We start from the raw sequence: 263,246 nt of genomic DNA on the forward strand, positions 1-263,246 counted from the left end.
GTTCAAAGAACACATGCTTTACCTAGTGTAGATGTTCTTATTCTGGCAGTGGTAATTCACTGGTCGCAGTGTCTTTAGAGGAAGCAGGGAATCACCTTCAACAGCAGCTCATATATCCTCAAGCATCTCTACAGGTTGGCACTCATTTAACGCATTTCTACGCCTTAAGCCCGTTGGCGGCTTCCTTAGATAGTCTCCCCCATAGGCCCGTATTCAATTAGCCGCGAAAAGCAGAGATCCGTGAAAAAGTATCGCCGATTGCGACTTTTCGCCTGTCGGAAACGCATCGCCGTATTCAATTGCGTTTTTGCGTGTTGCATAAAAAAAATGCAATGTAATCGGTGAAAAAGATTCGCCTCTGAATAGGTGGAGAGAAGTGCAACATTTTTGTTTGGGGGTGCAAAGGTGGGGAAACCACTCAGAACCCTTGGGACAGCCCCCCCAATGGACAACTGCATCAATTAATTCCTAAAAAAAAAAAAACCCAAAAAAAGTACTTTGAATTTGGGGGTGAAAAAGTGCAAAGTGGGGGGACAAGTTCGCAAACTAGTGAAATAAGGTTATGGGGATGCTCTAAGAAGGGGTCAAGTGTTTTGGGGACTGCAGGTTCACTTTATTTAAAAGGTCACTTTAGAGAAATTAAAATATGCTTGCACCCATTTTCAGGTACCCCAAATTTGACAGGACTACTTAATTTTACCTAAAAATACTGCTTTATGCCATTCTTCACCACTTGTGCAAATACTCTAATTAGTGGCAATTGTGCGAACTTACACAATGTTAGTAGCAGGGTAGCAGCTATTTATTTCAAATACATCATGATGCAGAAGCACACCAGCCTGTCATCCCAGCTTGCCTTAAATGTCCATCACAGGCACAGATAGTTCTCCAAGAGTATGACCTAGGGGAGCAGAGGTAGAGACCAAGCAAGGACCAGCCATAGTTACTCATCCTATAAAAGGTTTAGGAAACTGTACAGTGTTACTTTTAACAATTCAATTCAATAACCTATATAACTGTGTTTATTTCTGCACATATATAACTAAAAAACAAAATGACCGTGTCAGAAACTCACTATGATAATATGGATCCAATACGTTCGCTCTGGTTTGAGTCTAAGGTGTCACAGGTACCCTGGAAAGTTGGTATAGACTTCGCTGCCACGCAAGTTGTATATTGCATTCTGATATTTCTGATTACTCCAATTCCCCATTCCCCCTCTCTGACCATCACCTTCTTTCTTTTAACCTATCCTTCTCTCCTTCCCCTCCTTTACCTCCTAAGGCTACCATTACTAAGCGTAACATTGAGGCTATTGACACTGTTGCTTTTTCCTCCCTGCTGGACTCTCTTCTTTCACCTATCCTTTCTCTCTCCTGTCCTGAACAAGCCACTTCCCTATACAATGCCTCCCTTACTTCTGCTCTTGACTCTGTTGTTCCGGCAATAACTACTCACCCTCGTATATCCACACCACAACCCTGGCATTCCAAATGCACCAGATTCTTTTACATCTCATTAACACTTATTGATTTATCTTTACACACCTATCCTTTAACACTTCACTATCACCTTTTTTCCCCTTTTTGTGTGATGCCCTGGGGGTGGTCCTTGGCTGGAATTTTTTGGGGTGCCTTCCTCTCGGACGTGAACCCCTTAATTTTAGGGACACTGGTATAGAGGAGCCTTGACGACGGCCCAGCGCTTATTCATATATTTGCAAATGTATGTAAACCAATACCTCTGAATTTCTATTATCATGTAGGATTCAAGTATTTTTGATTTATCTGCAGTGTGCTGGAGGGCAATTTTCTTTTTTCTGTGTTCAGTGTAAACCCCGCCCTTTACAAGCACCTGTAGTATATTAAGCTGATTGAGCAACTACCATATTTTTTGCTTTCAAATGCACCAGATACTTGCAAAAGTGTTCAAGAATTGCCGACCGACAGTGGAGAAAATCACGCTCAGAAGCTGGTTCATCCACTATACAATTTTCTGTCAGATATCTGTTCAATCGGGCTGGTTGGAATGAAAACCTGGTAATGTATGGGAGCAAATGACAATCGTTCATTTGTCACAAACACTGGAAAATAGCCAAAAATGGTTGTTCACACAAATTGGTTAAAATGCACAAATGTAACCAGTTTGAACTATTTTTTTTGTCCTTTTTTCAGTGTTTAAAACCATATGATCGACTGTCATTTGCTCCCATACATTACCAGGTTTTCATTCCAACCAGCCAGATTGGAGAGAGATCTGACAGAAAATTGTATAGTGGATGCCCAGTTTAAGGCTGACTTCCTCCATTTCAAATTTATTCTCTCATCATACAGTGCTGCCCTGTGGCTCTCCAAACAAACACATATTTGAAGAACCTCATCTCCTCCCAGTCCTCAAACCTCCGTCGTCTCTTTGCAACTTTCAGCTCCCTCCTCTGTTCTTCTCCTCCTCGCCACCTACTTTACATCTAAAATTGACTCCAATACGTGAGGACATCATATCCCATCTGACCCTCAGCACTCCTGCCCCTCCTTTTCCTGACCACCCCTCCGCTTCTGTCTCACCAACTCTGACATCCTTCTCCCCAGTTTCTGGAGAGAAAGTCATGGCCCTCATCCGGTCCTCCCCTCCATCCACCTCCCATCTTGATCCTATCCCTTCCCGTCTCCTCTGTAAACTGTCTCCTTCTTCCTGTTCCCATCTTGCTCACCTCCTTAATCTCTCCCTATCATCTGGCACTGTCCCTTCTGGATGCAAACATGCCCTTGTCTCCCCCATTCTTAAACAACCCACCCTTGATCCTAACATACTCTCCAATTACCGACCCATCTCTCTTCTCCCTTTTGCTTCCAAACTCCTTGAGTGTATTGTTTACAACTGCCTTACCACCTTTCTTTCCTCCCACTCCCTCCTTGACTAATTTCAATCTGGCTTCCATTCTCTCCACTCCACTGAAACTGCCCTCATAAAAGTCAGCAATTACCTCCTTGCTACCAAATCCAAGGGCCACTACTCTCTTCCCATTCTCCTTGACCTCTCTGCTGCATTTGACACTGTAGACCACGCTCTCCTCCTGCAAATCCTTCACTTTCTTGGTTTACATGGCACTGCCCTCTCCTGGCTGTCCTCCTACCTCTCTGATCGTTCCTTCTCGGTCTCCTCTCTTGACTCCTCTTCCCCCCTCATATCCACTAACAGTAGGAGTTCCCCAAGGTTCTGTTCTTGGACCTCTCCTTTTCTCCCTTGTCGAAGTTAGATGATTGGATGAGATCAGTATGACAATTAATATCTATCGATACTATCGTCCTTTGTCTGATAGCAATGTGACTGGCATGCTACTGCATGCCAGGGTGAATTCCACACACACACATACACAGACGCACCTATGAGAATTCAACACACAGACGCACAAATGCGAACAGATACATTATAAAATGGTTCCCACACATAGATAATAACTAGAGTTATTAAAGGTATTATGTTTTAATAAATATGATGTAAGATGTATGTAAAAGAGATCTAAGGTTCAGAATACAATAGACATGTCATGTTTGGTATCATACTTAATCACTCTTTATTTGCAGACATCCATTTCTATCGGCAAAGAAGTTGCATCATGCGTCCGCTAGTTATGGATGATAGGGAGTTATTGAGTAGAATGCTATTTCTTGTATGCAGTGTTGTAGCCAGTTTTAACCAGTTCTTCGGCGGGAAGATACATAATGTGACCGTTGGAAGACTGATCCATACCTCTGATGACTCTGTATGAACTGACCAATGACCAGATTGACCAGAAGCAAGAACCAATGAAAACCTGCCAACTTGTCTCCTTTGTTATCTCTGTAACGTGTACCGTATATATAGGCTTGTGCACTGGCTGCAGTATATAGACATCTTCTTTGCGACCACAGACTTCAGGACTGAATGACTGTATACTGGGACCAGTGCACGTGCGTATGTATCGGCTGTACTTATTGTATAATTATTGCTTTTTACTCTAATTGTTAAACTTCTACTGTGTTACACTTTTTCCATAAAAATAACTTTTTGTGCTTTGAAAAAACACGACTAGATTGGAAAGCAATCATTTTTCATTAGCGACTATATGGCATTCATATATACGTCCTCTTTAGGTGAACTCATAAACTCCTTTGACCTCCAATATCATCTCTATGCTGATGATACTCAAATTTACCTTTCCACCCCTGAGCTCTCCCGCTTCTTCTTTACCCCTATCTCCAACTGTCTCTCTGCTGTCTCTTCATGGATGTCCCAGCGCTTTCTTAAACTTAACATGTCTAAGACTGAGCTGATCATCTTCCCACCCTCTTCCACTACCTCACAATTTCATTATCTATTGATGGCACAACTATCTCCTCTAGCCCCAAAGTGCGCTGTCTTGGAGTTATCCTAGACTCCTCCCTCTCCTTTAAAACACACATTCAACACCTCTTGCAATCCTGCCGTTTCCACCTAAAAAACATCTCCAGGATTAGACCCTTCCTCACCCAGGATGCCACTAAAACCCTCATCCACTCGCTGGTCATCTTCAGTTTGGGCTACTGTAACCTTCTCCTAGCTGGCCTCCCAGTCTCTAACCTCTCTCCACTACAATCGGTTCTCAATGCTGCTGCTCAGCTCATCTTCCTCTCCAGACGTTCTACATCTGCTTCCCCTCTCCTTCAAGCCCTACATTGGCTCCCCTTCCCCTTCAGATGCCAATTCAAGGTTCTTGCAATCACCTACAAAGCCCTCACCAAATCCTCTCCCACATCCATTTCTGACCTTCTCTCCCTTCACACTCCCACCTGCCCACTTCGCTCAACAAATGCATGCCGCTTCTCTTGCCAACTGATTACTTCCTCCCACTCCCGCATCCAAGATTTTGGCCGTGCTGCTCCCTACCTTTGGAATGCTCTCCCTCTCCATATCAGACTCTCCACTTCTCTACAAATCTTCAAACGGGCTCTCAAGACCCACTACTTCATCAAGGACTTCAGCTCTCATAACCGACTTCATGCTCTTTCCACCCTATCTTCCCCTTCTGTGTCACGCCTGTCTATCTGCCTCTCCCCTTTAGAATGTAAGCTTTCACGGCAGGGACCACTTCCCTCATGTGCTTCTCTTTACAATTTCTTCTACTCCTTACTCCCCATAAGGGCACCTAACACTTGACTGCCAACTCCCGGCTGCTTATTGTGAGTACTTGAATCACTATTGCAGCAATGTATATAAATCGTGTCCTTGTCCTGCACTGTAATGTACTGTAAGTTACTTGTTTCTTGTTCACTTATTAGTTTTATGTACTATGTAAGGAACTGCGGAATACTTACGCGCCCTATAAATAAAGGATAATAATAATAATAATAATAGTGCATAGTGTGTAGTTAGCTTTAGAGGGAGGAGCCAAGATGAACTCATAATTAAAAGCTGATTGTCATTGTCATTAGTATGTATTTTTTAACAAGGGGTGGCTAGGCGGAGTGTAGCAGCTGGCTGTTTGGGTGTCAGGTATACTGTAGCAGGAATTTTGTGGTTGGTGGGTTTTGCTTTCATATTGTTATCTATATTGTGTTTATTCTTGCTTCACTGTAAAAGTATTGATTCAGTTTATCTTAGGTTCACAGTAATATTGTATTGGTATCAGGGTCTGGTGTTTGCGCTTGGATGGTCCTTAATTTACTTGTAGAGGAATTTACCTGGTCATTTTATGTTATTCAATGTGCCTCGCTATTATTTTATAGTTATTAGTGAACTATGTTGAAGATCAAGACCCTTAATAATAGGATACATGGTCCTCATCTTACATACTATTTAGTCCTGTTGTTGTGGTCTTACTATTCTACTGTTAGCCATCCCTTGGGTATTCCCTTCACTCAGTCTTGCCATAGAGCAGAGGTTCCCAAATGCGGCCCTCAAGGCTCTCCAACAGTTCAGGTTTTTAAAGATATCCATGGCTGAGCACAGGTGGTTAAATAAAATTGAATGAGGTACTAAGTCACTGTGGTCAACCATAAACTGTTGGGGAGCCTTGAGGACCGCGTTTGGGAACCTCTGCCAGAGGGTTACATACAAGAACCAGGATAGCATGCCACTACACTCCTAAGTCCCGATACACAGTTTGAATTACAGGCTTCCTCCACATTGGTGGAGTATATCTATGGTCTGAGATGGGCTCCGAGCCACATCTGTGACATCCCCAGAAAATTAGATAGTCCATGGAGACTACAATAGACTATATTTAGGTCATTCCATTTTGTACCCTAAATAAGAAGCAGGTATATGTACAGTAGGTGGCAGTCTCTTTAGCATACCTCCCAACTTTTCAGCTATATTAGGTCAGACATTGGAAGAGCGTGGCCATGTTGTGATGGCAAAAGAGGTAATGTCTATGGTTTCTGAAGAACCAGCCCATGCCTTACCTCCCTCCCCTCAAAACACTCAAACAGGTAAATGATTTTCTTTGATGGAACAGCGGGACAGAGAACTCAAATGCCCTGCCTTAATCAGAACAGTTTGGAGGTATGTTTGTAGTATACATATACAGTCAGGTCCATAAATATTGGGACATTGACAGAATTTTCAGATTTTAGCCTCTATTCACCACCACAATGGTTTTGAAATGAAACAAACAAGATGTGCTTTAACTGCAGACTTTCAGATTTAATTTGAGGGTAATTATATCCAAATCGGGTGAACGGTGTAGGAATTACAACAGTTTCAATATGTTCCTCTAACTTTTTAAGGGGCCAAAAGTAATGGGACTATCAACTCAAAAGCTATTTCATGGACAGGTGTGGGCTATTCCCTCGTTATTTCATTATCAATTAAGCAGGTAAAAGGTCTGGAGTTGATTCTAGGTGTGACATTTGCATTTGGAATCAGTTGCTGTCAACTCTCAATATGAGATCCAAAGAGCTGTCACTATCAGTGAAGCAAGCCATCATTAGGCTGAAAAATCAAAACAAACCCATCAGAGAGATAGCAAAAACATTAGGTGTGGCCAAATCAACTGTTTGGAACATTCTTAAAAAGAAAGAACGCACAGGAGAGCTCAGCAACACCAAAAGACCCGGAAGACCACCGGAAAACAACTGTGGTGGATGACAGAAGAATTATTTCCCTGGTGAAGAAAAACCCCTTCACAACAGTTGGCCAAATCAAGAACACTCTCCAGGAGGTAGATGTATATGTGTCAAAGTCAACAATCAAGAGAATACTTCACAAGAGTGAATATAGAGGGTTCACCACAAGATGTAAACCATTGGTGAGCCACAAAAACAGGAAGACCAGATTAGAGTTTGCCAAACAACATCTAAAAAAGCCATTACAGTTCTGGAACAACATCCTATTGACAGATGAGACAAAGATCAACTTGTACCAGAGTGATGGGAAGAGAAGAGTATGGAGAAGGAAAGGAACTGCTCATGATCCAAAACATACCACCTCATCAGTGAAGCATGGTGGTGGTAGTGTCATGGCGTGGGCATGTATGGCTGCCAATGGAACTGGTTCCCTTGTATTTATTGATGATGTGACTGCTGACAAAAGCAGCAGAATGAATTCTGAAGTGTTTCGGGCAATATTATATGCTCATATTCAGTCAAATGCTTCAGAACTCATTGGACAGCGCTTCACAGTGCAGATGGACAATGACCTGAAGCATACTGCAAAAGCAACCAAAGAGTTTTTTAAGGCTAAAAAGTGGAATGTTATGCAATGGCCAAGTCAATCCCCTGACCTGAATCTGATTGAGCATGCATTTCACTTGATGAAGACAAAACTGAAGGGAAAATGCCCCAAGAACAAGCAGGAACTGAAGATATTTGTAGTAGAGGCCTGGCAGAGCATCACCAGGGATGAAACCCAACGTCTGGTAATGTCTATGCATTAAAGACTTCAGGCTGTAATTGCCTGCAAAGGATTTGCAACAAAGTATTAAAAAGTGAAAGTTAGATTTAGGATTGTTTAGTTTGTCCCATTACTTTTGGCCCCTTAAAAAGTGGGAGGCACATATAGAAATCGTTGTAATTCCTACACCGTTCACCTGATTTGGATGTAATTACCCTCAAATTAAATCTGAAAGTCTGCAGTTAAATCACATCTTGTTTGTTTCATTTCAAAGCCATTGTGGTGGTGAATAGAGGCCAAAATATGAAAGTTCTGTCAATGTCCCAATATTTATGGACCTGACTGTAACTTTAGTAAAATGTCTGGGATGTCAGATGTGCCTATCACATTGGAGCACAGTGACTGGACTGATCCAGCAACCATGAAGTGCAGGGCAGACATTGCATTGGAGCCTGCTAATAGGCTCCAATTCATCCTTGACCTATGTACTGTATGTTCTTCAGTTCAGCCTGAAACACAGAAGGTAATGCAGAGAGACAACCTCTCTGCACAAACTATAAGCCTATGTGAAGCCTCTGCAACAGACATTGCTACTGTTGATAAAAGAACTGTTATAGCCACGTTTTGTCACTTGATATTGGGCCTGATTTGGAGTAGTACAATGGTTTGTGTACTACTCCGATGTTAAATCATCACATGCCCGGGATCTGCACTGCGCTGGTCTTCTACTGCAAGATCTCTTGCAGTTCCCCATTTGGGGGTGGGGAGTGGGCTTGTCACCCCCATTTTCTGGAACTGCAGAGGCCAGGGTCTGTGCATTTTGATGCAGACTCCCCGGCCTCAGCTACGGAACTGCGAGGGGCTCTCTTACTCAGATGGCCGATGGTCTCACAGAAGATTTGATGCTGTGTCTTAGGATGCAGCCCTTGGATCTTCGATGGAGTCAGGGGGTGTTTATTTACACCTACGCCTCCTGCTGTACGGTACGGTTGCATAGCGGCTTCCCTGGTATGAAATGCAACTCTGAATCAGGCCCATTGTCATTATACTTAAACTGCATGTGATTTGAGCAGTTTTGCCAATCAGAACCATGTCTATAATATTTGTGAATTGCACCATATTTTTACCTTTTAATCATATTTTTAGTCTTGAGGTTTGAACATTGTCTATTTTCAATCACCCGGTCTGATGAGCAGTCAGGACCATAGAGAGCAATGATGGCCTTGGTGACAGGGAGGTATGGTCAAATCGTGGGGCTTGACCAAACCTGCCGAGAAAAAAAACATGGATGCAGACAACTATCAGCGCCGTGGTGGCCAGCATTCTGCCATCTGCACAGCTGTCCTTGGCCTTTGCCGGGCCCTTTAAATAAGCCTGGGTCAATAGTACCAGCTCTTCCTCCTTTTGGCAGTTTTGCCTTTGATAAATTCCAGATTGCATCACCAGGCCCTCCCCCACACTTTGTTTAGGAGCCTGGCTATATAAATATACTCGCAGTACAGCACAAACAAAGGACTGATTTACAGGTGCTGTTACATAAATACATAATTCTTACATTATTACATAAATGCAATTATTTCTATATCAGCTATATATTTAGGTTCACATTTCTTGTCCTGTATGCTAAAATTGGATTTAATTACACAATAAATGAGTCAAATACTTTTTGGATGAGCATGTGCCGCTGCCATAATTGTTTTACTTTATATTTGATGTGTTTGCAGGAAGAAGATACAAATGTCAGAAAATACAATCTTATGGAAATTGTCTCTTATGGTAGGAGCCCTGGCAGGAATTTTTTAAAAGGCAAAGCCAAACCTAACCTAACTCTCCCCCCCGCGGCTGTCCGCGCCCCGGCTTACCTTCGTTCGGTAAGCCGGGTGTCGGGCTCCCGGCGTAGGTCTAATGATAGGCGTCGGGATTTCGACGCCTGTCATTAGACACTTGTTGGGATTAGACAGTCGGGAAGCCGCCAGTCGCGATTTCGTCCGTCGGTTTCCCCTATACTCCACCTGCTCATTCACTGTCCACATCCATTCCCTCAACGATTCCTGTCTGTTTAGTCTCTGGAACATCACCAGGATTAAACCAGTCCTCTACCTTGATACAAGGAAAACATTCTGGCCTTGATTATTGCAACCTTCTTTTCTCTGGTTCCACCCCCATACCCGCCACCTATTCCCATGATACACATTTCTTGCACCAGTTCTTTCCAAGTTATACTTGACACTGACTTTTGCTAATATACACAGTGACTGGCAGTTCAGATTATTTTGTTTGACTCTCAGGGGACCATCCTATATCGTATGTGATAAAAGGTTCATGATTAGGCAAAAATCTCAAAATATAAAATATTTATTAATAAAAATACTATTCACTGGATGCTATTCAATGATTAACAAGAACACAGCATAGCGTATAGAACAGTCACATATAAATGGAAAGACATACTTATCAAATGGGTTGATGAGTGATCTCTATTTCATTTACCTTCTTTAGGAGGGGTAAAAGTTTCCAAAGCATCGTAGCCTACTATTATGGCAATATTCCAGTCTTACTGTATTGGATGCTGAAAGCTCAGTGGATGCCGTAGCTTCTCTCCCTAAAAAGCATAACCAACCCTGCACCTTTGAGCCCGTTCTAGTACTGGAAAAATGGTATAAGGTCACCTCGTATTTCCAGTAACCAGCTTCGGGCTCAACCAGCTGGGGGGTAATGCCCAAGCAGGGGGACACGCATCACAGGAGCCCCTACCAAAACATTATTCAGCTCCAAACTGGTCACCCCAGCACTGGAATTCCTCAGGAAGTGGAGACCCCCTAATATAGGGGACCCCCTCCCGAGGCTACCCCAGTGCTTCCCCGAGAATGACAGTTCCCATGTGGTTTAGCGCCTTCGTGCTGATTGGTTACGAGTAAGACCTCTCTAAGCCAATCAGCGGGTGGTTTCTATGGCAGACAGTCTGTCACGCCTGACGGTTGATTTGGGCTGGAACTGCAACCATAATGTTGTTTAGGAGGGAACTCTGGCATGCAACCTGTGTACCATAATGCTGGGAAGACACGCTGTGAGCAAGTGGCTGCAGAGAGCTATGTCCATGCTCAGTAACAGGACACTGAGCGGATGTGGCAGGAGGAGCACAGACCAACCTTGGCACCAGCCGGGAGCAATGTGCAGCGTGAGTGTATCTCTGTGCTATCCTGGACAGGCACCGGAGCGATAAGAAAGTGGTTTTAATAGTCTGGAGCGTGACACAGTCAAACTTGATTGTTAGCCAATCCATGATTTGAGGTGCAAAATACTCTAATACAATTAGTAGTTCAACTTGTATGGAAAATAAACTCCTGGGAGCAGGTTCACTAAGCGGATCAAGCCAATAATTACATAAGGTATGTCCGGCTTTAGTATCCTGATGCGTCTCTGTCCAGTCCTTCCACTGCAGGTCTCTGCTGGGTTGCACAAAGGTATTGCCACTTTAATTTTGTGGGGAAGATATGTTCATATTCTGGATATGTTAAGTTTAGTTAAGTTTAGGGTGTGAGGAGGGGGGGTTGGAATACTTACCTTCAGGTGTTGATATCCTAACCCTGTTGGGATTCTGACCACCGGTATACTGTACCCAACCCATAGAGGACCTAGGACTGAGCCTTATGGTACTCCATCTGATAAAGGGAGAGGAGGTGGATCCAGAGATGAGAACACTGAAATAGTGGTAATTAGGATGAGAATCAGGATAGGACAGTCAGAATGTAGCATTTAGAGAAGAGCGAGGCCAACAGTGTCAAATGCAACAGTGTGATGCAGGAGAATTAGAAGTGAATAATTGCCTTAGTCATGGCTGTCTCTATCGAGTGTTGGGAAATTATATGGATTATACAAGGTTAATTTGTGGCAACTGACATGGAGTGTTTGTAATAAAGATATATAGCGAGTTTTAGTAGATGTTGCTATTTGTGTCATTGAATGCTTTTGAGTAAAAATGTTACCAGTAAGAACCTGATGTAATATGTCCCATAGCAATGTAACATTGACAGAAAACAATACCCATTCACCAATTTAGCTGCTATACTATTATAAACACTAATTTCATCCACAGAAAAAGTTCACAGAACTATATAACTCCAAAATTTAGTTGGACGTTCCTGCTCCTCATGGCATTCCCTATATCCCATGGTTGGCAGTGTTCCCCAGAAGGATAAAAGAGAAATGTATGGAAACAAGACATGCCATTAAGGGCTTTGACTAAAAAGATTGACTATATTAATATAGATTTATAAAAGTCTCAACTACCTATTCCCCAAGCCCCTCCCTACCACCACATCCCCATAACCAAAAATCTGACATAGTTCTAGCTCAACAGTGAATGGAGTCAAATGAAAAATTTATACCAGTTAGTAAAAAAATAAAAAAATATTTAATTTATTACATTTCCTATGAGTCAAAAAAATATTTCCAATATAGACAAGTCAAATTCATTGATTTATTTTAAGGTTTTCGGCATCTGCGATTAGTTCTGGCAGATCGGTTGGAAGACGAAGAAGATCTTCCACCTCTTCTTGTAGAGCTTCAGCCTTCTCATTCAGCAACATCTATAAGAAGAAAACATCATATTATTAGATGTACAATAATCCCTCACCCGAGTAATATAGCAGAAGAAACAGGTAGTCCATAAAACATGCTTAATGTTATTTATAGACATTTCTTTTAAATAATTTGTTTCCTATGCTGTTACTCATATTAATGCTGCCATAAATCAGAGATGACACTCATAGCTCAGTACTAGGCACACTAGGCATACAGTTGCCCATAGCTCTGTATGTGGACAGATCAAGACATTATTTACATAATTTTTTTTGCATACTACACAAGCGTATATATGGTGCATACGCAACTTTGTGCATGCATAGGTGATTCTGCATTAGAAATGGCCATTTCTGGGTGACAACTGGGCATATGTACAGAGGAGAACCGTCACCTGGGCGACTTACTCCCCATTCTTGCATGTGCAGTGTGTATGCCGTATTTCTTGCACTCAGCACAGGGTAGGTGTAAATGGCGATGATAGAGAGTACTGCTGCTTTTGCAGACTGACCGGCTTGGGCAGTGCCTATACAAAGATGCATGCGGCACAGAACAATGAAGTGGAATTGCATTTACATACTGATCATGCAGATGTGTATGCATTACGTACGACTCAGGCGCATTGTTTGTTCAGGCTTGTGGTTTGTTTTTTTCAAAAACACAGGAAGCAAATTATAAATGTAATTATCAAAATCGAAGCATGTTTAAAACTGGATTTTAAAACGGTCAGAATATTGTTAGTGTATAGTCAGGGGTGGGACTCATATATTCCGACCATTTAAGCAAAAGCCATTTCAAACGTGTAAATAACTTGGCGATTCTCACCTTGGCCGAGCAAACAATCTGGTTTGCCTGTCGTTTTGACAAATTTTCAATGGTCTTCACCATAACCTGTGGATCAGCATTAGCCAGGTGGGCAAGAGTAGTATAACCTGCACTGAAAAGTTGCCTGGCACGGGCCTATAGAAGAAATAATGAAGCATTATTAAAATGTAATCTCTTAACAGATTCAATTATGGTACATTTTTCTCTATAGTACAATAAAAAATGTTACAAAAAGATCACACCATTTTTCTGTTGATTTGTGAGTAAAGGGGCCTATCCATTAGCAAATAAAATGAACGATTGAACGATATATCGTTCATTATATCTGCTAATGGATAGGCCCTGAACGATGACAGATGCGCACTCCCACGGCCGATAAATCGCATCTATCATCTCTCCAGCATGTTGGTCAATTATCGCACATAGCTGTACGATATTAGTAATATCGTGCCGTTTATATGCGGTAAACAACGAAAGATATTAGCAGGAGCTACAGAGAAAAAAATCCACTCCCTGAATGATGTCATGCAATATCGTTCATCGTTTGTCAAAATCTGTCATGTACATGACAGATATCGTTCAGCACAGCCACCGGAATTTTCAAGGGATATCTTTTGTCTTTCATCGCTCAGAAATACATCTGCTAATAGATAGGCAGATATTACATGTTAAGGGGCCTATCTGTAAATCTGAAGCTTCACCCAAAAAGCACATTAATGGAGCATACACATGGTCAGATTTGTCAGATGAACGATTTTACCAAAGTTTTGAACGTTTGAACGATTTTTGACTGCATTAAAATGAATGGAATCGTCCAAGTCTGACTGCAAACCCATCAGATGTCAGATATCGTTATCTGACACACGGGAACGCGCATCGTTCATGGTCCATCGTTCAGGCATGTCAGATATGTCAGATTTTCCTTCAGATATGAACGACTGAACGATTTTTGACTGCATTAAAATGAATGGAAACGTCCAAGTCTGACTGCAAACCCATCAGATGTCAGATATCGTTATCTGACAAACGGGAACGCGCATCGTTCATCGTTCAGACATGTCAGATTTGTCAGATTTTCCTTCAGATATGAACGACTGAACGATTTTTAAATCGTTATCGTTCAGATCTGAAGGAAAAATCTGACCGTGTGTATGCGCCATAATAGTCTTGGAATGTAACAATATTGTTTTTTTTTTTATAAAATGATGACATTGACAGTGCAGAAGAATCAGAAAAAAAATGCTATTTATTAAGCGCTATTACAATTATCGCAGGTATATATTCGTTTGATAGTTACCTGACTTTTTATAATTAGTTTATCTTTAGTGATTCTGCAAATTTAGTTGGAAACAATAACATTGAAATCATAAGTCACTATAAATAATGAATCTATTTTTTATGGATTTCTAACCATTGAGCAAAAAAAGAACTTTCATATGCAAATATACAATATTAATGACTGTGTCCAGGTTGCCACTGCAATATTTTGGGAAATTAATGTCATAATTTGATAAAACACAAAATCAGAACAGTTAGGGAAATCCCAGAAGAAAGTAACAAATTTATATTACAACTTCTTTGTTCTTTTGCTAACAAAACAGATATATTTTCCTTAAACGCTTTTATATAAGATATACATTTATGAATATTCAGCTCATATGATGTTGCCATACAAGTACTGTTCTATATATTACTGAAAAACAGAACATAGAGGCTCATGCAGAGTAGTATTTCCGATGCAGAGCTAATCTTGCATGAATTAGCACTGTACATGTCTGCACAAACATGTATGCATCTCGATCATTTCTACACTTATGACTGAAGAGACAGAACAGGGCTGTAATTGTTGCGTTGTCACACAGGTAAGGTTCAGAAAGGACATGTTTACACCAAAGCTGACCTTCACATAAGCGAAAATACAACCGCTTGGGGGAGTATCATTTGCACTCCGTTTAGTGCAGGTCCAAGTGCATGTTGATATTGATGACCAGTAGCAAACTAGGCGCATATACTACACACATAAGATGTGTACAACTCTGCATACTGGCGTATAACCATGCATGCCTCTTTTGAGCAACCTACCCCTGATTTACTTACAATTCTACATCAGGCCCATGGTCTGTCAGATTGAAAAAAAATCTCTCTCTTTGTGCCCCTCATATAATATAGAGTAGATGTTACAATAAATAGTGAATCCCTTTATCCTGACCAGTATTCAGATGCACATCATGCTGAATGCACCATCTAACACTGGCACCCAAAAATAGTAGCTTACAGAAATAAAACAAGAGATATGGTAAGAACTTACCTTTGTTACCTCTGTTTCTACGAAGTCCATAGGGTCCACAGGGTTGACTTTGGGGTATAGCTGGATCTGGATCCACGGGCACCATGCAGTTAAAGCTTTTCTGCTCCCAGGATGCACTTGGGTCCGTCCTCCTCTATACCCCGCCTCCGAGCCAGAGCACCTCAGTTGGTAAGCAGCTAAGGCCAGAGGAGACTACACAGAGAGAAGGAAGACTGGAACACACAAGAAAACCATACTCACAGAAATGGGAGACGGAAAACCAGGGACCAGTCACACAGCCCATATGAAGCCAGGTGCGTCAGGGCGGGCGCCCTGTGGACCCTATGGACTTCGTAGAAACAGAGATAACAAAGGTAAGTTCTTACCATATCTCTTGTTTTCTACTTCAGGGTCCACAGGGTTGACCTTGGGGATGTCCAAAAGCAGTTCAACTAAGGGCGGGGACGCTCCTGTGCTGTAAGGAGTACCCGGCGCCCGAAGGATGCATCCTGAAAGGTGAAGGTGTCAAACGCATAGAACCTCAAAAACGTCTGAATTGAAGACCAAGTGGCCGCCTTACACAGCTGAACAGCAGAGGCGCCACGTCTAGCAGCCCAAGAGGGACCCATAGAACGAGTGGAATGAGCCTTAACAGAGGCTGGCACAGGTAAACTCTCCTGTGCATAAGCCTCACAAATAATGGAACAAAGCCAACGGGCTAACGTTTGTTTGTTGGCAGGCCAACCCCTCTTGTGAAAACCAAAGAGGACAAACAATGAATCAGACTTCCTAACCGAAGCAGTCCGGTCCACATAGATTCTAAGCGACCCAACTACATCTAAGGAAGCCTCACCAGCTGAAAGATCAGGTGACTGAAAAGCTGGCAAAACAAGTTCCTGATTAATGTGGAACTTTGAGACCACTTTAGGCAAAAACTCAGGACGAGTGCGGAGCACCGCTCTGTCCTGGTGAAAAATCAGAAAAGGAGGGCGACAGGAAAGCGCCCCCAATTCTGACACCCTCCTGGCAGAAGCAATCGCCAGGAGAAAAACGGTCTTAAACGTCAGCCACTTGAGTTCCACTGACTCAAGAGGCTCAAAAGGAGGACCCTGCAAGACCCGTAGCACCACCGCCAAGTCCCAAGGAGCCACGAAGGGAGGCTGGATCCTGAGAACACCTTGGAAAAAGGTGTGAACATCTGGCAGTGTAGCAATCCGTCGTTGAAACCACACGGACAAAGCAGACACATGAACCTTCAGAGAGGCAAGGCGTAAGCCGAGGTCCAAACCTGATTGAAGAAATTCCAAGATTCTAGAAACTCGGTACACCTGAGGATCATAGTTTCTGGACTCACACCACTGAAAGTAAGTGCGCCACACCCTTTGGTAAATCCGTGCAGAAGCAGGCTTGCGTGCCCTGAGCATGGTACCAATATCTGAACTGGACAAACCCTGAGACCTCAAGACGGCTGTCTCAAGAGCCACGCCGTCAAAGACAGCCGGACTATCCGGCTAAAAGGCAGGGCCTTTAGCCAGATCCGGGTAAAGGCAGGACCCTTGAGACAACAGGTCCCGACGCTGAGGAAGAAGGCACGGAGCGTCGATGGAGAGGCTCCTCAGATCGGAGTACCAAGGACGTCTGGGCCACGCCGGAGCCACCAGCACGAGCGTGCCGCCATCCTGCTTGAATTTCCGCAGAACCCGAGGAAGTAGGTATAGCGGAGGAAACAGATATACGCCAGGTGAAAGGTCCATTTCACCGACAGCGCGTCCACCAGACATGCGCCTGCGTCTCTTGTTCTTGACCTGTAAATGGCAACTTGTGATTGTGACGGGAGGCCATCAAGTCCAGCTCCGGCAGCACCCGTCTGTCCACGAGTAGCTGAAACACCTCTGGGTGAAGCAACCATTCCCCGGGATACACGTCGTGACGGCTGAGGAAGTCCACCTCCCAATTGAGGACTCTGGGGATGAAGACCGCCGAGATCGCTGGAATGTGGCACTCCACCCAAGCAAGGATGCGAGACACCTCCGACATTGCTGCCCGACTGCGAGTTCCTCCTTGGTGGTTGATATATGCCACCGTGGTGGCATTGTCGGACTGCACCTGAACCGCCCTTCCGTGAAGAGCGGGGCCGGATGACTGCAGGGCCCTGTATACTGCCCGCAGTTCCAGGATGTTTATGGGGAGAAGTGCTTCTTCCGCAGACCAACGACCCTGAAGCGACAATGAGCCGGTCACTGCCCCCCAACCCCGGAGACTGGCATCCGTCGTGAGCAGGACTCAGTCCGGGATCCAAAAGGGGCGCCCCAGATGAGCTGTCTGAAGCCACCAAGCCAAAGACTGCTGAACCTCCGGGGACAACACCAGCATCTGAGAGCGGATCCGGTGAAGTAACCCGTTCCATTCCGATAGAATCAGCCCCTGCAGGGGCCAGGAATGGAACTGGGCAAATTCCACCATGTCGAATGTCGACACCATGGACCCCAGAACTCTCATAGCCGAATGAAACAACAGGCGGCAACTGCTCAGGCAACTGTGTATCCGCAGCTGTAGGGAGGAGACCTTCTCCGGAGTCAGGAAGATCCTTTGCTGCCGAGAATCCAGCATGGCTCCCAAATGAACCATCTGCTGTGATGGAATCAGGGAGGACTTTCTCCAATTTATCAACCACCCGTGCGATTGCAGGCAAGCGATGGTCAGGTGGAGATGTTGAAGCAGTACCTCCGGCTAGCTCGCCAGCAACAGGAGGTCGTCCAGATACGGCAGCAGCCGTACATTCTGGTTCCGAAGATGTGCGGCCATGACTGCCATAATCTTTGTGAATACCTTCGGTGCCGTGGAGAGGCCAAAGGGTAGCACCCGGAACTGATAATGATGTTGAAGGACAGCGAACCTCAGATACCGCTGGTGCGAAGGTGCTATCGGAACATGGAGGTAGGTGTACTGGATATCCAGGGACACATTGTAATTCCAAGGTTCCATCGCCAGAATGATGGAACGTAACGTTTCCATCCTGAATTTGGGAACTCTGAGGAATTTGTTCAGACACTTCAAACTGAGGATAGGGCGATGAGAACCATTGGGTTTCTGCAACAGAAACAGAGAAGAATAGTACCCCGTCCCTCGTTGTGATTGAGGAACGGGAACAATGACCCCTGTGTTCAGCAAGGACTCTATAGCTTCCTGAATCTGTAAAGCCTTGGTCTTGTCCTGAGAAGGACTCTTGCAGAAAAACTGGTGGGGCGGTCTGTTCCGAAAAGACAGGGTGTACCCCTGGGAGACCACTTCTCGAACCCAGGCATCTGTGGTGGTATTGTGCCAGCACTTCGCAAATAGAAGAAGTCGGCCTCCCACTGGGGTCCCCCAGAGGGAGGCCCATCCCATCAGGCAGAAGGTTTATCTTCCTACTTGGAAGAAGAGCGCCTGGCACTCCAAGCCTGCTTCTTGGGCTTAGAAGCGGCCTTGGTCGCCGACTGTCTCGGGAAGGACTGACCTTTGGCCTTACCCTGACCCCGAAAGGACCGAAAGGCAGAGCTCCGTACCCTGGTAGGTACAGAAGCCGAAGGGAGGAAGGCTGATTTAGACTTAGCCAGAGTATCTACTATATTGTCCAAGTCTGGACCAAAAAGCAACTGTCCATTAAAAGGTAAGGCCTCCAGGCCCTTTTTGGAGTCAGTGTCAGCCCTCCAAGACCGTAGCCACAAGGACCGACGTGCCGACACCGCTGCAGCCGACACCCTAGAGGTCAGCAGGCTTGCTTCCAACGAGGCTTCCCAAATGTAGGAATCTGCATCCCTCATTTGCAATGTAGGAAGCCGCATCCCTCATCTGTCCTATCAACGCTCTCTGGATCTCCGGAGCATCATCCGGAAAGGTATCCTCCAAAGCATTGGCCCAGCTCTCGATGGCCTTAGCCACCCAAGAGATGGCCATGGACGGATGGGCCACAGCACCAGAGAGAGAGTAGATAGACTTTAAACAAGTTTCCACTTTCCTGTCCGTGGGATCCTTCAGGGAGGAGATGGACGGTAAAGGCAACATAGCGCTTTTAATTAAGTGGGTGACATGGGAATCCACCGCAGGCGGAGTTTCCCATTTCCTGCAATGAGCCTCAGGAAAAGGATAGTTGGAAGCCAACCGTTTCTGCGGTTGGAATCTTTTGCTAGGCAACTGCCAGGCCCCCGCCATATGATCCGTCAACTGGTCGGACAGGGGAAAAACAGTCGAAGCTACCTTGGCTTTTTTAAAATTAGGGTACTTCGACCTAGGAGCCGGCACATTCTCCTCTATATGAAGGATGGCCCGCACCGCCCTAACCAATGCCGGCACATTAATGGAAGACTTAGCCTCCACCTCCTGGTCCCCGGCATCTGAGTTAGAGTCCTCACGGATCTCTCCGTCATCCGAAGACACGTCCGTGTCCGTGAACTGAGCTGCCAGTGAAGCCGGGTCGCTTGGACGCCTTTGGGGGCAAATCACTGTGCTAGGCTCTGAACAGACTAGAATGCGCTGATATAAACAAAAAAGTGAGTATCATATGTCATCAAAATACTTCCCTTAATAATATGGTCTGGATCATTCACATGTCTCTGAATCCTCCTTCCTCCCTTATAAGTCCAGTGCCATAAAAGACATAATCAAAGGGATAGGGACCATAGTGTAATATGTTTTAAACACGACAATTTTAATAAGAACATACAACAATGGTTCGTAACAGAATCCAAACATCAAACAGAAAAAATATTCTTCTTTAAAAAATATATGAACTCCAGTTCATCTATATCATAAAAATGCAGGTTTATAAGGTGGGTAATTACCGGGTTTCCCCTTGCATACAGGCAAATAAAGTCTCAATCTGGTGGCCTCCGGAAGCTCCAATTCGATTACATTATGGTCGGGGGGAATCCCTGGAACATCCACCCTTCAAACCTTTCAGTCTGCACCACAGGCCAACGCGTTTCAAGAGTCACTGCTCTCTTCCTCAAGGCAAATGTGGTTCAGACTGTGAAATGTCGGCTTTATATACCCATCTTTTCAGTTACTTCCGGGTCAAGTTCACCTATATTTTGCATATCCGGGTGTTCTCCCGTTTCATCACTTCCGGTTACCGCGGCCATCTTACTTGAGGCATCAAGCGTCCTGGACAAAGCGCCATATTTGGCAGGTCCTTTAGACATAGAAACTTTCCAGGTTCTTTTAACCTCCATTCTAAATAAAAAAAGATGTCCACATTGTCTCTGCCATCTTTATTAAGGGCACCCATACTAATCCTTAGGTGCCTTATTATTTTCCTAGAAAAAACGGCAACCGTTCTGGATCTAGATGCCTTAATATCTATAGAAAACGGAGTGAACCTAAAACAATAAAAGATAAATCTTATAGAAATGGATAATATAACCCCAAATATATACACACAATAAATAAAACATAGGATCAATATAAAATAGATGTATGATATAATTCTAAAATTAATCAATAAATGCCATAAAAAAATAAATCCATAAAAACCATCAAAAATAAATAAATTAATAAATAGTAAAATTTGAGATGGGATCATAAAAAACACTTTCATTCAAAATCAGAGTTTAGACCATTGGGGATTAGTGTCTTTAGTTTAAAAATCCAATTCATCTCTCTCTTGGCTAAACGGTTTTCTAAATTTCTATTCTTCCATGTATTCTTTACATTTTTATGGCCATGAAGCTAGTAATTTCTTTAGTAGAACAATTATGCATTTCTTTGAAATGTTTTCAGAGAGCATGAGTTAATAGGCCCTTTCTTATATTTCGCAGATGTTCGCTTACCCTAGTTTTAAGGGCTCGACTGGTTCTATCTACATAAATGAGTTTACAACTACATTCTATGAGGTAAATAACACTAGTAGTGTGACATGTCATAAACTGATTTAATTGAAATTTTTTGCCATTCCTTTCGAATTCCTCATATTTCGTTTGCCCAGTCACAATCTATCTGCTTGCGACACAACTGCCACATCTGAAGAAGCCTTTATTTCTTATTGGGTGGGTAGATGTTTCTGGTAAGGCACTTTTTGTTGGAAGACTTTTTAAATTAGGGACGTTCAGGTATCATTTTTTTCAAGACCGGATCTTTTAGAAGGAGATGCCAATGTTTTTTTTATGATGGTTTCTATCTGTCTGTGTTGTGCCGAATATCCTGTGATAAACGCAAATTGAAACCTATCATCTTTACGTTTGTCTTTAATAGTGTTATCAAGTAAATCCTCTCTGTTTTTATCCAAAGTTTCTTTTTTATGCTGAACCAATAAATTGGTGTCATAACCTTTTTCTATAAACCTTTGTTCCATGGCTTCAATTTGCAGCTCACATTCCTCCTTTTTACTACAGTTACATCTCAACCTTAGATATTGACTTTTTGGGATGCTTCTTAACCAGTTTCTATGATGTTGACTGGTACTCGCAATGAAATTGTTTGCGTCTGTAGGTTTACTGTAACTTCTTGTGTGTAGTTCATTGTTATCCACATAGATGGTTAAATCTAAAAAATGTATTTCCTTTCTGCTGGATTAAAACGTTAAAAAAATATAAAAATCATTATTATTAAGATCATTATAAAAAAGAGCCAGATTTTCCTCATTACCGCTCCATAAAAAGAGGATATCGTCTATATAACGGTACCACCATTGGAGGTTCACCCTAGGTTCTTTCATGATTACCTCCTCTTCCCAGTATGCCATAAATAAGTTGGCGTAACTGGGAGCAAATTTTGTACCTAATTTATTAGTTTCTGGCTCTTCTTCTGCATTATTTTCCTCATTTTTCTCTGCAAAAAATTTTTTAATCGGCAGTTTTCTCACAAATCTTTCTACATCTAAATAGGTCTCAAATTGATAAATTTTATTGCTGGGGGCAAACTTCAACCCTTTTAGAAGGAGATCTTCCTCTAACTTTTTTAAAAGTCTCTTACTTAAATTGAAGATCTTACTTTGATTATTCGCCATTATATTTCTTTTGATCTCCTTTTGATGTTGTTGTTCCTTTCTTATCTTAATGTACAATGGGTGGAAGAAATGACTCTTGTTACAGCGGATGTATCCTCTTTATACACTAGCATACCACATGATAAAGGTCTAGTGGTGATAAAATGGCATGTGGAGAAGACTAACCTCACCCAAGATAAGAAAGATTTTATAATGAGGCATTCATTTTACCCTTTGTAATAATTATTTTTATTTTAATGGAGATTATATCCAATTGAATGGCACCGCCATGGGTACAAAATTCGCTCCCAGTTACGCCAACTTATTTATGGCGTACTGGGAAGAGGAGGTAATCATGAAAGAACCTAGGGTGAACCTCCAATGGTGGTACCGTTATATAGACGATATCCTCTTTTTATGGAGCGGTAGTGAGGAAAATCTGGCTCTTTTTTATAATGATCTTAATAATAATGATTTTAATATTTTTTTAACGTTTCAATCCAGTAGAAAGAAAATAAATTTTTTAGATTTAACCATCTATGTGGATAACAATGAACTACACACAAGAAGTTACAATAAACCTACAGACGCAAACAATTTCATTGCGAGTACCAGTCAACATCATAGAAACTGGTTAAGAAGCATCCCGAAAAGTCAATATCTAAGGTTGAGACGTAACTGTAGTAAAAAGGAGGAATGTGAGCTGCAAATTGAAGCCATGGAACAAAGGTTTATAGAAAAAGGTTATGACACCAATTTATTGGATCAGCATAAAAAAGAAACTTTGGATAAAAACAGAGGATTTACATGATAACACTATTAAAGACAAACGTAAAGATGATAGGTTTCAATTTGCGTTTATCACAGGATATTCGGCAACACAGACAGATAGATACCATCATAAAAAAAACATTGGCATCTCCTTCTAAAAGATCCGGTCTTGAAAAAAATGATACCTGAACGTCCCTAATTTAAAAAGTCTTCCAACAAAAAGTGCCTTACCAGAAACATCTACCCACCCAATAAGAAATAAAGGCTTCTTCAGATGTGGCAGTTGTGTCGCAAGCAGATAGATTGTGACTGGGCAAACGAAATATGAGGAATTCGAAAGGAATGGCAAAAAATTTCAATTAAATCAGTTTATGACATGTCACACTACTAGTGTTATTTACCTCATAGAATGTAGTTGTAAACTCATTTATGTAGATAGAACCAGTCGAGCCCTTAAAACTAGGGTAAGCGAACATCTGCGAAATATAAGAAAGGGCCTATTAACTCATGCTCTCTGAAAACATTTCAAAGAAATGCATAATTGTTCTACTAAAGAAATTACTAGCTTCATGGCCATAGAAAATGTAAAGAATACATGGAAGAATAGAAATTTAGAAAACCGTTTAGCCAAGAGAGAGATGAATTGGATTTTTAAACTAAAGACACTAATCCCCAATGGTCTAAACTCTGATTTTGAATGAAAGTGTTTTTTATGATCCCATCTCAAATTTTACTATTTATTAATTTATTTATCTTTGATGGTTTTTATGGATTTATTTTTTTATGGCATTTATTGATTCATTTTAGAATTATATCATACATCTATTTTATATTGATCCTATGTTTTATTTATTGTGTGTATATATTTGGGGTTATATTATCCATTTCTATAAGGTTTATCTTTTATTGTTTTAGGTTCACTCTGTTTTCTATAGATATTAAGGCATCTAGATCCAGAACGGTTGCCGTTTTTTCTAGGAAAATAATAAGGCACCTAAGGATTAGTATGGGTGCCCTTAATAAAGATGGCAGAGACAATGTGGACATCTTTTTTTATTTAGAATGGAGGTTAAAAGAACCTGGAAAGTTTCTATGTCTAAAGGACCTTCCAAATATGGCGCTTTGTCCAGGACGCTTGATGCCTCAAGTAAGATGGCCGCGGTAACCGGAAATGATGAAACGGGAGAACACCCGGATATGCAAAATAGAGGTGAACTTGACCCGGAAGTAACTGAAAAGATGGGTATATAAAGCCGACATTTCACAGTCTGAACCACATTTGCCTTGAGGAAGAGAGCAGTGACTCTTGAAACGCGTTGGCCTGTGGTGCAGACTGAAAGGTTTGAAGGGTGGATGTTCCAGGGATTCCCCCCGACCATAAAGTTATCGAATTGGAGCTTCCGGAGGCCACCAGATTGAGACTTTATTTGCCTGTATGCAAGGGGAAACCCGGTAATTACCCACCTTATAAACCTGCACTTTTATGATATAGATGAACTGGAGTTCATATATTTTTTAAAGAAGAATATTTTTTCTGTTTGATGTTTGGATTCTGTTACGAACCATTGTTGTATGTTGTTATTAAAATTGTCGTGTTTAAAACATATTACACTATGGTCCCTATCCCTTTGATTATGTATTTTATGGCACTGGACTTATAAGGGAAGGAGGAGGATTCAGAGACATGTGAATGAACCAGACCATATTATTAAGGGAAGTATTTTGATGACATATGATACTCACTTTTTTGTTTATATCAGCGCATTCTAGTCTGCAATATTTTTGTGGTTTATGTTCTAGTTGTTTGAGTTATAATAGGGTCTAACTTTTTTTGCGGATAGGAGTGCAGCATAAGATATACACATAGGCGCCTGGTAACACACTCATTTTTATTCACGTAGGCTCTGAACAGAGCTGGAGAGGACATCCACCCAGGGAGGGGGTACCATCTGAGAATACCCCTGAAAGGGTACCATTGACTGCTGCGTCACCGTGGGAGACTGCACGTATACAGGCAATCCCGCATAAGGACCCACAGTCTGAGACCCGGGAGGAGACTGCACCAGATGCGTAACCCCCGGGGAACGGTAGACTGGGGCAACGCCCTAGAAGGGACTGCAAGCCGGTCCGCGATCGACGCCAGCACTTGTGTAAACATCGCCCAAGGAGGATCCTGCACCACCGGGGGTTTAGAGGGACCAGGTACCAGCTGGCACCGCCCACACAGACCGTCCTGAGACAAATCCACCCCATCCGCCCCTGCCGAACAGCACCGGCAGGAAAACAACACAGGAGCCACGGAGCATACGAGGTAAGGCGTATAACACCTCCGCACACCCCAGTATACAACACAAACAGCCCACCAAATGGTACTGAGTAGCACACCACTGTATGTGATGGACCTCACAAATACGTAGATCTATATAAGTGAGGTACACAGAAAGAACACCCCTCCCCCACGCACCTGTGGGCCGTAGAAGAAGGAAAGGGATAGGTACAAGCTGACAGTAAGTAGAAATAAGCACAGACAGCAGCACTAGCAAAAGTCACATACCATGCAGGAAGTTATACTCACTGCACCTTCAGCTACAATCAACCTCCCAGATTCAGTGTCTGGGAGGGCTATAGCGCTGCGAACACTGTCCTTTCCAGGGTAGAGGTACGCAGGGGGACCAGTCCACTGGATACCGCCTGGGAGCTCTGCGTTGCTGCCCTGAGAATATGGCCGTCGGAGAGCTCTGAGGAGGAGTGGCCGAGAGATAACAGCCCAGCGACGCCAGCACGCATGAGAGAAGGCGTGCTGGGCTGAGGGGAGGAGCCGCTCAAGCAGGGAAGGCTGCCTCCCCTGGCTAGTAAGTGAACCCCCAGGAATGCCGGTTCCCTTCCGGTCCTTACACCTTGGTGGTCCAGCGGTCACGCGGGGTGTTCTTGATGCAGGGGGAGCCCGCCGCCGCCGCTACTAGCGCCGCCGGTCTGTCCCCAGAGACTGGCGGCTGAAGACTGCCTTTGCTTCCCCTGCGCGCAGCGTGAAGCGCTGCACGCGGCTTACCTGGCCCCGTGCGTCCGGCAGCAGTCAGTGGGAGGTCCTGGAGCCACGCTAGTACTGACTCCAGGGTCCCACTGCGATCCCCAGATCAGTACTGGCGTCGCAGCCCCAGCGGGGCTGTTGGAGCGGCAGCGTGGACGTCCAGATGGACAGTCTGATGCTGCCGTTCTGAAGATAGTAAAAAATAAATAAACTAGATCTTCTTTCTTTTTTGAAAAAAATAAAGCTTAGGGGCTGCTTATGCAGCCCCACTGCGCCAGGGTGACCCGACTCCGGTCGGGCACCAACTAAAACTGAGGTGCTGTGGCTCGGGGGCGGGGTATAGAGGAGGACGGACCCAAGTGCATCCTGGGAGCAGCAAAGCTTTAACTGCGTGGTGCCCGTGGTTCCAGATCCAGCTATACCCCAAGGTCAACCCTGTGGACCCCCTATGGAACCTGAAGTAGAAACAGTAATGATTGTAATCAAGCACAATTGTAGTTATTACCGCTAGCAGGGAGCCACTAAGATCAAACAGGAAAGTACAAATGGTTCATTAATAGCTGCTGTTATCAAGTTCCCACATTTTTTATGAAATTTAGATTCATGTAATGTCAGCATATCAATATCAACTTTACTAAACAACCCAATGAAATGTATTTATTTTTTGTACTAACCTCCAAAACACCAGTCACTTCCATTAGTGGTATTAGCTCGGATTTCACACAGTAGCTGAGTTTTTTGGTGACGTCCAGAAGCAGAGCTTTATATGCCCAGAATTCATCTAACTCCTTTTATTAAGCACAAAACAAAGAATATTTATGAATATTAACTATAGAAAAAGATAGAGAGTAATGTCATCTGAAACGGGCTCAGTTCACTCATTCTTCTTTGTGGTAATACATTATACTCAAAAACAAATATGGCGGAAGATTCTTGGTGCGACTTAGTCGCTCCGCCATGAGTAACCATTATGCTCCCACCTTGCTCACCTCTTCAATTTATCTCTCTTCACCAGCATCTTTTCCTCGTCATTCAAACATGCTCTTGTCACACCTATTCTTAAATAACCCAACCTCGACCCATCCTCACCCATCATACTACCACCCCATTTCTCTTCTCCCTTTCGCCTACAAACTACTTGAGCAGCTTGTCTACAGCTGCCTCACCAGCTATCTCTCTGACAACTCCATCCTTGATCATCTCCAATCTGGCTTTCGCCCACATCACTCCACTGAAACTGCCCTGGCCAAAGTCACCAAAGACCTGCTTGCAGCCAAATCGTAGATCATCCTCTCCTCCTCTTCACCCTTCAGACCTTTGGCATCTCTAACACCGTCCACACCTGGTTCACCTCTTACCTCACCAAATGCTCCTTTTCTGTGTCTGCCTCTGGCTCCACCTCCCCCCTTCCCGTTGGTGTCCCGCAGGGTTCTGTCCTGGGCCCCCTGCTCTTCTCCCTGTACACCTCTACACTAGGAGAACTCATCAGCTCCTTCGGCCTCCAATACCACCTCTATGCCGATGACACACAACTATACCTCTCCTCTCCTGAACTCTCCCCTACTGTCCTCTCTCAGGTATCCAGCTGCCTCTCTGCCATCTCTTCCTTGATGTCCGAGCACTCTTTGAAGCTCAACATGGACAAAACCGTACTCATAATTTTTCCCAATAGAGTCTCCACTCCAACCAATCTCGCTATCACTGTTGACAACACCATCATCTCCCCTGTCCCCCAACTTTGCTGCTGGGGTGTCACCCTTGACTCCACCCTCTCCTTCACCCCCCACATTCAATCTCTGGCTCAATCCTGTCAGTTTCAGCTATGCAACATCGCACGCATAAGACCTTTCTTCACCCAGAATGCTACCAAACTGATTATTCATTCACTAATCATTTCTCGACTCAACTACTACAACCTTCTACTCACTGACCTCCCACGTTGCAATCTTGCTCCCCTCCAATCTGTTCTCAATGCTGCAGCTAGACTTATCTACCTCTCCCGCCGTTCCACTTCCTCTGCCAAATCCTGCACTGGCTCCCATTCCCCTACAGAATCCTCTTCAAACTCCTAACCTTCACATACAAGGCCCTTTCTAACTCCACTGCTCCCTACATCTCCGACCTCATCTCTTTACATACTCCCTCTCGCCCACTCCAGTGTGCCAATGACTGTTACCTCTCCTCCACCCTATTTACTTCATCTCATGCTCGTATCCAAGATTTTGCCCGTGCAGCCCCCCTTCACTGGAATGAGCTCCATCGCTCAATCAGGCTCTCCCCGACTTGCAGAGCTTCAAACGTGCACTGAAAACCCACCTGTTCATCAAAGCATACCCTTCCACCACATAACTGTGTCACCAGGTCGCTCTCCCTCCTACCTACCTCCACCAGGTCCCCTTCTACACACTCATGCCATCTGTCTGTTTCCCCTCTCCCCTAGATTGTAAGCTCCTTGGAGCAGGGTCCTCCTCCCTACTGTCTCACAGCCCTCTTCTCAAGCACTTCAATGACAGCCTTCACCTTCCCAGCTGTATTGTGTATGGAGAATTGGTGTTGCTATTTGTTACTTGTGCTCTGTTTATACTTTGGGTACTGTATTGTAAAGTAAGTTTCTGTGCACCCTGTACTGTATGTACGGCGCTGTAGACCACTTGTGGCGCCCTATAAATAAAATGTAATAATACTTTTTCCTAAATGTTGCGTCTCATTCGCATCACAGCTGCATACAGAGTCACTTACAGTGTTCCAGACACACTGAATAGTACTTTTTGTTGGTATGTAGTCATTATGGCAACATTTAGAATGTCGACATTCACAATGTCGACATTACAGGTTTAGAGTTAAGACCCGTACACACCAAAAGATATCCTCACTGAGCGATATCATTTAGTGTTTTCCCGGCAGTGTTGTGCTCAATGTCGTTAACGACAGGGCACACACTAAACTATATCATTAACAATATCGTTCAGTGCCGGCACCCTCCCTCATCCCCGAACCTGCACAACCTGACGATATTGTCAGGTTGGACTGCAGGTTCGGGTGATGAACAAAGTCATCAATGACTAGCGGGAGCGCGCATGCTGGTAGTTGACGGCATACACACTGGCCAATATAATGAACAATATCATTATAATTCATTATGTCGGCCAGTGTGTACGGGGCTTTAGGCTGCAGTTAGAGTTTAAATTTGTTAGGGTTAGTTTGCAGTTAGAGTTATGGCTCTAACAGTAGAAAACGTTATGTCGACAGTGCATGTTCACTTAAAATGTCAACATTTTGTACCACACCCCTTTTTGTCACAAAAGATTTGGTATAAAGTCACACATTTAGCATAACAAAATGTGGCACAAGGTATGGCATGGTCCTTCGTATCAGAATTCTATTTTTTTCACCCATATCGAACATAGAAGTAATGAAATGCCACCGGCAGTAGGCAGTGTACCCTTGCATTGTAATTTTGTCGCATTAGTGATATGAATAAGATACATATATTGGGAAAAGTCTCTGGCGGTATGCTTGGTGTGGCTAAGTTCCAAAAACCGTGGCACAAATTAAGCAAAGGTGTATGTAGACACATCTGTATTAATCTAAGGAAACACATAATTACTAAAGCATTTAGCACTTCATATATTATAGTTAGAAATGTTACCTCACAGAAATGCAGTACGCAGGAGGAGAAAGAGGCAGACGAGTTGAGCAGATTTTGAACAAAACCTCGAGGCATGTTGAATTTTGCAGACACACACCAGATATCTAGCTCTTTCATCAAGGCATACAGGACGAAGGACAGATAAAGTCGATTCACCACTCTGTCATCTGCACTCTATAATAGAAAATATTGAATAACATGTAGTAAAATTATACCTTTATAATGTTAAAAATGTATATTATGATGTGTCTTGCAAGACAACTTACAATCTATATTCCTTACTATATGGACACAAACACTTTATGGTTAATTTTGTCAGAAACCAATTAATATACTGGGGAGAACATTAAAATGTTACACAGGTATGGATTGGTCATAATCAAGCTCGTGACCCCAGTAACCTTGATGTAGCAATGCTAACCACTGCCAAATTCATCTTCTGGATCCATATTAGGGATCTGGCATGATTCTAGGCACTATATAGGAAGAAGGTGGTTTTGTCTTTTAGGCGGTGCACAAAATGTATCTTTATTTACATAAAAAAACTTAATGTTTATTAGATATACCTTAAAAATATCCTTTTCTTCAGGACATGGCCAGCGAAATGGAGGTTAAAAAATTAGAAAGTAGTGATAAAGAGTATATACTGAAAACTGTGTATTAAAATAAAGGAAATCCCTGCTGTGTGTCTGTTATTTATCATATAATGTGTTTAAATATTTAGATTGAGTCATAAGGACAATAAGAGGGTAAGAAGTACATTACACTCAATTATAACTGATAATATAGAACCTAATGGATGCGTTATATTCAATTGTAGTTTGTAACGTGGAACCTAGTATATAAGGCTACAGCATGTATCAATAACTTGACTTATCCAGTCGTCATCAGATGTATTTAGATATTTATTTTGAGCTCTGAGTCATAAAGACAATAAGATAGTAAGAGTTATGTTACACCCAGATATAGCCAGTAATATAGAGCCTAATGAATGCGTTATACTCAATCATAGTTTGTAACGTAGGACCTTAGTATATGAAACTATATATGAATATCCTGACTGCATCCAGTCAGTATGTTAATCACATGTTGTTCACTTGTTATCTCCTTGGTAAATCAATATAATATAATATAATATGAGTTATATTGGGTATTGATATATATCAATTATATTGTTACCATTTACATTGATGTAGACTAAGCTCCAGTATATTTACTAGTCTCCCTCTCCTGACCACGTGTTATTGTTGCATATATTAACTCATATTTTCTGGTTCTTCCCAAATTCTTTTTTTCATATTATAACCTATAACCTTTATTGTTATATTCACAATCTTAAATCAGCCTTTATTTGTTGTTTCTAATTAGTGTGCAGGGATCTCCCAATGCAGCTTGTATTTATTTCCTCTTGTGGCTGCTGTCAGAGCATTCAGGAGAGATACACTGTTACAATGTTGCATTTCAAACTGTGTGGTTCAAGGGCTTATTTGCAATTTAATGTCCCTGCAACAGATAGGACAATTCCCACAAAGATCTCTCACTATAGTTTATATTAACTTCCTCTTATGGCTAATATCAGAACATTCATGAGAGATACACTGTAGCAATATTGCTACATTCTAATAGTTTCAGGCTGACTCAACAACTCAATGGCATATTGATGTCCCTGTAACTAGGACAGTTCTCACATAGCTATTATATATTCTCATCTCTTAATAAAGTTACAGCATCACAGGTCATATTTTAATTACAGACACGCATGCCGATGCATGTTTCGCTGATAAGCTTTCTCAAGGCAAGCCGAATGCCTCTACATTCCCAGATTATAGTGATACAGGAGGGCCAATGAAATCCTGTTTCCTGGTCACATGATAAGTGCAACCAATCCAGTGCCATCTCTCATTTTCATTGAGAATGCCATGTCACGTAATCGTCATATCCAATTAGTATCTTTGTCTTGTTTCTCAGCGAATGCTCCGTATACTATTCAGTGACTTAAGTGGGTGTGTTCGCGTCTGCCAATCAGATCTTGATCTATCCTAATGTTGTTATTATTGTTAGCAGGTGAAGATCTAGTCTTTTTTAAAAACAAATTCACTAATGGATATTAGGATCTAGCAAAGCATAAATAGAACTGAGCTACATAAACATATCTAACTGTATTATTTATACTAAATCTGGCATTGAACATGTGACCTGATCCTGTTATTAAACATGTATAAAGCTATTAATAGGGTTTGTCCAACCCTCTTTCATTCAATATAGTGCCCCTATTGCTCCTAAAAGTTCTTTAGGGCAGCCACCTTATTGTATGCTGTGGGTACAAAGAAGGAAGCAGAACTGAACAGTTCCAGGTGGGAGGGGGAGTAATGATTGTGGCACCTGATTGGACAGGTGCCGCAGCCAATCCTTTTGCCACATTATAAACCCCCTCTCCATACCACAGAATGCAAGACTTCAATACTGGTAATACACTGCTCCTTCTCTCTATCACAAGCTGCCGTAATTAGGCAATAGTTGGGTTCCAGTGGGGAACCTAACCAAACTCTAATTGGTGGTTTTCCAAAAGGAGTAACCCTCTCTGACGGGACATTGCTTTACTCTAGAATCATGAAGGAGGAGGGAAGCAGTGTATAGAAGCAGAAATATTTATATGTTACTGATTGCTTCCATACTCATTGGCAAGAGAAATATTATATGTTCACTGATGTATGAACACACAGGAAGGAGCATTAGTGAGAGTTTGGAGAATGACTGATATATCTAGTTTCTGTCATACCTTAGCAGCCATTATGTCACTGACTGCAGACTGTGCAAAGACAGTCTAAGTTTAAAACACTGCATTCAGAAGAAGTAAAGCCAATAAAAGACCATGTATTACAGAACTGAATGTTGTATATTAAATAATTGCTGTGTAAACCAAATTTGTCCGGATGATTTCTATGAACCAAAAATATATAAAATGTTACTGTTAGAAACTTTACCTTTTTTACTGTTTGACCTGACACTTTGCGTGCAAGAAAACTTTCAGGCACTCCTACACTTCCAGCCACTTTCTGATCCACGGGTTCAAGCTGATTAAACTGGAAATATATGTGAACAATATTTTAGTAAGCCATGTTACCAGAAGGTAAATAAGTGCATGCAATTCTTCAAGGCAACAGAGCAAACATTCTACTTTACTGAAGAACATTTTCACAAGAGCCCATAGAAGGCCCATGTACAAATGTTTGGGCCCTAACTGAACTGAAAATATGGCACATGCATAGAAGAGATCTACAGTACCTACATCCTGCACATACATCATACTTACAGTGATTTCTACAGAAATATGGTGCCTGTGCTAAATTTCCAAAGAGATCATTGGAAACATGATGCGGAAGGGTGGGCAACACAGGTCCCCCCCCATGTGCACACCCTGCACATAATTATAGATACTCCACTGACATTTGGCTTAACAATCAGTACTTAATGGAAAGTAGAAGCAGTGGAAAAAAAAAACAATAAAACAAAAATAGCATCCATAAAAATATGGATTCAAATATCTATATACAGTGAAAAACAAACAACATAGAAAAATACAGATCTGTTATGTAAACATTTCCAAAAAGAAAAACAAAAATAGAAATACATTGGAAATGTGCTGGGCGTTCCTTGGCAGTGGCAATTCAGACACCCAAAGATGGTCTGTCTTATGGGAGTGTCGCAGGTATGTCACTGAACTGGTTACGAACTCAGACACTTAATCACTCACATTTGAGGCTAATGCACCTACCATAGGGCAATTCAATAGTGCGACTGATGGTTGCATTGAAAGACATACCAAACAGTATGTCAGCGTCAACACATGATCAAAGCAGCCGCCTCAGTCCTTGCACATTCAGGCGCACGGCTGTACACCAGGGAAGGACTGATGCTAGAGTATAAAGTAGCAGGAGCGACAACGCAAAAGACGCCTAAGCTTTCGCAGCAGCATGCGACACTGAATCAGCACAATGCTGTGGGTAACTGCTGAACAATGTAATAATTGGGAATGCTAGGCACATCGTGGACAAATACAAAGATAACCCTTAAAAGTAACTTCAAATATTTTTGGTGGCACATGCCAAGTTTTTTTTTTTTTTTTTTTAAATCTGGTTGTCTGTGCAAGTCTTGTGAACACTTATATTTTGTAAAATATGCCCACCGAAATGTGCTAGGATATATTTACTGTGTATCACTCATCATGGTGTATAATATTTGGTATTATGCTTGACTTGACTTGTTTATGTTGTGCAGTTTTCTTTGCAATGTTTTTGCTTCTATAAATAAAAATAATATATAAAAAAAGATCTAGTTGTCTGAAAAACCCTAAGTTCCAAACATTATAGATAATGGATCCCAAACCTATATTCATTAAAAAAACAAAAACCCGAAACATAAATATACCACACTAATTGAGACAGGCATGGAGGGACTCCATTAAGATAGTATGTGGGCCCCTCAACATTATTCCAAATTTTCCTCATTTTGGGGTAATAACTGCATTTCAGAGTTACTCTCACTCCCAAACAGACTGCAGCGAGAACACTCTGGCATCACGGCCTTTGGTCTTGTTTTTAAAGGTTGAAAGATAGTAGTACATGTGGATCTTCCAACTGAATCCAGGATGCCCAGTGGGGCATTTTTACAATGTGCACAACTTAGCCAAGCATTGAAAGCTCTGTGATTCAAGATGTCCCTTCAAATATTTGTCTCTTATGGTACCTAAATTGGATGACCAAAGAACAGTCTGTAACTTACGGTTGGTTAACAGTAGCACTGCAAATAGGAGGATGACCTGGGGCCCTTGAAGTAATGATGTATGGGAAGAAGTTGATGGAACTAAGAATTAGCCACTAGTGCAAGTCAGGGGACACTTTTTTTTCATGAGGTAAAACTTGAATAATATTGATGGGACATGTGAACGATGTCATGTAGAACTATAAAAAACATGTATGAATTATGGGCCTTATTCAGCAAGGATTGCTATTGTGAACAAAGCTGCGAAAACACACGCAGTCTCACTGCAAAAATATGCTAATGATTGCCGTTGCAGCCGAATATAAGGACACCTACTTCACCTTACACACATACGTAATAATTAGCAAGTCTGTGAAACCATCGGTAACAGAGTACAATCGGAGCCTCACGCACACTTGCACAAGGTCTGACCTTACTCAGGAATTGCTAAACTCATCGCACGCAGTGAAAGCCCAAGCTGCGTATGACATCACAGTGGCTAATTTATGCACGCTCCTGTAATGGCGTTCAAATGCACTGGCACGCCTGCATTTCACCTGCCCCATGCGCAGAAAGCAACAATCGGCTGTCTGCGTGCATAATCGCAATAGCGATCCTTGCTGAATCAGGCCCTATATCTGCTATTGTGTCCACATTAAAACATACTAAAAGCCTTCAGCTAAACCACTTAGCTTCCAGTTGAAGTTGTTAATAAATAAGATAGGGTCATTTCAAATACTCTCATACGAGATGACACTTCAAACAAGAAAACTTGTGGTTCATGGACACAAAGGGACCCATACATACAGTACCTTGCAAAAGTATTCACCCCCTTGGCTTTTTACCTTTTTTGTTACATTACAACCTATAATTTATTTATTTGTTTAAACTGAATTTTATGTGATGGATCTGCACAAAATAGTCTAATTTGGTGAAGTGAAATGAGAAAAATATATATAAAAAAGAATCTTTATAAATAAAATTCTGAAAATGGGCATGTGCATATGTAATCACCTCCCTTTGCTATGAAGCCTCTCAAAAGTTCTGGTGCAACCAATTATCTTCAGAAGTCACATAATTAGTGAAATTAAGTCCACCTGTGTGAAATCTAAGTGTCACATGATCTGTCAGTATAAACACACCTTTTCTGAAAGGTCCCAGAGGCTGCAACACCACTAAGCAAGAGGCATCACACCATGAAGACCAAGAAGCTCTCCAAACAAATCAGGGACAAAGTTGTTGAGAAGTACAATTCTGGGTTGGGTTATAAAATAATATATAAATCTTTGATGATCCCCCGGAGCACCATCAAATCCATCATCATCATCAAATGGAAAGAATATGGTACCACAACAAACCTGCCAAGAGTGGGCCGCCCACAAAAACTCACAGACCGGGCAAGGAGGACATTAATCAGAGAGGCAATACAGAGACCAAATGTAACCCTGAAGGAGCTGCAGAGTTCCACAGCAGAGACTGGTGTATCTGTGCATGTGACCACAATAAGCCGTACACTCCATAGAGCTGGGCTTTATGGAAGAGTGGCCAGAAAAAAAACGATTATTTGCCAAAAGGCATGTGGGCGACTCCCCAAATGTATGGAGGAAGGTGCTCTGGTCAGATGAGACTAAAATTTTACTTTTCGCCCACCAAGGAAAATGCTATGTCTGGCGCAAACCCAACACATCTCATCACCCCAAGAACACCATCCCCACAGTGAAACATGGTGGTGGCAGCATCATGCTGTGGGGATGTATTTCAGCAGCAGGGACTGGGAAACGGATTTGAGTCGAGGGAAAGATTGATGGTGCTAAATATAGGGATATTCTTGAGAAAAACCTGTTTCAGTCTGCCTGTGATTTGAGACTGGGACGGAGGTTCACCTTCCAGCAGGACAATGACCCGAAGCATCCTGCTAAAGCAACACCCGAGTGGTTTAAGGGGAAACATTTAAATGTGTTGGAATGGCCTAGTCAAAGCCTAGATCTCAATCCAATTGAGAATCGGTGGTCAGACTTGAAGGTTACTGTTCACAAGTGGAAACTATCCAACATGAAGGAGCTGGAGCAGTTTTGCCTTGAGGAATGGGCAAAAATCCCAGGGGCAAGATGTGGCAAGCTCATAGAGACTTATCCAAAGCGACTTGCAGCTGTAATTGCCGCAAAAGATGGCTCGACAAAGTACTGACTTTAGGGGGGGTGAATAGTTACGCACGCTGAAGTTTTCTGTTATGTTGTACTAAATGTTGTTTGATTCACAATATAAAAAAAACCACAACTTCACAGTTGTAGGCATGTTCTGTGAATGAAATGATGCACACCTTCAAACAATCCATGGCAAGGCACTGTAGTTGGGCGTAAATGCTTTTCTTTTGTGTAATAGCTGTTGTGTTTTTGTACTTTTGTATGGATGCATTTTGAGCTTCCATTTAAACGGGTGAAACGGAAAATGGAGGAGTGAAATCATTGGGAAAGTACTGTAAGGATATGTTCAGGCAAAGTCTTCCCAAGCAGATCACAGCAAAGACACATCAGCTCCTGACATGAGGTGTATCACTTGTTAGTGCTAAATTCCTAGCGCAAAATATGCACAGATGATGATGGTGACGATGGGCAGCCACTTCTGATTCGCTAATACTTTTACTTTTCTTAGTGTGGCTCCATATTTATTAGATATGTGAAATTCAACAGCACAGAAGATTCTCATTTGATCTGTCAAAGGATTTTAAAATGTGACTATACCTTATTAATAGCACTGTCCAATTTTGCATTCCACTTAAATTGTCCCTTGAAGTTGTCTGTTTCACCTAAGCGGGTCTATGCATTATTCTTCTATCTCCTGCATCCTGATATTTACAGTATGTCGGTATAAACAAACAAGTTGTGTAATTCTTCCTTGGGCCCATTCTGCATTTTATTCCCTTTGTTTTTGATTTTTTCTTTTCTGTACCTCCTTATTACTTGTATGCGAAATTTTCAATAAAAACTAATGTTTAAAAAATAAATAACACTGTCCAGATGTAGACAGACTATACTGTGTGTGAATTGTGTACTGTCATTTTAGCATTTCCTACCAACACTATTAAGCCAAAACTGGGTGCATCTTGCAATATGTCCAGATCTGCGAACTATGTAAGGTGACCCTTTATTGGGGTGCGTCCCAGTGTACATGGGCCCAAAAGCCCTCATAGGGTTAAAATAATTTTATGTACCGATATAATTATTGTCATCATTTTCTTTCTATTCGGTTTTATTTTTATATGTAACTGACAATTAAACCTTGCCGATTGTTCCCTCCATCTCATTACCTCAACCAGATATTATTCTGCCCTGATCTCTTCATCCTGTACATGCTTCTGGTCACAGATTTTTCTTTTATGACACATTTAAAAAGTTTAGAAAAGTAAATATTTAAACAGAAAAAAAAAATAACCAAGCAATAATTTCTGATATATAGTAAGATAAATACTAATGTTTTATTATAAGCAATAACGCATCCTCTCCTGTTAAAAAGGATATCAGGAGTCATCTCAGCATTCGAGGTACTGTATAAAAAAAGCTATCCGTCTGCTCAAACTTCTTTGTGACTTCTTTCATCCATAGATGTCACAGTAGGAGGTGCATTATCATGTATAAGTTTTACCTGTCTGAAGTAAATCATCCAGTCTGGGCTGATCTGAGCTACCATATCATATGGGGTCACCAGGTACAGAAGATGAAAGTGGTTCTGAAGGACTAGGCCTTCCAGGCCTTTTCTTAGATCACTGTACAACATATCACAGTAAGATAAATCAATGGATCCTAAAAGAGATTATACACATTAATGTCTAATAAAATACAGAGTAAACAATTACACAAATGTCCATAATTTGGGTTAGGATCACACTGCTCACCTTTATAGGTTGCCTGGCCTAGTCTTGTGACCTCAAATATATCTTGCTCTGTTTCAGGGCACTGTTTGACGCATATTAGACTTTTGTTTGCTAAATACTCCAATGATTCCTTTGTTATGTCCCACAGTGACTTTTCTTTACACAAATGTTTTTGTTGAACACTGAATAAAGTATAACATGCAACATTGTAAATTTCTCTAGCTGTTTTTGCCATCTGAAAAAAAAAACAACAAAAAAAAAACTTATTTGATATGACTTCTCATGAATACAATGTAAATACTGCAATTACAAAAGTATATAATTACACTGCTCAACAAGAATGAAAATGCCCTGGAGCGCATGGAGTAGCACGTAGGTTGAAGTGCTCTCCAGGTCTCAACTATCCGGACTAAATATCCTGCTTTCCCCCGGGGACCCAAACATTTACCGGCTGGCGGTGGAAGGTGAGGGGATACTCCTGAGCGACAACTGAGCCGCGGCGCCGCGTTATTGGTGCTGCCGGGACGCCTGTGTCTTGGGGCCTGCTATCGGGACCAGCCATGTGACACACCTGCGGCGTCTCCGTCAGGCTGCCCTCTCTGCAGTACATCCGGACGGTAAGTCGTCCTGCCTGCTGCCTGGGTGAAGCATCTGGATTCTGCCGGGAGCAGCGGGGCAGACGGGCGGCGCGGAAGCAGAGTCTGTGGCGCCTCCATACTCCGGGGTTGCTAGCCTAACCACGTGACTAGCTGGCGCCATCTTCCTTTGAGTCAGGGGACTGGGCTATGCGCTCTGAACGCTCTGCAGGGAGACTAGTGACAGGTGAGCTATCCGGAGTAGCTCATTCTTATATTCCCATCTCCTGTGTGAGCTGTTGATGCTCCTTGGAGTCCTGCAGTGCCCTACAATCAGGCTGTGTGACAATAAGCCTTGATCCTATTAACTTAAGCCGGTATTTGTTGCTACAGGGGAGACTTCTCACCATAGACCTGCATGTGTTTTATATAAATCATCTCCAACACCCTGTGCCCTTTCTGTGCATAAGTGCATACTTGTGAGGACTGTACTATCTGCATATATAAATATGGTGAAGCATCAGCATCAATCAGCTGTGGCTGCAAAATTAGTACAATACGCCAGAGGCTCTGGTTCTCAACCTAAAACTGATGATCATGGGAGTGAGTCTCCTCCTGTTTCCCCCGCTGAATCTGCAGCCTCAACTTCAGATACCCCTTCTGACCTTGCAATGCAGCATGTTGTCGATGCAGTTACGGCATTTGAAACCAGACTCTCTGATAAAATTGGTAAAGTCCAATCTATCGTTAATACATCATGATCTGCAATGTGTCAGAGAACGTGTGGGCGAGCTTGAAACCCGTACGTCCACTTTAGAAGATCAAATCCCACCCCTAGGTGTCAGAGTTGGATCCCTAGATGCACAGATGTCAGCGGTCCAGAAAAAGCTGTCAGACATGGAGGGTTGGTTGAGAAGAAATAATGTGAGATTTGTGGAACTGCCGGAAAAGGAAGAGGGGGCCCCACCCCGCACGCTTATTGCAAAGCTCCTTCACTACAGAGATCGGGATGTTATCCTTCGTTTGGCCTGTACGAATGGCCCCCTGCAGTGGAATGGGTGTCGGATTTCCGTGTTTCCAGACTTTGCCAGAGAGATTTAGAAGAGGGCACAGTTCTCAACTATAAAAAGGCACCTGAGAGATCTCAACATACCATATGCCATGATTTATCCATCCAAATTGAGGGTGGTGGCTGACGGAGAAACAAAATTCTTTGCAACCCCGCGAGACGCAGTCCTGTGGCTGGACCGGCATAGGCCGGCGAGACTCCCGATAGCCCAAGATTGAACCTTGCATATCTCCTTTCTGTTGGTGTGACTTTTTGAATCGTTACAACTATCGAAAATCCGTATGTATACGAATATTTGAAATGTGACCAATCTTGTTTGTATTTCGAATACACATAATATGTTAATTAAAATTTTTTGTATGCCATGGTACAAAGAACATTTCTAGTGGAAAGTTTAATTTTTTCTGTTTTTCTTTTTGATGTTCTGGGTACACACTTATAGACCTGGAGACCTCATTTGTGTTATGCCTTAGGGCCATTATATTTTTTGCCCTATTTATATTGTGTATGTAGTGGGGTAGTGGTATAAATGCACTGCCTTAGTTGATTAGAAGATGTAGAGAATAAGAGAGGGGGAGGGTTTTGTGTAGTTTAGGGATGAGGTATGCCGTAGTTCAGGCTGGTATACAGGGTGTGGATGGGTAAGGAGTGTAAATTGTTGGGAGGTTTTTGTGCTGTTTTGGTTTTGTATCCTTCAGAATTGGCAAAGTTTGTACTATTTGAGGGCTGGACGATTGGCCTCTCTAATATATAAGCATTATAATACTTTAAGATGGCATCACTAAATGTTAACTTCTTATTTTGGAATGTTAGAGGGTTAAATGACAAAATCAAGCGCTTGCTGGTCATTAGACAGATTAAACAATATGCAGCGGATGTTATTTGTCTACTGGAGACACACCTAGTTGGAGGATGTCTGATGTCATTAAAGAAACCCTGGGTGGGCTGGGCGTATCATTCAACGCACAAATCAATGTCCAGGGGGGTCTCGATACTAGTACGTAAATCAGTTCCCTTTGTCTTAGATCAGATACAAACCGATGTGGGGGGTAGATATATTTTTCTAAAATGCAGAATACACTCTTTGTCATTATTGCTCCTGGCAATATATGCCACTCCCCCGTATTCACACGAAATTCTTAAAAAGGCGGTTGAGTTTATAGCTTTGTTCCCAGGATTACCAATAGTATGTGCCGGTGATTTCAACAACGTAATGAACTTGTCATTAGATAGACATGCTGACACAGGTCAAGCTGGTAGTGACCGGGGTACTGGGTTTGCAAACATGGTGAGTAAGATGGGCTTACTAGATGCATGGAGACTCAGGCACCCGCACGAAAGGCAATACTCATTTCTTCTCTACTCACAAATCATTCTCCAGAATTGACTTGGCCCTGGTAACACCAAACGTTATGCTCCGTATACAGAAGAACCACTATCAAACTAGGGGCATCTCAGACCACTCCCCTATTTCACTGACCATTGATTTAGAGAGCCATAGAGGACAATCTTTCTGGAAACTAAATCAGTTTTGGCTAACACAAATGGGTGCTGGTCTTGAACTGGAAGCTGCATGGTCAGAATTTTTTGATTTAAATAGTGAACCGTTTTTTCGACCCAGTTTGTGGAATACTTTTAGGGCGTTCCTTAGAGGTACGTTGATACAGAGAGTAGCCAGCCTTAAATCGTTTTATAAAAAACAGGAGCTTGAATTGGAGACAATGGGCCAAATGTAATAGGGTGAGAGTTTAGAAAAGTGAGAGTTTCTGACACTTTTTAAACTTTGCAAATGTAATAGAGTCCAAAAACAAAGTAACAGAGCGAACTTGCATGTTTTTTTTAGACTTAAAACACTCTCACGATTTAAAATCTCATTCAGATGTTTTCCCATTTTGAAGATAAAGCTCAACCAATGTGAGAGTTTACTGCTAAACTCTCACATTTTCTAAACGCTCACCCTATTACATTTGGCCCAATGTGTAAAACGCTGGAGCTGACATACCTTTCTGATAAATCTGAAACGAACAGACAGGATTGGGTAGATGCGCAAAAGGCATGGACAAAATGCTTGGAGGATAAGGCAAACTTTAAACTGCTTTTCTCTTCTCACCACCAATATGCCTCAGGGGATAGACCCGGATCATATTTGGCCAATTTACCTAGAAGCGAGAGATCATCTATAAATGTAGCCCAAATTATTGACCATGATGGAGTGGTATATAATAAGGTACCTGATTTTGCAAATACTATTGTCAATTGTATAGTTCTCGTTTGAATGATATTCGTAAATACTTGGCAGATGTCTCTCTCAATTAGTCCAGAAGGCCGTGATCTTTTAGATTCCCCCATAACTATAGAGGAGATTGAGTTGGCCATCAACTCCTTCCCCACCGGAAAGCTCCAGGGGTGGATGGGATCCCTCTCGAGTTGTATAAGAAACACAAAGCCTTTTATTTACCTTGCCTGCTCAAACATTTTAATCAAATATATGAATAAAACAAGCTCCCAGACTCCATGTCAGAAGCTCTTATAATTGTTCTGCCCAAGTCTGGTAAGGACGCCTCACGTACCGATTCGTACAGGCCCATATCATTACTACCCACTGATGTAAAGATAATAGCAAAAATTCTAACTACCAGAATTAACCAAGTTATACTACAACTGGTTCACCCAGATCAAACGGGCTTTATGCTTGGCAAATCAACTGCCATTAAGCTCAGACGCCTGTTTACCCATTGCCAAATGCCCCAAGATGATGACTCAACTTCTGTCATAATGTCTCTTGATGCCGCTAAGGCATTTGACTCAGTGGAGTGGGAATACTTATGGGAAACGCTGGAGAGATTTGGAATTGGTCCGGGATATATAAGATGGGTTAAATTGTTGTACTCAGCTCCAGTGGCAAGAGTCGCGGTAAATGGATTTGTCTCCTACCAGTTTCCACTATTCCGGGGTACTAGACAAGGCTGTCCCCTGTCTCCTATTTTGTTCGCCCTTGCCATTGAACCCTTGGTGTGCAAGATCAGAGTCTGCCCTCATACATTAGGACTTACCGTGGGAACTAAAACAGATAAAATTGCGTTATACGCAGATGATATTTTATTGTTCATTTCAAAATATACAGTTTCCATGCCGCATGTTTTAAGAACTATAGATACATTCGGTAGATACTCTGGTTTGCGTGTAAACTGGGACAAGTCCTACGTACTTCCATTTGTAGATCCTGGTCCAGCCGATCCACTGTTGCATTTTTCGTTATAATGGGTAGATTCTTTTAAATACCTTGGGATCTAGATTTCAAAAGATCCCTCGTGGAATCTGGCCCTTAATATCAACCACAACTTAAGTTTATTAAAACTCGAATCTCTGTTTGGGGCAAACTACCACTCACTATGACAGGCCGGGTTAACATATTAAAAATGGTCCTGTAACCCAAATTACTGTATGTTCTACACCACTCCCCAATATATATTCCACAGCAAATATTTAAACAGATTGATGGCCTGCTTTCCTCTTTGGTCTAGTGGGAGAGTTCGAATCAAAACTGACACATTGACCAGACGTAGAGAGTCAGGTGGTCTGGAATTGCCCTCATTCAAATTATACTATTATGCCACGCAACTGGCACATTTATGGGAGTGGTTCCAAGTATTACAGGCAGATTCAATGATTAAATATATTATGGCGGGGAGTGGCACGGGTTTGTCTCCAGTTCAACTGCTCCTTAGTGATAGTTTGATAATTGTCAAAAATACTCTAAAATATGGTCTAGCTGGCTTCAATCGTCATATGCTCGCCGTGCCAATTAAAGGTCTGTCGGTGATTAGTGATTGCTTACTGAGTCCTAATGATAATTGGCAAATTTTTTATATAATAATTTTTCCTATGTATTACGTTTAACTGTGATTCCAATGGCATATGTACTTGAGATTTGATTGATTGGAAGTTTAAACTATAAAACATGAGACCATGTCCATGTCCTCTTTGAAAAAAGGATATATACATTTATTGTGGATTAACAAATGTCAATATACTGTTTTTACAACAATTCAGCAATGTTATTTCAATTTTGTTTGTAATTGTTTCTAAAAAAAATCAATAAAAAATTTATTGAATTAAAAAAGAAAAAAATGGCTTTAGACAGGCAATTTAACTACTGTAAACTTTATAAAAATTATATTTTATCGAGTTTCAGTAAAGGAGACACTAAATACAAAATGTTTGGTGATAATGATGCCACGTGCCTCATGTTACAGGTAGCAACCATTCGTATAATGCACAAAGTATGTTGACATTACGATAGTGGAAGTTAAACAACCTTAAGAAAATTAATAATGGTAACTTTACACTTGTTTAAAGATTAATTTTAACACAAATTAGCTTGGGAGTTACAAGGCTCTCACCAACATTATTACTAGGCCTATCCAGCACATTCTACAGCTAATTAATAACATTCTGAAATGTCAATGATAAGGGTAATCACTTCAATTATTCTAAAAAGGTTTGAAAAATTGCATCACTAAAGCACATTACAAGTACATGATAATATGATCAGAGATCTAGATAACACTACATATACCTTCAGCCCAACTAGTGATAGCAGCATACTTCGGAAACCTTTTCCGCAGTCATACATCAAGTTGCTGTAACAATTCTCTAGTGGTTTACTAACCAATTCCTGAACCTATAATATAAAAAAGAAAATAAAAATGTAAGCTATAAATGACCAATAGTAGAAAATGTGGAGCCACTTAACAACATAAACTTGTACAGCTTTGCTAGTGAAAAAAATGTGCAAAATATCCTGAATTACTATTGCTTTTGTGTTAAAATATATAAAGTTTTGAAGACGCAAATCATTTTCTATGCAATAAAAATTAGTGAGCAAGCTCTCTGATACAGATCACAGGGGAGATTCTATTAGTGGGAATAGGGAACGGCACACCTCCCATTTGCAATACATGGAAGGCAGGATTGATTAAGAAATAAAGAAAAATAAGGATTGATTAAGAAAGGACTGAACAGAAGTACACAACCCCTTATACACCAATATTATTTTGTTACGCAGTTACATAATTGCATATATTCATGTCCGATATAACAGATCTATAAAGTGCAGACATGTTAGACAGCATTCTACATTTAGAAATAAAATTAGGAAAATACTTTGGCCATAAAAGAGAATACATAGTTAAAATGAGAGGTTGCCATACTCAGCAGGACAGAAGGACTCGCGGAGGCCCCTATTGAATGCAAGTTTTAGAAATTCATCCCCTTCTAGAATAATTTGATTGGCGAGAGTTGTGACCGGCAGGGGCAGGAAGGTTCGACAAGGTGTAAGCACGGCGGATAGTGAAACAGAGCCATCGGGCCAAGGTTTGGTTAGTAGCTGGCCAGCCCCTCTTGTGAATACTATACAGAATGAACAGAGAATCCAACTTGTGAATATCTCTGGCCCTGTTCACGTAAAGCTGGAGAGCTCGCACAACGTCCAAGGAGGCTTCCAGCTGAGGAGAATCTGAAACCTGAAAAGAGGGAACCACAATTTCCTGGTTGATGTGGAAGAGCAAGTCCTGCTTGGGAAGATAATCCCAGTGAGTCCGCAGCACCACCATATCCGAATGGAAAACCAGGAATGGGGAGCGACACGATACAGCGCTCAAGTCCCTCCGGGCCTAAGCGATGACAAGAAGAAAAACAGTTTTGCACATAAGCCAACGCAACTCAACTGTCTGTAACAGCTCAAAGGGTGACACAAATGGTGGTTGAACACTGAGAGCTCCCTGAAAGAAGGTCCGCACATCAGGAAACAGCGCTATCTGCCGCTGGAAAAGAACTGACAAGGCGGAAACTTGGACCTTTAAGGAAGAGAGTCAGAAGCCCAAATCCAGGCCTGTCTGTAAAAAGGCAAGCACAAAGGCAAGGCGAAAATACCTGGTGTTAAGACCCATAGTGTCACACCAAGCAAAATTTGGACGCCAAACTCATTGATAGACTCTTGCTGAGGAAGGCTTCCTAGCATTCAGCATGGTTCGATTTACCCTTCTGGGAAACCCCTTCGCTCTTAAGACCGATGTCTCAAGAGCCACCTGTCAAAGCAAGATGCACCAGATCCGGATGGAAGCACAGACCCTGTGATAGAAGATCCGGCTGCAGAGGAAGACGCAGAGGTGCGTCTACAGAGAGACCCAGCAGATCTGTGTACAACACTCGCCGTGGCCAATCCGTTGCCACCAGAATCCTGTTGCCTCCCTCCAGCTTAAACTTCCGGAGAACTCGAAGAATCAACAAGACCGGAGGGAAAATGTAAATCAGAGGGAAGTTCCAAGGAACCACCAGGGCATCTACCAGAAGATTGTCGGGATCCCTGCTGCGTGAGCGGTATCTTGGTTACTGATGATTGTGAAGAGACGCCATCATGTCTATGTCCGGTAGGCCCTAACGGCGGACCAACATTTGGAAGATGTCCAAATGCAGCACCCACTCGTCTGCATGAACCTCCTGGAGGCTTAAGAAGTCCACTTCCCAATTCTGGACACCGGGTATGAAGACTGTGGACAGCGCCGGAAGATGACGCTCCGCCCAACAGAGAATGCGGCTGACTTCATTCATGGCCCCGTGACTACGAGTGTCGCCCTGGTGGTTTATGTAAGCGACTGCGGTTGCATTGTCTGACTAAACCTTTACCAGAAGTCCCTGCCTGGCAAAGAGCCCTGAATATGGCTCGAAGCTCCAGGACATTTTATCGGCAGCTGGCTTTCCTGAAACGTCCAATGACACCGGAAGGTCTGATGACACGTTACCGCCCCCCACCCCCCGAATGCTTGTGTCGGTGGTAAGATCAAGTCCGGGATCCAAAAGGCGCAGCCTTTGTCCAGGTGTGAGCGCTGGAGTCACCACAGTAGGGACAGACAAACCTCTCTGGGAAGAACTAGCGTCTGCGCCCTGAGGTTCGTAAGAGACTTGTTCCACCATCTCAGAATGACCAACTGAAGAGGCCGGGACTGGAACTGACAGTACTTCACCATGTTGAAGGTAAAGACCAGGGAGCCTAGGATCTGCATACAAGAGTGTATAGACACTCGACGGTGGTTTAGAAAGGTGCGGATTCTGGATTGCAGGCCCAAGATCTTGTCCGCTGGGAGGAAGACTCATTGAGTTTTGGAGTCCAACAATGCTCCCAAGTGAAGCATCTCCTGAGCCAGAGTTAAGGTGGATTTCTGCCAGTTGACAATCCACCCGTGTGACTGGAGAAGTTCCACAGTCAGATGGAAGTAATCCCTGAGAACAGTCGGAGACTGGGCCAGGAGGAGTAGGTCGTCCAAGTAAGGAAAGATTCAAACGCCCCTGTGGCGAAGATGTGCCGCCATGACCTTTGTGAACACACGAGGGCCATGGATAGACCAAAAGGCAACACCTGAAACTGATAACTGTTTCTTAAAGCAAACCTAAGGAAGCGTTGGTAACTGGCTCGGATAGGGATATGTAAATATGCATCCTGGATATCCATTAACTCCATAAAGCTCCATCACCAGAATGATTGAGCGGAATCTGGGTATCCAGAGGAACCTGTTCAAATGCTTCAAATTGAGAATGGGTCGAAAGGGCCGTTCGGTTTTTGTACCAGAAAAAGACTGACGTAAAAACCAGAGAGAGCAGTGATACATAACCATTTGCAATGCGTCCCAAATACGGCGCCGGAAAAATATATAACCGGAATAATATATACCTGAACACACCCACCTCAGGACATAGCTCAACCTCATTAATAACAACATCAGATTCCATTCCAGGCAATATAGAGTTACCCTATATGAGACATATTAATAAGATTACCCTTGCGAGTTGAACCCAGTACCATAAAAACCTTAAAACCTACCCCATATATCCGTACAGAACATGATATACCTAAAGCCAATAAAAAACAACCCATAAGAAACCAACCCCCAAAAATGGGTAAGGAGAAAAATTAGGGACCAGCCCACGGTCCCCATATAAGCCTTGTCAAGACTGAGCACTAAAGAAGTGTGGGGTTGAAGAAATGTAAACATTTTTTGTAAAAGTTCCACAGGTATTTTGTCAACTCATGGGGCTTTTTTTAACAGGGAAGGTAGAGACTGCAGCATGAATCTCCTCAGGTGTGATAATGGAGTATTGCATGGAAGCAATGCCCAGAAGTTTTACTTACATTATGTATTACTAGGTTATAAAAGCATTTATCCAGGAAATTAAGAAAGGTTTTCAAGTCCACATTGAATCAGAAAAATGTTTTTTTTTTTTTTTATTTCTTTTGTGTAGTATAGTATTATCAGAAATATGCCAGAATTCTATAGCCATAACTGTGGTGGTCCAATGCCTTTTAAAGTATTTTATACTTTACAATAGCTGGGACATCAGCGTTATATCATATTATTACATTTATTAGATTTAACATTTATTAGATTTAACAAATAAAAGATACACTAAATAAGAATTAAAAAGTCCAGCATTAAATATTTAATTTGCACTTTACTATCATTGCCTATATGCAAATTACCATTTGTTTGTCTTTTTCCTGTACAATAAGGATACTCTCCCCTGAAGTGTCGATACCAGCTCGCCCAGCCCTGCCAATCATCTGTTTATACTGGGCCCTCTTGAGAAAATCTCTTGCAACATATGGCGCACGTAAAATAACTCTGCAAAAGAGTGTAGAGTTCTAAAATGAATATATAAACAAACAAACAATCTAGATTATCTATTTGCATATAATCTGTATATAGATGTATAGGCACACTTTCTCACTTATTCAAAGTGGCAGCGCTCTCCTTTTGGGTCCATTCAACCCGATTATATAGTGCTGTTCACCTACATGGAAAATATATGATAAGCCTTGCTATCCATGAACACCAGCAACAGGAAGTATGCTTACTGTTAAAGGTTTGTTTCATTTCCGGGGTTCTAATTTTGAGCAGTAGTATACCATCAGTTTATTTTTAAGACTTTGCCATTGTGTGGATGGGGAAGATGTATAGAGCAAAATAATCTAGAAGCTTTTAAATCCCTGCATTTATACAGTAGATTAGTCAATGATTCAGCAGAGCTGGGTCTATCGGTCATAACTACTAAAAAATAGGATTTTTGGTCAACTTACCATTGAATCCTTTTCTCTTAAGCAGGCTCGGGAACACTGGACCATGGGATTGTAGGTTGGGGCTGGAGCTGGCATCTAATGAAATGAAACATTAAATTCTAAGATCCTTCTCCCTGCAAACCCACAATTCCAGTACTTCTTTAAAAGAGTCTGGAGAGGAGTAGCAAGAACCCCGTGAAACTGTTTAGAACAACCAAACAAACCAGTAGGGAATAAAAGACGGTCAAGATCCAAAACCTCGCACAACTGAGCGTGAGGGAGGAATCGCAGTGGTCCCCAGCCTGCTTAAAAGAAAAGGATTCAACCGTAAGTTGACCAAAAATCCTATTTTCTCTTGCAGTAAGGCTGGGGAACACTGAACCATGGGACGTTCAAAAGCCACCCCCAGGGGAGGGAATACTCAGGCTGCCTGACCGGAGAACTGTACGCCCATAGTGGGTGCCGCCGGAGGCAAAAATCTGAGATGTAAAAATTAGTAAAAGTGCGGACAATGGACCAGATAGCTGCACGACAGACCCGTGCAGCTGAAGACCAGCGTTGCGCTGCCCACAAAATCGCCACCGTTCTAGCAGAAGGCACTAATACAGGGTCTGGTGGTGGTCACCCCTCACCAGAATAGGCCAGAGTAATGGCTGGGCGTATCCAAAGTAGCCGGCCAACCATGTTTCCGCACGACGTAAAGAACCCGCAGAGAACTATGCAACATACCAAAACCGATGTGTCCAAGGAAATCTGCAGTGCTTAGCCCAAATAGTAGAGCCAGATCACCCCAGTCCCGGGAAGTCGCCGAAGGAGGAAGAACCGGAAGGACAATATCCTGTGTAATTACAAGGCAACGTCACTAATGGAGTCTGGGTGAGAGCCGATAAGACTAGATTAAGATTCCACGGCTCCACCTACAGATGAGACGGTGGCTAAATATGCAGCACACCTTGGAAAAAAGGTTTGGACCCTTGGAAGAAGAGCCAAATGCTGCTGGAAAGAAAATGAAAGGGCCAAAGCCTGTTAAGTCCCAACCAAAGTCGTCAACCGGCCTCCAAACCCTCCAGAAGGAATGTGAGAGGCGCAAACACGTAACGGGTACACCACCAGAGTTAGAGTTTCCAAACCCGGAGGTAAGTGCGAGATGGACCTGGAGTCCGGGCTCGCAGCCTAGTACAGACCACAAGAAAGAAAAACCTGCAGCTTTCTCATTCTCAGAAGTCCCTTCGCGAAAACCAACCAGGGAAAGTGTCCTTGTAGAAACGAGCAAAGTTGCAGCAGGTCTGGACGAACTGGAAGATGCAACCCCAGACCTACCGACTTTGGGAGAACGTCTGCGTACCAGGACTAGCATAGCCAGCCTGGAGCCACTAGTATTACCTCTCACGGGAAGCCTCAATGCCCCTGGAGACCTGAGGGAACAGTGTGGACGGCGGACACCGATGATCTGGATGAATAAAAAAATCCCCAGAACAGTCAAGGCAGCTGCTTGCGGAAGCCAGCGGATACCCAGATCACATACTAAACTGTGGAGACTCGCAAACATGCCGAGAGGCCAGGAGATCCCCAAGCGGAAGGCCTCACACCCGACTGGTAAGAATACCCTTGGAGGGAGAGCCCACCCTCCTGGGAGAAACCTGAGGATGTCCACTGTCAAATTTCTCCTTACTGGTATGACCACCGCTGAGAAGGAACAAAGGTCTTCACCCCGGAAAGACCTCGGCATTATCGCCACTCTCTTGTGCCTGCCAGAAGACGTACAGATGGCATCACCGGGTCGTTTGTCCGAACGACTGTGACTAGCCAGCCAGTGAGGATGGACAGGGCCCCCAATAGAGCCAGAATGATGGCATGTAGCTCGAGTCCATCGAACCAACATGGACGGTGACCCAAGGCCCCGAAGCCGAAAAGCAAATTCACACCACCTTCGCCCAGGAGACTCAAGCCCGTGGTCACAATGAGCCAGTCTGGAAGGACCAAGAATGGAACCTGGAGGAGATTAACGGAAACCCTCCAATAATGGAGAGTGATGGGTGCTGACGGGCAGAATGGGAACCGAGACAAGAGGCATGTCAAGCAACTTGGAGAAGTATCCACTGGGACTCCCGAAAGGAGAACCTGGACCACTGTGTGGTACCCCAAGTGAAGAACAACATGCCCAACAACCGAATGTTCCACAAGATCGACAGACGAGGCACCGACCGAGCCTTTGACCAAGGTCGGTAGGGTCCGTTCCCTGTCTGCTGCAAGAAAAACACAGCTGGAGAGAGGCGTCAGAGGCCACCCCCAGAACTGAAGACACAGACAAGGAGACCACGGAGACGGTGCCAAGTCGGGATACAGCACTGATCCGAACGTACATGAAACAAGTGACCTAGGAAGGTCCGTAACTGTGAAGCCAAGGTATCCTTCACAAACAGAACCTCTGAAGAGGGCCGAATTGTGATACGTTCTGTGCGCAGCAGCTCCGACCGTATTGTATTGCAAATATATGGGACTGGGTCTCCACCGAACAGTAGGGCCCGAAATAAACAGGGGGACAGAGTCAAATACCCACTGACGGAACCAGAACACATGCGTTCCAGACGTCTAGCGTGGCTTTGTTGGCCGCCACAGTGGATACCTGATCAGAGGGGATTCTTGCAAAGTGAACTACCCACCCCCTGGTGCCCAAGGCACGAGGAGACCAGAAAGTCGTTTGGCATTCGAAATAGGAAGGAGAAAGAAGCCCCGTTTCTGTATCTGCGGCAAAACCATGCTGGCTGAGGAGTGGAATGATAGCACGGCCCAATGTCACCGCGTTCACCGCTTCTCAAGGACTTACCACCTCGAGGAAAACTGGGACCCCGCCATTAGGACAGCCACTGACAGAAAAGAGCTTCTCAGCCCCGTGGGGATTATACAGTTGTGGCCCAATGAGAACGTCCTTACCAAACAGAAGATAGTGTAAGGAACACTCTTATAATGAATGCATATTCGAAGCACAGAGCCAAATGGCCCTTAAGCCAAACCGGCCTTAGCTGACCCATCATTGATCTTAGCTGACCTGGAAGCTACCTGTGCCCAGTCTTGCCTGGCCTCCCACACAGAGCCTGCCGCTAATGACCCGCCAGTCCAGCATGGAATCCCAGGGCAAAACACTGTGAAGCCCCTAGAATCATTTAATCAGCAAAAGTGACCATAGCACATGCCACCCATGTCACGGCTCGCCAGGTCTGGATAACGACCATAGAACAAAATAGACCGGAGACAACCCTGAAAGGTCTAGCCAACGAATCCCTACCAAATGCTGAGCCCTGCACAGGAACGGCGTGTGGCGATTTAAACGGCTACCACCGGAACTACCGTGGGAGGTGCTTTCACTTGGGCACACAATTTGCTGGAAGCTAATTTGCGAGAAACGGAGAGCTCTGACTCTGGCATCTCCTAACTCTCCCTGAGGAGACTGGACAAGTTCGCTAAAGGGAAAGTAGCGATTTTCCGTCACCCCTGCTTGTACAGACCCACAGTCACTGCTGGAGAATCCCTATGTAAACCTCCTAGAGAGTGGCAGCAGTGAATCAAAAAGGATAGGAGGTCCTCATCCTTTGGGACAGTGCTAACCTTGCAAGGTCCTGGGCATGCGAACCGTCTAATGTGGCCCTTGAAGGAGGAAGACAACTCCAAGACCACCCTCTACCTGCGCATCTCACAGCAGAGGATTCCTGAAAAAGCACGCCAGGAACCTGACGGTAATCAAAATGGCGCACGCTGCAAAGGACGGTGCCAGAGCGGGAGATACCTTGGCTGGGAATTTAACCCTATAGAGGGAAAGAAGCCTGCGTCAGAGCTGAGGGAATAACAAAGCTTGAACTTGGTCTCCCTGTGAAGAGTCACCAGCTTTGCTAGTGCGTACACCTACCTGCTGAGAGTGCCCCCCCCCCCCCCCCCCCCGTTGGATGCAGCATCCCAGATGCTTGCGGATCACCGGGTCCTATACACACACAAGTCCCCGAGTGCAATGCCCCTACCCTGTGCATGGGAGAAATTTCGCCCAGATTACAACAAAATCCCTGCATAAAAACTCCACACAGTTAGGGCTGTAGTGGGAACTGAACCCACGACCACAGTGTGGTGAGGAAACAGTGCTAATGATTACACAGTCTGTCGTCACCCCCGTGCCTAAATGTGTTTGGCGTAGTCAGTCGTAGTCCCCACTGACATGTCAGTAGAGCAGGAGGAAATCCATCATAGGATTAACAAAACCTGTGACTGTCACATGCAGAACATGAGCACTATCTAGTTAAGCCACATGATCTGCTTTAGGAGGCAGAACCAAAGTCCCGACCCTTGCAAATAATAACCCAGACCACACAGCAGAGGTAATAAATGCAATAGAATAGGAAATATACTTAGCCTTCCTAAGAGGCCAACTGCTGTAGAGGAGAGGAACTGTGAAGGAGGACTGCAACAGCCGATGATTCCAGCCTGCAGGATCCAAAGAATTCAGGAGCTCAGCAGCCAGCTCCCTGAACAGATCGTAGCAGCAGCCAGGACTATACCACTGCTGCTGTAATATGCAGGGGAGGCCAGCAGCTACAGGCTCCGCCCCTCTATTCCGTCACTGTACTCCCTCTCTCTCCCTCAAGTGCTACTCCCATTTCTGGGGAAAGCATTTGGTAGCTCCGGCTGAGCTGCCTGTAAGGCGCGCGCTTCCATAATGGGGCCGCCCTCATCAAAACCTGGCAAGATGGCGCCGCCTTCTGGGACAGCACTGCCACCCAGCACTCTCTAAGAGGGTGCAAGCGCACACTGTCCCCGGGTCCAGGTGGTCTCTCAGAGAGACCGGACTGCTCTGTGGGGGGCCACAGCTCCCGCAGCAGCCCGCACTCACGCTATGCACTGCTACTTGCAGCGCACAGCTCCTAACTAGAAATAAAAGAAAATATTTACAAAAGAAGAGTAAAAATGACTGCACTACAGAAGGGCTGCTCAGCTGCCCATAAAATTGGTGCCCAACTCCTCGGGCACTTAACGAAGACTGGAATTGTGGGATTACAGGGGGGAGGATGTTAGGATTTAAAGCTACATTTCATTAAGAGCTAGCTCCAGCCCCAATCTACAATCCCATGGTCCAGTGTTCCCCAGCCTTACTGCAAGAAAAAGAAGAGACACCAAGGCCGTAACTATGGGTGTGAGAGCGGTGACGCTACCCAGAGCGCAGGGACATGAATGCAGCACCGTTGTTGTCCCATGGCATCTGTATTTGGCTTGCAATGTGTCTAAAATGGCACCCTGCAGCAAGCAGCGCTGCTGCAGAGCTGCCCAGTACCCTGCAGCTGGTACATCCACCCAGATCATCCTAAGTCGCTTTTGGCAGTGCTCTATCTCTTGGTGCAAACATCCCTGCCCACTTAGCTTGATGTCATATGTTCGAGGGAGGGGCTGGCACAGGGCGTAACATCACACCGACATTAGTTCAGACTGACAGGCAGAGGATTCAAACTGTTAATGGGTGCAGCTGATTTTAGAGAGCAAATGATAACTGTCAGGAATTGTAAAATATAGAACAAATTAAAAATGTTATATTATTGCTACATTTATGATAGGTCTGACGTTTCTTTAAAAAGATCTTTCCGTTTTATCTCAGCAAAGGCAAGCTTGTGTGCTTTTTGGTAATATGTAACACTGTACTGTATAACTCACCTTCTGGCAGGCAGATTGACCCCGGCTGCTAAAGTAGAGGTGCAAGTAAGGAGACAGAGGACTCCAGCAGAATAGGCTTCTTCTACCAGTTTCCTTTCATCACTGGTCAGTCCACTGTGATGGTAAGCAATGCCAAAGGGAACCGTGCGCTTCAAAACGGAGCATAATGTTCCATTTCCTGTGTTCTTCAGGTCTTCAATTAAAATCTTCTTTTCTGCTTCTCTGTGACTCAAGTATGTTCTTAAACACATAAAAGTAATGTAAAAAAGTATACATTTTAATAGCATGAAATAGTGCACTAACATTTTTTTTATTATTTTCTTTTTTATTGAAGCAAAAAACACCGTACATCAAAATAATAATAAAATAAATAAAAAAGGTCCAGTACAAGTTTGAGAAAACAATATACATTGTGTCTTAACATATACAAATATTCCAGGACATTTTCATATGTCTGCATCTTGTCCAACATTTAATCCAATACAAATTAAAATTTAGACACCCGATAATAGACAATGAATAAATCATAACTTACTGAGTAAATGAAAAGAAAAGGAAGAATGTCTGGCACTCACCCACCAGGCAACGAGATAGGAGGATCACCCAGGAGGATTCTAGTTTCATACCACTGGGTCAGACGCATACTATTAGGGGTATTCAATATGGAGCGAAAACGCAGTTTCTGCAAGGTTTTCGCTCGGATGATGTAATTTTTGCCGGTTTTACTTTTACACCGTATTCAATTTGAAAACTTTTCGCCAGTGTGAAAAGTATATTGCATTTGACCCTGCGAAAAAGTATCACCAAGGAATGGGGTGGCGAAAAAAAGTGCAGAATTGGGGCTTTGGGGTGCAACATTTCAGAAACCACCCTGCAACCTTCAGACAGTCCCCCAAAGATAAACTGTGTCAAAATTTTTTTGAAAAATACCTCAGAGGACCCCAAAAACAGCACTTTCATTTTGGGGGCGAAAAAAAAAATTGGGGGGTACAAAGTAAAAAACTAGCAAACTACAGTCTAGTTTTCGTTTCATATTGAATACCCCTCTATGTCTACTAACATTTTTAAAGGTTTTCATCACAAGTAAAATATTTAAAGTTTTATTTAAGCAAAAAAAACAACAATATTTTGTTAAAACCCATGTATAAGCAGATGTTTATCTTTAAAGTTGCACTGCAACCTAGGAAAATATCCCTGCTCCCTGCACAACTGCTCTTCCTGGGGCAGGATGTATAGAGCAGGCAAATTCATTTGCTAACCAACATTAAAAAGTAGCTAGAAGTGCATATACTGTAAGCAAAAAAAAATCAATCACAGCTCACAATAAAGCGAGATGATATTTTCCTTGGCTTTTGAACTGCTTTAATATACTGTATAATGTGTGCAGCATCAAATGTGAATTTCTAATTTTTTTCATAAATATTATAGAGTCAATTATTTTAAAATCATTAAATATAACAATCCCGTACTTGTTGAGATATTTACAAATCATTTCAGCAACATTTTCACAGTTCTTTTTTGTAGGGCAGAAGACCAGACAGGAGTGATTTGGTATGACCTCGGTCACCAAGGCAATGATGTGGTCTGGATCTATTCTAAGCATGTTACTTGAATACTAAAATGAAAATGAATAAACACAGCAAGATCAGTGAAAACCATAAAACGCTTAAAATCTAATACAACAGTTTAAGTAATCTACATTTAAAGATTTTTTTTAATAGAATATAGAACATCTGCATTTTTGGCAATCACAGGGCCTGGTTTAGAAAGAAAAGCAGAAAAATAAAGGCTGAGGGATCCGGTCTAAAGATCTACAGTAAAAAGGTAGACAATGTCTAGATCAGTGTTGGCTAACCTTGACACTCCAGCTGTTGTGGAACTATATATCCCAGCATGGCCTGCCACAGTTTTAGCATGCCCTAATAGCAAAACTGTAGCAGTGCATGCTGGGTTATGTAGTTCCATAACAGCTGGAGTGTCAAGGTTAGCCAACACTGGTCTAGATAGACACCAGATGTCAGACAGTCAATAGGTCGACAGGGACAAAAGGTCGGCACACAAAAGGTCGACAGGTACAAATGGTCGACATGGTCAAAAGGTCAGCAAGAAAATGGTTGACACTAAAATGGTCGACACGTGGGTTTTTTTGGTTTTAGAGTTAGGTTTAGGGTTAGGTACTTAGCCCAACAGTTAGGGTTGGGCACCAGGAGGGAAGGTTAGGCACTTACCGGAGGGTTAGGGTTAGGCACTAGAAGGGATGGTTAGGGTCAGGCACCTACCCAGACGGTTAGGGTTAGGGATCCGGCCTAAAGATCTATAGTAAAAAGGAAGACAATGTCTAGATAGACACCAGATGTTAGACAGTCATTAGGTCGACAGGGACAAAAAGTCGACATGTAAGAAGGTCGATGGGTGCAAATGGTCAAGAGGGTCAAAAGGTCGACATGAAAATGATCGAGAAAATAAATGGTCAACATGATTTTTTTTGTTTTCTTTTCGGGTTAGAGTTAGGGTTAGGCACTAGAAGGGTTGGTTAGGATCAGGCACCCACCCCAACAGTTAGGGTTAGGCACCAGGAGTGACAGTTAGGCACCAAGGGAAGGGTTAGGGTGAAGATTAGGGTAAAAAAAAAAAAAAAGTGTCGACCATTTGTACCTGTCGACCATTTACTGTCCAACATTAATCATACACCTAACTATAATCCTACAAAACCCTGACTGTGTGCGAGTGTACCTTCAAGAATTGATGCTGTGTATATATATATATATATAAAAATTACAGGGGCTCTGCACTCCCCATAATAACTAACAATAATAATAATAAACATAATAAACAGTGGGGTTTTGGTTCATGAATTGATCAATGCATACCATGTTGCATTGAGTAGGGACTTGCAGGAAAGTGGGGTCCCGTGACGATGGGCTGCAAGCTTAAATGCATTGATCAATTCATGAACTAAAACCCCACTGTTTATTATTATTATTATTGTTAGTTATTATGGTGAGTGCAGAGCCCCTGTGATTTCTATTTAAACAATGTGGTCACATACCATGTTGCACCCCAAAACTAGGAATGGTGAGTGCCGTGGATTAGTGCTTTTTGTTTATTATGATTAATTTTTATAATTAATCATTTTTGTGATCACATTTTCTCATCCACCCATTTTAACTAGTTATCTAACTTGTGTCAGCTGTTTTCCTAGGTGCTTTGCAACAGGTGTGCTTGGTAACTGTCTCACATTTAAAAGCAAAGTTGCTGTGAGCTTTAAACCTTGATAGCATACCCTTAGTTTAACACTAATGTGATGGCTATGTCCATGATATAATTCTGAGCAATAGAGTAGGGACTTGCAGTAAAGTGGGGTCCCGTGATGATGGGCTGCAAGCTTAAATGCATTGATCAATTCATGAACCAAAACGCCACTGTTTATTATGTTTATTATTATTATTGTTAGTTATTATGGTGAGTGCAGAGCCCCTGTGATTTCTATTTAAACAATGTGGTCACATACCATGTTGCACCCCAAAACTAGGAATGGTGAGTGCCATGGATTAGTGCTTTATATATATATATATAATATATATATATAATATATATATATCAAATAGTCTACAGGCTTGAAGTGAGCCCTTCAGAACCAAGCCGTCCAGACAGTTGATTTGGGTGTAGACATGGACCTTGACTCAGAAGGTCTTGCTGAAAAGGAAAGTGCCAAGGAATCTCGCCCCCCAAATTCTGTAAAGTAAGGCATACCACGGTCAAGGTCAGTCTGAAACTATGACTATGACTAGGAGATCACCCCATTGAGAATACGGTGAGGTACCCTGGCCACAATGGATAGAGGCAATAAGAGAGTTACATCAACTGGAAGGACCGCGGTGCCATAATTGCGGCCATGTATAAGGAAAGTCTCATATTCGACCTGGTAAACATTTATTCTATGTAGGGCATCCCTCTCGATCATCAAGGCATGAATCATTTGAAAACTGCCTGGCATGGATCCCATACCTCTGAGATGAATGGTGTGGCAAATGCGGAAGTCCACCTCCCAGATGTACATCGGGAAAGTAAATTGCCAAGATGACAGAAACCCAAGGTTCCACCCAAACATGGGTGTGAGACATGTCCATCACTTTCTGACGTCTCCTTGTTCTGACCTGCTTGTCTATGTAAGTCACAGTAGTGGCATAGCCCGACTGATTGAGAGGGAAGATTCAGTGTCGAACCATTGTCTGAGACCTATAGAATCAGTGCCTCATGCTGCCAGACAGGCAACTGTTGAGACCAGTACCCAATTTCAAACCGATAAAAACCCACTGGATCGGTTCGGATTACGGAGTCACCACAAAGGGGACTGGCACATATTCTAAATACTGGGATCCACTCTGACTGCCTGAACCCTGTAAACAGGAGCTGAAGCTGGTGACAAAAAGGCAAATCAAACAAGCAAAATAAAGCTAACTAAAGAGCTGGAAAATAGTGCCTCACTCCACAGGAAAAAAAATCAAAAACTGAGGTAGGAGGGGTTATATAGGGGCAGGAGGGCAGAGCTAGCTTTAACCTTTCTAGTGCCTACTCCTGAGCCAGCCCACCTAACCCAGCGTAAATTCTTGAGTGTCCCCCAGATTGGATGTATGAGGAAATATAATACCTGTGAGCCAGCTGTCTATGCCTTAAGGCAACCGTTGGCCCTCCAGCTGCTGTTGAACTACACATCCCAGCATGCCCTGCCACCGTTTTGATATAACAGCATGCTAAACCTGTGGCAGGGCATCCTGGGATCTGCAGTTCCACAGCAGCTGGAGGGCCAAAGGTTGAAGACCCATGCTTAAAGAAGCACAACTTACTTAAAGAAACAAATGAACTAAAAATATAAACAAAAACAAATTAATTAAATTAACTTGTACAAACAAAAAAAATTTGGTCTGGTCAGTATCCAAAAATAACTACAAGCCGACGAAGGCAGTGATGATTTGAAATTACATGAACTGTTGCCAGTTTGATAGACAGTCACCTGATTGCCAAATTTGTTAATATAACATTCAAATATATATTATAGGTAATAATTTTTGAAGAGACCCTGTAAAATTTAAATCATATGTTTACTACTACTTAATCTGTTAATGTACATTGAGTTAAACGTGTTGAAATAATACATTATAAAATGTTCTATTAAAGAAGTATAGGTACAATATTACCTCCCATTAGTATGGTGAGGACAAGATTTTTATGCAGTACCGATACAAAACCAAGAGCCCTGGGGATCCCACCACCAAAACGACTACTGTTCCTAAGCAGTGTACTTTAATGTCATTCCCATACAGTGAAAATGTACATAAGATGACAACCTCAGCACAAATGTAGAGTTCATTGGCTTTAATTTATTGGACCCACATGGTTCTGCTACTTTGAAGATACATATACAGTATACACACACACACACGGGGCAATATAACATTTACTTTTTAGCAAAAACATTTTCTCTGTTATATTCCTGTTTACTGCACTTAGCTGGGTAGCATGCACTATACCTGCCATATGGACCTTATATACGCCTAGGGGTAAAGTGAGAGATTTTAGAAGTGGAGATGTTGCCCACAGCAACCAATCAGTTTCTAGATATTATATTCTAGAAGGTGCTAGTTAAATGTTAAATAGAAGCAGTTGCTATGGGCAACATCTCTTCTAAAAACTCTCACTTTAGTAAATATATCCCCTAGTGTTTTATAATCTTTACACACACTGCAACAAAAATGTACCTTATAATTGAGAGGTCGGGATAATGTGAAGTTGTTTTCTGCTTTATTGTCAACTTCATATATACTGTCTCGAAGTTTTACAAACTCTTTCAGTTCCACCTGGAATATAACAAAATCTTGCATTTTATTGATTATTAAACATATATTGCAATTGATTCATATATTGTAGATGAAAGAGGCAGAGATGAAAACAATGAACACACAAACAGGAAATAATACATGATGAATGTCTAATTTGATAAGTGTGGGGAAAAGATGGCGGCAGCATACACAGGTCTATACAGGTCATCGTCTGGCTGCATTTACAAGCGTGATTAATAATGATACTGTCAGTTTTGAAATCGAAACCACAAAATACTGTAGTGGTTGTTTTAGGTACAAACATTTTTTGAAGGATAATTTTCCGGTGTGGTATACATTACTTTCTATATGTCATGCCATTGTTCTTTAAGTTATTATGATGCTTTAAATTAATATTTAGATATTGCCTAAAGAGCAAATATAAAAGAGTAATAATATGCTATTCATATCAATCATTTTCCCATTGCTTATAGGATTTCTCTCTGTTTGAATGTCTCACATAAGTAGCTCCTCTGCATTGTAAAGCTGCTCACACTTGTACTGACTGTGGCCTGCAGGGCCGGCGCTACCATTAGGCTAGTTTCACATTTGCTGGTTTTGGTTGGGACGGCAAAAAGCCAGCAGGTGTGAAACTAGACTTAGGCAGCTGCCTGGAGTGCTGGCCCCTGGAGGGCGCCGCTGAGTCCACCGAACAAAGAAAAAATGAAGTATGCTGGTGGTGGCTTTGGGTGTAATCAGCAGCAGCGGCTGCTATACAGACCAACCCTACACATAACCTCACTCACTGGTCTCTACTGCGGTCACCAGTGCTGTCTGGGCAGGGTCGCGTCTGAGGGAGAAAAGTGAAGGGAGGCAGTCCCCGATTCTCAGAGCCTACAGTAGATTTCTGTCCCAGCCGTTCCTGAGAGACAGAGCCTGGCACCGGCACATCCCCTGCATCCCATCTGCCACTGACAGATCCCCGATCCCCAGCCTCCATTAACCACTGCCATTCCACATCGTCATTTTTTGTGTAGTGCATCACTATTGCACCATTACCCCCCAGACTTTACTGATCAGCCCCAATCTGCTGCACATATCTGACCATTTCCTTACTGTCCTATCTGCCTGCCTGCTGCAGTGGTCCCCGGTGTCAGCAGCCCACCCTGTCCTCTATCGGGCCATCTTTGCTACTGGTACGCAACCAGACTCCCCCCACTCACTCGACGATTGTCCCACCCCCCATTACTCTCCAGCACCTCATCTTATCTCCATTGAAGACCCCGGACATCCCCACATCCAGGTGAGATTGTGTCCCTCTATCACAAATGCCACATGCATGGTGAGTGTGACAGCTCTAAGGACCTGGAAAGTGTGTATTGGGGTGGGGGGCTGTAGTAGGCTAAAGTCCTGCCTAGAAAGCCGGGGAACCTTGCACCAGCCCTGGTGGCCTGTTAATACGGACAGAAGCTAAATAAAGTGCTGTAATCCCCAGATAGCTTTTACCAGCATGTCCGGTAAAATACGATAGATTCTAATTGGATTATCACCACCAATGTGGTCATCTTTGTGTGGCCAGCAGAAATCAACTTTGCATGTGCACAGAAACAAGATGGGATAAAGGTGCTAAGTTAACAATATGATTATAATTATTATAAATTACACATTCCTAAAAAAAGGTTCTTTACAAAACAATGATTTAATAAATTCCAAGCAATACAGAGAAACCTCAACATAAACACCTACAGGTCTGAAGTTATCCGTGTAATAATCCGCTTTAAGGAATTGCTGCAGCTCAGCAACATTATTTAATGTTGCACTCATTCCGATGATATGTGTGGTTTCTGCAAATAAGAGAGGAGACAATAAAGCTGTTCTCGCAATAATCTTGCAGCTGTCTTATAGTTTGCATTCAACTACCTAATCAAGAAAAAAACAAACCTTTGATTCAGAGCCACACGCAATGGCAATTTTCACTGCGTTGAGGGATTTATTTTTTTTACTACTGTGCATGCGCAATAATCCCTAAAAATTCCTACGGCGCATGTTTACATAGTTTAAACTATGCACCCTTGCTCGATCAGGCTCTCCCCGACCTTGCAGAGCTTCAAACGTGCACTGAAAGCCCACTTGTTCATCAAAGCATACCCTTCCACCACATAACAGTGTCACCAGGTCGCTCTCCCTCCTGCCTCAGCCATCTCTAACTTGCCTACTTCCTGCACTCAGGTCCCCTTCTACACACTCATGCCTCATGTCATCTGTCTGTTTCCCCTCTCCCCTAGATTGTAAGCTCCTTGGAGCAGGATCCTCCTCCCTACTGTCTCACAGTCCTCTTCTCAAGCACGTCAATGACAGCCTTCACCTTCCCAGCTGTATTGTGTATGGAGGATTGTGTTGCTAATTGTTACTTGTGCTCCGTTTATAATTTTGCTACTATATTGTTAAGTAATGTTCTGTGTACCCTGTACTGTATGTACCGCGCTGCGGACCACTTGTGGTGCCCTATAAATAAAATGTAATAATAATAGTGTACTGACAAAGGCTGTAACGATTATAACGATGAAGAATGATTAAGGTGCACGGTATCAGAGATGGCTTGGATAGTTGCTAGGCATTCCTGGGAGGTGGCTAAATAAGAGATGGTCTGTCTTATAGGCATGTTATGGAGTGTCGCAGGCGTGTAGCTGAACTGGTTCAGACGGTCAATCATTCACTTTGGAGGCCATACTAAATCAATGCGGGTGTCTAAAGACACACCAGACAGTATTACAGTGTGTATAGATGCTGCACATATGTGCACCAGGGAAGGATTTTGTAGCTGCATTTGCATAAAGTAGCAGATGGGTGACAGCCAACAGACGCAGCCATGTCCGCGTCCACATCTGAATCAGGACCTTTATCTCAACAGCATCAATTTCTACACCTAGCTATATGCTTGCGGACAGGTCTGAAAAATGAACAATGCAGACAGTTTTCAGGTTGTGAACGATCGCCATTCAGTCCCAAACACTGAACTATAATCATTCAAACCAGTCACTGAGTCACCTACAGGTGCAGTGTTTGGCCATAGTTAGAGACAAATTTTAACATAAATTAATATTACTGGACTAAATACAGGTATAAGGGCAAATAGGATTCACCCTACAAGGGTTCAAATAGCGGACATGCACCTAAAAGTCCCTTACGTATAGTAGCTGTTACTAGAACCCGGGAGAGGGTGGGGCTTGATGACATCACTATGTAGGGCTGCAATGACTTAATTAAGCCCCACCCCTTCCATTTAAACATTGCAGCATACTTACATTACATTTTATTAATCTCCTCTCTGGGACAAGTCTAGGGAGGAGGTGCAGGTGGCAGCTGATTGGGGCGGAATCAGACTGGCCACATTTACCCTGCCCCCTCATGGTAAAATGCTGTGAATCACGTATTTGAAAAGGAGGCTTGGCAGAAAATACACAATTATCATAGAATCACGTCATATTGGCCCTGCGCCCTCCCCCACGGTCCACAATTCCCGGAACACACAATTTTCCGAAGAGTACCCCTGGTTCGCAGAAGAGTAGGCGGTACTCCCACATCCCAATCACTTCCTAGTAAAGTGGGCAGGATGGGGCAATAAATGCTGGTAATTGTGGTCCATCAGGAGGGGTGAGGCCAATATGAATCTATTCTATGATAATTGCATCATTTTGGCCCCAACCCCTCTTCTCAGATGACGTGACTAGTCCGGCCCCGCCCCTACAAGTGCCACCTGCATCTCCACTCAGAGCTTTACCTGGAGAGGAGTTTATAAAAGCAGGTAGGTATGTAACAATATCAACCTTCACTGGCTGATGGGGGGACTCAGCATGCACAATTTCTCCATCCTGGCAACTAGACTCAGTAGAACCCTTGTTTGAAGGAGAGGAGTTAAATTTTTCACATAATATGCCCCAGCTTCTGTATTTAACACCCAATGCTACCAAGGGTGTTACAAAATTCAGAAATAGGGAGTTCTATTACCCAGATCTCCCATATCCTGGTATTAATAAACATACAAGTCCCCTCATTTGATGCAGTAAACTAGGTTTCAAAATGGTATGCCTTGTTGGGTAACCATATTATTCCTGCACCTTTTATGCGTTTCAACTCGGAAAAATAAAAAAAAGCATATAATTTTCAAGTGTAGATGCAGAATCCGGCTTTTTGTCGTTTTGGAAAGGATGATTAATGCCGAAGCAAGAACCACAAAGTATTTGTTTGGTGGTAGTTAAAAAATAAATAAAATACAGTATACACATTTGCTATTAGTTCACTTTCTCACAAATTTTAATAAAAAAAAACAAACTAAGTTTTTGTCCACTTTGGGTAGATGGTCTTTTGTGTGAGGAGAAATTCATAATCTTCTGATAATATATTTCATGTTATGTAAAAAAAAATCTATTTATGTTAAAGTATGGAGTATATAAGCTTTACAAAGAACATGACTTACCACTTGTATAGAGAATTTTAGCCAGAGTAATTTCTAAAATGGCTCCTCGACTCCCCTCATTAAGCATGTGCAACTATTGTAGTGAAAAAAGGAAATTCTTACATTTAGAATGGCTAAGAAATATCAATCACTCTTATAGATGGTCCTAATAGTCTGTCAGCAGGAAGGGAAAATATAATAGAGATTATAACAGTTTTGTCAAAGTAATGATCTCTGGCTGACTGACTGGACATGACATTGGCAGAGTTTATACACAATTCTGTTCAGTGAACATCAACAAAAAAATCCAAGGGAATATTGTTTTCAGGGAAAGGCCCCCTTTCATGAAATGAAGCAGGGACTTAATCAAGGTAGTGGTTTTGGGCTTTGGCCCATCATTATTTATCAGCCCCATAGGGGCTGCGAGCAAAATTTTAGCGAATTTGTATTGAAAGCAGGCCGCAAGGAGTGCGAAATGCAGTTACGTTGCCAACCCTCAATAAATTTAGTAAATATAGCATTACAATGTATGTACAGCGAATAGTAAACGTCTCATAAAATGCATCATAACAATGAATTGTAGGTCTGTAAACTACTTATTTATTATGGGATACGTTTAATATGCCGGCGGACAGAATCCCGAGCGTCAATATACCGATGCCGGAATCCTGATACCCGGCATAATGCCGATGCCAATATCCTGAAGACACCAGGATACCAACGTCGGCATCCCGAAGGTAAGAATATGGGTAAGTATTACACTTAGCCCGGGGATGAGGTTTAGTGACCCCCAGGGGAAGATTACGGTTAGGCAACCCCCGGGGAGGGTTCGGCTGCTGGGAGGAGGGAGTTTACGATTAGGCACCAGCGGGGGGAGGTTAGGGTTAGGCATCACCTCGCAGAGGGTTAGGTTTAGGGTGCGGGAAGGGGGTTTAGGCACCACCGGGGGGAGGCTAGGGTTAGGCACCACCAGGGGAGATTAGGGTTAAGCACCACCAAGGGAGGGTTAGGGTACTTACCGCCCCTGTCTGGATTCTGGACCTTTGGGCTTCCAGCGTTGGGATTTGAACCGGTCGCAATTCAGCCCGTTGGCTATTCATACCCAACTCTTTATTATAACTACAATTTCAGATGCCTCTTATCATGAATATACTCATTCTTTCATTTGACCTAGCACATCAAAGTTATGGGACTACAAAAGGTGCAAAATTCTGCTCCTGGGAGATTTGAAGATTTAATGTCGTGGGACAAAATATTTAAATGAGCTTTAAGGGGCGAGATTTCACATTTAATTATTTAATTGTATAGCCACAAAACCTCTATTGTCTGCAAAACAAAACTATTTTTACACATGCTGTTGGTGGACATTGGATGTTTATCTAAAAACTTTCAGACAGATACTACTGTATTTGGATTAACAAGATTTTGTTCATACAGAAAAATACATTATTTTGTACTGGATTGCCAATATAAAAAAAACATGTACAAATGAAATTGCAATATAGTCAGACCAGATGTTAAAAAAAAAATTTAAGACTTGCACCAACCAACAGCACTTTAGAAAGAAAAATAAAAAAAATGTACTTAGGGAAGTGGCACTAAAATTAAATAAAGCACTACTTTAAAATAAAATATTTACTTTTCAACCATGCCTATTCCCACCTGGAACATTGAAAAGTTTGTGGCTTACACCAATGTAATTGGAAGAAATTCCCTTAGTTTGCAGCCACGGAGAAAAATAGGGGCTTCACAACAACCACACCAAATTTCTATAGCAATAAGTTATTTCTCCAGCGTTAACTAAGGTATTTTATAACCACAATATAATTTTAGAATGTATTTGCTGGGATATCCTCCTTACTCCATAATGAGCTATTTGTAAATAAGGGAATGTCCATTCCATGTACCAGGTATCATATAGCAAGTGGTTCTATTAAAAATACATGCAATACCGCAGTGTCCAGGAGATACATTAACTCTTAGAATGGACACACAATTAATACAATTTTACTTCACAAATCACAAAATAAGAGAATACAATTCTATAGTATACAATCATAAAATGGAGTACAGATTATATATATACACACACACACATATATATATATATATATATATATATATACACACACACACACACACACACACACACATACATGACATTAGGAACAGGCATAAAAATAAAGCATAAAATAAAAAAGTCTTACTAATTTTGTAGTTGCTAAACTGGGAAATGCGTTGTAATTACTAAATTAGTAAGACTTTTTATTTTATGCTCTATTTTTGTACCTGTTCCTAATGTTTTTATATATACTACTTTTTATGATTGTATGTTATGCCATTCTACTTTTATTCTGTGATTTGTAAAGTAAAATAAAGTTCTTACTATTTTAGTATTTGCAACGCATTTCCCAGTTTAGCACAGAGGCTCAATGGTCAGCATTGCTGCCTTACAGCACTGTGGTCCTAGGTACAATTCCCACCATGGCACTGTCTGTGTGGACCTTGTATGTTCTCCCATGCTTGCTTGTGTTTCCTCCAGGAACTCCAGTTTCCTCCCACAACCCCAAAAACATACAGACTGTCTGAGAAAGCAGAACTGTTTGCGAAACGCATTGCAACTACAAAATTAGTAAGACTTTTTTATTTTATGACTGTTCCTAATGTTTTTATACAGTGCATCCGGAAAGTATTCACAACGCTTCACTTTTTCACCATTTTGTTATGTTACAGCCTTATTCCAAAATGGAATAAATTCATTTTTCTCCTCAAAATTCTACACACAATACCCCATAATAACAACGTGTAAAATTTTTTTTTGAGATTTTTGAATATTTAATAAAAAAAAAAACGACTAAAGAAATCACATGTACATGAGTATTCACAGCCTTTGACATGAAGCTCAAAATTGAGCTCAGGTGCATCCTGTTTCCACTGATCATCCTTGAGATGTTCCTACAGCTTATTTGGAGTCTACCTGTGGTAAATTCAGTTGTATAAACATGATTTTGAAAGGTATAGACCTGTCTATATAAGGTCCAACACTTGACAGTGCATGCCAGAGCACAAACCAAGCATGAAGTCCAAGGAATTTTCTGTAGACCTCCGAGACAGGATTGTCTCAAGGCACAAATCTGGGGAAGGGTACAGAAAAATATCTGCTTCTTTGAAGGTCCCAATGAGCACAGTGGCCTCCATCATCCGTAAATGGAAGAAGTTTGGAACCACCAGGACTCTTCCTAGAATTGGCCGGCCGTCTGAACTGAGCGATCGGGGGAGAAGGGCCCTAGTCAGGGAGGTGACCAAGAACTCGATGGTCACTCTGTCAGAGCTACAGCATTCTTCTGTGGAGAGAGGAGAACATTCTAGAAGGACAACCATCTCTGCAGCAATCCATTAATCAGGCCTGTATATTACAGTGGCCAGACAGAAGCTACTCCTTAGTAAAAAGCACATGGCAGCCCACCTGGAGTTTGCCAAAATGCACCTGAAGGACTCTCTGGTCTGATGAGACAAAGATTGAACTCTTTGGCGTGAATGCCAGCAGGTGTTATGTTTGGAGGAAACCAGGCAGAATCACCAGGCAAACACCATCCGTACAGTGAAGCATGGTGGTGGCAGCATCATGCTGTGGGTATTGTTTTTCAGCGGCAGGAACTGGGAGACTAGTCAGGATAGAGGGAAAAATGAATGCAGCAATGTACAAAGACATCCTGGATGAAAACCTGCTCCACAGCGCTCTTGAGTGGCCCAGCCAGAGCCCAGACTTGAATCCAATTGAACATCTCTGGAGAGATCTGAAAATGGCTGTGCACCGACGCTTCCCATCCAACCTGATGGAGCTTGAGAGGTGCTGCAAAGAGGAATGGGCAAAACTGCCCAAAGATAGGTGTGCCAAGCTTGTGGCATCATATTCAAAAAGACTTGAGGCTGTAATTGCTGCCAAAGGTGCAACAACAAAGTACTGAGCAAAGGCTGTGAATACTTATGTACGTGTGATTTCTTAGTTTTTTGTTTTTTATTCAATTTGCAAAAATCGCAATATAACTTTTTGCACGTTGTCATTATGGGGTATTGTGTGTAGAATTTTGAGGACAAAAATGAATTTATTCCATTTTGGAATAAGGCTGTAACATAACAAAATGTGGAAAAAGTGAAGCGTTGTGAATACTTTCCGGATGCACTGTATGTACATCTATACTACTTTTCATGATTGTATATTATGACATTTTATTCTTTTATATTGTCATTTGTGATGTAAAATTGGATTCATAGTGTGGCCATGCTAAGAGTTAATATATCTCCAGGACACTGCGGTATTATATGCATTTCTAATAAAACCACTTGGTATGATGATACATACATGGAATTGACATTCCCGTATTTACAAATAGCTCATTATCGAGTAAGGAGGATTACCCTGCAAAGACATTATAAAATTATATTGTGGTTTTAAAATACCTTAGTTAGCGTCGGAGAAATAACTTATTGCTATATTCCCAACTGAGCTATTATAACTGTAGACGGGTCATGCAGAGGATTTTATGAGTGTCCTTCAAAAACCCTTACATTTACTAGCCAAATAATTATAAATAATATGTTGCCTATATTCTGCAGTTAGTAAATTGACCTTGTAGTATTATTGTACAAAGAATGTGTTATCCATATCAGTTTGGCTGAGCAGTTAAATGAATATTACCTCATCAACAACAACAAGGCCTAGTTCACTAATTCGTCCAGTTTCAATCAATGCGTTGATAAGACTGTGACCTTTTTCAATGGTTGCAATGTATAGAGATTTTTTTGTTCTCCTTTTGATTGGAGGAAACCTGCCTTTGCTGCCAGCATACTCCTCTATCAAAAATTCCAACTCTACTCCAAAACTGGACAAGCCACGTACCTGGAAAATAAATATGATCAAATAAATACTTAATGACATTTTGTGGTACATTTATATGGGCAACTGTGTGCGCATAGCTGTCCCAGTCTGGCATATAATATTTGTCTGCGCCAATATACAGTGCAAAGCTTACTTTTTGATGTTCAATATATAATGTATACCACCCATTTTGATATCCAATATACAATGCATAGCTCTATGATGACTAACCACCAGCTGATGAATACTACACAGAGTTCCTTCTGTGCTTTATTACTCTCCACCAATATATGCTCTCCAATGCCAATATGTCACAGCTAACATACAAAATGACTTCCGATTAAGGGGCAGATGTACTAAGCTCTGGAAAGTGATAAATTAGAGAGTGATAAACTACCAGCCACTCAGCTCCTAACTGTCTTTCCAGAGCTTAGTACATCTGCCCCCATCTGTTCTCCAGCAGCCAACAGAAGACCATAACGGTTAAGTAAACTGTAAGTGGAGGTTGAAGTCAGTGGACAAAACAAAGCTCATCACAATCCTGTTTTAATTCTTTTGACATGATCGCAGTAAATAAACATTAAAAAAATAAAAATAAACTAGATATGTGTTTGAACACAAAATAAAAAAAAGCAGTGTGTTAACCTATTGGATGATCTGACATAACTTGCCTGCTGCATAGAACCCACCTTTTCCTGTACGATGGCTACATAAGGTAAGATCATTAGCACATCCTTCTTTCTGCACAGAAGTTCTTGAAGCATTACAATTTCTGCAACAAGAGTTTTGCCACCGCTGGTGGGTAGTGAATAAATTAAGTTCTTCCTCTGTTTGAGGGATTCCAAGGTTAAGCATGTATGTTGCCAATCTAAAAAATATAAATACATTTTCAGCATGCCTCACATTGTATAGTCTTAAACTAATAATATATAAACTCTCACTGAACAGCCCTGAATGTAGTTGTAAAAGACCTTTAGATATAAAAATACAAATTGTCCAATATAGAAATGTGTCTTCTAACACTATCAAATATAAAAATGCTCCATTAATAGGACAGAGCTTTATGAGAAACATTTTATTTATATTCATTAGGGGATAAGTACAAGTCATTATCTTCTGATATTTGCCAATTAATTACAGTCCTTCAAATGGAGCTCTGGAGGGCCTCGGAGAAAATAAATCTGAAAATCTAATGTTACAAATATTAAAAGTGATTCAGACTGTAGCTTTAAAAATCTGCTTTCACCTAGTTCAACAGTTCTAGCTGCCTGTATAACCACCAAGACATCTAGCGTTCTGTGACTAGTTCTGCACCATGCTTCCTGACAAGAAGGCGTGCCTGAGGATGCTGCTATGGTGGGTAAATTAGTATTTTCTGTCCAAAATATATCTGATGTCTTTTTAACATTTAGATATATATTTTTTATTTAAGCTAATCATAATCTTACTTGAGAGCAATAAAAAGAATTGTTGTTTTCATTTTTGTAAAAAAATGCATTTGTTGAGGACAGTACTATGAACAAAATAAGATTATATTAAATAAACATACATTTATTTAAACACAATAATGAAAAAATATATAAAACATGCAACAAAAAATAGAATAATAATCAGGTTTGTGTTCAAATTGCCGGCTGTTTGATTGATGCTGATTTTAACACTAACTTTTCGGCATCTATTTTTCTAGTGCATGGTATTTAAATTTTGTTATTTTTCTACTTATCATTCAAACCACTCTCTTTTCAAGAATGGATTACAGGTTGAGTCTCCCATATCCAAAATGCTTGGGACCAGGGGTATTTTTGGATAACGGAATATTCCGTATTTTGGAATAATTGCATATCATAATGAAATATCTTAGGAATGGGACCCCAATATACACACAGAATGCATTTGTGTGTTATATACACCTTATACACACAGCCTGCAGGTAATTTTATACAATATTTTCAATAATTTTGTGGCTCAAACAAAGTTTGTGTACAGACATGAAATAAATTTATGTTTCATTTACACCTTATACACACAGCCTGAAGGTCATTTTATACCATCTTTTTAATAATTTGTGCCTTAGACAAAGTTTGTGTACATTGAACCATGAAAAATCAAAGGTTTTATTATCTCAGCCATGCCAAAATTCTTCCGTATTTCGGAATATTCCGTATTTCGGAATATTTGGATATGGGAGACTCAACCTGTACTATAGTTACTAGAAAGCTGAAGATGGAGAAATTAATAAAACAAACGATTCCTTAACATGCTACATCACTATTGCTCAATTTACTGCCAGAGAAAATAACATTGATTTGACTATATATATATATATATATATATATATATATATATATATATATATATATATATACACATATACACATACTAGGGATGTGCAGGCTCGGATAGGTTCGAGTTTGCACGTGGAGTTCGGATTTTTCCCTCCAAAAAAACGGAACTCAGAAAGAGGCAAAACGTCACCTTACATGGACGAACATCATCATTACTGGACTTTTGTCCAGGAATGATGATGTTCGTCCATGTAAGATGACGTTTTGCCTCTTTCTGAGTTCCGTTTTTTTGGAGGGAAAAATCCGAACTCCACGTGCAAACTCGAACCTATCCGAGCCTGCACATCCCTAATACATATATAAGCGGCACTCCGGAGACTTCCAGACAGGTGAAAAAACGAAAGTGTTAATTCAACTTTTCGGGGTGCGGCGACCCCTTCCTCAAGAACACACATGAGGAAGGGGTCGCCGTACCCCGAAACGTCGAATAAACACTTTCGTTTTTTCACCTATCTGGAAGTCTCCAGAGTGCTGCTTGTGTTCTTTGGTATATTAACAAGGAGTGATCTCCAAGAAAAGGGCAGCTGGAGCAAGGTCTGCAGAATGCCGGGCTTTTTTCTATTATATATTTTTTGGCACAAAGGGGGGAGACTTGGGGTTAGGCACTAATGGGGAGGGTTAGGGTGCGGATGAGGAGGATTAGGCTACAAAAATGGAGGGTTGGGTTGGGGGAGGGGAAGGGGGAGGGCAAGCATACTTGCCCAACTCCTGTCGGGATACCAACCATCGGGATGCCGCTGACGATATTCTGACAGGAGGCATCCCGACAGCCGGCATTACATACCCATTCACATTGAAAACTGAAGCAGAAAAATTTATGAAAGTTGATTTTATAGAAAGAATAATAATCCAGGCGCCAGCAGGGTTGTATAAGCAATCTATCCTCTGCTGATAATCAAAGCTGCACACCACACTTTTGCCAAACCTCAACCAACAAAACATGTAAAACAAAAGTTTTATAAATATTGGTTATTTATTAACAAATATACTTGTCTTGTATTAATAAAATATTGAAACATAATCCACTGCTGTGAGTGATTAGCGCCACCTATTTTTTTTTTTGTTACATGTAAAATTGATTTTACAGCATAAAACAATACATAAACTGTGCCCTTATTAGCACTATAATAAAATTGTGTTCTTGTGTTTGAAATAACATATGTAAAAAATAGAAAACTATAATTACCATATAGCTTTTTAATTCCTCTATACTGTACAATAAGATCACCAACTTTGCTGGGTAAACCATAAAAAGGACCCAAGTCAATTTCAGAAGACATTTGCACTGTCTTTTTGGCAACATCAAGCTCCTCCAAAAGAATACTCTCTTTTATTTGCTTAGACCTAGAAACTTGGGGTGTATGAACTTTAGCATTCCCAGCCATTGTGTTTTTGAGACTGTCTCGTAAGCTTTTCCTTTTGACTTCCTTGTGATTTGAATAAAGGACTTTTGATGTGTCTGCACCAACTATTTGGTCAGTGTGACACAAGTCCTGTGTTCCATCAATATACAAGTCACCTTTGTAAGTGGACTTATTTTTTGTCTTTGTTGCAGTATCTTCACAAAAAAACAGTTGTGAGCACGGAAGATCATCCAAAAAATCCTTTGTTAGATCTTTTGATTCACTTTTCTTTAATTTGTGTTGAAGTTCTTGTTTTCCAATATTGGATTTAGGTATTATAATTTGTGTCACAACATGATTAGCTGTTTCTAGTTTTTGTTCTAGAGTAATACTAGACAAACTATTAGCGGTCTCCCGCTTACACTCTTCCTCCAAGTCATCCATCTGTGCTAGCAAAGATGGGTCCTCAGCAAAGCTGTCATATTCTCCAAACAGGTCATCGTCACTGCAGTAATCCTAAAACGCAAAAAAATAACAGTTGTAAACAGATTTTTAAGATCGAGACAGCTTTTCTTTTTGACTTAGAAAACTTTTTAACACATTAGGATTACAGATCTGGATAGGAAATAGTTGATGAACAGAGCACTAATAAATCTATATACAGTATATTACATTCCCGCAAACAGTTTATCCTCTCACACATTCAATGGCACATGTAACACATGGACACATGCTTCATTTTGAAAGTGTTCCACAATTGTAACTGGACTAGCCCTCCAGTGTTCCCCATAATGTGTAAGATAGTAAATACAGGCTGATGTCATCAGTAGTTGGAGGGACAACCTCCATAGCAAGTTTAGGAAATTAGTATTCATCTGATGCAAGATTCTACAGGACTGCCACAGCATAACAAGCTTTACATGGTGAAAATCTAGCATCAAATACAAGAAAAGAAATTATAAAAAGCCAAAACAGTATATATTTGATAAGTTCTCTTATGTGTACTGAAGCATACAAACTAGAGATGTGCGCAGACCCCCATGTTTTGAGTTTGGTTCTACATCATTGTCGTGTTTTGGTTAAACAACTCTCAAGTGTTTTGGTTTTCTTTAAAAAAAAATAATACAAATAGCTAAAATCATATAACTTTGATCTTTTTTTGTTCCTATAGTTCTATTAATATCAATAACATTAATTTACGACCAATTTGGGCACCTGAAATCACAAGGGAGGAACTTAAGTGACATCAAAAACACGTAAAATAAGATTTTTAGATCCGAGATCTGACTTGCGGGAAGTCCCAAGCCGGGACTTGTTTCTTCTCAAAATCCCCAAAGTGACCTGAGCTGAGACTCAGTTCGACTCGAAGCCCCAAAGTTCGGGTGTGTTCGGTTTTCAGCAAAACCAAACCACTCATCTCTAATTCAAATGCACAAAAAAAATACTTGTACGTTGTCTCTACTGTGAATTTTTTGATTATTTAAAATTGTTTGCAATGCACTGTTCAGATTTTTTGGGGCAAATTCATAGTAATCTGTGAAATGTAGAGGCCCAAATTGCTTAACATTCAGGATATTGTCCAATAGGTTAAGTTGAAGTTCCCACAGAAAATAGCTGTTTTGGAAATGCCTACCTCTTTACTTGAAAACATGGTATCTTCCGCTTTAGGACAATGATCCATTACGTAGGGGTTAGAAGTCATCTTCATGTCCTCTCTACTACTCAGCTTCTTCTTATTTGGAGTAAGGAGACTGTGACCTGAAGAGAGACTCCTTTTCCGGACTGGTGCCAGTCTCTTAACCTTAGGTCCACTATCTTCCATCATCATAATGTGAATGGGTTCATGCAAACTAGTTGCTGACAGCAATCCCCAAACATGAGATCCATTTATAAAATTAGTATTAACAACCTTTGCGCTTTGCTATTAGTTTATAGTCATATATTCTTTAGAGATTTGTGTATGACAAAATGTGATTAATATCCATCTGCTGTTTGGAAATAGCAGGAAATTCATATGTAATATCATAGAAAGAAGTATCCATTACAAATCAGTGCTAGTTTCTTCTTATTGATCCGAAGTACATGCAAAGAGATGACAGAGGAATAGAGCGTTGTAATATATAATGATCCTTATGATGAAACTTATCTGTATTTTATTTATGAATCGCAGGAATCATCTAAAACTGGAGAGGAAAAAAAAGAGAAGACAATTTTACACTATTAGCACTTTATAATGCTGCGTAACTAGTAACAATAACAGAAATACTAAAATACTCACGCCGTGAATTTATTTGTAACAATACTGCAGTATCTGGTGAGCAAAACTATAAAGCAAATAAATCTTGTCATCCAAGGTGCTAAATAAATGTTTCTGCTAGTGATATATTGATATTAGCTAGTGCTTTATAAGTCTCATCCGTGTACTGTTCCTTTTCTTTGGCTGCATATTCTTATATTTGTTATTGTAATCATATTTACAATTATAACTTCCAAAACGTACAAGATTCACATGGAATAACACAACACTGTTTGAAAAACAGGCTCCACAAAGTACAAACACAACAACAGAGCTGCCCATTGCCACTCGTCTGCTTACAGAAATGCCCCGCTAGTCACTGCCCTGTGTGAACTGCCACCAGCTTAAAAAAGGGTAATATTTTTCTTACACAGATTCACTATCAGCTTCTATCCCCATGGTGGTCGGTAGATGCAGTCGTCACTTACATGGGCGCCCAGCTAGGCCTCTGGCAACACTTCTATTCGTACGTTACACAGTACTGTCATATATTATTATACAATGACTTATGCCAGAGGGAAATTACAATCGCACTTTCATACCGTTCTGCGCATGCCCGATAGCAGCAGAGTGACAGACGGCGCGCCGTGATGATGCCAGTGATTGCCGGGCAGACATATTTTTTCATGGCAACTTTTTTTTTTTTTTTTTAAATACAATAATACTTATTAAAGTTATAAACATAAAAACATGTTTCATTTTATAACACGTGTGCGTATGTGTACTAATCTGTTATTGTCTGCACTCTTTTCAGGTCTCCGTTGGTGCGTCTCTTCCGGAGTGCGGAACTGTAGTGGAGGGTGCAGTGTTGTGAGCCGGGCGGATGTAGTGACAGGACACACGGCTGCCTGCTGCTGTCTCCCTATCACCCTGCAGGTCACACAGCAGGACTGTGCTACAGGATGCTGCTTGTTAGGTTACTGCGGGGGGCTGTGATTAGGCGGCATCTCCCCTCCACTCTCTGCTGCTCCCCTGCCACGCACAGCAGCACAGGTGAGATCCCCACACCGTCTTCATAGGCTGCTTGCTGCATGTGTTTGCTCTGTACTACACTCTCTGCTGTGAGCATGACAGCCATGATCAGTGATGCTGTAATCCATACGTTTGTTTTATAGGACAATATTGATGGGTGGCCCCGTGGCCCTGTTTGGCAGTGACAGTTTCCAAATATGCTGCCTCTTGGGTTTTGCTTATTATAAATTGTCCCTTCTACTGTAGGGTCTGAGCACATTTTTTATTTTGAATGTTTACAGATTTTAAGTGGGTAGAGAGAGAACAACTTATGGCCAGTCATATAATGGGAATGGCCGCAGCAGCACATATTAATTCAGTAGATGAGAGTGGAGATGTAGTGGGAGCCTGCGGCTACATTTGCGATTGAGTAGTGCTAGTGAGGTAGGGTAGTGTCAAAGAATGCCAAAGCAACTGCCTCCCAACTCCTACAAGCCCTAAAATTGCTCCCATTCCCCTTCAGAATCTAAATCAAGCTTCTCACTTAAAAGCCCTCACCCAATCCTCTCCCATTTACAGCTGTGACCCTTTCTCCGTTCACACTCCCGCCCACCCACTTCACTACACAAATACATGCCGCCTTTCCTGCCAACTGATTACTTCCTTCCGCTTCCAACATTTTGACCATGCTGCTCCTTACCTCTGGAACTCTCTCCCTATCAGAATCTCCACCTCTCTACAAAACTTCAAACGGGTTCTCAAAACCCACTTCTTCATCAAAGTCATCCATCTCTCATCCTAACCCTATGTCCCATACTCAATATGGGACATAGGGTTCTTCCCTTTAGAATGCAAGTTCTCACAGGGACCTCTTTCACAATGTGTTTTCCTTCTCTTATACTATAATCTACTGCATATTCCCTACAACGTCACCTGACTATTGATTTTTGCCACCCTGCTGCCTATTTCAGTGTTATTAACGCTGATGCAGCAATGTTTATAAACCATGTACTTGTTCTGCATTGTACTGTAATTTAAGCCACTTTTGTTGTTCTGCTCATTTGATTATGTACTTTGTTAGGCGTTGCGGAACCCTTGTGGTGCCATATAAATAAACAATGATAATAACAACTAGTGGAACATGATGTCCTGAGTAGAGACCCTTTATATTGCCTCTCTACCCTCTGTCTGAACTGTACACCGTGAGATCACATTGTTCACTCCTTCTGTCCTCACGTGACATGCTTACAATAGTATGCAGTCATAATATGTTTATAATGACGACATGGACAAAATGTAGACATTAGCGTTCCGATTAGGCATGCCTGAAAACTGGATTGTTGAAATTGTGGCCATATCGAAGTGCTGAATGCTGACATGTTCTCGACTTTATTAATGTAGACATGGTCACTGTTGACCTAATATATATCGAACCCCTTACAGTCTGTGTATCAAACTAATTGTATCTGTGGTTGGCAGCCAGACACTGAATTTTGTGTCTGCCTGTAAACTGTGCAAAGCCCCTATGAAAAAATGTGGGCTAAAATAATTTTAAGGTGCATGGCTATGTCCTGTCATACATATTGGATTAGACACTAGGGGGTAATTTTACTAAGGTGAGAGTTTTTAGAAGTGAGTTTTAAAAGTGATGTTGCCCATAGCAACCAATCAGATTCTACTTAACTTTAACTAGCACCTTCTAGAAGATAATAGCTAGAATCTGATTGGTTGCTATGGGCAACATCACTTTTAAAACTCACTTCTAAAAACTCACTTTAGTAAATTTACCCGTAGATGTGTATGGCCACACGATATGAACCGTGGGTACCTTGCAGCTCCACACCCCTGGTGCTGTGAAATGTTTGATTTTACTTGGAAGGAAAATTTTAATTTCACATTTGTTTACAGGCAGTAAACTTGGATTAAGAACATATTTTAAATGCATAATTTTTAATGTCACTGGGTATGTAGCCTACGAAGGCTTTCAGTTGAATGGAAGCACGTCACCTACAATTTGCTAAATCTGAGCTAGCAATATCTCACATTACACTGAAAATCAGACAGTCTCTGTAGACAAGTATATTAACTTCCTCTTTACCTAGATTTATTTACAAAGTGGTTCTGAAAGTTTAAAGTCTGCTGCTTCTGTCCAGCCCGCAGAGAAGCAGCAGCCGCTTCATAATAAAGCACTGTCTCTGTTGAATTCCAAACAGAAGTTTGTCAGCTTGAAAAACTTCAAAAAACAAAAAATAAATAAAAAGTTTTTAGCGCGTTTAAAAGGAAACTTGAAAAAGCACCAAAAAAAACCCCATTTTTCACACCTAAAATATACAAATGACAAAAAAATGTATTTAATTAAAATAGCTGTTGTATCCAGGACATAGATTATACAGTATTTTTCCTTTTATATACGATTACTGTACTAATTTTTCACAAATGACCATTGAACTTTTTTTTGAGGTGTAACACGTAATTTTCTGTTCCAATCCAAATTTACGTCCTACATGGTGACTGCCACAAAAATATCTAATATTGATAATGGCATTTACTATTGATGTGCAATGTTAAATTGCAATGCTGCTTCATCTCATCCAAGAAATATACATATGAACACTAGGGGGCACTTGTAAAACTAAAGAGAAAGTAGACACACAAGTGATTTGAGCAGATTGATAATGGGTGGGAGCTTGTACGTTTTTATGCTTCGTGCTTTTCTGACTACTGTCATTGAGGAGTGGATTTGTGAGAAGCTATTTAGAGAATCATTCATAAAAGTAAGTAGTGCATGCAATTTAAAGAATGCATGTTGTACGGCCTTTGTATTATTTGTAATCTTAATGGTTTACTTACATTTTACTCATTTTTGCACTGTAAAGCACAACATAATATCCTGATGCTATGTTATTATTATTACCAGTTATTTAAACAGCGCACACATATTCCACAGCACTTTTACATCACATCAGTCCCTGCTCCAGTGGAGCTTACAATCTATATTCCCTATTACATGCTCACGCACATACAAACAAGCGTTAGGTTAATTAGCTCACAACTAAACTTAACAGTATAGTTTTGAGTGTGGAAGGACACTGGAGTACCCAGAAGAAACCCACACAAGCATGGGGAGAATATACATACTCCCCACAGTTAAGTCCATATAGGGAATTGAACTCAGGACCTTAATTCTGTGAGGCAGTAATGCTAACCATTACACCGTCTGTGCTATTAATAAAAAGAAATAGCTATGCAACATGTTTTTGAAATGTCCCAGTGTTGGCATGACATTTTTACCTTTTGGGTTTTTTGGTATGTCATTACTACATATTGTTCAACAATACTATAGCGTTCCCACTAAGCTATTTCAGTGGCACGCCGCACCCTGCCCAATTTTATAACTTTAAAATGCGCCCTGCCCACGGCGCACCACCACTCGTTGTGCTGCTGTGCCTGTCCCCACTGCAGGCCGCAGTGTACCCGTGGGGGGGGTCAAAGTTGGGAGGGGGAGCAGTGAGCAAAGGGTGGTATATTCATAGAGCAGGGAGAGCTTGGGGTCAGCCCAGCATCTGCGCGAGTACTGGGCACACCTCCTATAATGATGGAAAAGTGTGTGTGTGTGTGTGGGGGGGGGAGCGATGCCGTGAGGTCATAATCTCCCTTCCTTGAGAGGCCAGACCCCCTTTTTCGGAAGTGCGCCATTGGTGGACGCATGTGTCCCTGTCGCACTGCTCGATCAAGAAGCTAGAAGGAACACTAATACTACATCTAGATAATACGAGGTATGTCTATTAAATAACAAGACTGATTGATTAACTCATCTTTATTTATTGGTATTACAAATGTAATGTTTGTCCCCTTCAATATACTCCCCATTTGCACTAATACATCACTGTAGTCTTGTTTTCCACTGGTGAAAGGCATGGAGCAAATCAATTTCTGTTAGTTGTTTCAACATATCTGCCATTTTCTTCTTTACAGCATCAACTGATTCAAAATGTGTCCCTTTAAGCACCGATTTAACTTGTGGGGAAAAGATATAAGTCCAAAGGTGCTAAATCGGGCGAATATGGAGGATGTTGAAGTGTAGTAATGTGATTGTAGGTCAAAAACTGCGTCACAGAAAGTGCTCTGTGACAGGCGCATTGTCCTGGTGAAGAATGAAACCATGTTTCCACATTTGCGGCCGTTTCTTTCTGACTCTCTCTCAGCTTTTTCAAAACTTCTTTATAATAAATGAATGCTGGGTAACTGTTGTGCTTTCTGGAACCCATTCTTGCAAAATTACACCCTTGATATCGAAAAAATTTTACTAAAAATGTCAAATTCACACGTTGTTCCACTTTTAAATTTAGCATTTTTTCGGCACTCTACAAAAAAACGCAAATTAAATGGCGACTCACAATCAACTGAACGTCGTAGAGTGTTGCTGCTTGTCATGCAGGTTCAGACAAGTTCAGGGTTACTACGTATGCAATTAGAACCGGTTCTGACTGCTTTGTTTACTAGGTGGAATCACAGTCTCGTTATTTTATAGATATACCTCGTATACTGTATAATTGATAAAGGATTTTACTTTTATAAAACAAAAAGTTACAAGAATGTACCTTATATGTATATACTGTATGTTTTATTTACTTTTTTTTCTTTTAGTAAACACGCACAGCAACCAAGTAGCACAAGGTGTAGATGAAAATATGGTAAGAATTAATATCAAACTTCCTATGTTTTAGGAATTCATATTTGAATATGTGGAACAAACCAAAATGATAGTGGTTTTGGATTAGCCCTGGTATAAATGAAGAGCTTACGGCCTGATTCAGTGATTCAGACCCGCTCGCTGTGATGCGAACGCTTGCTGCTGGCCGATAGTCGCTTTCTGCGCATGCATACGCATCGCAGTGCGCGAACCAGTGCGAGAGATCGGGATGCGTTCGATCGCTGCGCATAGACTGCCCAGCAGAGTGAGTGACAGGTGAAGCAGTTTGTGGGTAGTTACAGGGGCTGGCCATCAACAACGGGGGAGTGGAGGTGCGAACGCAGGTGTGCCCTAGTGATTCAACGCCGTTTCAGAGGCGTGCACAATTAAAAGGCAGCGTCATAGTACACGTCAATTGGTGGGATTGCACTCTGAAGTGATCGCAGTGCTTGCGGCAGGGTATAGTCAACCTCAAGCGCTGCGATCGCATCCGATGGTGCTATATGTAAAAATGTTCTCCAGCACTTCCAGGAGATGACGTGCGCTAGTGGGCGTCTTAAGAATGGCTGGTGGGCGTCTGTATACACTAAGTGATTGCTCGCCAAAACACAGTGGGCGTGCTAATGCCTTCCAGTGCAATCGACTTCCTTGCTGGGCGTGCGCTGGATTTGCATACGCAGAGAGCGAGCGAACGCATCTAGCGAGCGCGTCTGAATGAGCTCCTTAGTTCCTTCCTCAGAATATTGTTCCGACATTCTAATAAAGTTTATCCTCTATATGTGAATCCATTATCTCCAGCTGTAAACTACATTTTTTCTGAACATATGTAGATTTGCTTACTTATACTTAATGCACATAAGGGCTTATGATGAGTTGGGAGCAAGGCAAAAAAAAAAAAGCTAGTAACTTTATATCTGGAACTAACAATGAACAAATACATTTGTTTGTATTGCATGCAGGATAAATACTGTCTGCTTTTGCATGTAGTACACAAACACTGGACAGCTTTATTTTTACACTGCAATACAGATTTGAGTTTGGAAGCGCCCCTCTCACTCACATCTACCTGCACATTTTAACTCTGTCCCACCTGCAGTGCAACATGGTTTTACCAGGGTACAAAGCTACTGTTTGCTTTGCTCCCAACTCAGATATTAGTCACTTAGTATTTGAATTTTTGTAAATGAGGGATGCATTGGTTGCACAGTATTTCTTATACCCTGGGTTTTCGCCGATGCATGCTCATCGACCAGGGACTCTATCTGTGAACAGAAACAACCCGGATCACCGACCCTGCTCACTGAGACCCCTTTCAGACTGGTAGCCTTTCGATGACGTCGCCGCCATCGTTGCTGTGCCAGTGCTTGTAGATGAGATCATCTCCAAGCACTGGCTCTCCCTATGCAGTGAACGAGGCCAGGGTTACCCGTTCACACTGAACTGCGAGCCGGGTTGAACTCGTGTTCAACCCTGCTCGTTACCAGAGTTGAAATGCTGGGTAACTCGGGTTATTTCAATTGGGCCCTTTCATACTGCACAGTTACCTGGGCTGCTGCACGTTCATGTGCAATACCTGGGTTATTTGCTGGCAGGGGGTATAACAGGCTTATTCCCGGGTTCCCTCTAGTGTGAACGGCATAACCTAGGTCGCGATGACCCGGTGAGGATGGCTGGCACAGTGGCACTTGGAGATGTCATAATCTCCAAGCATCCACTGCTTACTGGAAGACTCGGGTCTGGTGTGAATGTCGACGACTCGGGAATAAACCAGGTCCAACCTCCATGTGTGAAAGGGGGTAAGCACTAAAACCCTGGCTTCAACCCGTGCTCAGTGTCCTGGGTCCGAGCTGGGTTAAACCGGGGTTTGTGTGTGAAAGGGGTACTAGTTAACACACATGCTTAGCTTACATACTATTAAACTATAAGCTGTTTAGATGATTGTGTCTCTTTCAAAACTGTAGCCACAGAAAATAGAAAATCCTTTTCAAGAACCTCCCAAAAAGTGCATCTTGTGTGGCATACCAGTAGAGTATAAGAACACACAGGTATGTATTTACAGGTTTGAATAGTGTCTTCAATATGCTATGTTTTTAACAACTTTTTCTAACAGATACTAAAATGTATTGCTATTAAGAGCAACGCCAAACATTTAGGGCTTCTGAAATGTGTAAGTATATTAACAACTAGCTGAAGTACCTGGCGTTGTTTAAATCTTCACGTTAATAAGTTTTATTATGTAATGTCATCCAAATCCATCCAGTGGAAGGCCCAGAACAGGCTCCCTGGGTCAATGTTCTGCCCAACGTACACCAGTGAGAGGTCCGACTGGAGCCCTAACCCCCCTAAAACCTGTCCAGGATCCAACTGGACCACCTTGCCTTGGTTTCATCCCAATCGGTGCAGGGGTGTCCAAATGTATAACCAGACAAACAAACAGACCAATGAATTTTATATTTATAAGGAGTTTCGGTGACACCAGTTATCCTAAAAAATTCTTAGCTCATTATCACTGGGGTCATTATTCAGAGATGTAAACATGATTTGCAGGTTTTTTTTATCCGCATGTTGAAGTTTATGTTCATGCTCGAATTTTCACAATGTGCATCCTTTTTTCATCCATATGCACGAGCTGAGACTGCATACGACTGGAGGGGGCCAAGTTATGGCTGCTCTGACCTTGTTGATGGCTGTGTGTAATTTTTTACACATGGTGAAGACACACCCAAAACCCCCTAAACGTGCTGCAACAGTGACTTTTCACTGCAGTATGCACTTGTTTTACACAAAGAGTGCTTCATGCTCGGTTGGGAAGCAATATACAAATAATTGTAACTGATGTCAATGGAAAAACAGAAGTTTCCTATTTATGCCTGCTTTTTTCATGATCCAAGCCACTCGGGTACTGAAATATACGGTCATTAACTGTAATGTTTGCATGGTTTACTGCAATTTTTAGCAATTCCAAAACGCACAGTGAAGTCACGTCTCCAGACACACCCGACCCAGGTATGTCAAGGGAAGGAAGCCACAGCTACAGACTTGCAAATGCGTCTAACTCTGAAAAAGTTGCAAAGATACAATTAAACAAAATCAGAAAATGGGTCTGCAAAAAGATTTGCAACTCTGCATAAGACCCTGTATGCGAATGAGCATTTCAGCAGTGTTCTTCCTGGGGACTTTTTCACAGGCGCACCGCCAGGATTTTTCCCACACCGCTCAGCTAACATTAGGCACCAAGGGCCGACCTGACTTATACAACACTCAGACTGTACGTTGGTGCCAGCAGTAAAATAAATGCTCACTGCACAGAGCTACCCCTGCAGGAAGAAGGATCCCGGCAAAGGCCCCCTTCCATGAGTCCACACTACCTCGACACACCCCGCACTGCAGACAGTCTCTCCCTCTCCTACCCAGGGCCCGCCAAATAGTAAGTGAGATGCCGGTTGGGAGAGTGTGGGGTGCATGATGTGCTGCTTGCTTATCTACTGCGAGTTCTCACTCACTGTGTCGGCTCCCACCCTCCCACTGCCTATAAAAAGTTTCATTGGAGAACACTTTTAAGAGTTGGAGGTAATGCAACTGCGCACCATCATTCACCCCAATACTCCCACACCTCTCTCCAATAGTGGGATGAGACACAGCATGCTTCAACGTTTTCCTCAATTGTTGGAGGACAAATGTTTTCCTCAATAGATTAACAGGACAAATGTGTTCAACTGAGCACCGTTATCCCCAGGGTCGCATAGCCATTTCTTTCTTCTAATTGTGTAATGTGTTGTAATCATTTTTTATGCAAAAGAGGGAAATACAGTATTTTGTTATACTGTACCAGTAACAAACTCCAGAAAAATGTAAATTTAAAATTGTGCCTCTACATTTGGTATCAAATAAAGCTGCATACCTCATTTTTATTAAGCCTTGTTGAAGTGCTGTAATACCTAGGTGATCTAATAAATGGCTTGGTCTTGACCAGTATTTCCCAACTCCAGTCCTCAGAGACCTCTTACAGTGCATGTTTTACAGATCTCTGCAGTATCACGAGTGAAATACTTAGCGCCACCTGAGGATCTTTTCAAATATGTCTGTCGATAAAGGAAAAACCTGTGCGCCAACTAGAAGAGATGGAAAACATGCACTGTTAGGTTACTAAGAACTGGAATTTAGAAACTCTGGTCTTGACCAATATACTGCCCTATCTAGTAACCACAGTATCACTAGAAATACAATATATGTGAGTGTACTGTGTTTGGATTGCTATAAACATTGTGTTTTGGTTTCCAACAGCTGCTGTCTCAGTTTGTTTCACCTCACACCGGTCGTATATACGGAAGACATATAACAGGTACTGTCAGTGTAAATGATCCAAGCTGTGTTGTAGTGACATTATTCCAATTACATAAGAAAAGCAGCAAGATAGTCATCTCAAGTGTCATTTCAAAGACAAGAGAACATAGAACACATTTGCTAAGGAAAAAAAAAAATCCCTGCTCCTTATATAGGGTTTTATAACCTCTGTTAGGCAAACGGCTTCCTCATGGGGAGAGAGGAAAAATAACAACAATTTATATGTTGACCCGGATATTTTCTTATGCGCGGTAAATACATCCATGTTCCCATGTAAGGGGAAGAAAAAAAACATGTACCTAGCGTAAAGGTGCATACACACAGACAGATATATCGTTAGATATGAACGATAAGGATATCGTTTAACGATATATCGTTCATTTTTATTCAGTGAACGACCAGCGTTGCGCGTTCCCGCATGAACGATAACGATATCTATGATCGTCCGTACATGCAGGCCAATCTGGACGATATCGTCAACTTTGCATGTTCAGAGATGTGGCAGGAGGACTCACTGAAAGATATCTTTCATATCGTTGGTGGTACAGATCGTTCCGTGTGTAAGCACCTTAAAATGTACACTTGTCCAAATATTTTCTTATTCACAGCTTATCATCGTCTATTTACAACTATATAGTCTGAACTAGAAACAATTCTTCCAATATTATTATTTTGCTTCTTGCAGGGTTATGTGGGCTGAAACAAAGAGCAATCACAAAGGCCATTAAAAGAGCCCATATTATGGGTAAGATTCTCTAGCTTGCCAAACTATATAAATATACAAATTAGTATAAAAAAATTAAATGTTATTTTCTTTTATAGGATTTATGCCCGTCACATACAAGGACCCTACATTTCTCAAAGATCCAAAGATTTGTGATGTCTGAAATAAACATTTGTTATCTTGTTAATAAAATACTGTTTTTCCATAAATCTCCTCCTATGCATTGCAATATGTGTTGACTGTGCAACTTAACCTTTTTATTCTCCTGATGCTAATAGAGATAATTAAAATGTGAGTTAAGTTCCCTGACAGATGGCGAGGCCTAATTGTACATCCGATCAGTTAACATATAGTAGCCAGAGCTGAAAACAAAGAAACATGGAATAGCATGGTACATATCAATAAATGAAGAATGCACAATCTTAATAAAGGTATCTACCAAATTGAGTGGACAGTAGGATGTTCCAAGATGGCAACCAAAGCCACTGCCCAGTTCTTGTCCACTCTCTAACATATGCTGCTCAGATGTAAATGAAAGAGTCCTTTACCGTGATCCTAGGAAACCTAGGTACAGGGCAAATGAACACTTTTGCTGTAAGACCTGTCAATAATTCTCTATGAAAAACTTAATTGCTGGAATATCCAGGAATCCATTGGAACAACAGTACAAAAATAGACAACTTGCTTTTAAACCCATGCCACTTTTATTAATACTTGAAATGGTAAATATAATTAGATAACCAAAAATTAAAATGTAATCCAAACCATAATAGTATCTTTACCTATTCTTCTCCTACTGATCCATGTACACTGCAGACTACTTAGATTCTTTTGGCGGTATCCAATTAACCCCGAACATTGTTCGGGCGCTAATGGATCCCCCACGGCTATCCAAGTAGCCCCGACTTTTCAGGGATTTTTATCCCTGAAAATTTTTTTGCGCCAGTGCAATGGCGAAAACACACAGGTCCGTGAACTTATCACAGATCATTTATGTTTTCGGGTGAATTATCCTATTTGTTTGTATGGACAAATAGGTTACGGTGGAAAAAATAAGAAATGTGCTAAAACTGGGGATTATTGTTAAAAAAGTTTTTCGCCCTCGAAAAAATATCTGGGCTTATTGGTTACCGTCCTTTGCAGGGGTGTAACTATAGAGGGTGCAAGGGGTGCGCTTGCTATGGAGCAGGCGTCCCCCTGGATTCTCTGTAGCACGGACGGCCAAGTTGCTAGTGCAACTGGGAACGCTGGTCTCTGAAGCGATCAGAGACTAAAGACACCTCTGATCGCTTCAGAGGCCTGCGTTCCTAGTGATGCAGTGCGCGGGTGACACACCTGCGATAAGGAGCCTGTGCCTGCTGCTGGATCTAGTCATATCCTGTCAGTGTCTACTCGGGGTAGTTAACGACATGGACTGGAGCATGAAGAGAGGTAAGTACTGCACAGGTGAGGGGGGCCACAGCATAAGGGACAGTACTAGGGGCATCACTGAGGGCACAACATAAAGGGCTTTAATACAGGGGGCATTGCATAATGGGCACAACTACCTCTGTTTACGCCCCTGGTCCTTTGTAGGATAAAGAAAAAATACTATTCGTACAAAACATGTTCCCACTTATTGGAAGAAAATTATTTGAATGACAAGATTATTTAAATTGTTTTATTCCAATAAAATAAATACAAATCTGACAGATAAAACAGAATACCAGTTAAAAGAAATAGGTCAAACTTTGTTCTTTTGGACCTAATGTCGCTTCATATACTCCCACTCACTCAGTCAGTCAGTCAAACAATATTTCAAACTAGGGCAGGAGAAACTTATAAAATGTGTTCAGACTGATTATTAAAATGTTGGCGATTGTGAACCTGTGTAGTCCATTTGGAAACGCTCAGAATCCTCCTCAGTTTCTGTGCCACTATTGAACAATATTCTATCACTGCTGTTGCTCTCCTGTGTGGCAGCTCTGGTCTTCATAAGCAGCAAATTGGATTTCTTTTTTAGTGGAGGTCTCTTTCGCTTTCCAGCTTTCCTAGTGCCAGCTTCGGGGAGGTCACATTGTTGAATCATTAAAGTAAGTTTATTTACCTCGCTGAGGGTATGGATGGTATCACAGTTGCGTGGTACCGGCTCGCCAGTTATAGAAAGCCGACATGATTGTAGATTAGCGGAATTAGGGAAGAAATTGCATAAAGCCTCACACAAGAAAACATTTTCTTCTGGGTTTGCAGGTTTCTTCTCACCTTAAAACATTACAATATAGTTAATGGTTTCAGGTTATTGAGCTACACATCTTATTTGTTCATACTACTTTAGATCAAAATCTGATATGACAGTTCTAGTCAGATTACCGACAGCAATGAATGCTAAAAACCCATCATTGTACCAAACTCAACTTTTGAGCTCAATCTGATCCAGATAATATTCATAAAATCCAACCAATCTGCTACTAGTTATTTATCAAGTACATTCTACACAATGACAGTTAGAAGCGGATTAGTTCTTATGGATAACTTCTCCACCTGTCCTCTTTAACCACTTAACTGATGATTTTTCCAGCAAAACCGGTCAGAAATTACCGGGTTCGCAGGAAAGTCCGGGGAGTCACAGGAGATACATTCTGCACTTGTGTAGAACACATTTCCTCTTCAAAAACACAGCAGGGCAGTGCGGTCGCACCTTGTCAGCTGAAGGACAGGTTGCAGCGTTCGCATCCTATGTGACCACATCAGTTAAGTGGTTAAAAGATTTGGTGCATCTCACCCTGTGCCTCAAATCTTTACTATGTAAATGTAGCAATGGTTCACAGATGCCACATAGTGTTTGTTAGTACAAGAATAGGTTGAAAATGATGGTTGGTGGATGAAAATTGGAATTTTGGACTTGCATTAAATCATTGGGGGGACACTGGAGAAATAACCATGGGCTAGGGAGGGTGGGTAAATATGTAAAGCTCAGGTTCCTACTCCAGTGCTGCGTAAGAGTCTCAGTTTTGTCTAATACAGGACAGACTAAGAATACAGAAGGAGAGGGAAGAGGAAAACCAATCATAACTGGGAAGAAAAAAATTGAACATGCGGCCCTGATTCTGAATTGCAGATACACCAGTTTATGTAGCGTAAAATGTATTTGTTTTGGCACTGCACAGGCTCAGTAATGATCAGAAGAATGCCTGATGTGACTATTCAGAATCGGATGCATCTCACTACTACAACTATCAATATGGGACAGGATAATGAAAGGATCATTCTGATGGATCACGAGTACAGTAAGGGTGTATTTGAACAACTATGGATACACAGGTGTATGGGTACAGAGTTTGATACCTGCACCCATACACCAGTGTGCTGCTGTGTAACTACTAATGACGAAGCTCCCTACTAGTTGGCTGCTTTTGATTGGCCACTTGCAGATTCATCACTCATGCAGCTAATGAGACTATAAGTTATGTTCCTAATAAGTGACTATCTTCCTCCACCACACCTGAGGTCACCTAACTCATCCCTGCTGGTTATTTAAATTCAATTATGTGGCTGCTTCTTTGTAGACACAGGACCCAATTCGGAGCTATATGCAAACCCGATGATTTACGTACAACTCCAATGTTTTATGATCTGCGCATGCACAGATCTGTGTCTGTGACGAAGGGCGCAGTGCTTCCTAAAACGCACCATGATTGACAAGCTACGTACATTTGGGACCATCTACAGACAAGGCAGCGGATCACGGAAGCCAGCAGGAGGCGTCTATTTACATAAGATGCCTCCTGCGGCTTTTGCATATACTGTAGAAACAAAGCTATGTACAAAGACACAGCGTCTGTGCTGCAGCATATAACTATGAATCAGACCCTTAGATAATGGGAGATTTTTGTACATCTTTAGAGGGGTAGTCAAGTAGGTATGAGAATAGCAAAAAGCCTGCACCTGTTTGGTTTTCCCCATTCAATTAGGTGAAGAGTTTTTCATTTTTTGATCGCTGGGAGGTTCGATTTTTTTCGCGCACCTCCAGAGCATGACCGATTTTTTGGAAAATCCACATTTTTAGGAAAAATGGTCAGGAAATGTTCTGAGACCCTGGCAGCACCTGAACCCCCCCCCCCCCCCCCCCCCCTAAGCACACACACACACTTGTAATATCTGGACATTAATATCTCTATGAACTTTGTAACCATGTATAACTCTGAAATCAGGCAAACTACATTTTTCTTAGTTATCTTATTGTGAAACAATAAAAAAAAGGAACCCTACCATCTGTACAAAGCTTTCGCTTCTCAGCTATTTGCATCTTGAGTTGGGTAACTTGCTGTAGAAGTTGTTCCACAGAATTTTCACTTTCCACCACACGACTGCAAGTGTCCTGCACATAGAAAAAGGGAATGAAAAATATAAATGGTTTCCTCATGTTGCCAACGTTACTACAGGTTGAGTCTCCCATATCCAAAATGCTTGGGACCAGGGGCATTTTGGATAACGGAATATTCCGTATTTTGGAATATTTGCATATTATAATGAAATATCTTGGGAATGGGACCCCAATATACACACAGAATGCATTTATGTGTTATATACAGCTCAAGCAAAGTTTGTGTACAGAAATTAAACTCATTTTTGTTTCATATACACCTTATACACACAGCCTGAAGGTTATTTTATACAATATTTTTAATAATTTGTGCCTTAGACAAAGTTTGTGTACATTAAACCATCAAAAATTAAAGGTTTCATTATCTCAGTCATGCCAAAATTATTCCGTATTTCGGAATATTTGGATATGGGAGACTCAACCTGTACGAGTATTTCTCTACACACCATAAATATTCAGGTTCGTAAAATAGTTGTACTGCAAATACATATCATTGAAGAAACTGCCAACACAATCGACATGGGGGGCAAGTATTGTACATTTGACTTTATAGATACTAAGGGGTAAACTCACTAAAGGTCGACTTTAATCGATTAACAATATATCAACATCGATGTGTTTCAGGGGCTAAATCACACATTTAATAACAGATTACTTTTTATATCGATTTTTAAGTGTTCGTAAATGTGTGATTTAGCCCCTGAAACAATCGATTTATTTTTAATCGATTAAAATTGACCTTTAGTAAACTAACTCCTAAACATATGAACCGATACATTAGAGGATGCATGCATACTAGTCAGACAACATACATTTTTTAAGTTGTAAGTCTCAAGTTACTTCAGTTGAGAAATTTGCTGATAACACATAAATGTGCCTGGAAGATTGGTCACTTTGGTGTAGGCTTTACAGTGCTGTGTGTATTAGAACGATTTGTGTGTGTATTTAGGGGAATTGGCATGAAATACCGCCGGCCATGGTTCGATTCCCGTCAGCGGTAGCCCGACAGGAGCAGAGTGCGACGCAGCGGAAGCCCGACAGCGCTGGAAATCCAGATCGTGGATAGGTAAGTATTTACTAACCTAACCCTCCTTAGGGCTGCCTAACCCTAACTTCCCCCCCAAGTGCCTAACCTTAATCCCCCCTCTAAGTGCCTAACCCTAACCACCCCCTTCCCCGCTGCCTAAACCTAAGTCCCCCGGGAGGGTGCCTAACCCTAAGTCCCCCCCGGGGGTGCCTAACCCTCCCTCCCCCTAGCCTAACCCTCCCGGGGGGGGTGCCTAACCCTAAGTCCCCCCCGGGAGCCCTAAACCTAACCCCCCTCCCCCCGCGGCTGTCCGCTAGCGGCGCCCGGTATCCCTACGATCGGGATGCCGGGCGCCGGTCTCCCGGCGTCGGGGAAATGCGGGCGTCTACATCTAGACGCCCGGCATTTCACCCTTGCCGGGAAATGACAGTCGGGAAGCCAGCTGCCGGTATTTAGGCAGTCGGCTTCCCGATTGCCTCCCGTATTTAGGTATACTACAGTACTTCACACAAAGCCAGTGTGTTTTAAAAGCACCACAAAAATGTCAGTATAGGTTACACACTTTATAATAGCCTTGTACAATTCTTCTCATGTGCATAGTGAGTACATTTTTAGTGTTCCATCATTTCACATCAGTTTTTCAGGCAACTTTTGGTAGCAGTTGGAATAAAAATCATCTTACTAAATTAGGGGAAAAGGAGGCAGACAAGTTAAAAGTGTTTCCAAGTATTAAGCCATGGATGACAAACTCATTATCATGTAAATGAGGACAACTTATGGCGATTATTGTGCTGACCTGGTTGGCAGCACACTATGTAATTCCTGTTTAAAATAAAGGCTTTCCTTATTCATAGGGCTATTATTTGAACACACATATAATTTCTTGTTTTCATGGAATACTTGTGGATGAGCACATTACTCTATAGATGTAATCAGCATCCTGACAGTAAGGATGCCGACTGTTACAATACTGACAGCGGCATCCTGATTGTCAGAATACCAACAGATTGCGGAGGTAAGTATTAGGGTTAGGGGGAGACTTAGGGTTAGGCTGCAGGAGGGGTAGGTTAAGGGTTATAATACTTACAAAAAACTGTTGGGTTTCCGACTGTTGGGATGCTTCCGTCAGTATTCTGACCGTTGGCATCCTCACCGTTTCGACCATGTACCCAACCCCTTCCAGTCTGATAGCGTTTTACACATACAGTGCATCCGGAAAGTATTCACAGCACTTCACTTTTTCCACATTTTGTTGTTACAGCCTTCTTCCAAAATGGAATAAATTCATTTTTGTCCTCAAAATGCTACACACAATACACCATATTGACAACGTGTAAAAAGTTTGAGATTTTTGCAAATTTAATAAAAAATAAAAAAATTAAATCACATGTACATAAGTATTCACAGCCTTGGCTCAATACTTTGTTGATGCACCTTTGGCAGCAATTACAGCCTCAAATCTTTTTGAATATGATGCCACAAGCTTGGCACACCTATCTTTGGGCAGTTTCGCCCATTCCTCTTTGCAGCACCTGTCTGGGCTCTGGCTGGGCCACTCAAGGACATTCACAGAGTTGTCCTGAAGCCACTCCTTTGATATCTTGGCTGTGTGCTTGGGGTCGTTGTCCTTCTGAAAGATGATCCGTCGCCCCAGTCTGAGGTCAAGAGCGCTCTGGAGCAGGTTTTCATCCAGGATGTCTCTGTACATTGCTGCATTCATCTTTCCCTCTATCCTGACTAGTCTCCCAGTTCCTGCCGCTGAAACACATCCCCACAGCATGTTGCCGCCACTACCATGCTTCACTGTAGGGATGGTATTGGCCTGGTGATGAGCGGTGACTGGTTTTCTCCAAACATTACGCCTGGCATTCACGCCAAAGAGTTCAATCTTTGTCTCATCAGACCAGAGAATTTTGTTTCTCATGGTCAGAGTCCTTCAGGTGCATTTTGACAAACTCCAGGCAGGCTGCCATGTGCTTTTTACTAAGGAGTGGCTTCTGTCTGGCCACTCTACCATACAAGCCTGATTGGTGGATTGCTGCAGAGATGGTTGTCCTTCTGGAAGGTTCTCCTCTCTCCACAGAGGAATGCTGTAGCTCTGACAGAGTGACCATCGGGTTCTTGGTCACCTCCCTGACTAGGGCCCTTCTCCCATGATCGCTCAGTTTAGACGGCCGGCCAACTCTAGGAAGAGTCCTGGTGGTTCCGAACTTATTCCATTTACGGATGATGGAGGCCACTGTGCTCATTGGGACCTTCAAAGCAGCAGATATTTTTCTGTACCCTTCCCCAGATTTGTGCCTCGAGACAATCCTGTCTCGAAGGTCTACAGACAATTCCTTGGACTTCATGCTTGGTTTGTGCTCTGACATGCACAGTCAAGTGTACCATGACCTTATATAGACCGGTGTATGCCTTTCGAAAACATGTCCAAACTGATTTTACCACAGGTGGACTCCAATTAGACTGTTGGAACATCTCAAGGATGATCAGTGGAAACAGGATGCACCTGAGCTCAATTTTGAGCTTCATGGCAAAGGCTGTGAATACTTGTGCACATGTGATTTTACGTTTTGTTTTTTTTTTCAATTAAATTTGCAGAAATCGCAAAAAAACTTTTTACACGTTGTCATTATGGGGTATTGTGTGTAGGATTTTGAGGACAAAAATGAATTTATTCCATTTTGGAATAAGGCTGTAACATAAAATGTGGAAAAAGTGAAGCCTTGTGAATACTTTCCGGATGCACTGTATATGGGAAATAAAATGATCCATGTAATCTGCTGTACCCCAGACCTTTACATGCTCCCCTCTCTTATGCTCTCTTCCCTTTGGCTGTGGCATTGTGTGTGGTTTGTTTTACATATTTGCTGTGCATCTTATGAACTTAAAAAACCTATTCCATACCATGTACCTTCAGTTCCTCCTGTAGACTCTTACACATAGTAGTGATTTTATTTACTTCTTTTAAACTGCCGTCTTCATTAAAAAACTCCAACCTGATCAAACAAATAAAAATATAAAGAGCAAATAAAAGTCAGACCAGGTTAGATTGCTGTGTTACCCTCCAAAACAGCTGAAGTAAACAATGTTTTTGTTAAGGATAATACAAAAAACTAACAAATGTACAGATGTGTCTATCAGACCCAGGGACACGTACAGACCTGCTATGTATAAACTTAATAGTTAGGTATTTCTTTATTGCTGATCGCCAAAGCAATTTTCATAGCCTGTGACTGATCCACACTGAACTTGTTAGCTTTCATCCTCAACTACCACCTGAGGTTTAGTGCTTTTTATAGGTTACGTTTATAGTAGACTGCCAGGATAAAGTTGCACAGATTCATTTTGATCCCGTGAGTCCAGAATTCCATGCCCACCTGTGATTTCTGACAGTCTGGTTAAATCCAACAGACACACAGGCTCCAGATAAAGTGCTGTATCCCTGCTGCTCTAACATCCCCAGGTTGGAAATTATGAGAGGCACTTTCTGAAAAAGACTGGAGACAAATGTTTAACAATAATCAGCTTATAAAATAACAAAATACATTTATGGACTGTCTACATTTAACCTATATTTCATAATATATTAAGTAAGGTTAAGTGTCACCATCAACATAAAACTGCACAACTGCAACAGTTGCTACACTATACAATCTTACATAGGATAGGATTTCCTACAGTACGTGCAGGTGTCAAATAAAAAAAAGAATGGAGAATTCTATTCACCATAAAAAAACAGTTTTCCAGGTAAATTTAAGTTTCTTGTTTCTAGTAAGGTACAGTACTTGCCCATCTTGAGGTTTATGTAAAGAATACTCCATGAGATGAGTAGATTTGGTCTCAGTCGTAGATTGCGTTGTTACAACCAAGAACACGAGTCCCGGATTAGACAGGTATGCTTGCAGGTTCTGATGTAAAATCCTCTCCCTGAAGGTCATTGTCTGATCTGTGTTATGTCGAAACTTGTACCACCCAATCACATTCTAGAGAACAAGAGACAACAAGAGCAGCTCAAGGTTACACATAATTGTTATAACAAGCACAGTCATTGTCCAGGCACTGTTGCTACAGGGACTTTCAAATGTGCTCTGTTTTCCATCACTTCTTTAAGCAATAATCAATGGTACAAAATAGAAAGATGTAAATTTGCGACACCAAAGCCAATAAAGGAAGGCAATGAACTTTATCTATAAAAGTTTATTTATTTATTTATAGGAATAGGGTGGAGAAGCCTTAGGTAGTCATCTATAATCACATGTAACTGTTGCTAGCAGTGTTAAACTTAGCCTTAATAAAGTATTGTCAAGAGTACACATGCACGACTCGAAGTCATAACAGATTTGTAGGGACACTTCCATTTCTGTAACAAATACAGCTCAAAATCATGTATTGGGACTTCCCTTTGTTTCCTACTCCGATTCTTACATGTAGTATTTAAATCTGATGTTTTCCTGACTGCAGATCTTAAGACAATACATGGTGTCATTTATGAACATTTTAAAAACGTATTTATACAATAAAATGTATATTGCAGTGGTTCCCAAACTGCGTGCCGCGGCACCCTAGGGTGCCTCGGGACACTTGCAGGGGTGCCTCAGGTTGGTGGTCCAGCACCAAATCAAATTATTCATGGTCAATGTAATGGACATATGTGGATGCACAGAAGTGCAAACCTGTCCACCATCACATAACTGAACCTAAGGATGATAGGTAAGCACAATTTACTTCTTAAACTTAGGGGTTCCATGGGTTTACCAAACTTAAACTTAGGGGTTCCGTGAAAACAATACTAATATTCTAGGGTGCCGTGATTCAAAAAAGTTTGGGAACCACTGGTATATTGTATTGTTTTCTCCTAAGTAAATTCTATGCAAATGTTGTTCATACAAGACCAGTTCCAGGCAGAACCTAAGGTGACCATGCTATATAACAATTATTAACTGCAGCAAGAAGGGGGGATTGTACCCCCTCCTAAAAACAAACAAATGGCATTGTCTGGTCTCTATGAGACTCCTGCTGCTATATTTAAGTGGTCAGTTATTTTATTTGACACAATCTGTAAATAGTTCTCACCTTTTAAAATTAATGCTTGTTTTACAGTTCGTTGTTAATCAATTGTCTTATTCTGCTTAGTTACCTTTTCTTGGCCAGCAAGTAGCTTCTTTAATGCAAGCTTGTCCAATCCACCCACTCCACTGTAAAAGCTACACATATTTATGCAGTGTTAGATATGCAAAGTCTGAAACTTACGGGTCTATTTACTAAGCAGTGTTAGGAGACAGAGTGAAAAGTGATAAGTGATAAGGTGCCAGCCAATCAGCACCCAACTGTCATTTTTCAAACAGCCTGTGAGATGGCAGTTGGGAGCTGATTGGCTGGCTCCTTATCACTTTTCACTCTAACACTGCTTAGTAAATAGACCCCTTAATCATTTAATTATTACTAGCTCAAACAGACAAAATCCACACACACTTCTTCAGGCTCTAGTGCTGCCCATAGATGCTGCTATGTAATGCTTTGCTCACCACTGCACAGAGGAATGTAGTATATTAGAATGTAAGCTCTTACGAGCAGGGCCCTCTACCCTCTTGTGCTTCTCCCTACTTTACTTTCATCTACTTCTTACTCGCCACTAGGGCATCTAACACTTGGTTGCTTATGCGCTGTTGCTTATCTGGGTGTTATGGTCGCTCATGTAGCAATATATATTATCCATGTCCTGGTCCTGTAGTGTATTGTTCTGTAAGTCGCTCGTCTACAACTTGTTTATGTACTTTGTAAGGCGCTGTGGAACATTTGTGGTGCCATATAAATAAATGATAATAATAATAATAATAGAAAGAAAAACTAATTCAAGCAATAATTGGTCTCATTTCTACAGTAGCTGGCAGATTATCTTCTTAATATTACTGTTTTCTAGACTAATATATATATATATATATATATATATATATATATATATATATATACACACACACACACACACACACACATTTTTCTTTGTGAAAAGAGAGCAGCCCCATTACAAACCTGAAAAGCCGATAACAGGGTACATGTCTTTGGATATCTGTAGGATAAACAAATAGATTTTTTTTTACATGAACAGTACAGGTTTACATAACTAGTTGCATATGGAAAACAGTCCTTGGAGCTATTATGATACACTTTAATATTTATTCTGTAACCTCTGGACATGCAAACATTCTAAAAATGCCCTTTACAGAATTTTGGATATACTGGCTTTGTGTTTCGGTAATAAGCAATCTTTCCACAATTGGTTCTTGCTAATTTACAATTAAATTTACCACCATTTCTATGTAAAACTCTACTTCATGTACAGCTGAAATTGATATTTACTAATTCGCTCTCAGAGAGACAAAATATACTGTACAAAAAAATCATTATTAAGGCAAATATTCATGTAACATATTTAAGATCATTAAACTTCCCAATGTATTTCTACAAGAGGAAGGTTCTTGATATTTTAATCACAGATTAAGTGATCCAAGGTAAAACAAGACATACAAATCAGACAAAATAAATGCAGAAAACACAGGGAACTGAGGGTCCTGCTTTATGAGAGAGAGATTACATTGTCATTAGAAGAGCGCATAGCTGAAACAAGAGGAACAATGTGGCTCATAGTGGACATAGGGACAATTGTGAGGGTGCACTAGAAGGGTAATCAGAGATGGGTTTTAACAGAAAGTTTAATGTTTTAAAGGTTGTGGGAGAGTCTGATCGGCTTACGTAGGAACTCTATAAGTGGTTACCGACACGGAAGAACTTTTGTAGGAGGGAGTGAAAGATGGTTATCAGAGACGAAGCAAAGCGAGGGGTCAGAGATAGATCTAAGAGGGTAAGAGAGAGAACATTTGATGAGATTTCAGATATATGAAGGGGGGCGTAATTGTGGGTTTTGTAAGTAAGGGTGATTAATTTGTATTGGATTCTGGAGGACTTGAGGTGCCATTGTAAACAGTGGTTATTCTACAATTATTTCAGTTGACTAAAACTGAACATTACACGCAACATGCAGATTTATGGTGCATACACAGGGTCAGATTTTGTAGGACGATATAAACGATAACGATATAGTTTATCGTTAATATCCATTTTTTGGCCCCTTTAAACCGCCAAACGACGGATGATGTGCGGGCAAGGATGGTCGATAATGATAAAGACCATCGCCGTGCATGCAGTCCAACCTTTATCGTTGTCTGATCTGAACGTGTGTATGCACCATTAGACTTGGAAGGAATGTGTCATAGCTGAACTCTAAATTACAGTGCAACAATAAAGCTACCAAGTATGTGTGCTACATGCAAAATCAACCAGTATTTGTCCTGCATGCAAAAAGAATACATGCATTTACTTCCCTTGCAATGCAACATGGTGTATCCAGGAGCAAAGTTGTTAATTTTTTGCTTTGCTGGAGCTCCTTGATGTGCATTTATTATTATTATTATTATTATTATTATAAGAGACCATATAAATAAAGCAGCACCTTACAAAGTACACAAGCAGAAACAGTGTAAACAAAACAATAAAAAAGTGCAAAAGACAGTACCAAACATTGCAAGTTATATAAATATTGCTACCTATGCAGTCATAATACCCACAAAAGCTGTGTCATTTTAACCCAAATATTATGTGCTGTTGTTGCAAAAGGGCGGAAGCGAGGGTATAAGTGAGGTAGGGAAAACCACATGAGGTAAGAGGACCCTGCTCATAAAGGTGCCTAAACACTTGGCGATGTGCTCACGATCTGACATTCGTGGGCACGATTTGGTGTTAAGAACTGTCCAATGTGACAAACGATCTATCGTGCCTCCTAACTATTCCAGTGCATCGTGACTGAGATTGTCAGATCTGCCCTACAACACGGCAGATCTGAAGATGCGATGTACGACCTGCGGGGACGCGCATTGGCATAGTGAGTGGATACTCACGATTTGGGCATATTTTACATGATTTGTCGTCACGATGCATCGGAATCGAGCAAATCGTGTAAAATATCGCTGTGTGTAGGCACCTTAAGCGTTACAAACAATTTATTTTAAACATACTTAAAATCTGGTTTTAGGCTTAAAGGTTCTCTAAAATAAAGTGCTTTCTTATTATATCTATACTTATAAATATAATGTAATGGTTATGTCTAATGTTCTCCTTGGGACTGTGGGGGTCATTCAGACCCGCTTGCGAGCGAAGGTCGCTCGCTAGCGGGTCGATGGTGCCGAATTGCGCATGCGCACAACGGAGGGAGAACAGTCGTGCGCATGCGCAAGACACGAATAACGTCGTTATGGGTCTCGCACCAAAGGGGGCGTGCTGTCGATGGTGAGTGACAGCACGCCCCCTTTGGTGGGCGTTCCGGGGGCGTGACTGCCAGACGGAGGCGTTCCCATGGGAACGCCTACCGTCTGAGTCCGGCCCCACTGACATTAGTAATGATGTCAGTGGGAGTGATTTTGGCTCTGATAGAGCCAAAATCACTCCTGGGCTTGCGGAAGCGAGACTCTACCGCAGGGTCTCGTCGCAAACCCGAAGGTCGCGGTGGTCTTTGACCATCGTGACCATCTTTTTGGCCGCTCGCATAAGCTGTGGGTGGTCACCCACAGCTATGTGAGCGGCCAGGAGGCCGCTCCAAATTTAGCTTGGACGGCCCTGATTCAGAGCCTCTGAATCAGGCCCTGTGTGTGAACTATTCAGACAACAATTTTTTTTTTTCTTTTCAGAATTGCTTGTTCTGGCATCACAAAAAAATAAAAATAAAAAAATTTCAGGATGAATTTGGATTGTGTTTTCTATATTGTATATATTAGTTACCTAGAAAGAAACTGAGGTATATATTATCTCAATGTGAGATCAGGTAGAGGAGCAATAAAGGAAAAAACAAACACTTGACACTCGTCGCGTGCAGTCTCAAGTCAAAAATGACTAGATGTATATAAATATAATTTTTTGGGGAGAAATATACTTTTAGGGACTGTTTATTAACTATGGAGACAAAAATTTTTTTTTGCATAATTTGCACAGGCTCCTCAAGTCCAAAATGATATATATATATATATATATATATATATATATACATACATACACACTCATACAAACACACTACCGTTCAAAAGTTTGGGGTCACTTAGAAATTTCCATATTTTTGAAAGAAAAGCACTGTTTTTTTCAATGAAGATAACATTAATCAGAAATACACTCTATACATTGTTAATGTGGTAAATGACTATACTAGCTGCAAAAGTCTGATTTTTAAAGGTATATCTACATAGGTGTATAGCGGCCCATTTCCAGCAACCATCACTCCAGTGTTCTAATGGTACATTGTGTTTGCTAACCGCGTTAGAAGACTAATGGATGATTAGGAAACCCTTGAAAACTCTTGTGCAATTATGTTAGCACAGATGAAAACGGTTTTGCTCGTTAGAGAAGCTATAAAACTGGCCTTCCATTGAGCTAGTTGAGTATCTTGAGCCTCACATTTGTGGGTTCGATTATACTCTCCAAATGGCCAGAAAAAAAGAGAACTTTCATGTGAAACTTGACAGTCTATTCTTGTTCTTAGAAATGATGGCTATTCCATGCGAGAAATTGCCAAGAAACTGAAAATTTCTTACAACGGTGTGTATTACTCCCTTCAGAGAAGAGCACAAACAGGCTCTAACCAGAGTAGAAGGAGAAGTGGGAGGCCCCGCTGCACAACTGTGCAAGAAGACAAGTACATTAGAGTCTTTAGTTTGAGAATAGATGCCTCACAAGTCCTCAACTGGCAGCTTCATTAAATGGTACCCGCAAAACGCCAATGTCAACGTCTACAGTGAAGAGGTGACTCCGGGATGCTGGCCTTCTAGGTAGAGTTGCAACGAAAAAGCCATATCTGAGACTGGCCAATAAAAGGAAAAGATTAATATGGGCAAAAGAACACAGACATTGGACAGAGGAAGATTGGAAAAAAGTGTTATGGACAGACGAATCGAAGTTTGAGGTGTTTGGATCACACAGAAGATTTGTGAGACGCAGAAGTGAAAAGATGCTGGAAGAGTGCCTGACGCCATCTGTCAAGCATGGTGGAGGTAATGTGATGGTCTGGGGCTGCTTTGGTGCTGGTAAAGTGGGAGATTTGTACAAGGTAAAAGGGATTTTGAATAAGGAAGGCTATCACTCCATTTTGCAACGCAATGCCATACCCTGTGGACAGCGCTTGATTGGAGCCAATTTCCACCTCCAACAGGACAATGAATCAAATCACACCTCCAAATTATGCAAGAACTATTTAGGGAAGAAGCAGGCAGCTGGTATTCTGTCTGTAATGGAGTGGCCAGCGCAGTCACCAGATCTCAACCCCATTAAGCTGTTGTGGGAGCAGCTTGACCGTATGGTACGCAAGAAGTGCCCATCAAGCCAATCCAACTTGTGGGAGGTGCTTCAGAAAGCGTGGGGTGAAATTTCTTCAAATTACTTCAACAAATTAACAGCAAGAATGTGAACCCACATAACAGGACAAGTATTGTATGCACAAAATTAACAACAGAGGGAGGGAGTGATGGGAGATGTGTGATTGACCGGGACGCGTGTTACACAGTGGGGGACTGGGAAGAGGGGTATTGGGAAAAAAAAAACAATAGTAAATTGGTGAAATAATAATAATAATCCTGGTAATAAAGAGATCATATGAGTATGATCTCTGTTGTGGCAGAGTTTGTACTTGTCCTTTAAGTTCTTGATATACGATCGTGGGTATTGTCTGAAAGTATCCCAAAAAGCCAGTTTACCCGCATCAGAAGGAACTGTACATCTATAGACAATTTCAGTAAACAATCAGAAACGCTCAAAAAGCAATTCTTGGAAAAGAAATACAAGGAGGAGCTCATAGAGACAGCCTATGAAGAGGTCCTAGTATACTTTATAACAGAATACAATACGGATTCAAAAAACATAAAAAAAAAATCCTAAATATACATTGGGATATACTGTTGAAAGATGAAACACTTAAAAATATTCTTCCATTAAGACCATCCATAGTATTCAAAAAAGCCCCTGATATCAAAAAGCCACTGGTACATAACCATATCAAACCAAAGAACTGTCAACAAACATCAATTACTACTTCACGCAAAAACAAAGGAAATGTAAAAATTGTCTCACCATGGGAAAGAAAATAACCAAACCCATAACAACATTCTCCTCCAATATTACACAGATAACCTACCAGATACAACAATTCATGAAATGCGATACAAAAGGCATCATCTATTTAGTAGAATGCCCCTGCTGAAAACAGTACGTAGGTAAGACAATTGGACAATTACACCAAAGAATTGGAGAACATAAGAGAAATATCATCAGCGGCTTTGAGATTATTATTATTATTATTATCATCGTTTATTTATATGGCGCCACAAGTGTTCCACAGTGCCTTACAAAGTACATAAACAAATAGATTGATTTACAGTGACTTACAGACAGTACAATACATTACAGGACATGGATAATATACATTGTGACATTCACGACCATAACACCCACATAAGCAACAATGCAAAGCAACCAAGTGTTAGGTGCCCTGGTAGAGAGTAAGAAGTAGATGAAGGTAGAGTAAGGAGAAGCACAAGAGGGTAGAGGGCCCTGCTCATAGGAGCTTACATTCTGCACAGCGTCTCTCAACACTTAAAAAACAACATGCAGGCTCATACTAGATCATGCAAAACGTTATCCTCTTCAGTGTATAAAGAGATGTTTCTAAACGTGATTCATAGAACCTACCTTTCCCCTCATAGAAGATTTTTAATAGGAGTATCGGCCACTCACAATTGTTTTAAGTGTGGTGCGTCACATGCAGACCTATATCACTGCCTTTGGCTTTGTCCATTAGTTCGTAGGTTTTGGATACAAGTGCGTAATTTCTCAACTGAACATTTAGTTAATTATCTGCCCTTAGCCCCTGAATGGGCGCTTTTTGGTATGTCTCCAAGAGTTCAAGATATCTCCAGAGGTGGTAGAAAATTACTACTTGCAATTAGTGTGGCAGCCCGTAAGTCTATCTTACAAATTTGGATTAACCCTGAATCACCATCTTTGTCACTGTTTAAAGCTAAACTCTTATCTATTCCGGATGGAATGGTTGGGAGTGATGATGGAAAGTGACAGGAAAGTGGGACAATTTTTTGGTGTTTGGGAGAGTTATATTACAACGTTATCTAGTGCTGTTAGAGCTCAACTTCACGGTTCATTATCTAATACTGTTTGGTATATGACACGTATGGCAGAGGGTGATCCACCTATTGTCCTCCAATTTTTCAGCCATTGATATGAGGTGAAGTGGGGGGGGGGGGGGGATGGTGGGGTAGTGAGCGAGCATAATTCTCTCTCTCTTTTTTTTTTTTTAATGTGTTTCTGCTTGTTTTATTTGATTACATTTTGAGGTGATGATGTTATTTATTTGTTATGTCTACTATATGCATCCCTAACGATAAGATTGCATTCATCTATGTGACTAATTTGTCTTGCAATATTTATATTATATGGTAATTTGCTATGGATGAAGACTTTATTGCAATATTTGGATGTTCTTGAAATATGTGTATAATTGTCATCTCAATATCATATGCAGAGGAAAAACAAAACAATACTGCGCTATGCACTGGTATATTGAATAGTATGAATTATATGTCTATAATAGGTTTGCTGTCTGTTAATAAACAGGAGGCCTTGTGAATAAGATAAATGTTTTTAATCAACACAATATAATTCACATATATACCAAAATATATATTACTCTGGATGATATACACGGAGCCATCCATCTGTTCCGGGAGCGCTGCTAGCCGCACACGGCATTCATCATACAGATCCATCTGATCTCCCGCTGCATGGCAAGTCGGTCTCACTCAGCCGCGACTTCATAGTGAGCGAACAAGTCAGGGCGGAGGGCAGTGTGGATCCAGCCACCTATGGTACATTACCTGCTCCTGGTCACTGCTTGCTGGATCACGCTCACCGCCTTACAGACATTTGGTCTCCTATTGTACGGCAGCTGACAATACCTACCCGCGGCCACACAACAAATAGATAAGCCGGGACAGCTACTAGTGCGGACACGGCCATCCAGATGTAGAGGTAACACCTTCTCCACCTTTCCACTGTATATTCTCCCATTCCACTGCACTTCACTCTGGGACGCCAGTAGTGATTGTTACACAGTGGCGGAACTCAGCTGTTCTGACTATTTTTTACCAAGATACACTTGCTACTTTCTAGCCACATTGTTACGATAGTGGCTTCTTCCAGAGTGGTATGCTGTGATACCTCAGTTTAATGATACTTTTTTGCATCTAGCAATTTATTACAGCCCATAAGTTATATATTGATCTATTTATTTGTTTTAATGTATTTATAGGATCCATTTTTTCATGTGCACATGATTGTAATTTTGGTATATATGTGAATTATATTGTGTTGATTAAAAACATTTATCTTATTCACAAGGCCTCCTGTTTATTAACAGACAGCAAACCTATTATAGACATATAATTCATATTATTCAATATACCAGTGCATAGCGCAGTATTGTTTTATTTTTCCTCTGCATATTGCTATAGAGACTATTGTCTCTGGCTTACTGACCATAACCTTAATACTTGCAGCTGGCACTGATTGTTATATCCATTTTTGCAATTAGCGCCGGGATTTTGCAGTTCTTTACTGCTAAACAGTTTTATCTCAATATCATATGTATTTTGATATTATGATTCTTATTTTTTGTTGCATCATTTATTGCTTCAAAAATAAAGATGGAAAAAAAAATCCAACATCATCATCAAGATCCAAGTAAACTGATATTCAAAGCAATTGAAAAAAATAGAACCCAACTGGAGAGGGGGAGACCATAACACAAAATAAACAAAGCAGAAATAAAATGGATAATGGCATTAGGTACTTTAAGACCAGGTGGTCTAAATATAGATCAGGAAATCCAAAATATACTTTAAGTACACCCTTAAAATACACCTTAAATACATCTATTTATCTCACGACAAAACAAATAATTCTATTAGTCTAACAAGTCAATTATCCTAGTTCAAATAAACCACAGTTAGACACATACCCTTAAAAATAGAAAGGGTCAAAGAATCACTACAACATACATGGTTACATCATTTATGCAACACTCAGAAAATAAGGAGTTAATATACAGAACAGTAAAACATCAAACTCATTACATGAATAATTAATGATCTTGTATCTTGACACAGTCTATATCAAAAAGAATGATTCATTGAAATGGTTCATACATCGATCTACTTACTAGCACTAATATATTCATCCTAATTTCCCTTATTCCTACTGTGTTATCCCTACCACTCACCCTTAATGTGGAACCACACATACCAATTAACCCAATTAAACCCTCCCATAGCTAATAAAATTAGAAAATGGAAACAATTAGAAACCAGACTACTTAGAGGAGACAGTGACAGCAGCAGACCACACACCTTGAAAAAGGCTTTACAAAGCCGAAACGCGTTGGTACATAGTACACGGACATTTCATCACCAGGATTAAAACAACCCCTAACCCACGAAGCCAGACACACGGAGGACGAGGGTGCATGGAGGCGGCACAGGACTGGCAAGCTGAAGCAATCCGCGATCGCAGCAAATAACCAGGAGCCGCCGCAGTCCCGAGACACCACCCGCGACCCGAGTGCACGGACATAGTACCGGAAGACTGTGCCACAATAACATCGGTACAGCACCAGCAAGTGGCCACCTGGAAGACACTGACACACAGAGACCATCATCCCGCCCGGCAAGGAAGGGTAAGTGCCAACGGGCCCAGGCAGCCCGACATCATTCAAAACTGCAGCACCGCTGAACATTAGGGAGCTCCCCACCAGACAATACCCACGATCGTATATCAAGAACTTACAGGACAAGTACAAACTCTGCCACAGCAGAGATCATACTCATATGAGCTCTTCATTACCAGGATTATTATTATTTTTTTCACCAATTTACTATTGGTTTTTTTCCCCCCCAATACCCCTCTTCCCATTCCCCCACTGTGTAACACGCCGTCCCTGTCAATCACATATCTCCCATCACTTATCCTGTTATGTGGGTTCACATCAAAAGATCATCAGCCGGCCAGCAATAAAAACACGCACTTGACCACCACGTGCCTACAACTATTGCAAGGTGCATCTAATTTTAATATTCTTGTTATAACCTATATTTTAATAAACTAAATACTGTACGAACAAACACTGCTTACAAGTAGTTATTTTGCATATAGACATACATCATAAGGTTGAGCGCAGAGGTACAACAATATCTCCATCAACACTTTATACCGAGCTTGGTTACCTCACATACCTGCAGCTGCTCCCGCCGCAAGAGAACCAGGTCTTTGAGTGCTTGGACACACAAAACACTCTAACAGCTAGAATGCCAAAGGCCTGCAATGCTGTAATTGCTGCAAAAGGAGCATTCTTTGACGAAAGCAAAGTTTGAAGGACAAAATTATTATTTCAAATAAAAATCAATATTTCTAACCTTGCCAATGTCTTGACTATATGTTCTATTCATTTTGCAACTCATTTGATAAATAAAAGTCAGTTTTCATGTAAAACATGAATTGTCTGGGTGACCCTAAACTTTTGAACGGTAGTGTATATATGTGTAATTGACGTAATTTAGTGAGATGTGACACAGACATACCGTGATCTATAAGAAACATGAGAAAGTCATAGCAAGTGTTTAAGTGTTCGCCATTAGCATCCAGGCCCGCTTGAACGTGTCGCGACATGTTATGGAAGGTTTTAACCAACATATTGGGAGCCACAGTCTCAATTTCCCGCTGAATATTTTCTCTCAATGGTATGAGAGTCGGTGGCTTGTTGTGGTACACTTTCCCTTTTAACATGCCCCATAGGAAGAAATCCAGTGGTGTAAAGTCAGGTGATTTTGGTGGCCAAAGTCCCTTGAAATGACACGATCATCAAGGAATGAATCAATTTCAACCATGTTGGTGTGACAGGTGGCACCATCCTGCTGAAAGTAACCAGTACTAATTTCCTCGCTGGCAGTTGGTGTGCTCCCCTATTTGAATTTTGGACTGCGCCTGCTGACTAGGGTGGTGAACTGCTGGCCTTCACTTCGCGCATACTTGAACAGCTGGCCTGGATGCTAATGGCGAACACTTGCTATGCCTTCCTCATGGTTCTCATAGACCAAGGTATGTCTGTGTCAAATTTCACCAAATTACGTCAATTACTTTAAAAGTTATAAGTAAAACTTTGGGGCCAATAGCGAGTGAAACACCCTGTACAATATATACATATATTGCACACCTCGAACGCAAACAGTTATGTATGCATGCATATAGAAATACATAGAGATATATATATATATATATCTATCTCAAGATCGATTTTGCAGGAAAGTCCAACTATATATTAAGCACTAACCAGGCAGCTTATCTTGACTCATGTAGAAGCAGTATACAAGTCAATCCAGTAGATGGCGCACCAAGACAAATACTACATATCATGGGTGTAGATAACGGGTCTAGGTCATCTGAAGAAACAAAAAGGAGGAGTGGAGTCCAGTGGCAGAGAGCCCTAGGACAAGGTGTAGAGTGTAGCTGGTGTGAAAGAGAAGTAGGTGATGAGAACAGGAGGGAGGAGAGCCCTGCTCCTGGAGCTTACAGTCTAAAGGGAAGAGGGAGACAAACAGAGGACATAAGGAACGAGCCAGTGTAAGGGGAGCTAAGGGCTGGAAGCAGGAGTGAGAGAATTGTAGAGTGCTAGAGGGTGAGGTAGACTACGTGGTTAGCGTTCCCGCTAGGCTGTTTTAGCGGGGCGCTGCGCCTGCCCTATTTCTAAAGGGCAAAAAGCACCCTATCCTTCGGCGCCCCACTGAAACAACCTGCGAGTGTCGTCCTTACCCGCAGGTCGCAGTGTCCCGCAGGTGGGGAAAACTGTGGTGTTGCGGTTACCGCCGGTGAATAGATGCCGGGAGCATGCGCCCAGCATCCATTAACACTGACAGCAGCGCTTGGGGGCAGCCCGACAAGTCATTAAGTGCTAGGCATGCCCCCAAGAGTGACGAAAAGGGGATGCGTCTTAAAGACACACACCCCTTTTCCTTGACCACGCATCTTTTGGGGGCGCCCTGCCCGGCGCCGGACCTTGAGGGGACACTACGTGGTGATATGGTTAAGTGGTGGATACATATGCTTTTATGAACAGGTAGGTTTTAAGCACCCATTTGAAGCAATGCAGGATAGTCTGATGAAACATTGGGAGATATTTTGCTATCCACCATAGGAAAAAAGTAAGGGCAACTTTGTTTTTACACACAGACTGCTTGGTTGGGGTGAGCTGACCATGGGAAGTAGTAATCTGAACTGGGTTATCCCAAGTGTATGACAACATTACAATCCTCCTCTATTTCTCACTCTGGAGTCTATTTACTAAGCCTTGGATGGAGATGAAGTGAACGGAGATAAAGTATCAGGCAATCAGCTCCTAACTGCAGTGTCACAGGATGTGTTTGAAAAATGACAGGAGCTGGTTGGCTGGTACTTTTATTTTTTAAGGCATCATAGATGCCTTTACAGTCATTAATGTGACAGCTAAGCCTAAGGATGTGTGAAGTGGTGGAGTGAGAAAAAAAAAAATTGCTTTGCTACAGCATTTAAGTTGGAATGAATCGGTGATAGATTGGTGAGGGGAATGCCAGATAGCAGGAAATTGCTGTGGTCAGAGTGGCAAAGAGTTTTGTTAGTATATTGGGTAGGAAAAGGGAGTATTTTGGCAATATTTCTAATGTGGAGACGACAGCACTCAGCACTTTTTAAACTTGGCCAATGTAATAGAGTCAAAGAACATGAAAACACGCATGTTTTTAGACTAAAAAAACTCACACAATTTAAACTCTCATCCAGATGTTTTCCCATTTTGAATATAAAACTCGACCAATGTGAGCGTTTACTGCTAAACTCTCACATTTTCAAAACTCTCACCCTATTACATGTGGGAGAAAGATGTGTTGCTGGCTCACCCAGGCAATCACATGGACTCCTAGAACCGTGCTACAGAGGTACAGAGAGCTTCACCTATAACATCTGTCTTTGTCCCTTGGAGATCAATATTCTCACTGGTACTAGGATGCCGCCAGGACTTAAACTCAAGGCAGTAGGAGTTTATGTTAATAACCAGGTGACTGCAGGGGGTAAGGCTGCAGTAGGCATTATTTGCAGGCTGGACAGTCAAATGAAACTGGACTGGTGTAGAAGGAGAATAGCAGCAAAACAGATGACAGGAACCAGAGCATGGTAGGTAGCGAAAGCCAGGTTAAACCCTCCCTGCCTTTTATTAGAACCAGGGGCCAATCAGGTGGCCTCATGAGAGAGAAGCCCCCAAATACCAACTGTCTGCAGCTGTATGTAGTAGAGCAGCCAGAGAGGCATACTGGCTGCTTAGTAACAGCTGGGACCATCAGACAGTGTGGCTGCTCCGGAAGCGGCTGCTATGGCAACAGCTGGGACCAGGATCCCCTGTCGTCGAGTGAGTCGGCATCCTGGTCGCCTAGCAACTGCTAAAGAGTGTGAGAGCTGCATAACAACCAGTTAGGTTTACCTTTTCAGCTCATTAGCATCAGGAGATGCTCCTTTGGTGAGTTCACCCTCATCTGTCTTTTTTCTGTTCATTTGGTTAGAGCATTTTGCTCCATACAATCATCTGTCTATTTTAGGGAACCATACTATTATTAGTTCCAGAAGTCTTTTTTTTTTTGTTACAATATATTTCGCTTTCGTTTGGGCTGGGGGACACTGGACCATGGGTTGTAGGTGGGAAGGCGTGATTTGGCACTAGCACTGAAATCTATAACTCCTCCCCTCTGCAACCCCTGACTTCAGTGTAAGTTTAGTGCCTGTAGAGAGAGGCACATTGTTTCAGCTGCTCTGCAGTTTTGGTTTAGCTTAGGGATATTTTCCTTTATTTGTAATGTTATGTTTATTTTTTGCTATAAGTACTGTGCGCTGCTTATAGCAGCACACGGCTGGAGTGTAAAGTGGCGGTGAAAGCCGCATCTAAAAGGGGGGATGGCGCTGAGCGCTTTCCCCATTCCACACACTCCGGTCTCTGTAGAGACAGTCTGGGCCTGGGGATAGCGCGCTGCTGTTACCTGGTAGAGGTGCAAGCAGTCAGCGTGGTCCGGGATGGCGGTGCCATCTTGCCGGGTTTCTTGTCGGCGGCTCCTGTGGGGAGAGCGCCGACTACAAACCGACCGCAGGTGGCACCTACAGCAACACCACACTGGACAAGCTGGTCTTGGAAGCTTTGCAGTGTTGGGCCAGATTAGTGCTTGGATGGAAAACCACCTGGGATACCAGGTGCTGTAGGTAAATGCGGGTCAGTCCAAGCGCTTTCCCCACTGAGGGGAGTAACACTTGAAAGAAGGAGCAGTGAGGCTTGCTTCAGTATGACGGGGGGGAGGAGCCACGGCTGCTGGTTGCCCCCGCTCTCCAGTGGCAAAATGCAGGCTCCCAGGAAGTCTGATCACAGCTTTTTAAAGGACACAAGCCTGAACAGCATGGAGGGAGGACAGAGCAAGCTCCTTTCCCTCTGCAGCATACAGCGAAGTAGTTTTCAGTATTACTGTAATCTGTTCTTGCGCCTGCTTGGAGCGTTTGCATATTCATTGCCACTTGTTATATTTTAAAAAAAGTTGTTTTTTTGTTGTTGATTTCCGGGCTGACTGCTGCAGCAGGGCATTGCAGGAAGGGGGGTGCTCTAATGATGGACAAAAAGCCCACTAAGGGCCAGAACTCCTCTATGGCTATATTTTTTACATGTGCCCAGTGTCAGGCTAAATTGCCATGTGGACAACTGGATGCAAGGGCTTTATGTATGGACTGTCAGCTGGGGCCCACATGTGCGCAGCCAGCTGGGGGAGCCACTCCGCTTACGGAGAATCTGGCATGGGCTCAGGCTATGAGCCGTTCACTCTCTGACCTGGTGACGTTGCTCCACCGTAGAGAGGAATTGTCCCAAGCAGCGCCAGCGCCTGTTTTGCCCTCACCGCCTGCTGTTACCAGAGTCCTGATCCTCCTTGGGTCCGTACCATGGAGCGGAGCACTCGGCGGTAGGGGTCGAGATAGTAGCGGCCTTTATGGAATGCTTCTTTGAGGAGTCTAAACTACGCATAAGCGTCCTCATCCATCCAGTGTCTTGTTGGAGTCAGATCCCGAGGGGGAGGAAGAAGAGGAGGAGGGGAAATCCAAGGAGGAGGTTCTGCCCGACGAGGGAGGTTCAGACTCTGCACCAAGTCAGGGCGTAGAGGACCTTATTATGGCAGTGCGACAGTCTTTCGACTGTCTGGACCTTGACGCCTCAGCTAGGGCGGAAGGGCCGTTTAAGCGGAGGTGTAAGAGGGTCGTTTGTTTCCCAGTGTCTCAGGATCTTTCAGATCTGGTAGAGGAAGCCTGGAAGACCCCAGATAAAAAGTATGCTACTCCTCGTAAATTTGCAGCCCTTTATCCCTTTCCACAGGCGCAGGTCGCTAAGTGGGAGCTGCCTCCAAGAGTGGATATGGCTGTGGCTCCTTTAGCAAAGCCAACGGCTCTGCCGGTCCAAGGGGCGGCCTCCTTTAAGGATCCGCTGGACCAAAAATTGGAGGGATGCCTTAGGAGTATTTTTATGGGCGCCGAAGTGGTTATTCGCCCATTATTGGCATCTGCATGGGTTTCTCGAGGCATGGAGAAGTGGGCTGACAAATTAGTGGCAGGCCTTGCCGGTGACTCATCCAAAGAGGACTTACTGGTACTGGTGGAACAAATACGTGTGGCTGCAGACTGTGTGTGAGGCCGTACAAGATGGAGCACATATTTCCTCTAGAGTCTCAGCCACGGCAGTCGCGGCATGCAGAGCACTCTTGCTTTGTGCCTGGGAGGTGTAAGCCGAATCTAAACACGCTTTAGAGTTTCTGCCTTTTTGTGTTGGCATCCTGTTCGGTTCTGAGCTTGATACTATTATATCGCAGGCGACAAGTGGAAATATCACTTTTCTGCCTGTGGTGCCCCAGAAGCTAAAGGGCTCACGTTTCAGAGTCTTCCGTTGTTCCTTTCGAGGAAGGGGAACGATTAGAAGTCAGGGGGCCCGAGGACACTCTTTTCCCAGTAGGGGGTCTGCCCCCCGGTATAGATTCACCGGCACATTCAGGCACCCGGTTGCTAGGGCATCTGAGAAGCCGTGTACCCGACAGGATCTCAGTCCATCCGGTCGCAGGGAAGGTAGGGGGCCGTCTCCTTTTCCGAGACAGGTGGGTAGCTTTGGGAGTAGATGCCTGGGTAAGGGGCATTGTCTCCCGAGGTTATGTGATAGACCTAAGGGGGCAGCCGCCACAACGTTTCTTCGCTACAGTATTACCCAGGGAGCTGGAGAAGAGACGGGCCTTAAACCAGGCTATCAGTTCCCTCTGTGCAGGAGGGGTTATAGTTCCTGTTCCACAGTCTCAACAGGAGCAGGGGTTTTACTCCAACTTGTTTCTAGTCCAGAAACCCAACAACACTTATCGGCCGATTTTGAATCTACGAGCTTTGAATGCCAGCCTGTGGGTGGATCAGTTTCACATGGAGTCGCTCCGATCAATGATCAAGGGGATGTCGGCAAACGAGTTTCTGGCGTCTATGAACATCAGAGATGCATATCTCCACATACCGATTTGGGCAGGGCATCAGTCTCTACTCAGGTTCATGGTCGGAAGAGCCCATTACCAGTTCCAGGCTCTGCCATTCGGTTTGGCTACAGCTCCGCGAGTCTTCACAAAGATCATGGCAGCAATGGCAAGCTTACTGCATTCCGAGGGAATAACGGGGATTCCCTATTTGGACGATTTGCTAGTAAAGGCGGATTCTGCTGCCCAAATTCAGCTCCACCTGGATCACACGGTGCAGGTGTTACAGCATCAAGGGGGGATACTGAATCTCGAGAAAAGTCACCTTAGGCCGTACCAACGTCTGACGTTTTTGGGGGTGATCTTCGATACAGCACTGGAAAGGGTTTTCTTGCCCGAGCCCGGGTTCTTCAGGACTAAGTCAGGAAAGTGCTGTCTGCCCCTCGGCCATCCGTTTGGCTGGGCTTGTGGTTACTAGGCACGATGGTCTCTACCTTCGAGACCATCCAGTACGGCCGCTTCCATTCAAGGATTCTCCAGTGGGAGTTTCTCTGTAATTGGAAGGGCCACTCAGATGACCTTTCTTCTCAGTTGCTGGTTCTGTCAGCAGCACTCGTCAGTCACTTCGCTGGTGGCTGATTACCGATCACCTACTCCAGGGTCGGTCCCTGGTGACTCCCAACTAGATTATTGTCACCACAGACGAAAGTCTCAGAGGTTGAGGAGTGGTGACGGAGAACCTCTGTCTCCAGGGGACCTGGTCGTCATCAGAGATAGGTTTCCCAATAAATATGCTGGAGCTCCGCGCCATTTATCGGGCACTGTGCGGGGCTCAGGTCCTCCTGGCGGGCCGACCAATCAGACAACGCCACAGCAGTGGCATATGTAAACCAACAGGTCGGAACCAAAAGCGCACTTACCATGGCAAATGCATGTCTCATTCTCTCTCGGGCAGAGACGTTCCTCCCGGCAATTTCAGCAGTCTTCATATCGGGGGTGGAGAATTGGACTACGTTCCTGCCAGGGGAGTGGTCTCTCCACCCTGTGGTTTTCCAGCAGCTCGTCCAGAGATGGGGGCTGCCGTAGGGGGACCTGATGGCGTCTAGCCACAATTGCAAGTTACCTCGATTTTGTGCAAGGTCCAGAGATCCTTTGGTATTTGCAGTAGATGCCATGACAGTTCCCTGGAACTTCCGTTTGGCCTACATTTTTCCTCCAATTACCATGTTACCAAGAGTACTCCGTCTAGTAAGGGAGCAGCATGTTTCAGTCATCCTAGTGGCTCCAAACTGGCCGCGCCGGTCATGGTTCCCCACGGTTCTCAGGCTAGCCGCAGGGCCGGGTTGGAGTCTGCCTCTGTGTCCAGATCTTCTGCTATAGGGGACACTCTGTCACGAGGGCCTACCTCAGTTGGCTTTAATGGCTTGGTTGTTGAGACTGGCCCCTTCAGTCATCAGGACCATGCTCCGGTTTGGAAAACCTATATTTTATGGTTTGAGCAGCGGGGAGTACATACTGCCCAGTTCCGCCTGCCAAGGTTTTTAGCATTTCTGCAGGGCAGTCTGGAGGCCGGCATACGGCTTCGATCTTTGAAGGCACAGATTTTGGCTCTTTCCATTTACTTTCAGCAGCGTCTGGCTCTCCTTCCAGAGGTACAGACTTTTTTACAGGGGGTCTTGCGAATACAGCCTCCGGTTCAACCACCAGAAGAGCCATGGGATATGCCCCTGGTTCTGTCTGCTCTTAAGCAGGCTCCGTTTGAACCTTTGGAATCCGTGGACCTTCGGTTCATAACGTGGAAAGTGGTTTTTCTGATGGCCATTGCCTCGGCGGGTCTCTGAGTTGGGGGCCTTGTCCTGCAAACCACCTTTTCTTGTTTTCCATGACGATAGGGCTGTGCTCAGGACGGTTCCTTCTTTTCAACCGAAAATGGTTTCATCTTTCCACTTAAACCAGGAGATTGTTTTTCCTGTTTTCACATCTTCAGAGTCCTCAGGGGACCAGGACGATCTATCACTGTTGGATGTTGTCCGGGCCCGACGCAGTTATTTAGACAGAACTTCTCTATGCACCCACAAACGGGGCTGGCCAACCCCAAGGCAGACAATTGCAAAGTGGCCCCGCTCAGTGATTTCAAGGGCTTACTCAGAGGCGGGGCGCCCAGCACCAGCTAGGGTGTAAGCTCATTCCACTAGGGCCGTGGCGGCCCCCTGGGCGGCGTGTCACGGGGCCTCGGCTGAACAGGTTTGTCGCGCAGCTACCTGGTCTTCTGTCCACACGTTTGTGCGGTTCTACAGGTTTCATGTTTTTGCCTCCGGGGATGCCCATTTTAGGCGTACAGTTCTCCAGTCGGGCAATCTGAGCATTCTCTTCCATGGGGGCGGCTTTTGAACATCCCATGGTCCAGTGTCCCCCAGCCCAGACGAAAGAGAAAATAGGATTTTTGGCTACTTACCGATGAATCCTTTTCTCTGAGTCAGGCTGGGGGACACTGCGTTTCCTCCCTCACGCGCAGTGGTATTGAGTATGAGTTATGATTTTGGGTCGTACTGACTGTCAATTTCATTTTTCGGAGTGACAGTGTCACTCAGTATTCTCCTTACCAGGCACTTTTGAAGTTGTACTGAAGTCAGGAGTTGCAGAGGGGAGGAGTTATAGATTTCAGTGTTAGTGCCAAATCCACGCCTTCCCACCTACAACCCAGTGTCCCCCAACCTGACGCAGAGAAAAGGATTCAACGGTAAGTACCCAAAAATCATATTTTTATCATATCCAAGACTCTAAAATAATATGAGATATGGTAAGAACTTACCTTTGTTATCTCTATTTCTACGAAGTCCATAGGGTTCCACAGGACACCTTGGGGTATAGGTGTGACGTCAGTCATCGGGCACCATAGAGTTAAGCTTTCAGCCTCCCAGGATGCACTAGGGTCCCCCTCCTATACCCCGCCCCCGAGCCAAGGCATCTCAGTTTTGTACCAAGCCATAGGCCGGAGGAGGAGAAGGAAGAAAGAGAAAAAAAGATCTGGATACAAACAAGAATCACATTCTCACCAGAGGGAGACGGAAAAACCAGTGACCAGAGCAAAGCCCATCTGCAGCACAGGTGCGACAGGGCGGGAGTCCTGTGGAACCCTATGGACTTCGTAGAAATAGAGATAACAAGGGTAAGTTCTTACCATATCTCATATTTTCTACTTCAGGGTCCATAGGGTATCCACAGGATACCTTGGGGATGTCCCAAAGCAGTATCCTTTAAGGGTGGGGACGCTCCTGTGCTGAAAGGAGAATCCGCCGCCCGAAGGAAGCATCCTGAGAGGCGAAGGTGTCAAACCTGTAATACCTCACGAAGGTATGGACAGAGGACCACGTAGCAGCCTTGCAGATCTGGACTGCAGAGGCACCACGTCGAGCTGCCCACGAAGGACTCACAGACCTAGTGGAATGAGCCTTCACAGAAGGAGGAACCGGCAGGCCTTCATGAAGATAAGCTTCAGAAATAGCCATACGGATCCAGGCTGGCAAAGTTTGCTTTGAAGCAGGCCAACCCTTTTTACGGTAGCCATAGAGGTCTAACAAGGCGTCCGACTTCCTAAACGAAGAAGTGCGGTAAACATAAGTCATCAAGGCCCGCACGACATCCAAAGTGGCCTCACCCACTGAAAGGCCAGGTGAGTTAAAGGCCGGAACAACTATTTCCTCGTTAACATGAAACTGGGAAACAACTTTGGGAAGAAATTCAGGACGAGTGCGTAACACTGCCCTGTTCCCATGAAAAATCAAGAAAGGGGGTCTACAAGAAAGAGCCCCTAAATCAGAAACACGTCTGGCCGAAGCTATGGCCAGAAGGAAAACAGTCTTAGCTGTTAGCCATTTAAGATCCACTGAGCCCAGTGGTTCAAACGGCGGTCCTTGGAGAGCCTTCAGGACCACAGTCAAGTCCCAAGGCGCAACAGGTGGAACAAAAGGCGGCTGAATTCGCAGAACGCCCTGCATAAAGGTGCGCACATCAGGGATTGTAGCAATCCTACGGTGAAACCAGACAGACAGGGCCGAAACCTGTACCTTCAAAGAAGCAAGGCGAAGCCCATGCTCTAGTCCCGCTTGTAGGAAGGCGAGTATCCGAGACAGACGAAGCTCCCGCGGTGCATAACCTTTCGGTCGACACCACTGGAAGAACGTATGCCACACGCGATGGTATATCCTCGCGGAAGACGGTTTCCGACCTCTTAACATGGTACGCACTACAGAGCTGGAAAAACCCCTGGACCTTAACATGGCTGTCTCAACAGCCACGCCGTCAAAGACAGCCGAGTCAGGTCCGGCAACCGCAGAGGACTGTCCACAGACAGACCCTGAAGGTCTGAGAACCAGTGCCGTCTGGGCCACGTGGGAGCTATCAACAGGAGCGTCCCTCCTTCCTGTTTGAAGTTCCGGATTACCCGTGGAAGAAGGGAAACCGGAGGAAACAGGTAAGCGAACCGGAACGTCCACAGGACGGACAGAGCATCCACCAGAGACGCCTTTTCGTCTCTTGTGCGAGACCCGTACACCGGCAACTTGTTGTTGTGCCGGGACGCCATGAGGTCGATCTCTGGAAGACCCCACTTGTCCACCAGCAGTTGAAAAACGTCCGTGTGCAGGGACCATTCCCCTGGATGAACGTCCTGGCGACTGAGAAAGTCCGCCTCCCAATTTAGCACTCCCGGGATGAAGACAGCTGATATAGCCAGAAGATTGCGCTCCGCCCATACCAGGATCCGAGACACCTCTACGAGAGCCGCCCGACTTCGGGTTCCTCCTTGCCGGTTTATGTAGGCCACGGTGGTAGCGTTGTCCGACTGGACCTGCACTGGGCGACCCTGGAGAACCCGATGTGCCTGCTGGAGAGCATTGAAAACCGCTCGGAGTTCCAAGATGTTTATTGGAAGCTCTGCTTATGTTGAAGTCCACCTGCCCTGGAACAAGTGTGGACCCGAAACTGCTCCCCAGCCCCGAAGACTGGCGTCCGTTGTCAACAGGACCCAATTCGGTACCCAGAACGGACGTCCCTTGTTGAGATGGGTCGTCTGCAACCACCAGGCAAGGGACAGGCGAACCTCCGGGGTGAACACTATCGTCTGGGATTTTAGAGACTGAGGCAGTCCGTTCCATTTGGACAGGATCAGGGGCTGCAGAGGTCTGGAGTGAAACTGGGCATATTCCACCATGTCGAACACCGACACCATGGAGCCCAGTAACCTCATTGCCGAGTGTAGAGACACCCGGCCGCTGTGCAGACAACTGCGCACCCTCGACTGTAAGGCAGAGATCTTTTCCCCAGTCACAAAGATCCTTTGCTGTCCCGAGTCCAATAAGGCTCCGAGGTGCAGAATCCGCTGAGACGGGATTAGAGTGGACTTCTGCCAGTTTATTAACCAGCCGTGCCGTTGCAGTAGCGCAATGGTCAGGACCAAGTGGCGCAGAAGGAGCTCCGGAGATCCTGCCATTAATAGAAGGTCGTCCAAGTACGGCAACATGCGGACCCCCTGCAGCCGCAGGGAAGCCGCCATGACCACCATCACCTTGGTGAAAACCCGTGGTGCTGTCGCCAGGCCAAAAGGTAACGCCCGGAACTGAAAGTGGTCGCTGCGGATTGCAAACCTCAGGAACCGCTGATGGCGCAAAAGAATAGGGACATGCAGGTAAGCGTCCTGTATGTCCAATGACACCATGTAGTCCCCAGGTTCCAGCGACCAGAATGATGGACCGTAGGGTCTCCATCCAAAACTTCGGCACCCGCAAAGACTTGTTGAGAGCCTTGAGGTTGAAAATCGGACGATACGACCCATTGGGTTTCTGCGCCAAAAAGAGATTGGAATAGAAACCCTGGCCCCTCTGGGAGAATGGAACAGGCACTATAACTCCAGCCTGGAGCATAGTGTGCAAGACCTTCCGCAGCTCCGTGTCCTTGTTCCGGTCTGATGGTAGACCTGTGCCGGAAGGAGAGGGCATACCCGTGGGAGACCACCTCGAGAACCCAAGTGTCTGTCGTGGTGACCGACCAACACCGGGCAAACTGCAGCAGGCGGCCTCCCACTTTGGGATCCCCCAAAGGGTGGCCCGGACCGTCAGGCCGCAGGCTTGTCATCTGGCTTAGGGCCCAGACATCTGGTACTCCAGGCCTGCTTCCGGGGCTTGGACGATTTCTTGGGGCCAGCCTGTCGGGGAAAAGACTGTGGTTTGGGCCTGCCCTGAGCCCTATAAGACCGAAAGGACGATGGTCCTGAACCAAAAGGGACAGCGGCCGACGGGAGACATGCCGATTTGGCTGCCGCCAGTGTGGCTACAATCTTGTCCAGATCTGGACCGAAGAGAACTTCTCCATTAAAGGGCAACGCCTCCAAACCCTTTTTGGAATCAGCGTCCGCCTTCCAGGATCGCAACCACAAGGTGCGACGAGCAGCCACCGCTGCTGAAGAAATTTGAGACGCCAGGGTACTAATGTCTAAGGCCGCCTCGTTGATATAAGTGGCCGAATCACAGAGATTACCAATCAACTCCGCCTGCTCAGCCGGACAGTCGGAATCGAAGGACGCCTCCAACGTATCCGCCCAGCGCTCCATAGCTCTGGCAACCCAGCAAATGGCCATAGCCGGCCGTGCTGCCCCCCACGCAAGGGAATAAGCGGACTTCAGGCAGATCTCCACCTTGCGGTCCGTAGCATCCTTAAGGGAGGACATGGATGGCATTGGTAATGTGGCACTACGGACAAGACGTGTCACATGAGAATCCACCTGTGGAGGGGATTCCCACTTAGCAAAATAATTATCCGCGAACGGATAAGCCACCGCCAGACGCCTCTGCGGCTGGTATCGCTTGCCAGGCTGTTTCCACGCCTCCTCTAAATGGTCCACCAACTGACCCGAAAGAGGAAAGACTGTGGCGTCACCCTTCACATCCTTAAAAAAGGCATACTTGGATTTAGCCGCTGGGGGAACTTCGTCCTCAATCACCAAGGCTGTGCGGACTGCCCGAATAAGTCCAGGAATATATACCTTGGACTTAGCGTCAGCGTCCTTAGTACGGAGAGGTTCCTGATCTGAAAGATCCAGAATCTCCCCATCATCAGACGTCCCTTCGTCATCCTCATAAGGAGCCGACAGAGACGCCACCGGCCGTTTGTGTGGCCGCATCACAGACTTCCCTTGCAACACATCCGACAAGTGCTGTACAGAACTCGTCAGGGAGTTAACCCACGCCGGCTCCTGAGAAACCGGGAGAGGGGAAATAGGGAGACTGCGGGGTACCACCAACTGTCTTGGGAAACCCTGCATGGGTGACGACACCACTGATTGCTGGGACAAACCCATCTGCGTAAACGTGGGCTGCGGAGCTAACTGGTACACTAAGGTTGTAAGCGCCTGAGCGAAACAAGCCCAGGGCGGCTCCTGTACCGGTACTGTAACCGTAATAGGCCGCGCCAACGACAAACACTGCCGGCATAGACCCTCCGCGCTACCCTCCCCCTCCGCTAAAGGTACTTTACACGTAGTACACTGCAGCCGGAGAGGAAAGTCACTTTCAGACATGATGGTAGAAAGTATGTGACCCCTCTCACCAATTATTTAAAATGGTGAGAGACCACCCTGCAGCACCGCACCGCAAGGGCTTTAGCAGAAAGAACAGGGACAGTAATAAAGCTGACAGTCAGAAAGGAAAGTACAGGCAGCAGCAATAGCACAGTCACATACAATGCAAAGAAACTCAATTCCTGCACTAACAGCGCTGATAAATCAACAGTCTGGTAGGACACAGCGCTGCATACACAGACCTGACCACAGTGGAGGAGAGGTATGCGGGGGGACCCAGACCACTATGCCTCCGTCCAGACTTCCAGCAGCGTTCACCATGCGTTCTGAAGATGGCCACCGAGGAGCAGAGAGGAGGCTGGCCTGGGGGAGGAGCGCTGCCACAGGGCCAGTCGGCGTGTTGCAGAGAGGGCTGTGTGCAGCGGGGGAGGCGCCGGCTGTGAGACAGGGAAGGCGCGCTCCCCTGGCATGCATTTAACCCCTGGGACGCCGCAGCGCTACCACTCTGCCGCGGTCCTGCTGTCCCAGGGGGGTAGTGGAAGAGCAGGTTAGTACCTGGCTCCACGCTGCAGCCAGTCCCCAGAGAGCCCCCTGCCTGGGGACTTCTGGACCATGTATCAGCGGGGACCCACCGCGGGACCCCGCTGCTTACCTTGCTGCCCCCCTTGAGTCCGGCCATGGTCCTAAACATCTGGGGTCACCGCTAGCTGTGACCCCAGATGCTTACCAGCATCCCCGGATCGGTACCGGCGTTCTGGTACTGGCGGGGGTGTAGGGAAGACAGCATGGACGTCAAAACTGACTGTCCATGCTGTACTTCCAGATGTGCAGCCACAGCTGCAAAACGAAAACTTCAGGGGCTCTTCATGGCCCCCCTCTAACAGGTGCCTCCGACTCCGGCCGGGCACCGAACTAAACTGAGATGCCTTGGCTCGGGGGCGAGGTATAGGAGAGGGACCCTAGTGCATCCTGGGAGGCTGAAAACTTAACTCTATGGTGCCCGATGACTGACGTCACACCTATACCCCAAGGTATCCTGTGGATACCCTATGGACCCTGAAGTAGAAAAAAATAGAAATTGTAGTAAAATGGTTAAACTGCTTTTAGATTATTATGCCCGCAATGCCCTGCTGCTATGGAGAGTATTTTTTTCTGAATCTATGGAATACTAAAAGGTACAAACCGAAGAAATATCAGTGAGGTCGCTTATCTAGAGGAAGTCTTTCCATAATTCCTTTCAATATTCATAAGGAAAAAAGAATTAGTATAACACTTGTACCTGGACCGCAATGAATTTCACAGGATCTTTCAATAACCTTGAGAACTATGCTGTTTTTTTTAGTATGTGGGGCGAGGGTACTCTTTCACACATTGTGCCATTGTCCTGCCCCTTTTAGCAAATGATGACACAAATGTTCTCAACAAATTTGGGTTCAACTGTCACTTCCCAAGTCTGAACAGTTTCTTTTGTGACTGATGCCTAAGCTCCTCATGTATATTTCCCAGGTTCATGGTGCCTTAAACTATCTGCACTCCCACTCTCTGAAAACTTCACCAAATGTATATACAGGTTGAGTCTCCCATATCCAAAATGCTTGGGACCAGGGGTATTTTGGATATCGGAATATTCCATATTTTGCAAAAAATAATGAAATATCTTGGGAATGGGACCCAAATCTAAACACAGAATGCATTTATGTTTTATATAAACCTTATACACACAGCCTGAAGGTCATTTTATACTATATTTTTTTGTATGTACATCAAAAAGTTTGTGTACGTACATGAAATTCATTTATGTTTCATATACACCTTATACACAGAGCCTGAAGGTTATTTTATAGTATATTTTTAATAATTTGTGCTTTAAACAAAGTTTGTGTTCATTGAACCAGAAAGCAAAAGGTTTCACTTTCTCAGTCATGCTAAAAATATTCTGTATTTCGGAATATTTGGATATGGGAGACTGTATACATATACACTACTTGATTAAGAGTATATATTTGCCCTATTGTGGAAACAATATATCACGTTGCTTTTGGCAACTGTAATTTGATACTACATTAGGGATACTGGGGTTAAGTTTAGGCTGTGTGGAGAGAGGGGTAGGGTTAGGATACTTACCGACAGGTGTTGGTATCCTAACCCTTTCGGGATTCTGACCACCAGGATCCCAAACGTTAGCATTCTGTACCCAACCCGCACAGAGATATAATATATTATATATATAAAAAACTTGTTTCTACACTTGCGAATATATGTTTGTGGTGGTGCTGATTTATTGTCTTCTCCTTTTTGGGTGTCCTATTTTCCTTTGATGTCACTCTCCTTGCAGGGATAAAAGTAGCCTTCTGAGATATACAAAACTGATCTACATGATGCTTCTTTATGACTGATTGCTCATATTACTGTAATAATTATTTGCTTATCAATGGCACTGTATTATGCTGATATATACTTGAAACATTTCCAAAACAAAAGCTATTTATTGTCTTGAACAATTGTGTCACTTTACTTTTGAGACTGTGTGTGTGTGTGTGTGTGTGTGTGTGTGTGTGTGTGTGTGTGTACAGTGCCTAGCCATAGAGAGAGTAGGTGCAGAGAGAAAAAGTACCTACCAATCAGCTCTTGTAATTTTAAAAGCAAAGTCTGTAAAATAACAGTTAGAAGCTGATTGGTTGGTACTTTCTCTTTCTCCAAGCTTTGATACATCTTCCCTGAAGTCCTAGAGCAAATACATGGTTGGGAATCATGCTTTCACACTTAAGGTGCACATCTACTAGGCAACTTTAATGAGTGTTTGAACAATTACGACATCGTAATCGTTCAATCGCTCATTAATCGTGCACTATGTGGGAAACGACCGGCGATGCGCGCTCCAGCTGGTCGTTTCCGAGATCAATCATTGCCTGAACATGCTGGTCAATCTGCCGATAACGACAGATTGGCCATGTTCAGGGATGAGGGAGGGTGCCCACACTGAACGACATATCGTTCAGGGTAGGCACTACAGGGGATGGGGAACGACTGTACGATAACAATGTTGTAATCGTGCTGTCGTTACCCCATCGCCTAGTGGATGTGCACCTTTACATGAAGTGGTTTTGTAGATCTCTGAGCAGATTACACTTTCAACTCAAATATACTGTGTTCAAATACATAGACACTGACAAAAAATATACTAAAAGCCAAAAAGTTATATTTTGTGCAATAGCTACCACAAAGCCACATAACATTCTTAACCAATGTATTTCATAACCTCAAAATACTGACCAAAGACTCATTGGCCTGATGACGGAAAACAAGTGTGGCCCAAAAGGAACTATTATGCCCAACAATATGATTGATAAAACTGCTATTGGCAAATGTGATCAGAAGATTACTAATGATCATTGCTAACAGCATGATGTATAGCCAACTTCTGCTTTCTCTAACCGAGGATCCAAACAGCCAGATCTTGACTAACTAGAAATTTTCACTGTATAGAACACTGCACGAGCCTCTTGGAAACACTGTATGGTCAAAATTCTTAAGGAGATCACTATTTTCTTGTAGTTTTCATGTATCTTATCATACTGGTCCTCATGCTGCCAGCTTGGAATACAGGATAAAATTGGCATTATGGCAAGTACTTTATAAACAGTGACACATATCTAAGTTGACATCTTTTCTATGGGGAAGCACTTTATATAAAAGCAACATTAGCTTTCAACAGTGGTTTGCAACTCTATTATCCGGCTTCATATTCTCACTGCTTCGGTCAATTTTATTTCATGTACTGATAACACCACAATCACTTCACTGGTAGAGGATTGTGCCAAATTTGCAAATCAAAAGGCTTTAAACATTTTTCCACCTTTTTTGCCTAACTTTGGTTTTGCCAGAAATAATAGTTCTGTTTTATTTTCACAATGTCCAAGCAAAATGTATATTTTGAGAACACAGTCAGCTTTATTTTAGTACCATAGTCAAAACTTTTTTCAATTTGTGCCAATTATATGAAGTAAAAAGAGGGGGGGAAATATGTTTTGATTCCTCGCTAAGCTATATTCACAAACTGATTATTTTAGGATGTGACTTCTAATGTCTACTTTTACGACGGAACCTCATGTACTTACTAGTAGTGTAGGTTACATGGCTCATGTACTTCTAAGTAAAAGAACATACAAATAATAAATGTTACCTCCCACTCTCATGAACATACCGATTGTATAAACTACTTGAATGTCACTCATCTGAGAATCAGTGATGCTATCCTTTGCTTCCCCTTTCACATCTCCAAGAAGAAATCCTTCCTTTGCATCCAAAAAAAAGATGAGAAAATACAATTTAATACAAATAAGTATCTTCTCTCTGTACATATCATTAGCTTAGATCAATAAACCTTTAAAGTGCACTGCTAGTAACCCTGCTGTCAGATCCCATATCTATATAGTACTGTAGATGTATTCATTTACAAAAAGGGACATGTGGAAAGTACATTGGGGCAATTCGTTGAAACCTACAGCCATCTACATAATTCTGGGTAAACGATGTGTACCGAGCACGATGGCGTTCGCGGTGAGGCCCAGCAGGGGTGCCAGCATTGGCAAGTGCATATACACTTGCCGATGCCAGCAGCGACGGAGGGGACCATGCTGCATTCGGCAGCATGGCCCCGCTGACAATATAGCCCGTCGGACCTGCTGCAGTGCGCATCGTCAGCGACATAGTGGGTACACGCTGGCCAATTTGTCCGATATGTCATCCGATGTCATCTAGAGTGTACCTGGCTTTAGAGGCAACTGATATTTTACAATTACATGTCCCAGGATGCACTGCAGGCTTATAGTTGACAAGGCAGACTGGGAATTATAGTTCCCCAAGAGCTCTTCTGAATAGTTGTAAAACTCTTAGCTCTCTGATCTACAGCAAGGCCGCTGCTAACTGCAGATAACAGTATAGAGAGAGCTTGTTATTATGATCATACTTTGGTTAAGCCCTGACATTGTGCCTGTAACTACTACTAAAGTGCAGCCTCTAGCTCTCATCATCAGCCAGTGTCGCGGCACTAGCACCCTGCCTGCCACACTTCATACTGTACTCACCGAGTCTGAGCCGGAGTTAACATGGTGGAAAGTGAGGGCGCCAAAAACAAATCCAGACATGAGCGCCCTGGTGCTCTCCCCCTCCATGCTGTGTGCAAGCAGCAGCACACATACACACTGGTCACAGGAAGACGGCACCCACACGGGAAAGTAATTTGCTGTTGTGAGGTCCCTCTCCTTGCAGGGACACAGGCGCTATACGCGGTGCAATAACGCAAGGACACTGTTCAGTTATATCTTGTATAAAACACAATGGAGCAGGGGGAGACACCGCGTAAATAACAAAAACACGCATAATAGATATTAGCAACTAAAAGCAGCAACAGGAAGTGTCCGTGTAATTCCCCATACACACACACAGACAGCAGAGAGAGAAGGAGGAGGGCGGGGCAGACAGGCATCTGTACGACTGTGCATGACACATACAGAGACCTCTGCTGGGCAAAAGCTACACTTTGGTAGAGTGAACTAGGTGTGTGCCCTGCCAATCATTCATTGAAAATCATTTTTACACACCGTATGTACTTTAGCATAGTCATCAAATCTTACCACCCACTCTGCTGACCATACCTCATTTATCCACTCAGTCCCAGGTTTTGTAGATGTGTCCCTGGCCTGAAATTTTTGTTGTACCTGAGAATGCTGGACCTGCTTCTGTGCAGGAGCATATGAGGCCACTTTTCTGCACAGCCGCTTACACTTCCTTATGTCAATGCCAGAATTCGCCCCTGTATGCCGAAGTACATATTGTCCACTGTTTTTACGTCTGCAACCGTCATCATTAGTAACGGGACTTGCACCCATCCCACGTTTGGTGCAAAAGATTTGTCAGAAACAGGTGTCTCGTCTGCGTTCGCACACTTCAAACGGGCACAGAAGTCAGCATACATGCCCAAGACACTGACATGACATGCCAATGAGATGGATCTCAGTTCCCTGCATCGACATGTTCACCACCCAGAAAAGCCCATTTTACTGAAAGAGTGTCCTGTCAACAGATGGATCAATACTTGTAGACTCCATCCTAGTGCATATGCCTGATCTTCTGCATGCACAGTTGCCATTTCTTTTTATGGCGCATTCGCAGTATGCAGATATCCGCAAGACCTGTCCACATTTCCACTTGCTACCGATCCAAAATCAGGCCTGCTATATAGGGGTATATTTACTAATGTGTGGGTTTTTAAAAGTGGAGATATTGCCCATAGCAACCAATCAGATTCAACTTAACATTTATCTAGCATCTTATAGAAGATAATAGCTACAATCTGATTAGTTGCTATGAGCAACATCTCCACTTCTAAAAACTTGCACACAGAAATACAGTCTATTTCCACCCTTTCTTATAAATTATTCATTTTACTGTCTTAATATGGACACAAGTACATTCTAGATAGGGACTCTATATCCTATACTGTTTATAGTTTGGACAGGATGAAACTTTCATATACATTAACTGCCATATACATCAACTACCATAATGCATGTGACCTTTAGAGCTAAGCTCAACCGCATACTGTAGCTGCTCGTGACATCACAATTACTGGTGACATCACACATCTACTTGTACAGCTGCTGAAACCCCTGAAGTCTTGTTTTCAGAAACTCCAAACTGCGCAGTCACATCTTGTGATACTGCAAGTTTTTTTATACTATAAAAGCCAAATTGTTGTCTTCTAAGATAACATGGGAACTATTAAGAGAAAAAAACCTGTAGACAAAGCAGAGAGACGTAAAAACCAAAGAAAACAGGTTTGCTGGACTTCTAAAAAATAAGAAATCAGTTCATAAGAGCTTGTAGCAGATGTCCCAGATTTTGGCGAGTAATACACAGGAGAAACTTTCACATTGCTGAAGATCTAGTTGAGGGATGCAGTCATTGGGCAGGCCAGACAAACCTTTCAAAAAAAGAGTTAACTAAAAAGAAATCACGCAAAGCAGCTATACAGAGATCCTGGGACAGGTTTGCTGGATTTGTAAAAAAAGAAGAAAAATCAATTCATAACAGCAAATAGCAAAGGCCAACAAGGAATCCAATCAGTTCAGCAAACTGCAGAAGAAAGCTGCTCTATGCCCACCAGACACTAAAGCACAGACACTGGACCTCATTCAGACCCGGTTGCGAGCGCTCGCAACCGGGTCGATGTTCTGGTCCTGTGCACGCGCAGCGGCCACACTGCGCGTGCGCAACCCCCGGAGCGAGAGACAACGCCTACCGTTTTGTGGGCGGTCGCACTGACATCAGCAGTGATGTCAGTGGGGAGTTTCCTGCTCGATCAGAGCAGGAAGCTCCCTGGGGCTTGCGGTTGCCGAGACCCAACTTTAGGGTCTCGTTGCAAGCCCCGATGGTCTTGACCATCGCGACCATCACCCTGGTCGGTCGCTAAGCTGTGGGTGGTAACCCACAGCTTAGCTAGCGACCAGGAGGCCGCACTTAAAAATAGAAGCGGCCGCCCTCATTCAGAACGAGCACTCGCTTCTTGCTAGTGCCTCTGAATGAGTGCCACTGTCCCTTTAACAGTGGAACAATTTACTTTCCACTCACTACATGGAAAGGGAGGTTATGGCAAAGTGATGCTGGCAACAGATGCTATTCGTAAGTAAAAAGTTTCAGTTAAAATCTTAAAGAAAAGAGCATTAATTAAAATCTTAGGGTGCCTGTACACAGTGCGATTTTTTACACAATTTGGCCGTTTTCGATCGATTGGAATGACCAATCATGTAAAAAGTGCCGTGTGTGGGCATGATAACGATGCTGATGCGCACCCCCACCGTCGTCACAGATCAACTGAACCTGCAGGAAGATATCGACCTATCTGTATGTGTGCACAAGGAATGATGTCATGCACGATACAGATGCATGTAGCATGGACCAGACAGATCTATGCTACATGCATCTGTGTCATTGACACAGAAGCACAGACGGGATCAGTGAGACTCGTCTGTGCTGCTGTGTATTTCAATGACACAGATTCCTGTGTAAAAAAAGAAGGGAAAAAAACGGCATGCCCCCCCCCCCCCAAAGAGCAACTAGGGCCGGGCTTTTAGTGACCCAGTGCTGGTTGTGCTTAAATACAGGAGTCAAATTACGTACTAGACTAGACAGAACCAGCCCTGGTTGCTAAAATATGGGGGACAAATGACGTAGGAGTCCCCTGTATTTTGTGCAACCAGCACTGGACTCTGAGCCGGTCCTGGTTCTGTAAATACAGGGAGGAAAAATTAGTAGGGTCCCCTTGTATTATCCAGAACCAGAACTGGTTTTCCAAGTATTATTATTATAATTTATTTATATGGCGCCACAAGTGTTCCGCAGTGCCTTACAAAGTACTTAAACAAATAGGTTGACCAGTGACCTACAGTACAATACAATACAGGACATGAATAAATTACATTGCTACATTCGCGACCATAACACCCAGATAGCAACAGAACAAAGCAACCAAGTGTTAGGTGCCCTAGTGGGGAGTATGAAGTAGATGAAAGTAGAGAACGGAGAAGCACAAGCGGGTAGAGGACCCTGCTGGTATGAGCTTATATTCTAAAGGGGAGGGGCAGCCAAACAGGTGTGACACAGATGGAGTAGGCAGGGAGGAAGGAGTATGTAGCAGAAAGTTAAGATGAGAGCTGGAAGGTTTAATGAAATAGTGGGTCTTGAGAGCCCATTTAAAGGATTTTAGAGAGGTGGAGAGTCTGATGGGAAAAGGGAGAGAGCTCCAAAGGTGGGGAGTAGCGCGGGCAAAATCTTGGAGATGGGAGTGGGAGGAAGTAATCAATTGGCATGTACCAGCAATGGGGGAGACTTGCTGGGACCTGCAGTTCCACAGCAAAAGCACTACACTACATAATCAACCCGGGACCAACTGCCCAGGGATAGCCTTGGGCAATCAGCCTAGGCCAGGGGTGCCCTGGAAAGGTGGACCTCTTTATTGGGGGGTTCCCAGCTCCCCAGGGATCCCTGGCCTGGGCTGACTAGTGGTCAGGGTTAATGCTTCAGCTGGGGGGGGCTGGTGAAAGGGCTCCCCTGGAAGTGGCATTAGCCCCCCGCTAAAAAAGTCCAGTGCTGGTTCTGCATAATACAGGGGGACCCTACTAATTTTTTCCCCATGTATTTTCAGAACCAGGGCCAGCTCAGAGCCCAGTGCTGATTGCGCTGAATACGGAGGACCCCTACATCATTTGTCCCCTGTATTTTGGCAACCAGGGCTGGTTCTGACTAGCCTGGTGCTGGTTGTGCTTCATGCGGTGGACCCCTACGTCATTTGTAACCTGTATTTATCACACCAGTACTGGGTCTCCAAAGCCCGGTGCTGATTGTTTTTTGGGGGCGGGGCCACAACATTTTTTTTTCTAAAACACAGAAGCAGGTATCACGGATCTTCCAGATCCGAGTCTGCATCTGTGTGCTGCTACCTCTACTAGGGAACTGAACCTGACGGTGAAATAGTTGCCCAGCTTATAGGCCTGGGGGTGACTAGTGTTAGGGTTCCTGGACCTGCGAGTCCAATGAAGAAATATTGCTGTATTGGAAGACTTTGTATGACATCTTGCCTGTGAAACTGCCATGTCCTGTGTACCTGCCTGTGGTGAACAATAAAAGCTACTGATAGATTTTACCCGGTCTATGTGATTCTTGTCACATTTGGCGCCCAAACAGGGACTCTTGCTGGATACTACTACGCAGCAAGAGCCCAGATACAGTGACCGGATCCACCCACAGCAGCAGTGAGACGCTTTGCAAAAATGCTACCCACTGCGCAGCGGCTTGGTGAGTAAGTCACTTGCAGGCCAGCCATAAAACGGCAGTTGTTCATAGTGATAATATGTTTGTGTATATGCAAATTTGCACAATATAAAAACTGCTTAATTCCTGTATATGGGTGAATGGCCATGGAATGTGGTGCAATTTTAAGAGAAGCCAGCTGACATAGTTAATCTGGCTTCCAAAAGAGAATTTATAAAGCCTCCTAAGTTTGTCCATAAAGTGATAAAGCAGTGTAATATGGAGGAGCTTTTGAAAAGTTTTGCTGAAATAGCTGCAGGGCAACAAGCTCTGGCAGCAGCGCATCAAGCACAGATACAAGGAAAACAAACTCAAATTCAGTTATTACATGCAGAGTTAACTGAAATAAGGAAAGGTGGGCATGAGCGAGATGTGTTACAGAAGCTTACTCCATCTGATGACATTGAAGTTTTTCTGTGCACCTTTGAGCATACTGCTGCATGTTTAAAATGGTCTGAGGAGAAGTGGGCTGCCAGACTTGCTCCCTGTCTCACAGGGGAACCTCAGAGAGCATATGTAAAAAGGCCATATTAGGCAGAGTTGGAGTGACTGGACCCGTCTAAAGCTCCAAGGGTCCAGCTGGCCAAATTAGCCAGACTGAGTAAGGAGTGGTTGCAGCCAGATAAGAACTCTGCTCAGCGTATAGTAGAGGTGGTGGCTTTGGACCATGCTGCGTGGGTACTAGATCATGTGGTGCAAGAATGGGCTCTACAGACTGATCCTCAAACGTTTGAGGAGTTAGCGGAGGTTATTGAATGGTACCTGACTTTTGGGAAGTTAAACAAAGCCATACAGGCATTTCAGACAGTTTCCAAGCCTAGCACCCATATCCCAGTTGTTAAAGCCAATAACCCACCTCCAATTGTGTGTTTTGACTGTGGCGAGCCCGGTCATTTGCGCCGGCATTGCCCAAAGAAGGGCGAGCCGATGGACTGTAGTGCTGGAAAAACAACTCGACCAGTGGTCAGCATGGCTGCTGGAAGCACTTCACCGGCGCAAACCACCTTGTTTCATTTAATGGTGCGAATGGAAGGCCGGGAGGTCAGGGCCTTAGTGGGTACTGGCAGCGAATTAACCATCATCTCTGACAACCTGGTTCCACCTGGGGCTGATCAGGTGCTACTCCTGGTAAAGATTATATGTGTACATGGGGATGTAGAAGAATGATGCCCCCGAGTGCACCTCCCAATAGTGATCAAAGTGCGATCCCTGAACATGGTAGCCGCAGTAGCTGCCAGGCCACCCTACCCATTGATCCTAGGTCGGGACTTTCTGTTGGTACAAGAGGTATTTACGTGGCATGATGACAGCAGAAGGTCCACATCAGAGGTGTCCCAGGTGCCAAGCTCTGTATTTCCCAAAGTTTGGTGGCAGTAACGCCCTCCTTGGTGAGTGAGCAGCCGGAGGGGTGTGAGACCGAGACACAGTGGGTTCCCATTGGCAAGGAAGTGTCCTTGCAGGACTTTGGCCAAGACCAACAGAATGGTTGGAACTTGATAAATGCATTTAAAAATGTTGGAGAGATAAATGGTAGAGTAATCACGGCTTTACCACCAGAAAGTGTACCATACTTTGCATTGAAAAATGATTTGTTATATCATGTAACCTATTTGCAGGGTTAGAAAGTAGACCAATTGTTGGTTCCTCGGAAACATGAGCAGTTGGTGTTAAGGGTGGCTTATACACACTTGTGGGGTGGCCATTTGGGGGAGGAGAAAACTCTCCAGCGTATTCAGTTAAGATTCTTCTGGCCCGGCATTCATGCAGCTGTAAAAAGGTATTGTCAGGAATGTCCAGTGTGTCAGAGGACAGCACCCCTGCCAGGGTTTAGGGCACCCTTGGTTCCCCTCCCTGTCATTTCTGTACCTTTTCAGAGAATTGGTATGGATCTGATAGGGCCGGTGGAAAAATCTGCTCGTGGGCATCAATACATATTAGTGGTGGTAGATTATGCCACAAGGTACCCGGAGGCCATCCCGCTACGTAAAATGAAATCTAGCACTATTGCCCGGGAATTGTTGATGCTATATACCAGCTTGGGAATACCAAAGGAGGTCTTAATGGACCAAGGTACCCCTTTTGTCTCTAAACTAATGAAAGATATGTGCCGACTGTTAAAGGTGGATAGGATTACTACCTCAGTTTACCACCCGCAAACAGATGGGCTTGTTGAAAGCTTAAACCAGACCCTTAAACAAATTATACAAAGGGCAGTGTCTGAGGAAAAGCGAGATTGGGACTTACTTTTACCCTATTTAATGTTTGCAATGTGAGAGGTGCCCCAATCCTCCATGGGATTTAGGACCCCATTCAGAGCCGCTTGCAAAATGCGAGCGCTCGCTCTGCATGAGGGCGGCCGCATGTAAAAAATGATCCGGCCTCCTGGCCGCTCGCTAGGCTAGCCTTAACGAGTGACCAGGTTGATGGTCGCAATGGTCGAGCCAGCGGGGCTTGCGACGAGACCCTTGAGGTAGGGTCTCGTCTGCCGCAAGCCCCGGAGAGCTTTCGGCTCTAATAGAGCCGGAAGCTCTCACACTGGCATCACTGGTGATGCCAGTGGGGCCGCCCACAAACGGCAAGCGTTCGCTTGGGAACGCCTCCATTTGTGAAACCACCCCCCGCCACGCCTACAAAACGGGGTGAGCTGCCGATCAACATCGACAGCCGCCCGTTTTGTAGTGAGCCCCAAAGCGAGAGAATTTCTCTCTTGCTCCGGGCTTGCGCGTAGTGCGGCCCCTGCGCATGCGCACAGCCAAACATCGACCCGTTTGCGAGCGCTCAGGCGCTTGCGAGCGGGTCTGAATGAGGTCCTTAGTCCCTTTGAACTCCTCTATGGGAGGCAACCTAGAGGGATTTTAGATCTGTTGAAAGAAGGGTGGGAACAACAGTCATGCCAAGAGCCTAACATCGTTCAATTTATGACCCAATTGTATGGCCGTTTAAGGCAATTTGCAACAGCAGCAAAAACGTCGATATGACGTGACCGCGGTTAATCAGTCTTTTAAACGGGAGACAATGTACTGGTTCTGGTACCCACCACTGAAAGCAAAATGTATGCCCAGTGGTGAGACCCTTATGAAGTTATATAGGCAGTCGGACCTGTTATTTATAAGGTTCGACAGGAGGGTAGAAGGAAAGAAGTGAAAATCTACCATGTAAACCTGTTAAAACCCTGTAAAGAGAGCGCTGGTCAGCCCTCTTTGGTTGCCAAGAAAACCCCAGAATGTCAGGTACCCATTGAAGCTACCCTTAATCCCCACCAGAAACAGAAGGCGGCGAGTTTAGTAGCCATTCCGGGAAAAAAACAAATTATCCAGCATGATATAGTTACTCCTCCCGGGGTGGTAATAAAACAGAGGCCACACCGTATACCCGAGGCAAAACGGGCAGTGATGAAACAGGAAGTAGAGGAAATGCTGCACCTAGGGGTTATAGAGGAATCAAATAGCGAATGGAATAAGTTTTAGTGCCTAAGCCTTCAGGTGCTTTAAGATACTACAATGATTTTTGAAAATTAAATAAAGTGTCACAGTTTGATTCCTATCTGATGCCCCGGGTGGACGAGCTGGTGGAGATTTTAGCAAACAGTCAGTATCTCACACCCTAGATTTGACAAAAGGGTATTGGCAGATTCCTTTAACTGAGGCTGCTAAGGCCAAAACAGCCTTCTCTACCCCAGAAGGTTTGTTGCAGTATAAAATGCTGCCGTTTGGTCTGCATGGGGCTCCGGCAACCTTCCAGATGGTATATGAACAGGTTGCTGTGACCTCACAAGGAATATGCAGCTGCATAGCTAGATGACATAGTCATCTTTAGCCCCGACTGGGAGTCACACCTACCAAGAGTAGAAGCAGGGTTGCAATCTTTATGGGCACATGGGTTTACTGCTAATCCTGAGAAGTGTGCCATTGGAATGGTGGAGGCAAAATATTTGGGATATATTGTAGGCAGAGGGCAGGTAAAACCTCAGCCTAGTAAGGTGGAGGCGGTCCTCACATGGCCTAAACCCAAATATAAATCCCAGCTCACAACATTCCTTGGCCTAGTGGGTTACTACCAGTGGCAGAACTCCCGGAGACAATGGAGTAATTTGCCACCAGGTGCCAGCCCTGAAGGGGGCACCTGGCTCCATTGTCATCCGGGCACGGCCACTGCTGAGGAGGAGTTGCATGGAGAAGGAGCGCTGCTGATTGGCACTCCACCTCAAGTGGCGTAACTACGAAGGATGCCAGGGGTGCGGTCACACCCCCTGGGGAGGCAATCGGGAAGCCGACTGCCTAAATACCGGAAGCCGGCTTCCCGACTGCCTTATCCCGGCAAGAGTGAAATGCCGGGCGTCTAGATGTAGACGCCCGCATTTCCCCGACGCCGGGAGACCGGTGCCCGGCATCACGATCGTAGTGATGCCGGGCGCTGTGAGCGGACAGCCACTTTAGGTTTAGGGCTCCCGGGGGGACTTAGGGTTAGGCACCCCCCCGGGAGGGTTAGGCAGCGGGGAAGGGGGTGGTTAGGGTTAGGCACTTAGAGGGGGGATTAGGGTTAGGCACTTGGGGGTAGAAGTTAGGGTTAGGCACCCCTAAGGAGGGTTAGGGTTAGGGGGGTTAGGTTAGTGGATACTTACCTATCCACGATCGGGATTTCCAGCGCTGTCGGGCTTCCGCTGTGTCGCACTCTGCTCCTGACGGGATGCCGCTGACGGCCGGCAGTATTTCATACCAATTCCCACCCCCTGCACCCTCCATTTGCCGGGCGCCCACTGAGTGTGTTACCAGTGGGCGCCCGCTCCTTTGCTCCTTCTCTCTCTCCCCCGGCACCAGCCGGAGCTCACTACTGAGCCCCGGGTCCCGCAGTGCACTATGGGAGTGACGTCACTCCCATAGATCCAAGGAGCGGGCGCCAGGGACGGACGGCAGCAGGCACTGGAGCGGGGTTGAAGATAATTTTTTTTTTCGTGTATATGTGTGTGCGCACACGGAATTACAGGGGGCGCAATACTGGGGGCATTACAGGGGCACAACACTGGGGCCATTACAGGGGGAACAATACTGGGGGCACTACAGGAGGCTTAATACTGGGGGCACGACAGGGGGCTTAATACTGGGGACACTACAGGGGGCTTAATACTGGGGGCATTACCGAGGGCTTAATACTGGTGGCATTACAGGGCACTTACTACTGGGGGCACTACAGGGGGCTTAATACTGGGGGCTTATTACAGGGAGCACTACTGGGGGCTTACTACTAGGGGCACTACAGGGGGCATTACAGGGGCCTTGCTACTGGGGGCACTACATGGGCCTTACTATTTGGGGCACTACAGGGGCCTTACTATTGGGGGCACTACAGGGGCCTTACAATGACAAGAGCGTCACCTGGACTCAGATCCTCCTCCTCAGGTACTTCTGTGTCCTGAATATCCCTCTTCACCACATAGCTCCGACCTCCAACCAAATGCTGCTCGCTTCCAACTGTCCCTTCCCTACCACCTGACCCTGCGCCTGACCTCATGAGCAGCTGTAGAGGTCGCTGGCATGACATGCACATGCGGTGTAGAAGTGATGCACAGTGTCAAATGCAGTACCTCGCATTGTATAACGAACCTCTTCGTTCACTTACTGGAAGCAACAGCCTCCATTATTTTAAAGTATACTAATAAAAAGATTTACTTTTAATATAAATCTACATCTATAGATTGTGAGCTTGCGAGCAGGGCCCTCTTACCATACTTCCCTACCCTCTCTGGGACCTGCAGGAGGCTCCTGATTTTTCGGGTAAACCTCCGCACTCCCGAAAGAATAGGCACTTCTCCCGCATTTTGACCACTTCCTAGTGCAGTGGGCAGAATGCGGAGAATATTCCTAGGGATCGGCGGGTCCTTGAGTAGGGGATGAGGCCTAATGAAGCAATTCTATGAGAATTGTGTCCTTTGGCCCCGCCCCCGATTAAATATGCGGTGTTCGTGGCAAATTCTCACAAGGGGCGGAGCTTAATTACGGGAAACGTCCGGCCCAGCCCACAACACTGCCCACCTGCTTCTCCTCCCCGGGAGAAAACGTAGAAGTTGGCAAGTATGCCTCTTAAACCTTGTCTGTCTGTTATTACAAAATCTTGTTCTATCACTGTTTTGTTCCCAATTGTAAAGCACAATGGAATATGCTGGCACCATATAAGTAAATGTCAATAGTAATTGACATTTATTTACAAACATAAGCATGCCACCAAAAAGTTTTTCTTTCTTTTCTTATCTTTCAATAATGGGGCTGATTCATAGTTGTAAGCTAAGTTGATGTTTTCCCATTTGAGCAATTATCGTCCATCTGTGTACGCACCTGAGTCGCACTGTACATTTGCCAAGGTACATTAATGTAGTCGTTCGCAGCAAGTATTTATTTGCAGTGTGATTGAGTCAGGGAGTGTTTAGGGTGGTAACAGGGAGTGTTGTCTAAAAATGCAGACATGTCCCGACCATTTCGGGGGCATGTCACATCCTGCATCTGTGGTCCCATACACAAGAAATATGGCTCCAGCGTCTCAGTTCCCGCAACCATTCTGCCAATGCGATGCTGCCGCTTTGTATGCAGATTCTCAGTGGGTGCCTCAATACATCTCCTGGTGGCTGCTACATTTACATATATTTGCACAGCAGCTGTGTACAGGACCTCAGCTGCGGTGGCAATAGTGTACAACTCTGAATCAGGCCCAATAACATCTTACTCAGAAAGCATGCTTTTTGCAATCTGGCCAATCAGAAGGAGATTAGTCACAATACACTCTTATTTGCAATTATTATGTATTAAATAAGGAGGTAGATTAAATTGATAATTCTCAGAGTGGAAATACTATTTTATTCATATATTGCGGGGGAAACTATTGTTTAATTATTCAAGAGAACCATTAACACAGCTATAAAATAACAATAAATAACTTTGCAGCATTAAGAAAGTCCAGCAAATGCTAGGCTTATGGAAAAGTCCTGCGCAGAGAGGAGAATCCACCACCCAAAGGAAGCATCCTGGGAGGCAAAAGTATCAAATGCATAGAATTTGAGCAAAGTATTGATGGAAGACCAAGTCGCTGCCTTGCATAGCTGTTCAGCCGAGGCGCTATGTCTAACTGCCCATGATGGTCCCACAGACTGAGTAGAATGTACTGTCAAAGTCTGTTTGTTTGCTGGCCAGCCTCGTTGTGAAACCCATATAACACAAAAAGCGAATCTGATTTCCTGATGGAGCTGGTACGATCCACGTAAATACGAAGGGCTCGAACCACATTTAAGGAAGCTTCACCTGCAGATAGGTCTGAAGACTGAAAGGCCGGAACTACAATCTCCTCATTCATATGGAAACGGGAAACCACCTTTGGTAGGTAACCCGCCTTAGTACGAAGGACAGCTCTATTTTGATGGAAAATCAAATATGGAGTGCAACATGACAGGGCTGCCAAGTCAGAAACTCTATGAGCCGAAGCGATAGCGAGGAGAAAAAGTGTCTTCGCTGTCAACCATCTTACGTCCACCGTATCCAAAGGTTCAAAAGGAGCAGTCTGCAATGCCCTGAGAACCAAAGTGAAATCCCACGGTGCTACCGGAGGGACAAATGGAGGTTTCAGCCGGAGAACAACCTACACGAATGTTCTAACATCCGGCAGAGGGGCAATTCTGTATTGGAACAAAACTGACAGTGCAAAAACCTTAACTCTCAAGGTAGCCATGCGAAGACCTGAGACTTGATCTGATGATACTGACCATCCCAATGAGCCAGAATCCAACTCTGTAGGGACCTGGAGTGGAACTGGGCATAAGCCACCATATCGAATGTCGATACCATGGAGCCCAGTACCTGCATCACCAAGTGTACTAACATTCTTTGCTTGCAGACTGTGCACACGAGACTATAGTGCCACAATCTTGTCTTCTGGTAGAAGAATCCTCTGTCCCAGAGAGTCCAGCAGCGCCCCCAAGTGCACCATCTTCTGGGTTGGAGTAAGAGAGAACTTTTTCAAATGTATTATTCAGTCGCGCTCTACATCTCCTGAGGTTGTGCTAATATCAGGAGGTCTTCCAAATATGGCAGTATCCTGATTTCTTGTTGTCTGAGATGAGCCATCATGACTGCCATTATCTTGGTAAATACCTGAGGAGCTGTGGCCACCTCGAAGGGTAGAGCCTGAAATTGGTAATGTTGCTGATCCACTGCCAATCTCAGAAATCTTTAGTGGGATCGAGCAATTGGAACATGCAGATATACATCCTGGATTTCCAGGGAGACCATGAAATCCCCAGGCTCCATCACCAGCATAATTGACTGTAGGGTTTCCATATGGAATTTTGCCACATGAATGAACCTGTTGAGAGACTTCAGATTCAGGATAGGGCGATGTGACTCATTTGGTTTTTGAATAAAAAATAAATGTGAATAATAACCCTTTCCCTGTTGCGTCACAGGGATGGGGACTATGACTCCTGACTTCAGGAAGGGCCCAATAGACTCCCGGTAGGCCGAAGCCCTGACCGGGTCTAAAGGAAGGTTTGTATCCACAAACCTCTGAGGGGGATGCCTCAGGAACGTGATGGCATAACCCTGAGAAACCAGCTCTTGAACCCAGGCATCCGTAGTTGTCTGATACCAGGCCTGGGAGAACTGTAACAGTCAGCCTCCAACGCTGAGACCCTCCAGGGGAAGGCCGACCCATCAGACAGTAGACTTACTATTTGGCTTGGAGCCAGGACGTTTGCTTGACCAAGATTTCTTGGGCTGACGTGTCCTGCAGACAATAATCTGTCTAGAGGAGGACTGACCTCTCGCTCTACTCTGTGAGCGAAATGACAGAGCTGCCGACTGCCTAAATTTAGGGGTAGTCGCAGATAGCAATTCAGCTGACTTTGGTGTTGCCAGAGAAGTAATTATGTCATCCAGCTCCGGTCCAAACAGTACCTTCCCCGCAAAAGGCAAAGATTCAAGAGCCTTCTTGGATCCTGCATCCGCATTCCAGGTTTTAAGCCAAAGGGATGTTACAAGCCGCAGTCACGTCCTGGTAGATAGAGATTCTCTCAGGTCGGTTGCTGGGAGATGAAGATGCCACGCTGTCAGCTTGTAGGTCCTCCCATCTGGCTGACATCATCTCTGCAGGTACGGGATTGGTGCGTCTTCCTTCTTCTACCTTGCTGGTGCGCTGCTCAGGAGCCGGTGATAGCGTTCTACGTGTTTCCGGTTCCACTGTGAGTCTCCTGTGTCCAGTCGGGTATCCAGTCTCCACGTCTGCTTTGCTTTGATTCCTGTCGCTTGTGTCATCCAGGCAGCACGGTCCGCATACTAGTCTCCTGCTGCTTGTGTCATCTAGGTGGCATGGTCCGCATACCACCCTCTGGCTGTTTGTGTCAACCCGGCGGCACAAGCCGCACCAGTGCACCAAGTGCATGCAAACCAGTTAACTGCTACTTGTGTCAACCTGGCGGCACGAGCTGCACTTCTGCACCCCATGTTTGCATATTACTGTACTGCTTGTGTCAACCCGGCGGCACAAGCTGCACCACTGCACGCAAACCAGTTTACAGCTACTTGTATCAACCTGGCGGCACCAGCTGCACTTCTGCAACCAGTGTACACAAATTAGTGAACTGTTGTGTGTCACCCCGGCTGCACAAGCCACACCTCTGCACATCTTGTACACAGCCCTCAAGGCTGCTACACGGCCAAAGGCCGCATCTTATTCATAGCTCAGAGGCTGCTTCTCACCAAGGCTTTTCAGCCCTCAAGGCTGCAACACCTCACCAGCCCTCAAGGCAATAACGGCCGCAACTAGCCAAATGTTCCAGCCCTCAAGGCTGTAGCCAGACTATTCCTACCTTGCTGTCAGTTGAAATTTCAGCCTATTGGCTGCAACAAACTATACACCATTCTTCAAGGGGTACCCCCAACCAATCTCCTTGCACAATCCTCCGCTCTGCACAAATCAGAGTCAATTCCTTCCTGGAATTGTTACAAGGGATCTTCGAGCTGCAACCGAAGTTACTGAGACCCTAGAAGCCAAAATACCTGCGTCAATGATCGCTCTGGTAGCATCAGGCATAGTACCTTCCAGATCTGTCATCCATTCCTCTATAGCTTTCGCTACCAAGGCTACAGCCATAGCTGGTCTGGTAATAGCTCCAGATAATGAAAACATTGATTTCAAATGATTGTCAAATATTTTATCTGCAACCTCTTTTAAAGAGGATGCTGCCGGGATGCGTGACGTAGCGCTCCTTGTGACAAGCGTTTATCGTTGGGGGAACTTCCCATTTGTTACACTCACCAAGTGCAAATGGGTTACGAGAGGTTATATTCCTTGTAGCATGAAAATGCTTTATAGGAGTACTCCATGCCTCAGACATAAGATTTGTCAGTTGTTCAGACTGAGGATAATAATCCGTAGCCACCTTCTGACGCCTAAAGACCGGAGCCTTGGCTGTCAGCAGGGCCTCCTCTTCCTTTATATTAAGGACAGCTCTAACCACTCTCACCAGAGAGGAGACATCTACCAGAGACTGATGGTCTTCTTCCACTGAATAAGACCCAGAACTATCAGAGTCTGAAGAGGAGTCCGAGTCATCATGAGGCAACCTCTTATGCCCCTGCTTTGCCGCCACCTATCTGGCTGCTGAGGAGCTATAGATGGCGGCATACTCTGACTAGAGTGAGCAGTAGAATTAACCCAGTAGGAATTCATAGGGGGCAAATACATAGAAGGATTTAACTGCTGTGAATACCCCATAGCATGGGGATATACTGCAACTGGAGCCCGCACTTTTGGTCCACTAAGTGCGACAAATACTGATACCACCCAGGTGGTTCTAGCGCTGGAGCCCTAGATGTACCGGCTTGAACAGGTACAGTAGCTGTTTACGACAGAGACTACACAATCCATCCTGGTTAACATCCTGCTCAGACAGGCCTGCCAAACAAGACACACATGATCTTAGTACTGGCATATCATCCTTCTTACCTGCAAATTTAGACATGACAAATGTTTAATGGTATAAGATGTACAGTATAAATGCAATGTGACTCCTTATCAATGAACCCCCCACACCTTTCAGAGGGATGAGGAGAAACACAGTGATAGGTATAACTGACAGTTTGGAACAAAGAGGCAGTATAAATACAGCAGCTAGCATTAAAGTCACATACAATGCATAAATATGCACAATTGCTATTGCAAATGGACTGTGAATCAACTGACCAGCCCTGCAGGGGTAATGATAGGATACAGGGTGCTATATACCAGACCCAAAGGAGAGGTATACAGGGAGACAGTCAACCTCTGAGACCAACCGCTACAGCAGTACACACACAAACGCGATCTGTGAGCGTCTCACCACGAGGTGGTCAAATATAGCAAACCAGTCACTTAAACTCCGTACTGGAAGTTGCGTCTGGTTTGGGGGAGGAGCGGCCAGGGGAGCATCTTATCTCCCCATAGCTGCGATTTTGACGGCACGGGTACGCTGGCCTCAGAGTGGTAGACGCTAACTAGTGTGCTCTAGTGCGTCTACTACCCATCCCCGGCGACAGACGATAAGGACCCGGCCGCCTTAATGAGGACACGTTACAAGATGCCTAAACCCGCAGCTGCACCCGATGCGTCTCCTACACTGCCGCGCATTTACCTGTCATCTCCGTGCCAGACCTGCAGTCCGGACCTCAGCACAGTCGCTAGCTAAGCCATGCTGAGGCCCGCCGAGAGCCTCAGGGCATATACCGGTGCCTAGGCAGTCCCGCTGTTATAACAGATGCGTCTGGATACTTGCCGCGCACCAAACGAAAAACTGAATGCCTGTGGCTGGGGTCGGGGTATATAGGGAGGAGGACCGATGCATGCTGGGAGCTACAAAGCAATGGATCGTTCCACTACATACCCCCAAGGTAGATTCTGTTGACCCTATGGACCCTGAAGAAGAAAATTATCTCTTTCCGTTGACTTTGCATCTGGAAGCCCAAGACCAGGCTTCCAGTACAGTACATCTGTGCTAAGTGTCAATGCGGGGGTCACATATGTGCACAAGGGACCCGTCTGGCCAGCGATGCAGTAATTCTCTGTATATTGCTGCCGGGCATTGTTTCCAGGGCATTGTTTGGTTGTGAAACCTAACATTTAGACCTTACTCCCCCCCCCCCCCTTATAAAGATCCTTAGGCAAAAGTGGAGCATGGATAGCATTCTGTAGCAGACAATTATGCATTTGGACTATAACTTTGCCAGCCAGGAATAAATATGTTATTATTTGTAGTTTACAAAAGCCAGGTGTATGAGAAGTGGGGAATTGGGTACTGGGGGAAGGAAGTAGGCTGAAGCTTTGCCTAGGGTGCACATGTGACCAAGAACCCTTTCACTGACCCTGAGTATTGTACGCATACTAAGGTAGAGGGAGCAGAGGGATGAAGCTCCGTTTAGGTTGCCTAGTACCTTATAATTAGCCCTGATTGTGCCCACCCGCATACACGGAATTAGTCAACAGACAATAAGTCAACTATATGTGGGCAGCATTATGCCAACACAGTTGTAATGATAATCAAAGTATTTAGTACTTTCCATTCATGTTTAAAGTTTTAATGCAGACACAGTTGAAATGCTTTAAATAGTGGCGTCACTTGGGTTGGTGTCACCCAGGAAGGGATGCAGTATAGCATTATTTTGTGGCCGAACCTCAGAAAATTAAGTTTTCGGAGGTTTGGCCGCTCACCGAATATGCACCAAGCCCCGGAAATTTTATAAGATTCTTGGGCTTGGATGCAGTGGGCAACACCATCTTTAGATGGCGTTGCCCAATATAAGCCTATTAGCTTCTATTAGTGACTCCCCACTCTGAGGCATCCAATCACCAGGGGGACTTCTGGATCATAAACCTGGAAGTCCCTCTATCGCAAAGGACAGCTCATGTGATGAGTGGCGGGATGCATCGCATGCAAAATGCGATGCTTGATGCATCCCACCCCCCAGGGTGCTACTGTGGAATCCTTGCGCTGACGCCACGACCCCCTGTATATGACATTTTGGGGGCATGACAGCTTGTCACGCCCCCGTTTTCATCACACTGGGGGCTTGCCAGGCTCCGGGAGCTGCTGGGCAGCCCCCAACTTCTCCCGACTCCCGGCACAGTGTGAATGACGCATCATCCATCGCTGCTGCTCGGTGACACGATCCAAGGGGGTGACAACAAAATAGCAGAGCAGCTGTGCTATTTTGGTGTCACCACCTCGGATAGTGTCACCTGGTGCAGTCTGCACCCCCTAGAGACGCCACTGGCTTTAACATTACAAAGGTGTCGGCATAATGCAGTTGGCATTCCTCTGTCCACATATAGGACCTCATTCAGAGTCGGTTGTTCCGGCCGCACGGTCGTACGCCACCGATGTTCGCTAAACTGCGCATGCGTAAAATTTGCAATGCGCGTGCGCAAACTGGCTATTACGGTCAGAAATTGCTCTCTCCTTGAACACAGCCAGGTCGTTAGTTTGAGTGACAGGATGAGGCGTTTGTGGGTGGTAACAGGGGAAGGTGCTTGTGAACGGGGGTGTGGAGATCCGAACGCAGGCGTGCCTGACTATGCAAACAGAATTTTATGGGAGTGCATAATTAACAAAGTAGTGTCATGGCACACGTGACATGGGAGGTTTGTACACTGACTAGATCGTAGTGCTTAAGAGAGGGTATGGTCAACCTTAACCTCCACGAGCAGCTCCGATGGTCTCGATTAATCCTTATATGCCCGGAGATGACGTGTTTTGCGATCGAGAAGTGGGCGTGTTTTTAGTCTTACGGCCGCATCCTCCCCTCGCTCGTCCAGCTAACGATCCCATCTTAACGACGCAACTTGCGAGCGCTTCATTTGCATATCCAGCCCCTTTTCCCTTACGACCGTGCGGCCGCAACGACCGACTCTGAATGAGGTCCATAGTATGGTGACATATCGACTGTCAACAAAACGTATGTATTTCCACATTCATCATGCTCACATATCCATTGTGCTAAATATGTGTTAGAGTAATGCATGTAATGCTCTCAGAATACACTTTTATTATAAAACTTTAAGGGCATATTTATCAATTATCGGGTTTTGGAGCCAATATTTGAAAATTTTTATCGCCGCTATTTGAGGCAAATGTATCATAGCTCACATGCTGGGACAGGGGCACAGAAAAGAGCCTGACCCTGCAATGTGTTTGCAGTAATGTCACCACATCAGCGGTCACTTTACTTCTCTATTGGGACCCCCACAGCACTACTGAGCATGCGTGTTCTATTGACCAGCGTGTGCGATGTATATTACTGGGAAGGATTCAGGTGGAGCCCTCTCCAGGTAAGTTTTGCTAAATTTAGCCCACAGGCTCCAGCAGCACAATGCCATCTTCATATAGCATTAGCTCAGAGCCGGCACTAGGCTTCTCTGCACCTAGTGCCTTCCTGTGCTGCACTGTTGCCTCTTCCCTCCCGCTCCCTCCTCCTGCGTGTATAGCTATTACGCCAGCGGGGTGGATGGCAGGTTTTTCCCGAGCCGGGTGGGGGTGAATGCCATTGTTCAGGCAGGGCTGCTCTCTTCAAGATATTGAGCTCCGGGGGACGCCCTGCTAGCCTGTGCCTTGAGCCGCCACGACGTTAGCTGATGGGACCAAACCAGAATGCTTCACATTCCAGAGCTTGGTAAATCTGACATCTTCTGAGCCCCATAGAAACCTATGGGGCTGCTACTGCAGTTGGTAATGGAATGACCGCGAATTTGGAGATATCTGCTGTGGTTCCACCATGGTGCATTGATATGCTGCAAATATTAAATGCTAAATAGGCCCCTTAGAAGACTACATTTTGGACCTCATTCAGAGTCGGTCGAAGCGGCTGCACGGCCGTACGCCACCGATGTTCGCTATACTGCGCATGCGTAAAGTTCGCAATGCGCGTGTGCAAACTAGCCGCTACGATCACAAATTTCTCTCTCCTTGAACACAGCCAGGTCGGTAGTTTGAGTGACAGATTGAGGCGTTTGTGGGTGGTAACAGGGGAAGGTGCTTGAAAACGGGGGAGTGGAGATCCGAACGCAGGCGTGCCTAATTATGCGAACGGCGTTTTATGGGAGTGCATACGGTTTATGGGAGTGCATAATTAACAAAGTAGCGTCATGGTCAACCTTAAGCTCTACGACCAGTTCCGATGGTTCGCGATGGTCTCGATTAATCCTTATATGCCCGGAGATGACGTGCAATGCGTACGAGAAGGGGGCGTATTTTTTTTGCCTTGCGGCCGCTTCCTCTCCTTGGTCGGCCAGCTACCGATCCGAACTTAGGGACGCAACTTGCGAGGGAATCATTTGCATATCCGGCCCCTTTTCCCGTACGACCGTGCGGCCGATTCGACCGACTCTGAATGAGGTCCTTTGTCTTTATGAAAGATGCAATCATTTCAAATCTGAACACACCGATCAGGGGCGTATTTAGAGAGGAGGGGGCCCGTGTTCACTCACCATCCGGGGACCCCTCCTCTCTCTCCGGCGGTCGAGGCGTACTGACACATTTAGCAGACTCCAGGCACTAGTCTGTGCCCGGAGTCTATTGCGCATGTGCAGTACACCAGGAAACTGTTGCGGCAGCCATATTCCTGGCGATTTCCCTACTGCGAATGTGCAGAACACCAGAAAAGTGTCCGCTGCGGCCACCTTCCAGGCGTTCTGTATAGCGCCTCTCCAGCCGACATGGGACTTCGGAGAGGTAAGTATTTGGAAGTATGGGTGCAGGTTGTGCCGTGTGGGCCCCCTGGACCCAGGGTCCCTTGTGCCCGGCACACCCTGCACGCATTATAGATACGCCCCTGACACGGATCCAGAGCTCTGCGACATGATGAGAACTGAAAAATGCAACATTTCTATAATTTTATATCTAAAACTTGAATTTTAACTACTGTAGTGTATGAATATTTATATAGAGTTTAGCTTCTGTTTTCTGTTCTGGTAACTAAGCAGGGCAAAGAGCAAGAACTTACTTTAGAAAGATTAGGGCCCCCAACACTGCTACTCTACAGGAGTGATCGCCCCTGCACTGCCTAGTGGACCGGGAGGAATAGCAGCACTAGGAGGAGCAGGGGCGGTTGTGGGTGTGACTAGGGAGAATAGGAGGAAGTCGCTGACTTCTCTGCATCACTAGTAACTTTTGTGTTTCCTGCTCCGTGTAACTTTCACAGCTGCCAGAGGAGGGACAGACAGATGACAGAGTGCAGCACCTGAAGGCTGGCAGCTCCGCTCAGCTATGGAGGACTTTAGAGCTGTGGCTTATAACATCTTCTCAGTATGTCTCGCCGTAATTATCGTCTTTATAATGCTACCTTCTATGTTTGGCATTTCCCTGGGGATTTCAGAGGTTTACATCAAGATCCTGGTTAAAACTATTGAGGTAAGAGCCGTGCAGGTTGTCTGCAAATGCAATGCTCTGAGTATGCACTGGGTGTTGTTGTTTTTTCCTTTTTTTTTTTGCCTGCATGTTTAATTTTTCCACACCCTGCTTTTTCCTAGTCCAAGTCACTGACAGACCTTATTGCAACATAGCCTTACTGTGCATTGCTTTTTATAGGTCAGCCTTTCATCAGGCAAATCAGAGCCAACATGTGTGCACACTTGTGATTTAATTTTGTTTTCTTAAATCTTAACTTCAAATAGTTTTAATTACATTCTGTTAGTTAATAGAGAAATGTTTATTATGAGCCATTCAAGAGTATTCATTTTTTATTTATTTTTATTATCAGGTTTTTAAAAAAAAAAAAAAAAAAAATTTATAGCTGTCAGACGTCACTATAGCTATTGCTGTCCATTGGTAATGTTTTGTCATTGGTTAAACCTAATAAAAACTACTCTGGCTGCCTTTTAATCACCTTAAAACAGATGTCATCTATAGTCTGTACTAAGATGTTTACTACAATGTAAGAGGATATGCCATTCTTTTGATATCTCAATGCAGTTTATCCTAAAGTTTTTACAGAACATCTCGTGTTACAGTAACCAGGCAGAATGCTTAACCCAGTTTATTATTAATTAAAGACTCTTTTCATATGTTTTTAAGAGTAATTCCATGTTTCATCAGCTCACATTTAAAACTGCATATAATAAATATTTATAAGTGATAAGATGTAATAGAGATTTGTTAGCTGTGGCAAATCATTACCACAGTATGCTTTCTGCTGTCGAATGGAGTTGACTACTGCGGCAATTAACTGTTAACGCGATTTATTCCACCACTCATAAGGTGCATACACACGGACGATCGATAATGATATCGCTGGACTATCTCGCTGCACCTTCCCGGAGTGCTGGATAATCGATATCGATCATCCAGCACACCACCAGCGACCCGCGATCAACGATTGTGGGTCCCTATGTAACCTGGCATCCATTGGCTTTAATGCGAGATGTGGGATTGGAGGATCAAACAAGTTTAACTCTATTCTTTACCAATTAAAAGTACTTAATATATTTGCACAGTTTGGAATGATTCAATTGCTCGATTCAATTCAACGCGAATTGAATAGCGCCGGGAATGCGCTCCTGGAGCTATTAAATTAAGCGCGCTGTTAACTCCAACTAAGGATTTCTTCTCGTATCCCTCCTTGGCTGCAAGCAGTAATCCGACAAAAGTTCAGGCGCAATGCTGTTTTCTACCCTTAGCGCGGCAGAAACAGCATCGCGCCGGTTTAGTCGGAGACTGCCCATTCTCGCGACTAAACACCCTGTTTAAGGCACAGGGGCGGTAGAACGGGCATTGCCCGACCTAACAGCGCGCAGAATTGAATTAACTCCAGAAGCTCCCTCCCGGCGCTTTGCAATTCGCATTGACTTGAATCAAACCCATAGACTTTACTTACAAGACTTTATGGAAACAGTCATAATATTTAATAATAATGATAGTAAAAATGCGTTAATTTTTCTGTCTAGTTACTGTAACAAAAGATGCTATAAGGAAAACCAATATGCCAGTTGTATGCAGCAGTAGTCATGTAGCATAAATTAGCGTTCCCGCTAGGCTGTTTTAGAGGGGCGCTGCGCCCTGCCCTCCTTCTGGAGGGCAAAAGGTGCCCTGCCCTCACCGCGCTAAGACAGCCTGCGAGTGCCGTCTTCACCCGCGGGTCACAGTGTCCCACGGGTGGGGAAATATGCGGTGACCCGGTCACCGCCGGTGAATAGACGCTGGGCGCATGCGCCCTGCATCTATTCTACCTGTCAGCAGCCCTTGGGGGCTGCCCGGCGTGTCCGTAAGTGCCAGGCACGCCCCAAAGAGTGACGAAAAGGGGACGCGTCTTATAGACACGCCCCCTTTTCAATGACCACGCACCCTTTTTGGGTGCTCACGCGCGGCAGTGCCCTCTCTAGCTCCGGCGCCCTGCCTGCCGCCGGAGCTAGAGTGAACACTATAAATGTATAATTCACATTTAGCCCCAGCATTGAGCTGGGTACACACTATACGATGTGACAATCGTCCCAATTTCACGAAATCCCAGAACACAGGATAAAGGCCCTGATTCAGAGCCGGACGCTCTGACCAGAGCGCTCGCTCTGAATCAGGGCCCACCTCCATTAATATGGAGCGTCCTCCTGGACGCTCATATAGCTGTGGGTCACCACCCACAGCATATACGAGCGTGCAGGATGATTGTCGCGATGGTCTTGACCATCGCGACCATCGAAACTGCGAGCAAAAGCCTGCGGTTGAGTTTTTCAATTTTTTTCAGTTTTTCTATCAGAGCCAAAATCACTCCCACTGACATCACTAGTGATGTCAGTGGGGCCGGCTTCAGACGGTAGGCGTTCCCTTGGGAATGCCTCCGTCTGGCAGGCACGCCCCCGGCACGCCCACCAAAGGGGGCGTGCTGTCAGTCAACATCGACAGCACGCCCCCTTTGATGTGACACTTCGAGCGAAGGAAAGTCCTTCGCTCGTCGCGTCTCGCGCATGCGCACGACGGAGCTCCCTCCGTCATGCCCATGCGCAGTACGGACCATCGACCCACTTGCGAGCGGACAGCCGCTCGCGAGTGGGTCTGAATGAGGGCCAAAGAGTGTACACACTATGCAATCTTCTGATCAATGGCACAATAAATATTGGCTCCAGTGATTGTATTGTATTAGTTGTTGCTCCTATACACTCTATGCAATCATCTTGTAGAACAGTGCCATACTTTAGAGGTACCAAGGTCCAATATATTGGTCCTGCGTACACACTACATGATGTGCATCACATTGTTCATAGAGTCCCATCTGACATGCAGCACAGCAAGCAGGACGAAGCGAGGAAGGACGGATTGGGCATAAACGCTATACTATACGATGTGTACACATATATCTTTTCAATTCACTTTAAAATTATTTGTTTGACAATAGATCTTAATATGTGCATCCGGTTCTGCTCAGTTCAGGACCTATTAAAGCGATAGGCTCTAAAATGTGTCAAGTTAACAGTACAATTAAGTACATGCTGCATTGTATGGATACATCATGACATTTTAAGTCCTTTTTTTTTTTTTTTTTTTTTTTTAATTCGCCTGAGAAACAATCATGGAATAGAACCACAGGCACACTGCAGTTTAACGACAAAATAACCATACTTTAAACAAAAAACTAATACAGGTTGAGTCTCCCCTATCCAAATATTCCGAAATACTGAATATTCCGAAATATGGAATTATTTTGGCATGACTAAGATAATGAAACCTTTGATTTTTGATGGTTCAATGTACACAAACTTTGTCTAAGGCTCAAATTATTAAAGATATTATATAAAATTACCTTCAGGCTGTGTGTATAAGGTGTATATGAAACATAAATGAATTTAATTTCTGTACACAAACCTTGTTTGAGACACAAAATTATTGAAAATATGGTATAAAGTTACCTGCAGGCTGTGTGTATAAGGTGTATATAACACATAAATGCATTCTGTGTGTATATTTGGGTCCCATTCCCAAGATATTTCATTATGATGTGTAAATATTCCAAAATACGAAATATTCCGTTATCCAAAATACCCCTGGTCCCAAGCATTTTGGATATGGGAGACTCAACCTGTGTGTGTGTATATGTGTATATGTATGTATGTATATATATATATATATATATATATATATGTGTGTGTGTGTATATATATATATATATATAAATCTCACACACGCTATGATAGAGGATAAGGCAAGCCTAATTACCTTTACTTGGTATTACAGCAGTTTTTCTCATTTAATAAATAAATGATTAATGAATACTGTGGTTATGTTTCTGCCCATCTTGATCATATCTCAAGTCATTGCTTTGAATGACTCAACAAGGCTGCACGTAATGCATGCTATAAGTGTACAGTATTGCATGCTTCACTGTAGTATTGCAAGTTATATGAGTGCTTTGGGCAACTGTGTGTTTTCGTTACAGCAAATTGGTTATTTACACGCGGTGTTCAAGTATGCTTGTGTGCATTAAAAAATATATACTATATGTATATATGGAATATCTTCAATAAAAACAATAGGAAAGTTTAGAAAGCAGTTTAAAGCACTTTTTAAAATTTTACATTTTTATATGTAATAACCAGGGCTGTTTTTCAGCCGTAACGGACTGGAACGCTGTTTCTGAAGCTATTTTGATAAATATTATTAATTACATAATATTAATGATTGATAGTTTTGCACATTTTCTGCAGTGTTATGTGATTACCATGGCAACCACAGTCACATGGCATATAATAGAGTGAACAGAGAGGCTTTAAAATACCCCTCTGTGATCTGTTTCCACTGTGACATCCTTCATCTCCTTCTCCTCCCTGGGCTATTACATGATGTGATAAGAGTCTATGGTTGTGATGTATTAAGGTGTAAACTGATGTTTTCGGAAGTTTACTGCCAACATAAGGATTACCATATTTATTAAAAAGATCTGTAGCTGATATCGGAGAGATCTGCTGCGGACCCATGGCACAACAAGCCCCATAGAACTCTATGAGGCTCCAATGTGCCCATATGCAGCAACCTCAGGAAAACAGAATTTTCTGGAGCTTGTGTCTGATAGGCAGCACCATCTATAGCAGGAAGTGCAGGGAAGAAAAGTAGTCCTATTTAATTTGGTATGTATTGTATTGTTAGTTGGCTGCCATCAAAATGTGGACATTAACTGGGTGCATAACGGTGGGTTTCGTTCTGATCGAAATGAAATAGTACACACATGTGACCAATATGAGTGAGTACAAATGAACACACTTTATTTACAAGTAACAAACAAACAACATACAAAGTATACTGTATACTCAACTTTTGTCTATGTATTCAGATGACACCGGTAATTCATCAGCAGCAGCATAAGATGTACTTCATCTTATCTTCTCTCTGGGGAGCCCATCGTTTCACAATGCCCAGATAATCAATATACATTGGCAGCATCCTACTGCAGTCTCAGATCTACCATGAGCTAATGGGTCCTTTGTGTACCTCTGGCTTATATACCCTAGTCTGGGGTGTTGGCTTGCCGGATATTAAGCCCATACTAGTTACATACAGTGCTAGGTATCAAGCACTCAGTGGTCCAGCATAGCATTGACCAAACTTATCTCTCTTGCACATGCTCTGTAAGCACTAAGATATTACCAGACAAAGACATACATTAATGACGTATCCTAATGTCTGGAGATGAACTCTATTTCAAGGCTCCTTTGTATAGAGTCTGGACATCACTGTTAATTACCCATAATGCTTAGCATCTCTACACAGCTTATGATGGTCATTCCAATGGAATGTGGTTCACTACTGATAAGAACATGTAGGCTATGAATGGCTCATTATACTTATAGTTGCAATAGAAATGACAGGTAGAGCTAGGCCTCAATATTTATGGCTTCTTTGACCATAAAAAGGTAATTTGACCATTCTATGGTAAAACAACTGTAATAAGACAATCTCTTTTCAAACCTCAAGAGGCCTAGCAAGGGGTATATGTGTTTGTAACTTATATGCCTATGTAGAAATTAACAATTTAACCCACTGATTACACTGGGAGAATGCACAGCGGATGAGTAAGAATAAGGATGGGTACATACTAGTAGATGTGTTGTTGTTTGATTGAACGATATATCGGTAGTGGATCGGTGAGTGTGTACACCAGATATGTCTTTGAACAACGACCCTGCAGCACAGCTGATGCCAATATATTTTGCAGATGATTAGATATGTCTGCATGTATGGGCGATCCACCGACCGCCAGTACACTGGCTGCAGGGACCGCCAACACTGACATCACAACTAGACGAGCAAATTTAAATGTTCGCCAAGTTGTGATGTCTAGCCCAATACATTGAGTGGTCAGTTGGCTAGTGCAGGGCTATTTTGCGGAACGGACCGTAACGCCTTTCCTGAAGTTCTTTTAAAGAAAACCTACGTCATTACGAACGGCATTCCAGAATCCGCCTGTTACATGGAGACTTGGGATCCACTGATTGGCACCCTGTAGATTGGCGCCGACCACTGCTGGTTTTAGATCACGGACCGACAACCATCCAGTCATGAAGAGACAGTGGCAGCATTTTGAATATGGCACTGGCCATTAGCTAATCACAGCTCACGGACCAGCAGCCAATCGGGAGCCTTTCCTGTCCTGTGCCACCCCCATAATGTCTAGTCATCCCTGTGCCCCCAATAGGTCCAGCCCTCCCTGTCCTGCACTCCCTCTTAGTCTAACCCTACCTGCCCTGTGCTCTCCAGGTCCAGCCCTGCATAGCCCCTTGGTCCAGCCCTCTCTGCCCTGCATCCCCCAGGTGACCCTCCAGTTGCAGCCCTCCTATAACCAGACATCACTGTTCTCCCATATATTGCTCCAACCTTTCCCTTGTGCCCTTCACAAACTACTTTTTCCTCTTCCCTACCCCTCAGTCCTCCATCCTCTCTCATCTTCCACTTCTTCATCCTTTACCGTCCTCCTCCTCTTCTGCTGAAGGAGTCCTGCTGGCCGATGTTCAGTGAAGAAACCTGAGCATGTCAGGTAAGCGCAATCTTCTGATTTTCATTTTTTTTTTCCTCTAACGCTGGCGAAAACCCTGATGGCAGTAAAATTTGTCAGTTTTCGCCAGTGAAGGCTTCCCCAACTGCACAAATGTTGTGGTGGTACTTGTATCGCCATAATACCTATTTGATGTGGATCTGGCTTTTTCAATGTATTTTATGTGGCTCTGACTTTTTTCAATATTAATATGCATCCTGCTTTTGTTTATGTATTACTGTGGCTTTCCCTATATATTTAGTATGGATTCTGGTTTTCCTACAATTCTACAAAAATAGCACTGGGTAAGTGTGTACAGCTTACCAAATTGGTCGCTTGGTAAGTGTGGCAGCCAGTTGGCTGCCAAAGTCAGGTAATTGTGAAGCAGCACAGACTGTGTAATGGTTAGCATTACTGCCTCACAACACTGAGGTTGCGGGTACGATTCTCACCACGGCTCTAATTGTGTGGAGTTTGTATATTCTCCCTGTGCTTGCGTGAGTTTCCTCTGGGTGCTCCAGTTTCCTCCCACATTCCAAAAATATACAGGTAGGTTAATTGGTTCCCTACAAAAATTAACCCTAGTGCGTATGTGTGTGTGCATGTGATAGGGAATATAGATTGTAAGCTCTTCTGGGGCAGGGACTGATGTGAATAGCCAAATATTCTCTCTGTAAAGCGCTGCGGAAAAAATGTGTGCGCTATATAAATAACTGGTAATAAATAAGATATATTCCATTTTATCCACTTCATATAGATCAAAGTTAAGATTGTTTGCAATAATTATAGGTACTCCAAATTATATGCTTTAATGGCATTAGTATACCTTCTGGAACGCAATGTGAAGTTAAATTAGTCTTGAGTGCTACTTCGCATTAAAATTCATTAATTTAGTGGTTATTGTCGAATAAGTAGACATTCAATTGAAGGCTATGCTCGATTGTAAAAGGCAGTGGTGCAAGTAAGTTGGTACGGGTTGGTACCATTAAGAAATTAGTAACTGGTAGGCTGTACCGCTCAACCACCTTACCGCCCTTTAGCTGCACATATGTGGCGTCTCATTGCTCGGCGGCGAGACGGACTCCAGTGCACTGGCCGGCCCGTGAGTGACCCAGCGAGATGGACCCCAGAGAGCTGGGCATGCCAGAGTGCAGGTAAGAAATTTATTTTACTTATACCAATGGTAAATGGCATGCATGCCGCTTCCAAATGCTCCTGGTTTAGACACGTGACGCGGTTAAACCAGTATAAACTGTTGGGTATGCTACCGAAAATGTCATTTGGACGCCCAAAAGCCATACTTTTTACAGGTTTCTGCTGGCCACCGCAGAAGGTAGCGAGCAGAAATAATGAATATTGGGCGCACGCAGCACTCGTGCGCGATCAGAGCAACAATTGATTAGCTTTGTCGGGCACTGGGTGCCCAAAAAACAATTTAATTCTCCCCGTGTGTTAGAGATTCCACAATGCTGCAGTTATTTGTAAATCACCGAGAATATAAATCTTTTAAATCTCTATTAAAGATTTGAGATGATTGTTCGGGCCGGCGGTACAAATCCCGACAGTGGCTGCCCGGCAGGGGTGAAAATCCCGATCGACCAAGGTAAGTATTTCCTAACCCTATTCTACCCCCTAACCCTCCCTTAGGGGTGCCTATCCCTAACCTCTCACCCCAAGTGCCTAACCCTAATCCCCCCTCTAAGTGCCTAAACCTAACCTCATCCTCCCCCCCCGCCTAAACCTAAGTCCCCTGGGGGGTGCCTAACCCTAACCTCCCCCGGGGGTGCCTAACCCTAACTCCCCCTTCCCCCAGCCTAACCCTAACCTCCCAGGGGGGTGTCTAACCCTAAGTCCCACCCAGGAGCCATAAACCTAACCCTCCCCACCAGCTGCTGTCCGCGGCTGGCTTATCTTCGTTCGGCAAGCCGGTTGTCGGGCTCCCGGCGTAGGTAAAATGACAGGCGTCGGGATTTCGACACCTGTCATTTAACCCTTGCTGGGATTAGACAGTCGGGAAGCCGGCAGTCGGGATTCCGTCCGTCGGCTTCCCGATTGTTCCCTGTTATCAGTTAGTTATATGTAACAGCCCTTTTAGGAGCAATTTACAGGTCCAGATTAACAATGGGGCAGATGTCGCCACATAAAAATAGGCCCATCATTATGATAACAAGATGATGATGATTATGATGAACAGCAACAAAGTAATCCTTATTTCTGTTTTCCTCACAAAATGATGCAATTTTTTTATTTTTACATATTTATGGAGATATCATGACTGATAGTATAGGGATGTACACACCCACATGCAATTGGCTCAAGATTCCATGGATGTCATTTTCCTTTCTTAAAAGCTGGATAAATACCAAACAGTCATCAAAATGTACAATTTTGTGCTCTACTTTTCCCCTCCCCGCTCCCCATGTGCTTATTTATACCCCTTTTCCATTGGCCAAAATACCCGGATTTTTGCCGCGTCAGCATAAACAGCGGCTCAGTGGAAAAGGCTCCTAGGAATAAATCCCGATTGACCCAGCATTTACTCCTGGGTCTCGAGCAGGGTTTTACGCAGGTAAAATCCAGGTCAGGCTCAGTGGAAACGGGTAACCCGGGTCATCCGACCCGGGACGCGTTTACCGCATGGTGATTGGCTGGTATTCGAAAGCTGTCTGTGATAGGAGAGATTACTCCCTCCACTGGTCGCGTTCTGGGGAGATCTGGAGTTTCCCGTGTGCAGTGTGAATGGAGCCACAGTGGAAATGGGGTAAATCCCGGGTCTGACCCGGCTTGGAATCGTGTTTCAAGTCCCGGGTCAGATAATTGGGTCTCCTGGTAGATACTTTAGATGTGAAATATAAAGATAAATTGCCTAGACAGCGGTGCCAGCATGGGCATGGGGTTTACTGAGGAAGCCACTGATACTTGGCAGAGGCGAAGAAACGCATTGATTTCACTGCTATTGAGAGACCAGCTGGCTGTACTCTCGTCCTCTGGATCCCCTGTCTCCTCCGGCGGTCTGGCTGTTTGAAGTCTGGAGGTGACCGTTTGATGTGCTAAGGACAGGGAGAGCCCCTGGCAGAGGGGAGAGAGAGTCCCCGGAGGGGGTTAACCACCAGCCCTAACCAACAGAAGCAGGACGTGGTAAACTATAATATATATATAATAGTGCCTTGCAGAAGTATTCAGCCCCCCTTTGTATTTTTCATGTTTTGTTGCCTCACAACCTGGAATTAAAATGGATTGTTTAAAGGTGTGCAACATTTCATTCACAGAACATGCCTACAACTGTGAAGTTGTGTTTTTTTTATATTGTGAATCAAACAACATTTAGGACAACATAACAGAAAACTTCAGCGTGCATAACTATTCACCCCCCTAAAGTCAGCACTTTGTCGAGCCACCTTTTGTGGCAATTACAGCTGCAAGTTGCTTTGGATAAGTCTCTATGAGCTTGCCACATCTTGTCCCTGGGATTTTTGCCCATTCCTCAAAGCATAACTGCTCCAGCTCCTTCATGTTGGATGTTTCCGCTTGTGAACAGCAATCTTCAAGACTGACCACAGATTCTCAATTGGATTGAGATCTGGGCTTTGACTAGGCCATTACAACACATTTAAATGTTTCCCCTTAAACCACTCGGGTGTTGCTTTAGCAGTATGCTTCGGGTCATTGTCCTGCTGGAAGGTGAACCTCCGTCCCAGTCTCAAATCACAGGCAGACTAAAACAGGTTTTGCTCAAGAATATCCCTGTATTTAGCTCCATCCATCTTTCCCTCAACTCGAATCAGTTTCCCAGTCCCTGCTGCTGAAAAACATCCCCACAGCATGATGCTGCCACGACCATGTTTCATCTTGGGGTGAGATGGGATGTGTTGGTTTTGCGCCAGACATAGCGTTTTCCTTGGTGGCCAAAAAGTTCAATTTTAGTCTCATCTGGCCAGAGCACCTTCCTCCATACATTTGGAGAGTTGCCCACATGCCTTTTGGCAAACTCAAATCGTGTCTTCTTATTTTTATCACTAAGTAATGGCTTTTTTCTGGCCACTCTTCTATAAAGCCCAGCTCTATGGAGTCTATGGCTTATTGTGGTCACATGCACAGATACTCCAGTCTCTGCTGTGGAACTCTGCAGCTCGTTCAGGGTTACCTTTGGTCTCTGTGCTGCCTCTCTGATTAAAGCCCTCTTTGCCCAGTATATGAGTTTTGGTAGGTGGCCCTCTTGGCAGGTTTGTTGTGGTACCATGTTCTTTCCATTTGATGGTGCTCCGGGGGTTCATCAAAGATTTGGATATATTTTTATAACCCAACCCAGAATTGTACTTCTCAACAACTTTGTCCCTGACTTGTTTGGAGAGCTCATTGGTCTTCATGGTGTGATGCCTCTTGCTTAGTGGTGTTGCAGCCTCTGGGGCCTTTCAGAAAAGTAGTGTTTATGCTGACAGATCATGTGACACTTAGATTTCACACAGGTGGCCTTCATTTCACTATTTATGTGACATACGAAGGTAACTGAGTGATAGGTGCAATGCGCTTGTAAATGTATAAGCAGCTCAGAAATTAAGGGTACTAGTGAAATGAGAGAGCGCTATGTAAAAAGCATAATAAACATTAACATAAACATATATTGTGATGTTTATAGTCTTTTGAGACTAATTGGGAGGAAGGCCAGAGACTGGTCCGTATTGTGGTCCGCCTGTCCCTACCTTACCGCCGATCTTCTCAGGAATTGCCTCCATCAGGGGTTTCAGTCTTCTTCTTTGGCAGTTGGCCTGGCCGCGATGTGGGTGGATGAAGTCAGACGCCCGGCATCGGATGTTGTCCTCGGACGTTATTGGAGTTGGCTTGGCAGTGGCATATCTATAATGGGTGCAGTGTGTGCGGGGCACATGGGCCCCCCGGGTCCAGGGGGACCCCGCACCGCACACACTGCACCCATATTATTTTAGACCTACCTGTCTGTGGTCCCACGTCGGGTGTCTGCGCTGCTCAGGACACCGGAAAATGGCCGCCGTGGCCATTTTTCCGTTGTTCTGCACATGCACAGTAGACTCCGGGCACTAGAGTGTGCCCGGAGTCTACTGCGCATGCATAGAACACCGGAAAAATGTCTGCCACGGCCATTTCGGGCATTCTGCGGATGCGCAGTAGACTCCGGGCACACTCTAGTGCCCGGAGTCTACTAAGGCTCCGGTGGCCAGCTAGCCGCATCAGTCGGCTGCCGGCCACCGGGGAGAGAGGAAGGGACCCCGCACAGGGCGTGCACACGGGCCTCCTCCTCTCTTAAGACGCCCCTGGCGTTTCGGACCATCTAGGTCCTTTCTCAAGACCTCTGAAGGTAATTGGTTGCACCAGAACTTTTGAGGGGCTTCATAGCAAAGGGGGTGATTACAAATGCACATGACAATTTTCAGAATTTTATTTATAAAGATACTTTTTTATATATATTTTTCTCATTTCACTTCACCAAATTAGACTATTTTGTGCAGATCCATCACATAAAATTCAGATTAAAAAAATAAATTATAGGTTGTAATGTAACAAAAAAGGTAAAAAGCCAAGGGGGTGAATACTTTTGCAAGGATATATATATATATATATATATATATAATTTTATATGGCCCTGATTTTTAACTATGCATGCACTTTTCATTAACGAGTACTAAAGACTCGAATCATTATTCTTTCTACAAGACTATATTTTAAATTGTGTGTGGAGATCCATGTGAAAAAAAAAGAAATGGCCGTGCAGTGTGATTGGAATCGGCTGAGGAATCTGACTACGTGCTGTGATTTAAAATTGCAGTGAATGTAGTTAATATCTGCTTTTCCTTGGAATAAAATGCATAAAGACTATGCTTTAAATTGAAGATCCAGGATGGTGCAGATAAAATAAGCAGAACAACCCCACACTGCATAAAAGAGCAACCCCACACTGCATAAAAGAGCTGTTATGGAGCATACACACTGTCAGATTTGTCAGATGAACGATTTGAACGATTTTACCAAAGTTTTGAACGATTGAACGATTTTTGACTACATTAAAATGAATGGAATCGTCCAAGTCTGACTGCAAACACATCAGATGTCCGATATCGTTATCTGACAAACGGGAACGCGCATCGTCCATCGTTCAGGCATGTCAGATATGTCAGATTTTCCTTCAGATATGAACGACTGAACGATTTTTAAATCGTTATCGTTCATATCTGAAAGGAAAAATCTGACCGTGTTCATGCACCATTACACAGGAATCCACTTTTTTTTTTAGATTGCTACTTGTGTAACAACTTGTGTAAGAATATCAAGTACTGTGAAACAGTTACTAATTGAACCTGTTGTTACTATGTGTATTTTTTAAAGAGATTACAGCTGTGATTGTTACTCATAGATAGCCTGTTAAGGGTTCTACAATAATAAGGATCTTGTGGTTATACAGTAAATACCAAGAGGTTATTATTATCTTTTGAAGGTATAATATAAAACAGCAAATATTCTCTGAGTATTTTCCATGATCCGTTTTTATTAATGGCGAATGTATGCTTTTTCAAATTAGCTTGGCTCAGTAATAATTGCTATATAGCTGGTAACATCCTTTCATTGAGGAAAGCTATCAATAAATGTTTTTTATATATATATATATATATATATATATATATATATATAAAAACAACGGTGTGTTGGCGCTTTCATTCTCCACCCTTTTCTATAATTCTTCACCACTTTTAGAAATCTGCTTCTAGAAAGCTTTTAACACAAATTAAAGATGCAAAGTACTTTTATTAGGGCTAATAGTACACATCTGTAATGATTTCCAGAGTCAGTGCATCTTATTTTGGGGTACAGACTGGGGGAATCTATCTATTCAGTACTTTCCGCTTGTTATGCATTCGCCTATTTGCATTTTCGCACTTTCCTGCAATGGAATAGGGTGAATCGCGGGGAAGCGCATGCGGCGATTTTGCATCCCAAACAGGTGAATGCGGAGTAAAGTGCACCAGGCGAAAAGTTTCGACTTTTCGTGTCTAATTGAATACGGGCCTTTAGTTACAATTTATTTTTCAAAAAGTTATATGTATTTTTATGGTAGCCTTATCACCTTTACATATCTAATGTACAGATTGTGTACTGTTGTTGTAGTGTTGTTTTATTAATATTTAGCAGCTATCACCTTTATGGGCTCTACAGCTTTTCCATTTATTTTATTTTTATTCTTTTTGCTTGGACATAAGCCATTGATTGTAGCTATCTTACCCAATAAAGCCATGCCTTCCATAATGCCAAATTTAGTTCACAACCTTTCCCTCAAACACATCACCCATTTTAAAGTCACAATTTTTTTGAGAGAAATTATGTCTGCCCTTGAAACTCGTTGGGCAGCAATGTCCATTCCTTTCCTTTTGTTTATGTAGATTCTCTCAAAATCAAGTTGTTTAAAAAAAAAAAAACAGAGGCAATCTCACTACAGATTACTGAGTAATGTTTTTATTATCTTATTTATAATTTTGGCTTGCTTATTTTTACTGTTTTATTTATTTAAATGTTGTTTGTGTGGTGGTTTTTTTTGTTGTTGTACCTTACAGAATGCAGATTGGGGAAATATATACTGCAGGGGACCACATTTACTACATCTTTTATGAAACTGACAGGGGACACATTTGATAGCATTTGCTGGCATTAGTATATTATAATCAGGTCCGCCATCAGGGGGGGACTGCCGGCACTCCAGTACCGGTCCCGGAGACAGAGGGGGCCCGGCTGACAGCGACAAGAAATGCACCGGCGGCGGCAGGCAGGGAGAAAGATCATTAGCACTGTGACATTTCACCTATGGACTGTCACTGGAGCCGGGCGCGAGCTATGATTGGCTCGCGGAACGACAGTCAGGGGCGGCCGATCCTAATTGGCTGCCATTCCGCGAGCTGTGATTGGCTGACGGAACGGCAGCCAATCAGGAACAGCAGCTCTTGATCAGCCAATCAGGAGCGGCCGCTCTTGATTGGCCGCTGTTCCGCGTGGTGTGATTGGCTCGCGGTCGGCTCCATAGTAAATGCTGCAGCACCCCTGATGTTTGAGGCCGGCTCGAGTCCTTAGTTGAATGACACAGCGCTGATGATCTTTCTCTCTTCCTGCCGCCTGGTGCATTCCTCACCACTGCCAGCTGGGCTCCCTTCTCTCAGGACAGGAGAACAGGTAAGCTGACCCTGCCCTGTGTCCCCCCCTCTCTTGTCCAGCCAGCCTTCCCTGCACTGTTCCCCCCCCACCAATCCAGCCAGCCAGCCTTTTCTGCTCCCCCCCAGTTCAGCCAGCCTGCCTTCCCTGCCCCCCCAGTCCAGCCAGCCTTCCCTATGCCTCCCAGTCCTTCCAGTCTGCCTTGCCTCTCCCTCAGTCCAGCCAGTCTTCCCCGTGCCCCCTCATAGTCCAGCCAGCCTGTCTTCTCTGCCACAGTCCAGCCAGCCTTCCCTGCCCCCCCTCCCATGTCCAGCCAGCCTGCCTGTCTTCTCTGCCCCTCCCCTACTGCCCCATGCCCCCCTAGTCCAATCACACTTCCCTGGCCTGTACCACCCCCCTACACCATGCCTAGCCATCCTCCCTGGTTTACGCACAAATTTAGGCAACATCCCTGATATAGCTCCACTCACGTTATCCACAACCCCGGGGGGGGGGGCCTTCCTATTTTGTTAGTACTGGGCCCCAGAATTTCTGATGGCAGCCCTGATTATAATATATTGTTTATTATCATAACTATTTGTTTGTTTACTTGTAGTGGGCCACGTTAAGACTTCAAAAAGGTTTTGAAGAGAAGAATAAACTTAGAGTGATGGCATCTAATGGTAAGTATTAAACCAGAGCAGTTGACCTCACACAAATGAATAACCTGAAGACAATAAAAATAGACTGAGTGCATAAGTTTGTCAAAAGTGAACCACTAGTTAATTTCTAGTGCTAGTCGTCTAATTCAGTGAATTAATATGATAAACACCAGCAGATATCTGTCTTGATAAAACGCCAATCTTGTCCCTTAGTCTGTGTGGTCATTGTGAGGTGCACACAGGGTCGTACCTAGTTATTTGAAGGCCCTATAGCAAAAGTTTGTAAGGGCCTTTATGTACCACCCAATGGTGAAAAATGTATATAACATGTACAGATGGGCCCAGCTAGTTTATTGCTCATAGCGCGCCATTCCAGGCCTCTGTGTCGCGCCATGGAACGTTACGTGATGGCTGTACTGTGGCGTACCGTGGCATTCTACAACGAAAGATAAGCCATGGCATGTAATGCACTGCTTAACCTCTTTGTGGCGAGTGCTCCACTGATGAAATTTGTACTACTGAATACCACACTGTTAAAGTGGATGGCCCTGTAATTTGTACAATACAATGTCTACTGTATAGCGGAAATGTCAAGTGGTGGGATGTTGAGAGAAATGTTTTGCATTTAGGGTCAGGGACATTGCAGCACAGTAATAGAGATGAGTCCACATACATCTATCCTCCGTGTGATACAAGTTGCTTCACACATAGAGCAGGAGTGCTGCATGATTCGGTAGTGCCGAGCGTCTTTTTGTGCATCTTTTTTTACCTTCAAATGCATCTTATTGGCATAAGCAGCTTCTGATTAAAATTATATGCAGCATGCCCATGTTCTGTGAGCGAGTGCGGGTGTATCTGCAAGCGAATCACTACATTACAGTGTTAGTCGCTGATACCAGGGTGCCGTAAAGCATTAGCAGAGTTGCCATGGTTTGGTGGTCCAGTACTAAATCACATGATTTATAGTGATAGGCAAAACTTGCGCTGGTGGCTGCCAATGATAAATTACCTGGACAAACAGGAGCGCAATTGCATAACTGAATTTAAAGGTGCGTATCCACTACACAACCTTACTGAGCGATTGCATGACTACGACATCATAATCGTGCAATTGCTCAGTAATCGACAGCAAATCGGGCATTTAAATGTCAAAAACGACCAGCGATTCGCATGCCCGCTGGTCGTTTTTTGACATCTATCATCGCCCGTACATGCTGGTCAACCTGACGATTACGTCAGGTTCAGCATGTACGGGGATGATGGATGTGCCTACACTGAACGACTGAATGCTCAGTGTAGGCATATTTCAGATGGAGAAACGACAGCACAATTACAGTGTCGTAATCGTGCTCTCACTTCTCCGTCTGTGGATACGCACCTTAAAAGTGACAGATAAGCACAATTTACTTAATTTAATAATTTTTACTGATTATCTCAGCAAGAGACTTTTGGCCTAGGGTTGCCTTGGACAAAAAGCTGAAATGCTAGGGCACCATGATTTGAGAAAGTTTGGGAACCACTGCTTTACAGTCTTTAAGCATCTACTAGCATAATTCTCCAACATTATGAAAATAAATGTTCCTGCAGTCATAAGACCTGATAATTAACTTGGCTTTTTGATTTGCATTTGTTTATCTCCAGAGAGTAAATACCAGTCTACCGATTGTAGTTTGTTCCAAAGTCTTTGTGTAGAGGAAAATAATACCTCCCGTCATGTAAGCTACTAACATAATAGCAATTCAAAGTCCCAATATGGTCATTTATTTAGATGGGACTTTGAAATGCAATTATTAGGACTGAGATGACTGAATGATGCAGTGGAAGGCAGCACTGTCCTCTGCTGCCAGCCCAGTCATTATATTTGTGTGGCAAACTCTGTTCTCCCCACAAATGCAATATAAGGGACTCCTGCAAACGAGAGACAAAATCTAAAAAATTATTAAGTGGCAATATCCTTTTGCCAATTTGTATTGATATGGTCTAGACATTTTAATAATGGGTTTCTTAGGCCAGGTCTAATTAACCTGTGGTTGAATCTTTTGATGAAATTCACAGTTTTTCTCATGTACATACTGTATGTAATACAGTATTCAAGTGCATGTTTATTATAATTTGTTTATGAGGTACCAATCATAATACACTCCAAAAATATACATGTAGGTTCATTGGCGTCTGACAAAAAATTTCCCCTAGTGTGTATGTCCATGTGATAGGGAAAATATATTCTAAATGTAAGCTCCACTGTGGCAGGGGTTGATATGAATGACTGAAATATTCTCTGTAAAACAATGTGGAATATGTGTATGCTATATAAATAACTGTTAAAAAATAAATTACATAGTGCTGTACTGAGACTAATTAATTACATCTACGGTTTACCTATTCCCGACCAGACAAACACATATGAGTATTTCCATTAGGCATTGGGAATCTCCAGGGATCTGCGACTACCCATTGCTAATCACCAGTCTTTTTCTCATTCAAAGAAGCCTAAAAATCAGAGCGAAAGGGATTGCACCATAGTGCGCAGATTAAATCTTTTTATTAAGCCCTCCACAGGTTTCAGTGAAATTATCCATGCCAGAATAAAATGTGCGTGCAGTACACAATTTAAAAATCTTTGAGTTACCACCAAAGGACAGGTGCCACCTGTGTCTTTAATTCATGTATTCCATTGGGCATACAACAATAAATACAGTTCAGAAAACAAAGCATTACTCCAACGCATTTTGTCTCAACAGGACATCATCAAGGGACCCTATTGTCTTACTGGTGAAGTCCCTATGAGACCAAACTTATATGGGTATCGCTTGGCATTCTGAACTCCTCTTAAGTAATTTCATATGTAAAATATTCAATAAAAAAAGTTTTACGCTGTGCAGATCTATCTATCTATGGGGGAGATGCATCAAACTTTGGTACTTTCTCTATACAATCAGCTCCTGTCACTTTTCAAACAGAGGTCCTGATTCAGAGCCGGACACTCTGACAGAGCGCTCGCTCTGAATCAGAGCCGGGCTATTTTTTTTTGAACAGCCTCCTGCCCGCTCGCATAGCTGTGGGTGACCACCCACAGCTATAGCGAGCGGGCAGGAAGATGGTCGCGATGGTCGGGACCATCGGGCTTGCGACGAGACCCTTGTGGTAGGGTCTCGTTGCCGCAAGCCCTGGAGTGCTTTCGGCTCAAACAGAGCCGAAAGCACTCCCACTGATATCACTTGTGATGTCAGTGGGGCCGGCCCCAGATGGTAGGCGGTCCCATGGGAACGCCTCCGTCTGGGCAGCCACGCCCCAGGCACGCCCACCAAAGGGGGCGTGCTGTCACTCACCATCGACAGCACGCCCCCTTTGGTACGAGACCCGGAGCGACGGCTTGCCTGTCGCTATCCGGGTCTTGCGCATGCGCACTGGGCCACCATCGACCCGCTTGCGAGCACTCAGCGGTCGCGAGCGGGTCTGAATCACGCCCAGAGCCTGTAATATGGCAAGTAGAAGCTGGTTGGTTCTTTATCTTTCTCCACTTTATCTCTCCAAGGTTTGATAACCTCTCCCATATTGTATAGTTGGATAGAAAAGAAGACTTTTGCTTGGGGGCACTGCTTTTGTATAATTAACATATGTTTAAAATGTAACTTTTAATCAAATCCTTAAAATGTAGGTTTATACAGACAAAAAAAACCAAAAAAACAAAAATACACAAAATATCACAATTAATCCTTTAAACCAAAGGAAAAATATATTTTAGACAATCACTAATATGGGATCAATGCCCAATATAATTATATATACTCAATCTATCAAATGCGAAAAGGAGGAGGATAAATCAACAGATAATAGCCTCATTAGCTTAATAACGATACACATGGTTCAAAGGTAGATAGCAGTAGTCTACACCACATCCCAAATCTATTCCATACATGATATATTCATCTCCTGTATTAACAATTATAAATTAAATTACTGAATCTAGTATGGAATCTAAGGCAGCTATTACCCATATGTGCCAGAGAGTACACTGTACCATAGGTCGATAGGAATAAGACATATATACAACTCAGGTCAATATAGTATGCAATAATTTACATTCCGTCTGTGATCATACAGAATAATGTTAAACCCCATCCGGAGATTATAACAGAAATAACTCACATTTGCCTTATGTTTAATAGCGGTGAGTAACATAGAGTATATGTAATACACAGGGTAATGTATATAATGGTCTTTAGTGTCAGACCTATGTACTCCTCCACACCCGCTACTTAGTACAGACTGATTGAAGATATTGACATATTGTCCATCCGGGTGAAGCTGTCAGACAATAAGAATTACTCCGCACCCACTATATCATCTGTATAAGTGAGTTACCCAGATGGTAGTGAGATATACCGCCAGACCGACTCATAAATATGTACAGACTTAAAACCAAAGCCAATCTCCAAAAATAACCTCCAGACACATTGTAAATCAAGGTTCTAAAGTAGCAACATAGTAATGCGTCTGCATGGAAGAGTGGTAACAGTGTAGCGATCACACTACAAGACACTAGGTAATGCTTGTTTTTAATACTTATCACCCAGCGTAGAAGCTGCTGTTCAGTGGTTATTGCTATTCCAGGTAAGAAACCGTGCATGTACATACGAGGTGCAGGTTGGAGTGGTACGGCAGCGGGGGAACCCTTTCCACGCGGCTTCACAGGATGCTGCCTGGCCGCCCCGTCTACGTACGTTTCGCAAGAGCTTGATCACATCATTTGACTATGATGTGATCAAGCTCTTGCGAAACGTACGTCTTTTTTCTGACACTCTCAATTAGGAACCCTTTTCTGCTATAGTCTATGGGGGATTTTTGGGAAGGTAGGGGTGGAATTTAGACTTGGGGTTTGTTTTATTAGGTAGCTATTGTGCCAGGGTACGTGCTTTTGGGGTTCAGGTAAATTATATAGTTACAGTTTTTAAACTATTACCTCAAGAATGCGCCATTGTAGAGATAGGACTTTTCAACTTGTTGCGGAGCCGCAGTAGGAGCCTCCAGCAGTTGTAATTACTGTGGCTTAACTTGGGTGCACAAAGATGGCCGTTGTTTGCAGGCGGTAGCGGGGGCTGGGACCGGAGGGCAGGAAGCCGGCGTTTGCTGCGGCTGGGATGCGAGGGAGAGGGGGTAGGGGTTGCAGGCATTAGCTGCTGCTGGGGACGGTAGCGGGTGTTGGCGGCAGTGCGGGCAGCGGTAGTGCAGGTGTTAGGACCCGGGGGAGGTAGCAGCACACTGTTGCAGGCTCGGATCTGGAAGATCCGTGATACCTGCATCTGTATTTTAAAAAAAAAACAACCAGCACAGGGCTCTGAGCCGGTCCTGGTTCTGGAAATACAGGAGGAAAAAATGCATTGGGCCCCCCCTGTATTTCCCAGAACCAGCACTGGACCCTTTCTAGCGGGGGAGTGATGCCACAGCCAGGGTAGCCCTTTATCCAGGCCCCCCAGCCGAAGCATCACCCCTGACCCCTAGTCAGCCCAGGCCAGGGATCCCTGGGGAGTTGGGGACCCCCCCAATAAAGGGGTCTCCCTCCTCAGAGCACCCCAGGCCCAGTCTGATAGCCCGGAGCTATCCCCTGCACCCCCGGGCGGTGGGTGCTGGGTTGATTATGTAAAGTATGGTGCATATGAATATTTATAAATATTGTATTTTGCTGTAGAACTACAGTTCCCAGCAAGCCTCCCCCACATGCTGGTACTTGGAGAACCACAATTATCAGCATGCGGGGCATTACGGGCTTGCTGGTACTTTTAGCTCCACAGCAAAAGCAATATTAAAATAAACACACAACACACCCATAGAAAAGTACAATTTTATTAAAACATACATGCACACACACACGTACTCACACATGCACACACTATCTTGCATACTCACCTAGTATCCCTGAAGCCATTCTGTCCTCTTCTCCATTAGGTAATCCAATGGGGAATACTCACATCCTCCTATGCGTAGATCAGGTCCTCTTCACACAATTCATGGTCTTGGCAAAAAAAAAAAACACGAATTACCCGAGCCCACGGACATTACTACCCGAATGACAGCTCCGCTTTGGGATTTCAGTCCAGAAATCACGGTGGGGAGCGCTCATTGGCTGAGAGAGGCGAGCCTTCCGCCCCTCAGCCAATGAGCGGTTCTCACCATTAAATTCAGTGGTGAGATTCGAGCGTGCCTTTTTCAAAAAATTTTTGAAATTCAAAGATGGCCGCCGCAAGCCAATCATGGCACGCGACGTCATCGACTTGCCCCCTCGTCTGTTTTAAATATAGCCAGCGTTTGTTGCTGTGCATTCAGTTGGTGGCGGGGAGGCAGCAGAGAAGAGCTGCCGAAGACGGAAGACGCCGCGGAAGCCCTGGATGGGCGCAGCGCAAAAGAGCTTAATGGCCGCCGCGCTCCAGGTGAAGACACCATAGAAGTCCTGGGGGAGAGGCAGCCATGTAAAAGAGCTAAAGGCTGCTGCCCCCCAGGTGAAGGTCCCGCTAAATAAAATATTAAAACGGTGTCTGTCTATTTTATTCTAATATTTCTTTTGCAGGGGCCCTTAGTGCCCCGCCTGCTGGTACTTGTGGTTCTCCAAGTGCCAGTATGCGGGGGATGCCTGCTGCGATCTGTAGTACTACTGCAAAAGACAATATTTATATATTCATATGCACTACACAAATACGGGGGACCCTTACATCGTATGTCCCCTGTATTTAGCACAACCAGTACTGGGGCTCAATAGCCCGGCGCTGATTGTTTTCTGGGGAGGGCGGGGCTACGCTTTTTTTTTTTTTTTTTTTTAAACAATTTTTAACATAGATGCATAGATCTCACTGCTGCATTTGTGCATCTGTGACTTATTGATTTGATTTTCTCAGGTGCATACCCACTACCAGTGAGCCCTCTGTCGCCCACTGATGCCCCCTTTGCACTGCACCGCTGCCACTGCTCTGCGCCACCGCTGCTGCTGCTACCCCATATGCCTACAGCCGTCTTGCACTCAGCACCTCCCAAACCAACCTCCTATGTGCTGTCCCCTCTTCCACCTGTGTTAGTGTACCATTTTGTTTCCCTTCTCCCCTGCAGGTAGCTCGGTTTGCTCATCCAAACCCTGATGGTTAATACATTTTAAAAAAGCTATGAAATTCCATAGACAAAAAACCTTACGGTTTCACATGTCCCATTAAGGCTGCTTAGACATGGTCTAACATTTCACAAAACTTGTTGATTTTCTGCCACTCAAACTTCAAAAAGCAATGAAATTCCGCTCATTAAGGCTGATGCCTTCATTGACGTGTTCCTTGCGCAATACAGATATGGTATGCCATCGCACCCTGTGGTTAACTGCAGATTCAGCTCTCACAGAATGAGATTGCTGTCACTCACAAAATGATGGAGCTGCTAATTCACAGAATTGTGTGCTCATTGGAATACACACATGCAGTCTATGCAACTGAGGTTTGAGCAGTTATGTGGCTCCCACATCCCACTCAATGCCCACAATCTTCCCAAATTAATTTTCAGATCATGTCTAAGCAGCTTTAATGGGACACGAGAAACCATAAGGTTTTTTTGTCTATGGAATATATATATTGGAAGGAGTACCGGGGATGCGAACGGATACCTCTGCTGCCTCCTCACTACCTCCCCAGCGTCTTTATGCATACGTGACCTCAGGTCACACCTGCAGAAGCAGACGACAGGAAGAGATAAGTAATGCTGCTACTTCTGTAGCTGCGATACTAATCGCGGGGACAGCTGCATTTCAGAGCAGCTGTCCCCGCTCCTGAGCAATTATGAATCGCTCTTCTGATTAGCGTCCCCCGTGGTAAGGTGGATACTTAAGAATCCCCCGTGGCCCCTGATGTGGCATAGACCCCTGAGAACTTTCATCATGAAAATTACAACCATAGCATTTAGGATATTTTATGTGTTCCTGGCATATTTTTCCTTTTGTTTTATAAGTAGCCCATAATATTTTTATAAATTCCTTTTTAGCAAACTGTCAATTTCCTTGTATATTGTAATTCTCTCTTTTAAATTAATCTAAAGCACACTAATGTTTTATGAAGAATTTGCTTTTATTTTCCTACACTCTAGTGTTTTTCCATCTGGGTGACATTAAAAAGTAGCCAGGTGGAGGCAGTGTAATACTTCGCAATAATGAAAAATTTTGAAATCCATATATTGGTTTGAACTCTACATTAACAATTTTCAATAAAAAAATAAATAAACATTGTTTGCAGATATTGCCCACTTGTTGGCTGGACACAGATATAATAGTGTCCAGCAATGCATGTGGAGACTCTGCACGCTGAGACTCGGGTATATTTACTAAAGTGCGGTTTTTAGAAGTGGAGATGTTGCCCATAGCAACCAATCAGCTTCTACTTAACATTTATCTAGCACCTTCTAGAGGATAATAGCTAGAATCTGGTTGCTATAGGCAGCATCTCCACTTCTATAAACCCACACTTTTGTAAATATGCTACTCAGTACCCTGCATCTTAGTCAGGGAAAGGATCTCTGTAGCTGTGACTGGCACAGTAAAGTGAGCAGAGCATGACTCTGATTTGTCCATCAGACCCCTGGAGCAGGATAGTGCCGTGTAGCATGTAAAAAAGCCGGATGTAGTGCTCGTGAATTTGATGATGGGAGAACACTGTACTCCAGTAAAAGTAGGATTTCTAGCAGAATACTTGACCAGCTTGAGGAACAGGACAGGGGAATCTCCACACTGAAAAACAAATGGAACATACAAGGTTAACATAACTATAGGAAAGAAAGGTCAATGTTCAGTCAAAAGTCACTTATGTGAAGTATTGAGACATCTTTATATTTACATTTCACCAGATTAGATAGCATGCAAAGTGCACATAACAGTATATTGTTAAATGTGAACTCTAGAACTTATATTTAGAAATCAGAAAATAATTGTATGTGACCCAACAATCATATTGGCAAGTCTTGGTGCTCTAGTGTGGATTTATTAACCAATATCATAAATTACTATGTCATTTTGTATGTGTAAGTTAAATATTATATAGTGGTCTGTGTTATTTTAAATGTGTGTGTGTGTGTGTGTGTGTGTATATATATATATATATATGTATATTATAATATAATACATTTTATTTCTTCTTCAGGTTCCTTAGGGTCCACAGGAACTACCTTGGGGTATGTGGTTGAAGTGATCCAGGCACCAAACAGTCAAAGCTTTAGCTCCCAGAATGCCCTGGTCGTCCTCCATATATACCCCAGCCACAGGCATTCAGTTTTTTGTTTGGTGCTCAGCAGGATTCAGACGCACCTTTTGAACAGGGGACTGCTCAGGCAGTCCCAAGCTTTCATTTTATGATTTCATTTATTTTTTATTTTACTGGGTTAGCATTGCTGAGCGTCCTAACAAAGATGCATGCATTGCGACTCCTTCTACCTCCGCTAGTGCCAGCACCAGTAACGTCTCCGGTGATTTCGGCGGGTCACATCGGAGCTTAGCTACAGCGACGTTGGAGGCCTGGACTGCAATCGGACGCACGGAGATGTCCGGTAAGGCGACTCCTCGTTTACGGCGATTCCACGGCCTCACTAGACCACTGGGGTCTTATCGCCTGACGCCGGGGATCATCAGTAGACACATCTACTAATATGAGGCCAGCGTACCCGGCTGGTTGATGCAGCCTAGGGAGGTAGGCTCTCCGCTGGCAGTCCCTCCTCCAACCCAGATTCAGATCCTAGTGTTCCCGCTAGGCTGTTTTAGTGGGGCGCCGTGCCCTGCCCTATTTCTATTTCAGAAAGCACCCTGCCCTCCAGCGCCGCGATCTGCTGAAACAGCCTGTGGGTTCTGTACTCCACCTGTGGGCCGCAGTGTCCTGCGGGTGGGGAAATCGGCAGAGCAGCGGTCACCGCCGGTGAATGGACGCTGGGTGCCGGCATCCATTCACAGCGCCGGCATCCATTCACAGTGACCACAGCGCTTGGGGGCTGCCCGGCATTCTTAGGTTTGCTATTCATCAGCAACATAACCACATTACCAGTTTCAGGCTCTGCCCTTTGGTCTGTCCACAGCCCCTCGGGTGTTTACCAAGATAATCTCAGTCTTGTTCGACAACGCTACCACAGTGGTCTACATCAACCATCAGGGAGGCACAAGAAGTCCGGCAGCCATGAGGGAAGTGGCGAATATTCTGGTATAGGCAGAACGCCATCTTCCAGCAATCTCTGCAATATTCATCCCAGTAATCCTCAACAAGGAAGCTGATTTCCTAAGTCATCAGGACATACACACCGGAGAATGGGCTCTCCACCCGACGTCTTTCAGCTCCTGGTGGACAAGTGGAGAATACTGGATGTAGACCTCATGGCATCACAACCACAAGGTCCTCAGATATGGGTCCTTGACAAGAGACCCCTCGGCCACCTTCGTGGACGCTCTGGCAGTGAGGTGTGGGACTTCAGGTTGGCATACCTGTTTCCTCCAATCTCCCTGCTTCCAAGGGTCCTCAGAAAATTCAAGTATTCAAGTAATTAGGTGGCAGGGTGATACTAATAGATCCTGCTTGGCCCAGGCGACATTGGTTCACTGATCTGATATGCCTATCTATAGACAATCCACTTCCTTTATGGCCGGATTTGTTAGTGCAGGGTCTCTGCCTACATCCGGACCTACCTCGTCTGGCTTTGACGACGTGGCTCTTGCGTCTTCCGTCTTAAAGGCCAAAGGCTTTTCTACTTCTGTGATTCAGACGATGCTCAGGGCAAGAAATCCTTCCTCTGCCCGCATCTATTACAGGATTTGCCTTTCATTTTTTCAGTGGTGTTGCCACAGAGAGTATGACCCTAAGGTTTTCAGGCTCTCCCGAGTTCTTGCTTTTCTCCAGGCTGGGCTAGACATCTGTCTAAGCCTGGCTACCTTGAGAGTTCAGGCTTCTGCATTGTCAAGTTTGGTTCCAGCGCAGAATTGCTCGCCTGCCAGATATTAGAACATTTTTGGAGGGTGTGCTCCACCTTCAACCAGTTTGTCCCGCCCTGGCACCATGGGATTTATCTTTGGTTCTCAGGGCGCTGCAGGCTCCTCCCTTTGAGTCCTTGGATACAGTGGACCTCAAATGGTTGACAGCGAAGACACTTTTTCTCCTCGCTATCTCCTCAGCTCGCAGAGTTTCTGATTTGGCAGCGCTTTCGTGTCACTCTCAATTTTTGATTTTTCACCAGAATACAGCCGTCTCTGTACACGGACGGGTTACCTTTCAAAGGTGGTATCCCGTTTTCATGTGAATGAAGAAATTGTGGTTCCTGCCTTTCAGTCTTCAGGCCTTTCTGTAGGTGAAGCTTCCCTGGATGTGGTTTGAGCCCTTCATATCTACGTGGATCGTATCAACTCCATTAGTAAATCAGATGTGCTTTTTGTGTGATATGGTTTTCACAAGCGAGGCTGGCCAGCTAACAAGCAAACGAGCATTTCCCGGTTCCTGAGGGCACATTTGATGTCTGTGGGACCATCGTGGGTGTTTAGACATGGCGCCTCTGCAGAACAGTTGTGCAAGGCGGCCACTTGGTCTTCTGTCCACACTTTCATCAAATTTTGTGTGTTTGATACTTTTGCCTTCCAGGACACTTCCTTTGGGTGGTGGATTCTACTCTCTGCTCAGGAACATTCCAACCCTTAAGGGAACTGCTCTAGGACATCCCCAATGTAGTTCCTGTGGACCCTATGGAACCTGAAGAAGAAATTAAGAGTTATGGTAGACTTACCTTTTGTTGAAGAAAAAAGATTTGGGGTCCATAGGGTCCACAGGGTACCCAGATTGAGGCACCTGGCCTCAGTTGGGTTCTGTTCCTTCTTGTCACTGCTTCCCTCATCGTTGTGAGAGTGTTTTCTACTGTAAATTGTACTTCCTTCTCCACTTTCCTTCTCCTGCAATTGGGCTTGTTTACAAACTGAAAGCATGTGGCTGGGGTACATATGGAGGAGGACCAGGACATTCTGGGAGCTAAAGCTTTGACTTTTTGGTGCCTGGATCACTCCAACCACATACCCCAAGGTAGTTTCTGTGGACCCTATGGACCTCGAAGAAAAAGAGTTAACAAAGGTAAGTCTATCATTGTGTGTGTATTTTCACACTGTTTTACATATCTATGTGATGGTGTTCCAGTGACCATTAGATAAACTTATAGGGTAAAATGTAATAGGATGAGAGTTTAGAAAATGTCAGAGTTTTCTCACACTTTTTAAACTCGGCCATTTTCAGACTCCAAAAGCTCTCACGTTTTAAACTCTCATCCAGATGTTTTCCCATTTTGAAAAAAAACCAAATCGACCAGTGTATTAGTGTGCGTTTACTGCTAAACTCTCACATTTTCTAAACCCTCACCCTATTACTGTAATGTGGACCATAGTCTTGGTTAACAAAGATGGAGCACTTACTGTCATTTAAACAGGGAATTCAATTGAAGGCATGTTTGTTTAGGTCTGGGAATGAATGCCCGGGGCTATTCAATCATCTGCGCTGCAAAACCGTGACTAGAGGATTTCCGCTTGCACCCTCCTTGCAAGCTCACCGTGTGCGCTATTAGCATCACGCCCGGTAATTTAAGTTGAAAATGCAGTTTACCGCTACGAAGCATCGGTCATTAGTCGTGGTAAACTGCATTTTCGCCTAAAGATTGAATCGTTCCAAGCACTCATCCCGGGAGTTAAAGAAACTCGTGTTCACTTGAATTCCCATCTATGTGTCCATAAACCTTTTGTAAGCATTTGTTATGGTACAGGTTTTTTTGGATGATACTTACAGATGTGCCCATATACATCTAGTCTCAATACGCTATGCAGAGCAACTGGCCTAGCGTAAATGAGCCACCAGGGTGCTACTCTAACGTCTGGTTGTTGTTTTTTTGCCGAAAATGCGCCTAAGTCCCAATGCGATGCAACAGCAGACTGTAATGATTAATTTGATATGTGACACTTTTATATCTGGGTGTACCTGACTCTGTGACCGCTAGATTGTAGCACTTCATATAAAGATTCAAAGACTTTGGGCCGTATTCAATTAGTTTTGCACCTGCAGAAAAGTTTTGCCTGCCAGACTTTTCGCCGACATCGTGTCTTTTGGACGCGGAAACTTATTGTGCGCATCCCCGGTATTCGCCGTATTCAATTCCAAAAGACGCGAAATCGGCAAGCAGTGAATTCAGAACTGGCGGAAAGTGCTGTCGGAATTGGGGAACCATCCTGAACCCTCCAAAAAGATGCACTAACATTGGGGATCAATGTAGATGTGTCCAAAAAAGCCCTAATAAAACAGTTTGGGGTACTTAAGATGTTTTAATTGCTTCTTATTAGCGTCTTTGCACAAGTGGTGAAGAATGGCATAAAGCAGTATTTTTTGGTGAAAATAAGTAGTCCTGTCAAATTTGGGGTACTTGAAAATGGGTGCTAGCATATTTTAAAGTCTCTAAATTGATGTTTTTAAAAAAAACGTGAAAAACGTACCTGCTGCATGCACCTGTAATCCTAAAAACACCTGACCCATCCTTGCAGACCCCCAAGAAGTCTATTTCGCTAGTTTTTATACTTGTCCCCCCACTTTGTGCTTTTTCGCCCCCAAAATGAAAGTACTTTTTTGGGGTGAGTTTTTTCCCCGGGATTTTTTTGACACAGTTATCCTTTGGGGGGCTGTCCCAAGGGTTCTGAGAGGTTTCCCCACCTTTGCACCCCAAAATAAAAATGTTGCACTTCTTTTCTCCTGCTATTCAGAGGCGAATCTTTTTCGCCGCTTACATTGTATTGACTTTCCGTGTAAGCGAAAACTGGCTGGAATTGAATACGGAGATTAGTTCCGACCTGGCGAAAAGCCACAATCGGAGATACTTTTTTGCGGAAAATGGCTTTTCGCTTCTAATTGAATGCGGCCCCACAAATGTTGCATATCAGATTAATCGGCACAGGCTGCTGGTGCATCCTAATCACATCACATTGCGACTTAAACACATTTTCGGCAAAAAAGATGCAAAAAATACACCAGGACCTGGAGCACGGAGAGGGGCTTTTTCGCGTGACAGCATATTACACATCTGTAATCCATTTCAGTGTGTACAAATCGCTTTTGAAAAAGGTAATTTATCTCTGTGGGTGTGCAATGTGTACATACTCAATAGTGTGGTCTGAGAGACATTTATGGTATCAGTAGATAGCGGGTAATGCTGGTCATGATCGTGCCATAGTGGAGACTCCTTGGGTACGTCCTGGTAAATTAGCTTTTAATATAAAAACATATGAATGTATGACTGTATAGTGACTCTTATTGTTTACAGTTAGGAGCACTCTGATGAGCAGAAGTGTTGTGAAGTGGTGTGTGGCTTGTATACTTGCAAATGTGTGTAACTGAGCTTCTGAATTTAATTTACATATACAATGTACCTTGCTTATCGCAGTGTGCAGGGGTAACTTGTGTATTTTTCATACAGAATAGTGGTTAACACGCGTATTATACTTCATTTTTTCCATACATTTCAAATACCTATTAATTGAATTGTGCCATTGTCTACTACATGTAATAACCTCATGGAAATGACTGGGCCATTGACAGTCTATTTTGCCTATTTTATATCCTGTATGTCCTTGTCGCTTTTAAAATGTGAGTGGATTTCGCAGAATTTTGTTTGTTACTGTTTCATAGTCCTGTAGTTTGTCCAATGTTTAACCACTTGCCTGGTATGGTTGCATTGGTTTTGACCATACCAGGCTGTCTGCTATCTGATCTTGTCGGAAACGATGCGACCAGTTAGATGCAGTGTGGGCGGCTTAAGGAAGAGAATCTTCCCACAGCTTCTGCTCTTAGAGGGACTTTCCGGTCCCTCTGCTTGCCTGCACCCTCCCCCAGTGTCTACCGTGCTACCGATCACTGCTAGTGTGTACCTGGTGGCTGCAGCTGCTGGGAAAAAATAAGGTCTTGATGGTCACGCTGTTCCCTATATACTGATGGTGGTGGCCCGATGTTCGAAAAAATTTTTTTATATATATATATAAAAGAAATATATATATGTGTGTGTATGTATATATATTTTTAAATGAATGAAATCGTGTTGGATAAGATAAAACATATGTTCTTCACCTAATTCACTAATTTTAAAAAAATACAACAATTTCTTAGCGGTTTTTAGAAAAAGAAAAATCGTTTTAAGTGTTCAATCTATAGCTTTTATGCATCAATCAGAATTCATAATTGCTGGACAAGCTTGTCAGTATGAGATCCCACTCCTGTATGCTATCCATGTGCAGAAGTTTGTCTTGGGTGCCTAGAAGCCTTCCACCGGCCCTGTCCATTTGTTTGTGTCCCAGGCATCTACAGTATACCACATGCAATTATTGTGACTCTTTGCTTAGGCTCACCTGTCCCTTTCAGATATTGAGAAGATACAGGTGTTCATCCACCTTGATTCTGGCTGTCACCTTTCTTACATTAAAGATAATACATTTGTAATCTTTGACAGTGAGTTCTGTAGCCACCATGTGCTTTACAGGTAAATGTCTGCCTTCCAAGCTAGGAACATATCTAAAATCCTTAACTGGTACTGCCAGATTGTTCCAGTTTGTATTGGAGCAGTTCCTTCCACAGTGATAGATTATTTCTATGTCCAGTTCTGTGACAAAGTTCTAATTTATGTCATGTTACATGTTGGTGCATAGGTTCTGGACTAACAATAGAACAGGTGACCTACTTTTGTTTTAAATGTTCCACTCTAGCTGTTTAAGCATTCATCATTGAGTGTGGTTTTTACATTCTGCTTGGATCCTTTTGAAAATGTTGTCTCTTGCTCTGTTATCCATTTTGATCAATTTGTCTCACATATAACTAAAATAGCTTACTGTACTTGATCTTTCATGCAGTTTCTGTAATGCATCTCACATACTTTTTTACGGTAGTCTAATATCTTATGTGTATTAGCTGGTCATCTTCAATTAGTAAGCTTATGGTTGTTTGTACATTTCAGTATTTCTTATCCCATTCTGTTCTGTCTGTGTTAATAGCTTCCCACAACTCATCTCTGTATAGCAGCACTGCAATATAAAATTATTCCAATAATCTAAAAGTGCCTCATAATCAAGACAATGTATTAAATATATCTATATATCAGTCAATAAAATACAGGGAAAACACATAAAAGGCTAATTAGACATCATTTTTTTCTGTTCATTATATATTCCGTTAGCCCGCATATTAAGACCCAGTTGGCGCAGTGACAAATAATCTCTCTTTCTCCAAGGTGCAGTTGTGCAAAACTGCTTTTGCCAGTTTAGGTTCAAGTCAATGTAAACAAATTATTGTTAAGCCTGTATATCTTGCTGATCTTTTGAGAGGTGTCTTTGACACAGAAACTAGTCCAGAGCCTAAAGCGTGGAATCCTACCTCTCATTGTTCACGGAAATCCGCTCAGCATCTGTACTTTATTTGGAGATCCAGTGACAGCCGTCTCAAATCTCCCACTGACAGTGATTTACCTGTTTAATAATTGGTGCTGCTGCAACTACATTTTGGATTGAAAAGTCAACAAGGACCTTGCTTATAAGCCGGACAATAACAGCTAGGACAATGAAATCTGCGGGAGGCTTTTACCAGTCGCAAATAGTTAGTACGTGCTAACCTATTTAGCTTATTAACATTTAAATAGTGAGGAGAGGATGGGGGATTTGTGCAAGAGGGCAAATCACAAGTTGCAATCTCTTGATACTGACTTCACTCCCATCTTCCCTCTATTCTCCAACCTTTCCGCCTTGCAGTAAGAGAAATGTAAAAGCTCCTGGGAAAAAAAATAGGCTCTCTGAGGCTCTGGCAATTGTTGGGACACCTTAAGTAAAACTGCACAACTGCCAAGTAATTTCCTAAGTATAATTGGCATTGTTACTGGATGGTAGTGTGTGTGTGAAACTGCTTTTTCAGATATGGTGTTTTTTGGTACACAGCTATGAAATTGATTTTAGCATGAACTACAAAGAATATTAGAAGTCACAGAGCTGTTCTGTGACCACCGACCCTATAAAACATGGGGCTGCAAGCTAAATGCATTTATACAGGGCAGAGGCGTCACCGGGTCTGGTGACACCCAGTGCGCACTCTGATCATCCCTGATCATGCCCAAAAAGAGGATGTGATGTGACCTAAAAATAAAGAGGTGTGGGTTGGGGGGGGGGGAGATCTTGTTCACTCCGGGAACAGCCCAGCATCGCCGGAGATGCTGGGCTGTCAGCACTGTCTGTTCCTCTTCTATAACAGGAACCGTGTGCTGCAGGAGAATGCCACATTGCAGTACCAGGCTCCTGTCACTGCAGAGGAGCCGCCAATTTGTATTTCACCCCCTCCGAGGGTGACACCCGAGTGTGGACCACACCGCCCTCGTGATGCCACTGATACAGGGCACTGGAACCAAAGGTGACTTCATAAACTTCATAGCTTTTTTTTTTTCTATTCTATAGAAGTAGTTTTCTATAATACTAGTTGAAGTACCCGGCATTACTCGGGGTTAAAGTTATTAAGTTAGGCATCCCACCTGTTACCAGTGGTGAAATAGTTAATTTCTACATAGGCATATAAGTTACAAACACATATAACCCTTGCTAGGCCTCTTGAGGTTTGAAATGAGATTGTCTTAATACAGTTGCTATTTTTCCATAGAATGGTCAAATAAGCGCTAAATATTGAGGCCTAGCCATACCTGTCATTTCTATTGCGACTATAAGTATAATGAGCCATTCATAGCTTCTATGTTCTTATCAGTAGATAGCCACATTCCATCATAAGCTGTGTAGAGATGCTAAGCATTATGGGTAATTAACAGTGATGTCCAGACTCTATACAAAGGAGCCTTGAAATAGAGTTCATCTCCAGACATTAGGACACGTCTTTACTGTATTCTCTTTGTCTGAATATCTTAGTGCTTACAGAGCATGTGCAATAGAGATAAGTTTGGTCAATGCTATGCTGGATCAATGAGTGCTTGATACCTAGCACTGTTTGTAACTAGTATGGGCTTAATATCCGGCAAGCCAACACCCCATACTAAGGTATATAAACCAGAGGTAGACAAAGGACCCATTAGCTCGTGGTAGACTTGAGACTGCAGTAGAGTGCTGCCAATGTATATTATGTATATTAGCTGGGCGTTGTTAAACGAGGGCTCCCCAGAAGAGGAGAGAAGATAAGATGAAGTACATCTTATGCTGAAGATGATGAATTACCGGTGTCATCTGAATACATAGACAAAAGTTGAATATACAGTATACTTTGTATGTTGTTTGTTTATTGTTTGTTTGTTACTTGTACATAAAGTGTGTTCATTTGTACTCACTCATATTATTGTCACATGTGTGTACTATTTCATTTCGATCAGAACGAAACCCACCATTATGCACCACCCCTCTGAAGATTTCATTCAAATCTAATTAGTGGAAGGCTCAGAACAGGCTCTCCGGGTCAAAGTTCTGCCCAGCGTACACAAACGGGAGGTCCGTCCTGGACCTCAACTCCCTAGTATGTCTTCTGGGATACAATGTTATCACTCTGAAGTTTTCGTCCAAATCTATCCAGTGGAAGGCCCAGAACAGGCTCCCCGATTCAAAGTCTCACAGGTTTTTGGCAGACTGAGAAATTTCCATTGGAGCCAGCCCTGGAATCTGTGTAATTTAAGAGTGTCCCCATTTTTAAGGATTGTGTGAGAATGTGTGATGTCTGACGATGTTCAAACCTAGGCAAAACTTAACCCTGGTAAAATTACACCACCATGCCAAATTTGGTGGAGCTGAGTCTAAAACTGTGACAGTACATAAAAGATACAGACATACTTTTTTATATAGATAGATTGCAGTCTGCCCCCGAAAATGTATATTCCTTATTACTGTATATCACAACAATATGGAATCTTTTTTTTTTTTTTTTGTGGCAAATGTATTCAACTACAGTTGTTGGGACCCAGGCTTTGAGAAGACCCCATACCAGCTCTCAGTAAGAAGCAAAGTTATTGCTTACGCAATCGCTTTGGTTTCTTGCTCGGTTGCGGTCACGCTGCTGCGCATGCGTGTACAAACTGCTAGGAGCATGTGGTTCAGCTTCAGCCCTCTGGAGAGAGCTGAAGGTTGACAGGGCAATGCCATTTTCAAATTTCGTTACCTTATGAAGACAGCTTAAAAATCTTTAGATTGCTTTCTGGAGCTTGTTTTGATTACATTTTTGTCAAATGTGGGAGATATTTGCAATATATCCTGCTTATGACAATGTTACATTTAAGCTGGGTACACACTGGCCGATATATTGGCCGATCAATTGAGCGGCCAATATATCGTGCCCCCGTCGGCCAGTGTGTACAGACGATATGTCTGTGAACAACGTCGTTCACAGACCTATCGCATTGGCTGTGCTGCACAGCCAATGAACAGATATGTCTGCAGACATATCTGTCCATCGGCAAGAGAGAGGGGGGGGGGGGAGCCGCGAACGGGTACTTACCCGACTCCGGCACAGCTCCCCATCCACAGCAGCCCAGTACACGCTGCTATGTGCTGGGCTGCACTGAGAGACTGTTCGAGGCTGCTAACAGTCTCCTATGCCAAAGGGGGGAGCGATCACACTGATCGCTCCCCCCATTGGCTGTGCGCCGGTCTGAGGGGCACATAGCGCCCCCCTCCACAGCGCCGCAAATGGGTTTTCTCTTGAAGGGGGCATGGCCACGCATGCTGCGATTAGGCCACGTCCCCAACCCGTCTGGACCCGCTGCAGCACAGATGATGGTCGTTCAGTGTGTATGAACGGCCATCATCTGCTGATATATCTGCAGATCACTCAATCTGCAGCTATATCTTTCAGGTGTGTACCCACTTTTAAACTTTACATAACTAATGTGGAATCGACTAGTTTCAAATTATTTACGAGGATGAAGGTCTTAATAAATAGGGCCCTAGTGAATAACACCGGTATTTTAAATTTTATTTTGCAATCAACCAATATCAAAACCCTTTCTAAATCAAGTATAAATTAAATAGCGAGGCATTGATAAAAAGTTCAAAACTGTAGAAGTGTTATCTTCAACTGCATTATATAAATCAACTGTGATAAATGTGTTTGACCGCCTGATAAGAGAAAGTTCTAATGGTGGGTACACACCTGACAGATATATCTGCAGATGATGGTCGTTCATACACACTGAACGGCCATCATCTGCGTGTCCCGGCGGGTGGGGGGGCGTGTCCCGCCCCCCTCCTCGCAGATGCCACTCTGTGTGTACGGGCGGTCTGCAGACCGCTCGTACACACCTGTTGATGGACAGATATGTCTACATACAATGCAATATGTCTGTGAATGACGACGTTCACCGACATATCGCGGGTACACACTGGCCGACGGGCAGCAGATGCATTGACCGATCAATTGATTGGCCAATTTATCTGTCAGTGTGTACCCAGCTTAAGGGAAAACCTTATTAATAATAAAAGCAGAGACAGTTCCACACCTTGAGCACTTTCTATTTTAAAACTGTGTGTCATAGGTTATATGGACTGGATAGAGGGCCTGATTCAGAGCAGGAGGCTCTGACCAGAGCGCTCGCTCTGAATCAGGCCCCTCCTACCTAAAAATGGAGCGGCCTCCTGGCCGCTCGCATAGCTGTGGGTGACCACCCACAGCTTATGCGAGCGGCCAAAATGATAGTCGCGATGGTCAAGACCATCGAGACCATCGGGCTTGCGACGAGACCCTGCGGTAGGGTCTCGCTGCCGCAAGCCCTGGAGTGCTTTTGGCTCTATCAGAGCCAAAAGCACTCCCACTGACATCACTAGTGATCACTAGTTCAGGCCATCTCAGGAGAGCTGTTGCATATGGTTTTCCGGCATTTTAATGGGACTACTGCCCGTAATCAGAATATTATTTGTTGTGGTCTGCAGTAGATGGCACTGAATATTTTTTAATGGCTAACATATGCTTTGTAGGAGTCTTACATGGGTTATATTTTCAGCTGTCAGAATTTGGAATTTACAAATGGGGGCCTACCTATGACCTAAAATGTTCAGGACATAAATCTTGATAACTGCTTTCTTTTAAATCATAGAATGAAAAATACTTTTAGAAGTCTGTTCAAACTTGTCCTTAGGAGTTTACATTTTTAGTGGAAAGAAAAGTTGCGAGTCTATTGTGTTAGCTCTGGTAATAAAAAGTACAAATTTCCTATTTCTTGCCTAGTAGTTCCATATGGATTGTGACACCAGACATGACCCTTTGTCTCTTCAGATCTCCTTTGCAACTTTAGAAAGGTCATGTGTAAAAATATTAAACCTATTGGTGCTAGATGTATTAATATTTACTAGAGATTACATTACACAACATATTTATAGGAGGAAGTGCTAAGGGACAGCTTTTCATTTGGCATCTAACGCAATTCGATCTCAAAACAGAAATAGTCATTTCATGCATATAGGCATTGCTTACAGTATATCAATGCTACCTATGTCACCATTCACTGGATACCTGGGGGCCATTGAGCAGGGTCTGCTGCTGCCCATTGCAGTTGTACTTTAAGTTTCTTTGGCTCATCTCAAAATCTCTGCTGAAAACTGGTTACTACTCTGGTGGGTGTGAGCCGATGGTCTTATTGGAAACCACATTCTCCTTGATGGCTTCTGATTGGTAATCGTGCTCACACCCCATTTTCAAATGCAACTTTATACCTAGGCAACATTTTAAATACAATTTTTTAGGATATTTGCTTTTGGGCATGACGTGTGATGCAATATTTCTGGATCTAGACCACAACTTCATATAATAATAATAATATTTATATAGGAATTTTCTCTCAGTGGGGCTCAAAGCGCATTTAATTTTACATTTAATAGCCTTTTATGGCAGGATATTATTATTATAATTATTATCCTTTTTTTATATTGCGCCACAAGTGTTCCGCAGCACCTTACAAAGTACATAAACAATTTGACAAGTGACTTACAGTACAATATAGGACAAGGACATGGAATAATATACATTGTTACATTAGTGACCATAACACCTAGATATGCAACAGAGCATAAGCAACCAAGTGTTAGGTGCCCTGGTGGGGGGTAAGAAGTATATGAAAGTAAAGTAATGAGAAGCACAAGAGGGTAGAAGCCCTGCTCGTAAGAGCTTACATTCTAAAGGGGAGGGGCAGACAAACAGGTGTGACACAGATGGGGTAAACAGGGAGGAAGGAGCATGTTGCAGCAAGTTAGGATGGGAGCTGGAAGGCTTTGATGAATTAGTGGGTCTTGAGAGCCCGTTTGATGCATTGTAAAGAGGTGGAGAGTCTGATAGGGAGAGGGAGAGCGTTCCATAGGTTGGGAGCAGCACGACCAAAATCTCAGAGGTGGGAGTGCGAGGAAGTAATCCGTTGGCAGGAGAGGCGGCGTGCATTAGTTTAGTGAAGGGGGCGGACAGGAGAGTGGAGGGAGATGAGGTCAGAGATGTAAATGGGAGAGGAATGGGTGAGGGCTTTGTAAGCGAGTGTGAGAACCTTGAATTGGGTTCTAAAAGGGAAGGGGAGCCAGTGGAGGGCTTGTAGGAGAGGGGAGGCAGATGTAGAGCATTTGGAGAGGAAGATGAGTTGAGCAGCAGCATTGGGGACAGACTGGAGAGGAGAGTGATGGGAGTTGGGGAGGCCAGATAGGAGGAGGTTACAGTAGTCCAATCTGGATATGACCAGTATGAAGGTTACGGTGACATCCTGCGTGAGAACGGGTCTAATCTTGGACATATTTTTGAGATGGAAACGACAGGACTGTGAGAGGCTCTGGATTTGTGGTTTGTAGGAGAGGGAGGAGTCCAGGATAACTCCAAGACAGCACACTTTGGGGCTAGAAAAGATAGTTGTGCCATCAATTGTTAAAGAAATAGCGTGAAGTGAGGTTATGTTGGAGGGTGGGAAAATGATCAGCTCAGTCTTAGACATATTAAGTTTAAGAACTTGCTGGGACATCCAGGAAGAAATAGCAGAGAGACCGTTGGAGATATGAGTGGGGGGAGGAGTGGTCAGGGGAGGAAAGGTAACTGAGTATCATCAGCATAGAGATGATAATGGAGGTCAAAAGAGCTGATGAGTTAACCTAGAGAGGAAGTATAGAGGGAGAATAGTAGAGTTCCAAGAACGGAACCTTGGGGAACACCTATTGTAAGAGGATGTGGTGGGGAAGAGGAGTCATGAGAAGAGACAGAGAAGGACCAGTCTGAGAGCTAGGAGGACAGCCAGGAGAGAGCAGTGTCACTTAGACCAAGAGAGTGAAAGATTTGCAGCAGGAGAGGGTGGTCAACAGTGTTGAAGGCAGCAGAGAGGTCAAGGAGAATAAGCAGAGAGTAGTGGTCCTTGGATTTGGCGGCAAGGAGGTCATTGCTGACTTTTGTGAGGGCAGTTTCAGTGGAGTGGAGAGAACGGAAGCCAGACTGAAAAGGATCAAGGAGGGAGTGGGAGGAAAGAAAGGTGGTAAGGCAGTTGTAGACAAACTCAAGGAGCTTAGAGGCAAAAGGGAGGAGAGAGATGGGATGGTAGTTGGAGAGAATGTTAGGATCAAGGGTAGATTTTTTTAAGAATGGCGGAGACAAGAGCATGTTTGAATGCAGAAGGTACTGTGCCAGATGAGAGGGAGAGATTGAGGAGGTCAGCAAGATGGGAACAGGCACAAGGAGAGAGGTAGCGGAGGAGACGTGAAGGGATAGGGTGAAGGGGGGAGGTGGAAGATGGGGAGGACTGGATGAGAGCCATGACTTCCTCTCCAGATACAAGGGAGAAGGCTGTCAGAGTCGGTGAAATGGATGGAGATAGGTGATCCGGGAAAGGAGGAGGTGTAGAGCAGGTTGACTGGTGGGATATGATGTCCTGACATATGGAATCAATTTTAGATGTAAAGTAGGTAGCAAAGCCAAGGGCAGTGAATGAGGAGGGGAGACGAGGAGGGGCTGGACAGAGGAGGGAGTTGAAGGTGGTGAAGAGATGCTGGGGATTTGAGGACTGGGAGGAGATGAGGTTCTTGAAATAGGACTGTTTAGAGAGGGAAAGGGCGGCACTGTAGGATGAGAGCATAAATTTGAAGTGGAGAAAATCTGCCTTAGAGCGTGATTTTCTGCACTGTCGCTCGGCGGTTCTTGAACACTTTTGCAGATATCTGGTGCATTTGGAATGCTAGGGTTGTAGTGTGGATCTGCAAGGGTGAGTGGTGATTGCCGGAGCAACAGAGTCCAGAGCAGAAGTAAGGGAGGCATTGTATAGGGAAGCGGCTTGTTCAGGACAGGAGAGAGAGAGGATAAGGGAGAGAAGCGAGTCAAGTAAGGAAGATAAAGAAACGGCATTGATAGCTTCAATGTTACGCTTAGTGATGGTGGTCTTAGGAGGAGGTGGAGAGGAAGGAGAAAAAGAGAGGTTAAAAGCGAGAAGGTGATGGTCAGAGAGGGGGAATGGGGAGTTGGAATAATTAGAAATATTACAACGGTGAGTGCCCACTCACGTGAGGGTGAGGAGGTCCATTGGGAGAGACCAAATGAAGATGTGAGGGTAAGGAGTTTGGAGGCAGAGGATTCTGTGGGGATATCAATTGGAATATTGAAGTCACCAAGGATAATGGAGGGGAGGATAGAGGAGAGAAAGTGAGGGAGCCAGGAAGCAAAGTTGTCAAGGAACTTAGAGGCAGGGCCAGGGGGACGGTAAATGACAGCTACTCGCAGGTGTACTGGTTGGAAGAGGCGTACAGCATGAATCTCAAATGTAGAGAATGTAAGGGATGGTTCAGAGGGTAGGAGTTGGTAGGAGTAACTTGGGTACTGGACCACCAACCCAAGTCACCCCTGCAAGTGCAGTGAGGCAGCCCAGGATGCCACGTGACCCATTTTGGGAACTGCTGGTCTAGTGTGCACCCAGCTTAAGTGTGCACAACACCCCTTGTCTATACACTGTTTCATTTTGTTGTTGTTACATAAAGTGGAAATGCTTTTCTTCCAAAGCTCTTCTGCAATTTCCCAAACAAAACCTATTCACCATTTGAATTCTTGTCAGATTAGTACTTTGTTAGTTTATGTTCGGAATAGCTCAGGTGCTATTACATACATAATTTGAATGCTACAAAAGTGAATCTTTTGTGGTCTTTTAAAGAAAGCTTACATATGTGTGTAGTTAATGTTGTGAGGTATGGAAATGCATTTACTCAATTTAGAGGATTTGCTTTTTTTTTTTTTTAAGCACTGCATAATGTTTTCCCAATTTCTTATGGTAACTGTAAAGGTGCCCACAAACATACCGATGTCCTCACGATACGATTTTATGGCCAATTTCCTCATGAACTTTCATGGGAGCTCCCTTGCCGCCGTGATCACGATTTTGGAAAAAAGACACCCGATCTGTGTTACGATCTCACGATCTATCGGATCGTACGCATCGTGAGATTGGCCATAACAAATCGTGAGTAAAAAAACAACAAAAAACAGGCTCTTGACTATTGGTGGGAAATTTAAATAGCCATAACAATGGGAGGGGCTATCTAGGGAGTATAAAAAGCAGGCACCCTTTAAACTCTGTGTACATTCTGCTGTGCTACTAGATGAGGCTAGGTGTATTCCTGCTGAATCCTGTACATTGCTACTGTGCTCTTTGTATTTGGCTTGCCTTTTACAAAGTTTATTCTAACTGCTAGTGTGTGCTACCTATCTGCATTCTATCCTGTTCCTGAATTCTGTACTGATGCGTCCCTATCAGTATAGAGTGTTGGTCGCTGAAGCTGGGGTCCGGGAGATTAGGAAGAGGGCCCAGCGAAGAAGGACGAGAGCATGCTGGACCAAGGAGTGGCTGCTACAAAGGGATACCCGCTCTCACATGTCCCTGCTGATGGAGATCAAGGAGAACAACCCGGAGGACTATCGGAACTACCTGCGCATGTATGACGCCAGTTTCCAAGAATTGCTGCATCTGGTGACCCCCCCCACATCCAGAGACAGGACACAAGGTGGCGGAGGGCAATCCCTGCTGAAGACAGACTGGTGGCTACCCGAAGGTACCTGGCTACAGGAAGGTGACTGGAAGACCTGAAGTTTGAGACACTCATCTCACCTCAGTCCTTGGGCGTCATCATTCTGGAGACCTGCAAAGCCATCGTAAAAGTGCTACAGTACCAGTATTGCAAGGTAAGTTAAAAAAAAAAACACCACACATTGGTTTCTTGTGCAAAGAAATTTTTTTATTTTTTACTCAACATAAAGCAAAAAATTGCCTTCTTTTAGTACAATGTGCACTGACCTGCAGGCAACTGAAACTGTGCACTAAACTGTGTGCAATATACTTTTTTTGTAACAAGTTCACAAAAGAACATTATCACCAAATGTTATGAATCCCAATAGGTAGCCGGCTGTATGTGATAGGGAAGGTCAGATGCCAGTTTGAACAGGCCAATACACACATGGCACAAGTATACATTGTGGCCCTGGCTTCCAGCAATGTGTACTTGTGCCATGTGCGTAGTGACTTTGTCCAAATGGCGTCATCACCACCCTATCCCATGCAGCAAGCACCTATTAGAATTCATAACATTTGGTGACATTAAAAGCAAAACAAAATTTACATCTCTGTATATTGGGGTGACTCATCTGCTACATCCAGCAGAGCATTATACAAGGTGGTGCTGGTGCTTGGTGGGGGAGTAATATCTAACTGGGCAGGGGGGGGGGGGGGCGGACATACCTATTTGGGGCAGGGGAAAATAGCATTGGATCTGCAATGTATGTAGAATTTGAGATATTTTTGCTTATACAGCGACTCAACAGGTCGTAGTTTAACCTTAAAAAATTTCTTTGGATATCTGTATCCAGATTTCTCAATGTGCTGTTCACATGAGCTGTGAAATCATCTATTGCATCTGGGGGTTTCTGCAGCAGTCGTTCTGCGTTTTTGTAAAAAATGGTCCTCACGTTCAGTAAGATTCTCCTTTCTCCCTTGTTTTTTTTTCTTTTTCTGGGGTTGTTGAGAAGATGAGGGTCCAGGTGGAAGTTTAGTTTCCACTTGTGTGCTATTCTCCGGATCACTGTCACCACCGAGCAGACTGAGGTCCAGTGTAAATTCTAAATCAGGGTCTTGGGTGGGAGTCTATATAGGGAAAAAAGATATAAAAAATATTATAGTCATGTTTTAACCCCTTTTTTACTATTTTTACAGTTTCCTAACACCGTGGAGGAGTGGACCAGCATCGCGGAAGATTTTGAACAATGTTGGAATTTCCCTAACTGCGGAGGAGCCATCGATGGGAAACACATCCGCATCAACCCACCTGCCAACACCGGCTCATACTACTACAACTACAAAGGATTCTTCAGCATCGTTCTCATGGCAGTGGTGAATGCCAACTACGAATTTCTGTTTGAGGATGTCGGCAAGAATGGGCGTGCTTCGGATGGTGGGTCCTTCAAAAAGACTGCTTTCTACCAGAGACTCGCCAAAAAAAACCTCAACCTGCCCTCACTGGACCAGACAAAGCATGGCCTAAATTATGTTTTCGTTGCAGACGAGGCTTTTGCATTACATGAATATGTGATGGAGCCATTTGCACACAGGGGCCTGACCAGAGAGAAAAGGATATACAACTACCGTCTATCCCGGGCACGGCGCATTGTGGAAAATGCGTTTGGAATAATGAGCAACCGCTTCCGCATTTTCCACACCACCATCAATCTACATGTGGAGAATATAGACTGGGTCATGATGGCGTGCTGTGTGCTACACAACTTTCTGCGAAGAAAATCTACTCAACGAGGACCAGTCCCAGCTAGACCAGAAGATGTAGGACTCCTGGAGGACATTGAACATTTGACATCTGTGTCTGCACCACCAACTACAACAACATCCACCGCACGTGCCAAAGAAGTGAGGGAGGAGTACATGACCTATTTCAATGGACCAGGTGCTGTACCATGGCAGGAGGACTGTCTGTGAACTACTGACTAAATTGAACATTTGGGATTTAACAACAAAAACATTAAGGATTTTGGTTTAAACTGTGTCACTACTTACCAAGACTTCTGCAACCTCCTCATCTCCCTCACGCTCAGACATCAAGATGATTGATTCCCTTTGAGGCTCTTGTTCACTGATGAATGACATCATTTGGTAGTACCACACTGCCGGAGTATATATTTCATCTGTGGCCGCTCCCGATTTTTTTGGAGTCATCCACCTTCTTTTTTTCTTTGTACACTGTCCTGAGATTTTGAATCTTTTGCCGTACAGTTTTCAGGTTTGCATCAGATATGTATTTTTTCGTATACACCAAAAGTTCCTCTAGTGCGGCCAACTTGTGCGACTTATTGTGGTACTTCCGAGAACTGATCTTCCACAGACACTCTTTCGAGTGCAGGATATCAATGAATTCTGTAACGAATTCACGTTCAGAATCCATGGACATTATCTATGAATAAGAAAAAAAAGGACATTTTAAATATTTGTGTATATAGTTTTGTTAAATGTAATGTTGTTATAGTTCACATTTTTAATGTTTTAATATTTTCTTTTTTATACAGGTTTTTAAAGGTTTGTTATGGTATTCTAATCATGCTTTCTTTTACAGGAATGTTATGTGTTTATTGCTTGGTAATATAATGTTTTTCTTTGTTTGACAGTATGGGTTTTCCATTTTTGGGCCTGTCGTTGTGGTAAAAATACAGATCCCAGGATGCCCTAAAAACAGTTTCAAAGGTGGGTGGCAGGTCATCCTGGGATCTGTAGTTCCACAACAGCTGGAGACCGAAAGGTAGAAGACCCCCAGCTTTAAATAATGTGTGTTTTTAAATGTAATGTGTGGTGATTTTTTTGTAAAATACGTGTTTATTTATTTATTTTTTTGATGTATTACACACATTGGTAGGCAGTGGGGGAGCTTAATGCATGACCCAGCCACCGCCCGTCGTATTGAGGCGGGCGGTGGCTGGGTCATGCATTTATTACCTGGGGGCACACATTGGTGGGCAGTGGGGGAGCTTTTAATGCATGACCCAGCCACCGCCCTCCTCAATACGGCGGGCGGTTGCTGGGTCATGCATTTATTACCTGGGGGCACACATTGGTGGGCAGTGGGGGAGCTTAATGCATGACCCAGCCACCGCCCGCCTCAATATGGCGGGCGGTGGCTGGGTCATGCATTTATTACATGGGGGCACACATTGGTGGGCAGTGGGAGCTTAATGCATGACCCAGCCACCACCCGCCTCAATACGGCGGGCGGTGGCTGGGTCATGCATTTATTACCTGGGGGCACACACTGGTGGGCAGTGGGGAAGCTTAATGCATGACCCAGCCACCACCCGCCTCAATACGGCGGGCGGTTGCTGTGTCATGCATTTATTACCTGGGGGCACACATTGGTGGGCAGTGGGGGAGCTTAATGCATGACCCAGCCACCACCCGCCTCAATACGGCGGGCGGTGGCTGGGTCATGCATTTATTACCTGGGGGCACATATTGGTGGGCAGTGGGGAGCACATATTGGTGGTCAGTGTGGTTGCATTTAAACTGTACAAATACTCACCAAATATCCAACAAAACAACACTTCAGTGTGCAGGCTCCCAAAGTGCGACTGTCTTGCTCCATACACGATGCTGCACAAAATGGCAATGGGGCGTGTCCAGGCTTCTATCAGTCAAATTCCGCATTGTGTGATGAATCGTACGATTCATCGAGAGGGAAAAAACCCTCACGATCTGCTTCCATCGTGTTCATGGTTGGCTAATCTGCCCTACAGCACGGCAGATCAGAAGATGCGATATACGACAAGCGGGGACGCACATCGGCATCGTGCTCGTGAGTATAAACTCACGATTTGTACTTTTTTTACCCGATTTGTCGTCACGATTCGTCGAAATCGGCCAAATCGTGTAAAATGTCGCTATATGTGTGGGCACCTTAATATTGGTTCTTGGCATTACCTAACTGCACACATATGTAAGTTTTACTGTCATCTTGCAGGCTCTCTATATTGTTGCTTAGCAATCCCCTCATTTTGGAGGTTGAACAACGGTATGTGTGATAGGTCTGCTCTGTAGTCTACACTAGCAGGCATTCGTTTCCTTTTGCTAATAACAGGTGGGAGAGAAGTGAACTTGAAGACTTTGACACTGGCATAAAACTTGTTGCATTTGGCAGTTATGCTGAGTCCTGGTTCTAGTGTGTAACAGAGCATTGTACCGAGGCATCGTTGGCACAGCAATCGTGAAGGCAGATATGTTGGACAGGGAATTCCGCATTGCTGCCATAATGAGATTATTGAACTATGTCCTTCAATTTACATGCATCAAGGGCGTCTGCTACTTTCCATGTATAAAAAGAGCCCATATTCCAGGATTTTATTTTTAAAGCTTTATTTTTTACCTCACCAAAAAGATTGTTTCTAGTTAAAACAAACAAACAAAACTGAGAACTGCATAATGCATTAATGCTCCAGTCATTTGCCCAGTGTATTTGAATGCAAAATATTTTGTTATGAAAGGATATTCCTTTAATACCAGCAGGAGAACTGGTAAACTGCCCAGAAATTAAGTATGGCACTGGTCCACATCCTGGGCTCTCTCCTAATCTGGAATTTTGAATGGTCAATAAGATATAATGATACGTTTGTTGGTATAAGCAAACTGTTAGCTCATCCCACTACACACTTCTCCCTGCTTCTACACATTCTTCCCCTCCATACTTGCACTAAATAAGCTTTAGAAAACTTGTAGCTATAAGCTGTTTATTCTAATTACACCCTTCCTAGGAATAAATATAATACCTAGTTGGGCCATGGCACATGACAATAGTAGTATGTAGCAAGGTTTTTACAATAATTGTTACCTCCTTGAATTAAAGTTATTTTTTTCCACATCTTTTGTTTTAAATTCCTCCTCCCTGTCCTAGAGGCCCTCCACCCCTAGGATCTCTAGGGCCTCATTGACCAAGATGACTACTCTGGTTAATGGCTCCCTCTGTCAATAATTTTCTTTGAGCTTTGGGAGACCCCTCCTGTTCACAACTGTGCTCCAGTGTAGTTACATAGCTGTGCAGGGTCTTCAGCTGTCCCCTATATTCTTTTACTGATAAAATGCTGCTGCACTGATCATTAGCATCACCAGCTTTTGTATTTAGACCCCCAATTCTCTATTATGAGTTTTGGGGAGAACGAGAACCAAAACTAGAGATTACATTATTGCTATAACATGCACAATATACATGGAGGCAAGATCAGAAGATTTGTCCTGTTGCTGCACGTACTGTAGGATGGTTTGAAGTGAGGAAAATGTCAAATAATAGGAGGTTGCAGTTTTTGTGAAAAATGAAACCACTAAGTGCTGTTCAACAAAATATATAATTATGTATAAAAAGTTTAATATATATAAATATAACAAATAGAATACATATGGTAACAGGTATGTCCTGATGAAAATGCCCAAATAAAGGCATTGAAATGTTGACTTCAGTCATGCTGCTATCCTGAGAGTTCTTTTATATGCCTCGAGTAGTCTTCATTCTAGCACCCTGCACCTGTCACAAACCCTGCAGTTCCTCTTTCCTGCCTGGGGTGTCACTCTCTGCTCTGATGCACACGCTTGTCTGTATATCAAGTTATTTGCATCAGCTGAGTGTGCTAGAAGCTACACTAGAGGCAGGGGCGTATCTATAATGGGTGCAGGGTGTGCAGGGAACACGGGCCCCTGGCTCCAGGGGGGCACCGCACACCCTGCACCCATAATATTACTTACCTCTCCGGAGTCCCACGTCGGTGCTGGGGTCTGGTGCTGTAAAACGACTGGAAAATGGCTGCGGCGGCCCTTTTCCCATTGTTTGCGCATGCACAGTACAGGGAAAATGACCGTCGTGGCCATTTTCCCGGTGATCTGTGCATACACTATAGACTCTGGGCACACTCTAGTGCCCAGAGTCTATAACTCCAGCGCTGGCTGCGCACAGGTCAGTGCACGGCCGGGCGGAGAGGAGACTGCACATCGGCCCCCTCCTCTCTAGAAACGCCCCTGACTAGAGGAGTACTGTGTATGTGTGATATATATATATATATGTGTGTGTGTGTATGTAATGTAAACGGATCGGCAAGTTGTTTTTCTTACTCTTCTGTAAGAAAAACAACTTGCTCCGGTGCCCTCAGAGAAGGAACTTGTAGAAAAGCAAAATACAAAATAACTGCGGCACTCGGAGAGTGGTGTGCAAAAAAATATATTAAAAGTTGTCACAAATGTATTCCAACGTTTCGGGGCTCTTGGGCTCCTTTATCAATGTGTGTATTCCAATGAGCACACAAATCTGTGAATTAGCAGCGCCACCGTTTTGTGAGTGACAGTAATCTCACTCTGTGAGAGTGTTGAATCCACAGTTAACCACAGGGTGTGATGGCATACCATATCTGTGAATTGCGCAAGGAACACGTCCATTAAGGCGTCAACCTTAATGATCGGAATTTCATTGAATCCCTTATTGGGATATGTGAAACAGCAAGTTTTTTTGTCTACGGAACACACACACACTATTTTTATATAGAAACCTTAATGGGACATGTTTGTTAATAAATACTCTAAAAACACTTGGTTTATGTATTAATAATCGCAACACTAACCACTGTCCCTGTGAGTTACATCCCCGACATATTGTTTTTCACATTTGTGACAGACTCTTCCTGGGAATCTGACACTGCACATGCTCACAGTGTAAGTTTCAGGAGCCAGTCGGAGGCTGCTGTAGAGGGGTTGTACGTTGTTTCTCCTGCCTATATGCCTCCATAGCAGTTTATTATGCTACATGATAAGATCCCATACAATTTTATATATTTCTAAATTGAGCGATTATTCACCAGGAGGCACCCCAGAAACCTCCAATATGGCATTACAAGGACCAGCACACCTTGTAGTGCCATATTGGAGGTTCCTGGGGTGCCTCCAGATGAGTTCTCAATTTAGAAATCTATAATTATTATGTTGCATGATAAGAGCCCATACAAAATGCATAAATGTATGACCCAAAGTGGGGTGCTATTATCATGTAGCATTAGGACCACCAAAAAGCAGAGACGCCTTGGTGTGGGTTAACCATATGTTTGCAAATATACAGTATTTACTGAGAGAATTTTTTTTGTCTGTTTCAAAAGATGGCCATTAGTCGGTATGTAGTCTCTGTGCTATGTAAATGTTTTGTGATCTCAGCTCCAGTTTTTCATGACAATATTTTTCTTAGGTCTCAACAGTATTATGCTGATAGATTGAAGACATTATACTAGTTTGTGTCAACAATGGAAATGTTCCTTTCTCATATTTCACAGTGGCCTGGTTTGGGAGGCCAACTAGCTTCTCATATGACATAAACAATTATAATCTGCATGCTGGTCTTGAGGTTAACAACATGAAATCACCCTTGGAATCCTTTAGCCTAGTGATGTTCGTAGTTTGCTTTCAAGAAACAAAACAGTGATCATATATTAAAAGATATTCTTTTTATTTCTAACCCACTAAGGTATCATTCAGAGAGATGAATCGCCAATGGAGACAGAGATTGTAGGATTAAGGCAAAGTAGAAGCCAATGCTTACAGCGTGGGGATTTCGAGTTATCTGATGCCTTCTACTTCTCTAAGAAAGGTTTTGAGGCTATTGTGGAAGATGAGGTAACTCAGAGGTTCTCATCGGAAGAGCTTATATCATGGAATCTACTAACCAGAACAAACTACAACTTTCAATATCTCAGCTTCCGGGTCACAGTTATTTGGGTGCTGGGTGTGTTTGTTCGTTATTGCATCCTCCTACCTCTGCGGTAAGAATATGGTTTAATATCCTTCTTTTTATTTTCCTTTTCTTTACTCCATACTATGACATTTGTGGGAAAACAATTTTAATATCTGAAACAATCAATTACAAATGGTTTTGAGAATCCTTTAGTAAATGTAACAATCTAGGCAAGTCACATTGCCGTAATGGTGAGGAGTGTGGCTTGCTTGCGAGAAGTGTAGATTGCTCACCACTTTCAGACTAATTCCACCTATAAACATTTAGAAATGACATTCAATCGTTATATAGAGAGGAGAAGTTCTGGTCTAGTTGTGTCATAAAGGGAAGTAGCACAGAAGTGTTTTGGGTTTGGTATCCTTGCATTGTTAATACTACTGCCAGTGGAAAAATTGTACTCTGCTGGTGGCCCTAACTGTGAGTGAATTGGCGCACAGTATAATGTCTCCTCATTCACCTACTGAAATAAAAGAAGTCTAGCTTGAAAGCAGGAAAGCCAGTTAAGCAGTAAATCAGTCAGCTGAAGTCACCAGCACCAGTAGAGAGACTTCCAACCATAGTCCATCTAGAGTTCCGTCAGGCACACTACCAAAGGCCACAGTCTAGTACTGTTCCAGTTAATGAGTTGTAGTTATGATCGGTATTCTTAGCATCTAAGGGGTTTATTTACTAAGCCTTCGATGGAGACAAAGTGAATGGAGTTAAATTCCCTCCATCCAAGGCTTGGTAAATAGACCCCAAAGTATTGGATATACAGGACAGTTTGGTTCCACCAACTAAAATCTCAACTTCAGAAAAGTTTAAGATACCGAAGGGACCTAATCATAATTGAGTGCTGATTGACCTCCTATAATCGCCACAAGTTGCAGTGGTATATACAACAGTACAGGGGCAGTTCAGCATTGCTCTGGTTGTGGGATAGCTGCTCAGAAAAGCAGCTGTCCTGCAATCCCTATCACTAACAAGTGCACTTCATAATCTGAGAGGGCACCTGGAGGAGATGGTATCTATTTGGATCCCTCTTTGCACTCTGTACCTCCTTTACAATAGGAAGAAACAGGTCATTGGGAACTAACACCATTTGAAGGTGCTGTCAATTCCTGTGAGCAATCTTTAATATAATACCTTTTAATTAATTGGGCTCTTTCATATAGATGTATGAGGATGAAAGTGTAGGAGCCAGATCGCTGTCTCCCCAAAAAAATTACAGGAGTGATTGAGGAGCACAGCTCTGTGTGTTATGCAACTGTTATACACACTATACTAGTCCACAAAATTGTTGCAGTTGAATGGCTATAGTAACATGGAGGCCCCCTCACTGCTCTGCACGGCTCCCATGCTACACTCCCCATCCTCCAGTAATAACGCACCACATTTAATTTAAAACAATGGTGCCAGAAAGTACAACAAAAGCCCCCCTCACCTCATGGTCACACCACTATCCCTCTGAAGCTGCTCCGCAATCCCTGGCCACGCATAGACCCTATTACCAGGGCGCTCTATGCAGCCAGAGATAGGCGACAGTAGATAGCTGGGACATACAGGAGGAGCAGCGTAGACTGACCCATGCTGTCTGTCTCAGAGCAGAACAGGAGGAGTCCGTGCAGGCCAGGAACGGACACAGGCACAGCAGTCACTGCAGACGACACTCAGCACATGCACTCCTGGGCATGAAATGAATGCCGCAATACTGTAGTTACGAATCTCCGCGGGGGCTGGTGAGGATCTGCTTCCTCACTCACTGCAAAATCTGGTAGCCAGGCAGCAAAATCTGGTAGCCATGGTGACTTGGTCCCTGGGATTTGTCAAGCCCTGCATTATCTTGCTGGAATAGTCCATTGTTGTGGGGAGTACATGAAGTCCATAAAGAGCTGCAGATGGTCATCAAGCAATGCAATGTAGCAGTTACCGATCAATGACGTGTTCAAGCGGACCAAACCCATGCCACGTGAACACACTATTATGGAACCACCACCAGCCTGTACTGTGCCTTGTTGACAACTGATGTCCAAGGCTTCATGGGGTTTGCGCCACACCTGAACCCTAGCAGCCCGAAACTACTGGAACTATGACTCATCAGACCATGCCACATGTTGTCAGTTCTCCAGGGTCCATATAGAGACGCCACAAGCCCAGCTGAGGCGCTGTGTTTGATGTGATAGTGTTAACAGGGGCACTCTGGTGGGTCTTCTGCTCCCATATCACATGGAAGCTAAAGAAAGCTGTACTGACCTACTGGATATGCATCTGGTACCTCATGCATTGGATGTGATTTGAGCCAGTGTCACTTTTCTGTTACCATGGACAATTCTGGTCACATGCTGCTGCTCACAATCATTAAGCACCCGTGGTCGGCCACTGTGCTGTCAATGGTTGGTGGTAATGCCTTCAATGAGGTTTTCCCGGTACACACATGACACATAGATCGCAGGTATGGAAAAAATGCTGCATAGTAAAAAATTAGAAATGTTAATTGATAAAAAAAACTAAGTGAGTGAACAGAAGAGAAATCTGTATGTGTGTGTGTGTGTATATGTGTATGTATATATATATATATATATATATATATAACAAATGTTGGTGTCACTCTCCGGACTTAGTAATAATCCACAATGGCAACTGTGTCACATGTCAACGTTTCAACTTTATTATAAAACTCGTCATCAGGTGATGACGAGTTTTATAATAAACTCGAATCGTTGACATGTGACACAGTTGCCTTTGTGGATTATTACTAAGTCCAGAGAGTGACACCAACATTTGTTCTATCTACTTCTAAAGTGCGCACCACGGCAAGTAACTCATTCGGAAAAGGAGTGCCTACACCTTGGAAGCTGTGTATGTATATATGTATATATATATATCAACCAAGCGCTGCTGGTCTTAGAAATAAATAATGCCATCACAAGGTCATTGCTGCAACGTTTCAGGCTTTATTGCCCGTCGGCAGGCAGCCTGACGACAGGTAATAAAGCCCGAAACGTTGTAGCAATGACCTTGTGATGGGATTATTTATTTCTGAGACCGTCGAGTGCAGCGCTTGGTTGACTGTATTATTGTTTGCAGCTGGCACCGTGGTAGTTGATGTCTAAGGGAAGGAGTGTGCTGAAGCTTGTTGGTAATTTTATATATATATATACATATATACACACAGTCAGGTCCATAAATATTGGGACATTGACAGAATTTTCAGATTTTGGCCTCTATTCACCACCACAATGGTTTTGAAATTAAACAAACAAGATGTGCTTTAACTGCAGACTTTCAGATTTAATTTGAGGGTAATTACATCCAAATCGGGTGAACGGTGTAGGAATTACAACAGTTTCAATATGTTCCTCTCACTTTTTAAGGGGCCAAAAGTAATGGGACTATCAACTCAAAAGCTATTTCATGGACAGGTGTGGGCTATTCCCTCGTTATTTCATTATAAATTAAGCAGGTAAAAGGTCTGGAGTTGATTCTAGGTGTGACATTTGCATTTGGAATCAGTTGCTGTCAACTCTCAATATGAGATCCAAAGAGCTGTCACTATCAGTGAAGCAAGCCATCATTAGGCTGAAAAATCAAAACAAACCCATCAGAGAGATAGCAAAAACATTAGGTTTGGCCAAATCAACTGTTTGGAACATTCTTAAAAAGAAAGAACGCACCGGAGAGCTCAGCAACACCAAAAGACCCGGAAGACCACGGGAAAACAACTGTGGTGGATGACAGAAGAATTATTTCCCTGAAGAAAAACCCCTTCACAACAGTTGGCCAAATCAAGAACACTCTCCAGGAGGTAGATGTATATGTGTCAAAGTCAACAATCAAGAGAATACTTCACAAGAGTGAATATAGAGGGTTCACCACAAGATGTAAACCATTGGTGAGCCACAAAAACAGGAAGACCAGATTAGAGTTTGCCAAACAACATCTAAAAAAGCCATTACAGTTCTGGAACAACATCCTATTGATAGATGAGACAAAGATCAACTTGTACCAGAGTGATGGGAAGAGAAGGAAAGGAACTGCTCATGATCCAAAACATACCACCTCATCAGTGAAGCATGGTGGTGGTAGTGTCATGGCGTGGGCATGTATGGCTGCCAATGGAACTGGTTCCCTTGTATTTATTGATGATGTGACTGCTGACAAAAGCAGCAGAATGAATTCTGAAGTGTTTTGGGCAATATTATATGCTCATATTCAGTCAAATGCTTCAGAACTCATTGGACAGTGCTTCACAGTGCAGGTGGACAATGACCCGAATCATACTGCAAAAGCAACCAAAGTGTTTTTTAAGGCTAAAAAGTGGAATGTTATGCAATGGCCAAGTCAATCCCCTGACCTGAATCCGATTGAGCATGCATTTCACTTGATGAAGACAAAACTGAAGGGAAAATGCCCCAAGAACAAGCAGGAACTGAAGACATTTGCAGTAGAGGCCTGGCAGAGCATCACCAGGGATGAAACCCAGCGTCTGGTGATGTCTATGCGTTCCAGACTTCAGGCTATAATTGCCTGCAAAGGATTTGCAACAAAGTACTAAAAAGTGAAAGTTAAATTTAGGATTGTTTAGTTTGTCCCATTCCTTTTGGCCCCTTAAAAAGTGGGAGGCACATATAGAAGCCGTTGTAATTCCTACACCGTTCACCTGATTTGGATGTAATTACCCTCAAATTAAATCTGAAAGTCTGCAGTTAAATCACATCTTGTTTGTTTCATTTCAAAGCCATTGTGGTGGTGAATAGAGGCCAAAATATGAAAATTCTGTCAATGTGTCGCTCTCGCTCTCGCGCTCTCTCTCTCTCTCTCATCTCTATCTTTGTGTGTGTTCCTTCTCACCTTTTCAAGCATCTTTGTTACTTCTTTTTTTGCTCACAGATCATATTAAATTAATCAGTGCAGTCTTGTGAAGTGGTTATGTCCCATTGCGTTGCGACTAAAGGCCCCTACTCACTACATGATATCTTTAACGATTTGGCCGATTCTGACACATTGGAATGACAAATCGTTAAAAATGTGTAGTGTTGTGCACTACTTTGTGTAGTGCGTGCTCCCGTGGGGTTGTCCGCCTCATCGCCTGATCTTTTGTACTGCATGTAAGATCAGACGATGCAGCTAATGATCCCATGCAGCACTATGAGGGAGGGCCGGCAGTGTGTACGGACTGCTCGATATGTCGCCCCGTCTGCGTCATCGATGGGTACACAATTGTTTAGTGTGTACCCAGCTTAAGACGCACGAGTTAAAGACGCTACACCGCTCACGCCAGACGTCACTTGCCGCGTGACTTACTGGGGGCAATTCAATTCAAGGCGAATCTAATAGCGCCGGGAGCATGCTCCCGGAGCTTTTCAATTCAGTGCGCTGTGTGGTCGGAGAATGCCAGTTATCGCGGCCATCGTGCATTAACAAGGGTGTTAAGGCGCGGTAACCGGCATTCTCTGACCAAAGTGCCAGGCGCGTGGCTGTTAGCGCCACGCTATGCAGAAAAACAGCCGCGCACCCGGCACTTTGGTCGAATTTCTCTTTGCATTCCCAGGAGAGGTGTATTGAATAGCTTCGGGAGTCCCTCCCGTCGCTATTCATTAGCGCATTGAATTGAATTCCCCCCACTGAGGCTAAATGTATGAGGTTACATCTGTAGAAAAATACATGACCTTACATGTACTAAGATTTTGAATAAATTATTTCTAATATCAATTTTCTTATTGAGCTTGACAAAACCTGCATTTTAGCTGCACTGCTATTTCTATGGATGTGTTGTTTTTTTTTTATTTTATTTTTTATTTGTTTGTTCCCATTAAATAAACTGCAATTAAAGAGCCCGCACCTGGTTTACTATGTGTTTCAGGGTTACCCTAGCTACTATTGGCATCAGCTGGTTAGTCATGGGAGCCACTCTTGTTGGGCAGCTGCCAAACAGCAGGTAAACAGATTCTCACAAGTTCTAACAACATAATGCATGTGTAATCCTTTTCCTATAATTAAGCTATGAAACATAGTTGCAAAATAGGTAATAAAACCAAAAGTGTATGCAATTTACATTCATCAAAATCATAGTATAGATAAGTACACACATAATATTTACATTCTATCTTTATCAGAAATTACAGTATGTACATTGTGTCTTAAGTAGAACTTGATCCTTTTCTATTAAACAGGTTCTCTAAGATGTTCAGTCTGGGGCTTCAGCAGTGGTACAGTCAGTCATTTTAACATTGTTTATGTATCTTGTGATAGGGTGAAAAACTGGTTGAGTGAAAAGGTGCATCTGGTGTGCTGTCGGATTTGTGGACGAGCACTCTCTAGTGCCGTTGAGTACCACAACAAGTGAGTCAGTACAACAGCATTTCTTACATTAATTGGCTAATTCCTGCATTTAATATACAAGCTGCTTTAGAGAATTTGTGTCTGATAAATATCAAAGAGTAGTAAATAGTATTTTGGACCTGTCATTCACCGGGACGCGAACCATGTTCCTGGCATTGCAGGGGCTCTTTCTTTCTCTCTTCCACCATTTTTCCCGTCTCTCTGCTCCGTATTTCTCCATCTCTCTCTACCCTGTCTCTTTTTTTTCTTACCCCCCCTTATTCCTCCTATCTTATGCCCCTTCTACCTCCCGTCTCTTCCCCTCTGCCCCCCTTCTATATCTCTCTCACTCTTCCTCCCCTCACATTCTTTCTCCTCCTTCCATCTCTTTCTCCCTCTCTCCCTCTCCCTCTATGTGAGCAAGTGTTTGGTACCAAGGTGTGTATGCTTCCTGACCCCAGGCTGAATGTTTTTTCTCCCCTTTATTGCTGCACAAATGCTTTGGATTATCCCTGCTTTATTAAAGAGTTCTCTCTTATAAACAGGAATTTCAGAGTTACAGAGAAACGTTGACATTCGGAGGAACTTGGTAACACAATTTTTGTTAACTACTGCGGTGGTACAGAAAAGGTTCATAAGGAGATACACATATTGCCCTCCCCCAAAATGAAGAAGTAGAATAAATAAAAAATTAATTCCAGCACAAGCCCTAGGGTAATTCTACAGTATATACTGCTCTCTAGGTAAACTTCTTTAGTAGTGTTATATTGTCATAGCCTTCAGCCACTATTTTTATTAGACATGCATGCACAGCTAGTTCTTATCTTGATCAAAAAACATAGCATCCAATGCTTTTATTAAGGCCCCACACACGGACAGCGGATATACTATGGAATAAATATCCTGCAAACCTCACATGTCTCCCATCACCCTCCAAATCAATAAATGTGCCTTATAGAATTCACACTAGATCACAACTTATTATTTTACATCTGAACATCTCTTTACAATAACTACTTTTACCAATTTCTACATTTACTTGAGACTGCTGGTTTATACGTTAACCAAACTCTCTAAATAGCCCTTCACGAAGTGGCTTCAGCTACCCGTCAGACTTCACGTAAACTGATATAACAGCCATGGCTTTCCACAGACACCGACAAAAACTGCCTCTTAAAGTAGAATGTCAGTGGCATAAATCTTAATTCAAATGACTTCCACACATACTGTAAAATAGGAATCCACCCATCTGTCATCTTAACCCTCTGTCCCATGCTCACTTTCTACCCCATCCGTGTCACCCCTGTCTGTTTGCCCATCCCCTCTAGAATGTAAGCTCTCTCGAGCAGGGCCCTCTTTCCTCTTGTGCTTATTCTTTCTTTACTTATATTATCTGCTCTATACTCAAAAGCACCTAACCCGTGACTTTTGCCATCCTGCTTCTGTTGCAGCAGTGTTTATATACCATACTTGTATTGCATTGTCTTAAACTGTATGACACTGTTTTCTTGTTCTGCTCAACTGTCTATGTACTATGTTTGTGCACTATGTTTATGTACTATGTAAGGCGCTGCGGAATCCTTGTGGCGCCATATAAATAAAGGATAATAATAATAATAATAATAATAATAATGTGAACACTATGTGCTGCTTCCACGTTTGGATATGAAAACCTGAGATATAACTGTCCCGATGCCACAATTTTGCCCCCCAGTCAATTGCACAGGATAGTTTGGGACTTTCTTCCTCTGGCGAGGGGGGAGGGATTTGTGTCCTGGCAGGTTTCCAGTGAGGGAGGGGAGGGGTCAGAACTTTCTTTCAGGTCTCGACTTGCGCTACATGGACATTTAAGATAATGAAGATTAATATATTATAATAATACAGTAGAAGTTCTTTTTCACCACACAATTAACTTTCTGTTCAAAAACATCACTGCTATTGTTTTTCTATTAACCCTTAATTGGTTAGGTGGTTAAAAACACTTAAGTACGTAGATGGGGTGCCCACCGCACTCATTTCAACAGTGTGTCCTGAGCAGTGTGCGTCGAACAGCAATGGAGCTTGTCTTCCACCGATTCCTTGCCACTGTGAAAGCGTGCAAACCAATCATACACATTTTCTACTCACAGCATCCTGTCCGTACACTTCCACCAACATTTCGTGCGCCTCCGTCGCTGATTTACTCAATTTGAAGCAGAACTTAATGTTGTGTCTTTGCTCCATTGCTGTTCGACGCACACTGCTCGGGTCACTCTCTTGAAATGAATGCAATGACAGTGCGGTGGTGGCCTCGGGCAAACCCCGACTGGGGACAGGTCCAGACATGTCCATGCATGTCAGCGTGCATGAGCGACCTTGTTGCAAGCATTGCATACAGATATATCAGACCATTCACCTATCTTTAGAAAGACCTCGTATAATAGATATTTTTTTTCTATCTGGTATTTTCTTGGTTTGTGTGTAATGAAATCCAGGGCATCTAGTCTTTGCACACTGAAATGATTAACCTGTTCAGTTTGTGCTTTAAAGATTTACAGCAGCTATACCAGGTGTGGACACAATATTTCCTAAAGAACACATAATTGTTTATTATGACTATTGCCCCAGAGTACAAACTACACTTCATTTCATTCATGTACATTTGTAGGCTATTAAGGTAGTAATACTAGTCAGAAGATGAACCAACTATTGTTGATGGAGGTTCTGTACTGTAACACTGCCAAGATCTCTGTACTGGTATCACTGCCACGATCTCTTGTGAAAGCAAAATATAAAATAATTATGATGTTTCTCAATTACAATTAAGATATTTTGCAATTAAATTATTGTTTTTGAAAATACCAATTGTTAATCTGTTATATTTCACAGAGAAAACCATCCCAAGAAAGGAGGCATTTGTGTTGCCAACCACACGTCGCCTATCGATATAATTATTTTAGCTAATGATGGTTGCTATGCTATGGTGAGTTAGCCCTCAGCATTTTAATATTAATATTGTTAATTGCAACTGCGTTTCTGTGATTATAGTTCAAAATGACTATACTGCTGTATGTCCGTATTGTGCACTGATGAGCCAAATCATTATGACTACCTGCCTAATATGCTGCTTGTCCTCTGTGTGCCACCAAAACAGCTTCGACCCATCAAAGCATGGACTCGACAAGACCTCTAAAGGTGTCCTGTGGTATCTGGTAGAAGGACATTACCAGCTGATTCTTTAACTCCTGTCAATTATGAGGTGGAGCCGCTGCAGACTAGACTTCTAACACATACCACAGATGCCTGACTGGATTGAGATCATGTCAGTTTGGAGGCCACAGCAACAACTTTTGATCATGTTTTTCTTCTATTGTCTAAAAATTCATACAGGTTGTCAGGGCGCATTATCCTGCTAATAGACAATACCAGAGGTTCCCAAACTTACTCTTCAAGGGACACTAACAGTCTAGGTTTTAAGGATGTCCATGTTTGACCACAGATTACTTAATTAGTGCCACAGTCACTTTGATTTAACCACCTGTGCTCAACCATGGATATCTCTAAATCCTGAACTGTTGGGGTGCCTTGAGGACCGTGTTTGTGAACCTCTGGACTATACCATTGAAATGAAAGGATGTACCTGGACCTCAACAATGTTTAGGTAGGTGGTACGCTTAAAACTAATGCTCACATGAATGACCGGACCCAGGGTTTCACATTGCCCAAAGCATCATACTCCCTCTGTTAACTTGTTTTCTGTCCACAATGTATCCTAGTGCCGCCACTTCCATTTCCCTTAACCTTCTACCACTGATCAAGGTACAGATCCGACGCTCAAATGCCCATTGTAGGTGTTTTTGATAGTGGGGGTAAGCATGGGCACTCTGACTGGCCTGTGGCTATAAAGCAGGGTTTGATGCACTGAAGTGTCATGACACATCACTCTCATCACCATCATTAAAATTTTCTGTGAGTTGTGATACATTAGCCCTTCTGTTGGTTTGAACCAGCTGGGATAGCCTTTGTTGTCATTTCGCATCGATGAGTATTGGTCACCCAACACCTGTGTGGTTTGTAGTTTTTTCCATTCTCAGTCCACTGTCTATAGGTAATCACCAGGGTTGATTTTGAGTGCCCCACAAGCCTTTCTTCTTCAAAAATGCTCTGACCTAATCATCAGGCCATTCACAGCGCTGTTTGGTCGGACTTAAGGATTTCTTCTTGCACCCCCTGGAGATGCGAGGAGAAATCCGACTAAAGTGCCATCCGCGAAGCTGTTTTACTGCTTAGCGCGGCGCTAACAACTGCGCGGACGGCACTTTAGTCAAAGAATTCCGGTTCTCGCGACTAAACAACCAGGTTAAGTCGCGAGAACGGGCATTCTCCGACTTAACCACTTGCTGACTAAGCAAACAGCGCAGTGAATTGAATCGCCCCCATAGATTTTTAAACCTGATCATATCTTCTGCATTCAACATGTCGACTGTGAGTACCCAATGTCAACTTGCAGCGTAATGTATCCCTGACCTTTACATGTACCGTTGTTACGAGATAATCAATGTAATTTGGGAGTGGTCATAATGTTATGGCTCATAGGTGTAGTTTCTATAGTAGATGTTGTTGAACTGAAGGATCCAATCCAATTTTATTTTTATTTTTGAATTCTATGCTGAAGATGCCGGGCAGGTGCTGGAATATTTGATGTCTCCCTTTTAACCTACAAAGTAAACTTATTAATATTTGTTCACCCCTACAACCTAGGGATACAGTGCATGCCCAGATACCATCATCCCCACCATTGGGACAGATTTGTCTTCTCTAGGGCACCACCTCATCTACACAACCCTGAGCCATATAAATTCTTCCCAACAGTTGTGTGTTCTCATTTGAGACAGTGTGTGCACCTCTGCAATGCCGATGAGAAGAGGGAGTGGTCTCGCTTCTTGTGGGAATAGGCAAGCAATGTCCCCCAGGGGCTAAACCCACATCTTTGAAGCATTAAGCCAGTCTCAGCCCCCTTCCCTAAAAAAAACTCCTACTGCTTACTAGGACATGAGTATGAAGACTTAAACTATTGGTAGGCTCATAAATAGAATGGAAATATAAAGAGAAATAAGAAAAAACATATATAGTGAAGTCCAGTATAGATGATCAAGTATTGCCTATTATTCTAATTGCACTCACAGGGTAACTAGAACAACAGGCGAATCGTAAATGTAGACACTCCTCTTTATATTTCTTTAGCATCCTTGCAGAGTAGTCTCATGCATGTAAAAGAACACAGAGTAGGAAGCAACTAGTGCATTATCTCAAGATATTTTTAATAAATCCAAGATAAAACACACGGGATCCGGTCAAAATCCCGACAGTTGGGATGCTGGCGCTTAGAACGCCGGCATTCTGACGGTTAATACTGGGGTTAGGGGGAAGGTTAGGGTAAGGCACTAGGGGGAGGGTTAGGTTTATGGTGTGGGGAGGGGGAGGTTTGGTTTATGCACTAAGAGGGGAGGTTAGGTTTAGGCACCAAGGAGGGAGGTTTAGGGGTAGGGAGAGGGGGAGGGAGAGGAGGAGGGTTAGGATACTGACCGTCAAGTGTTGGTATCTTAACCCTGTCGGGATTCTGACCGCCGGGATCACGAGTGACTGCATCCAATTCCCAACCCAAAACGCATGCAAATGGATAAAAAACAGGCATATAAAATCAATAACCATAAGTCCCCCACTTAAGGGTACATGTCTCCCTTAGGATCACAAACCTATCATAAGAAAAGTCTCTCCCACAGAAAAGTCCTGGGATTGGAAGTCCCTCTCCTTTGACTATATGCGACGTCCAGATCCTCTGGCATTAGAGATACAAATCACCCCCACCAACGCGTTTGGAAGTTTAAGTACTTCTTTTTCAAGATGTCTTGAAAAAGTAGTACTTACACTTTGTGCGCACTCTCATTTGTGTAACGATAATATTTGTGAATTGTACATGCACAAAGCAAATGCAAAAAATGTCAAAAGTAGTAAAAAAGTCAAAATATACAAAAGAATAGATAGATACAAATAGATGTTGACCCTGGGTGAGTACCACCAAATAAGCAACATTCATAGCACTGATCCAAGATTGTTCTTTCCATGTGTATGATTAGTTGACGCCCAGAAATACTCATTTAATGAATGGGGAGAGAAATGTCCAAGAATCATTTGACTGAGGTGAAGTGCCTACAATTGGAACGTGAGCATCAGAACTGGACCATGGAGCAAGGTTTCTACGGTTCTACTGCCTTTTAGTCAGTCAACGGCCCGAGCGTCTTTACAAATTAACGGCAGTGATGACGGCCCACCTCAGGTGTTGGGGGGGGTCAGGATTCTGCCATACTTGGACGACCTCCTGATATTGGCACATTCTCCAGCTGTGTTACAACATCATCTCAAACTGACCATTGCCTGCCTACAGAGGCACGGCATGATCATCAATTGAAAAAAGTCTTCTCTTTCTCCAGTACAGCAGATGATGCATCTAGGTACACTCCTGGATTCTCTGGCACAGAGGATATTTCTGCCAAGAGACAAGAGTTTGGCCCTCCAATTGCATGTTCGCAAATTTCTTTGCAATCACATGGTGTCTATATCCACTAAGCGATGCAGGTTCTGGGGTCCATGGTGTCCACCTTCGACATGCTGGAATATGCTCAATTCCACTCCAGGCCACTGCAACAGCTGATTCTCTCCCGGTGGAACGGGAGATAACAGTTAATACGGGCACAGACGATCAGTCTCTCACCAGCTTTCCCTCTCGTGGTGGCTGCAGACGTTTCATCTGGACAAGGGCAGGGTTTGCAAAATACATACATACCTACATGAACATTTTATTCCAAAATAAAATAATATATATCATGTTATTTTGGAAGAAAATGTTCATGTATGGGTGTGTGTGTATAATATATATATTACACTATAAGGCGCTGTGTTCTCACCTTTTGTCTTTTCATATATATTTATATATTTTATTTCAGAAATATTTTTTCATATATGTAATATTTACATAGGTGTGTGTGTGTGATATATATATATATATATATATATATATAAATAACACCTATGTACATGTTATATATATATATATATATGAAAAAATATTTCTGAAATAAAATATATATGAAAGACAAAAGGTGAGAGCACAGTGCCTTTATAGAGTAATAATCAAATTATTATGTGGAATATGGGTAATAATATAATATGCGTACAACATAGTTTTAGAATAAAATGAATGTAATCAAATACGCCTCCGTCTCTATGGTGAAGTTCTCCCCTCTTTTAGGTGGTTCTGATTCATCAATGCCCCACGTTATTTAGTATAAGAAGTGTACATAGGGAGAGAACAATACACTCTCATAGTGCAGATGCATAAACATTTATTACATATAATACACATGGAGTGGATAAAAATCGCAATTACAATAAAAAAAGTCTTTAAAAAGCTTATCTGAGTATTCCTGACTGGAGAGTTTGTGTCACGGTAACCTCTACGCGTTTCGTCCCTTGCGCTCACATTAGCTGGACTTCGTAACCTTAGATGTCACTAACTGCTATTTATATACCATAACAACTAATGGAAATGCATTTGAGAGTAGTGCCTCCATAGTTATGCCCCTGTAGTAGCGCCCCCATAGTTATGCCCCTGTAGTAGTGCCCCCATAGTTATGCCCATGTAGTAGTGCCCCCATAGTTATGCCTCTGTAGTAGTGCCCCCATATAATGCCCCTGTAGTAGTGCCCCCATATAGTGCTCCTGTAGTGCTGTTTGTACAAAAAAACCCACTTACCTTAAACCCCGCTTCTGCATCCGCCGCCGTCCTGTCCATCCGGCTGCTCCTCGGAACTATGGGAGAGATGTCATGACGTCTCTCCCATAGTGCGCATGGAGAGAGCCGGAAGCTGGAGTTCAGAAGAGAACTCTAGCCTCCGGCTAACGCGTCGCTGCAGGGAATGAGCCGGGCGCAGGCTGGTAATAACATCTCAGCGGGCGTCCGGCTTAGAGCCTCCCTGCAGCACAGCCGGGCATGCATATGAATCATTCTATATTATAGAATGATTCATATGCATACCCGGCTGTCCGTCCATTACCCCCAGGAATTTCATTTTTACCCCATGTTCCCCGACCACTGCTCTAGTGTTTGCAGAATGTCCCTGCAAAGATGGCGGCAAACCAATGCACATTTTGGTACACAACAAAGTGGCAACCGCAAGCCCCAGCACTAGAAAGGAAGGGCTGTTCTTGGTGGGTTTAAAGTCCCCTGTTGGTGATAACACAGGCAGGGAGACCCGATTATATTGAGCCGTCCATTTAGATTGAAAAGTATGTGTATAGCGGCTTGGATAAACGCTGCTATTTACACGCTGGCGCGCCAGACTTCAAGATGGCGACGGCCATGCTAAGTGTGAACCATTGCAAGATTACCAGTGCGCATGCGCAATGGAATCCAAGATGGCGGATCCGGAAATGCAGTTTTTGGGCATTTCAATTAGTTATTATGGTATATAAACAGCAGTTAGTGACATCTAAGGTTACCCTCCTGACTAAATCTAGCTAATGTGAGCGTAAGGGATGAAAAGCGTAGAGATTACCGTGAGACAAACTCCCTTCGGTCAGGAATACTCAGATAAGCTTTTTAAAGACTTTTTTTATTGTAATTGCGATTGTTATCCACTCTTTGTGAATTATATATAATAAATGTTTATGCATCTGCACTAGGAGTGTTTTGTTCTCTCCCTATGTACACTTCTTATACATCATATGAAACTAAATAACGTGGGGCATTGATGAATCAGAACCACCTAAAAGAGGGGAGAACTTCGCCATAGAGACGGAGGAGCATTTGATTACATACATTTAATTCTAACCTATGTGGTATGCATATTATATTATTATTACCATATTCCTCATAATAATATGATTATTACACTATAAGGCGTTGTGTTCTCACCTTTTGTCTTTCATAACCATTTGGGATTCACAACAATAATCCTTTTGTAGAACATTCAGCGGCCGCCAGTTTTTTGGAAGTTTATTCTGTGGAAGTATCTAATCCTTTATGTTGTTCGGACATTCAGAACACTAGGGTAAAGCGCCATATCTAGTACCTGTTTGTGACTATATAAATATATATAATAATAATATCTGATCATGGGGGGCAGATCCGGGGCTGCTGGTGCAGATTCAGATACACTGAGGCCCGCACTGCTTGGCTGCCCGATCACTGTGGCTAGCTGTGATCGGGCAGCAGTACCCGTGGCTACCATGAGCCGCGACTACTGTGTGTGTTGAAGTCATGGCTGCTCTGCAGCCGTGCATGGTGGGGGTGCCACCGGGCTGCCCGATCACTGTGGCCAGCAGTAAAAGGGACATACTGGAGGTGAAGCCCCGGGCGCAGAAGGTCCCTTTTGATATAGGCAGCTGCTAGATTAACTTTTGGTAGCTTCCTAGTGGGGGTTTCTGACAGGTCACACCAGATGCTACCATGTCAGGGAAAGCCCTGTCTGGCTAATGCGACCATGCCAGGCCAAGCAAATTATACAGACCAAATGTAAAGGAGGCAGCAAAATTGCATTCATTAGAAAACAAAAAGGTGTACGTTCAGAAATAGACTATATGACCATGTTGGTATATCATGATACGTAAAGGAAAATGTGCAGACTCAGAGACATGTGTTGGCCCTTGGGAGCTACAGTAGGGGAGTCCAAGTGATGTCTCCAATTGTAATCGCATTTTAGATCTGTCCCCTTTTAGGTATAGGTACATGATCGAAAATCTTACACCAGAGTGTAACCAACCCATGTTCCTCCTGGGTAATATATCTAACCACTGGCTGCTCACTGGTACTAGTGAGCATGGCGGCAGGGATCGCAGATTCTCTCTTTGAATGGCATTCAGTTTGCCAGTGCACAGTTTACGAGGGCAAAACATCACAAATTTGGTGGTCCTTATAAGGAAATTATTAATTTTGACTTTCTTATGGTCTTTGCTACCTGAGTAATAAGACGTGCTGTCACTCCCGGAAAACCGTCGGTTCCGGATCTAACTGCACAATAGCCCGCGAAATGTGGCTGTCTTTGTGACTTTTCGATGAGCAGTGGTATACATGTTAGTGCACACACAAATATAATCTCTTTACAGGCCACTTTATTTAGATAAATGTCAAATTATTATTATTTTTGGAGGGAGAGGCTTTATACAGCATGTAGTTGGAGGACTTGCCGCACCCATTGTAGTGTTAAGTGTAAAAAATAATATATATATATATATATATATATATATGTATGTATTTATATTAGGGGTGTGCACCGGCCACTTTTCGTGTTTTGGATCTGGATCTTTCTTCGTGTTTTGGATATGGATTGGTTTTGCCAAAACCACCCTTCCGTGTTCTGGGTTTTGTGTTTTGGATCTGTATTTTTTTGAAAAAAAGCATAAAAACGGCTAAAATCACAGAATTTGTAGGTTTTTCTGCTCCTATGCTATTATTAACCTCAATAACCTTAATTTCCACTCATTTCCAGTCTATTCTGAACACCTCACACCTCACAATAGTGTTTTTATGTCCAAAAGGTTGCACCGAGGTAGCTGGATGACTATGCTAAGCGACACGAGTGGGCGGCACAAACACGTGACCCATCTAGGCGTGATACTGCAGTGGCAGACAGGTTGGCAGTTTGAAAAACTAGGCCCCAAACTGTACATAATGCAAAGAAAAAAAAGAGGTGCAAGATGGAATTGTCCTTGGGCCCTCCCACCCACCCTTATGTTGTATAAACAGGACATGCACACTTTAACAAACCAATCATTTCAGCGCCAGGGTCTGCCACACAACTGTGGCTGAAATGATTGGTTCGTTTGGGCCCCCACAAAACAAGCTGGCAATTAATGTGTCCCTGCACAAACTGGCTCTACGGAGGCAAGATGTCATCCTCATCCTCCTCATCCACCGATTCCTCACCCTCTTCAGTGTGTACATCATCATCCTCACAAAGTATTAACTCGTCCCCACTTGAATCCACCACCACAGGTCCCTCTGTACGTTCTGAAGGATGGTCTCCCTGGAAGAGCTGATAATTCATTTTGATGAACATCATCTTCTCCACATTCTGTGGAAGCAACCTCCTACGGTAAAATAGAGCCAGTTTGTACAGGGGCCTCCAAATTGCCTCTTTTTCCTGCCAGTACAGGTATGGACTGTCTGACATGCCTACTTGGATGCTGTCACCGATGTAATCCTCCACCATTCTGTCAATGGTGACAGTATCATATGCAGTGACAGTAGACATGTCAGAAATTGTTGCCAGGTCCTTCAGTCCGGACCAGATGTCCAAACTTGGTCCTGCCTGCCCTGCATCACCGCCAGCGGGTTGCTTAGGATACCTAAGTTTTTTCCTGGCAGCCCCAGTTGCGGGAGAAAATGAAGAAGGAGCTGTTGACGTGTCACGTTCCGCTTCAGCTGACAGTGTGTTCACCAGCAGGTCTTTGCACCTCTGCAGGCTTGTGTCGGCCGGAAAGAGAGACACCACATAGGCTTTAAACCTAGGATCGAGCACGGTGGCCAAAATGTAGTGGTCTGATTTCAACAGATTGACCACCCTGGAATCCTGGCAAAGCGAATGAAGGGCTTTATCCACAAGTCCCACATGCCGAGCGGAATCGCTCCGTCTTAGCTCCTCCTTCACTTTCTCCAGCTGCTTCTGCAAAAGCCTGATGAGGGGAATGACCTGACTCAAGCTGGCAGTGTCTGAACTGACTTCACGTGTGGCAAGTTCGAAGGGCTGGAGAACCTTGCACAACACGGAAATTATTCTCCACTGCGCTTGAGTCAGGTGCATACCCCCTCCTTTGCCTATGTCATAGGTGGATGTATAGGCTTGAATGGCCTTTTGCTGCTCCTCCATCCTCTGAAGCATATAGAGGGTTGAGTTCCACCGCGTCACAACCTCTTGCTTCAGGTGATGGCGGGGCAGGTTCAAGAGTGTTTGCTGGCGCTCCAGTCTTCGGCGCGCAGTCGCTGAATCGCAAAAGTGGCCTGAAATTTTTCGGACCACCCAAAGCGTCTCCTGCACGCCCTGTCGCTTTTCAGAAAATTCTGCACCACCAAGTTTATTGTGTGAGCAAAACATGGGACGTGCTGGAATTTGCCCAGATGTAATGCCCGCACAATATTGGTGGCGTTGTCAGATATCACAAATCCCCAGGAGAGTCTAAGTGGGGTAAGCCACTGGGCGATGATTTCCCTCAGTTTCTCTAAGAGGTTGTCGGCGGTGTGCCTCTTACTGAAACCGGTGATACACAGCGTAGCCTGCCTTGTAACGAGCTGGCGTTTCTGAGATGCTGCGACTGGTGACGCTGCTGCTGTTGCTGTGTAAGGTGATAAATCTACCCAGTGGGCTGTCACAGTCATATAGTCCTTAGTCTGCCCTGTTCCACTTGTCCACATGTCCGTGGTTAAGTGGACATTGGTACAACAGCATTTTTCAGGACACTGAGGACACTTTTTCTGACGTTTCTGTACAGTCTCGGTATCGCCTGCCTAGTGAAGTGGAATCTAGACGGGATTTGGAACCGGGGACACACTACCTCCAGCAATTGTCTAAATCCCACTGCACTAATGGCGGATACCGGACGCACGTCTAACACCAACATAGCAGTCAAGGCCTCAGTTATACGTTTTGCTTCATGATGACTGCTGTCGTACTTCATCCTCCTCGCTAAGGACTGTTGGAGGGTCAATTGTTTAGTAAAAGTAGTGGTGTTCCTACTTCCTCTCTGGGATGATGAACGACTCCCAGCAGCAGCAACAGCAGCAGCAGCGGCAGCAGCAGGAGGCGTAGCAATGCAGGATCCTCCGGAGGAATCCCGGATAGGAGAGTCAGTCATGCCAGTGACATGGCCTGCAGGACTACTTCCGATCCTGACTAAGGAGGAAATTGACGAGGAGGGAGTTGACGGTGTGGTTTGCAGGCGCTTGGATACAACAGGACAACGGGATTTAGGTGTCCCTGGACTGCTTACGGTCTTAGCCAAAGTTTCTGAACTTGACAGTAACTTATTATGAACGCGCTGCAGGTGCCGTATAAGGGAGGATGTTCCTAGGTGGTTAACGTCCCTACCCCCCTACATATTCCACCTTTACATAAGGTACATATGGCAAGACAGTTGTTGTCCGGATTTGGATAGAAATATTGCCAGACCAAAGAGGTGGAATGTTTGGTCTTCTGCCCAGGCATGACCGTGATGGGCTTTTTCATCCCACGGACAACAACTGTCTCCCCCGGAGCCTGATTTAAACAAACCACATCACCATCAGAATCCTCCTCGCCAACTTCCTCCTCAGCACCAGCTACACCAGTATCCTCATCCTGTTGTACTTCAACAGTGACATCTTCAATTTGCATATCAGCAAGTGGACTGTGGGTGCTCCTTTCAGCACTTGCAGGGGGCGTGCAAATGGTGGAAAGAGCCACCTCTTCCCGTCCAGTGCTGGGAAGGTCAGGCATCGCAACCACCACCACACTTGGACTCTCCTTGGGGATTTGTGATATCTTCTTAGAAAGCACAGTTCTTCGCTGTGCTTTTGCCAGCTTAACTCTTTTGATTTTTTTAGTGGGAGGAGGGCTTCCATTGTCATGTGAAGCTGAACCACTAGTCATGAACATACTAGGGATCGACCTTAGCCGTTCCTTGCCACTCCGTGTCGTAAATGGCATATTGGCAAGTTTACGTTTCTCTTCAGCTGATTTAAATGTTTTTTTCAAGGTCATTTTCCTGAACTTTGTCATTTGGGATTGTATGTGCCCTCTATTATGACATTGGGCATCGGCCTTGGCAGACGACGTTGATGGCATGTTATCGTCTATGTCATGACTAGTGGCAGCAGCTTCAGCACTAGGAGGAAGTGGTTCTTGATCTTTCTCTATTTTATTTTTATCGGAGAAAGTTTGGTCCTCCATTTATGTTATATTGATTTGATATATATGTGCGCAGAAAATATTTTTTTATTTTTGCTGGAGAGTAGTGCACTTTGTGGGTTACACCAGCCTTTAAGAAATGAGCCAGCCGGCTCTTTACTTATGGGACACAGGCGCACGCTTGGCGCTGCTCCTTTGTTGATGCACCTACGGCTACTGCACACACAATTCACAAACACAGAAAATAATTTTTTTTTTTGTTTGAACTGGAGTGTACTTTGGGGGTTACAGCACCCTTTAACGGTCAAGCCAGCCGGCCCTTTACTTATGACACAGGCGCACGCTTGGCACTACTTTGATGATGCACGTGCGGCTACTGCGCACACAATTCACAAACACAGAAAATATATATTTTTTTGGTTTGGACTGAAGTGTACTTTGGGGGTCACAGCACCCTTTAACGGTCAAGCCAGCCGGCCCTTTACTTATGACACAGGCGCACGCTTGGCACTACTTTGTTGATGCACGTGCGGCTACTGCGCACACAATTCACAAACACAGAAAATATATATTTTTTTGGTTTGGACTGGAGTGTTCTTTGGGGGTTACAGCACCCTTTAACGGTCAAGCCAGCCGGCCCTTTACTTATGACACAGGCGCACGCTTGGCACTACTTTGTTGATGCACGTGCGGCTACTGCGCACACAATTCACAAACACAGAAAAAATATAATTTTTTTAGCACTTGGGGGGAGCACCCCTGAAGGATAGAGCACCCCCTGGACAACACTACAGCACCCCTTTAGGACTGGAACACTGCACAGGACTTTGGAGTGGACACAGCCCCTATGGAGAACTGACTGCACAACACAGTCCAGCCAGCCCCTATGGACTTTGAAGTAGTGGACACAGCCCCTATTAACAACAGCAGCACAACACAGTCAAGCCAGCCCCTATGGACTTTGAAGTAGTGGACACAGCCCCTATTAACAACAGCAGCACAGCACAACACTACTCTGCACTACGCTGCACTACACTACACAGCCCAGCCAGCCCTAACTCCCACCCTTCCTCTTCACTGTCCACAGCCGAGTGAGAAAATGGCGCCGACGAGACCTTATATAGGTTCCAAAACCCGCGAGACTCAGAAGGCGGGATGATGACATTTTGCCTCGATTTCAGATCCGAGTCAGGCGGGAAAAGTCGAGCCTGACTCGGATCTGCCTCGGATCGGGGGGGGGGGGGGGGGGGTTCGGATTTCAGAAATCCGAACCCGCTCACCCCTAATATATAAATAAATAATATATATATATATATATATATATATATATATATATATATATATATATATATATTATATACTGTGTATATGTAAGTGCTGTAGTTTCATTGCCAATTTGTGCTTTTTTGCGTGTTATTTTTTTACTCTCCCTATTTTGTATGCTCAGTGTGCTGATTTCAGCTATATTAACTGATTTCAATGATATTGGTTTGCCAAAGTTTTCTTTAGATGTTTACATATTGCATGTGATCATTCAGGTTGGACAGATTCATGGAGGACTTATGGGGGTTATTCAGAGAGCTATGGCAAGAGCATGTCCTCACGTCTGGTTTGAGCGGTCTGAAATGCGTGATCGCCACCTTGTGACAAAAAGGTATAAACTAATTTTTTTCTTATACTCTATTTCCTGTTAACATTTATTAGCAAGGATATTACAATAAAAAGAGTAACATTGGGTACATTACTATCTCTTTACCACCTGTATGTCAGTTGTTACATTGTGGTCCTACATTCACCAAATGAAAAACCTTTTCACTGATGTCTATTTTATGCTAGGCTGTAAAAAACGAAACCCAAAAGCATCTTAATATCACATATGAAAGTCTGACATTGTAACTGAATCTCTTGAGTTTAACATTTTTTTACTGGTTTTAGAACTAAGTATGTTAGTAACTTTATTATTAATTTTCTTAGATGTCTTTTCCGTCCCTCCCTTCACCACCTTTTTCCCAGCCTTAGCCACCTTAAATAAAATGTCCAACTTCAGTATCACCTTTCTCTAATGAAAGGAGAAAAGATGATCTTTATATTTAAATTAACTAAAGTGGTGAATAAAGCTGGGTACACACTGGAGCGACAGGCATTCGTCCCGACATCGGAATAAATGTCCTTGAACAGGGATTGCCCGATCACACTTGAACGAGTTAATAAACGATGGAACGATCACTGTTCCGCCCTTCATTAACATACCACAGTCCGTACGCGATATTGCTAGGTTTGATGTGCAGCACATCAAACCTAGCTACTGTTGCTAGCACGTAATCGCCTGTACACACTGAGCGTTGTAGGCGATTTTGTCATTACGAAATGGCAAATCGGCCCGACATCGTTACAATGTGTACTTGGCTTTAGAGTTTTTGTTTTCAAAATTTTATTTTGCTCATATTTTATTTTAATTACCATTTTAGAATTTGTGGTACATGGTCATAATACTGGGAACACTGGCGTTGTCACTCCTGGGCTTTCACTCTTGATTACTAGGACCTCAGAAAGTGCCAGTCGTGCCATCTGTGTTGCTTTAACACAGGGTACAGTAGATTGGATGAGCTTCATGTCTTGTCTACATAAAGTACATCTGGCTTGTAGTCTAGACTCCTATAGTCCTGCTGCCTGCACTTCTCTCTTGATCCTGGGAAACATTTTTATTTATTATTGTTCTTGATTTAAAAGATGCCTTAGTGCCACGCTGCACCAGACAATGGAGAAAACAGGACATGCATAAAACGGAGACGTACAAAGTAGACAAAATGTATGTAGAATATAGAGTGCCATGCTCATAAGATGTATTTAGAAGGGGCACAGCTGAATCAAGGAGCAAATGTGACTCGGTTAAACCGTTTTACAGGTGCATTACAAAAGTAGTATAAGGTCGCGCTTAATGGACACAAGGCAGTATAGTGATTTGAATATCCCATTTTAATCACAATATAACAATAATAAAATACATATCCTAAAAATTGTGCATGCACATATTAAACATCTAAACAATGAAAAGTCTCAAAGAGGCTGGAGAATAACATAGATGCTTATTCCACAGAGTCCCAAGTAGTCGACACTATTGTATCAAGTTGATGCCTGCTATAATTCATAAAATGGGAACTTAACACTCGTAATGCCACAGTGTATTGTAATTGTAGCAATCAGTATTGCAGTAACGCGTGTTAAGTTTTAATGAGCCAAGTCTAAAATGACTATAATGACAAATAAACCTCCTATATGGATTCCATATACTGACCGTCCCGGGTCAGTGAATAATTATAGGTTGCCCAGCTCCTCATGCATTTTGTACTAGGTAAATAGATAAGCTGCAGCGTCCAGATAAACTGTGTACAATAAGCACACTGTGCGGCTCTCTGTCAGGAGACCCGGTGTGATCCAGCAATTGCCAGGCGTCTCCGACAAAGTTTATGAAAGCGATGTCCGCGGCAGATCTATTCACAGTGAAGGGTAAATGGAGCAACAGTGTCCTATGTGCAGCGTCTTGGTTCTCACCCACAGCTGTAGAGGCATACACCCTCTGATAGCGGTGTACGCAGTGGATCTAGGGCCTGATTCAGACCCACTCGCGAGCGGCTGTCCGCTCGCAAGTGGGTCGATGTTCTGCACTGAGCATGCGCACGACGGAGGGAGCTCCGTCGTGCGCATGCGCCAGACGCGACGAGCGAAGGACTTTCCTTCGTTCGTTGTGTCTGATCAAAGGGGGCGTGCTGTCGATGTTGATTGACAGCACGCCCCCTTTGGTGGGCGTGCCGGGGGCGTGCCTCCCTGACGGGGGCGTTCCTAAGGGAACGCCTACCGTCAGAAGCCGGCCCACTGACATCACTAGTGATGTCAGTGGGAGTGATTTTGGATCTGATAGAGCCAAAATCACTCCGGGCCTTGCGGTTGAAAACCTCAACCGCAGGCTCCGGCTCGCAGTTTCGATGGTTGCGATAGTCAAGACCATCGCGGCCATCAAACTGCACGCTCGTATAGGCTGTGGGTGGTGACCCACAGCTATACGAGCATCCAGGAGGACGCTCCATAGTTATGGAGGACGGCCCTCATTCAGAGCGTGCGCTCTGCTCAGAGCGTACGGCTCTGAATGAGGGCCCTAGTTAGGTGAAGGGTAATCGGAGCAGCAGAATCCTGAGTATGGCGTCTGTGTTCTCACCATCAGATGAAATAGTGTACACCCTATGTGCTGAGCGCCCAAGGTGCACGAGGGGATACACTGATTCCCAGGTCCAAAGAGTATGTGAATCAAGCTCCTTCTGTGTCCTTAATGCGTTTCTCCTCACTGGGAGGCTTTCTCAGAAGGCAGAACCCATGCCATCCTTCCCTCCCATTGTGACATATGGCCCCTGCGGCCCTGACTGTCATTGTCATATGTAGAAACCTAAAATATTATAGCGAAGAAGAACATTTCTGCTCATTTATTTAACTACTGTACATTCTGTCTGAAGTAATTTTTCAGCAATGTTCCACCAATTTGATTCTCCTCCTCTTCTAGTATATGTATTTTTGTTCTAAAAGTTCACTACCACTGATGAATGCTTTACTCCTGTACGTACATTTTAGAAAAACCCCTAAATTTAGTTGAAATATCTAACATATGCCCCCTCCCTCTTCTCTACTCTTCTCCAACGTGTATAGATTCTTTTAGTCTTTCTTGGTAAATTTTGTGATTTAGACTATACACTGTTTTAGTTTCATTCCTTGCACAATCTCTAATTTATGCATGTCCTTCTTGGAGATATGACCTCCAGAACTGATTACTGCGTTCCTGGTAGGGTCACGCCGATGACATATGCATCTAGAGTGGTCTGTTACCCCTTGTAAATGACCTCCACAGTGTTTGCTTAGGTAAAATATCTAATAACCTTTATGGATATCTATAAGATAATGCAAGAATAAATAGATATTTTATTTATACTCTACATTAACATTTATTTTAAACAGACTGAGAGAACATGTGCTAGATAAAGAAAAATTGCCCATTTTGATTTTCCCTGAAGGTGAGTTTGATGTTCTTTCACAGTGGTTCTTTTCGATGAGGATGTTGTAACTGGAATTGTTAACTTTGTATTGAATAGTATATATACCTGAAAAAGATAACCATCATCAAATATGTTTGTTTTAATGTTTCGTAAATTGAGGTATTATTGAACTGTGTCGCTTATTATTCCTATCTTTTGCAATATAGAACCGTATCGGAAGACAGGGCGAGAAGTGATATTTCCATATACAGAAATATGAACAGTGAATAGAAGGGAGCTATTTGATTATCGGGAAAAGTTCCATTTTGATTGCGTCACTTAACTTATGCATTTGAGTGGCAACCTTGTAACCTGTTTGTGGTGTAGCATTTGTAATTGTTGTGGGGAACTTTAAAGGTTTAGTTTTTTGACAGGCAAGGTGATCTTATATTCGTGGTCCTCCAAAATGGGTGGACCTATCATGTACTCCTATTTTGGGGGGTCTGTACTTCTAAATGTACAAAAGTGATGGAAGAATTCCCAAACGAAGTCATTGAAGGGGACCACACTAGCAGCACAGTTCTGAGCTGCTGCCTCATTGCATTCTACAGTGGAAGAATAAACAATCTAATATCCAAATTGTCACCAAATTGGTGCAGTGCTCAGTGTCTGCCTTTGGGCACATCACAGATAACGAATACACATTTGTAGCCAGAGGCATCAAATAGCCCATGGAGCCACTATTGGTCTCCTCCATTCCATTTTTAGGTGGGGGGAGGACACCTATAAAGGGGAAAGTTTAATTTTACAAAACATTTCCCCTTATTTTACACCTTTTCTATTTGTCATGTAAATGCAATGTGGTCCACTTTCACACCACAAGAACACTCTGTAGCCATGCTCCTCATGGACTACAGATCACTTATAGGTCTTTGTGATCATTGTGAACTTCATTGATGAGGAGTGCATCGGTAGCAGAACCAGTGAAGGTTCTGGGGATACAAATATTCAACATCCCTTATCATTTAGCACACAATTTTATGTATAATATGGATCACAAATGTATTTTTTTTCATTTTAATGTACATACATCTGTTTATGCGGTGGTGTTTTTATTTTTGTTTTTTATGTTACTGGTCCTTCCTCCAATTCTGTTTTAGATACAAATGTCCCATATCCATTGTAGGAGTATCTGTTTAATTTAATACCTGTTAATTATTTGCCTATACAGGAACCTGTATTAATAACACATCTGTTATGATGTTCAAGAAAGGAAGTTTTGAAATTGGTGGGATCATATATCCTGTTGCAATAAAGGTAAGTAAATACAGACTGCTAGCAGGGCACCACCGTCTTCAATCCATTATTCTTCTACTCAACCTTTAACAGTTGTCATATGAATAGGATCAAACTGAAGCTCTCACAAATGTCATTTCATATCATTTGCATATAATAGCTAATGTGTGACTAGGGCCTACACGAGAGACTGAAACCTTCAGTGGTTAATTTGACTTGTTTATAATTAAAACTATTAAGCTTTTGAACATTATTAAATTTAACCTGAAGAACATCAGTTTAAACCTGGGTAAAACAATAGAAATAATTATGATCCGGACTGAAAATCAAAAGAACAAAGTAACAAACTCAAATATTTGGTGTATAAAATTTGAAAGAAAATAAGTATATGATTTATATAGATAACTGGTATAGTACTGTAATTCAAAGGCTATAAATGTAATATAATTTATAGGCTGTAACCTTATCCTCTGAGACAAAAAAGGAATGTGGGACATTTTGTTAGTAGATTTAAATGTCGTAGACCAGACTAGGTTCAGAGACCTCTTGCACATTAGATAATTGGCTGTTTTGCCTACTTCGGGTTGGGTATGGGATGCAGACGGTCAAAATACCAACAGCGGCATCCCAACAGTCAGAATCCTGAGGCTACAGGTAAGTAACCCTACCCCTGCTGCTTAACCCCAACTCTTCTCCCTACCCGCAGCCTAACCCTCCCCGTAGTGCCTAAGCCTAATACTTAACGTCGGGATGCCAACGGTCAGGATTCCGGCGCCGGGATTGTGACCGTCGGCATCCTGACTGCTGGGATCCCAACTACATCCCGCTTACTTCTAGGGTCAAGAAATCAACCAATCAGTGGGGTGTGCTTGAGGCAATTCTGCCATCTCATCAGGAAATAAATACTTCATCGACCACTATGAAATAAGTTGGTTACTTCAAATGATGATCCTTGTATCTTGTAGGTTTTACAATATAGTGACAGACCAGGCTGGACAAGCACAATGGATGTTTCTTCTGTACTGTACAGATAACAAAATACACTGAATTTCAGTTTTGAGTGGACACTTTTTATTATTCAAATGTGACTATTGAACTTCTTGGAAAAACTAGTAAATAACAATCTTCCATGTCTTTTGTGAGTGATAATTCAATGTAGTGTATACAGTATTTAGTTGTACTTACAGTTTTGAGTAAGGCATATATTGACAGACCTAGATTTTAAGCTTGTCATCTTCAATATTGCACAGTACTTAACAAAGCGGTTTGTGATTTATACATTTAAATGAGTGTGCAGAATTTAGGCATTTAGATGATTTTAGTCAATTTAAGTTGAATACAGTGCATAAGGTGATGACGGGAATACTACTGGAAAGTCCTTGAAACTGCATATTGCTATACCGTACCTTTTTGAAAATTGAGATAACTAAAATCACATGCTCATATTTATACTATAATTACAGACTTTGTTCCGAGCATTTCTTGTAGTTGTTTTGTTTTTATAATTTTGTTTATTTTGTAGTATGACCCTCAGTTTGGTGACGCCTTTTGGAACAGCAGTAAATACAGTATGGTCAGCTACCTATTGCGAATGATGACAAGCTGGGCTCTCAAGTGCAATGTTTGGTACCTACCTCCTATGACTAGACAGGTATTGTGTACACACTGTACTTTTTACTTGTGCATCTTCTTTGTGTGATATGATTCTTTTATATTGGGCAGCACAGACGGTGTAATGGTTAGCGTTACTGCCTCACAGCACTGAGGTCGTGGGTTCGATTCCCACCATGGCCCTATCTGTGCGGAGTTTGTATATTCTCCCTGTGCTTGCGTGGGTTTCCTCCGGGTACTCCGGTTTCCTCCCACACTCCAAAAATATACTGATAGGTTAATTGGCTCCCAACACAAATTAACCCTAGTGTGTATGTGTGTGCACATGTGATAGGGAATATAGATTGTAAGCTCCACTGGGGCAGGGACTGATGTGAATGGGCAAATACTCTCTGTAAAGCGCTGCGGAATATGTGTGCGCTATATAAATAACTGGTAATAATAATAATAATAATAATATTAAAATAGAAAATATTTTAACGTACAGCTCATATGGAGTTGGGTATGTTTTATGTTTGGTTAGATCACAAAGCACAAATTTATTGTGCACATGCCCCAAAAAGTGTAAGCCTAGGTCCGTTTATATCACACCCTTACTTTTAGCGGCAGGATGGGTGTGCACAGGCAGACTGAGGGCCTGATTCAGAGATGTACACTAATGCAAACGCAACTACATACTCTAACGAATCGCAGTTGCTAAAATATGCTAATGCCTTCCAAAGCACAGCCGAGCATAGGGGCTCACTGTTGCCTTCTCATATCCATCCGACGGCGTACAACAGCGCAAACATTGATAACATCGACACACGTCGTGCAGCCACGCTATGTATGGGGCTTGTCTGACCAATTTTCTGTATTTAATGTGTATAAGTGGCTGAAGCCCATTCGATCACATAGAGAATGCACACTACTGTAGAGTCCTCAATACTTGGTCCTGTTTTACAAGCTATTAAGTGATTACTGCAGGAAAGCTTGTATCACCCTATCTTTTTGTCATTAGGTGAAGTAGACTTTAGTTCATATTCTGCAGTGCAGATCTCGCTCATGCTTACAACTACATACTGTCATTTCAGTAGTAAGGTTAGATAATCTTTGAAATAGGTGCAGATTAATTAGCCAGGTGAGTGAAATGCAGCAGTACAGATTGCTCCACACTGACAAGAGGCTAAATTCACTTTGACAATTTTAACCCATTAAAATATATTGTTTTGTATATTCTCAGGAAGGTGAAAATGCTGTTGATTTTGCCAACCGTGTTAAATCTGCCATTGCCAAACAAGGTGGACTGGTTGAACTTCCCTGGTAAGATTGCAGCTCTTTAACAGTGCAACATTTTTTTTATATAGAATATTATAATGAGATTTTTCTAACCTTAATTTTATGTTATATAATTTTGTTTTATGGCATTTATAGAATCGATATAAACACTAATGCAATAACAGACAATTCAGTGGCAAATCCCAGCCCTGATGTGCCGCACACTGGCGCTCCACTGTGCTGCTTCTACCGATAGCGGTAGTGGGTGGGGACGAAGACGACGACTGCTGATCACCTTAAACGAGGAATTGTGACTGCAATATTGATTAGCATAGTAACAGATGGTTTACACATAAATCGAGAGCTTTATTATCATTGGATGGAAGGTAATCATTTAAAATTTGGAAAGAAAAACTCTTTAGGCAGTGGTGGAGGATGGAATAAGAAAAGGGACAAAAAAAGGTGGTTTGGGAGAACAAAGGTAGGGTAAGAAGTTAGGGTCACTGTGGGTGTATGTTGGATTGGATATTTGATATAAAAAAAAAAAGTAGGTCTGCACCTGGGTAGAGTTATTTTGGGAAGTCTAATTGTTTATAGATGTGTCCACATACATCTAGCCTCCCTGCGTGTTAAATAGCCCTTTTGGTCTCACCATGCCTTGACTCTGCAGCGCCGAGCGTCTTTTCGTGCAACTTTTTCACTTAAAATGTGTTATTCGCAAAAGCGATGCAAATAGGACGCACAAGCAGCGTCTGCTAATTAAAATGATATGTGGCATGTCTATATTCTGTGTGCGACTGCAGGTGTATTTGCATGCGAAATGCTACGTTAGTGTGACAGCCGCTGCAGATATAACCGCAGTAGCACACAGAATTTAGACATGCCACTTATTTTAATTAGCAGACGCTGCTTGTGCGTCCTATTCGCATAGCTTTGCTACCAGGAGCAGATTGGGAATTAAAAGTGGCCCTGGAAAAAAATGTGGAAGAGGCCCTATGTGTGCGCGCCGTAGGCGCGCGCCCGTAAAAGTGGGTATGGCCTAATTGCAAGGGGTGTGGTCTAATGAGAAATGCCATGCCCACAAGCCACTCCCCCCATTATTTCATGCTAGGGGCATGCCCACAGCTCCAGGAGATGATAGCCGTGCCCCCAATCCCTCTCTCCAGTGAATAAGCACAGCGAGCAGGTGAATGAGTATTTTCTTACCTATATGATCTCTCTGCAGCGGAACACCTCTGAAGAAATTGATCCTTCTTGGACAGGCAGTTTCTTGAGTCGGTGATTACTATTCATGCTGAGATCACATGGTCCGGGAGCCGCCAGTTTGTGTAGCAATAAAGCCAATGTCCTCATCATGCAACAGAGGTTTAACCAGATAATACATAGTAACAGATGTTTTGGGGCAGGACAAAATGGGAGTTTCCTATATTGAACAATTTAATATTAATAAAATATATTTGCTCATTTGGTACCATTTGCATTAGAATATGGTTTCATTAGAATTGTTATCTTACTGAAGATTACTGTGCCCCAGTGTTTTCTTCTAATAGTACCAGTGGTCCTACCGTCCTCTGTGTGTGTCCAGCATCATCACCTTGGTGTGTCTCCAGCCTATCCCCTTACGTGTTTCTTCAGGGCTATCCCCCTGCGCCTCTGCAGTGCCACCCCCAATTCTCTCTGGCACCATCCGCCTGTGTCTCCCCACAGTGCTATCCTCCTGCGTTTCCCAGGCGCCATCATCCTGCGCCTCCTCAGTGGCGTCCTCCTGCCCTAGCACAGGATAGCCCTTCTTTCTCACACACAGGTCATCTCCCCTTAGCACAGAATACCCCCCTCCCCACAGATCATCATCTCCCGCACCCCTAGTGTAGCAGAGCCCCTCCCCACAGACAGATCATCTCCACCTAGTACAGCAGACCCCTTCCCACAGAAATATCATCTCCCCTTAGAACAGATCATCTCAGTATAGCATCCTCCCTCCCCCACAGAAATATCATTTCTACTTCAGGGTCCATAGGGTATCCACAGGATACCTTGGGGTATACGTGTGACGTCAGTCATCGGGCACCAAAGAGTTAAGCTTTCAGCCTCCCAGGATGCACTAGGTCCCCCTCCTATACCCCGCCCCCGAGCCAAGGCACCTCAGTTTAGTTTGGTGCCCGGCCGGAGTCGGGTGCACCTGTCGGAGTGGGGGCTAGAAGAGCCCCTGAAGTTTTCTTCTATGCAGCTGTGGCTGCACATCTGGATGTACAGCATGGACAGTCAGTCCTGACGTCCATGCTGTCTTCCCTACACCCCCGCCGGTACCAGAACGCCGGTACCGATCCGGGGATGCTGGTGAGCATCTGGGGTCACAGCTAGCGGTGACCCCAGAAGTTCCGGACCATGGGCGGATTCAAGGGGGACAAAAGTAAGCAGCGGGGTCCCGCGGTGGGTCCCCGCTGATCACATGATCCTGAGTCCCCAGGCAGGGGGCTCCCTGGGGACTGGCTGCAGCGTGGAGCCAGGCGACCAACCTGCGCTTCCACTACCCCCTGGGACAGCGGACCGCAGCAGAGCGGTAGCGCTGCGGCGTCCCAGGGGTTAAATGCATGCCAGGGGAGCGCGCCTTCCCTGTCTCACAGCCGGCGCCTCCCCCGCTGCACACAGCCCTCTCTGCACGCTGCCGACTGGTCCTGTGGCAGCGCTCCTCCCCCAGGCCAGCCTCCTCTCTGCTCCTCGGCGGCCATCTTCCCCTGAACGCATGGTGAACGCTGCTGGAAGCCTGGACGGAAGCATCGTGGTCTTTGTCCCCCCGCATACCTCTCCTCCGATTTGGGTCAGGTCTGTGTATGCTGCGCTGTGTCCTACCAGGCCCTGTGTCTGCGTAGTTGATTGATCAGCGCTGTTAGTGCAGGAATTGATATTTCTTTGCATTGTATGTGACTGTGCTAGCGCTGCTGCCTGTAACTTTTCTTCTAAACTGTCAGCTTTATTACTATCCCTGTTCTTTCTGCTAAGCCCTTGCGGTGCTGCAGGGTGGTCTCTCGCCTATTTGATATATAATTGGTGAGAGGGGTCACATACTTGGTGCCATCATGTCTGAAAGTGATTTTCCTCTCCGGCTACAGTGTACTACGTGTAAAGTACCGTTAGCGGAGGGGGAGGGTAGCGCGGAGGGCCTCTGCCAGCAGTGTGTTACAGCACCGGTACAGGAGCCGCCCTGGGCTTGTTTCGCTCAGGCGCTTACAACCTTGGTGGGCCAGTTAGCTCCGCAACCCGCATTTACACCGATGGGTTTGTCCCAGCAGTCAATGGTGTCGTCACCCATGCAGGGTTTCCCACGACAATTGGTGGTACCCCACAGTCTTCCTATTTCCCCGCTCCCGGTTTCTCAGGAGCCGGCGTGGGTTAACTCCCTGACGAGTTCTGTACAGCACTTGTCGGATGTGTTGCAAGGGGAGTCTGTGATCCGGCCACATAAACGGCCGGTGGCGTCTCTTTCCGCTCCTTATGAGGATGACGAAGGGACGTCTGATGATGCGGAGATTCTGGATCCTTACGATCAGGAACCTCTCCATACTAAGGACGCTGACGCTAAGTCCAAGGTATATATTCCTGGACTTATTCGGGCAGTCCGCACAGCCTTGGTGATTGAGGACGAAGTTCCCCCAGCGGCTAAATCTAAGTACGCCTTTTTTAAAGATGTGAAGGGCGATGCCACAGTCTTTCCTCTTTCAGGTCAGTTAGTGGACCATTTAGAGGAGGTGTGGAAACAGCCTGGCAAAAGATACCAGCTGCAGAGGCACCTGGCGGTGGCTTATCCGTTCGCGGATAATTGTTTTGCAAAGTGGGAATCCCCTCCACAGGTGGATTCTCACATGACCCGTCTTGTCCGTAGTGCCACATTGCCGATGCCATCCATGTCCTCCCTTAAGGATGCTACGGACCGCAAGGTGGAGATCTGCCTGAAGTCCGCTTATTCCCTTGCGGGGGGGCAGCACGACCGGCTATGGCCATTTGCTGGGTTGCCAGAGCGATGGAGCGCTGGGCGGATTCATTAGAGGCATCTTTTGATTCCGACTGTCCGGCCGAACAGGCGGAGTTGATTGGTAATCTCCGTGATTCGGCCACTTATATCAATGAGGCGGCCTTAGACATTAGTACTCTGGTGTCTAGAATTTCTTCAGCAGCGGTGGCTGCTCGTCGCACCTTGTGGCTGCGATCCTGGAAGGCGGACGCAGATTCCAAAAGGGGTCTGGAGGCGTTGCCATTTACCGGAGAAGTTCTCTTCGGTCCGGATCTGGATAAGATTGTGGCCACGCTGGCGGCAGCCAAATCGGCTTGTCTCCCGTCGGCCGCTGCTCCTTCTGGTTCTGGACCATCGTCCTTTCGGTCATCTAGGGCCCAGGGCAGGCCCAAACCACAGTCTTTTCCTCGACAGGCTGGCCCTAAGAAATCGGCCAAGCCCCGGAAGCAGGCATGGAGTACCAGACGTCCGGCCCCCAAGCCAGATGACAAGCCTGCGGTCTGACGGTCCGGGCCTCCCTTTGGGGGATCCCAAAGTGGGAGGCCGCCTGCTGCAGTTCGCCCAGTGTTGGTCGGTCACTACGACAGACACTTGGGTTCTCGAGGTGGTTTCCCACGGGTACGCCCTCTCCTTCCGGCACAGACCCCCGGCTCGATTCTTCACCACGGGTCTACCATCAGACCGGAACAAGGCTACGGAGCTGCGGAAGGTATTGCACACTATGCTCCAGCCTGGAGTTATAGTGCCTGTTCCATTCTCCCAGAGGGGCCAGGGTTTCTATTCAAATCTTTTTTTGGTACAGAAACCCAATGGGTCGTATCGTCCGATTCTCAACCTCAAAGCTCTCAACAAGTCTTTGCGGGTACCGAAGTTTCGGATGGAGACCCTACGGTCCATCATTCTGGCGCTGGAACCTGGGGACTACATGGTGTCATTGGACATACAGGACGCTTACCTGCATGTCCCTATTCTTTTGCGCCATCAACAGTTCCTCAGGTTTGCAATCCGCAACGACCACTTCCAGTTTCGGGCGTTACCTTTTGGCCTGGCGACAGCACCACGTGTGTTCACCAAGGTGATGGCGGTCATGGCGGCTTCTCTGCGGCTGCAGGGATTCCGCATGTTGCCGTACTTGGACGACCTTTTATTGGTGGCAGGATCTCCAGAGCTCCTTCTACGCCACTTGGGCCTGACCATTGCGCTACTGCAACGGCACGGCTGGATAATCAACTGGCAGAAGTCCACTCTAATCCCGTCTCGGAGGATTCTGCACCTCGGAGCCTTATTGGACTCGGAACAGCAGAGGATCTTCGTGACGGGGGAAAAGATCTCTGCTTTACAGTCGAGGGTGCGCAGTTGTCTGCTCAGTCGCCGGGTGTCTCTACACTCGGCGATGAGGTTACTGGGCTCCATGGTGTCGGTGTTCGACATGGTGGAATATGCCCAGTTTCACTCCAGACCTCTGCAGCACCTGATTCTGTCCAAGTGGAACGGGCTGCCGCAGTCTCTGAAGTCCCAGACAATTGTGCTCACCCTGGAGGTTTGCCTGTCCCTTGCCTGGTGGTTACAGACGACCCATCTCAGCGGGGGACGTCTGTTCTGAGTTCCAAATTGGGTCCTGTTGACAACGGACGCCAGTCTTCGGGGCTGGGGAGCAGTTTCGGGTCCACACTTGTTCCAGGGCATGTGGACGCCGACAGAAGCTGAGCTTCCAATCAATATCTTGGAAATCCGTGCGGTCTTCAATGCTCTCCAGCAGGCACATCGGGTTCTCCAGGGTCGCCCGGTACAGGTCCAGTCGGACAACGCTACCACCGTGGCCTACATAAACAGGCAAGGAGGAACCCGAAGTCGGGCGGCTCTCGTGGAGGTCTCTCGGATCCTGGTATGGGCGGAGCGCAATCTTCCGGCCATATCAGCGGTCTTCATCCCGGGAGTGCTAAATTGGGAGGCGGACTTTCTAAGTCGCCAGGACGTTCATCCGGGGGAATGGTCCCTGCACCCGGACGTTTTTCAACTGCTGGTGGACAGATGGGGTCTTCCAGAGATCGACCTCATGGCGTCCCGGCACAACAACAAGTTGCCGGTGTACGGGTCTCGCACAAGAGACGAAGGGGCGTCTCTAGTGGATGCTCTGTCCGTCCGGTGGACGTTCCGGTTCGCATTCCTGTTCCCTCCGGTCTCCCTTCTTCCACGGGTAATCCAGAAATTCAAACAGGAAGGAGGGACGCTCCTGTTGATAGCTCCCGCGTGGCCCAGACGGCACTGGTTCACAGACCTTCAGGGTCTGTCCGTGGACAGTCCTCTGCGGTTGCCGCTACGACCGGACCTTCTGTCTCAGGGTCCTTGCCTTCACCCGGACCTGACTCGGCTGTCTTTGACGGCGTGGCTGTTGAGACGGCCATGCTGAGGTCCCGGGGGGTTTCCAGCTCGTTAGTACGTACCATGTTGCGAGCTCGGAAACAGTCTTCCGCGAGGATATACCATCGCGTGTGGCATACGTTCTTCCAGTGGTGTCGACCGAGAGGTTATGCACCGCTGGAGTTTCATCTGTCTCGGATTCTCGCCTTCCTACAAGCGGGACTAGATCATGGGCTTCGCCCCTGCTTCTTTGAAGGTACAGGTTTCGGCCCTGTCTGTCTGGTTTCACCGTAGGATTGCTACAATCCCAGATGTGCGCACCTTTATGCAAGGTGTTCTCCGCATTCAGCCACCCTTTGTTCCACCTGTGGCGCCTTGGGATTTGGCTGTGGTCCTGAGGGCTCTCCAAGGACCGCCGTTTGAACCACTGGGCTCAGTGGATCTTAAATGGCTGACAGCTAAGACTGTTTTCCTTCTGGCTATTGCTTCGGCCAGACGTGTTTCTGATTTAGGGGCTCTTTCTTGTAGACCCCCTTTCTTGGTTTTTCATGGGAACAGGGCAGTGCTCCGCACTCGGCCCGAGTTTCTTCCCAAGGTTGTTTCCCAGTTTCATGTTAACGAGGAAATCGTTGTTCCGGCCTTTAACTCACCGGGTCTTTCCGTGGGTGAGGCCTCTTTGGATGTTGTGCGGGCCTTAAGGACTTATGTTGACCGCACTTCTTCGTTTAGGAAGTCGGACGCTTTGTTTGTCCTCTATGGCTTCCGTAAAAAGGGTTGGCCTGCCTCAAAGCAAACTTTGGCAGCCTGGATCCATATGGCTATTTCTGAAGCTTATCTTCATGAAGGCCTACCGGTTCCTCCTTCTCTGAAGGCTCATTCCACTAGGTCTGTGAGTCCTTCGTGGGCAGCTCGACGTGGTGCCTCTGCAGTCCAGATCTGCAAGGCTGCTACGTGGTCCTCTGTCCATACCTTCGTGAGGTATTACAGGTTTGACACCTTCGCCTCTCAGGATGCTTTCTTCGGGCGGGGGATTCTCCTTTCTGCACAGGAGCGTCCCCACCCTTAAAGGATACTGCTTTGGGACATCCCCAAGGTATCCTGTGGATACCCTATGGACCCTGAAGTAGAAAATATGAGATATGGTAAGAACTTACCCTTGTTATCTCTATTTCTACGAAGTCCATAGGGTTCCACAGGACTCCCGTCCTGTCGCACCTGTGCTGCAGATGGGCTTTGCTCTGGTCACCGTTTTTTTCCGTCTCCCTCTAGTGAGAATGTGATTCTTGTGTGTGTGTCCAGATCTTTTTTCTCTCTCTTCCTTCTCCTCCGGCCTATGGCTTGGTAACTAACTGAGGTGCCTTGGCTCGGGGGCGGGGTATAGGAGGGGGACCTAGTGCATCCTGGGAGGCTGAAAGCTTAACTCTTTGGTGCCCGATTACTGACGTCACACCTATACCCCAAGGTATCCTGTGGAACCCTATGGACTTCGTAGAAATAGAGATAACAAGGGTAAGTTCTTACCATATCTCATATTATCTCCTTAGAACAAAATGAGCCCACCCCACAGACAGATCATCTCAGTATAGCAGATCCCCCTCCCCCACAGAAAGTCCATCTCCCCCCAGTTCAGCAGATCTCCCCTCACCCCCTCCCCCTTAGACACATCATCTCCCCTCACCCCCTCCCCCTTAGACACATCATCTCCCCTTCCTTAGACACATCATCTCCCCTCACCCCCTCCCCCTTTGACACAGACAGATCATCTCCAGTCACCCTCTCACCCTTAGACAGATCATCTCCCTTCACCACCTCCCCCATAGACAGATCATCTCCCCTCACCACCTCCCCATAGACAGATCATCTCCCCTCACCACCTCCCCCATAGACAGATCATCTCCCCTCACCACCTCCCCCATAGACAGATCATCTCCCCTCACCACCTCCCCCATAGACAGATCATCTCCCCTCACCACCTCCCCCATAGACAGATCATCTCCCCTCACCACCTCCCCCTTAGACAGATCATCTCCTCTCCCCCTTAGAAGGGCCCCCACCCCAGACATCCCGAGTCTCTCCTGATGGACCTAGCCCCAATGTCCTGCACTGCAGCTAGCCAGAATGTCTCCTCTCCTCTCTGCCTCTCCCCAGGCTGTGAAATTAAACTTGACACTTCACAGCCTGGGGAGGGAAGAGTAGAGAGGAGACAGACTGCCTAGGTGTCCTCCCATTCCCGCTGGCGCCGCAACTTACCTCCGCCACTGTCACCCGCAGACCGCTCCACTTCTTTTCTTCTTCACTCCTCCGTGGCGTGTGACCACAAAGGCCTGGGCGAGAGAGGCTCAGGCGCGGCAAGGCAGAGGCAGAGCTGACAGTCAGCCGGCCCGGTTGCCTGTAAAAAAATAGTGAGTCTGTGTCAGGACCCAGCGGCCGCGGGTGATCGGGATAAGGGGGCGGGGCCTCAATGGAAAAGCGGCCCCCACAACCAATCGGCCCACTGGGATTTTCCCCGCAGAATGTAACTGCCAATCCGCCCCTGTTTGCAACTAAGATGCATTTGAAGGTAAAAAGTCGCATAAAATGACGCTCGGCGCTTCTGAGTCACACTGCACTCAAGCGTTCTGAGCAACATGACTTGTAGCGCGCGAAGGATAGATGTATGTGGGCACATCTGTAGGTTTTACATTTTAAACAGAGGTACTGTAACATAGTATGTACTTTCAGATAGAATAAATGAGGTTTATTTTCTAGTCTTTGCACCTACGACTACTTCTGTTGTTAGGATGAATTAGATTAACAAAATCCAGATTATCTAGAACGAGAGCCCAGCACCAAATAAACCATACAACACATCATAGCTGTTCATTTGCGACATTTTTTTTGTTTGTTTGTGTTCATGCCAGATTTTTAATAGGACAGTGCCTTTACTAGCTGTGTCTTGCTATTAAAAAGAACTGCCCTTTTAAATATCTGGTATGAACAAAAGTGTCGGGTTTTACAACCCGATACTTAGTAAATAAACCCCTTAATCATTTATTTTTTTTATTTTTTATTTAATAAAGCAAAACTGTAAAAAGTACATATTTTTCCTATTTTATTGAATGTGAATCACTGCTCTATTGTTTTCTTTGTTTGAAATATGCAGCTCAGAGTTTACTATGAGAAAATAATGGCAGCATGGATGTCTATTTCCACAATGATTAGTTCTTTCACTCATGTAACCAAGTTCAGTTTGTACCAGGTATTGGTAATGATCAGTTAATTAGTGACAGTGCTATTTTTCAGCAGGAATGTCCTGGGCCAAACTGTATTCTCCATACGAAAAGTTTTATATTAAAGTCCCTTTAGAGTGCCTTTTTTTCTAAATACTAATATATATAATTTATACATATATACACTGTATATGTGTGTATGTATGTGTGTGTATATATATATATATATATATATATATATATATATATATGTGTGTGTTTTTCTATAGATCCACCCATAGTAAAAATAGCCCTGGTGATATGAATTACCGGTCACTTATAAATAGTGAAGTTAATTTTAATTTATCCACATAAATTACCTACTTGCTATACATTTTGCAAGGTTCTGATTTAAATGTGCATTTAAATGATACTCTTGTTGATTTTTGACTCCTTATAGTTTCATGAGCAAGTAATTCTGCTTGAAACATTAATCTGCCATAGGTTATGGATCATGCTTTTTTGTGTCTGGTTTGTTTATGGGTGTAGGAGCATTTCTGAGTCTCTCAAGCTAACCTATAGTTTATTTTTTATGCTGAATCTGAACTGTTTGTGTATTCAGGGATGGTGGCCTGAAAAGAGATAAAGTGAAAGATTCATTCAAGGAAGAACAGCAGAAGAACTACAGCAAAATAATCTCTGGACAAAATAATGGACTTTTAGAAAAAACAGACTGATCAATATTTTACCTGGAGAAGTGTCATAGATTCCAAGAACAATACTGGTTTATTCTTTTTTTGTACTCCTCACTGCTTTTTACATAATCTTTTAGATATTTTGGTATATTCACCGACTTAAAGGGTTATGGCCTTGCTGAAGCTTCTTACTGAAGTGTTTATGTGAAAGGTGCACCAGTATGACATGTTGCCAAGTGTTTAAGCTAAAGTTTGACTTGCACTGTAGAGAGAGAGCAAGAGAAAATGTGTTTGATGAATATATATGTAATTTAGGGGTCTATTTACTAAGCAGTGTTAGGAGACAGAGTGAAAAGTGATAAGGTGCCAGCCAATCAGCTCCCAACTGTCATTTTTCAGACACAGCCTGTGAGATGACAGTTGGGAGCTGATTGGCTGGCGCCTTATCACTTTCTTATCACTCTTCACTCTGTCTCCTAACACTGCTTAGTAAATACACCCCTAAACCTTTTCAGGACTTTTGGTTGAGAACATCAGTATCATAAATGGTGATACCAGGCCAAGCTAGGCTAATTTGTGTGCACTATATAATCTCCATTTATGGAGGCCTGATGGCAGTGAGACCAAATGTAATGTTAATGAACAATTTCTTGGTTTTTTTTTGTGACTTATTATAATTGTGCAACAATATTTTTACTTCCATCCATGATTAAAGTGTATACATATGTAGTTTTTCATTAGATTCTTCTATAGTTTCTCATCTGTAACTTGGAGTCTTGCTCTTATTAGTTTAAATCAAAGGTTTACGTAAGGAGTTTATCCACCTAGCAAGTATTAGGTGAACCCAGGGGAAAATGTAAAGGGAGGGTGTTATGATATGCGAGTACTGATGGTACATCATTGGTTAGCTCAGTCATATGTTGCAGACTGTGCCTATTCATAGAAAAAAAACAAAACAACAACCTGGATCTTCAACCTGTGATACATTATGTTGCTGATTTCATCGCTGGAGTTTAATCCTAAATGGGTGATGAACTAAACACTTAACCCAGAGGTTCCCAAACTACACCATTTGAAGTTCAGTTTTTAAGGATATTCATGCTTGAGCACATGTACTTCAGTTAATTTGATTTACCCATCTGGACTCAAACATGTATATCCTTAAAACCTGGACAGTATGGGAGTTTGGGAACCTCTGCCTTAAACCATTCCTGACCGCTATGCCTGGTTGTATGGTGACAGCACTGGGCTTTACAGCCATAAATTATGTAATGAACACTTACTGGATAACGATGGCCATGCACAGCACGCTTCTTGTAACACTTGCCAATGAACGCCATTCCTCTTCTGCATGAACTAGTGGTTCTTCACCTACCTAAGGTGAAAAAAGTTAAAGCTTTGCACAGCTCAATGCAAAGGCTTCGTGCTGGAAGGAATGGTTTAACGCTCATGCTAAATTAAGGGAGTTATCACAATGATAGTCATTGTAAACGGATCTAACAGCTGCCAGCATGTTATTACGGTTTAGACCTAGGTCATGGTAATAGTGGATAACTGAGTCAGGTGTTTCTGGTTAAAATAAGTGTTTGTTTTTTTTAATATATTTTTAAGTTTAGGTTTTATAGTTATGATCTGGCAGAGGGTCTATCCATATTTCTCGATTCCGGTTTAATCTGCGCTTGTTTTTTTCTTGTAAGATTATTTAGTGGTGCAAAAATATTGACACAACCAGAGTTAAAGGTCTAAACATGGAGTATGCATTCATACAGTACAAATAGTAATCATATATGCTTAGAAACAAATAACACATCATGGAGACCATGATAATTGTATGTAAAAAGGTGGCATGCAGATGTCTCTCTCTCTCTCTCTCTCTCTCTCCCCCCCTTTACCTGGTGATTTTTATGTGTGTATAGGTGGCAGCTTTAGAAGAAGTTACAGTAGTATCAAATTATCAACACAATGATACAAATAGTCTTTCATTTTGGCTGTTTCTCTTTCCTTTAATCTAAACCAGAAGATAGATACATAAACAAACTTTAATTACAAAAGCACTGAGCACTCCTATAGCCAACTTCAAATGTACTTTGAATATAGTGAAAATAAATGTATCTGATATGCCTCAAATAGACGGGTTTGAAAGTACTCCACATTTCTGTTTGGAGGTTGATTCACATCCAATCAGGAAAATTAAGGATTCACTTATTTTAGATATTGTTGCTGAAAATTATTAACTTAAGATACAAACTCCACTGGTACATTACCCTTAAAATTTACATTTAGTATAAAATGCGAAAATACACCTGGTATATATACTATATGCAGTTTCTCCCATTATTCTTCTCAGACAGCTGAAAAATCCATGAATTTATCAGCTTAGTGAAGTCATCGTGCATTTAAGCCTATTATTCTAAATATAGTTTGCTGTACAAAAAAGTATAATAATAATACAGTACTACAGTTCCCCCAGGACATTTCCTCTAAATTATGCGCTTTTTATGTGGCTTTGTATCAAGTGCCCAATGATGGTTGGAAAAAAGTGGGTAATGTTTGTTTAAGGGACATGTTCAATTAGATGGTAAACAGAGCAGAGCGTTCTCAATACCGATATAACAGATCAAGTAGTGTTATAACCAAAAGAATATTTCCTGAATTTGACAGTTTCAGCACCTAGTTTTCAAAATCCCTCAGGCAATTGATCGGTCCCACTTAGTGCTATTTTACTAAGTATTGGAGGCAAGTCAGGTACCATTTAAAATAATATGCAAAAGCACAGGGGAATTTCAGGTACCTGGAATTCCCCTCGAGGCTAGACTTAAGGGTTTTTGTGGTTTCTGTGAAAACCACAGCTTGATCAATGACATCACTGAGTGGTTTAAATATGAGGAACCATTTTTGCCCAATAAAAATACAGAATATGTTTGATCTGATCACCACACTTACTTATGAAATCCAGACTATAAATATTCACTAAAATCATGAATTTCAAACTACAATAAATAGGAATCTACTAAAATAACAAAAGATAATTAGGTCTTACTTTTTTAATATTCCTAGAAGGGTGATTTGAAACTGAATATTATTAATATGCATGTCAACCTTTTCAAGCAATGTAACCTTTCACCATTACTTTTACCATAGTGTTACACCTTTTGCTGAGAAACAACCTCAATCTCTCTTATTACAAGATGTAAGGAGTGGAGAATACGTTTTTTTCGCCATACTGTTATGTTTGTGTCCAATGTGGGAAATTTTTGAATATTGGGTTACAGCAGTGGTTCCCAAACTTTTTTGAATCATGGCGCCCTAGAGGATCAGCATTGTTTTCACGGCACCCCTAGGCCAAACGTTTTTTTGAGCAATTCAGAAGAAAATGTAGTCAAGTGAGGTAAATTAGGCTTACCTGTCATCCTGTCATTCTCTGGTTCAGTATTGTGGTGGTGAACAGGTTTGTGCTTCTGTTTGTACTAGGGGTGTGCATCGGCCACTTTTCGTGTTTTGTGTTTTGGTTTTGGATCTGGATCTTTCTTCGTGTTTTGGATCTGGATTGGTTTTGCCAAAACCACCCTTCCGTGTTTTGGGTTCTGGGTTTTGTGTTTTGGATCTGTATTTTTTTGAAAAAAAGCATAAAAACAGCTAAAATCACAGAATTTGTAGGTTTTTCTGCTCCTATGCTATTATTAACCTCAATAACCTTAATTTCCACTCATTTCCAGTCTATTCTGAATACCTCACACCTCACAATAGTGTTTTTATGTCCAAAAGGTTGCACCGAGGTAGCTGGATGACTATGCTAAGCGACACGAGTGGGCGGCACAAACACGTGACCCATCTAGGCGTGAAACTGCAGTGGCAGACAGGATGGCATTGAAAAACTAGGCCCCAAACTGTACATAATGCAAAGAAAAAAAAGAGGTGCAAGATGGAATTGTCCTTGGGCCCTCCCACCCACCCTTATGTTGTATAAACAGGACATGCACACTTTAACAAACCAATCATTTCAGCGCCAGGGTCTGCCACACAACTGTGGCTGAAATGATTGGTTCGTTTGGGCCCCCACAAAACAAGCTGGCAATTAATCTGTCCCTGCACAAACTGGCTCTACGGAGGCAAGAAGTCGTCCTCATCCTCCTCATCCACAGATTCCTCACCCTCTTCAGTGTTATGTACATCCTCATCCTCACAGAGTATTAATTCGTCCCTGCTGGAACCACAGGTCCCTCTGTACGTTCTGGAGGCTGGTCTCCCTGGAAGAGTTGATCATTCATTTTATGAACATCATCTTCTCCACATTTTGTGGAAGCAACCTCCTACGCCTTTCGCTAACAAGGTTCCCGGCTGCACTAAACACTCTTTCGGAGTACACACTGGAGGGGGGGCAACTCAGGTAAAATAGAGCCAGTTTGTACAGGGACCTCCAAATTGCTTCTTTTTCCTGCCAGTACAGGTACGGACTGTCTGACATGCCTACTTGGATGCTGTCACCGATGTAATCCTTTAACAGACAGACGCACGCTTGTCGCTGCTGCTTTGAGGATTCAAGTGCGGCTACAGCCCACACAATTCACAAAGACAGAAAAAAAAAAAGAATATTTTTATTGTTTGTGGAGCACACTTTGAGGGTTACACCACCCTCTAACAGACAGACGCACGCTTGTCGCTGCTGCTTTGAGGATGCAAGTGCGGCTACAGCCCACACAATTCACAAAGACAGAAAAAAGAAGAAGAGTATTTTTATTCTTTGTGTAGCACACTTTGAGGGTGTCACCACCCTTTAACAGACAGACGCACGCTTGTCGCTGCTGCTTTAAGGATGCAGGTGCGGCTACAGCCCACACATTTCACAAAGACCGAAAAAAAAAGAACAATATTTTAATTGTTTGTGTAGCACACTTTGAGGGTGTCACCACCCTTTAACAGACAGACGCACGCTTGTCGCTGCTGCTTTGAGGATGCAGGTGGAATCTAGACGGGATTTGGAACCGAGGACACACTACCTCCATCAATTGTCTAAATCCCACTGCACTAATGTCGGATACCGGACGCACGTCTAACACCAACATAGCAGTCAAGGCCTCAGTTATACGTTTTGCTTCAGGATGACTGCTGTCGTACTTCATCCTCATCGCTAGGGACTGTTGGAGGGTCAATTGTTTAGTAAAAGTAGTGATGTTCCTACTTCCTCTCTGGGATGATGAACAACTCCCAGCAGCAGCAACAGCACTAGTAGGAAGTGGTTCTTGATCTTTCCCTATTTTATTTTTATCAGAGAAAGTTTGGTCCTCCATTTATGTTATATTGATATATATACGTGCGGCTAAAGCGCACACAAACACAGAAAATATTTTTTTATTTTTGCTGGAGAGTAGTGCACTTTGTGGGTTACACCACCCTTTAAGAAATGAGCCAGCTGGCTCTTTACTTATGGGACACAGGCGCACGCTTGGCGCTGCTCCTTTGTTGATGCACGTGCAGCCACAGTGCACACAAGTCACAAACACAGAAAATATATATTTTTTTGGTTTGGAGTGTACTTTGGGGGTTACAGAACCCTTTAACGGTCAAGCCAGCCGGCCCTTTACTTATGACACAGGCGCACGCTTGGCACTACTTTGTTGATGCACGTGCGGCTACTGCGCACACAATTCACAAACACAGAAAATAATTTTTTTTTTGGTTTGGACTGGAGTGTACTTTCGGGGGTTACAGCACCCTTTAACGGTCAAGCCAGCCGGCCCTTTACTTATGACACAGGCGCACGCTTGGCACTACTTTGTTGATGCACGTGCGGCTACTGCGCACACAATTCACAAACACAGAAAATAATTTTTTTTTTGGTTTGGACTGGAGTGTACTTTCGGGGGTTAGAGCACCCTTTAACGGTCAAGCCAGCCGGCCCTTTACTTATGACACAGGCGCACGCTTGGCACTACTTTGTTGATGCACGTGCGGCTACTGCGCACACAATTCACAAACACAGAAAATAATTTTTTTTTGGGTTTGGACTGGAGTGTACTTTCAGGGGTTACAGCACCCTTAACGGTCAAGCCAGCTGGCCCTTTACTTATGACACAGGCGCACGCTTGGCACTACTTTGTTGATGCATGTGCAGCTACTGCGCACACAATTCACAAACACAGAAAATAATTTTTTTTTTGGTTTGGACTGGAGTGTACTTTCGGGGGTTACAGCACCCTTTAACGGTCAAGCCAGCCGGCCCTTTACTTATGACACAGGCGCACGCTTGGCACTACTTTGTTGATGCACGTGCGGCTACTGCGCACACAATTCACAAACACAGAAAATATATTATTTTTTTAGCACTTGGGGGGAGCACCCCTGATGGACAGAGCACCCCCTGGACAACACTACAGCACCCCTTTAGGACTGGGACACTGCACAGGACTTTGGAGTGGACACAGCCCCTATGGAGAACTGACTGCACAACACAGTCCAGCCAGCCCCTATGGACTTTGAAGTAGTGGACACAGCCCCTATTAACAACAGCAGCACAACACAGCCAGCCCCTATGGACTTTGAAGTAGTGGACAACAGCAGCACTACACTACACTACACTACACAGCACTAACTCCCACCCTCCCTCTTCACTGTCCACAGCCGAGTGAGAAAATGGCGCCGACGCGGGTACCTTATATAGGATCCAAAACCCGCGAGACTCGGAAGGCGGGATGATGATGTTTTGCCTCGATGTCAGATCCGAGTCAGGCGGGAAAAGTCGAGCCTGACTCGGATCGGACTCGGATCGGGGGGGCTCGGGGGGGTTCGGATTTCAGAAATCCGAACCCGCTCACCCCTAGTTTGTACACGTATTTACAATACTTTGTCCATAAATAATTTGATTTGGTGCTGGACGACCAACCTGAGGCACCCCTGCAAGTGTCCTCAGGCACCCCAGGGTGCCACGGCACACAGTTTGGGAACCACTGGGTTACAGGTAGATGCTGCTAAATCTTTGGTATCAGCAAAGTGTATTCATGATGTATATTTGGATCAAATATATTACCCCTGCCATGGCTACAAATGATATGATGTTAGATTACTTCTGTCTAGTGATTTATCAGGTCTTTTTAGACTTAATGTCACTATGAAGGTGGCTACAATCTGCCAGGAATGGCATGCTCTTCCAATTTCACATTTTAGGTAAATGCTGTTTTATTAAAATTAATAATTTTCTGATATCTATGCATCCATTCTATAATACCCGCTATTAATGTCCAAAAATGATACTGTTGGTTAAGAATTTCATATAATTGTGTGTGAAAGGAAAGGATCAGACAGCTGCTGGATAGCTGCATACATGAGGAGGAGAAGAAACCCATTCATAGCAGCTTATAGGAATTGGAGGTATTTTTCATTCTACAAGATTTTGTATAGGTTCTCAAACCCTGTCTTCAGGACCCCAAACAGTGCATGTTTTCCAGGTCTCCTTACAGAATCACAAGTAGGGAAGCCAATCCCGGAATCCTGGAATGACAAACGGTCATCCCCGGAATACCTGGGATTGAGTTGGTCAATGGGACAGGCGGGCACAGCTGTAGGGGCAGGCTGGTGTGGGGTTGCACAGCATGACCTCTGACATCACACTGCGCACAGCCAGGGGCCGGGGCAGCATCTAAGCGAGTGCTGCAGGGGTTCAGCGCTACCCGGCATAAAAAAACTAAACAGCACGTGCAATTACTAGTCCTGAAATCCTGGGATTGGAAGCTCCATCCTGGAATTCAAATCCCGCCAGTTTTAGGCCAAACTCCCGGGATACCACTGATCTTAAGGCTCATTCTGACACAAATGGCCAAATCCTCCCTAAAGCTGGGTACACACTAGACGATTTTTGGAGAGATTTGTACGATTCTGATTGATCAGAACAACAAATCCTCCAAATCGTCTCATGTGTACCCACTATGTTGTGCGGTGCGCGCTCCCATGGGGTTGTCAGCTGCATTGTCAGCTTGGCCCTACATGCAGCTCAAACTGACAATGCTACTGATGACCACATGCAGCGGGATGTGGCAGGGGAAGATATCTGGCGGTCGGGCACCGAATCGTCTAATGTGTACCGGCCACCACTCGATATGTCGGCCCGTCTACTATTGTCGCCGGTCGCTTCACTGGGTACACACATCGTTTAGTGTGTACCCACGTTTACTGTTACAAGTGTAGCACTTTAGTAGCAATTGTATATTAATGACCTACATTTCCTTGTGGGGAGGTTCTGCAACAAACTTAGGCCCTCATTGTAACAACGAAGCATAACCCCTTTAGCGCCCGCTAAAGTGGTTATGGCACCCTTCCTGGATTTAACAAACCGCAGTAATCTAAGATTTCTAGCTGTTTGTCAAGCATCGCTCTTGCCATCTTTTAGATGGTGAGAGCGATACACTCCCCATTGCTGGCAAAGGAGAACAGGCTGTGCCTATTCCGGCTTCCCCGTGTCATGCACATGTGCAGACGGACCATCGCATGTGTGCATAACACCAGCACGCTGGCAGCATTAGGCTGCCAGCAGCCCAACTGAGGACAAGGACTTCGTGGACCTCGCATGAGGGGTAAGTATTGTTAAATACCAGTAAAATTTTGTTTGTATCACAGTGATACTAAATGAAAAATGATACTAGTGGTTAATATCATTGATAAATGGGGGCCTTATTTATCAATGAATTTTATCATTCACAATGAGTAATGAGACTTGTAGCGTATGATAATAATGCTCCAGCCAATCAGCTCCCAACTGTCACCTGTTAGTAGAGTGACAGTTGGGAGCTGATTTGCTTGAGCACCATTATCATCAAGTTTTATCACTCATTGTGAATGATAAAACTGATAAATAAGGCCTTTACTCTTTTCTTCATAGTAGGATATTAAGAATTCAGCTAGTGGTTACTGTGAGTTGGGCTTTGACATGTAGTTGCTGTTTTTGCAATCCCAGTCCTTGCTGACCAAGGTGAATTTTGTTTTTGATTTTTCCAACACAAATATAGATGACTTAAATAATATGCAGAAGAAATGTACAAATTCACACTTATGTCTGCTGATTACTTCATTGGACCTTCTTGGTAAGATGCAACCAAAATGTACTTTTGGTTTGGGTGTTTGTTATACTGGTTCTCTGTATATCTTGAGTTATGTTGCCCCTTTTGCTGTATTATTGAAATTTTGTTTCGATTATAAGTTGTTTTTTCACAAAATAAACAACCTAAATATGTTTTTCTATTTATACCTGTATAAAACTTCTAACCGAGTAAAACTGTGAAATAAGTTCTGATCTTGAAATTCTGTAATACCCATTGAAGGGGTGAAATAATATCTAGCTTTGTGACTGTTCTTTACTAAGGCCCGGGTACACATTAAACGACCGTCAATCTTGCCAAATGTCGGGGCAATTTACCTTCACCCCGGACCATGCAAGATTGCTGGTACACATTACACGATGTAATGAATGACGGAAAGATACCTCATTCCGTCCTTCATTACACTGCACAGCCCTGCATACGATATTGTGTGATTGGCAATGCTGCACGACCAATCAAACGATATTGCATGCGACCAGCACGCAATCGCGGGGACACATTAGACTATGTGCCCAATATATTCTTCCAATCTGCCTCAAAACAATATATCGGACGATATAATGTATAATGTGTACCCAGCCAAAGATAGAACTAGTAGACTCAAAATGTCCCACTTTTAAAGAGGATTGTGTGACTAACTTTTCTAACCTCTATTGTTTACTCAGCTATGTGATTCAGGTGTTCATTTATTCCAGAGTGCCGCTGTTTGGATTGCTGTGTATAATAAATAAAAATATATATATATTTCTCTTCAGGTATTGTGTGCAGCAGAATCAACAGTACAGACAAGCTAGTAGGTACTTAGAGCAAATTAAGTTGACCAAGTAACAATACAGTAATGTAGACATTTGTATGGAAACTGTTATTAAAAAAATAGGACAATAGATGATGTAATTGGATTTTTAGCATTCTACGCATGTATCCATAGGGCTGTGGCTGAAGCTGATGCATAAGACAGTGGCTCTGGCCATTCAGTATCTCCCGGCTCGATTTGGAACTCCCTGCATTCGGCCACAGACCTACTTACCGACTGGTCTCTGGGGCACCAGGAACAAGGATTTGGTGGCTCGTTTCATCACTCCCGGCCCGGACGGCCTGCCTGTGGGCCCGCAGCCACTACTTTGTGTTCATATTGGTCACTGCCGGTTCCTCAGTGACACTAGCAGCAACTCCTCTCTGCCTGTCCTGACTGATAGGGCAACTCTGCACCACAGAGGGACTTCCTGAAGAGTCACTGCAGAACTTTAATAAGGTGCCTGATGGCCAGTGGCGTAACTAGGGCAGGGCGAGCAGGACACATGCTCTGGGCGCCGTGGGACCGGTAGCGTTCCGCTGGCCATGGTACCAGCCCGCCCTAGCTAGCCAGTGTAGCGCCGACCACAGTGTGTGCGGTCAGCGCTATACATTTACACAGGACCGGCGCTAGGCTTCCCAGCGCCGGTCCTGTGCTGCAGAGCTGAGCCTCTTCCCTCTCATTGAGAGCTTACCCAATAGCGCCAGAAGGAGGGTGGCAGGCGGGTTCAGGCTGTGCGAACACACACATCGCCGCCAGCGCTGGCGGCGATGTGTGTGTTAACCAGCAGCCAATGAGAGTCAGACGACTCTCATTGGCTGATGCTGCTGCTACTGCACACACATCAACGCCAATCGGCAGCGATGTATATGTGAATCAGCAGCCAATGAAGTCAGACAGACTCTCATTGGCTGCTGCTGCTGCACACACATCACTGCCAGTGCTGGCGGCGATGTGTGTGTTAAACAGCAGCCAATGAGAGTCAGATAGACTCTCATTGACTGCTGCAGCCGCAGCGCCCACTGCAAGAGCCGGCTCCTGCAGTGGGTAATGGGAGAGACGTCATGCCCGGGAGGATTGACGTATTTTACTTTTATTTATTGTTTAATGTCAGTGTGTATTTATTGGGGGGGGGGGCACCACTACTAAGGAGGGGACTACTACTGGGGCCACTGCATTGGGGGGGGGGGACCACTACAGGGGGCACTGCATCAAGGGGGACTCCTACTGGGGCCACTATATAAAGGGCACTGTATAGGGGGGACTACTACTGGGGGCACTGCATTGGGGGGGAACCACTACTGGGGACTACTACTGGGGGTACTGCATCAAGGGGGCCTCCTACTGGGGCCACTATATAAAGGGCACTGTATAGGGGGACTACTACTGGGGGACTACTATATAAAGGGCACTGTATGGGGGGGACTACTACTGGGGGCACTGCATCATGGGGGACTCCTACTGGGGCCACTATATAAAGGGCACTGTATAGGGGGGACTACTACTATGGGTACTGCATCAAGGGGGCCTCCTACTGGGGCCACTATATAAAGGGCACTGTATAGGGGGGACTGCTACTGGGGGAATACTGCATCAAGGGGGACTCCTATATAAAGGGCACTGTATAGGGGGGACTACTACTATGGGACTACTGCATCAAGGGGGACTACTACTATGGGTACTGCATCAAGGGGGCCTCCTACTGGGGCTACTATATAAAGGGCACTGTATAGGGGGGACTCCTATATAAAGGGCACTGTATAGGGGGGACTACTACTGGGGACACTGCATTGGGGGGGCACTACTGGGGGCACTCCATCAAGGGGGACTCCTACTGGGGCCACTATATAAAGGGTGCTGTATAGGGGGCACTCTTACTGGGGCCACTGCATCAAGGGGCACTCCTACTGGGGCCACTATATAAAGGGCACTGTATAGGGGGGACTTCTACTGGGGGCACTGCATCAAGGGGGACTCCTACTGGGGCACTATATAAGGGGCTTACTACTGGGGGCACTGCACAGGGGGGACCACTACAGGGGGCACTGAAAAGGGAGAACCACTACAGGGGGCACTGCATGGGGTGGATAACTACTGGGGGCCTGCATAAGGGGGGGATCACTCCTGGGAGCACTATATAAAGGGCACTGCATATGGGGGATCACTACTGGGGGTCTGCATATGGGAGATCACTACTGGGGGCTCTGTATAAGGGGAACTAATAGCGGGCTGCATAAGGGGGACTACTACAGGGGGAGCTCAATCAGAAGAGCAATCTACTCCTTTTGTGGGACGTTCAAAGGTGTAAAAACCACTCCATTGAGCGTCTCTCTCCCCCACGCATGTGGTGGCAACGAAGGTTTAGATTATACCATCACACTTTGTAAAATGCTTCAGCTACTAACAGACCTCAGGAATGACATTTCTTAATGTTAAGACCTCCATCAGGGAACTCCGCCAAGAACTCCAAGACCTGGGTGAGCGTACAGACCAGAGAACAAAATGTGGGAACTTGTGAACTTTAATAATGACCTGATTTCCTCCCATGACACCTTTCAAGCTGAAATTGCTGCTCTGCAAGATAAAATTGCTGATTTGGAGGATAGATCTTGTAGAAGTAATATGCATATACCTACAAATTGCTAAAATATATTTGTATATTGACCAGAAATGGTAAATAAACAGATGTGACCTCATACATTCTTGCTGCAGTCGCCCAAATGTCCCTCTTGGTGCGCCCTGTCCCGTGCGAATCTGCTAGGGACTGGCATCTCTCTCACCCGAAAATGCGTCTGTTGCAATGTGTATATTTGTGTGCGACTGAGTCTCTGAATCTGTATAGAAAATATTACGATGAAGCAGCCGTGGCTTTTTTCCACACCCAAGTTCTGTTGTGTTTCATTTATGGACTCTGGCGCACACAGTTATACAAGTGTTGCATATAAAAATTAATTGACAGTCTGCTGGTGTGTACTAGTGCATCGCATTGTGGGAGGAAAAGACGCCCGTTGCCAGCAGTCACACTGGACCTGGTGTCAGGCATCTTGGCTAGTTGGACCAGAGTCGGATTATAGGGAAGGCGACAGGGCGGTCGCCCCGGGGCCCCGGACACACTGTCCTCGGCCCCCTGCCACATCCCCCGGATTAACTTTTTTTTTTTTTTTTCCTTTTAACAGAGCCCCGTCCACTCGGTATTCGACTCCGCACCTTCTGCTGCTGCCGCCTCTGGAACCAGTGGTACCAGAAGTAAGCAGTAATACATATATATATATGTATGTATGTATCTGTGTCTATAGACTGTGTGTATGTATATGTGTACATATACTGTGTGTGTGTGTGTGTGTGTGTATATATATATATATATATATATAATATTTTCGGGGTGCACTCTCCAGACTTCAATCCAAGTTTAGTATAACAGCTTTATTCCATAGAAAAATAATCCTAAAATGACTGCGGATTAGCCAGGGAAATATATATATATATATAAAACCCTCGTATGGCGGCATTCCTTGCAAGAAAGGATGAGTCTGGTTCATTCTGTCTTGCATGGAATGCTGCTGGATGCTGGAATATGTGTATATATACAGTACATATATACATAATATATATGCATGCGCGTGTATATATATATATATATATATATAACTTTCATTGATAGGGGCCTCCACCGGCCCCCCTGATGAGAACACATATGTATGTCAAATGCTGCTAAGAATTACTTAATGTAACCATCTCAAATACTAACATATTCACTGTTGACTTCTGCTGTATAAAGAATGCACTGGCCTCAGAAATGGGAAGCACTAAATAAATATCTTGTCAGTACAGATTGAAGTTCATTGGTTGGTAAATTGCACAACAGTGATTATTTTCTCTTACTGCCAGTGTTACAAAGGCCACTGAAATTATCAGTACAACACAGACAACATCTCACTTAACCTTATCATTCTCTCACATACAATCTCTAAGAATGCCAAATTAAACTGGATCAAAGGTTATCTGCTTTAGTCCTCACGTATACTCAACAGGTCCAGATTTAAGGATTTCTTTAAGTATGCACAGGTTACTTGCTTTATTCAGCTTGGCCACAAATTGCCCCATCTGTTTCCACAGACAGCCTGAATACTTTAACTGTTAGGAGTACGTTTATGAAGAATCGTGCCTGGCCAAGATTGCATTTAAAAAAACAATTCTATCTGCAAAACACGGCTGAACACACAGATAGAAGTCAGTGCACCATTGAACCAACTTACAAAGAATCGGGTTTGTAAACACGATCGAACATGGAGCAAACTTGGGCCAAAATAGAAGTTTTAAATAGACTACCTCATCAGCAGCGTGTTCATCAGAAGCACTGCACAGATCACACTCCAGGGCTGGTTTTGCTTTTAGGAAGGGGGGCTATGCTATTTTTTTTTTGCTTAACCTTTAACCCATTATTATATCAAAAACATACTGAAGCACTGTAAAGATCATACTGATCTGTGCAGTGCTGCTGCTGAACACGCTGCTCACAGACATTTCTATTCAGTTCAGCCCAATACCACTGAACTCGCATGCGATCAAATGGTTTTGGATTGAAAGATCTACATTAAAAAGGTAGACAATGTCTAGAACGACACCAGATGTTGGCCAGGAACAAAAGGTCGACAGGGCCAAAAGGTCGACATGCATATGGTTGACACTTTTTTTTTTTTTTTTTTTCTAACCCTAATCTCCACCCTAATCCTACCCTTGGTGCCTAACCCTAACCGTTGGGGGTAAGTGCCTAACCCTAACCCTCCGGTAAGTGCCTGACCCTATACCTAAAAAAAAAAAAAAAGTGTCGACCATTTTCCTGTCAACCTTCTTACATGTCGACATTTAGTGGGTCGACCTTTTGTCCCTGTCGACCTATTACCTGTCTAATATCTGGTGTCTATCAAGACATTGTCTACCTTTTTACTGTAGAGCTCCACCTGGATCTTTTAAAATGTCTCAGTGAGTAATGAATACACCTATGCAGCTGCTGGGTGACCTGGAAAATGTGACCTTTGTGGGGTCCTGAGGACCGAGTTTGAGAACCACTGCATGGACCTTTGGTAAAACAATTCAGTCAAACATGATTTTTAGTAAATTTGAGTGTTCGATTGGGAGACACTTTTATGTATCACAGTGATGCCCAGCGCATTTAATCTTGGCCAGACAAAATTCTCAGTAAATTTACCCCTTAGTGGCATTTGAGGTCTAGAGTTCAAATCCCCTCCTGTAACAGACCTGGCATATGTCAGTGTCACCTCAGTCCCTGCCCCCTGCTCATATTCACTGGCCACCCATGTTCCCTCTCTGATGTACACCATCAACCCCCCTTCTCCATCCCCAACCCCTAACCCCCAACCCTGTTGCATCATCCCTCTTATCCCTCACTTCCATATTTATCCCAGCGGCTGTTCCTCCTCTTATAAAGCTGGGTACACACTGACCGATATATTGGCCAATCTATTGATCGGCCAATATATCTGGTGCCCGTCGGCCAGTGTGTAACCGCGATATGTCTATGAACGTCGTCGTTCACAGACATATTGCGTTGGCTGTGCTGCACAACCGATATATCTGGCCATCGGCAGGTGTGTATGGGCATTCAGCCGATCGCCTGTACACATGCAGTTGCAGGGAAGGGGGCAGCACCCGCCCCCCGGCCTGCGGGAGCCGCGGCTGCCTGGAAGATGATGGTCGTTCAGTGTATATCTTTGCAGTGTGTACCCACCTGGGCACTTGCCATATATACTATGTAGGCAGCGATCGGGATAGTTAACTGTGGCTAACTGACTAACAGCCAGCAACATTGGAACCCCAGCTTCCCTGTACAAACTTTTTAAACATGCAGTCAAAAGAGCTATATAACATTTCTGTGTGCTAATCATTTTCAGTTTTCCAGGTATTGTGTTTACACATTTTATTATTTATATTTATTCAATACACACTTGCAAGCACTCCATACTAATGCTGGCCATACACGCTACAATTATCGGGGCGATCCGCCTGATATCGGCGGATCGGCCCGATAATTGTAGCTTCTGTGCGGACGACAGAGGGTTAAATATTGCTCGGTCGGGCATGCAGGATTGCCCAGCATGCCCGTCTGATGCGATATTTACCCGGTAACTGTCGGCCGCATCGGGCAGTGTATGCCCAGCGCGGCCGACAGATAAACATTTCCTGTGTTCCTTCCTACAGAAGGAACAGGGAGATGTCTCCTCCCCCGGGGGCGGAGCGCAGATGTCGGGCTATACACTGAGATTTCTCTCACAGTGTATGCCGGCGACATCTGCGGCTGGCAGCCGGCCAGATAAAATGTCTGTCGGTCTGACAGACATTTTATCTGGCTGTGTATGCCCAGCATAAGTTTTATTGCATGCATTATTTTAAATGGAGCTGCTTATAACCAACATTAGTGCGGTTTTACATAACATACATTGCCAAATATAGTTAATAAATGTAATCCTTATGTGGACAAACTAGCACAAACCTCAATATATTGCTGGTATTAAATTGGACAACTTATGATGAGTGCTCTGCTCTTTTTGGATACATTTGAAGCTAAGGACAGGGCTGGTCCTAAGTGGCTGCTACAAGAGCACTCCTGCTGTTGAGATTTATGGTGACTGTGAGTGCTGGATATATAACATATACAGATAAATGCTGCAAGGCATTGGGCGTGACTGAGATGCTCTGGGAGTAGCATGCCGACTTTTTCTTTACATTTTGCTTCTTAGTCACATCACAAATGCAGCGAAAAGCTGCTCACAGTGTATCAAAGACACTAGGCTGCGACTTAATACACACAGAAATTGATATAACACGTACAAAGTCACAGATGAAGCAAAATGGAACTTGACTAGAGAAAAAGCCGCAAATACCTGTATCGGAACCCTTTTTGCAAAGATTCAGACTAAGCTGCACACAGATGTACAAGTAGCGCAAGTCCCAGTGGTCACTGTACACTAGAAATCGTTTTGTCAGTTCTGGTTGTTTTATTCATACCAATAAGGTGAATAGTTTGAGCGAGTATCACGGGAGTTGGCATACCGATAGGGGCTATTTGGCACGACAAGAGCAACGGTATGTATGAGAATACATCTGTATGTATATATTCAGAGAGTACAGTGGTGTAACTAGGGTATGTGGAGCCCAGGGCAAGATGAAAACTGGATACCCCCCCAATGTGCATGTGCTGGAAAATGGGCGTGTCAACTGAAAAATGGGGGCATGTCAACATGACATACCACCGTTTCTCGTCACTCTGAAAACATAAAACACGCAGACACACACAGACAGACAAAATTATACGTAGGGATGTCATGACGTGTTACTAACATAACATAACTCTATTCTCCATCAGCTCATGGATGAAGTGGAATCTAATGGCAATGTGGTTGAACCATTCATGGTGCTTGGTGCTCTAGAACAGATTAATTGTACCTTTGTTGTCATATCCTACGTTGATCATTTCATCTTAATCCAAAAGAGAGAATTCACAGAGTTTCCTTTAGGAATAGTGCTCCCTTAACTGCTTCTGTAAGTGCCACGTATTCTGCTTTAGTGGTTGATGGGGTTACAGTGAGTTGTTTTCTGCTTGTCCAGCTGATGACTGTGCCTGCTAACACAAATCTATATCCCATGTAGGAACAATGGTCAGCCTCATCTGATCCCCAGTTGGCATCACAGAAAGAGTTCAAAGAGGAATTCCCAGATTTTAAAAATTGTAGCTTTAAGGAAAATGAACCTTTCAGGTATCTGAAGATTCTTTAACTGCTGTCCAATATTGCGTCCATGGGTTGATAGCAAATTGGCTCACCCGACTCACAGCATGTGTGAAATCTGGATTAGTTGCTACACTGGAATACATTAAACTTCCAATAGCGCTTTGAAAAGGTACATCTTTTATGTCCTCTAACTCTGCTTCACTTGTGACATGACTTTGGTTAGTTTAATCCTCTTGTCAGTGGGAGTACACATTTGTCTTGCATCTGAACAGCTTATAATTATCAAGTATTGCTTCATGTATGTTTGCTGTTCAATAGTGATTGTTCCAGCCTCTAAGCGGTGTGAAATTCTTAGGCGTAAAAGGTGATTTGCAGGTCCCTAGTTAATTTTCTGCTTTATGCGCTGCTCTTGGCCTTCTAGTAACAGATCATCCACATATACTACAATGATGAACAATTTATTTTCTATGTACATGGGGTTGTTATGTTCAGAGTGTGCATAAACCCAATTACAGATTCCAGGTGCACAAAAGGTTTATTCCAGTGGTTCCCAAACTGTGCACCATGGCACCCTGGGGTGCCTCAGGTTGGTGGTCCAGCACCGAATCAAATTATAGCCAATGTAATGTAAATATGTGGACAAACAGAAGCGCAAGCCTGTCCACTACCACATAACTGAACCTAAGGATGACAGATTAGCACAATTTACTTCACTTTACTACATTTTTTCTGTATCTCTCAATAACAAACTTAAACTTAAGAGAGCCATAAAAACAATGTTGTTATTCTAAGGTGCCGTAATTAAAAAAAAGTTTGAGAACCACACATGAAGGCATGGTATGTGGAACCCTTGCAGGCTGGAGAGTACACAAATAAATACAAAACAAAGTCAATGGCATACAGACAGCAAAATCTAGAAACTATATACAGAAGTGAATCAGCAGTGGGCAGGCAGATAAACAAAAGTCCCAGTTTACAGCATACAATAAAAATGAAAATTGAAGGACCAATGATTCCCATTATTCTCGATTCTAATGGCCATAAGGGAATTCTAATATTGAATGAACTTTCTGAATAAAGTTCTAGTACCCCTTGCCTTGATAGAACAGATAAAATATATTATATTAATAATGGCCATACTCCTGACCTTGGACCTTTATACCAACCTAAATCTAAATTTTAACACAAATCCTCATTCTTTCAACTACATACATAAAACACACATATTGACAGTTTTTACCAAATGACTCTTGAAGATTTTAGAATTCTATGTGAACAACCCATGACGAAAGAATACCAATACAATCTTACCTATAATTTAAAACAGACCCTTAAACTGTTACAAGCAGACCAATCGCTAATGTTCACTAATCGCTCATTTTTTCTTCAGATACGTGGTACTGCCATGGGGACCAGGTTTGCACCAAGCTTTGCCAACCTCTATATGGGCCTACTTGAAGAGAAGCTCATTTGGGGAGGTGAGATGAACCTGGTCCTCTATGCAGATACATAGATGATAATTTATTTTTCATCTGGAAGGGCAATATAAAGTCAGCTACTTCATTTGGCACTTATCTTAACCAGAATCCTTTTCACCTCACATTCAAGAGCGCTAGAATTATTAATTTCCTTGATATAACCCTCTTGATTATTAATAACGAGATTGTTACTTGTACTTATCAAAAGGAAGTAGAATCCAATAATGTTATTAATTACAAAAGCCACCATAATAAAACATGGCAGCAGAATATTCCCTCAGGACAATTTTGATGCATATATAAGAACTGTACTAGGAAAGAAGATTTTAAAAAAACATTCAACATCACTTATAGAAGCCTTCAAAGAGAAAGAGTACCCTGTGTCACTTCTTACAGATGCCTACAATAAAATATCCACTCTCTTCTGACATATTAAAATAGTAAGACCAATACATCTCAACAACAGAATTTCATCAGTCTCTGAAGTTTATTACTAGGTTTAATGTAGCCTCTAAAAATATAAAGAAAATCATCCAAAGCAACAAAAAATACTATATACTGACCCACTGTTATGAGAGGATCTAGGAACTTGGGATATCTTCAAGAAAGCTAGAAACCTAGGTCATTATCTAAGATACAGTTTCTTTAAAGAGTGAATGACAAACAAGCCACAATCAGAAAGCTGTTTGACACCTACAGTATCACAGGATGCTACAAATGTGGGTCCAAACGTTGCATAATATGCAATTTCATTGATAACAAAACCAGACTCTATGCATCATTTACCACCAAGAAGAAATTTACTATAAAGTCATATATAAATTGCAACTCTCCCTATGACATATATCTGCTACAGTGTAAGTGTGTTGTCCAACATATTGGACGTACCACACGTAGATTAAGGGACAGTTTCCTCAAATACAGGAGAATATCCTTAAGAAATGCCTAGGACATTTGGTGTCACTCCATTTTATAGAGAAACATGGAGGTAATACTCAATTTATGTTGATTATAGGAATCTGCACTATTGGTAAAACAGCTATGGGAGGGGAAATATTCACAAACTCTGTTTGAGGGAATCATTCTGGATTCATAAAATGAGAATCTTAAAACCTGAAGGTTCTAATGAAACAGCTGATGTTGACTTTTAACTTTAACACAACCTTTACCTAATGGTAGTATATATCCTCACTACTCTTTAGTTGGGTAGTGCCAATAGTGACCACATAGCACACCAGAGTTCTCTCAGGGTGTCTGTGGTCCACACTTAGGGCCTAATTCAGAGATGGACGGAATTGAACAGCCGCACACAAGCGTCACACACCTCCTTGCTGCATTTGCGTGATCCCAACCTGGGGTCACCATCGAAACAATCGTGATCATCGGTCGCGATTGTTGTTGGTGTTCCATTGGCCAGGCTGCGGGAGCTAAAGCTTCCCACAGCCTGGCTGGGTCCTGGCAGCTTGCAAGGCCAGGAAGTCTGCATGCACCCACGCAGACCCTGGCCTCGTCCCTCCCGGAAAATGAGGGCGACCCGCCCCCATTTCCGGGAACGCTGCCAGGGAACGCCCCCACTGCCTCCCAAATGCCGCAGCTTGTCAATCAGGCTGTGGCTGGGACACACTGCGAGCTGGCTCGGAGTCGGAGGGCTGCACATGTGCAGTACACCTGCTGCGCATGCGCAGTCCTCCAAACATCGGAGATGTACATCTCTGAATCAGGCCTTTAGACACATCCTCAAGCTTATGTATCCTATAAAGGCTTTTGAATAGATTTTTTACTATCATTATTTTTTTATATTAATTCGTTAACCTCATTTCCCTACTGCTAAAGTGAAGCTACCACCATTATTTTACTTTATGATATAACATTTATTTAATATTAACCACTTAACTGACAATTTTTTTCCAAAAGCAGCTCAGAAATTGTTGTTTTTTTATGACTGAATTAGCTCAAGAACATCTTTTTAAAACTTATCCAACATGGTTTTATAAAAAAATATGGTCGTCTTAAAACAGGCGGGTGGGTGTCTGCATACACTATGTGATCCCTCTCTAAGAAATACTGGGTGTGCTAATGCATACACATTATGCGAGCGATCGCATCTAGCGAGCGGCTCTGAATCAGGCCCTGAGTCTTGATCGCACAGGACCGCCATTATAAAAATAAAATGACCAATGACATCAATATTAAAAATAAATAAAAACGGATATTTCCAATGTGTCATGACGTGACCTGATGTCATGACGTCCCTATGTCACTGTCCAGTGACTGCTGGCGTGGGAGTGGCTTTGCAGCCCTTCTGTCACCAGCTACTTCCACTTGCGAACGCCACTGGATCCTTCCACACCCCTACTGGAGCACCCTGCAGCCCGCTGCCAGACACCTTCGCACCCCGCCACAGATACCGATGGACCCCAGCACCATTCCATGGATGCCGCTGAACCCCCGCAACGCAAACCGGACCCCCGCTAAACCCCCACCTCTACACTGCCGGACCACCAGGTATTCTAAATGCTAAAAAAATCCCATATCCGAAATGCTCCTGGTCCCAAGCATTTTGGATATGGGAGACTCAACTTGTACACATACAAATAGATATATATACAGTCAGGTGCATAAATATTGGGACATTGACAGAATTTTCAGATTTTGGCCTCTATTCACCACCACAGTGGCTTTGAAATGAAACAAACAAGATGTGCTTTAACTGCAGACTTTCAGATTTAATTTGAGGGTAATTACATCCAAATCAGGTGAACGGTGTAGGAATTACAACGGTTTCTATATGTGCCTCCCACTTTTTACGGGGCCAAAAGTAATGGGACAAACTAAACAATTCTAAATCTAACTTTCATTTTTTAATACTTTGTTGCAATTGCAGCCTGAAGTCTGGAACGCATAGACATCACCAGACGCTGGGTTTCATCCCTGGTGATGCTCTGCCAGGCCTCTACTGCAAATGTCTTCAGTTCCTGCTTTTCCCTTCAGTTTTGTCTTCATCAAGTGAAATGCATGCTCAATAAGATGCAGGTCAGGGGATTGACTTGGCCATTGCATAACATTCCACTTTTTAGCCTTAAAAAACTCTTTGGTTGCTTTTGCAGTATGCTTCGGGTCATTGTCCATCTGCACTGTGAAGCGCCGTCCAATGAGTTCTGAAGCATTTGACTGAATATGAGCATATAATATTGCCCGAAACACTTCAGAATTCATTCTGCTGCTTTTGTCAGCAGTCACGTCATCAATAAATACAAGGGAACCAGTTCCATTGGCAGCCATACATGCCCACGCCATGACACTACCAGCACCATGCTTCACTGATGAGGTGGTATGTTTTGGATCATGAGCAGTTCCTTTCCTTTGCTATACTCTTCTCTTCCCATCACTCTGGTACAAGTTGATCTTTGTCTCATCTGTCCATAGGATGTTGTTCCAGAACTGTAATGGTTTTTTAGATGTTGTTTGGCAAACTCTAATCTGGTCTTCCTGTTTTTGTGCCTCACCAATGGTTTACATCTTGTGGTGAACCCTCTATATTTACTCTTGTGAAGTCTTCTCTTGATTGTTGACTTTTGACACATATACACCTACATCCTGGAGAGTGTTCTTGATTTGGCCAACTGTTGTGAAGGGGTTTTTCTTCACCAGGGAAATAATTCTTCTGTCATCCACCACAGTTGTTTTCCATGGTCTTCCGGGTCTTTTGGTGTTGCTGAGCTCTCCGGTACGTTCTTTCTTTTTAAGAATGTTCCAAACAGTTGATTTGGCCACATCTAATGTTTTTGCTATCTCTCTGATGGGTTTGTTTTGATTTTTCAGCCTAATGATGGCTTGCTTCACTGATAGTGACAGCTCTTTGGATCTCATATTGAGAGTCGACAGCAACTGATTCCAAATGCAAATGTCACACCTAGAATCAACTCCAGACGTTTTACCTGCTTAATTGATAATGAAATAACGAGGGAATAGCCCACACCTGTCCATGAAATAGCTTTTGAGTTGATAGTCCCATTACTTTTGGCCCCTTAATAAGTGGGAGGCACATATAGAAACCGTTGTAATTCCTACACCGTTCACCTGATTTGGATGTAATTACCCTCAAATTAAATCTGAAAGTCTGCAGTTAAAGCACATCTTGTTTGTTTTATTTCAAAGCCATTGTTGTGGTGAATAAAGGCCAAAATATGAAAAATCTGACAATGTCCCAATATTTATGCACCTGACTGTATATATATATATATATATATATATATATATATATATATATATATATATATATAGATCCTTGGTTAGCCTGGCACTCAGGATAAATTGTGCAAAGATAGAGTGCCTTCTCAAACAAAAATAACAAGTCCCAAAAGTCCTTTAAATTAAGAACAGAGCGGCACTCCAGTTTAAAGCAGTAAAAAAGTGCTATATTCAAGTCATTACAATGGTGATAACAATCTCATCGACGTTTCAAAGTCATATATTCTTTTTCCTCAGGATGTATCACAACATAGTGTCCAAACAAGCAAACATAACTGTGCAAGTGCATTACCTTATATACTTTACTGATCGCCAGGTCCTCCTGCAGCGCGGCGCAATCACGGAAGGAGGGGATGGAGATGTCACATCCTCAATCCGTAAGTGACCCAACATGATGACACGCTTGGTTGCCTAGCGACATCCAACGCTCCTGCCCTCCATACTAGACAGCGCAGCGCCGCAGAAACAAATGGCATCTGCATTTGTGAAAAAAAACAAAAACATATGAAAGACCATGAAAAATCACGGAACAGTGATTAGATAAAACATAATTAAAAACAAAAGAACCATCCTAACAATAGAGCAATAGAAATATGTTCATTAAATATCCATAATTACCATAATATTATTATTATTATTATTATTAAACCTACTCATACTACCTACTAGATAAACTTGAAGTAAAAAATTAAGCATTATCACATCATGACAGCAGACAATAATGTTGTTAATGCACAAAAAGCAACCTATTCTTAAAGGCAATGTACATCTAGATATCTTAAATACCCATAATCAACATGATACTGAGACGATGTAAACATAAATGATCTTCCCTGTTACCATATATCATATTGAAGAATAATCATATCCAAAGCATTCCCCAAATAGCTAGATCAAATATCAAACTCAAAGGAATACATTTAGTGGCAATGTCTCATTAAGCCCCCTAGGGACCATCGTATCTAATCGGTGGATCCAACGGGCTTCACATTGGCTCAATTTTCTACCCCGATCTCCACCTCTAATGTCTTTAGGGACATAATCAATAATTTTATATTTGAGGGATGCTAATGTATGTCTTGCATTCCGAAAATGGCGTGCAACCGCTTGGTCATTCTCGCGACCATCCAATGCCGCCCTTATAGCAGAACGGTGAAGCGCCATTCTCTCCCTAAATGTGCGAATAGTCTGTCCAACATAATACAACCCACAGGGGCACATAATGATGTAAACCACATACTGAGTTAAACATGTCAGTACATGCCTTATATCAAATCTACGGCCCGTGTGGGGATGCTAAAAGTAACTGCCAGGTTCCATGTACCTAAAGGTTGTGCAAGACGCACACCTGTAGCACCCGGGTTTTTTTGTCTGCAAAATAGATGGTATGCTACGTAATGGAGAAGGTGCGACAATTTGTGATTTAACCAATATGTCCCTAAGATTACGGCCTCGTTTATAACAAGGCATAATACATTGATTTTTAAATACAGGTAATTCTCGGTCACCAGAAACTATAGGCCACAATGCTCTGGTGGCCCGAGGAAGTACCTGGCTGGCCTTAGTATACTCAGATACTAGAGGAATCCTGTTGATGTTTGTTCCTACCTTTTTATTGCCCAAAAGATCTGCACGAGAAATCTTAAGCACTTTATTTTTAACATCCCTTAGCAAGCTCCGTGGATAACCACGTTCTGCAAATTGTTGGGACACCTGATCTAAAGCAGAAGGTACTGCCGTAACCTCTGAGGTGATTCTGGCCGACCTATACATCTGAGATTTTGGAAGAGCTTTTTTCAAGGAAGGTGGATGGCAACTGCTAAAATGCAGGAGCGTATTACGATCAGTTTGTTTGTGAAAAACCTCCGTGTGGATACGATTCTCTCTAATTATGACTTTTACGTCCAAATAATTAATTTCTGAAGTACTACAAGTGAAGGAAAATTTCACTGGACCATCCAAAACATTAATGGACTCAATGATTTCAGTGAGATGTTTCATACTACCTGTCCATAAAAGGAAGAGGTCATCAATGTACCTGGTATATAGCATGATGTACCTGGAAATGTCGGGGTCCGAAAAGAAAAAATGCCTCTCTTGATCAAACATAAAAACATTGGCGTACGATGGGGCCACATTAGACCCCATCGCATATCCCTTTACCTGTAGAAAAAATGTATTATTATGTAAAAAAAATTTTTTTGTCAAAATGAACCCCAGCAACTCCAGGAACAGCCCTATATCCAGGTCAACAAAACCATTTTCCTCCAAAAAACTCAGCATAGAATTAAGACCCACATTGTGGGGAATAATAGTGTACAAATTCTTTACATCTAAGGTGCACATAATAGTGCCATCAGGGACACTGCCTATTGATTCCAATTTCAATAAAAATTGTGTGGTATCTTTCAAAAAAGTGGGTTGACGCATAACCAATGGCTGCAACAAAAAATCCAAGAATTGTGAAACAGGTTGCAACAAAGATCCCTGGGCAGATATAACGGGTCTGCCCGGAGTATTTTGAGCATCTTTGTGCACTTTGGGAATGGTGTACAACACCGGTACCAAAGGGTAATCACTTGTCAGTGCATCAAACAACTTTTTGTTAATTAATTGATTTTGTAATGCAGTAAACAAAATAGAGTCTAAAGCCTTCTTATATTCAATTGTAGGATCCTGTGCTAAACATCTATACGTATTAATATCGGCAAGTTGGCAATCAATCTCCACAAGGTATTTGACAGTGTCCATAATAACAATCACCCCGCCCTTATCTGCGGGGCGTATTACAATGTCTTCACTTTTTGCAAGGGTCTTAAGGGCTTTCTTCTGTTCTTGTGAGAGATTCTGATGGCGATTCTGAGATGTTTTCTCAAATTTAGAAACGGAATCGTCAAGTAGACGGACAAAAGTTTTCAAAGAAGCATTGGATGACACAGGGTCAAAATTGGAACACGAGTGTGCACGGAAAAAATCTTCAAAGGGATCTGGCACTGATGTTGGTTTATGCTGAAAAAATTCTTTGATACGTAATGAACGTCCAAATTTATGTAAATCCACTTTCCATGCTAAATCCTGGTGTGGATTGCATGGAACAAAAGATAGACCTTTATCTAGAACAGATATTTCCATGTCACTCAAAGTGCGTGTTGACAAATTGAAAATACATTTTTCTTTCGATTGGTTGGTGGCTTTACGG

At 43.7% G+C, this 263,246-nt stretch overlaps 4 protein-coding genes across 7 annotated transcripts; 2 read left to right on the forward strand and 2 right to left on the reverse strand.

Moving 5' to 3' along the window:
- Positions 1-12,246: 12,246 nt before the first annotated feature.
- HELQ (helicase, POLQ like) lies at positions 12,247-76,792 on the reverse strand. Of its 3 annotated transcripts, none has more exons than XM_088445024.1 (19): positions 76,710-76,792; positions 75,505-76,054; positions 73,715-74,387; positions 70,873-71,051; positions 70,004-70,204; positions 65,326-65,398; positions 62,595-62,692; positions 60,789-60,887; positions 56,499-56,644; positions 55,030-55,269; positions 48,766-48,907; positions 44,809-44,913; positions 38,607-38,820; positions 38,357-38,514; positions 32,938-33,036; positions 29,954-30,127; positions 26,979-27,092; positions 13,258-13,392; positions 12,247-12,440 (listed from the first exon to the last, which is right to left on the reverse strand). In XM_088445024.1, the coding sequence occupies exons 2-19, from the start codon at positions 75,697-75,699 to the stop codon at positions 12,324-12,326; spliced, it is 3,162 nt and encodes a 1,053-aa protein (XP_088301150.1). In that variant the 5' UTR covers positions 75,700-76,054; positions 76,710-76,792; the 3' UTR covers positions 12,247-12,323. The 3 variants fall into 3 exon arrangements, with proteins under 3 accessions (XP_088301150.1, XP_088301149.1, XP_088301147.1); XM_088445023.1 differs by lacking the exon at positions 76,710-76,792 and adding an exon at positions 76,596-76,675; XM_088445021.1 differs by lacking the exon at positions 76,710-76,792 and adding an exon at positions 76,538-76,667.
- A 168-nt stretch (positions 76,793-76,960) lies between these two features.
- MRPS18C (mitochondrial ribosomal protein S18C) lies at positions 76,961-87,088 on the forward strand. Its single transcript, XM_088445025.1, has 6 exons — positions 76,961-77,160; positions 81,766-81,812; positions 83,773-83,856; positions 86,096-86,153; positions 86,841-86,900; positions 86,978-87,088. The coding sequence occupies exons 1-6, from the start codon at positions 77,070-77,072 to the stop codon at positions 87,040-87,042; spliced, it is 405 nt and encodes a 134-aa protein (XP_088301151.1). The 5' UTR covers positions 76,961-77,069; the 3' UTR covers positions 87,043-87,088.
- A 1,437-nt stretch (positions 87,089-88,525) lies between these two features.
- ABRAXAS1 (abraxas 1, BRCA1 A complex subunit) lies at positions 88,526-147,487 on the reverse strand. 2 transcript variants are annotated; one of them, XM_088445028.1, is made up of 9 exons: positions 147,421-147,487; positions 125,748-125,838; positions 98,303-98,339; positions 97,410-97,476; positions 96,062-96,255; positions 95,650-95,769; positions 95,184-95,268; positions 91,128-91,236; positions 88,526-89,120 (listed from the first exon to the last, which is right to left on the reverse strand). In XM_088445028.1, exons 2-9 carry the CDS (start codon positions 125,776-125,778, stop codon positions 88,723-88,725), a joined length of 1,041 nt encoding a protein of 346 aa, XP_088301154.1. In that variant the 5' UTR covers positions 125,779-125,838; positions 147,421-147,487; the 3' UTR covers positions 88,526-88,722. The 2 variants fall into 2 exon arrangements, with proteins under 2 accessions (XP_088301154.1, XP_088301153.1); XM_088445027.1 differs by lacking the exon at positions 147,421-147,487 and adding an exon at positions 126,631-127,048.
- A 72-nt stretch (positions 147,488-147,559) lies between these two features.
- GPAT3 (glycerol-3-phosphate acyltransferase 3) lies at positions 147,560-237,433 on the forward strand. The gene is made up of 12 exons (XM_088445026.1): positions 147,560-147,827; positions 163,190-163,256; positions 196,771-197,065; positions 202,880-202,954; positions 203,269-203,358; positions 206,206-206,299; positions 218,795-218,910; positions 222,258-222,313; positions 223,506-223,591; positions 225,093-225,221; positions 226,404-226,483; positions 236,619-237,433. Exons 1-12 carry the CDS (start codon positions 147,684-147,686, stop codon positions 236,731-236,733), a joined length of 1,347 nt encoding a protein of 448 aa, XP_088301152.1. The 5' UTR covers positions 147,560-147,683; the 3' UTR covers positions 236,734-237,433.
- Positions 237,434-263,246: the final 25,813 nt, after the last annotated feature.

Source organism: Taudactylus pleione, unplaced genomic scaffold, assembly GCF_031769625.1.
Source record: "Taudactylus pleione unplaced genomic scaffold, aTauple2 ptg000376l, whole genome shotgun sequence".
NCBI classification, from domain to species: domain Eukaryota; kingdom Metazoa; phylum Chordata; class Amphibia; order Anura; family Myobatrachidae; genus Taudactylus; species Taudactylus pleione.

What these genes read in the sequence shown, in the direction of transcription:
- HELQ (XM_088445024.1), bottom strand. Translation starts at nt 75,699, where the DNA reads ATGATGATGGAAGATAGTGGACCTAAGGTTAAGAGACTGGCACCAGTC. An exon ending in AGGAATTAAAAAGCTATATG is followed by an intron (nt 71,052 to 73,714) that starts GTAATTATAGTT and finishes TATATTTTTTAG; the next exon opens with ATTGGCAACATACATGCTTA. An exon ending in AGGAAAAAGACAAACAAATG is followed by an intron (nt 44,914 to 48,765) that starts GTAATTTGCATA and finishes TTTATATTATAG; the next exon opens with GTTCAGGAATTGGTTAGTAA.
- MRPS18C (XM_088445025.1), top strand. Translation starts at nt 77,070, where the DNA reads ATGCTGCTTGTTAGGTTACTGCGGGGGGCTGTGATTAGGCGGCATCTC. An exon ending in TGCCACGCACAGCAGCACAG is followed by an intron (nt 77,161 to 81,765) that starts GTGAGATCCCCA and finishes TTTTTCTTTTAG; the next exon opens with TAAACACGCACAGCAACCAA. An exon ending in TAAAAGAGCCCATATTATGG is followed by an intron (nt 86,901 to 86,977) that starts GTAAGATTCTCT and finishes TTTCTTTTATAG; the next exon opens with GATTTATGCCCGTCACATAC.
- ABRAXAS1 (XM_088445027.1), bottom strand. Translation starts at nt 126,717, where the DNA reads ATGGAGGGGGAGAGCACCAGGGCGCTCATGTCTGGATTTGTTTTTGGC. An exon ending in CCCTGTTATCGGCTTTTCAG is followed by an intron (nt 97,477 to 98,302) that starts GTTTGTAATGGG and finishes AAATATGTGTAG; the next exon opens with CTTTTACAGTGGAGTGGGTG. An exon ending in GCGAAAGCTTTGTACAGATG is followed by an intron (nt 89,121 to 91,127) that starts GTAGGGTTCCTT and finishes TAATGTTTTAAG; the next exon opens with GTGAGAAGAAACCTGCAAAC.
- GPAT3 (XM_088445026.1), top strand. Translation starts at nt 147,684, where the DNA reads ATGGAGGACTTTAGAGCTGTGGCTTATAACATCTTCTCAGTATGTCTC. An exon ending in TGCATCCTCCTACCTCTGCG is followed by an intron (nt 197,066 to 202,879) that starts GTAAGAATATGG and finishes TATGTGTTTCAG; the next exon opens with GGTTACCCTAGCTACTATTG. An exon ending in GGGCAGCTGCCAAACAGCAG is followed by an intron (nt 202,955 to 203,268) that starts GTAAACAGATTC and finishes ATCTTGTGATAG; the next exon opens with GGTGAAAAACTGGTTGAGTG.